The sequence below is a fragment of the Elephas maximus genome, chromosome 12 (assembly GCF_024166365.1).
Source record: "Elephas maximus indicus isolate mEleMax1 chromosome 12, mEleMax1 primary haplotype, whole genome shotgun sequence".
NCBI lineage: Eukaryota > Metazoa > Chordata > Mammalia > Proboscidea > Elephantidae > Elephas > Elephas maximus.
The window spans coordinates 78,878,662-79,090,805 of record NC_064830.1 but is presented as its reverse complement, the minus strand read 5'-3'; the positions used below and the strand labels follow the sequence as shown (position 1 = coordinate 79,090,805).

General features: G+C 44.8%; 2 protein-coding genes across 4 annotated transcripts; both read left to right on the top strand.

The window, feature by feature from the left end:
- The first annotated feature begins 54,484 nt into the window (after positions 1-54,484).
- SYT17 (synaptotagmin 17) lies at positions 54,485-177,645 on the top strand. 3 transcript variants are annotated; one of them, XM_049903383.1, is made up of 8 exons: positions 54,485-54,868; positions 59,393-59,410; positions 60,058-60,206; positions 99,247-99,395; positions 101,933-102,552; positions 143,805-143,925; positions 145,456-145,611; positions 176,265-177,645. In XM_049903383.1, the coding sequence occupies exons 1-8, from the start codon at positions 54,854-54,856 to the stop codon at positions 176,459-176,461; spliced, it is 1,425 nt and encodes a 474-aa protein (XP_049759340.1). In that variant the 5' UTR covers positions 54,485-54,853; the 3' UTR covers positions 176,462-177,645. The 3 variants fall into 3 exon arrangements, with proteins under 3 accessions (XP_049759340.1, XP_049759339.1, XP_049759338.1); XM_049903382.1 differs by having other exon boundaries at positions 59,388-60,206; XM_049903381.1 differs by lacking the exon at positions 54,485-54,868 and having other exon boundaries at positions 56,238-60,206.
- A 6,719-nt stretch (positions 177,646-184,364) lies between these two features.
- Positions 184,365-209,068, top strand: CLEC19A (C-type lectin domain containing 19A). Its single transcript, XM_049904714.1, is given in 5 exon segments — positions 184,365-184,452; positions 197,607-197,772; positions 203,920-204,013; positions 207,056-207,188; positions 208,845-209,068. Coding segments are annotated over 5 exon segments (561 nt in total). The 3' UTR covers positions 208,925-209,068.
- The last annotated feature ends 3,076 nt before the right edge of the window (positions 209,069-212,144 follow it).

The window sequence follows — 212,144 nt, the reverse complement described above, 5'->3', positions numbered from 1 at the left end:
GTATCTAGAGGGACAGTCCCCTCGTTCTTTTCGCCTCCTAGCCTGGAGAGAACATACATCATACACAGCCTGTCTTCACAAACCGCTGAATATTTTCATGAATATTCAGTGGTTTTGCTCACGCTTTGTCACAATCTCCCTCCCCCACTCGTCTTGAAAGGCAGTACCTCTGAGATGGCATTTACAAACATGGAAGCCCATCCAGGCATCTTCAAATGAGGCCAGCAGAAAACACACTAGGAGTCCTACTGCGTGCCAGACTCAGATTAAAGGCTTTCAAAGACCTTATCTCACATAAGAGTTTATCTCTGTGATTTCTTTAATCACTGGTCTCCTTGAATGAGGAGCTGTGCCTCTGATGGGTGACTGTAGATCCTTATCAAAATAAAGCCATTGGAACATATTTCAACCATGGACAGAAAATGGTCTTGGCATTTAGAGATGGGAGACTCTTGGGATCCCGGATGGTAAGAAACTGCAGGTTGAAGACAGCAGTGGGAAGCTGCTCCATCTTTTAAGCAAAGGATTTATAATGATTATTTTCCTCTGATGTTGTTGTTTGCTGTCAAGTTGATAAATACTTGGATTTCAAAAGCAGTCTAATTAGCATGAACGTCTGCTTTCCTAGTCTTCAAAGCGCATTTGAGCTTTCTTTCACTAAACCCAAACCCATAAGACTAGCCAAGAAGTCTGAGTCCTTCCAGGTCACTGTTTGCTGACTATCCATGAGTAACCCTATACCTCCCAGCCCCCCTGCAGTTAGGCAGGGCCACATGACTGGCTCTGACCAATGGACAGTGAGCAAAACAAAGGCATGCATGATCCTGTGGAGAAGATAAAGTCCACATATTGAGATGGCAGCATCAGGAGATGGAGCCAGCCCAGATCCCTGAGTCACTACACAGATGACAGCCACCCTTGGGGGTCACCTGACTAGAACTGGACTTGGCATGAGTGAGAAATAAACCTTAGGGATGTTAAATCTCTGAAGCGCTGGGATTCTTTGTTACTGCTGCATAGCCCAGCCTAACCTAACTAATACACCAGGATGCAAAGAGGGCTCCTATCATAACCCAATTCCACAACACTCCATTGGAAGCCCCTTACATTTCTGTATGGATACATAGACGGGGGAAGATGCTCCTCTCTTGGGCCCCAAACCAAAAAAACTCATTGCCGTTGAGTTAATTCCACCTCATGGCAGCCCCATGCGTTATAGAGCAGAACTGCCCTGTAGGGTTTTCTTCCCAGATGCAGATCACCAGGTCTTTTTTCTGTGGCACTGCCGAGTGGATTTGAACCACCACCCCTTTAGGTTAACAGATCACAAACCACTTATGCCATCCGGGACATTTCTTGGGCTCCAGGGGATTCTAAATTATGGGGGAAACCCTCCACGAGATGCTTTAATACAAAGGCCACAACAATGGACTCAAACATACCAGCGATCATGGAGATGGCACAGGACCAGGCAACGCTGTGTTATGTTACACATAAGGTCGCATGAGTCGAAGCTGACTCAATGGCAACTAACGACAATTATCTGTCTTCATTCCTTCATTCAGTAATAATTGCTGAACCTATGCCAATTATGATTGAATAACTATTGAAATTAGTGCCAACTATGTGCCCTGGTGGCATAGTGGTTAAGTGCTCGGCTGCTAACTAAGAGACCGATGATTCGAACCCACCAGCTGCTCCCAGGGGGAAAGATGTGGCAGTCTACTTCCGTAAACATTATAGCCTTCGAAATATGGAGCAGTACTACTCTGTCCTGTAGGGTCATTATGAGTCAGAATCGACTTGACAGCAATGGGTTGGTTTGGTTGTGCCAGGCACTGTGATCAGCACTGGGGAGAAAGTGGTTAGTAAAAATAGACACCACCCCCGTTGGCCTGTAGCTTTCAATCCAATAGGGAAGACAGATGCTTATCAAATAAACATGCCCATGAGTGTGGGATAACTGTTGTTGTTGTTACGTGCCATCCAGTTGGTTCCGGCTCACAGAATGAAACGCTATTTGATCCTGTGCCATCCTCACAGTCATTGCTATGTTTCAGCCCATTGTTGCAGCCACTATGTCGATCCATCTCTATGAGGGTCTTGCTCTTTTTTGCTGACCCTCTACTTTACCAAGCATGATGTCATTCTCCAGGAACTGGTCCCTCCTGATAACATGTCTAAAGTAAGTGAGACAAAATCTCGCTATCCTCATTTCTAAGGTGTATTCTGGCTGTAATTCTAAATTTTTAAAAAAATAATTCTGATTTTTTGGGGACAAAAATCCTCATAGCTGGACCAATAAGCAACATCATGGTAAATGGAGGAAATATTATAGTTGTCAAGGATTTCATTTTAGTTGGGTCCACAATCGTGCACATGGAAGTAGCAGTCAAGAAATCAAACAATGTTTTGCATTGGGCAAACCTGCTGCAAAAGTCCTCTTTAAAGTGTTAAAAAGCAAAGATGTCACCTTGAGGGCTAAGGTGCACCTGACCCAAGCTATGGTGTTTTCAGTCACTTCGTACGCATGCGAAAGCTGGATAATGAATAAGAAAAAAGAAGAATTGATGCCTTTGAATTATGGTGTTGGCAAAGAATATTGAATATACTACGGGCCGCCAAAAGAACAAACAAATCTGTGCTGGAGTGAGTACAGCCCGAATGTGGAATAACTACTGGAGGTGAACGTCTTTGCAGGACAGGAACAGGGTTATCTCTGACTCTGTAAAACAAAGGGACCGAACCAGCCTGTGGAATTAGGAAGGTTTCCCTGGTCTTGAGGCAGCCCTGGTGGTGCAGTGGTTAAGGGCTCGGCTGCTGACTGAAAACTTGGCAGTTTGTAACCACCAGTCTCTGCTTGGGAGATGTGGTAGTCTGTTTCCGTAAAGACTGCAGCCTTGAAAACTCTATGGGGCAGTTCTGCTCTATGCTGCAGGGTCTCTATGAGTCGGAATCGATTCTATGGCAATAGATTTGGTTTTTGGTTTGGGTCCCTGGTCTTGAAGTCCTTCATGCTAACTAACCCATGGGGTCTGGCTCAGGGCGTCACCTTGCAGAGCATTTACTGTGTTTGAAGCTCTGTGCAAAATGACACACACGATTCTCACTTGATCGTTCAAAGTCTTAGCAGGTGGTATTAATCTCATCCCCACTTTACAGATGAGGAAACTGAGGCTCAGCAAGATGTGGCCACTTAGACCCCAAGGCCACTTAGTAAACCCAAAAAACCCAGGGTCCTCGAGTCGATTCCAAATCATAGTGACCCTCTAGGACAGAGTAGAACTGCCGCATCGGGTTTCCAAGACTGTAATTTTTACTGAAGCAGATCGCCACATCTTTCTCTCTCAGAGCAGCTGGTAGGTTCGAACTGCAGATCTTCAGGTTAGCAGGCGAGTGCTTCAATCACTGCACCACCAGAGCTCTGGGCCACTTAGTAAGTTAGCACAAATAGATTTGAATCCCCAGCTGCTGGCTCCAGAGCTAACATTGCCTGCATTTCTGGCCTTTGCAACCAGGCCAAGGAGGTTAGTCATGCAGGAAGTAGCCCTGCAGCGGGGGGTCAAAATGAAACACTCAGGCAGATGTTCACAAATTGCCTGGAAAAGCCACCCCTTGCAGGAAGGGGGGTAGCTTTCTAGCTCAAAGCCCCTCCTTAAAAACTCCAGTGTTACTTTTTCATTTTCACAGTGTCCCCTCCCCCTTGCCCAGAGCTGACTTCATCTCCTGTGGGCAGACAGGAAGGCGTGGGCCAGCCCTACAGTAGTCCAGCCATCACCGCTTCCCTCCAAATGTAACCCAGATGAAAACGGCAGGACCCGCCAGCTCTTTCTCCTCGTGGCGTTTTAGGATGCTTTTCTTTTTCCACAGAATAGAAGCAGGAAGGCCTGGGGTAGCTGCTGCGATGAAACGTCGTCCCAATGGAAACTCCTTGCTCTGCTTTTACAGCCGGACAAGGACGGATTGCTCAATAAGCAAGGTACACACTGGCTTACTTGTGCTTACTGACTAATCTGCAGTGCACAATTTCACCTGTTTTTCACCACATCCCCTGTGAAACTGTGCACTGCAGATTAGTCAGTAAGCACAAGTAAACCCGTGTGTACCTGGCTGAATTTAAGCCTGTGCGTACCTTGCTTAATCCGCCCCTGAGCTGGATGAAACAGATTCCACACACTTATACTCATTCAGACACAAGCTTCACACGCAGACACCCATGTACACACGTGCTTGCATAGCCATATGCACTCATGAACTCACACACACTTGCAGAGCACTTCCTGTCTCCCAGAAATTATTCTAGATCAGAGCAAATCAGGGGCCCAAGGGCCAAATCCAGCCTGCTGCCTGTTTCTGTAAATAAAGTTTTATTGGAACACAGCCCTGTCCATTCATTTATGTACTGTCTATGGCAGCTTTCACGCTACAGTGGCAGAGTTGAGCAGTCACAGCAGTGACCCCATGGCCCACAAAATCTAAATATTTACTATCTGACCCTTTACAGAAAAAGTTTGCCAGCCCTTGCTCTAAGTGTTTAAAAACTCTACAAGGTAGTGTATCACTTATCTGTTGCTGCATAACCTACCACTATAAAACTGAATGGCTTCAACGCCATCACCGATGACTATCATTCCTGCCTCAGGGTGTCCACCTAGCTCAGCTGGGTAGTTCAACTCCCCGTGATGTCGGCTTTGATGGCAGCCGCCGAAGCTTCACTGGGATGATCCGTCCAGGAGTGCGCCCCCACGTGGCTGGCAGTTGGTACTGGCGCCGGCTGTGAGCTCACCTGGGGCTGTCTACATGGGTTCCAACAGGGAGGGTTCCACGTATGCAAATACAGAAGCCACGGATTTCTTAAGGCTCAGGTTCTACTGGTCAAAACAGAGCACAGGTCCAGCTCAGATTCAAGGGGAAGGAAGTTGGCTCCACCTATCAACGAGAGGACATGCAGCCACTTTTAATTCACCACCCCGTTCCCCGTTGCAGTCAGGTTGATTCTGACTCAACATCGACCGTTACAGGGCAGAGTAGAACTGCCCCATAGGGTTTCCAAGGCTGTAATCTTAACGGAAGCAGACTGCCGCATCTTTCTTCCACAGAGCAGCTAGTGGGTTCAGAACCACCCACCTTTCGGCTAGCAGCCGAGTGCTTTAACCGCTATGCCACCATGGCTCCTTTAGTTCATCACGGGAGGTATTATTATTATCTTCATTTTAAAGATCAGGAGACTGAGGCACCAAGAAAACCCACTGCCTTGGAGTCGAGTCCAACTCATAGCGACCCTATAAGACAGTGGAACTGCCCCATAGAGTTTCCAAGGAGTGCCTGGTGGATTCGAACGGCTGATCTCTTGGTTAGCAGCCATAGCACTTAACCACTATGCCACCAGGGTTTCAACTGAGGCACAGAAAGGTTAAATAACTTGCCAGCCAGCACCCCGCTAGTAACATATACACACTCGTACAAATACGCACATGCATACATGTTCATCGGGCCCTGGTGTCATAGTGGTTAAGAGCTGGGCTGCTAACCAAATGGTCTGCAGTTCAAATCCACCAGCTGCTCCTTGGAAACTCTATGGGGCAGTTCTACTCTGCCCTGTACAGTCACTATGAGTCAGAACCAACTCGACAGCATTTAACAACCACAAAATACTTACTACCACATTATACATATGTCCATAGCGCATAGTCCACAGTTCACATGCATGTACACACTTATGTAGTTACATGTTTACACCCTCGTATATATATACACAAAGGGGCTTCAGTGGTAGAATCCTTGCCTTCCATGTGAGAGACCCGGGTTCAGTGCATGGCCAACACACCTCATGTGCACCCACCACCCATCCGACGGCGGGGGCTTGTGTGTTGCTATGATGCTGAACAGGTTTCGGCGGAGCATCCCGACTAAGAGAGAATAGGAAGAAACACATGGTGATCTACTTCCAAAATTCAGCCCATGAAAATCCTATGGATCACCTTAAACCAAAAATGTCCCCTGAAGTCATCTTAAACCTGAACAATGGTTTAGCTGAGCTGGTAAAGAATGTCTGTCTTCAGCATTATGTTCAAGAAGTATCTACATGGGATCAAACTGATAAAAGCAACTCGAAAGATTAGACAGGAACCTTAGGGAGCAGTGAATTTATGTTAATGAGGGAGGAACAATTAGGAAAAGGAGGATGAGAATGGTTGCACAACTCAAAAAATGTGATCAATGTCACTGAACTGTACATGTAGGAACTGTTAAATTGGTATATGTTTTACTGTGTATATTCTCTACAATAAAATAAATAAAATTTAGAGGAAAAAAAACCTTATGGATAATAACAGTAACTGATCATGGGGATAGCACAGGACTGGTCAGGTCAGCATTTCCCTCCGTTGTGCATGAGGTCACCATGAGTCAGAGACTGACTTGACAGCAGCTAACAGCATATATACACAAATCCTCAAGCAAGTTCATATAACATGCATTTGTATTTGCACGTGAACATCCACATATGCACGCAGTTGCATAAATACACACATATAACACATGCACACCCCCAGAGACATCCCACTCACACACACTCTCAGGTATATAACCTCACTTATGTGTGTGCATGTACACACACACGGACAGTACTTCCTTCCTCTCTACCAACCACAGCAGTTTCCTCTAGTCAACCCCTCTCCTCCTCCTTTTTGCACAGGGTGTTCTCCTGATGCCTTCACACAATTGCTCTAAGTCCCACTGCACAGCTGAGGCCCATAAGGCTGGGACCTGGGATGCTCAGCCCACCTTGGAAGGGGCCCCCAGACTTGAGATGTAGGTGCCTTAGTGTTTGCATCCTTACTGATATTAGGTGTGGAAAGATTAGGGTTCCACATGTGGTGCAAATGGTTAAGTACTCAACTACTAACTGAAAGGTTGGCAGTTTCAACCCCCCTGGGGTGACTTGGAAGACAGGCCTGCAATCTGCTTCTGAAAAGTCACAGCCTTGAAAATCCTATACTGGTTGGCCTGTTGCATCATTTCCAGCTCATAGCAACCCTATAGGACAGAGTAGAACCACCCCATAGGGTTTCCAAGGAGCCGCTGGTAGATTTGAACTGCCAACCTTTTGGTTAGCAGCCAAGCTCTTAACCACTGTGCCACCAGGGCTCCTGAAAATCCTATGGAGCAGTTCCATTCTGTACACGTGAGGTCACCATGAGTAGGAATTGACTTGAAGACAACTGTTTTTGTTTTTGTTTTTTTGGCTGGAGCCAATCCCTGGGGCACAGAAAAGTTAAGCACGTCATCCATAGTAACACAGTAAAATAGTTGTTAAGCTGGTAGCTCAACCCACCCTCCCAGCATCCAGGGCCAGCAACCTGGGCCAGGCAGTAGGAGCTCAGTGCTGCTTGCTATGAGTTGGAAGCACCTACTCAGCATTAATTTTTCTTAGTGGTTGTAGAAAGCAAGTAGAGCAAACAGGCTCTCCAAACCTGACCAACCAGACACCAGAGATATCTGAAACACAAGAGGTGTAGAGGAGACATCTGGGGTGTAGAGGAGACACCTGGGGTATAGAGGAGACATACGAGATATAGATAAGACACCTGAGGTGTAGAGGAGACATACTAGATATAGAGGAGATACCTGGGGTGTAGAGGAGACACTGATGGTGTAGAGGAGACATCCGAGGTATAGAGGAGACACTCAAGGTGTAGAGGAAACACACCAGGTATAAAGACACTTGAGATACAGAGGAGACATGCGAGGTGTAGAGGAGACACTTGAGATGTAGAGCAGACACTCGGGGTGTACAGTAGACACACCAACCTTCCTTCTCCATCTGGTGATTGTCTACTGCAGTAGATTTCAGGCCCTGTTGCTCACGAGAATCACCTGGGAGCTCTAAAAACTACTGCTGCCCAGGCCCGAATGCCTCTGGGGTGGTTGTAAAAATATAAAAAAATAAAGCTCGCAGGGTGTTTGGCATAGAACATAATGAATGCTCATTAATAGCAACAAATGTACCATTTACTGAGTGCTCTTATGAGCTTGGCACTGTGCCAAGCACTTGACAGTCTGTGGCTTCTCTGGGCCCAGAATGGGCTAGTGTTATTATTTCCAATTTGTTGTTTATATTAGCTGCCATTGAGCTGCCCCATGCACTATGAAACAAAATGCTGCCCAGTCCCACACCATCCCCACGATCAGATGTGGGTCAGACCATTGTGATCCACAGGGTTTTAATTGGGTGATTTTCGGAAGTAGATTGCCAGATCTTTCTTACTAATTCCTCTTAGCCTGGAATCTTCGCTGAAACCTGTTAAGCATCAAGCCTCCACTGACAGGCAGGTGGCGACTGGTATGAGGTACATTGGCCAGGAAACGAACCCGTGTCTGTCGCACAGAAGGCAAGGATTCTACCACTGAACCACTGAAAATCAAGACTCCAGGTATGGAGAGAACCCACCTGTTATGGTTTGAATTGCGTCCCCCAAAATGTGTGTCAACTTGGCTAGGCCATGATTTCCAGTATTGTGTGGTTGTCCTCCATTTTGTAACCTGATGTAATCATCCTATGTGTTGCAAATCCTAACCTCTATGATGTCAATGAGGCAGGATTAGAGGCAGTTATGTTAATGAGGCAAAATGCAATCTATGGGATTAGACTGTATTAAGAGTCAATCTCTTTTGAGATATAAAAGAAGGAAGTGAGCAGAGAGGAGCGGGATCTCCTACCACCACAGAGGAGATACTGGGCCTAAATGTTTCCCTTGTGTGCAAGCAAAGAGGGCCCACTTGGAATGGGGTATGAGGAGAAAGTTGTGGGTGTTGCATGAAAGGGGGTGCTCTCCAGCGGTCATGGGAGTCAGAGCAGCCCACAGTTGATAAAGCCGATGGAGAGGCCCTGGTTCTGCTTGTTTTATTTCTGACAGAGTCAGGCCAAGCTGCATGTGGCCCAGTGAGGTCAGAAACAGACCCTGGGAATCTAGAAGGGCATGAGCTGAGCCCAGTTTGGGTTTTCAAGATGAAAAATAGCTTTCTTGTTTGTTTGTAATCATAGAAGTGATATATACTCATAGTTGTCAGAGAGTAAAGTCACTGAGTCTATTGAAAGCAAAAGTAAAGAGTTTTATCGGTGGGATAAATTTGAATTTAAATAAATAAATTTGAATCCGGCAGCATCTTGGAAGAATTTCCAGAATGCTCTGAAGTCTGAAAGGGGAGAGGGGTTTTTATACATGAGGCAGGGGTTTACATATAGTCATAAGTAATGTCAGTTAATCTATTTTCCTTCGCAGACTTTCTGGGGGCAAGCTGTATAAGCGTTCTTCTGATAAATTTTACACAAAAATTTTCTTCTGAGAACAGAACATTTTTGTCATGTTCTTCCTGGAAACTTTTTATCATAAACCTAAGCAAGCATAACCAAATAGTTGTTCACCCAAAAAAGGGGTGGGGTGCACGTGTTCTGAAAGCAGAAGCAGGAATCTAGGGCAAAAGGGAATTTGATTCAGACTTGTGTCAGCCACCTGAGTCGTACCAAGTGCCTTAGTTTTAAAGTGCTTTTGCACAAAAAAGTTCAAACAATGCAGAAATGTATGAAAAAGTATTAAAGATCTCTGGAAACATTTCCACCCGGTGAAAAGCACCCAGGCTTTGCTGATCATCTTGCCTAAACTGTGTCTGTATAGGCACCCAAATACACACACCCCTCCACACACCCCCCACAAACATACCATACACAAACACTGCCCCCTGTCTTACTTAATTTCTTAGTATTGCTATAACAGAGGAAATGGTGGTGGCGTAGTGGTTAAGTGCAACAGAGACTAATCAAAAGGTCAGCAGTTCGAATCCACCAGGCGCTCCTTGGAAACCCTATGGGGCAGCTCTATTCTGTCCTGTGGGGTCACTGTGAGCCAGAATTAACTTGACAGCAACGGGTTTCATTTTTTTTTTTTTTTTTGGCTGTAACAGAAATACCACAGGTGGGTGGGAGCTTTAAGGACGGAAATTTATTTTCTCACAGTTAGGAGGCTAGAAGTCTGAATTCAGGGCATGAGCTCAAGGGGAAGTCCATCTCTCTGCTCTGGTAGAAAATAATTGTCTCAGCTTCTGTAGCTCCGTCATTCCTCAGTTCCTTGGCAATCTCCATGTGGCATCTGTCTTTTCTTGGTTTGTGCTTCCTTATCTCTGTGTCTAATCTGCACTTTTTTATATTTCAGACATTGTTAGGTTTAAGACACACCCTACACTGATATGGCCTCATTAACATAAGAAAGAAAACCCTATTCCCAAATGAGATTACATCCACAGGTATAGGTGTTAGGGTTCCAAGACATATTTTGGGGTAACACAATTTTGTTCATAATACTGCCACCCACAAACACCCATATATACACACACACACAACCTCCCCACAAACATCCCTACACAAACACACACACACTCAAACACCCCCCACAAATACTCCTGCATAAACACCTTACACACAAACACCTCCACACAGTAACATACATTAATTCACATGAATGCAAGTACACGCAGGCTATGAGTGAGTGTGTTTCTATTTAATGGCCCATTTTCATGTTTTGCCTGCTCCCCTTTGCCCTCTCCTCCTACTCTATTTCAGAAGGAGGCCTGGTGGTCCCACTTCCATGCCCTTCTCCCTGAAAATTGGCCATTGTCCAGAGACCTGCTCAAGACAACAGTTGATTCTCTGGATCTCGTTTTTGTCCTTATTTTGGGGACAGTATACGAGGTCAGATTAACTAGTAAACATGGTATGCTCTGGCTTGCACTGAGCAAGGTAAGCATGGGTTTAATTGTATTTACTTGCTAATCTGTGGTGAGCAATTTCACGTGGGTGTCACCACATCTTTGGCATAAAGGTGATGGGTGAAATCTCACACTGCAGATGGGTGAGGAGGCACAATGGGGCCCATGTGTACCTTGCTTATTGGGTAATCTGGCCTAAGCGTAGCTAACACATGTATATGGTAAAAAAATAAAATAAAATAAAAATCATTTAGTACATAAGAGTATAGAATGAAAAATAAGTCTCTCTCCCACTCATACCCCACTCACCTCCCCACAGGCACTGGGGCAATTGTGTTGACCGCTGTGTGCACATCTTTCAAAGATTCTGTGCTTACACGCACAGATATTACAATTTGTAAGAATTATAAAATTTTGTAAGACTTATAAGAACTTACCATTCTTTTTTTCCTGTTAACTGCCCCATAGATTTTCCAACGTGTGCCTGGTTTCGAACTGTGGACCTTTTGGTTTGCAGCTGTAGCACTTAACCACTGCGCCACCAGGGTTTCCATAAATAAAGAAACATGGTACTATTTGCACTTCTTCACACTTTGTTTTCCTCCCTGACAGTGTGCCATGGAGCTCATTTAATATTGCTACCTATTTTTTTTTTAGAGTTGCTGCATTCTTTTCACACCTGAGTCATATTCCATTTTATGGATGTTTGGTCATTTATTTAACTATGGTTGTTTGTAGTCTTTTGTTACTACAAAGAATGTTACTATTAATGGCCTTGCCCATATCCATGTGCAACTATACGAGCGTATTTATTGGACAAATTCCTAGAAATATAATTGCTGAGGCAAAGGATATATGCATTTATAGTTTTTACCATTAATGAAAAATTACTCCAAAGAGATGATTCCGGCTTACACTTCCATGCACAGGTGTGAATGACACCCCAGACTTTTAGTCCGCCAGGCTTAATAAGAAGCTAAGTGGCTTCTAGATCTAGCCCTACCTGCTCTCTGGCCTGGGGTCAGCAGTCACTGAAGTGTTGGGCCTCAGCTTTCTGGTTTGTAAAAATGGGGGGTAGTTCAGTGTTGTTTGGATAAGGTAACAGCTAAGGTCACGCTTGGCTCTGACTCACTGGATCCAGAGTCTCCTACCCCCAGGTGAGAGGTTCAGGTGGTGTTATGGATTGAATTGTGTCCCCCTAAAATGTGGATCAGTTTGGCTAGGCCATGATTCCCAGTATTATGTGATTGTCCGCCATTTTGTCCTCTGATGTGATTTTCCTATGTGTTGTAAATCCTACTTCTATGATGTTAATGGGCAGGATTAGAAGCAGTTATGTTAATGAGGCAGGACTCAATCTACAAGATTAGGTTGTACCTTGAGATGATTTCTTTTAAGATATAAAAGAGAGAAGTGAGCAGAGAGGCCCAGGGACCTCATACCACCAAGAAAGTAGTGCCAGGAACAAAGCATGTCCTTTGGACCTGGGGTCTCTGTTCTGAGAAGATCCTAGACCAGGGGAAGACTGATGGCAAGGACCTTCCCCCAGAGCCAACAGAGAAAGAAAGCCTTCCCCTGGAGCTGACGCCCTGAATTTGGGCTTCTAGCCTCGCAGACTGTGAAAGAGTGAACTTCTGTTTGTTGAAGCTATCCACTGTGGTATTTCTGTATAGCAGCACTAGAGAACTAAGACAGGTGGGATCAGAATAGACTCTGCTTCCTGGAATTGTTGGGTGGGACGAGAAGTAGGGGTGGGCGCTTTACTTTGGATACCCCTAGAATTCCAACAGGAATCCCTGGGTGGCACAAATGGATAAGTACTCATCTGCTAGCCAAAAGGTTGACATTTTGAGCCCACCCAGGTGTGCGTTGAAAGACAGGCCTCATGCTCTGCTTCCAAAAGGTCACAGCACATGTGGGGTCACCATGAGTCTGAACCGACTTGAAGACAACTAACAACACGACAGAACTTCAGGTCAAAGCTTCCCTGTGAGCTTCCAGGATTGGGTGAGAAGGGCTGAGCTTTGAAGTCCTCTCCCCATACCGCCCTTGCCCATCCCTCCAGGGTAAAACGATTGGCTCCCATGACATCATCTCCCTGCTTTGAGACTGTGATGTTGGTGACAATGGCAGGAAGTAGACTTCCAATTTAGAATCCTGACATCAGCCTTGTTGGAATGGACTTGGCCTGAGCTGGGACCTGCCTATGATTGAGGCCTCTGGGAAGGATACCCAGAGCGGCAAACAGTAATGATACTGACTGAGTACTGACTATACACCATACAGCACTCAGAAGGACTTACAAAATCCTTGTGGCCATCTTAGACCTTAGGTCCATTACACCTGCATTTGTTTTCTAGAGTGACTGTAAAAAAGCACCACAAACTGGGTGGGTATAAAAACACAAATTTATTGTCTCAGTTCTGGAGGCTAGGAGTCCCAATTCAGGATGTTGGGGGGGGGGGGCCATGTTCTCTCCGAAAGTCTCTAGGGGGAGATTTTTCTTTCTTTTTTTAATTTGAATTTCAGGTAACACCAAATGATTTTTGCTGCTCTTTAATTTTATTGTGCTTAGGTGAAAGTTTATAGCGCAAATTAGTTTCTCATTCAAAAATTTATACACAAATTGTTTTGTGACACTGGTTGCAATCCCTGCAATGTGTCAGCACTCTCCCCCTTTCCACCCCATGTTCCCCGTGTCCATTTGTCCAGTTTTCTGTCCGTTCCTTCCTTCTCGCCTTTGCTTTTGGGCAGCTGTTGCCCATTTGGTCTCATATGCTTGATTGAACTAAGAAGCACGTTCCTCACGTGTGTTATTGTTTGTTTTCTAGGCCTGTCTAATATTTGCTAAAAGGTGGACTTTGGGAGTAGCTTCAGTTCTGAGTTAGCAGGGTGTCCAGGCGCCGTAGTCTTGGGGGTCCCTGTAGCTCTTTCAGACCAGTAAGTCTGGTCTTTTTTTTAGGAATCTGAATTTTGTCCTGTATTTTTCTCCCGCTCTGTCCAGGGCCCTCTATTGTGATCCCGGTCAGAGTGGTTGGGAGAGACTTTCTTGAGCTGTCCCAGCTCTTGGTAGCCTCTTGGCTCACAGCCACAGCATACCTTCATCTCTGCTTCTGTCATCGCATGGCCACCTTTCTCTGGCTTTCCCCTGCGTCTCTTCTCCTCTTTTATAAGGACACCATGCACCTGGATTAGGACTTATCCTACTTCAGTATGAAAAAAACCAACTAGGCTCCATCAAGTGAATTCTGACTCATGGCAATCCATGTGTGTCATTGTGGAACTGTGCTCCATAGGGTTTTCAATGGCAGCTGAATATTTGGAAGTAGGTCACCAGGCCTTCTTCTGAGCTGCCTCCGGGTAGACTTGAACCTCTAACCTGTTTGTTAGTAGCCTAGCAAGTTAACAGTTTGCATCACTCAAACCCACTGCCATCAAGTCGATTCCCATTCATAGCAATGCTATAGGACAGAGTGGAACTGCCCCACAGGGTTTCCAAGGCTGTAAATCCTTGTGAAAGCAGACTGCCACTTCTTTCTCCCGCAGGGAAGCTGGTAGATTAGAACCACTGACCTTTTTGGTTTGCAGCCAAGCGCTTTAACCACTGCACCACCAGGGGTCCTTTCTCATGCTGCTCAGGGACTCCTAATTCAAGGACGTTCTCATTAATCCCGATGATATAGCCACCCACATCATCCATTTATTTACTTGCCTGCCGCTGTAAGCTTGTGAACCACCTTCTCTGAGCCTGGGTTTGTTCATTGGCACAGACCTTCCTCCTTAGGCTTTTTGGGGAAGATGAGATGAGATAGCAGAAGTGAATTTCCTAGCCAAGTGATACCAGTCTCAGCAATGACAGCCACAGTTATCATTGTTATCACCATCATCATCAGGAAGGAATGTAACTTTTTTGATGGATAATCCAAATTCAAAGAGAAAGCAGGGGGACAGCTCCTAGCCAGCAGGAGTTTCTGCGTGTGATCATGCCTGTAGGGGGTGGGGGGGGCATTCTTCTTTTCAGCCCAGGGACAGAGTGGCCAATGTTTAGTCTCTTTAAAAGAGTTTTCAGCTTATTTCATCTACTAAGGTTGAAGCTGCCTTTGATCACTTCAATCAACCCACAGCTTCTCCCTTCCCGAAGGCAAAAGCCGCCCTTGGCTTAAGGCCCTGCAGGTCTGGCAGTCCTGGGCTATTAGTCAGTCCTGGCTGGGTTGGGCCTGGGGCCTGGGGCCTGGGGCCTGGGTCCTGGGGCTACCAGGCCCAGTGGGTGGGGGTAGATGCTAGGCCAGCTCACAGTACATGGGAAGATGGGATTTTTCCCTCTGCCCTCCACTTTCACGGGGCTGGTACCCACCCCCTTCCATTGCCATCGAGTTGATTCTGACTCACAGTGACCCTATGGGACAGAGTAGAACTGCCCCTATAGGGTTTCCAAGGCTGTAATCTTTACAGAAAAGAAGCTCTAGTGGCACAGTGGTTAAAGCACTCAGCTGTTAACCAAGAGGTTGGCATTTCAAACCCACCAGCCGCTCCGCAAGGTGGAAAAGGATGTATCAGTTTCCTTCATAAAGATTTATGGAATCGACTCCATGGCAGTGGGTTTGGTTTTTGGTTTAATCTTTACTGAGGCCAACTGCCACATCATTCTTCTCTGTTCTTCCCCTGTCTCTTCTATTTTATGAAGACACCACTCAGACTGGATTAGGACCCATCCTACTTCAGTATATCCTACTTCAGTACATAAAAAAAAAACTAGTTGCCATGTGTAACCCCTCACTCTGAAGGCTGCCTCCTGTGAATACCTGCAGCCTGGGGTCAAGGGCTCTGCTCCATTGTGGCAGGACACTCCATCCACATGAAGGACACACAAGGAACGCTGGGGAGTGAGAGCCCTGGGAACGAGAGCCCTGAGGAGCAGCCCTCAACCAAGGGCTGACTCAAGGGAACTGGTGGCTTAATACTCCAGCTCCCTCCCCTTTTGGGTGGGATAGTGCTGAGACGCCTGGTCTACAGGGCTCCCAGAGTTCCCCCAGGGCTTGCCCTCCGTTTTCCACAGTAGTAACATGGTTGGTAGGACACCCATTTTTTACTGTCTTCCCTTCTCTGCTTCTCACTTTTTCATCCCCTCCCAATGTTTCCTAGGATTACCTCCTGGAGAAATCACTTGGAATTTGCATTCAAATCTCAGGGTCTGCTTCCCAGGAGCCCAAACTAAATTGGTATGAGCAGTCTGTGTTTTGGATGCTCTCCCTGGAGACTAGACCACTGTGTGGGCTTCCATCCACTCCCCCATCTCCACCCTGAGGATCCAAAGCTCCCCTCTCCTTTCCAGAGTAGAGGATGCTCATGAACTGAGAGAAGGGATCACCCACCTGAGGAAGTGAGAGCTTGGGGAGGAGGAATCCAAGGGGTTGACAAGACTAAGAAACGGTGGAGGGAAGCATCTGGCGGGGTGGAGGCAGGGCTCCGCCATGCCATGAGAGTTGAGGGAGACCCATGCCTGGGATGGCTGAGCTGACTGAATGGACTAGGGAAGCCGCCTTATGCTCCTAACCGCCTATCAGCTTTGCATTGGTAAAGGGAGGAGCTGGTAGACCCATCTTCAGATGCAACATTTGCTCAACGGGCTGACAGTGAGACCTTTTTTTTTTTTTTTTCTTAACCAACTGTGCCACCCTTCCCAGCACATTAGCACCACGGGGACCAAAGGTAGTAATCATATAGTACAGCGCTTAAGAGTTCAAGCTCTGGGTTTAAGCTTACCTGGGCTCAGCTCCTTGTTTTTCAGTTCCCAAGCTGTCAAGCTGTGTGAGCTCCAAGTTACTTAACCCCACTAAGGTTCAATCCAGCAACACTGCAGAACACTCCTGTACACATATCCTTGGGCGGTGGGCAGGTTTCTCTAGAGTACAGTCTGTATGTGCTGAGTTGTAGGGTATGGGCACCGCCCACTTCATCAGGGAGTGTCAGGGGTACCCTGCAGTGGTTAACCATTTATTTTCCCAGTGTATGAGTGCGCTCGCTTGCGCATGTCCCATTAAATCTGCATACACTTTACAAACACAATCGGAATCACAATGTGCACATTCTTCAACTTGCTTTTTTTTTTTTCACTAAGCACATTTATTGGAGATCTTTCCTTATCAACCCATCTAGCTACGCTTCATTTATTAAAATCATTTTATTGAACTATAAGTATAGAAAAGCACACAGTTTTTTTCAGGTGAAAACCGCTTGAGTAATCACACCTTGAAGAAACCTGGTGGCGCAGTGGTTACGTGCTTGGCTGCAAAAAGGTCAGTAGTTCAAACTCATAGTACCTCCTCAGGAGAAAAGACCTGTTGATCTTCTCCCAGAAATATTACAGCCTAGGAAGAAAAAAAAAATTTTTTTAGGAAGCCCTAGGCGGCAGTCCTACCCTGTCCTATAGGGTGGCTTTGAGTCAGAACTGACTCTACAGCACAAAACAATGACAACAACAATCACTACTTAGATTGATAAATAGAACATTACCCTCTTCCTAGAAGCCCTAGCCCACCCCTCCAGCCCCCCGCCCCACCAAAGGGTAATCACTATCCTGACTTCTGACATCATAGATATTGGAAGGCCTGCTTCTGAACTTGAAATAAAAGGACTTATACAAAATGTGGAAACCCTGGTGGCGTAGTGGTTAAGTGCTACGGCTGCTAACCAAAAGGTCGGCAGTTCAAATCGGCCAGGCGCTCGTTGGAAGCTCTGTGGGGCAGTTCTACTCTGTCCTATAGGGTAGCTGTGAGTTGGAATCCAGTCGACGGCAGTGGGTTTGGTTTTTGGTTTATACAAAATATGTGCTGTTGCTTGTGTGTCTGGCTTCTTTTGCTCAACATGTTTGTGAGATTCCTCCATGTAGGTTCATGTAGTAATTGTTTGGTCTCACTGCTGTACCATATGCCATTGTGTGACTGTGACACTGTTTATTCACTTGCCTGCTGGACTTTTGGTCTTTTCCAGTTTGGGGCTCTAACAGTGCTGCCGTGAACATTCTTGAAGTGCCTTTTTCTCAAAGTACATAAATATACTCTACTATTGGGTGTTTGTCTGGGAGTTAAATAGCTGGGTCACTGGCTGATCAGTGGTTCTCAGTTGAGAGCCATTTTGCCCCCAGCAACATTTAGCCATGTCTGGAGACATTTCTGGTTGTCACACGGGCGTGAGGGGTGCTACCAGCATCTAGTAGGTGGAGGCCAGGGATGCTGCTAAACATCTTACAATGCACAGGACAGCACCCCCCTCCCCCCGCCGCCCCACAACAGAGAATTATCCAGCCCCAAATAATAATAGTGGTAATTGTGAGAAAGCCTGGGCAAGGTACAGCTTTAGCAGATACTGCCAAACTGTTTTCCAGAGTGGTGTGTTCTCATTCTTTAATGCCTGCATCTTTTTCCGTTACCTGGACTGTCATTTTATTGGTTTCCGTTGATTAACTTTATATTGCTTTTGCCATTACCAAACCAGTTGTGGTTGACCCTATGTGTGTCAAAGTAAAACTGTGCTCTATAGGCTTTTTAATGGCCTATTTTTCAGAAGTAGATAGCCAGGCCTTTCTTCCGAGGTGCTCCTGGGTAGACTCAAACTTCCAAACTTTCAGTTGGCAGCTGAGTGCGTTAACCCTTTGCACCACTCAGGGACTCCTTTTGCTTTTACACCAGCGTCAAAATTAAAAAGCCCTTGTAATTTTTAGAGAGGGCGTCGTATTTGGATATAAACGTATACATACCTTCTCTCTCACGCACAGTTATTCTTTCAGCAGACCCCAGACAGTGGGAACATGAACGAAATTAAACTTAAATGTAAATTTCCTTCAGCCCTGTATGTTTAACGTCTCACTGGCTTACAGAAATAGCTCCCGTCATCTTGACCTCTGCAGCAATTCACATCTTGTGTATGGGGACACTCGACCTGGAAAGATAAACAGGAAGTCCCTCCCAGCCTGGGAAAATGTGGCGGCGCTCTGTTCCTTAGAGAGTTGGGACTTGAGAAAGCCAATGGCCCGCCTGGGAGTCAGGGAGCCCGGAGGACCTAGAGCTGACCCTTCCCCTCCTGGAAACTGACTGACTGACCAGCTCTGGGGAGAATTTATGGCTTTTCCCCTTCAATGCTCCATAGGAACCAGTTCCACTTTGAAATTAATCTCTAGCATCTCGGTGCCTTTTATTTTTCTTTAAAATTCAAGTAATGGGTATTGTTCCAATTTCAAATGCACTTCTTTAAACTAAAGGTTGCTGGGTGGTGTAAGCAGTTTGCAATTGGCTGCTAACCTAAAGGGTGGTTGTTTGAACCCACCAGCTGATCCTCTGGAGAAAGATGTGGCAGTCTGCTTCAATAAAGATTACAGGCTTGGAAACCCTATGGGGCAGTTCTCTGTCCTACAGGGTCACTGTGAGTCAGAATTGACTCCACAGCAAAGGCTTTGGTCTTTGGATTTACTCACGGTAATTTTTTGTTATAGCAGCAGTAGGAAACTAAGACAGGCAGTGGCTTGCTGCTGGGGATTGCATTTTATTTACACATATTGGTGATATTGGTTTAATCCTGGGAGCCCTGGTGGTGGGTGCAGTGGTTAAGAGCTCTCCTCCTAACCAAAAGGTCAGCAGTTCGAATCCACCAGCAGCTCCTTGGAAACCCTATGGGGACAGTTCTACTCTGTCCTATAGGGTCCTATGAGTCAGAATCGACTCTACAGCTTTTTTTTTTCTTGTGGTGCAGTGGTTAAGTGCTTTGCTGCTAATTGAAAGGTCGGCAGTTCGAACCCACCGGCTGCTCCATGGGAGAAAGCTGTGGCAGTTTGCTTCCCTAAGACGCAGAGTAGTTTTTAAAATTTTTTTATTCCAATCTGACCTCATCTTAACTGGTAACATCTTCAAAGAGTCTATTTTCTTCTCTGAGCTTTAAAAAAATTTTTTTATTGTGCTTTAAGTGAAAGTTTACAGCTCAAGTTAATTTCTCGTACAAAAATTTATGCACACATTGTTATGTGACCCTAATTGCTCTCCCTATAATGTGACAGCACACTCTTCCTTTCCACCCTGGATTTCCTGTGTCCATTCAAGCAGCTCCTGTCCCTTTTTGCCTTCTCGTCTCACCTTCGGACAGGAGCTGCCCTTTTAGTCTCAGGTATCTACTTGAGCTAAGAAGCACACTCTTCACGAGTATTATTTTATGTCTTACAGTCCAGTCCATTCTTTGTCTGAAGAGTTGGCTTTGGGAATGATTTCAGTTCTGGGCTAACAGAGAGCTTGGTGACCATGTCTTCCGGGGTCCCACCAGTTCTCAGTCAGACCCTTAAGTTTGGTATTTTTACTAGAATTTGAGCTCTGCACCCCACTTTTCTCCTGCTCCGTCAGGGACTCTCTGTTGTGTTCCCTGTCAGGTGGTCATTGGTGGTAGCCAGGCACCATCTAGCTCTTCTGGTCTCGGGCTAATGGAGTCTCTGGTTTATGTGGCCCTTTCTGTCTCTTAGGCTAGTATTTTCTTTGTGTTTTTGGTGTTCTTCATTCTCCAAAGAGCCTATTTTCAAACAAGGTCATGTTCACAGCTACCAGGGGTTGGCATTTCACAGCTACCAGGGGTTAGCATTTCAACAAATCTTTTTGGGAGAAACAATTCAATCCATAACAAGCTACTATTTTCCCTCAGAGTAGATTTACCATTATTCTCCCGGTCTGTATTTCTGTCTCTGCTCCCTTGCTTGCCCTGGATGGCACGTTGGTGCAGTAAAACAAACAAACCCATTGCCATGAAGCCAATTCTGACTCATAGAGACCCTAAAGGACAGTGTAGAACTGCCCCATAGGGTTTCCAAGGAGCGCCTGGTTGATTTGAACTCCTGACCTTTTGGTTAGCAGCCATAGCTTGCCGTAGCTCTTATCCACTGCGTCACCAGGGCTCTGTCAATGCAATGGTGTTACACAAATAATGATAACTGCTGGATTGGCCACTTACTGTGTGCCAGTCCATGGGCTGAGTGTGTTACACACGTAATCATGTTGAGTTCTTATAACCATCTCAGGATACGGCTGTTATTATCCCCATTTTACAGCTAAGGAATTGAGGTTCACAGCGGATTAAGCAACAAACCCCACCTCACTCTTGGGAAGTAGTGGAGTTGACAGGAGGGCAGGGCAGCAGTGATTGTCCTCTGAGAAGGTAAATAACGTGTCCAAGGTCACACAGCTGGTAAGCGCCAGAGCTGGGATTCAAGAGGTCTTATGAGATTGTTGTTAGTTGCTGTCAAATTGGCTCGGATTCATGGTGACCTTATGCATAACAGAATGAGATGTTGCCCAGTCCTGTACCATCTTCATCATTGTCATTACGTTTGAGCCCATTGTTGCAGCTATGGTATCAATCCATCTCATTGAGGGCTTCCTTCATTTTCATTGGCCCACTACCTTATCAGGAGTCCCTGGGTGGTGCAAACGGTTAAGGGCTCGACTACCAGCTGAATGGTTGGCAGTTTAAACCCACTCAGAAGTACCTCAGAAGACAGGCCTGGCGAACTGCTTCTGAAAGTCCACAGCCTTGAAAACTGTATGGAGGACACACTTTTAACTCAGAATGGAAGCCACTCCCGAGGTTCACACTTCAGCCAAAGATTAGCCAGGCCTATAAAACAAACACTAATACACATGAGGACTGTGCTTCTTAGTTCAACCATGTACGCAAGACCAAAAGGGCAACACCTGCCCAAAAGTAATGATGGGAAGGCAGGAAGGGACAGGGAAAATGGACAAATGGAAATGGGAAGTTGGGGTGTGGAAGGGGAGAGTGTTGACACATCACTAGGATTGCAACCAATGTCATGAAACAATTTGTGTATAAATTGTTGAATGAGAAACTAATTTGCTCTGTAAAGTTTCACCTAAAGCACAATAAAAAAAAAAAAAACTCTGTGAAGCAGTTCTCCTCTGTACATATGGGGTCACCATGAGTCTGAATCACCAGCAAACTAACAACTACTTTACCAACCATTATGTCCTTTTCTAGCGATTGGTCCTTCCTGATGATGACATGTCTAAAGTAAGCAAGTCAAAGTCTTGCCATCCTTGCTTTTAAGGAACCAAAACCAAAAACCAAACTCATTGCCATCAAGTCCGTTCTGACTCATAGTGACTCTGTAGAACAGAGCAGAATTGCCCCACAGGGTTGCCAAAGAGCGGCTGGTGGATTCAGACTGCTAACCTTTTGGTTAGCAGCCGAGTTCTTAACCACTGCACCACCAGAGCTCCTTCTAAGAAGCATTCTGGTTTTATTTCTTCTAACACTGATTTCTTTGTTCTTTTGGCACCACATTATGTTCAATATTCTTTGCCAACACCACATGAGAAGCTAGATACAGAGGCGCATCTATGGAAAATTGCACCCCTGCAAGGGCTTAGCAAGGGTAATGAGGGCCAAGGGGCAACTTCTAAATTGCATGCCCTCCCCCAATTTCAAGATGAATAAATGTTGATAGCAGCCACCATTCAGCAGAGACGCCTTCCCCCTTCTTGTCCAGCTGCCTCAGTCAGGTGCTTTTCATACTTATGGCACCTCAGAATGTCATTCAGTGCCTGGCCTGGCACCCCCTGGGACTTGTGTCAGGAGGCAAGCCCCTCCCTAGTCTACCCTCCCTACATGTTACATACCTCTGGCCTTAAACGTATTTAGTTCCTACTAAGTGGGTCACTGGTAACCCTGGTGGCATAGTGGTTAAGAGCTAGGGCTGCTAACCCAAAAGGTCAGCAGTTAGAATCCACCAGGTGCTCTTTGGAAACCCTGTGGGGCAGTTCTCCTCTGTCCTACAGGGTTGCTATGAGTCAGAATTAACTCAAAGGCAACAAGTGTTTTGTTGTCGTTGAAGTGCCAGGCTGCCCCAGCACTTCACACACTTTAGCACATTTGTGTAATTCTGAGGGGCTGGACATCAGAATTAAATGAGTGGTTGTCAAATTTGACCTTGATTCTGCCTCTTAATCGCCATATGACTCTGGGCAAGTAACGTAACTCCTCTGAGCCTCAGTTTCCTCATCTGAAAGATGGGTAGATAGTAGCCCCAACTTCAGGAGATGTTGTGAGAATTCAGCGACTTGATACCCAGGGAGGGTTCAGCACAGGGCCTGCCCAGGAGGGTAGCCGTCAGCGTCAGCTCCTGGAATCAATAATCTTCCGTGAGGCAGGAATCCCGGCTCTGTGGCAGGGTGGGGAGTCTGTCTCCCTTCCCCTCCTTTTTAGAGCCTTTCTTCTCTCTAGGCCCACACCCTCCCAGCTCTCGGATTACCCTGGGGCCTGACAGGAAGCAACAAGGACAGGGGCTAGAGTTTAATAAACAAGCTCCCTTTGAAATGGCCAGAAGCCTCCACTGGCTAGTGAGTTGTCCGCAAGGGCTTTCACAGCAAGCTTCGCAGTAATACCTCAGGTTGTTGTTTATACTACGATTCCCTGTTTACAAAGCCCTCATGCTACACCACCTCATTCGCCCACCAACTGTTCACCTCACTTTTCCACAGCTCTGAGAAGGGGCAGGGTGTCTCACTCCCACATTATAGGTGAAGACAAGGAGTCTCAGAGAGGTTAAGTGACTTCCCCCAAGATCACCCAGCAGGGCAGACACTAGGACCCAGGTCTTCCAACTCCAAGTTCAGGGCTTTCCCTCTCCCAGCCCGCTGCAGGCCAGCAGTTAATAAAACCGTTTCCGGAAATGGTTAAGGGCCAGAGCCAGGAAAGACACATTTTGAATTGGCCAAGAGGGATTTGAAAAGCAACAACGGCATTCCTAGCTTTTCCCCTGATGTGGCTGCTTAGTCCTCCTCCCCAGCCCTCCCTGTTAAGGACTGAATTGTGTCCCCCCAAAATGCCTGTTGTAAATCCTAACCTCTCTGCCTGTAGTTATAATCCCATTTGGGAATGGGTTATCTTTGTTATGTTAATGAGGCAGGGTTAGCATAGGGTGTATCTTTGGCCAATCTCTTTTGAGATCTAAAAGAGATTAAATGCAAGCTAGCAAGCAGAGGTAGGGGAAGAGAGATGCCAAGCCACGTGAAGATTGCCCAGGAACAGAAGCTCAAAAAAGACAAGGGCCTCCCCCCAAGAGCTGGCAGAGAAAGAAAGCCTTCCTCTAGAGCTGACACCCTGAATTTGAACTTCTAGCCTCCTAAACTGTGAAAAAATTAATTTCTGTGTATTAAAGCCACCTACTCGTGGTATTTCTGTTATGGGAGCACTAAGACACCCCCAGTCTGCGTTTTCCAGACTGCCTTTACTCTCCCACCCAGAAGCAAAACAGCAGACTGGTTTGTATAGTCAGATTCATTCACTCACTCACTCACTGATTAATTCCCTCATTCATACTTCACGTCTGGCCTCCTGCAGGTCTTTGGTCAGCTGTCACCCAGTGAGGCTTCCCTGACTATCGAGAAACTGGTTTAATTCTCCTGGAATCCAGATTTCTGGGTCCGTGGAGTTGGAGTGACCCATCAGGCCATCTGCCCTTAGGTGTCGTCTTGAACCTTGAACCTTCTAAGATCTGTTTTCCTAAAATCACCTTCAAGTCAAACAATAGCCTGGTAAGCAGCTTGGCGGAGATCCTTTTGCCTTAGACAGTGGGATTTTTTTGAGAATTACAATCACCTTCAGGAGAATACCCTGTCTAGCTTTTTTTTTAGACCCGCCCATATATAACCTGCTATCACTGTCCCCTCTTTGGAGCGCTTTCCCCATACCTTCTTCAGGTTGACGCTGCCCGATTAGAACTGTATCTACTCACAGTAAATATATTCTGTTACATTAATTTCTGGTGTTTCTCCGTGCACCGAAGTTTTTAACAACTGGATTCAACCGGACTTTCCCTGAGAGCGAGAGAGGATGGCTGGCGTTTCCCAAGCAGGGTACTGCACAGACCCCCAGAACGTCTCAGACCCACGTGACCCACATTCTCCACCCTCCTTGCTGTTCCTGGCTTGAGAGACTTCGAGTTATTTTAGAATTATATACATTTGCCTTAAATTTTCCCGTGGATAAATAGAGGGTTTTTTTTTTTTAATTGTGCTTTAGATGAAGGTTTACAGAAAACCTAGTTTCTCATTAAGTAGTTAGTACATATAGTTTTATGACATTGGTTAACAACCCCAACTTGGGTTCCCTATTACCAGCTTTCCTGTCCCCTTCTGCCTTCTAGTCCTTGCCCCAGGGCTGGTGTGCCCCTTTAGTCTCGTTTTGTTTTATGGGCCTGTCTAATCTTTGGCTGAAGGGTATACCTCAGAAGTGACTTCTTTACTGAACTAGAAGGATGTCCAGGGGCCATACTCTTGGGGTTTCTCCAGTCTCTGTCAGGCCAGTAAGTCTGGTCTTTTTTTGTGTGTGTGAGTTAGAATTTTGTCCACATTTTTCTCCAGCTGTGTCTGGGACCCTCTATTGTGATGCCTGTCAGAGCAATTGGTGGTGGTAGCCGGGAACTATCTAGCTGTACTGGACTCAGTCCGGTGGAGGCCGTGGTAGATGTGATTTAAAAATTATGTATATTTTCCCACAATTTAAAAAACACCTCTATCTATCCATGAGTTTTGTGGGAAAATATAAATAACGTGGGGCCCTGATGGTGCAGTGGTTAAGTGTTTGGATGCTAACCAAAAGGTCAGCAGTTCAAATCCACCGGTACCTCCTTAGAAACTCTATGGGGCAGTTCTATGCTGTCCGCTAGGGTTGCTATGAGTCGGGATAGACTCGATGGCAACAGGTTTGGTTTTTTGGTCTTATACATAACATAAAATTGACAAATTTAACCTTTAAAAGTGTGTAATTTATTGGCATTAAGTACATTCTTAATGTTGTACAACCATCACTGCTATCTAGTTCTAGAACTTTTTCATCCTTCCAAATGGAAACCCCTTACCCATTAAGCCCACCCATTGCTGTAGAGTTGATTCCGACTCATAGCAACCCTAGAGGACAGAGTAGAACTGCTCCATAGGGTTTCCAATGTGGTAATCTTTGTGGAAGCTGACTGCCACATCTTTCTCCCATGGAACGGCCAGTGGGCTCAAACCACCCACCTTTAGGTTAGCAACTGAGCACACTTAACTAACTCCCAGCTTAGGATGGCACAAAAAAGTGTGTTGTCAGGGCTTGCGGGCTGAATAAATCGATGAGGGATTGTCTTACTTCTCTCTGGGCTTTGGGAAGCACTCAGTCTGAGTCACGTTTAATTCCACCGCTCCCAGGCTGAACTCTTTAAAAGGTCCTTATTAGATTCTTAGAAGAAATAATACCCCTCAGACAAACAAATGACAGGAGGTTGCCCGTGGTGCTGAACTCCAGGCTGCGAAAATGTAATAGACTCAACGGCACCTAATACCACCACCATCATTCCTCTGGGGACTAGGCAGATATGGAAGGAAAGGTCATGCCAATTCAGAGCAGGCATAAAAAATCCATAAATCATGTCCTTCAAGGGTCAGTGCCCCATTCGCTGTGAGTCCGAGAAGGAAGAGGAGACACTTTCCTGTTACTAGAAGGACATACTTTGTTCCTGATGAGATTAAGCTCCAGAAATTTCTGGATTGTTGACAAGGCATTTAGCAGCCTAAAAAGCCTAATGGTGGGGAATTTCAGAAACATTCCCACTCTGCACCTGGGCAAAATAACAACAAGGTTTCCAGGGAAAAGCACTCTTGTGTTCTTGCCTGTTTATTATTCTCCTGTGTGAACGTACATTGTTTGTCATAGTGTCACAGGGCCTCAGAAGAGACCTCAGGATCATTCCAGGACAACCAGCTCAATTTGCAGATGAAGAAATCAAGGACCAGTCAGGTTAAGCTTAGCATGGATTAGTACCTATGGCTGAGCAGGCTGCATTCTGCACAACTCTAGGGACTGCTATTAACACAGACTACAAGTGAATGGCGCTCCCTGGAGTTGTGCAACTTGATGGAAAATATGACTCTATTGTGAAGAAAGAACGAGCTCTCGTAGCTTTGAGTGAAAAATGTGTGTAAATTTCAAGTATCATTCAACTAAAATCATTCAGAGAAGATCAGGATAGCTTTGCAAAGGGTGATTTCAAATTCTTGAAGACTCCATGTTTTTGTTTTCTTTCTGAAAATCAGTATACCATCGCAGCTAAGCGCTCAGGCTCCGGAATCAGGCAGATCCCAGTGTGAAATGTGATTTGATCATTAGTTAGCTGTGACCTTCACATGTCATTTAGCTAATACTCAGGCTCTTCCTCTGTGATGTGAACATAATACTGAGTTAGACAGTGTCACCTACAAATTACTCATTCCCGTCTCCTTTGCCTACTCTGAGTTTGTTCCATGTAGGCATGGGCCCTGCCCTAGACTATGGATCATGGGTGGCCTCTAAGCCAGTCAATCACACAATGCCATTCCCGGCCTTCCCAGAATCCTTTGCAGCTAGGGGGTAGCCACATGATCATGTTCTGACCAATGGGCATTTTGTTTTCATTTCCAGGAGATTCAATTACTCTTGAGTCCATTTCATTCTTTTACAGAGACACCTTGAAGAGAGATCTTGGAGGCTAGGTCAAAGGAGGAAGAGCATCCACCTGGCAGGCTCTGAATCAGGAATCAGAAACCAGGTTCTCACTCCAGCTGTATCGATGGTCCTGCTGTATGGCCTTGGGCTGGTCACTTTACTTTTGGGATCTTGGTTTTTCTCATCGGTAAAGTAAGGGCATGGGTGGTGTCTTAGAGGTCATTCATTCATTCAGGCAGAGAGGGCTCTTAAGACTGCATGCTGGCTGCCCTCTTGGAATCACTCTTTTAGCTCCTCTCCAAGGGGAATGTTCTTGTTGGCTCAGTCAGAGTCCAGAACACTCATGATAGTTTGTGATTTCTTCTGAGACCTGAATACCAGTGGTGGTCTCCAAGGGGACAGCACTGGGGTCTTTAACCTGAACTGTTCCTCAGTTTCCATCAGGCCACCACATTCTTTAATACGGGTGTCATGGATTGAATTGTGTCCCCCAAAAATATGTGTACCGATTTGGCTAGGTCATGATTACCAAGATTGTGTGACTGTCCACCATTTTGTCATCTGATGTGATTTTCCTATGTGTTGTAAATCCTACCTGTATGATGTTAATGAGGTGGAGTAGGTGGCAGTTACATTAATGAGGGAAGACTCAACCTATAAGATTGGATTGTGTCTTCAGCCAACGGCTTCTGAGATATAAGAGAGAGAAGTGAGCAGAGAGGAGAGGGAGCTCGTTACCACCTATCATGGATTGAATTGTGTCCCCCAGAAATACCTATCAATTTGGCTAGGCCGTGATTCCCAGTATTGTGTAGTTATTCTCCATTTTGTGATTGATGTAATTTTCCTGTGTGTTGTAAATTCTAATCCCTGCCAGTGGTTAATGAGACAGGGTTGGGTTACGTTGAAGAAGATTAGGGTAGGATGTAACATGCTTTCTCAGATCGCAATCCCTGATCCAGTGTAAAGGGAGTTTCCCTGGAATGTGTCCGGCATCACCTTTTATCTTACAAGAGATAAAAGGAGAACAAAGTGAGCAGAAACTGGGGAACCTCATACCTCCAAGAAACAAGAGCCAGGAGAATAGTGTGTCCTTTGGACCTGGGGTCCCTGTGCTGAGAAGCTCCTAGTCCAGGAGAAGATTGATGACAAGGACCTTCTTCCAGAGCCAACAGAGAGGGAAAGCCCTCCCCTAGAGCTGATGCCCTGAATTTGGACTTCTAGCCTACTAATTGTGAGAAAATAAACTTCCACTTGTTGAAGCCATCTACTTGTGGCATTTCTATTATAGCAGCACCAGATGACTAAGATACCACCGAAGCAAGAAGAGCCAGGAGCAGAGCACGTCCTTTGGACCTGGAGTCCCTGCACTGAGAAGCTCCTAGACCAGGGGAAGATTGATGACAAGGACCTTCCCCCAGAGCCGGCAGAGAGAGAAAGCCTTCCCCTGGAGCTGGCACCCTGGATTTGGACTTCTAGCCTCCCAAACTGTGAGAGAATAAATTTCTCTTTGTTAAAGCCATCACTTGTGGTGTTCCCGTTATAGCAGCAATTGATAACTAAGACAATATCCGTTTCTAGCAATTGGACTTTTCTGATGATGTACGCAAAGTAAGCGAGCTGAAGTCTTGCCATGTTCGCTTCTAAGTAGCATTCTAGTTGTATTTCTTCTAAGACTGATTTGTTTCTTTTTCTGGCAGCCCAGGGTATATTCAATATTCTTCACCAACTCCGTGATTTGAGTGCCTCAATTCATCTTCTGTCTTCCTTTTCATTGTCCTGTTTTCACATGTATATGAGGTGACTGAAAAGACCATGGTTACAGTCAGGCGCACCTTAGTCCTCAAAGTAACACCTTTGCTTTTTAAAACTTTAAAGAGCCTCTTTCGGCATTTACCCAATGCAATATGTCATTTGATTTCGTGACTGCTGTTTCCATGGACATTAGTTGTTGATCCAAGTAAAACGAAATTGTTGACAACTCTGATTTCCTCTTCTCATGATGCTGTTTATCGATCCAGTTGTGAGGATTTTCGTTTTCGTCACAATCAGGCATAATCCATACAGGAGGCAAAATAGCAGAATGGTTTCCATTCCGAAGGAATACTTTCCTAAAAGCCAAACACCAAACTGGCATAGACAAGTCCTGGCCTTGGCTTCCAATAGCTTGTTGGGGTTAGCCCGGTAACAGGTGCATGTTATATTATGTACTAGGAACTCCAGGGCACTGTCATACCTTGCACTTTTAAAGTGGAACAGGCTATTGTTGAAGACACAGGCAGATGCTTCTTAACTGGCCAGGCACAGTGTATTCTTGTCTTTTCTTCAGGTAGGATTTGAAGCACAAGAAAAAGGAAGTGGGCTAGTTTACAGAAATGTCAGTGGGTAGGATAAGAACTCAATTCGATAAACTTTCACTGCAGTTTACTGTGCTGGGCTCTGAATTAGGTGTTCAGGAGACAGGTGGAAAAGGCCTAGGTCTTGACCTTGTGGGGCTGGAGGGCTAGGGAAGAAACAGACACATAGGCAAGTAACTATAACACAGGCTAGAACTAGGCCAGTGCTTCTCATGTGTGCATGAACCACCTGGGATCTTGTTAAAATGCAGACTCTGACTCAGTAGATTTGGGGTAAGGCCTGTGATGCTGCACTTCTCAGAATTTCCCAGGTGATGCTGTTATTGACCCACGGACCATGCTTCAATTGGCAAGGGGCCACACATTGAAAGCATGGGCTCTGGAGCCTTACAACCCTGGGTTCAATCCCTGGCTCCTCCACTTACTAGCTGAGTGAATGTGGGGAAGCCCCTTTACCTCTCTGAGCCTCAGTTTCCTTATCTGTACAAGGAATATCTATTATGTAACAACCCAGCAGCACCTGAACCCAAGGTCATGTCCAAGAGACCAAAGAAAGACTCCGGAACCAGCGATCAGGACATACAGTTTATTGCGAAGTTTACTTACTGGACTGTGGCCCAGGGCAGCGGCTGGGCCAGTTTAGCGTTCCACAATTGCCTTGCAAGGGACATAAGGTTATATACCTTTCCAGCTGGGACCAAAGCTCATCTTTTTTCTTCCCAAGTCCTTGTGCAGCCAACGTTCCCGGGGACTTCACGTCCAGGCCCAGATGTTTTTACTGTTGCTAAGGCGTTCCTCGGCCTTGGCCACCAGCCCAGTCATGCCACTCCCAGCCTTGTACCTCAGCCCGAGTCCATCCCCAGCATGCTTCAGGGAAGAGCAAAGCAAATTCCATTAGGAGGGGATGTGTATAGCTGAATAGCATTACCCTACAGAATCATAAATGCTATCTCACTGTGTGCGTCAGCATCAAACGGTATAATTCAGGCTAAGCAATCAGACCAATGCCTGGCCCACAGTAAGCACTCGACAATTGGTAGCTGTTACTGTATGGAAGTGGTGACGTTTGAGCTGAGCCAGGATGAATAGGAAGGAAAAGTATAAGGCAGGAGGCAGAGAGAAGGCTTTCCAGGCAAAGGGCACAGCATGCCCAGATGTCTAACCACTGGCAGCATGCTGGGTATCCTTGTTCTTGGGTCAGGACTTATGTGACATGGGGTTGGCAAAGGCCCCATTGGTCCTGCGCCTTCTGTCGCTGAGTAGTCCTGCTGTCACTGCCCCTGGGGAAGAGACATGTGTGGAAATCTTTATAGACCTGGTACTGTCCAATATGGTAACCACTAGCCATGTGTGACTAGTGAATACTCGCACTGCGGCTAGTACCCCAGGTTGAAATGGTAATCATTTGGATATATTGGGTTAAAGAAAATATACAATAAAATATGTAGTAAAATATATTATTAGATTTATTTTTCCTTTTTTTTTTTTAATGAAACTACTGGAGTCCCAGGAGCCCTGGTGGCACAGTGGCGAAAGTGCTCGGCTGCTACCAAAAAGTTGGCAGTTTGAACCCACCAGCCACTCTGCTGGAGAAAGATGTGGTAGTCCGCTTCCATGAAGATTTACAATCTTGGAAACCCTGTGGGGACAGTTCTACTCTGTCCTATAGGGTTGATATGAGTCAGAATTGACTCATAATGGAGCCCCTGGGTGGTGTAAATTGTTAAGCCCTTGACTACTAACTGAAAGGTCAGAGGTTTCAACCCACCTGGAGGCGCCTTGGAAGACAGGTCTGGCCATCTTCTTCCAAGTCACAGCCTTGAAATCCCTAGGAAGCACAGTTCTACTTGCAACACATGGGGTTGCCATGAGTTGGAATTGACTCGATGGCAACTGGTTGGTTTTTTTTAGGGTGAGTACTAGAAAATTTAAAATTAAATCTGTGGCTCATATTATATTTCTACAGGTCAGCACTAGTTTGGGACCTCTGTCTGCTCCTGACTGTACCCCTTGCTGGAGGCTGGGACAGGGTCGGTGGAAAGGTCCAATCTGGAGCCTATGCTAGGGTGTACTCCCAACGGCTCCCAGCTAAAAGGAAGGCCATGGAACAGAAATGAGGGCTGGATTTGAGCAAGAAAGGAGATCAATCACTGTGCCACCAGAAGCTCACACAGATGCTGTGTATCAGTTAGCCACTGCTGCATAACAAACTAACCCAAAACTTAGTCGCCTAATATCACAACCTTTATTATTGCTTCCGTGTCCATGGGTCAGCTGGGCAGATCTGCTCATCTAGAGCTGGCTCTACTGATTTTGGCTGGGCCTCTTCATGGACCTCTGATTTAAGTGGTCTGTGGTGGGGCCAGAAATCAGTAAGTTTTAAAAGCTCCCCAGGTGATTCTAATGTGCAGCCAGGGCCGAGAGCCACTGTTTCAGGCCCTAGAGCAGTAGTTCTCACACTTGAGCAGCATCGGAATCACCTGGAAGGCTTGTGAGAACAGACTGCTGGGCTCCACCCTCAGGGTTTCTGAGTCAGTAGTTCTGAGGTACACACAGGTTTCAGCAGAGCTTCCAGACTAGAAGAAAGGCCTGTGATCTACTTCCAAAAATTAGCTAATGGAAGCCCTGTGTATCGCCACAGAATATTGTCTGATATAATGCTGGAAGATGGTACCCCAAGATTAGGAGGCGCTCAAAATACACACAGCAGCTGCAAGAATGGACTCAAGCACCTCAATGATCATGTGGATTATGTGGGACCAGGCAGCATTTCATTTTGAGCCAGAACCGACTTGAAGGCAGATAACGCCACCAATAAAGTTCTGGGGTGGGGCCTGAGATTTTGCCTTTCTTGCAAGTTCCCATGTGCTGCTCCCACTGCTGGTCTGGGGATCACACTTTGAGAACCACTGCACAGAAGAAAACAGTTACGTGGTAATGGTGAAATGGGGTTCCTGGCAGACCTGATGGGAAAGTTGGAAGATTATCCAGTCTGGGAAGAGAGAAGGAAGAGAGGAGTGAAGTAAGAGATTTAAGGGTCCTTGCTCCCTACTTCCTGAAGGAAGTACCTAAGACAAGTGAATTGTAGAAAGCTCCAGGAAGATTTTAGGGAGGCTTGAGAGCATCTGAGGGGAAACCCAGTGACAAAATCATTTTGACTGTCCTGGAATCCAGATTTTGGGTTTGTGGAGTTGGGGTGACCCAGGCCACCTGCCCTTAGGTGTCCTTTTCAACCTTGAAGGAACTGGTTTCCTGGAGTCACCTTCAGGTCAGACAACAGCTTAGTAAGCAGCTTAGTAGAGATGTTTGGCCTTAGGCATTGGTTCTTTTGGAAAATTGTCTATGGGCAGTCAGCTTTGAGAAGCAGGAACTCCAGGGTCTGACTACAAGCCATCTTAGATGTGTGGGGTGTCCTTGGTGGCTGTTTCTGTAACCTGGCATGTGCTTCGAAGCTATCTCTTGAGAAATTAATGTGATAATGACCTATTTAACCTTTCACAGTTCCCTTTTTGAAGTGCCTTCCCGACATGTTCAGGTGATACTGCCCAATTCGTATCTACTCACAGTAAATATATTCTGTTACACTAATTTTTGGTGTTTCTCTAAGCAGTTTAGGTTTTTACACCAGCTTTTCATGACATGGCCTTGAGGGACTGCATGTCTTTAGAGACATCTACTTTGGCATGGTGCCACAGCCAAGGTGACATGGGGATGGTAGATTAACAAAGACTGAAGACAGATCAGAAATCCTGGTGGCGCAGTGGTTAAGAGCTTGAGTGCTAACCAAAGGTTGGCAGTTTGAATCAACCAAGGGCTCCTTGGAAATCCTACGGGGCAGTTATACACTGTTCTATATGGTTGCTATGAGTTGGAATCAACTTGATGGCAATGGGTTTGGTTGAAGACAGGTCTGGGGTAGAGGTGGATGTGAGGACAGCCTCACAGAGTCCTGGCCACTGCAGAGAGCTCACCTGGGTTTACAAGACCCCCTCCCAGGGGCACAAGGCCACTGTAATCCTTGAGACGCCTGGGTTTGGGAAGAAGCCACCACGGCGATGCAAGGATGGAGCCAGGATCAAGGCCCGCTGTTGTTGTTAATGGATTCTAGCATGAGATCCAGGAACCAATGCAGTCCAGGCCAGTGTAGACAGACGTGTTACTCCTTAGGGGAAAGCTGAGAGAACAGAAGCTGATGGACAAGGCAGGCTCAGGCCAGTGAGGGCACAAAACTTAAGGCGACCATTACTCTCAGGGCCATTGTTGTCAAAGAGAGAAACTGATAGCAGATACCTTGCTTTGATTTTGGGGTCTTCTTGCTCATGAAACCAAATATTCACCTTAAAGAAATCCCTGACCAAAACCACTCCCATAGCTGCTTTTCCTTCACTGAAGTTGCAAATCCTTTCTTGCCTATTGAAGGCCAGGCTTCCTAAATTTGAATCTTGAAAGATAAGCCTGGGTGCAGGGGTAAAGACTGTCTTGTGAACTGATATCCATTGATCTCAGAAAAAGGGGTTCAATAACAGAAGGAGTTCTGTAACAGAAATACCACAAGTGGTTGGCTTTAAGAAAGAGAAATTTATTCTCTCACAGTCTAGTAGGCTACAAGTCCAAATTCATGGTGCCAGCTGCAGGGGAAGGCCCTCTCTGTTGCCTCTGGAGGGAGGTCCTTGTCATCAATCTTCCCCTGGTATAGAAGCTTCTCAGGGCAGGGACCCTGGGTCCAAAGGATGTGCTATGCTGTCATTGCTTCTTTCTTAGTGGCATGAGGTCCCTATGTCACTCTGCTTGCTTCTCTTTTATATCTCAAAAGAGATTGGCTCAAGACACAATCCAATCTTGTAGATTGAGTCCTGCCTCATTAACACAACTTTCACTAATCCCATCTCATCAACATCATAGAGATAGGATTTACAACATAGGAAAATCACATCAGATGACAAAATCGTGAACAATCACACAATACTGGGAATCATGGCCTAGCCAAATTGTTACACATACTTTTGGGGGACACAATTCAATCCATGACAATCAATCTGGTTAAAATTAGCCAATAGTTGATCTTCTATATTTCTCCCTCCTTTTCTCTTTAGGGAGCCCTGGTGGTGCAATGGTTAAGAGCTCACCTGCTAACTGAAAGGTCACGGCAGTTTGAAGCCACCAGCCGCTCCATGGGAGAAAGATGTGGCAGTCTACTTCCTTAAAGATTACAGCCTTGGAAACCCTATGGGGCAGTTCTACTCTGTCCTACAGGGTTGCTATGAGATGGAATCAACTCGACGGCAATGGGTTTTTGGTTTACTTAGCTTCTTCGAGCTGTTTGCTTTTTCTTGAATCAAAATGGTCTCCCTATATGCATATAGAATAACTGTTCAGAATAAACCTTACGTAAATTCCGGAGAGTTTTGATTATAACATTGTGCAAGTGCAGGGTCAGCCCTCAACCTAGTCCCGGCCCTACAGCAAATACAAATGAAATGATACCTCCCTAAACTGAGGCCCCACAGACTCAACAGTCTTCCCAGAATGCCACTGGAATTCTTACAGAATTTCCTGAATCCATCTTAAAACCAAAACCAAACCCTTTGCCCTAGAATCGATTCCAACTTATAGTGACCCCATAGGACAAAGTAGAACTGCCCCACAGGGTTTCCAAGGCTATAACTTTTACTGCCACATCTTTCTTCTGCAGAGAGTTTGGTGGGTTCAAACCTCTGAGCTTTTGGTTAACCAACAAGCGCACTTAATCACTGCGCCACCAGGGCTCCTTGAATCTGTCTTGTGAAGGAATAAGCGTAGGGACAACCTGGAGCTGATGGAGAGAATTCTATTAGTTCTGTTCGCTGGACAAAACTGTCTTAAATCGGAGGACATTGGCTTATGTTTAACGGGCAAGTTTCTTGAAGTAGGAAAGGCGTTCCAGACCCTGATTATAATTGTGGGAAACAAAGAAAACTACTCTTTTTCGTACAACTGATTCATAGTATTTAAGTGTCAAGTTTGCTAGTGGGTATTTCACAGTCAACATAAGTTGCATCAAAAGGTTTTGACAAATGGAGATGATTTGTTTGAGACAAGAAAGGGTTTGAGCCTGATGATATGCAGGAGGGCGGTGGGGGGGTTGGGAGGAGGAGGATTAGGCGTGACTGATCAGGGAGTAGCCTGAATTTACCCTGCTACAACAGGTGAGGGAGACAAGTCTGGGTGGCAGATACCATCTTTTCTGAGTCAGGGAGGTCAGGGCTCTTATGGCCAGAGAGGCAAAATGTGGTCCCCAAGACAGTGACATCAACCCAGCCACAAGAAGGAGTCACTGTTAACCGAGGGTATGAGAGACAAAAGACACTTACCCCTTCCCAAAGCCCGTCACCACTCTGTAAATTCAGCTGTCTCCAATGTGGCCTCTCCCCCTGTCCAGCTTTCCACACCCTGTCTGCATTGCCTCTACAAGAGTGAGAAGTGGGGACATGGAATTGGGTCTGGAAAGGCCTTGAACTCTAGGCCAAGGGGTTGGTATTTATCCTGCAGGCAATGGAAGCCATGGAAGGTTTTTGAGCTGAGCCTTGGCTTGTTATGTTTTGTTCACACTCCATACCCCGGACAATGCCCAGCTCATAGAAAGTGGTTCTCCACGCGCTCTGTAGAATAAATGATCAAAGTAGTGTTGTAGGGAGGGCTGGAAAATTGCCACTATCTTGGCTCAGCCTGTTCTCCAGAAGCAATCTTTGACCTACCCTTTCTCTGCAGGATGGTTTGTACTTATTCATTTCTACCATCACCCATTTAGTCTATTCAGGAAGATTAGTTATCTGAGCTTCACTGATCTTTACCCTGAACCCACAAAGAGCTAGTCCAACGGGTGTTCAAGTAGAGTTTTGCATTGGCCCCACTAAAGGTACTTTGGAGCCCTGGTGGTGCGGTGTTAAGAGCTCAGCTGCTAAGCAAAAGTTAGGCAGTCTAACTCCACCAGCCGCTCATTGGAAACCCTCTGGGGCAGTTCTACTCGTCCTGTAGGGTCATTATGAGTTGGAATTGACATGATGGCAACAGGTTTGGTTTTCTGTATTTTTTTGAAAGGTACTTTGGCTGGCCTTTTTTTTTTTTTTTTAATTAATATTTATTGTGCTTTAAGTGAAAGTTTACAAATCAAGTCAGTCTCTCATACGAAGATTTATACACACCTTGCTATACACTTCTAATTGCTCTCCCCCTAATGAGACAGCACACTCCTTCCCTCCACTCTCTCTCCTGGAGTCCATTGAGGCAGCTTCTGATCCCCTCTTCACTCTCATCTCCCCTCCAGACAGGAGAGGCCAACACAGTCTTATGTGTCTACTTGATCCAAGAAGCCTGTTCTTCCCCAGTATCATTTTCCATCGCATATTCCAGTCCAATCCGTGTCTGAAGAGTTGGCCCTGGGAATGGTTCCTGTCTTGGGCTAACAGAAGGTCTGGGGACCATGACCTCTGGGGTCCTTCTAGTCCCAGTCTGACCATTAAGTCTGGTCTTTTTACGAGAATTTGGGATCTGCATCCCACTGCTCCCCTGCTTCCTCAGGGGTTCTCTGTTGTGTTCCCTGTCAGGGCAGTCACCTGTTGTAGCCAGTCACCATCTAGTTCTTCCAGTCTCAGGCTGGTGTAGTCTCTGGTTTATGTGGTCCTTTCTGTTTCTTAGGCTTATGATTACCTTGTGCCTTTGGTGTTCTTCAGTTTTCCTTGTCCAGGTGGGTTGAGACCAATTGACGCTTCTTAGATGGCCGCTTACTAGCGTTTAAGACCCCGGACATGGTTGGCCTTTTTTTGATGGTAACCTTCAAAGTTGACCAATTTGAACGGAAACTGAGCCCTGCTATAGGCATCAAAATGTATCTTAAGAGAATGCTGTCTTCATCTGCTGTGGGTCCAGCCTCCAGGGCACTATGGTGTTAGGAGTGGAAGGAGATGTTGTTGGCATAGCAGAAAAATCAGTAACTTTGGATACTGTCAGGCCTGGGTTCGAATCCCAGCTCTGTCACTTACTTACCTGCCTGACCTTGGGACAAATTTACTGTCTCTTGGCCTCAGTTTTCTCTTGAAGAATGGGGATAGTCATAGTGATCCTATGTCTGGCTTATAAAGTTGTTGTGAGGATGGAATGGAATAAATATAAATAGACTGTTTAGGACAGTGCTTGGCTACCTAGTAAGGATTTAATGAATGAAAATAGTTATTATTAAACACCATCAGGTGGCATTGGGCCTGGTGATTGGGGCTCCCTTCAGGAAACACCTTGTCTTCAACCCAAGTCCCACAAAAAATACTGGGGCTGTTTCTGGGCCAGGATGAGGGTAAATATGGTAAGACATACTTTAAGGATAAAATTCTGCAAGTGTGATTTCTTTCTGCTCACAAAGTTCTCTAGCCTCACAGATAATTGGATTTGACTTTGCAGAGGGAGGTGGGTTTTTCTTTGTTTTTAGTTTTCAAAGACTGGATAAAGGTCAGGGGGGTGAAAGAACAGGAGGTGCAGGAGGCACCTGGAGGAGAAGGAAAGGGGGTACTGTCGTCCTTCAGATGGGACAAGAAAGAAGAGATTTATGTCTTAAGGACAGGACTGGTTTTATGGGCATGTGACATGTGTAGCCATGCAGGCCCAGGCACAGAAGGGCCTCACGCTTTGTTTGATCCTCTGCTGTTGACATCTTGAAATTGTTAGTATTTTTGAACAAAGACCCCTGCATTTTCATCTTGCACTGGACCCTGCCAATTCCATGTAGCCAGTCTGCATAGCTATAAGGGTGAGGAGTGGAAGCCCACCTGTGGACCACACACAATCCCAAATCCTCAACTCTGGTAAGGCCCCTTGGGTAGAGAGAGAGGACTTGGCTATGCATGGAGTCAACTTTAAGAAGTCTTGCTGCTCCTGCTTAAGGTGGATCTGAAAATAACCAGGTAGGAATTTCCCTGTGAGCACCTGTTAAAGTTTTCACCGATAAAGAATTTATGCACTCTCAAGCCCACACTGGCTGTTTCACCTTCAGGACATCTTGTCGCATTATGATTTTTCTGCACATAGGAATAATAAATGGCTATGTGGTGTTTCTGCCTGGTGTTATTTCCTTTGTAGGAACTGCCCTTCTCTTGTTCCATGTGTTTCTAGGGGGGTTGCCAAACACGGTGCACTGTCCCCAGGCATAGGCGTGGGCACATGACCTAGACTGGGCCAATCGTAGGGCTGCAAACCTCCTCACACCTGAGACTGATCCAAGGTGGTAGTTTAGGGGCTGCCAATGTTGAGGCAACTTCCGTCCTCCTGTGACTGCACTGAAATGAAAATTGCAGATAATGAAGAGATAGACTGATCAGAGCTTTTCTCTTGTGCTCAATCCCCTGTAATCACAATGCAAGGTTTTACTTGCATTGTGGGTTCCTGTTCTCTTTGTGGGTATAGTACTGGCAGTTCCCAGGTTACGAACGTCCGTTTTATGTACAACCCATATTACAAGCTGAACTTTGTAAAGCCTATTATGTTAAAAATTCAAAGTACAAACAATGGTTCATAATAACAAATGGGCGGTACTTTGTGACTCACATCAGAATATTATTATTATTACTGTATTGTTATGTTAAAGATGTTACATGAATAAGTTCTTTTTTAAGCATTAGCACAAAGCTGATTCCTATGAGGCAAAGGTTAAAGGTGTCCCAAATGTCCAAATTTTCCAAACTGCTGTACCACTCCATCATCTCTAACATCAACTACTCCTCCCCCTCAGTATTCTCCCTCCCATCTTTGGGTTTGTTAATTCTCTGGAACATCACGTAGAATTCACAAACAATACTTACAGTGAAGTGGTTTATCAGGGAAGTAACAGTGTACAACTCAGGCTCAGAATCAACTTGGAAGTAACAGGAACAACTGAGGACGCAGTTCCTTGATGAGGACAGATTCTTCTCACCCTCTCTTGTGGGCTCTGCTGAGGGCCTTCTTGGGCAAGTGTTACATCTCTTAGCTCTGTGTGTCAGCCAGCCCCACCACAGCCAGTTGGCGCTGAGCTCCTGGTTCCTGCTGTCTTGGGCTGCCGTCTCGGTGCCTTCTGTTTTATGGCTCCTCTTACTCTCTCTGTGTCTCCCTTTAAGCCTAGAGGGATGGCAAAACTGACCAATCCCCTCGTTAGGGTTCCATACATCTTATTTTCATGGCCCTGCACCCACAGGGATGCCATACACCTTATTTACATTATTAGCAAGGTAGCCAATCCTCTTGGTGGGCCACAAGCACCTCATTTGCATGGTCCCACCATAGCTAGAAGGGCCGTATTAAGTAATTCACTGCACTGCAGGTGTTTTAGTGTATCTGGAAGTGCTTCTTTAATGTTTTTTATGCATAGAAAAATACACTATATACTAAGACAAACATTTGACTAATTCCTGTTAGATATGAACCATTATGTAACTGTTCCAACTTACATAAAAATTCATACGTAAAGACACTTAGGAATGGAACTTGTTCGTAATCCAGGGACTGCCTGTATTCAATTGTTCTAACAGGTGCTGAATCCCAGAGTTAGTGCAGTTCGCGCAGTGGTGGGGTCAGGCCACAGAGCCTCATCCACAGCTTATAGGCCAGATTCTGTAAACATGACCAGAAAATGGTTTCAAAAGGTTGGAATGTTATAACCTTTTATTGTCTGTCTTAGGCTGGGTTCTCTAGAGAAGCAAAACAAGAAAAGTGTATAAATATACATATATACAGAGAGAGAAAGATTTATATCAAGGAAATGGCTCACACAGTTGTAGAGGCTGTAACATCCCAAGTCTGTGGGGCAGGAAAGAGGCGTCTCCTGATTCACATAGCTGCAGGGGCTGGAGAACCCAACATCAGCAGGCAGGACTGCAGGTAAGCTGCTAGCTCAAGTCCCAAGAACTAGGGGTCAGACAAACAGGAGCCAGCTGCAGGATCCAGAGCAAGCAAAAGCCCCCGCAAGGAGAGCAGGAAGCGCTAAACAGCAGAGGGTGGAGAGTTGAAGGCTGAAGGGGTGGTGAGCTGCCACAGGCCCCACCCCCACCTGTACCAACTCACGTCAGATCCCATCATGGGGGTGATCAAGTATCAAATCTCAACAGGGCAGTGATCACAACATTATACAGCTGCCAAAGCACTGAGAGTCATGGCCCAGACAAGTTGACAAGTAGCCATCATATTGTCTTACTCAAGGAAGAAATTAGGCCAACAGTGACATTCAACCATAAACTTTATTTATATTTTTTGGGACACTGATGAGTGTTTTTTGTTGCTGTCTCATAGAAAGAGATACTTAGAAAGTGAGGAAGTATAATTCTTTAAAAGAATTGGACAGGAGAGACTTTAGACATAGAACCAAAAATACTTTGGCAATGGCTTTTCATTTCATTTTTTAATTATTTAATTTCTCTAAATTTTTATTATCCCACTTTTTAATTAAAATATTTTATTGTGTTTCTGGTGAAAGTTTACACAGCAAATTATGTTCTCATTTAACAATTTCTACACAATTTGTTCAGTGACACTGTTTACAATTTTCACAGTGTGTCAACTTTCTCATTTCTATTCTTGTTGTTCTGTTTCCAGTAATCTAGTTTCCCTGCCCCCTTGTTCATTTTATTTTTTTAAAGCAGCTTTGTTAATGTATAATGGACATACTATAAAATTCACTTATTTTTAAGCATACAGTTCAAGATTTAGTAATTCACAGAGTTGTGAAACCATTACCACAATATGGTTTTAGAATGTTATCATCACCCCCCAAAAATCTCTTGTGCTTCATTCGCAGCCCAACCCCCAGGCAACCACTAATCTACTTTCTGTCTCTATAGATTTGCCTTTTCTGGACATTTCATATGGATGGAGTCATATAATATGTGGTCTTTTTGTCTGGCTTCTTTCTCTGGGCATAATGTCTTTGGGGTTATCCATGTTGTAGAATCAATAGTTTGTTCCTTTTTATTGCTGAAAAGTATTCCGTTGTATGGCCATACCACATTTTGTTTGTCCATTCACCAGTTGATGGATGTTTGGATTGTTTTCACTTTTGGTTATTATGAACAATACTGCTGGGAACATTTGTGTACGAGTCTTCATGTGGAGCAATCACTTGGGACAATGCTGAATTCTTCCTCAGCACAGAGGGAAGCTCTTTGTTGGAAGACTATGTAGGTCTTGGTGCACCTTGGTTGTGAACCCTGTAGAGAGTGTTAAAACTTATCTGCCAACCCTGAGAAGGCAAAATTGTTAAAAGGTGCCCAGGGGTACAATGGTTAAATGCTCAGCTGCTAACTGAAATGCTGGCCATTCAAACCTACCCAGCAGCTCCACAGGAGAAGGACCTAGTGATCTACCTCACAGATTACAGCCTAGAAAACCCTGTGGAGCTGTTCTACTCTCATAGGGAGTCGCCATGGGTCAGAATCGACTCCACGGCACTTGACAACAACAGTAACAACAACAGAGGGCCTCAGACCTCATTTAGAGGATTTTCTGATGTTTCCCTTATCAAGGAGGGACAAGTCCCAGGCAGGGCCAATTTGGCCTTCCCTGGGTTGATGTATGTGGATGTCTGGAAAAAAATGTCTTCCATCACTGGGGTTGCTATGTTGAGAAAATGTAAAGTTGGTGCCCACAAGTGCCATTTCCCCAATATGTGGAAGGAGACTGTCAGCAGAATTAATTCACTTATTCTTTGATTCGTTCATTCAACAATATTATTGAGTGCCTTCTGCATGCTAGGCACTGTTACAGGCACTGAAGATTAATCTGTGAAAGAAACCATGTTCTCATAGAGCTTAGTTCTAGTAGGGGAGACCTTTTCTGTAAATGGCCAGACAGTAAATATTTTTGACTTTGTAGGCCACATGGTTTCCGTTGCAACTACTTGGCTTTGCCATTATAGTAGGAAAGCAGCCATAGACAGTATATAAATGAATGGGCATGGCTGTGTTCCAATAAAACTTTATTTACAAAAAAAGGCAGGAGGTCAGATATGACCATAGATTATTGACCCCGATCTTAAACATCCAGCATATTAGATATGGTATCTTGAAGTTCAGAGAAGAAGGCATTTATGTCAATGAACTGAAGTAGAAATGAGAGATGGAGAACTAAAGAACCAGTAGCTTTGTTTGAGTTCCTGAAACCAGTTCCTGAATCAATCATGTAATTCCTACTTGGGCAGCCACAACTCTGGTTCCATAAGAGAAAGGAAGGTGGGTTTTGATGGATGTCTTAGTTATCTAGTGCTGCTATAACAGAAATACCACAGGTGGGTGGCTTTAATGAACAGAAATTTATTTTCTCACCGTTTAGGAGGCTGGAAGTCCAAATTCAGGGCACCAGCTCTAGGGGAAGCCTCTTGGCTCTGGAGAAAGGTTCTTGTCTCTTTTCAGCTTCTGTTCCTTGGTTCCTTGGTGATCTCCACATGGCGTGTATCTTCCCTTCCATTTGTGCTTCCTTCTCTGCGCCTAATTTGCTCTTTTTATATCAGGAAAGTGATTGGCTTAAGACACACCCTATACTGACATGGTCATTAACATAACAAAGAAACTCTTTCCAAATGGGATTACATCCACAGCGTGGGGGTTAGGATCTACAACGCACATTTTTGGGGCACACAATTCAATCCTAACAGTGGGTAAATTGCATTTTGTGCTATACACGTGGTTCTAGAAGGAGGCAGTTGGTCAAGGCAGAGAGAGGGAGAGAAAGCAGCCTGTCCTGCATGTTTGTTGGATGCTCCCATCATCAGAGGCTCCAGCACCACTCCGTGGAAACCCTGGAGTGGAGTGACCATTGAAAGGAAGGGAAATAACATGACCAGGTGGGTACAACATGCCAAACACTGTGCCAGGAGCTTCCCACTCCTTCATTTCACTTGCACCTCCCAACCACCCGGGATGTCCATGCCCACTTACTGGGGAGGAAACTGAGGCTCATGAGATGGGTCAGTGACAGAGCCTGGATTTGAACCCAGGTGTCTGAGACTCCACATTTCCCACTGTGCCTCATCTCCCTTGAGTCAGGGTCTGCCTGCCCCCTGGTCCTTTTCAAGCTTCTTGCCAGGAATGGGCTGAGTTCTCAGGTGTGTTGGGGAGGTACAGGCATCTATCCTAGATCCTCACTACTCGAACAGTAGCTTGTGGACAGGAAGCATCTGCACCACTTACAGCTTTTTATGAAGGCAGAGTCTCAGGCCCCACCCCAGAACTACTGAATTGGAAACTTCATTTAAATAAGATCCCCAGGTGAGTCATGGGCACATTAGAGTTGCAGCCTGCTTCACACTTCAGCAAGCATCAGAGTCACCTCGGGGGCTTGTTCACCCACAGCTCACCTGTCCCCTCCCCAGAGTATCTGCTTCAGTAGGTCTGGCGTGAAGCCTGAGATTCTGCATTTATAACAAAGTCCCAGGTGATGCTGATGTTGTTGGTCCTTGAACCACGCTTTGAGAACCACTTGTCTGCATGTGCCAGGGTTCAAGTCTGAGTTAAACAAAATCCCTGCCTTGGAGGAGCTCAGAGCCCTGGTGGCACTGTGGTTAAGAGCTCGGCTGCTAACCAAAAGGTCGGCTGTTCGAATCCACCAGCTGCTCCTTGGAAACCCTATGGGGCAGTTCTACTCTGTCCTATAGGATTGCTATGAGTCGGAATCAATTTGACGGCAATGGATCTGGTTTGGGTTTTGAAGGAGCTCAGAGGCTCTGGGGAAGACGGCACATCAGCTCCTTCTTATGGAAGCAGATTTTCCTTGTCATAAATCCTGGGAAGGTAGCTGTCATAAGCTGCTCTTTAAAGCTGCATCAGTGCTATCCTGTGTATGCCTACCCTGGTGCTCTCTCCTATTTCTGCACTTAAATCCCATCTGTGCCCCTCCTCGCTGTGGCGGAGGGCAGGCACAGGTGGTCACCAGCTTCCTCCTAATAACCCTTCACATGTTTGCAGGCCGTTATTAAATCGCCCTCAGATTTTCCTTCTCGAGGGCTAAATAATTAGCTGCCCTTTTTGGAATCATGGGGTGGAGAGGGTTGGGCTCGCTGTAGCCACCAGCCTCAGCCAGGAGCATGTGTTGTGGAAATTCTTGAATCAATGTGTAGGCTGGAGGTGGGATGGGGTGGGGGTGTCAGGAGCCTTCAAATGACTAAATCATCAGACTTCTTCATCTAAGCTTCAGGAGTGATGCCTGGTGGGATGCAGGGACCAGCTGGAGGTAAAGCTTCACTGGTGAGTCAAACATTTTTTGGGGGGCTTATGGGTACCATCAAGTCCAGACCCCTGCCTCTGTGAACTCTCCAACCCTGAGCCACTCTAGCCAAGGGACCATCACCTGTGTTGCTCAGAAAAAGCACCACATGGCAATCAAACTCATGGGGCAGCCTGGTTCCAGGTGATCCTCCTCAGTAGAAAGGGTGCGAACATCACAAAAAGGATGTCCTAGCATGCAGACGTCAAGGTCAAACCTTAGACCACCTCCATCAGCATCCACTGGGAGGCTTGTTAGGAAATTCAGATCCCCAAATCCTACCCCTAATCCTCCTGAATCAGAATCTCTGGGTGAGGACTTCGGGAATATAGAGCTTAACAAGGACCCCTCCCCTCCATTGCTTCTGTGCATATTCAAGTTTGAGATTGACTGTCCTAGTGTCTGACATGGGTCTCTCTTCTCAACCTTGGCCAAGATCAAACAAGGAGAACTGTTCAGGGTTCATAAGGCACCTAGTACAGTTACTAGTAATAATAGCTACTTGCCTGTATGGTGTGTTATATTTTGAAAATAAAAAATAGTAATGGCTAGCATTTATTGAGGCTTCTCAGTGGCAGGCACTGTTAAGGGGTAAGTATATGTTACCTTAAGGAGGCTTGGTGGTACAATGGTTAAGTGCTTAGCTGCTGGCTGAAAAGTTGATGATTTGAACCCACCCAGCAGCTCTTCGGAAGAAAGACCTGGCGATCAGGATCCATAAAGATTACAGCCAAGAAAACCCCATGGGGCAGTTCTACTCTGTCACATGGGGTCACTATGAGTCGGAATCAACTCAACAACAACATGACATACATGGTACCCAACAACAACATATACAGTAAAACCTGCGAAAGCTGGAACCTGTCAGAGAAGGAAAGCCCAAATATCTTCCGGTAATAGCGATAGAAAAGTAGTAAGACTGCACCGTCAAAGGCGGAAACCTTGCGAGACCCTGGAAAACAAAGCAGTCCTGTCAAGCTCCTGCTTTCACAGGTTTCACTGTATTACCTTGTTGAATCTCCATCTCCAGGAAATAGGTTCACAGAGAAACGTGTTTGAGGTCACACAGCTAGTGAAGTAGCAGGCATCAAGACTTGTCAGTTTAACCTCCATGCCACCCTTTCTTTCTCCTGGCCACTCTTCCCTGCCAACTAGAAAATGAAATAAGAGGCACTGTGGCCACAGATTAAATGTATGCCTTGGAGAAAAGAAACAGAGACCCACTCGTTGTCAACTGCCTGCCGGTGTGTCACATGCATTTTTACAAAAGTTTATTGTGATATATATAACACGACATTTCAGCTTTAAAAAAAAAATTTGTATTGTGCTTTAAGTGAAAGTTGACAGATCAAATCATTGTCGCATATAAAACCTTATATATTCCTTGCTATATACTCCTAGTTGCTCTTCCCCTAATAGGTAGCACACTCTTTCTCTCCACCCTCTGTTTTCGTGTCCCTTCCTCTAGCTTCTGACCCCCTCTGCCTTCTCATCTCCTCCCCAGACAGGAGCTGCCCAGATAGTCTCATGTGTCTATTCAATCCAATAAGCCCTCTCCTCACCAGTGTCATTTTCTGTCTTGTAGTCCAGTCCAATCCCTGTCTGAAGAGTTGGCTTCAAGAAGGGTATTCCTGTCTTGGGCTAATAGAAGGTCTGGGGACTTAACTACTTTTAAGTGTACAATTCAATGGTGTTACATTCACCATGTTGTACAACCATTACCACTATCTATTTGTAAAATGTTTTTATCACCCCAAAGAGAAACTCGGTGCCCCCTCTGTGGTAATTTTCCATTCCTCTCTCACCCCAGCCCCTCCTAACCTCTTAACTACTTTCTGCCTCTCTATATTTGCCTACTCTAGATATTTTATCTAAGTAGAATTATGCAATATTTGTTCTTTCGTGTCTGACTTTCTTCACTCAGCATATTTTCAAGGCTCATCCATGATGTATCATGTATCAGAACTTCATCTCTCTTCTTCTAGTTCCCGTTGAGTCGATTCTGACTCATGGCAACCTCACGTGTGCGGAGTAGAACTGCACTCCATAGGGGTTTCATGGCTGTGACCTTTCAGAAGAAGATCGTCAGGCCTTTCTTCTGAGGCACCTCTGGGTGGGTTTGAACTGCCAACCTTTTGGTTAGCAGCCCAATGCTTAACTGTTGGTGCCACCTCATTTCTCTTTATGCCTGAGTAACACTCCATTATATGGATATAGCATATTTTGCTTATTCATTCACTGCTTGGTGAACACTTGCGTTGTTTCTACCTTTTGGCTATTGTGAATAGTGCTGCAATGAACACTGGTGTACACGTATCTGTTTGCATTGTTGTTTTCAGTTCATTTGGGTATCTGCCTAGGACTGCAATTGCTGAGACCGAAGAAGAATTGATGTCTTTGAGTTGTGGTATTGGCGAAGAATATTGAATATTTCATGGACTGCCAAAAAAATGAACAAATCTGTCTTGGAAGAAGTACAACCAGAATGCTCCTTAGAAGCAAGGATGGCGAGACTGCGTCTTACATACTTTGGACATGTTGTCAGGAGGGATCAGTCCCTAGAGGAGGACATCATGCTTGGCAAAGTACAGGGTCAGCGGAAAAGAGGAAGACCCTCGGCGAGGTGGATTGACACAGTGGCTGCAACAGTGAGCTCAAGCATAACAACAATTTTAAGAATGGCGCAGGACGGGCAGTGTTATGTTCTGTTGCGCATAGGGTCGCTATGAGTCGGAGCCGACTCGACGGCACCTAACAACAACAACATGGTAATTCTCATGCATTATTCTCTTTTGCTTTACCTTACTCAGTCCTAGGAAGGAAGTATTATACCCATTCTGCTGACATGGAAAATTGAGGCTCTCAGAGGTTAAATGGCTTGCTTGAGGTCACACAGTTTTTATGTAGAGGCTGGACTGGGAGCCAAATCTTTGCTATGAAACCAACTGCCCCCAATGAAGATATACATGATAGAGACCTGAATCCTGTGTGGGGTTATTTGGTTACGCCAGTTTCTGGGGTTCATACTTAACAGGTGGCTGCCCTTCCTATTTCCAGACCAGCTACCTAATTAGCCTAGGGCCTTTTGGTCCCCTGACATTCAGCAACACTGCCCAGGGTTACAGGTACAGCTAAAACAGGATCCAAATGGCATGTTTGGGAAGTTCTGTAATTACAACTGACAGAGAAGACAAGTGCCGCCAGCCCAGCCTGTATGGCAGAAATAGAAAGTCACCTACCTAACCAGAATCTGTGCTCCCCACAGGGATGCTGGTGACTGCTTTTAATTATAATGGGTATCCTGAGGACTGTGGTTAGCATTGCCAATTCTAACTGCCTGCTTACTGACCCTGGAGAGAAAACCATTGTTATGTGCAAGTGTCTGCCATCCAGGGTTGGATCTTCAAGGGGAGAAAGTGAGAGACCTGATTCCTTTTAGGAGCTATAGACAGGGATGAGCCCACAGGTGACAGAAGCAAGTGACTGAAACCTCATTTCTTGATCATCAGCTCCGAGGATCATTCTGCTTTAGCAGGGGCTGAACTCCAGAACCATCTAATCTGCCTACTGGACATCTCCGTCTGAATGTTCCACAGCTACCTCGTGGTGGACGTGTTTTAGTCTCCCAGTGTCTCTTTCTTAGAGAGACAGTGTCCTGTTTCCCTCAGCCCCTTGCTCTGTGTGGTTTTTGTGGGTCATGGCGCCCGCGGTGCGCACACTTCTCTGGTCACCTGCTCAGGCTGGATCAGGCAGAGTGCTGAATCCCCTGGACACAGTGCGTGGACAGATAGGCACGTGCCCTAAGCAGGACCAATCCGTTTTTCCACAGAATTTGATATAAAGCCTTGCTCCTTTTGGAGCATAAACTAAGAAATAAGCCTAAGGCTACCGTTGCTGTTGTGTGCCGCTGAGTTGATTCCGACTCAGAGGGACCCTACAGGACAGAGTAGAGGTGCCCCTTAGGGTTTCCTATGTTGTAATTTTTACAGGAGCAGATCGTCAGGTCTTTCTCCCGTGGAGTCGCTGGTAGTGGTAATTTTTATGCAACGGGAAGCAAATCTCCAGGAAAAGAAAAAATCTAATGTTGAAAGACAAGCTGAGAAGAGGTAAGACACGGAGAGAGTGAGCTCATATAACTTCAACTACACCCCTGAAATCAGCCATGCCTGAAGGATTTGCCCTTGGACTTCCCAGTTAATGGGCTCATAAATTCTCTTTTTTTGCTCAGGCTGGATTGAATTGGGTTTCCTTCAGGCGTCCTAGGTAATATATTAAAAAAACCGAAACAAAACCCTGCCCTGTTAATTCCACCTCATGGTGACAGGCGACCCCATGTGTTACAGAGTAGAACTGCTCTACAGGGCTTTCTCAGCTGTAATCTTTATGCAAGCAGATCGCAAGGACCTTCTTCCACGGGATGGCTGGGTGGGTTTGAACCACGAACCTTTAGGTTAGCAGCCCATCACAAACCACTTGTACTACCCAGGGACCTCAAATTTAACATATCCAAATATGAAAGCCCTCCTCCAACCCAGCAAACCTACCCTCATCCAGCCTTCCCTGCCTTCCACAATCTTACCACTACTCACTCAGTTACTACAGTTGATTTGCCACCATTACTTTAGTTCATTGTCGCATCACTTCTTACCTGGATTGCTGCAACAGCCTCCACACTGGCCTCCCTGCCTCCAGGGTTGTCTACTCCATGCCCAACGACAGATAGACAGACGCGCGCACACACACGTACAGACACACACAGCTGCCAAAATGGTCTTTCTGGAGTGCAGATCTGATTATGACTCTCCTTGCTCATCTACAAGGTAACTTATAAGGCCCCACCTACCCGTTGAACCTCACCTGGCACCACGCTCCCCGTGGTCCATTCGGAGAACCACTTTGCAGTCCCCACTCTCACCTCTAGGCTAATAAACATGCTACTTTCAGGGGTTCTGAATCGTTTCTCTGCCACGGACCCCTTGGCAGCCTGGTGAAGTCTATAAACTCTATCTCAGAATGACATTTTTAAAATCATAAAGTAAAACATATAGATTATAACGAAATTATGACACTGAAATATAGTTGTCAAATTATTAAAACAAATTAACTAGTTGCCATTGAGTTGGTTCGGACTCAGGGTGACCCCAAGTGTGTCAGAGTAGAACTGTGCTCCATATGGTGTTCAGGGGGTGATTTTTCAGAAGTAGATTACCAGGTTTTCTACTGAGGTGCCTCTGGGTGGACTTGAACTGCCAACCTTTTGGCTGGCAGCTGAGTGCATTAACTATTTATATACCACCCAGGCACGCCACGTGCTCCTTCATTAATGCATTAAACAGAAAGATCTAGTTGTGGTTTTAGTAACTACTGTAATTTCTACGCAAGAAAGAGTGTAAATGAAATTTTAAAAATACGGTGCAAAATTTGTAATGTGATATGAATATTTGTGATTTTTATTGGTGACAAAGTCCCAGGCAAGTGCTAATATTGTTGTGCTTTGTTGCGTACATTTATCATGAAATGAAATATTAAATATCAGATGGAGATTAGTAAAAATAGAAATGTAACATTTTTCCTTTCTAAATTCGTAAAAAATCAGTTGCAATCAAGTCAATTCCAACTCATAGTGACCCCACGTGTGTCAGAGTAGAACTGTGCTCCATAGGGTTTTCAATGGCTTATTTTTCAGAGGTGAATTGCCAGGCCTTTCTTCCGAGGCATCTCTGGGTAAACTCAAACCTCCAACCTTTCGGTTAGCAGCTGAGTGTGTTGCCTGTTTGCACCATCCAGGGACTCCTTTTAAGTTCTAAGTTCACGGACACACAAAATTCTAACCATGGACCTCCAGGCTTTCCTTGGCTATAATCTTTACAGAAGCAGATTGCCAGGCCTTTCTTCCAAGGTGCTTGTCTCCTGCTAGGTTTGAACCACCAACCTGTAGGTTAGTAGTTGAGTATAGTTATCAGACAACAGGGACTGTGTAATTCCACATACATGGCAGTCTCCCATGGACAGGGGGCTTCTCCCCTGAGATTTGCACAGGTGCCAACTGCCTTGTAGAAACAGGCACAGCTTTGGCTTGAGACCAGGTTACACTTCAGGGCAGGACTGCAGTTCTCTGTGAAGGGCACGGAGAGGATCACAGGGCAGTCCCCAAAAAACCGAACCCATCATCGTGGAGTTGATTCTGACTTGTAATTCCCCTATAGGACTGAGTAGGACTGCCCCATAGGGTTTCCAAGGCTGTAAATCTTTATGGAAGCAGACTGCCACATCTTTCTCCCACAGAGTGGCTGGTGGGTTTGAACTGCAGACCTTTCGGTTAGCAGTTGAGCACTTTAACCACGGTGCCACCAGGGCTCTAGCACACGGCAGCTGGGAACCCTGAAATTCAGTCTCTGAGTGACACCTGACACTCCTGTAGTGAGTGATTTATCTCATTCATCGCTGGCAGGATGGTGCAGTGCTGAAGAACTGGGCCTAGAGAGCTAAGCCTATCTGAATTTCTGTCCTGCCTGTCATTACCCACCTATTTACCTTGAGTCCCTGGGTGGTGTAAACGTTTAACGTCCTCAGCTGATAACTGCAAGTTTGGAGGTTTGAGTCCACCTGGAGATGCCTCGGAAGGAAGGTTTGGCGATCTACTTTAGAAAATTTACCATTGAAAACCCTACGGAGCCCACACATGGGGTTGCCATGAGTCGGAATCAACTCGATGGCAACTGGTACCTTGGGCAAATTACTTCACCTCTCAGAGCTCAGCTTCCTCACCTGTAAAATGGGGATGATAATAGTACCCACCTCCTAGGGTTGTGGTGAGGATTAAAGAAGAATGCACGCTAAGTGTTCAGCACTCAATCATAATAACAACTCAAGAGTTGGAGACGTCCACATTAGCTATCCTTGACCCTCCATTTACTCATTCAACGAACATTTATTGAACACCTATTGTGCACCAGGTGTTTTGCATACATTGAAGTCTTTCATAAGCCTGGAGCTAGGTTCTATTATCCCCATTTTAAATAACCTCCTCCCTTGGCGTGGTGGTGGGGTGTTAGTATCCTCAGCGCTTAGTATTCTCAGACTGTTTCAGGTCTTGAAGAATGAAGGTAACAAACTAACCCTAAGGGGCTCCTCCCCTTCCTTTTTGCCCTCAAGATCCAGCATTGAGAGGCAGTGCCACGCAGTGGCCAAGGGAAGGACTCCAAGAAACTGGACTATAAGAACAACATGGCATCAAGACTGGAAGAAGACTCATTAACAACCTTAACAACCTGGGATATGCAGATGACACAACCTTGCTTGCTGAAAGAGAAGAAGACTTGAAGCACTTACTTGGCGAAGATCAAATACCACAGCCTTCAATATGGATTCACCTCAACATAAAGAAAACAAAAATCCTCACAACTGGACCAATAAGAAACATCATGATAAATGGGGAAAAGACTGAAGTTGTCAAGGAGTTCATTTTATTTGGATCCACAATCAACACCCAGCAGTCAAGAAATCAAACGATGCATTGCATTGGGCAAATCTGCTGCAAAAGTCCTCTTTAAAATCTTAAAAAGCAAAGATGTCATTTTAAGGACTAAGGTGCACCTGACCCATGCCATGGTGTTTTCAATCGCCTCATATGCATGTGAAAGCTGGACAATGAGTAAGGAAGACCAAAGAAAAATTGAGAAGAACTGATGCCTTTGATTAACGGTGTTGGCGAAGAATATTGAATATACTATGGACTGCCAGAAGAACAAACAAATCTGTCTTGGAAGAAGTACAGCCAGGATGCTCCTTAGAAGCAAGGATGGCAATACTTTGTCTCACACATTTTGGACATGTTATCAGGAGATACCAGTCCCTGGAGAACGACATCATGCTTGGTAGAGGGTCAGCGAAAAAGAGGAAGACCTCAACGAGATGGACTGACACAGTGGCTGCAACAATGGACTCAAACATAGCAGGGATTGCGAGGATGGCACAGGACTAAGGTGTATTTCATTCTGTTGTACTTAGGGTCCCTGTGAGTCAGAACTGAGTTCAGGGCACCTAACAACAACAACAACAGGTTGGAGTTCCAGCTCCTCCAAACCATTCATATACCCCCTGGGCAAATTACTTCACCTCTTTATGCCTCTTTTTTTTTTTTTTTTCTCATCTAAGGAGTTGAGTAGTAATAATGCCTACCTCTTGGATATCAGAGAATTAAAAGATTGAATTGCATAAAAAGCTTAAAACAGTGCTTGATACACAGTCCTCAAAAATGTTTGCTATTATTATTTTTTCATGGGAATACATAGCAAACTCCTTTGCCTCCCTCAAGTGTCCCCAAGGTACATCCATCCCAGTTGTCACCTTTCCTCTGTGACCCTCCCTTCTCCCCAAGCACCCCTTTCCATTAATGCTGAGAAACACTGTTGGATAAATGCCTTCGCGTGGTTAGGAGTACAGGCTGGATTCAAACGCTAGCGCCGCCTGGCAGGCTTGGCGAGTGGCTTTACCTCACTGCACCTCAGTTGCCTCATCTGTAAATTGTGGATAACAGCCAGCACCTCCCGCATCAAGAGGAGCCAACAGCAACAACAAAAATATGTACTGAGTGCCTACTGAGGGTCAGGCCCTGTGCTCGTGTATAGCCGTGAACAAGGCAGATGAAGTGCTTAGCTTACGTCTGCCATATTTTAAGAGCTCAACCTGTCACATGCTATGTGCTACAAATATATATATAATCATACTAAAAAATGTACACATACTAGATTTTTACACAAAACATACACACTTATTACTTTCACATTCATCGTCTCATTTATTCCCACACAACAGCCCCTGGCAGGGCAGAAATTTTATCCCATTTTCACGATGTCAAGATACAGGCATTGAAAGGTTAAAAGGCTGAACTGGTGACCGCCAAAAGGTACCACTTGTCTTCCTTTTAAAGACAGAACCAGCGAAGGTCGGCATTCCACCTCGCATCCGGCAATGGAGAGCTAACCCAAGCTCTGTGCTCTTGGGGTAGGAGGACCGGTTTCGGGGTAAAGCGTTGGAAGAGGCCTCCCGGCAGGGCACCCCACTACGCGGGCTAGCTGGCGGGCGGACACGCCCCAGGGCGCAAGCTCACTCGCCCGGAGCTTCAAGCGGGCAGAGGCGCGCACGACCCCAGGCACGACGCTGGGTGGCGCTGCCGGGCCGCCCTGCGAGAGACCTGTTGCGCCCAGGGCGCAACTCGGGCAGATTTAGGGTAAACCGGCGCTCGGCTCTCTCCGCCCGCCTCCTGAAGCCGGAACGCAGCACCTGGCTCTGGGCGCCCTACGCCCCACCTTAACTTGGGCCTCCTATTCTTTTGGTCTCTGCATTTCTCACCACGACAGTTCTAAGCGCGTCGGATGGGTGGGCGGGAATAAAGTTTTTCCAGCCAGGTCTGGGGAAAGGGCTGGATGGAGGGACCCTCCTAGCTCCAGAGTCCATCACCAGCTGGGCTGTGCCCCCTTGGCTTCACCGCCGCCCGGGGGCTCTACTCTCGGGTGGCGCCAGTCCCCGGGCCGGCGGGATGGGCTGACCCGCGCACCGCGCACCGCCCACTCCCACCCCTTCCCTCCCCCGCCTCTGGCGCGCTCGGGCCCCAGCGTCTCCGGCCCCGCCTGCGCTGGGGTCGCTGCAGTCCCCGCGGCCTCCCCACGCGCCCCAGCCTTATTCCAGCCTGGGGAGCGCCTCGGGGGGAGCGCGGAACAGCGAGAGAGGACGAGGTCTCCAAACCTGGGAGGCAGCCCCGAGTCCGAGAGCTGGAACGCAGGGAAAAGCAAGGACGGGGCGGCCGGCGGAGGGGCGGGCGCCGCTCATCAGCCACGCCAGTCACGTCTGGGGCCGCCCGGCTGCCTATTTCTTCCTTTCCCCCTTTGCCTTCTTCCCCCTCCCCTGTTCGCGAGGGCAAAGTGGCCGTGGCGGCGCCGTGCCCGGCCCGGAGTGAGTGCGCGCGGGCGAAAATGGCGTACATCCAGGTAGGGCTGAGGTTGGGGGGCAAGGTCCGGGCTGTGGGTGGGGGGTGCCGCGCCCCCTCCGACTGTGAGCGCGCGGAAGGGAAGGCACACGACTAGGCTCCCACAAACTTGCCTTGAGAAAAAGGGTGCCCAGGCGCAGACAACCTGTGCAGCGGCTGGGGTGCGCCCCGGGAGGAAAGGCTGGGGACCCCCAGACCCCAGGATGGAGGTCCCCATGTAGACTGCACGGGCGCTCTCGCCCCCCTAGGAGGAAACGGGGGGATGGAGCAGACTTCTCTTCCCTTCCCCTCCCCCTTTTCCCTTGCACCCCACCCCAGGGGAGGGGCTCTGGGGAGGGCGGCCCGGGGCGCGCCAGGCGCCCGGCCCGCCAGCTGCCGTTGCCGTGGTGATGGCTCGGGCTAATTGGCCGGCGGAGCAAGCTTGAGGCAGCTGTTCCGGCCAGGAGGGACAAGGACGCTGTCTTTGCCGGGCGCTAGGTGCTGAGGGGTGGGGGACACACAGAGGCCAGAGGCGCGCCGGTGGGAGGGGGGACAGCCGGTTACTTTAGTCCAGTGCATTGGGGTCGGAGAGTTGGAGACCCCCTTCACCTTGGGGAAGCCCCCAAAAATTCTTGGGCTGAAAGAATTACCAAGCAGGTTTTTGGGGGTGTGTGTGTGCGCTGCTTGTCTAAGAGGCCTTTCCCTCTCTGCACGGGAGGAAGTGGCCACAGGTCAGAGCCAAGGTCACGCAGTCAGACTGTTGAGCTGCTTGCTTCTGGGGCTGCCTCCTCGGTGCGTGGCAGAGAAGCCTCCGGGAGCACACAGCAGGGCACATCTGAGCTCACTTTGCCCCTCAGCCACAGTTGGGGGCTGCTGGCCCCCTAGTTCTCTGGCTCACACATCCACTCGTCTTGTCCGCAGACTTTTTCGCCTGCCAGGGACTCCGCGTTTGGTCATCTGGTGGAGCCTTCTATGCCCCTCTCCTTGTCTGGATTCGCTAGATGGGCTTCTCACAGAAAGTCCTGGATCTCTTCCCTTTCATGGAATCTGTAGATCCTCTTTATAAGCTCAACAAAAGGTCATATTTCCTGTACACCTACTGTGTGCTGGATGTTGATGGGGGGGACTACTATTCAGCGGTCATTCAGCAAACACTTGGCAGAGCCCCAACTATGTGCCAGTGCTGGGAATACAAGGGTGAAAACAGCACAGCCCCCGCCCACCAGAATGCACAATCTAGTGAGACATGAAGACCATAACAGGCTTCTATGGCTCTTAATGGCATTCAGCGCAGAGAAACTAAGGGACTTGCCCAAGGTTACACAGCTTCTTAGGGGTGGAGATGGGGTCCAAAAGCAGGGGTGGGGAGGTGGGGCAATCAGTGGGGATTGGTGGTGGATATGTTAAAGAGCACTTGGCTGCGAACAACCCACCAGGCCTGCGGCTGGAGAAAAGACCTGGTGATCTGCTCCCCTAAAGATTAAAAAAGGCCTAGAAAATCCTATGAGGCACTTCTACTCTGTTGCATAGGATCCCTCTGAGTTGGAATCAACTCCACAGCACCCAGCAACAACGCTATGTTAAGCATCTAATATGAGGATGGCCCATCCATGTTGGTTTTCCTTTTAGAACAAGGAGACAGACTTTTTCTGTAAAGGGCCAGGTAGTAAATATATTTTACTTTGAGCACCATGAGGTCTCTGAGGCAACTACTAAACTCTGCTCTTGTAGCTCAAAAGCAGCCATAAAAATCAAGCCTGTTGCCGTTGAGTTGATTCCGACTGATCGTGACCCTACGGGACGGAGTAGAACTGCCCCATAGAGTTTCCAAGGAGCGCCTGGTGGATTCGAACTGCTGACCTTTTGGTTAGCAGCCGTAGCACTTAACCACTGCGCCACCAGGGTTTCCAAAGCAGCCATAGACAATACATAAATGAATGGGCGTGGTTGTTCCAATAAAGCTTTATGGACACTGAAATTTGAATTTCATGTAATTTGCTCCAGTCAAGAACTATTATTCTCAGGATTTTTTGTTGTTCACCCATTAAAACAAAAAACAAAAAAAGGTCAATCTTAGCTCATGGATGGTACAAAAACAGGCTGTGGCCAGATGTGGCCTGCAGGCCATAGTCTACCAGCCCTTGTTCTAGAATATCTGGTTTCTTCTACTTCCTTTTTCTGGCTGGAATCATTTCTCCTACATTGTGTGTATGAATCCAGTGGGCTCAATGTGAAGAAAAGACCCAGCAGCACTCCTGGGAGCATCGGAGCGTCTTCCTTTTCCTTTCTCCATCCTCTCCAGTTACACTCACCTTGTTCCTGGGCCTGGAGGAAGCTGGGTGGTTTCCTCAGGGGTCTGTTAGGTGGTGGTGCCTCTCTTCACAGTGGTTTTATAAATGGTTCTCTGATCACCACATACCTGGGAACTGAACTGAACCAAACCCATTACCGTCGAGTTGATTCCGACTCATGGTGACCCCATATGTTACAGAGTAGAACTGCTTCATACATACGGTTTTCTTGGCTGTCAGAAGCAGATGGCCAGGCCTTTCTTCCACAGCACTGCTGGGTGGGTTCGAACTGCCAACCTTTAGGTTAGCAGTTGAGTGCAAACTGCTAAGAGAATGGAAACGACTTGTGTAAAAGCATTGCTTTGTCCTTGTCCTTTATCCTAAACATTTTGAAGCACTTTGTCCTGAGAGCCCCATGAGGACATGGCTTTTTGCTACTTTATTCAGTACCTGGCAGTAGATTCCAAGTGTCTCAACAACCACCTTGTTCTCACACGCCACAGAAGGGGTGGCAGTATTTTCCAGCTGGGCCACACACAAGCATTTTCACAGTGTCCTATCTCAATAGCATCCCTCTGAGAAAGACAGTAGTCCTTCCACTAAGGGAAAGGGGTAAACTGAGGCTCAGAGAGGCCTGTTGACTTGCCGGTGTCACGCGATGGGTCAGTGGTGGGGCAGGACCACTGCTTCTCCAATTGCTCGTCCTTGAGTGACCCTGTAGCCCCGTCAGGTCTGGGGATGGTTGGATTTTTAATTTTGAAGGAGTTTGTGATTAGTATCTGACACTTTCCTTTCCAAGCTGCAGTGACTCCCTTACCACTTTAAGGTTTTTGAATTTTTCACAAGCCACCTACCACCTGTGCTATTATTTACTTAATATTTTTTTCCTAAGTGGATTCACTTTTTTTTTACTTTAAAAATCATGTGGAAATAAAATTTTTCTGTCACTACCATAATAGTAAACCAGGATCACTTCTATAAATAGAAGGCAACTGGAAAAATAAACACAATGAGAATTAAAAAAAAAAAAAAAAAAAATTGCCATTGCACTGACTCTGACTCATGGCAACCCCAAGCATGTCAGAGTAGAACTGTGCTTCATAGGGTTTTCAACGGCTGATTTTTCCAGAAGCAGATTGCCAGGTCTTTCTTCTGAGAGACCTCTGGGTAGACTGGAACCTCCAGCTTTTTGGTTAGCAGCTGAACACATTAGCCTTTTGCACCAACCAAGGATTCCGCAATGAGATTACCACCACGTTAATTGTAGTTGGATACGGCTGTTTTCAAGGCTGGGCGATGGTGTCTGCTCTCTGTTTAAAAAAAAGGCGGGGGGGACCATCATGTATTGGAAAGACATTAAAATACCATTGTATCAAATTGAGACTTTTTCTCCTTCTTGAAAGAGAATTGAAAGGAGAGTAACTTTCTTCCTTGTGATTCAAAGTTACTGAATATTTCATGGTTGGGTCCCACCTCACTTCATCTCTTAAAACACTTGAGCGAGACCGGAATGTCCTTTGCCTCCCAGCTTTCCTGGCCTACTTGGCCCTGGTGGAAAGCCATCAGTGGAAAGCCATTGTGGAGGTTCTTCCCTGAAAGAAGACGGAACCTGTGCCTGGGGAATTGTGACAAAAGGCTGGTGTGGGGGCTGGGGTGAAAGAAGGGAGGGACCCCCTTTGTCCCCAGGAGGACAGAACGATGGCTTCCTTTTCAGTTCCCTCTATTTGTGTGGGTGGCCATATGCGGCTCCCTACCATCACCATTGGAGCAGAATTGGGAGGTAGGGCCTCTGGGAGGGCGGGGGAGCTGAGCGACATCCACTCTGTGCCTGCCTGCACGTTAGCTAATCATGTCCTTTTGGGTTGGCTTCGTGGCTATTTCTGTAGAGGAAGGTTTGCTATTCTCCTGAAGTGTGGCTGCATTGGATAGCATGACTATCTATCCGCCCGCTCTGATTCATAACAGCATACGGTGCAAATCCCATCGAAATGCTAAAGTTTCCCATTTATTTGGTGTTGGTTGGCCAGGAGGCAACCAGCAGCCCTGAAAATAGCAGCACCTTGTTAGCAAGTCAGCTTCCTGCCCAGGATGGTAAGTGGAGAGGCGCAGGGCTGTGTGTGGTTTTTTGTTTTTTTCCCCCTTTCTTGTTCTTTTTCGAGTTGCTGGAATATTGCTAAACTGGTCTTGTCTTTCTCTTTTGTAACCTCCCCACCCCTCGTGCACCTTGCCTTCACCATGGATCTCAAAAAGGGCAGTTGGAACCATTAAACGAGGTGGGTGAATCTGATGATTCCTTCTGTCTGATTGCTAATCAACACATGCTTGTATTTCCATTTGGGCGTCTTGGCTGGGGCTGTGGGGATATTGAGGATCTAACAATAACCAGGTGCTCTGAACGGCAGCGCTTTCCATGCCTCCCTACTGAGAGGTGATCCCGGGGAACGCACGCTAGTGACAAGATAGGATTCCCTCCCCACCCCTAGGTATTTGGTGTCTGTTTGCTTTCAAGTCACTGGGATTTTTTTTTTTTTAATTTTTTTTCTTTGCTTTCAAGAAGACAGGGTAATATTCATTTTGTTTCGAGAACATATTGTCTACCCCTCATGATGTTGTATAAACCACCCACGTGTCAAGAAAGCCATGCACATAAACTACAAAAGAAAATACCTGCAAATGTTTTGCTAGCTATTAATGGCTCCACCGAGTTGGTGTTTGCCATCTCTGTGCCTGCAGTTGGTAAATAGAAATGGAAAACATTTTGTTCTAAGTGTTCAGCCCCAGAGACAGACAGACTTTCTGAATGTTGTTTCTCACCAGGAATTGGCCGCTTGTAATTTCGGGTGTTGTTTTCTTCTTCCTGCTATCCAACCTCTCCACCTTTCTCTCCCACATCCTCTGCCCACTCCCTCAATGGCTTCAGGGCTTTATTTCAAGAATCTCTGACCTGCTGCTGTGTAGATGGACTTGCCGCCACTGCTGTCAAAAGTGTTATGAGTCCAGCTGCTGCCAGTCAAGTGAGGATGAGGTTGAAATCCTGGGACCATTTCCTGCCCAGACTCCACCCTGGCTGTAAGTAACACTGCGCTGAACTTTCTTGAACTCAGTCTTGAGACCTTTCTTGTACTCAGTCTTGAGACCTTTCTTGTTGTCTTTTTTTTCTTCTGAGAGGGGATCAGGGCCACAGGAAGGGAGGATTTGGGAAAATGAAAGAGGGAAAGGTTGAGGTTCTGTTGAAATCGTTGCTGTTGACAAGGGACGTGTTCTGGGCCCCTCGTTTTGTGTGGCAAGCTGGGGAGACTAGCCGGTGGTGGTAGTTCAGCTACTTTCATGTAGGGCCTGCTGAGATAGGAACCCTGTAATGTTTAACATGTGGGGTCTTTCAGTCACGTTGAATATTGCTCCAAGCAGAAAAAGAGATCTGAAAGCTTCTATATCCTTCAAGGCATGACCAAATTCTAAAGGTTTCCATCCAAGTCAGTATGATAAGTTGTCCTAGCATCTGGCCCAGTGCCTGGCACATAGTATATGCTCAATAAATATTTATTGCATGGATGGGTGGATGGAACGAACAAACAAGTACCTTTTTGCTGGTCTGAAGAAGGAATTTCAGAAACAGGGAAGCAGAGAAGCACCTCCAGGCTCCATCCTTTCCTCCAACGCTGTTTATGTTCTCTGGCATCTTTCATTTTATTTCCAATTCGTTCTCCTCCCGCGCCTGCACACAACATCTCCATCTGCCAGTCGCTCGGATATTTTGGGAACGCAGTTTTGGAGCTTCTCAGCCACGTGTCTGGTCCACCGTTCCTTGGTTGGGGTGGGGAGATATGGTCAAAGAGTCTGGGTATACTCCAGAGGGCCAGAGTGCGGAAGGGCCTTGAAATTGTTGAGAGCAATGTCATGAGCCTGAGGAGGAGGCCCAGGGAAGGAGAAAGGCAGCACAAGGGCCTCAGTGGGGACTCAGTGTTGTCTTGATTAAATCCTTGTACTGAGATTCAGGAAGCCCCTGGTGCACTGTCCTTGCCTCCAGGTTAGGGGGCGTGCCTCAGTCCTCTCCTTTTCTAGAAGTTTCCATAGCAAAGTGGCCAAGTACTGACTCTCTGTGTCAGGCTACATGAGTTCAAGCCCTATTTCTACTACTGTTTGCTAGTTCTGTGATGTTGGGCAGATCACATTGATCTCTCTGTGCCTCAATTTCCCATCTCTAAAATGGGGATGCTAAAAATAATAGTATTTATCTCATAGGGTTGTCGTGGAATTAAATGAATTAGTCTATGGAAAAGTACTTAAGGGTGCTTGGCACCTTGTCAGTAATCATAAACGTGTGATTCTTTTTACCCTATTTCAGCCTCAGTTTTCTTATCTGTAAAATGGGAATAGTAAGAGAACTTACAGGGTTGTTAGTAAGACTAAATGAGACATGCACATAACATGCTTAGCACAGTGCCTGGCATGGGCTGAGAGCTCTGTTAGTATTCATGTCTGCCATTATTAGATATTGGTAGAAATTCCTTAAACTAATGTAAACTTGACGTTGAGGAACTCTTTCATTATTCATAGGTTGTTGCCTGAATTCAGTGGTTTGTGTAGAGCTGAGATGTTTGCTGACACCAACTGTTAATCAGGAGGTAGTGGTTAAGAGCTCAGCTGCTAACCCCAAAAGTTGGCAGTTCTAATCCACCAGCCACTCCTTGGAAACCCTATGGGGCAGTTCTCCTCTGTCCTGTAGGGTCGCTATGAGTCACAATCGACTTGACGGCAATGGGTTTCGGGGTTTATGTGGTGGAGGGTGGGTCAGCCCATCCGGTGTCTCTGAAGAATGCTGGCTCTGTGATAGCAGAGATTTTGTCTGTGTTGTTTACTGCTATATCCTTAGCACCTGGCACATAGTAAGCACTCAAAGAAACAAAAAAAGCTGTTGACTGACTGACCTAAAGGCAGAAATTGAACCTGGAAAGTACCAGTCATCTGGGTAAAAAGTTATCTCAGTTTATTTGGGTGGTATTTCTTGGTTCCCACTGTGTGCTGGGTGCTGTGGCATGCACACAGCTAACATGGTCCTGTTACCATACTCAGGATTTTAAACCTAGTGTAGGTAAGGCAGGTACCTAGATCTGGTCATGCCTTGCCGTTGTGCAGTATACACCCTGCACATCCGTATGTGACAGTCCTGCATGGGCTCTTGTTATGGAAAAATCCAGGGCTACTAGTTTCAGGCATAGCTTGATCCAGAGACTCAAATTATGTCATCTGGGCTCCACCTCTTTCTCTCATGCACTCCGCTTCTTCTGTATTGGCTTCATTCTCTTTTTGAGTTATGTGTGATAAAGTATAACAACAACAAAAAAAATTGACATTTTATCCAGTTTTAAGTGTACAATTCCGTGACAGTAATTATACTCACCATATTATACAAGCATCTGTCTCCCAAACAGAAACTCAGTACCCTTTAAACAATAACCCCCATTCCCTCCTGCCCCCAACCCCTGGTAACCACTAGTAAATTTTGGTCTCTATACATTTACCTGTTCTACGTGTTTCATATATGGGGGATCATACCATATTCATCCCCTTGTGTCTGACTTACTTGGCATATTTTCAAGGTTCATCCATGTCATAGCATGTATCAGAACTTCATTTCTCTTTACGGCTGAGTAATATTTCATTGTTGAACAAGTATTGGCTTCATTTTTTTTTTTTTTAGTAATATTTTATTGTGTTTTCGGTGAAGGTTTACTAGCAGGTTAGGTTCCCATTCAACAATTTCTTTACAGATTGTTCAGTGACACTGGTTACATTCTTCACAATGCGTGAACATTCTCATTTCTGTTTTGGTTGTTCCATTTCCATTAATCTAGTTTCCTTACCCCCGTACATTCTCCTCTTTGTCTTAAATTGTTGACTGTTTGGTTTCGTAGAGGTGATTTCTTAAAGGACTAGTATTGGCTTCATTCTTAAGCTTGCTCTCCTAACATGGCAGTAGTAGGCTTACTTTCTACTTGCTTCCCCTCATTTTTTTTTTTTTCCTGACAAAATTGATTTTTTTTTTTATTGTAGTTTGTTGTTGTTAGGTGCCGTTGAGTCAATTCCGACTCATTGTGACCCTGTGCACAACAGAATGAAACACTGTCCAGTCCTGAGCCATCCTTACAATCGTCGTTATGCTTGAGCTCATTGGTGCAGCCACTGTGTCAGTCTACCTCGTTGAGGGTCTTCCTCTTTTCTGCTGACCCTGTACTCTGCCAAGCATGATGTCCTTCTCCGGGGACTGATGCCTCCTGATAACATGTCCAAAGTATGTAAGACGCAGTCTCGCCATCCTTGCTTCTAAGGAGCATTCTGGTTGTACTTCCTCCAAGACAGATTTGTTCATTCTTTTGGCAGTCCATGGTATATTCAATATTCTTCGTCAACACCACAATACAAAGGCGTCAATTCTTCTTCGGTCTTCCTTATTCATTGTCCAGCTTTCACATGCATATGATGCAATTGAAAATACCATGGCTTGGATCAGGCGCACCTTAGTCTTCAAGGTGACATCTTTGCTCTTCAACACTTCTGTAGGTCCTTTGCAGCAGATTTACCCAATGCAATGTGTCTTTTAATTTCTTGACTGCTGCTTCCATGGCTGTTGATTGTGGATCCAAGTAAAATGAAATCCTTAACAACTTCAGTCTTTTCTCTGTTTATCATGATGTTGCTCATTGGTCCAGTTGTGAGGATTTTTGTTTTCTTTATGTTGGGCTGCAGTCCATACTGAAGGCTGTAGTCTTTGATCTTCAATAGTAAGTGCTTCAAGTCGTCTTCACTTTCAGTATGTAAAGGTTCCTCATGAGCACAATTAAGTGTTCTGGAATCCCCATTCTTCACATTGTTTATCCATAATTTGTTATGATCCACACAGTCTTATGCCTTTGCATAGTCAATAAAACACAGGTAAGCATCCTTCTGGTATTCTCTGCTTTCAGCCAGGATCCATCCGACATCAGCAATGATATCTGTGGTTCCATGGCCTCTTCTGAAACTGGCCTGAATTTCTGGCAGTTCCCTGTCAATATACTGCTGCAGCCATTTTTGAATGATCTTCAGCAAAATTTTGCTCGCGTATGATTTTAATGGTATTTTTCTATAATTTCCACGTTCGGTTGGATCACCTTTCTTGGGAATAGGCACAAATATGGATCTCTTCCAGTCGGTTGGCCAGGAAGGTGTCTTCCATATTTCTTGGCATTGACGAGTAAGCACCTCCAGCGCTGCATCTGTTTGTTGAAACATCTCAATTGAATATTCCATCAATTCCTGGAGCCTTGTTCTTCGCCAATGCCTTCAGAGCGGCTTGGACTTCTTCCTTCAGTACCATTGGTTCCTGATCATATGCCACCTCTTGAAATGGTTGAACATTGACTAATTCTTTTTGGTATAATGACTCTGTGTATTCCTTCCATCTTCTTTTTATGCTTCCTGTGTCATTTAATATTTCCCCCATAGAATCCTTCACTATTGCAACTCGAGGCTTGAATTTTTTCTTCAGTTCTTTCAGCTTGAGAAATGCTGAGCGTGTTTTTCCCTTTTGGTTTTCCATCTCCAGCTCTTGGCACATGTCATTATAATACTTTACTTTGTCTTCTCGAGAGGCCCTTTGAAATCTTCTGTTCAGTTCTTTTACTTCATCAATTCTTCCTTTTGCTTTAGCTGCTCAATGTTCGAGAGCAAGTTTCAGAGTCTCCTCTGACATCCATCTTGGTCTTTTCTTTCTTTCCTGTCTTTTCAGTGACCTCTTGCTTTCTTCACGTATGATGTCATTCCACAACTCGTCTGGTCTTCGGTCACTAGCGTTCAATGCGTCAAATCTATTCTTCAGATGGTCTCTAAATTCAGGTCGAATATATTCAAGGTCCTATTTTGGCTCTTGTGAACTTGCTCTGATTTTCCTCAGTTTCAGTTTGAACTTGCATATGAGCAATTGATGGTGTGTTCCACATTCGGCCCCTGGCCTTGTTCTGACTGATGATATTGAGCTTTTCCATCGTCTCTTTTCACAGATGTAGTCAATTTGATTTCTGTGTATTCCATCTGGCGAGGTCCATGTGTATAGTCGCCATTTATGTTAGTGAAAGAAGGTATTTGCAATGAAGAAGTCATCGGTCTTGCAAAATTCTATCGTTCGATCTCAGGCATTGCTTCTATCATCAAGGCCATATTTTCCAACTACTGATCCTTCTTCTTTGTTTCCAACTTTCGCATTCCAATCACCAGTAATTATCAATGCATCTTGATTGCACATTCGATCAATTTCAGACTGCAGCAGCTGATAAAAAGCTTCTATTTCTTTATCTTTGGCCCTGGTGGTTGGTACGTAAATTTGAATAATAGTCATATTAACTGGTCTTCCTTGTAGGCATATGCATATTATCCTATCACTGACAGCGTTGTACTTCAGGATAGATCTTGAAATGTTCTTTTTGACGATGAGTGCAACACCATTCCCTTTCGAGTTGTCATTCCCAGCATAGTAGACTATATGGTTGTCTAATTCAAAATGGCAATACCAGTCCATTTCAGCTCAGTAATGCCTAGGATGTCGATGTTCATGGGTTCCATTTCATTTTTGACTATTTCCAATTTTCCTAGATTCATACTTCGTACATTCCAGGTTCCAATAATTAATGGATGTTTGCAGCTGTTTCTTCTCATTTTGAGTCGTGCCACATCAGCAAATGAAGGTCCCGAAAGCTTTACCCCATCCACGTCATTAAGGTCAACTCCACTTTGAGGAGGCGGCTCTTCCCCAGTCATCTTTTGAGTGCCTTCCAACCTGGGGGGCTCATCTTTCAGCACTATGTTGGACAATGTTCCGCTGCTATTCATAAGGTTTTCAGTAGCTAATGCTTTTCAGAAGTAGACTGCTGGGTCCTTCTTCCTAGTCTGTCTTAGTCTGGAAGCTCAGCTGAAACCTGTCCTCAATGGGTGACCCTTTGGGTAGCTGAATACTGGAGGCATAGCTTCCAGCATCACAGCGACACGCAAGCCCCCATAGTACGACAAACTGACAGATGCGTTATTGTACTTTAGATGAAGGTTTACAGAACAAATTAGTTTCTCATCAAACAGTTAGTACACACATTGTTCTGTGACAATGGTTAACAACCCCATCACATGTCAGCACTTTCCTTTCTCAACTCTGTGTTCCCTATTACTAGCTTTCATGTTCCCTCCTGCTTTCCAGTCCCTGCCCCAGGGCTGGCGCGCCCCTTCAGTCTTGTTTTGTTCCATGGGCCTGTTCAATCTTTGGCTGAAGGGTGAACCTCAGGAGTGACCTCATTACTGTGCAAGGGCCGTACTCTCAGGGTTTCTCCAGTTTCTGTCAGGCCAGGAAGCCTGGTCTTTGTTTTTGAGTTAGAATTTCGTTCTACATTTTTCTCCAGCTCTGTCTTGGACCCTCTGTTGTGATTCCTGTCAGAGCAGCCAGTGGTGGTAGCTGGGCACCATCTAGTTATACTGGACACAGTTTGGTGGAAGCCATGATAAATGTGGTCCACTAGTCCTTTGGACTAATCTTTCCCCTGTATCTTTAGTTTTCTTCATTCTTCCTTGTACCCGAAGGAATAAGACCAGTGGAGTATCCTAGATGGCGATTCACAGGCTTTTAAGACCCCAGACGCTACACACCAAAGTAAAACTTAGGACGTATTCTTTATAAACTATGTTATGCTAATTGAGCTAGATGTACCCCAAGACCATGGTCCTCACAGCCTTCAGCCTAGCAATTCGGTCCCTCAGGGAGTATGGATGTGTCTGTGGAGCTACCATGACCTTGCTTTGTACAGGTTGTGCTGGCTTCCCCAGTATTGTGTACTCTCTTACCTTTCACCAAAGTTTCTACTCTGTTAAGTGTTTTTCCATCCCCACCTCCCCTCCCTTGTAACCATCAAAGATTGTTTCTTTTTGTATGTAAACCTTTTCATGAGTTTTTACAGTAGTGGTTTCATACAATATTTGTCCTTTTATGATTGACTTGTTTCACTCGTATAATGCCCTGCAGATTCATCCATGTTATGAGATGCTTCACAGATTCATCATTGTTCTTTGTCGTTACATAATACTCCATTGTGTTTATGTACCACAGTTTGTTAATCCATTCATCTGTTGATAGGCATTTAGGTTGTTTCCATCTTTTTGGTATTGTGAACAATGCTGCAGTGAACATGGGTGTGCATATGTCTATTTGTGTGATGCCTCTTATTTTTCTAGGATGTATTCCTAGGAGTGGGATTGCTGCATCATATGGTATTTCTATTTCTAGCTTTCTAAGGAAGCATTATATCGTTTTCCAAAATGGTTGTATCATTTTGCATTCCCACCAGCAATGCATAAGAGTTCCAATCTCCCCACAGCCTCTTTAATATTTGTTATTTCCTGTTTTATTGATTTGTGCCAGTAATGCTGGGATGAGATGGTATCTTATTGTGGTTTTGAGTTGCATTTCTCTGATGGCTAGAGATCGTGAGCGTTTCCTCTTGTGTCTTTTGGCCGCTTGAATGTCTTCTTTGGTGAAGTATCTGTTCGTTTTCTGTGCCCATTTTTTAATAGGATTATTTGTCTTTTTGTTGTAGAGGTGTTGGATTTTCATGTAGATTTTAGAGATTAGACCTTTGTCTGATTTGTAATAGCCAAAAAAATTTTCCCAGCCTGTAGGTTCTCTTTTTACTCTTTTGGTGAAGCCTTTTGATGAGCATAAGCGTTTAATTTTTAGAAGATCCCAGTTATCTAGCTTATCCTCTGGAGCTTGTGTGTGGTTGGTTGTGGCTTGTACCCTGTTAATGCTGTGTATCAGGGCCTCTAGCGTTGATCATATTTTTTCTTCTATGAACTTCATAGTTTTTCGCTTTATGTTTAAGTCTTTGATTCACTTTGAGTTAGTTTTTGTATATGGTGTGAGGTATGGGTCCTGTTTCATTTTATTGCAGATGGACATCCAGTTTTGCCAGCATCATTTGTTAAAAAGACTGTCTTTTCCGCATTTGATGGACTTTGGGCCTTTGTCGAAGATCAGGTGACCATAGGTGGATGGATTTACATCTGGTTTCTCAATTCTGTTCTGTTGGTCAATGTGTCTGTCATTGTACCAATACCAGGCTGTTGTGACTACCATAGCTGTATAGTAGGTTCTGAGGTCAGGTAGTGCAAGTCCTCCTACTTTATTCTTCTTCAGTAGTGCTTTACTTATCCAGGGCTTCTTCCCTTTTCATATAAAGTTAATGATAAGCTTTCCCGTCTCTTTAAAGAATGTTGTTGGTATTTGGATTGGTGTTGCATTGTATTTATGAATTGCTTTGGGTAGAATTGTCATTTTCACAATGTTGAGTCTACCTATCCATGAGCATGGTATGTTTTTCCATTTAGGTAGATCTCTTTTGATTTCTTGCAGTAGAGTTTTGTAGTTTTTTGTGTAGGTCTGTTACATCCCTGGTTAGATTTATTCCCAAGTATTTTATTTTTTAAGGGGTTATTATAAATGGTGTTGTTTTCCTGATTTCCTTTTCATTGTTCTCTTTATTGGTGTGTATAAATCCAACTGATTTTTGTGTGTTTATCTTGGATCGTGCAACTCTGCACAATCTATTATTTCCAGTAGTTTTCTCATGGAGTCTTTTGGGTTTTCTATGTATAGTATCATATCATCTGGAAACAGGGACAGTTTAACTTCATTACTGTCCTGAATGGAATTATGTCCCCCCAAAAATGTGTGTATCAGTTGGGCTGGGCTGTGATTCCTGGTATTGTGTGATTTTGCTATATGTTGTAAACCCTGCCTCTCTGATGTTAATGAGGGAGGATGGGGAGCAGTTGTGTTAGTGAGGCAGGACACAACCTACAAGATTGGATTGTGTCTTGAGGCAATGTCTTGAGATATAAAAGAAAGAAGCAACCAGAGAGACAGGGGGACCTCATACCACCAAGAAAGCAGTGCCAGGAGCAGAGCGTGTTCCTTGGACTCGGGGTCTGTGTACCTGAGAAGCATCTTGACCAGGGGAAGATTGAGGATGAGGACCTTCCTCGAGAGCCGACAGAGAGAGAAAGCCTTCCCCTGGAGCTGACACCCTGAATTTGGACTTTCGGCCTTTTTTAGAAAATAAACTTCTCTTTGTTAAAGCCATCCACTTGTGGTATTTCTGTTATAACAGCACTAGATAATTAAGACAGAATTTGGTACCACGAGTGGGGTGCTGCTCTAACAGATACTTAAAATGTGGAAGTGGTTTTGAAACCATGAATGGATAAAGAACCTGCAGCGGCAGAGATGCGGCAGCAGCAGACAACTGACAGCAGCAGAACTAGGAGACCAGTGCGAAATGGCAGTGGAGCTAAGCCATGGAGTGAGAGAGCTGAGTGCCTGTGCACAGGAGCCTTCCGGGTGGAGTGGCGTGCCTCTGTGCACTTATCAGTGGAGCTAGGCTTGCTGAGCTAGAGAGCTGAGTGCCTGTGTGCAGGTGGCTTCCTGGTGGAGTAGGGTACCTCTGGGCACTTATTGGTGGAGCTACAGAGCTTTGGAACACTTTCCCCAGCAGGGCAGATGTGAGCTTGAGGTCCAAAGAACCAAAAGGCCAAGAAACCAGGAAACAGAAGCTGAAGAGACAACACAAGAAGCTGAGCTTCCTCAGTCTCAAAAGGTATGGCCATGACCTCAGGGGTTTCAAAGGGTGGAGCCATGGCCTCTGCTGTTTCTAATGGTGGAGTTGCCACTCAGATGGACTAGGAGAATGGTACGCCTAAAGCCGAGGGAGGAGAGTTGCTGTCCCAGCGAGCCTAGAAGGACGAGTTGAAGCCCAAGGCCGAGAGGCTTCCACTCAGAATCTGGAGAGTGTGGCCAATACCTAGAGTCTGGAGGACAAGGCCATTGCGTAAATTGCCTCAGAGAACAGAGGATTATTTTCAGAGCTTTGAGAGCTAATGTAATGTGTTCTGCTGACTTGCTTGGTGCCTGTTATCCCTTCTTTTCCTCAAGTTTCTCCCATTTGTAATGGAAATGTCTAGCTTGTGCCAGTTCTGCCATTGTAGCCTTGGAAGCAGATAACTTGCATTCTAGATTTCACAGATGAAGAGGAATTTTTGGATTTTGGACGTGGAGTTAAGACTTTTGCTGTGATATGATGGGATGACTATGTTTTGCATGTTGGATGTGATTTTTGGGGGGCCAAAGGTTGGAATGTCATGGATTGAATTATGTTCCCCCCAAAATGTGTGTGTCTCTTGGGCTCGGCCATGATTCCTAGTATTGTGTGATTTTGCTATATGTTGTAAATCCTGCCTCTGTGATGTTGAGGGAGGATGGGCAGCAGTTGTGTTAGTGAGGCAGTACTCAACCTACAACATTGGATTGTGTCTTGGGCAATCTCTTGAGATGTAAAAGAAAGAAGGAAGCAGAGAGACGGGGGACCTCATACCACCAAGAAAGCAGTGCCAGGAGCAGAGCGTGTCCTTCAGACCCGGGGTCCCTGTGCCTGAGAAGCTCCTTGACCAGGGGAAGATTGAGGACAGGGACCTTCCTCCAGAGCTGACAGAGAGAGAAAGTCTTACTCTGGAGATGACACCCTGAATTTGGACTTTTAGCCTACCTTACTGTGAGAAAATAAACTTTTCTTCATTAAAGCCATCCACGTGTGGTATTTCTGTTATACCAGCAGTAGATAACTAAGACAATTACCAATTTGGATGCCCTTTATTTCTGTTTCTTGCCTTATTGCTCTAGCTAGAACTTACAACACAATGTTAAACTGGAGTGGTGATAAAGGGCATCCTTGTCTTGTTCCTGTTCTCAAGGGGAATGTTTTTAGCCTCTCTCCGTTAAGAATGATGTTGGCTGTTGGTTTTGGATATATGCCCTTTATTATATTGAGAAATTTTCCTTCTATACCTATTTTATTGAGAGTTTTTATTAGAAATGGGTGTTGGACTTTGTTGAATGCCTTTTCTGCATTGATTGAGATGATCATGTGATTCTTTTCTTTCCTTTTTTTTATGTGGTCATTACGTTGGTTTTCTTATGTTGAACCATCCTTGCACACCTGGTATAAATCCTACTTGGTCATGGTGTAATTTTTTTTTTTTATATGATGCTGAATTCTATTGGGTAGAATTTTGTTGAGAATTTTTGCATCTATTTTCATCAGAGATATTGGTCTGTAATTTTCTTTTTTTGGTGTCTTTGCCTGGTTTTGGTATCAGGGTTATACTGGCTTCATAGAATGAATCCAGAAGTATCACTTCCTTTTCTATGTTCTGAAATAGTTTGAGTAGTACTGGTATAAGCTCTTCTCTGAATGTTTGGTAGAATTCTCCAGTAAAGCCATCTGGGCCAGGGCTTTTTTTTGTTGAGAGTTTTTTTTTTGTTCTCTTTTCAATCTCTTCTCTTGCTATGGGTCTGTTCAGGTTTTCAATATCATTTTGTGTTAGTCTGGATAGGGAGTGTGTTTCTAGAAATTTGTCCATTTCCTCTAGGTATTCAAATTTGTTGGAGTGTAGTTTTTCATAATATTCTTATTTCAGTTGGGTCTGTTGTAATGTCCCCCATTTCATTTCTTATTTGGGTTATTTACATCCTCTCCCGTTTTTCTTTTGTCAGTTTGGCCTTGTTTTGTCGATTTTGTTGATCCTTTCAAAGAACCAACTTTTGGTTTTGGTGATTCTGTTGTTTTTCCATTTTCTATTTCATTTATTTTTGCTCTGATCCTTATTATTTCCATTCTTCTGGTGGCTGTGGGCTTCTTTTGCTGTTCTCTATTTGTTCAAGTTGTGTAGCTAATGTTTTGATTCTGTCCCTTTCTTCTTTTTTGATATGTGCATCCATTGCTATAAATCGACCTCTGAGCACTGCCTTTACTGTGTCCCAAAGGTTTTCGTATGATGTGTTTTCATTCTGGGAATTTTTTGATTCCATCTCTGTTTTCTTCTATTATCCAGTAGTTTTTAAGTGGGATGTTATTCAGTTTCCATGTAATTGATTTTTTTCCCTTACTCTTCCTGTTAATTTCTACTTTGATGGCATTGTGGTCAGAGGAGATACTTTGTCTTATCTCAGTGTTTTGGATTTTGTTGAGGGTTGCTCTGTGGCCTAAGATGTCATCTGTTCTGGAGAACATTCCATGTGTGTTGGAAAAGAATGTGTACTTTGCAGCTATTGGGTGAAGTGTTGTATTTATGTCTGTGAGGTCAAGTTGGCTGATTGTGCTCTTTAGCTCTTCTGTATCTTTGTTGAGTTTCTTTCTAGATGTTCTGTCCTTTACTGATACTGGTGTATTGAAGTCTCCTGCTATGTGGATCTGTCAGTTTATCTTTTCAGTGCTGTTAGAGTTTGTTTTATGTAGTTTGGAGCCCTGTCATTGAGCATGTAGATGTTTATTACAGTTAAGTCTTCGTGATGGACCATCCCTTTATTCACTACATAGTGCCCTTCCTTGTCTTTTATGGTGGATTTTGTTTTAAAGCCTCTTTTATCAGAGATTAGTATTGCTACTCCTGCTCTTTTCTGGTAGTTATTTGCTTGATATCTTTTTTTCCATCCTTTGATTTTTGATAAATTTACATCTTTGTGTCTAAGGTATGTTTCTTGTAACAGCATATTGATGGATCCTGTTTTTTTATCCATTCTGTCACTCTCTCTCTTTATGGGTGCATTTACATTCAGCATAAGTATTGATAGGTGTGAGTTTATTGCTGTCATTTTGTAGTGCCTTTTTTTTCGTGTGTGTGTGGTGCTAACGTTTTCTTTGTTCCTCTTACTCTCCTGTGCTGAGTTCTTTTTGTTTGTGGATTTCTTTTTCATTTCTTTTGTTTTTGTAGATTTTGTTTTTATTGAGACTTTATGTTTTTCTTCTTTATTTTGATGAGTAGGTTTGTTAACTTTCTTTGTGGTTACCTTGAAATTTACCCTTATCTTCCTAGGTTTAAACCAATCTATTATTACTTAAATTGTTTTTTTTTTTTTATTATTACTTGGTATCAGCTTACCTTCCTCTCCATTAGAAAGTTCCATGTCTACACTGTTTATTCCCTCTTTTATTGTTCTCACGTTGTTGTCATTTTCTGATTAACCTCTCTGGTTTCCTGTTGGAATTCTTTTGGTTTTGGATAGTCCTTGAGAGTTTATTTCCTAGGTTGGTATCTGGCTGGTACAATCTTGCATCCTAGATTCAGGCTGTGGTCTGATGTTGTTTGTTCTCAGCCTGAAGGACTCCCTTTAATAATTCTTCTAAGTTTGGTTTGGTTCTTACATATTCCTTTAATTTCTGTTTATCTGGAAATGTCCTAATTTCACCATTACATTGGGAATGAAAGTTTCACAGGATATAGTATTCTTGGTTGGCAATTTTTTTCTTTCAAAATTTTATATATGTCATCTCATTGCCTTTTTGCCTGAATGGTTTCTGCTGAATAGTCAGTGCTTAATCTTATTGTGTCTCCTCTGTATGTTACTTTTTGTTTTTCCTGAGCTGCTCTCAGGATTTTTCTTTGTCTTTGGTTTTAGTGAGTGTGATTATGATATGCCTTGGTGTTTTTCTTTTGGGGTCTATCCTATATGGGGTTCATTGAGCTTCTTGGATGGTCAGCTTTTCATCATTCATAATATTAGGGAAGTTTTCTGTCAGCAGTTCGTCAGTGATCCTCTCTTTGTTTTCCGTTTCTCTCCCTGTTTTGGAACTCCAGTCACTTGCACATTTTTGCTTTTGATTGTATCCCATGTAATTCTCAGGATTTCCTTATCTTTTTTCATTCTTTTTTCTGATTTTTCCTCAGAGTTGTATCCAAGTGTTTGTTTTCAATTTTGCTGATCCTGTCTTCCATCATTTCAAACCTGCTCCTCAGCCCTTCTATGACACTGTCCATTTCTGAAATCCTGTTTATCTTTTGGGTTTCTAATTGTTGTTTTTATATGGTTTCTAGTCGTGAATTTATTTTGGCGTTTTATTCCTGTATTATTTTCCTGAATTCTTCCATTTTTTTTTGTCTGTATTTTCCATGAATTTGTCTGCCTTTTCCTTAAATTTGTCTATTTTTTCCTTATTTTTGTCTGCTTTTTGCTTCAACCATTGGATAGCTCTGAATGTTAGAGATGTGAATTCCCTGTCAGGTAGTTTTAGCATCTTTTCTTCTATTGGAAAGTCATCTGGTGTTTTATTCTGGATGCCTACTGGAACCATCCTGTCCCCCCCTTTTTTTTAAATATGTTTTGATATTGTCTGCAGTCTTTGGGACATTGAGTAGTTATTTTCTTCATTTCTTGATTGTAGATTTGTTTGTGTTGTCCTGCTTTTTTATTTGGTTTTGTCTCAGCAGGTGGACTGTGAGTTCTTTGTTGTTTGCTTGTCTGTTTTCATGATAATTTTCACCTCCTCATCCAATGTGTGGGGCCAGTCACTCAGCTATGGTGCGTCAGGGCAGGTCCAGCTGAAGGAAAGAGGCTGGAATGGGCTGTACGTGCCATGTAGTAGGGCTGACAGGATGGGCCAGGAATCAGTGCCAGGCAGGTTCCAGTGGGCTGTGCCTGTGCTGCTCAGGGGTGTCATGTTCAGTGCACAGTGCAGGTAGGCAGGAAAGAGGGGGGAGGTTGTGATGTCTGGAGCCAATAGGAGTGTGGGAAAGACGAGAGAGAAACAGGAGCCAAAAACAAAGAAAAAAAAAAAAAAAGAGTGCTAAGGGAGCTTGCCATTGGAGTGGAGAGATGAGAAATCAAGAAGTGGAGAAAAGCAAAAAGGAAAAAGAACAATGAGAAAAAGAAAAAAAACTAGATAAAAATTTGGAAAAGGGGAAAAAAAAAGAAAGAAAAGCCCCCAGGGGTCCCACCAGTGTGGCCGTGAAGACTGGGGCACATTATAGCTTGGCTAGAGGGGGTATAGGTGTCACACAGCACCAGGCAATCAGGAGATAGGAAAAGAAGGTAAGTATAGACAGATGAGAACTGAGAAATGAGGAAAGACAGAAAGGGGAAAAGAGAGAGAGAAAAATAAAAGAAATACCTTCAGGGATCCCACCTATGTGACTACGCAGATTAAGGGAGTGGCTTAAGCTGTGTAGTGCAGTCTAGATAGAAGGGCCTCCCAAGTACAAAAGGAGAAAGAAAAAACAAAACAGAATATAGCAAAACAAAACAAAGCAAAAAAAATAAAAGCTCAGGGATCCCACCAGCGTGGTGTCACGGGCCAGGGGAGTTGTTCCCCCATCAGGTGGGCCTTCACAGCCTTTCAAGAGGAAGCAAAGATGGCACACGGAGCCAGGTGTTCGAGAGAAAAGAGGGGGAGGTGGTGGGATGCACGGAAGAAACTAAAAGAAATGGAAAGAGGCAATACCACCTTGGGGACCTGGCCATTGTGGGTGGGGTGAATCCAAGTGGCCTAGGTTAGAAGCAGTTGCCTCCCAGACAAGAGACTGCGGCTGGTGGGAAGCAGAGGAGTCCAGAGGGGGGGAGAGTTAGGAAAGCGTATATGGCTTGTTATTGGGTGCTCTGTCTCCTGCTGGGAACTTCGTGAAGCTGCTTTCCCATGCTCCCTGTCTGCTGATCTGTGATGTGGGTGGGGCAAATCCAAGCTGCGTGGACGCTGCACATTCCGGCCAGCAGAGCCACTGCAGCCAGCCAGGAAGCTCAGAGGTAGAGCAGCTCAGAGAAGATGAGGAGTGGGAAGGCGCATATCGCTGGTTACTGGATGCTCTGTCTCCTGCTGAGAGCTTTGTGAAGCTGCTTTCCTATGCTCCCTGACTGCCGATCCCTAACAGGAGTCCAAGATGGTGGATCTGTGCTGCGTTAGCTGCACTTATCTCTCCTCCGTCTCTGCCCTCTGTCCTTTCAGTATTTGGCTGAGTCCTTTATCTCTTCATTTGACACTTCTGGTTCCAGGAGTGATGTTTGTCTCTGTTTTACTTAGTTTTTTGAGTCTTTGCTGTGGAGGCACGGTGTGGTGCTTCTATCTATCGTGCCATGTTGACCAGAAGCCTTCACCTCCTTTTTAACAGCAGAAAAAAAAAAGCCAGGAAAGGCTCTTATTGGCCTGGCATGGGTTATGGCCAGTCGCTTGACCTAATCACCTTGGATTGGAAGACATGGTGATAGGATCATGGCTGGGATAGGATCATTACCTACCCTGGAGCCAGAGCCATTCCCACTTAAAACACATGACCTGACCTAATAGACCAGGGGCCAGGAAACTTTTTCTGTAAAGGGCCAGATAATAAATATTTTAGCCTCGTGAAGCATATGGTCTATGTTGCGACAACTCCCTTCTGTCATTGTATCATGAACGCAGCCATGTTGTTGTTGTGTGCTATTAAGTCAATTCCAACTCGTAGCAACACTATGTGACAGAATAGAACTTCCCCGTAGGGTTTTCTAGGCTGTAATAATCTTTATGGGAGCAGATCACCAGATCTTTTCTCCTTTGGAGCCGCTGGTGGGTTCAAATTGCTGAGCTTTCGGTTGGCAGCTGAGTGCTTAGCCATTGCGCCACCAGGGCTTCTTAAAGCAGCCATAGATATGTAAATGAATGAGTGTTGTCAGGTTCCAGTAACAATTTATTTACAAAATCAGGTGGTGGATCTGGCCCATGGGGGCCGTGGTTTGATGACTCCCTTGGTAGACAATCTAGTTCTGTGACCAGAGAGGAGGGAATGGAGCTGGGCAGGCAAACACCACAAACGGCCACATGTCTGGGAGGGGAGTAGGAATCATGGAAAACAAGTTGGCAAGCTCAGGTTGGGTAGGGTTTTGAATGCCAGATTAAGGAACTTGGGTTTTCTTCTGTACCAGTGGAGACCCTTGATGAACACTGAAAATCACAGTCAAGTAACTGCTTCCAGATACCCAGATGTTGAGTGTTAGAGATGCACAGCCTGGGTTCTTACACTGTGTTGGAGGACAGTTGTGCTTTGCCCTGGTCACTGACCCTTTCTGCAAGCTGAGGACTCTTTCTGGGAGCAAGAGGGTTTAGATCCCTTGGTCAGATACTTTTAGCTTTGCCAATGGGCTGGAACCTTCCCAGTAGGGCTGACATACTACACAGTTCCAGTGGACACCATTCACATGGGGGTCATTATGAGTGGTGCTGCCTAGTGTTGTGCAGTCTACAGGCTGAACAGCTATACATGACTGTCCTGCATCCCAGGATGAACCAGGTCTCCCCCTGAATCCTGGGCAGCTCTTAGCTCATTTTTGGCACTCAAAGTAATGCAAAATGGTAAAGGGGAGGCGGGTTAAATCATTGAAAGCGCGAGTTTACAGCTTGTGCTTTCCCCAGATTTATTTACCAACGGGCATTTGCATGTTATCAAACAGGCAGGGAGTGAAAATGTCAAGTGTATGGGCTTTGCATTGCTGTTCCTACTGTGACATCTGAGCTGACAGCCACAGGACCTGCTTCTCTGCAAGGTGGCACATGGCAGATTTCGTGTTTGGCTCTTTGTGTGTGCTCAGTGTATGATCTTGGGGGGACACTAATAATTGTCACATATGCTCATGTCATATGGGGGCCCCCAGCTTTCCTTGGGCTGGGACGGAGGGACAGGAAAGCTGCATCATCCGAATGGTCCTTTTAGGATGGTGCCGGAAATAGTCTCCCTGAAGAGTGAATTAAAGTCAAGTTGGTTGGTTGTCCAGCAAGTATATGTTAAGTACCTACTATGTGCACAGCTCTTACAGGCCTTGCAGGGGGTGCCCGGCTCAGTGGTGTGGAGCGTGCTGTGTGGAGTCTAGAAAAAGTGGGGTCATGCTGTCTACAAATTAGCTTTCCATTCCCCCATCCCATGCCCTGTGCTTCCATTTCCCTGTCTATCCAGCACGGGGCAGGTGGTAGTAGTAGTTCCAACTGCTGTTGAGTCGCTTTGGTAGTGGCTCCTTGGAAACTCTATGGGGCAGTTCTGCTCTGTCCTAGAGGGTCGCTATGAGTCAGAATCAACTTGACGGCAGTGGGTGGTAATAGCACCCAGCTCTGGAATTGTTAAGGAGACCTGATGGCGCAATAGTTAAGCTGCTAACCGAAAGGTTGGCAGTTTGAACTTACCCAGTGGCTCTGTGGGAGGAAGACCTGGTGATCTACTTCCGGAAAGTTTACAACCTGGGGGAGAATGTTGACGGCTTGTGGGGTTGTTAACCAATGTCATAAGACAATATCTATACTAACTGTTTAATGAGAAACTAGTTTGTTCTGTAAACCGTCATCTAAAGTACAATTAAAAAAAAAACGTGGACACAAATGTGCCAAGATGCTGTTGTTAGTTGCTGTTGTGACTAATTCTGGGTGGTAGGACTATGGATGGTTGCTACTTTTTTCTCTATACGTGAGTACGTTATTAAAATAAAATTAAAAAATCTCTTAAAAAAAAGATTACAGCCTAGGAAACCCTATGTGGGCAGTTCTCTGTAATGCAGGGGGTCACTATGAGTCGGAACATTACTGGGATTGTTTAAGGATGAAGCGAGAAGATTCATGTGGAGCGTTAAACACAGAGCCTGACACGTGGAAGGTGCTTAGAGCCTGGTGCCTTTGATCATAATAGATACAGATCCTACCATTAAGAAGTGTACATGCTGGTATGGGAGGGTGACAAGGTGGGCACTCAGATAATCATGACACAAGATAAAATAAGAGCAACAAGAAGGGTATGTTCATTCATTCATTGAGAAAAGATATGTGGAGCATTCTACTTGTGCCAGGCACCATCTAGGGCAAGGCCAGCCGTGGTAAATAAAACAGACACTGTCACTGCCTGTATGGAGTCCAGTGTCAGACACAGAAGATAAGCCAGCAAGCAACAAATAAAGGATGAGTTATGTGCAGTGCTAACAGTAGGGAAGGACAGGGGCAGAGGGAGGTGACAGGGACAGGGTTGGGGTCCTCTCTGAAGAGGTGCCATTGGAGCAGAGACCACCATGGTGAGAAGGAAGCAGACAAGCAATGGGGACAGGAAGGGCATTCTGGGCACAGGGAACAGCATGGCTCAGCTTGGCTGTTGGCGGAAGGGCAGGGAGGCTTGTATGGCTCTGAGGAGTGGAGTGGGGCTCAGGGCATACACGGGCACCTGTGTCTGCAAGGAATCAGCCATGGCTCTGGGTAGATGGTGTTTAAGTTGATCCTTGAAGGCAGGTGGGCTTCACAGGTAGAGGTGGTCACAGGGGGGAAACAAGGCCATATAGGTGGAGGTGCCTCAGCCTCCTACCTTGGAAGATGGGAGCTGTTTTCATTTTAGGAGGAGAGCAGTTAATACAGTATGATCCTATTCCTGTGTACCCCCCCCCCCCCACCACATTTCACCTGCTGCATTCATCTTTACAGACCAGGAGCACGAAGCAAGGAAATCCTGGGTATTTTTCCATGTAACATGCCTGGCCTTGTCCTCGCTGTGACCTTTATATGGTATTTTGAAGAACATCAAGTCACTCTCATTTCATGCACAGAATGTATCTGAAGACCTCATGTAATTCAAAACTTGCATTTTTCAAGACTAGTTTCCCCACAGGCCTAAATGTCATGCTAAGGGGATGCCATCTCAGAACGCACAAATCTAAAGCCATGATAGGTTGGGAGGTTGTTATTAGCAGCATCAATCTTTCATCCATATTACTGGCTTTGGGTTCTTTTCATTTCCCTTCTCCTTAGCATCCTTACCTAGTTTATGAGGATTGGGGGTCCTTAAAGCCACCCCTGTTTTAATGATAGCACCTATATTGTATCGCACACCTACCTACTATGTACTATGCACTGTCCTAAGCATTTTCTGTGTGTTAACTCATCTAATGCTTACAGCAACCATACAAGGTGGCCACTATTGTTATCTCCATTTTATAGATGGGAAGTGGAGGCGCAGAGAGGGGAAAGGACTTGCCCAAGGTCACCCAGCCCCAGGGTTCAGACCCAGAGGTTGTGCTCTTAATTGTTGTTGTTAGTTGCTATCGAGTCCGTTCTGGCTCATGATAAGCCCATGTGTAAGGAGTAGAAGTGCTCCATAGGTTTTTCAAGGCTGTGACCTTTTGGAAGTAGATCAACCAGAACTGTCTTCGGAAGCACCTCTGGGTGGGTTTGAACCACCAATCTTTTCACTAGTAGTCAAATGGGAACCAATGGATAGAGCAGAATAATCTACCAGTTGTTCAGTGATTAGGGTTAGATTAAAACAAGGAACTTGAGGTGTTGGACTGCTAACTGAGGAGGGTGCTACAGCCTACTGTGTGTGGTGCGTTTAAAGATGAGAGTGAAGTTAATTGTGGCCTTAGGTGTTGGGTTGTAAATGAAGACGGGAATGGCTGATGGTTAATGGTTCTGCGTTTAGATGCCTGGACCTGGGGTGAGGGTGACAAATCCAACATTCGGTTATATTACTGGCACTAGCTACTGACTGAGCTAACCTGACAAATGCATTATCTTTCTAGGTGTTAGTGGGGTTATTGAGACTAGAAAGGGAAAACTTCAGAAGAACGTCATAATGAAAGAAGATAATAAAGCAAAGGTCATAAAAATTATTACAATCACAAAGTAGATCCCTTTGGTTATTTGCATAAAAATCTTACCGGGTGATAAACCTTAACTTGTAAAATAAGGCTACTTTAAAAGTAATAAATATTAGACAAAGGGCAACAATTTCAAGGACTCGTATTCCCAAATTTACCAGGTAATAAGACCTACTTTTATGTAGTAAGACAAATATAACAAACCTAATGAGGAGAGAACAAAGTCCAAGGATTTCAACAGGGTGGACAGCATGAAGTCTTTTCCATGTTCTTGGATTAGCTGTCTATTTCTGCAGTCATCTGCTTCGGGTAGCCTAGGCATTAGAACTTCAGTTTCTGTTCCTGTAGGCTGGCAAATCCAAAAACATTTGTCCTTTTTTTAATGGAGACAGGAGAACCCAAGGCTTGATATCTTCTAGTTTGGCTGCCCAAGAGTTAATGAGGAGTACCAAGTAAGGCCCTTTACTACAAGGCTCTAAGGAATTTTTTTGTTGGGGCTGCTTCTAATGTATATAGTCCCCTGGAGCGATATTGGGGGAATTCTGAAGTGGTAAATCTTGGTTATTAAAACCCTCTTTAACCTGGGCATGGTATTTCTGGGAATATTCAATCAATGTCTGGCTATATTTTAGCAAGTCAGCTTGAGCTATGTTAGAGTCAGTGCAAGCAATGCGAGGAAGACGCATAGGCCTTCCAGTAACAATTTTTTAAGGAGTAAGGCTGTGGGAATCAAATGAAGTAGATCTTAAGTTTAAAAAGATCGAGGGAAGATCTTAGTCCAAGACAAATTTAAAGATTCACATAACTTGGATAATTGGATTTTTATAATTCTATTGGTTCTCTCCTCTAAACCAGAACATTGAGGCTGATAGGGACACTGTAACTGGTGATATATAGGAAATATGTGGCAGAGTTCCTTAGCAATCTGGCTGGTAAAATGAGTTCCTTGGTCACTACAAAAGGTGTTCAGGCAACCCCAAGCTGGTATATTTTCAAGTAATTTCTTTGCCACAGAAGCGGCGGTGGCTTGGTGACAAGGGAAAGCTTCTACCCAGTGTGAGAAATGACAGATCATAACAAGAATATATTTGTAGCCATTTGAAGGTGATAGTTGTATAAAACCTGTTTGGCATTCTAGCATAGGGCCAAGAGGGAATGGATATTATCCAGGTGGGAGTTTAAGAGGCTTGCCTGGATTATGGCAAGAGCAAATGACACAATGAGAAATTACATGTTCTGTTCTCTCAGAGAATTTTCTCCACCAATATTTCTTTAAAATTTCAATCATTTTATCTCATCCAAGGTAAGAGCCTTCATGTAAAGCTCACATCATAGAAACATGCCAATGTTTGGGCAAAACTAACTTTCCTTTAGGCCTCGACTATAATCTGATACTATGGTTTTGATAACATCCTTCTCACCCCCATTTTTCTCTTTCCTTGGGTGAAACTATTTGTTGGTACCTTTCAAGATATTCTGGGATTAGATCAGAAAGGTTATAATTGTTCATAAATAAATCAGGGCAGTCTCCATCATTGGTCCTTATGAGAGTAGAGACAAGTAGAGAGGGTATCTGCTAAAGTTTTTGATTATATAATTTAGGATGCGATTCCTTAAATTCTTTCTCATTTCTCAGTCATGATTGCATTGGGTACATTGGAAAAGTACTTGTTGCATGGATTCAAAGAAGTCGTCACTCCACCAGTGTTTCTCTAAGGTGTTCATTATTTCCATTTCTCTGGTAAATAAAGATTTTGAGTGTAAGGACTCACGTGCTCATGTAATTTTTGATATGGGAAAGTGCAAAGATTTTGGATAAGACCTCTATTCCATCTGGTCAGACCCATAACATATTAGTTGGATGTTGATAATATCTTGCGTTTTTCCAACTTATTTATTCTGTTCTGGGGACTGCTTGCTGGTGTTTTTTGAGGGATTCCATTGTTAATTCAGCAGTTGGTTCTCCTATTACTTTTGTGAGAATTTTCAATATGGCCCATTTTTCTACAAAAGTTTATTGTATATTCTACAGTACTGAGAGGAATTCCCCACCAGTATATCCTTGTAAGATTTTAAATAATCTTTTTCCTTCTAAAGAGAACTTTTTTTTTTTAATTGTTCTTTAGGTAAAAGTTTACAGCTCAAGTTAGTTTCTCATACAAAAATTTATACGCACATTGTTATGTGGCCCTAGCTGCTATCCCTATAATGTGACCACACATTCCTCCTTTCCACCTCAGATTTCTTGTGTCCGTTCAGTCAGCTCCTATCCCTCCTATCCCTTTCTGCCTTCTCATCTCGCCTCCAGACAGGAACTTCCCGTTTAGTCTTCCTTACCTACTTGAACTAAGAAGCACGCTCTTCATGAGCAACCCGCTGGTTTTAGTTCTGAGTTAACAGAGAGTCCGAGGGCAGTGTTGTCTAGGGTTTCTCCAGTCTCAGTCACACCATTAAGCCTGGTCTTTTTACTGGTATTTGAGTTCTACACCCCACTTTTCTCCTGCTCTGTTGTGTTCCCTGTCAGGGTGGTCATTGGTAGTAGCTGGGCACCATCTAGTTCTTCTGGTCTCTAGCTGATGGAGTCTCTGGTTTATGTGGCCCCTTTTGTCTCTTTGGCTAATATTTTCCTTGTGTCTTTGGTGTTCTTTATTCTCCTTTGCTCCAGGTGGGTTAGGACCAATTGATGCATCTTAGATGGGTGCTCGCTAGCTTTTCAGACCCCAGACACCATTCACCAAAGTGGGATGCAGAACATTCTCTTAATAAACTTTGTTATGCGAATTGACCTAGATGTCCCCTGAAACCATAGTCCCCAGACCCTTGCCCCTGCTACACTGTCCCTCGAAGAGTATGGTTGTATTCAGGAAACTTCTTAGCTTTTGGTTTAGTCCAGTGATGCTGACTTCCCCTGTACTGTGTGTTGTCCTTCCCTTCACCTAAGATAATCCTGCACCGGGTTTGGTTTTTGGTATCTAGTTAGTGAATTCCTGTTTCCTTCCCTCCCCACCCTTGTAACCATCAAAGAATGTTTTCTTCTGTGTTTAAACCTTTTCTTGAGTTCTTATAATAGTGGTCTCATACAATATTTGTCCCTTTGTGACTGACTAATGTCACTCAGCATAATGCCTTCCAGATTCATCCACTTTATGAGATGTTTTGCGGATTCATCATTCTTCTTTATCATTGCATGGTATTCCATTGTGTGAATATACCATAATTTGTTGGTCCATTCGTCTGCTGGTGGGCACCTAGGTTGTTTCCATGTTTTTGCTCTTGCAAACAGTGCTGCAGTGAACATGGGTATGCATATATCTATTCATGTGAGGGCTCTTATTTCTCTAGGATATATTCCAACAAGTGGAATTGCTGGATCATATGGTTTTATGGTAGTTCTATTTCTAGCTTTTTTTTTTTTTTATTAACTTTTATTGAGCTCCAAGTGAACGTTTACAAATCAAGTCAGACTGTCACATATAAGTTTATATACACCTTACTCCGTACTCCCACTTGCTCTCCCCCTAATGAGTCAGCCCTTCCAGTCTCTCCTTTCCTGACAATTTTGCCAGCTTCCAACTCTCTCTATCCTCCCATCCCCCCTCCAGACAGGAGATGCCAACACAGTCTCAAGTGTCCACCTGATATAATTAGCTCACTCTTCATTGGCATCTCTCTCCTACCCACTGTCCAGTCCCTTTCATGTCTGATGAGTTGTCTTCAGGAATGGTTCCTATCCTGTGCCAACAGAAGGTTTGGGGACCATGACCGCCGGGATTCCTCTAGTCTCAGTCAGACCATTAAGTATGATCTTTTTATGAGAATTTGGGGTCTGCATCCCACTGATCTCCTGCTCCCTCAGGGGTTCTCTGTTGTGCTCCCTGTCAGGGCAGTCATCGGTTGTGGCCAGGCACCAACTAGTTCTTCTGGTCTCAGGATGATGTAGGTCTCTGGTTCATGTGGCCCTCTCTGTCTCTTGGGCTCTTAGTTATTGTGTGACCTTGGTGTTCTTCATTCTCCTTTGATCCAGGTGGGTTGAGACCAATTGATGCATCTTAGTTGGCCGCTTGTTAGCATTTAAGACCCCAGATGCCACATTTCAAAGTGGGATGCAGAATGTTTTCATAATAGAATAATTTTGCCAATTGATTTAGAAGTACCCTTAAACCATGGTCCCCAAACCCCCGCCATTGCTCCGCTGACCCTGGAAGCATTCAGTTTATCCTGGAAACTTTTTTGGTTTTGGTCCAGTCCAATTGAGCTGACCTTCCATGTATTGAGTATTGTCCTTCCCTTCACCTAAAGCAGTTCTTATCTACTAATTAATCAGTAAAAAACCCTCTGCCACCCTCCCTCCCTCCCCCCCTCGTAACCACAAAAGTATGTGTTCTTCTCAGTTTATACTATTTCTCAAGATCTTATAATAGTGGTCTTATACAATATTTGTCCTTTTGCCTCTGACCAATTTCACTCAGCATAACGCCTTCCAGGTTCCTCCATGTTATGAAATGTTTCACAGATTCATCACTGTTCTTTATCGATGCATAGTATTCCATTGTATGAATATACCACAATTTATTTAACCATTCATCCGTTGATGGACACCTTGGTTGCTTCCAGCTTTTTGCTATTGTAAACAGAGCTGCAGTAAACATGGGTGTGCATATATCTGTTCGAGTGAAGGCTCTTATTTCTCTAGGGTATATTCTGAGGAGTGGGATTTCTGGGTTGTATGGTAGTTCTATTTCTAACTGTTTAAGATAACGCCAGATAGATTTCCAAAGTGGTTGTACCATTTTACATTCCCACCAGCAGTGTATAGTGTATAAGAGTTCCAATCTCTCCGCAGCCTCTCCAACATTTCTTATTTTGTGTTTTTTGGATTAATGCCAGCCTTGTTGGAGTGAGATGGAATCTCATCGTAGTTTTAATTTGCATTTCTCTAATGGCTAATGATCGAGAGCATTTTCTCATGTATCTGTTAGCTGCCTGAATATCTTCTTTAGTGAAGTGCGTGTTCATATCCTTTGCCCACTTCTTGATTGGGTTGTTTGCCTTTTTGTGGTTGAGTTTTGACAGAATCATATAGATTTTAGACATCAGGCGCTGGTCGGAGATGTCATAGCTGAAAATTCTTTCCCAGTCTGTAGGTGGTCTTTTCACTCTTTTGGTGAAGTCTTTAGATGAGCATAGGTGTTTGATTTTTAGGAGCTCCCAGTTATCTGGTTTCTCTTCGTCATTTTTGGTAATGTTTTGTGTTCTGTTTATGCCTTGTATTAGGGCTCCTAAGGTTGTCCCAATTTTTTCTTCCATGATCTTTATCATTTTAGTCTTTATGTTTAGGTCTTTGATCCACTTGGAGTTAGTTTTTGTGCATGGTGTGAGGTATGGGTCCTGTTTCATTTTTTTGCAAATGGATATCCAGTTATGCCAGCACCATTTGTTAAAAAGACTATCTTTTCCCCAATTAACTGACACTGGGCCTTTGTCAAATATCAGCTGCTCATATGTGGATGGATTTATATCTGGGTTCTCAATTCTGTTCCACTGGTCTATGTGTCTGTTGTTGTACCAGTACCAGGCTGTTTTGACTACTGTGGCTGTATAATAGCTTCTGAAATCAGGTAGAGTGAGGCCTCCCACTTCTTCTTTTTCAGTAATGCTTTGCTTATCCGAGGCTTCTTTCCCATCCATATGAAGTTGGTGATTTGTTTCTCTATCACCTTAAAAAATGACATTGGAATTTGGATCGGAAGTGCATTGTATGTATAGATGGCTTTTGGTAGAATAGACATTTTTACTATGTTAAGTCTTCCTATCCATGAGCAAGGTATGTTTTTTCACTTAAGTATGTCCTTTTTAATTTCTTGTAGTAGAAGTTTATAGTTTTCTTTGTATAGGTCTTTTACATCCTTGGTAAGATTTATTCCTAAGTATTTTATCTTCTTGGGGGCTACTGTGAATGGTATTGATTTGGTTATTTCCTCTTTGATGTTCTTTTTGTTGATGTAGAGGAATCCAAGTGATTTTTGTATGTTTATCTTATAACCTGAGACTCTGCCAAACTCTTCTATTAGTTTCAGTAGTTTTCTGGAGGATTCCTTGGGGTTTTCTGTGTATAAGATCATGTCATCTGCAAATAGAGATAATTTTACTTCCTCTTTGCCAATCCGGATGCCCTTTATTTCTTTGTCTAGGCTAATTGCTCTGGCTAGGACCTCTAGCACAATGTTGAATAAGAGCGGTGATAAAGGGCATCCTTGTCTGGTTCCCGTTCTCAAGGGAAATGCTTTCAGGCTCTCTCCATTTAGAGTGATGTTGGCTGTTGGCTTTGCAGATGCCCTTTATTATGTTGAGGAATTTTCCTTCAATTCCTATTTTGGTGAGAGTTTTTATCATAAATGGGTGTTGGACTTTGTCAAATGCCTTTTCTGCATCAATTGATAAGATCATGTGGTTTTTGTCTTTTGTTTTATTTATATGGTGGATTACATTAATGGTTTTTCTAATATTAAACCAGCCTTGCATACCTGGTATAAATCCCACTTGGTCGTGGTGAATTATTTTTTTGATGTGTTGTTGAATTCTATTGGCTAGAATTTTGTTGAGGAGTTTTGCATCTATGTTCATGAGGGATATAGGTCTGTAATTTTCTTTTTTTGTGGTGTCTTTACCTGGTTTTGGTATCAGGGAGATCGTGGCTTCATAGAATGAGTTGGGTAGTATTCTGTCATTTTCTATGCTTTGAAATACCTTTAGTAGCAGTGGTTTTATCTCTTCTCTGAAAGTTTGGTAGAACTCTGCAGTATAGCCATCTGGGCCAGGGCTTTTTTTTGTTGGCAGTCTTTTGATTACCGTTTCAATATCTTTTTTTGTTATGGGTCTATTTAGTTGTCCTACTTCTGATTGTGTTAGTTTATGTAGGTAGTGTTTTTCCAGGAATTCATCCATTTCTTCTAGGTTTTCAAATTTGTTAGAGTACAATTTTTCGTAACAATCTGATATGATTCTTTTAATTTCAGTTGGGTCTGTTGTGATGTGGTCTTTCTCGTTTCTTATTCAGGGTATTTGTTTCCTTTCCTGTATTTCTTTAGTCAGTCTAGCCAATGGTTTATCAATTTTGTTAATTTTTTCAAAGAACCAGCTTTTGGCTTTGTTAATTCTTTCAGTTGTTTTTCTGTTCTCTAATTCATTTAGTTCAGCTCTAATTTTTATTATTTGTTTTCTTCTGGTGCCTGATGGATTCTTTTGTTGCTCACTTTCTATTTGTTCAAGTTGTAGGGACAGTTCTCTGTTTTTGGCTCTTTCTTCTTTTTGTATGTGTGCATTTATCGATATAAATTGGCCTCTGAGCACTGCTTTTGCTGTGTCCCAGAGGTTTTGATAGGAAGTATTTTCATTCTCGTTGCAATCTATGAATTTCCTTATTCCCTCCTTAATGTCTTCTATAACCCAGTCTTTTTTCAGGAGGGTATTGTTCAGTTTCCATGTATTTGATTTCTTTTCCCTAGTTTTTCTGTTATTGATTTCTAGTTTTATTGCCTTGTGGTCTGAGAAGATGCTTTGTAATATTTTGATGTTTTGGATTCTGCAAAGGTTTATTTTATGACCTAATATGTGGTCTATTCTAGAGAATGTTCCATGTGCGCTAGAAAAAAAAGGATACTTTGCAGCAGTTGGGTGGAGAGTTCTGTATAAGTCAATGAGGTCAAGTTGGTTGATTGTTTTAATTAGGTCTTCTGTGTCTCTGTTGAGCTTCTTACTGGATGTCCTGTCCTTCTCCGAAAGTGGTGTGTTGAAGTCTCCTACTATAATTGTGGAGGTGTCTTTCTCACTTTTCAGTTCTGTTAAAATTTGATTTATGTATCTTGCAGCCCTGTCATTGGGTGCATAAATATTTAATATGGTTATATCTTCCTGATCAATTGTCCCTTTTATCATTATGTAGTGTCCTTCTTTATCCTTTGTGGTGGATTTAAGTTTAAAGTCTATTTTGTCAGAAATTAATATTGCTACTCCTCTTCTTTTTTGTTTATTGTTTGCTTGATATATTTTTTCCATCCTTTGAGTTTTAGTTTGTGTCTCTAAGTCTAAGGTGTGTCTCTTGTAGGCAGCATATAGACGGATTGTGTTTCTTTATCCAGTCTGAGACTCTCTGTCTCTTTATTGGTGCATTTAGTCCATTTACATTCAGCGTAATTATAGATAAGTAAGTGTTTAGTGTTGTCATTTTGATGCCTTTTTATGTGTGTTGTTGACAATTTCATTTTTCCACTTGCTTTTTTGTGCTTTGACGTTTTTCTTTGTAAATTGTGAGATCCTCATTTTCATAGTATTTGACTTTATGTTTGTTGAGTCGTTACGTTTTTCTTGGCTTTTATTTTGAGTTATAGAGTTGTTATACCTCTTTGTGGTTACCTTAATATTTACCCCTATTTTTCTAAGTAAAAACCTAACTTGTATTGTCCTATATCGCCTTGTATCCCTCTCCATATGGCAGTTCTATGCCACCTGTATTTAGTCCCTCTTTGATTATTGTGATCTTTTACATATTGAGTTCAGTGATTCCCTGTTTTGAGCTTTTTTTTTTTAATTAATCTTAATTTGTTTTTGTGATTTCCCTATTTGAGTTGATATCAGGATGTTCTGATCTGTGACCTTGTGTTGTGCTGGTATCTGATATTATTGGTTTTCTGACCAAACAATTTCCTTTAGTATTTCTTGTAGCTTTGGTTTGGTTTTCGCAAATTCTCTAAGCTTGTGTTTATCTGTAAATATCTTAATTTCACCTTCATATTTCAGAGAGAGTTTTGCTGGATATATGATCCTTGGCTGGCAGTTTTTCTCCTTCGGTGCTCTGTATATGTCGTCCCATTGCCTTCTTGCCTGCATGGTTTCTGCTGAGTAGTCTGAACTTATTCTTATTGATTCTCCCTTGAAGGAGACCTTTCTTTTATCCCTGGCTGCTTTTAAAATTTTCTTTTTATCTTTGGTTTTGGCAAGTTTGATGATAATATGTCTTGGTGTTTTTCTTTTTGGATCAATCTTAAATGGGGTTCGATGAGCATCTTGGATAGATATCCTTTCGTTTTTCATGATGTCAGGGAAGTTTTCTGTCAGGAGATCTTCAACTATTTTCTCTGTGTTTTCTGTCCTCCCTCCCTGTTCTGGGACTCCAATCACATGCAAGTTATCCTTCTTGATAGAGTCCCACATGATTCTTAGGGTTTCTTCATTTTTTTAAATTCTTTTATCTGATTTTTTTTCAGCTATGTTGGTGTTAATTCCCTGGTCTTCCAGATTTCCCACTCTGCATTCTAATTGCTCGAGTCTGCTCCTTTGACTTCCTATTGCATTGTCTAATTCTGTAATTTTATTGTTAATCTTTTGGATTTCTGCATGCCGTCTCTCTATGGATTCTTGCAACTTATTAATTTTTCCACTATGTTCTTAAATAATCTTTTTGAGTTCTTCAACTGTTTTATCAGTGTGTTCCTTGGCTTTTTCTGCAATTTACCTTATTTCATTTCTGAGGTCATCCCTGATGTCTTGAAGCATTCTGTAAATTAGTTTTTTATATTCTGTATCTGATAATTCCAGGATTGTATCTTCATTTGGGAAAGATTTTGATTCTTTTGTTTGGGGGGTTGTAGAAGCTGCCATGGTCTGCTTCTTTATGTGGTTTGATATCGACTGCTGTCTCCGAGCCATAAAAAAAAAAAAATAGTAGTGATTCATTCTATATTTGCTCACTGAGTCTTATCTTGTTTTGTTTTCTTTCAGTATACGTGGATGGGCTACTAGATTGTGCTGTCTTGTTTGTTGTAGCCCTTGACTTACTTATGACCTATTACCAGCTGGTTTGGGCTGTTGCCAGATATATATGCCTGAGTCTATTCACTATTCTTGAGTAGAATCTGATTTCGGGTTATCAAGTGCGTGCTGCACCCTAACATCTATCCACCTCAAGAAGTAGTGGTGATAGTTGTGTGCACCAGAATCTATTAGCAGCTGGGGTTCACACTCCAGGGGGGGCAGGATGCTGACAGGCTTCCCCCAAGTGTCAATGAGGTAGGTGTGTCTCTATTCCTATAGCACCCTGGTGGGAGGGCTCTGCAGCTGTACCTTAGGCCCCCAATGCAAGTACCTCTACTTATTGGTAGGTGTCACCCTCCTCAGACCCCTAAGGCAAGAGGCTAGGTGGTCTGGGGGGAGCTTCAGCCCTCAGTTCCCTGTTGTGGGTCAGTTAGGGCTCTGTTGAATAAGCAGAGATATCAGACCTGGGGAACTTATTTTTCCAGTAAATCTGCTAAAAAAAAAATGCAGTCAGATCCCTATCAGAACTGCCTTTGCATTCTAACAGCCACCTTGTTCTCTGTAAGGGTGAAAGCCTGAGATTTGGATCATATATGCTTGGCTGGAGCTGGTTCTGTGTTTTTAGTCCAATTAGGGAAGGATTTTTGGTCCCTGGGTTTTTTGTGGTTGCTTCTCTCAGGCTGGAAGAATAAAAAAAAAAATTTTTTTGGGGGGGGGTTAGGAGAAGACCAAAAAAAAAAGGGGGGGGAAGCAAAGCCGGGGAGCCAGAGCTGTTCTCCCTCTGGCTCAGGAAATTCCAATGTTAATGAAGCCGCCTGGGAAGGGGAAGGTTCAGAAAAACAGCAGAGAGTAAAAAAACGGAATATAGCCAAAGTTGCTTGTCTTGCTTGGGATGACTATTTTATCTGAGATTCCCGAGGGGCGTGTCGCCTATGTGTGCTGGCTGTGTGGAGATTGTCCCCGAGGGTCTGGCCTGCTGAAGCCGCGGTCAGATCCTCCGCTCCCAGTCCAAAGCCCAGCGTCAAGGTTCCCCTGCTGGGACGCCGCACTCCCGGCTCCAAAATCAGTCGCTGCCTCCCGGGGACTTCTCGTCCCGCCAGCCACGTCGCCGCGCCACTCCCGCGGACCGGCTGGGCCCCCTCCTGGGGTTAGTTCAGGGGAGTAGGGCTACTCCCCGTGTTTGCGCCATGACCAGATGCTGCGTTCAGCTCCCCTGTGCCCAGTCCAAAGCTCGGCGCCAAGGTTCCTCAGCTGGGACGCTGCACTCCCAGCTCCAAAACCAGTCACTGCCTCCCGGGGACTTCTCCTCCTACCAGCCGCGTGGCCGTGCCGCCCGTGCGGACCGGCTGGACCCCCTCCCGGGGTCAGTTCAGGGGCCTAGGGCTGCGCCCCATGTTTGCACCTTCACAGATGTCGTGTTCAGCTCCCCTGCGCCCAGTCCTAAGCCTGGCGCCAAGGTTACCTGACTGGGACGCTGGCTCCAGGCTCCGAAAACAGTCGCTGCTTCCCTGTAGTTGTTTGTTCTCCGTCTCTATCACTCAGGTCAACTCTTTAAATCTGTGTTTGTTGTTCAGGGTTCGTAGATTGTCATGTATGTGATCGATTCACTTGTTTTTCCGAGTCTTTGTTGCAAGAGGGATCTGAGGTAGCGTCTACCTAGTCAGCCATCTTTTCTATTTCTAGCTTTTTAAGGAAGTGCCAAATCGATTTCCAAAGTGGTTGTACCATATTACATTCCCACCAGCAGTGTACAGGTGTTCCAGTTTCTCTACAACCTCCTCAACATTTATTATTTTATGTTTTTTGGATTAATTCTAACCTTGTTGGGGTGAGATGGTATCTCATTGTAGTTTTGATTTGCATTTCTCTAACGGCTAATGATCATGAGCATTTCCTCATGTATCTGTTAGCTGCCTGAATGTCTTCTCTGATGAAGCGCCTGTTCATATCCTTTGCCCATTTTTGAATTGGGTTATTTGTCTTTTTGTGGTTGAAGTTTTGCAGTATCTTACAGATTTTAGAGATTAGACCCTGATCGGATATGTTGTAGCCAAAATTTTTTTCCCAGTCTGTAGGTTGTCTTTTTACTGTTTTGGGGAAGTCTTTTGATGAGCATAAGTGTTTGATTTTTAGGAGCTCCCGGTTATCTCGTTTCTCTTTCGGTATTTGTGCAATGTTAGTTATGTTCTGTATTCTGTTTATGCCATGTATTAGGGCTCCTAGCATTGTCCCTATTTTTTCTCCCATGATCTTTATCATTTTAGATTTTATATTTAGGTCTTTGATCCATTTTGAGTTAGTTTTTGTGCATGGTGTGAGGTGTGGGTCTCGTTTCATGTTTTTGCAGATGGATATTCAGTTATGCCAGCACCACTTGTTAAAGAGACTGTCTTTTCCCCATTTAATGGACTTTGGGCTTTTGTCAAGTATCAGCTGCTCATAGGTGGATGAATATACGTCTGGATTCTCAATTCTGTTCCACTGGTCTAAGTATCTGTTGTTGTACCAGTACCCAGCTGTTTTGACTACTGTGGTGGTATAAAAAATAGTAGGTTCTAAAATCAGGTAGAGAGAGGCCTCCCACTTTGTTCTTCTTCTTCAGTAATACTTATCTGGGGCGTCTTCCCTTTCCATGTGAAGTTTCTAAAGGGAACTTTTAATAACAAGACTCAATTAAAGGAAAATACAAATATTCTGATAGGACAGTTTTATTATTTAGCCCAGTCCATAACTTTGTGACTGGGTCTTTATGGCATCCAGACTTCTTCCATTCTGTAGTTTTCATCTTAAGGGGCCATTTGTTGGTGAAAGAAAAGCAACTCCAGGGCCTCATAAAATTTAGGGCTGTCTGTGAAAAGGTTAAAGGTGTTTGGTTCTAATAAGGCAAGATTTGGTAAAGCTTGGGAGCGGGCTGCTGCATCAGCAAGATTGTTACCTTGGACATCTTCAGTCTGAGGAGCTCTTTTTTGTTGATGGGCTTGGACTGTATTAACTGCAGTTTCAGAAGGGATCAGTAAAGCATCCAAAAGGTCAGCCACTAATGTTCCATTCTAAATAGTAGTCCTAAAGGAAAAAAAAAAAACATCGCCATCAAGTTGTTTCCGACTCAGAGCAACCCTACAGGACAGAGTAGAACTGCCTCATAAGGGTTCCAAGGAGCTCCTGGTGGATTTGAACTTCCAACCTTTTGGTTAGCAGCTGTAGCTCTTAACCAGTACACTACCAGGGTTTCCAAACAGTGGTCCTAGAGGAGGTCAAAAATCCTGTCTGTTTTCATAGCATGCCATAATAATGACCACTCCAAAAGCATATCTCAAGTCCATGTAAATAGTCATGGATTTTCCTGAAGTGAGCTCGTAGGCTCTAATTAAGGCTATTAATTCAGCTTGTTGAGATGAGGTGGCTTTAGGAAGTGGCTCTCTTTCTAGTACTTAAGTGGAGGTGGTACCTGCATACCCTGGTTGGTAGTGGCCATCAGGATGAGATCTCAAACAGGATCCATCTACAAATAGGACTAAATCAGGATTGTTGAAGGGAATTTCTTTTAAGTCCTTCCTGGGTACCATTAACTGTTCCATCAAGCTCAAACAATCATGAGCAGCATATTCATCATCTTTAATAATAGGAAGAAGTGTGGGTGAATTTAAATGGGTTACAGTATGAAGTCTTATATTGGCTGCTGTCAAAAGAATAATCTCATAAGAAGTAAGTCTGCTTGTAGACAAGTGTTGGGTAAAGGTAGAATCAAGTAAAGCGGATACATCATGTGGTACATAAGCATCTAAAAAATTTCCATGCACTGTATCAGCAGTGGATTGTAAAAGTTTTGCAGTGGTGACTACGGCTCAAAGGCAAGGAACGTAACCCCTGGTCACTGGGTCAAGCTGCAGACTGTAATATCCTACAGGCCAGTTTTCTCTGCCCAGTTTTTGAGCAAGTAACTCTAGTGCATTTCTGTTTAGTTTGTGGACAAATAAAGAAAAATTGAATTGGTAATTAGAAAATCCTAAAGCTGGAGGTCATGTTAAAGTTTCCTTTAAATTTTCTACAGCTTGGCAGTCTTCAGAGGGAAACTGGAAAGAGCCTGGTTCTGATGACTTTGAATACTTGTGTAATGTTTGAACTAACAAAGAGAAATCTGGAACCCAAATCTGGCAATAGCCATGTGACTGCAAGAATCCTAGGAGTTTTTTCTTTGTTTTTGGAATTGGATAAGCTGGAATACCATCCTTTCTCTTAGGATCAGTAAAAATTCCCTGGGCTGATATTAAATGACCTACATATTTAACCATTGGCTGGGCCAGTTGTAATTTATCCTTGGATACTTTATGACCTCCAGAGGCCAAATGTTTAAGTAAAAGGACATTATCTTTTAAGCAAGTCTCCTGAGAGGAGGAATATACTAACAAGCCATCTATATATTGTAGTGACGTGGAATTATTTTTAAATTGTAAAGATTGCAAATCAGCATGAAAAACCTGAGAAAAATAAGTGGGAGACTCTGTACAGCCCCAAGGCATCACAGTTCAAGTAAACAGTTAATTTTCCCATTTGAAAGCAAATGAATATTGACTGTCAGAGAGTGTACAGGGATGCTAAAAAAAATGCACTGCAAAGATCTGTAACTGTAAAGTAAGTGACTTCTGGTGGGATATTAGAAAGCAATAAATGAGGATTAGGGGCTACTGAGAATCTAGGAATAACTATTCAATTAATTGCCCTTAAATCTTGGACAAATCTCCAGCCTCTATTGTTTGGCTTCCTAAATGGGAAGCAAGGGATAGTGCAAGGGATAATAGAGGAAAGAAAGTTTTGAATTATTGGTGCTAACACTTCCTTAGCTTCTCATTTCAAAGGGTATTGGGGATCTTTGGCAGTTATTTCGATAAATCAATTTGAATTTTAAAAGGCTCAGCAGACAAGACTCATCCAACGTTAGTAGACGTGGTAGCTCATAAAGTTTTGGAGACTGAGGAAAGAATTTCCACAGGAGGCAGATCAGCTTCAGACAGAGTTTGAAGTGGCAGAGTGAGAGCTTGCATGTAACAAGCAGCATCCTCTATTTTTGCTCTTAATTGCGTAGGAGGTTTGGGTAAATCTAATATAATTTCTCCCTTTTCATTAAATCTATCCTGACATTTCCATTTAGGTAAAAAGCCTCTTCTCAACAAATTTATAGGGGTGTCTGGGCTAAGGAGAAAAGGGTGCAGATCCTCAAAGTCTGTATTTGGTCAGTAACTCCCACTACTTTAGAGGTTTCTGTACTCTGAGGTAGAGGCTTTTGTAAACAAGTGGGGTTAATAGCAGATAAAATGACTCCTGTGTCAATTAGAAATTTGCAAGTTTCTGTATTAACGATCACAGTAGCTCCTCCTTGAGGATTTAAATCCACCACAGGGAAGGCCTCTGTGTGTTCCTTGGAGCCCCTCATTCAGGTTTAGATTGAGGCTTCCCTCATGGGTTAATTGTTTTTTAGTTTGAAACAATCTTTCTTCTGTTTGTTTTTTAGTTTGAAACAATCCTTCTTCCAATGACTGGGCTTTTTGCAATAGTTACAAGTTTCAGGGATGTTAGCTGTAACCCAGAAGGTCCTGGCTTAAAAACCTTTCTCTGATCAGCGTGTTGCAGCTGCAACATCATTAATTTGTTTTGTTTGACCTGTTTATTTTGCTCCTAAATTTGGACTAGTTTATAGGATATGTCCATCAATTCAGGAAGGGGTGCAGTTTCTTAAGCCAGTCTTGATCAGATAATTCTGGGTGTAATCCATTTAAAAATATGGAATTGAAAGTTATCCTAGCCCTGTCTTCTATGGGGCTTAATCCTAAATGTTCAGCAAACATGCTAGCCAAATGGTCTCTGTAATTACATACAGATTCATTTTTTTCTTGTTTGCAACTCTGCACTTTTAATCAGTTTTTGGAGGCAAAGCTTTTGGTATAGCATCTAAAAGTAATCTGGCAACTGCTCTAGTTTGTTGTAGCAGTGTTGCTCCAGTTATTGTACCATCAGCTGTTAGAAATTGCTCAGAATTTTTCCAATTTGCCTTTTTCATCCATAACTGGGCTTCTCCTGGCCTGACTACCATATTTATCAGTTGATATAAATCTGGCAATCCAGGGTCATAAGTCTCATTAATATTTTAAATTCTCTAGTAAATTTTGTGGGTCTTCACAAGGAATAGGAAATTATTTTACAATTACGTGAAGCTCTGCTTTGGACCAGGGAGAAAAGGTCGCCGTGGGGGTACATTGGGTTCCTTTGGATATCTTACTCTATGAGGTAAATGTGAAGGGTTTTTTGTTTCCTTCTCATTATTCAGGATAGAAGACATGTTCAGATAATGTGTTAGTAGAAGAATAAGAGAGCAGTGAGGGCTAGAGAGAAATTGGATTCTTTGGTGGAACAGATGGAATAGTAGATGGTGCCAAAGTATTAGAAGTTGCCGTGGAACTTTGACGCAATAGTTCCTTATTTTGTTTAGTTACTTTAGAGACCGTAACTTGTAGAGAGGCAATCTTGCTCACTTTCTTTTGGTAGCTGCAGAGTACCAATTAAAATATGAATCCCTTTGAACTTGTTTAACTCTAGAACACTTTTGCTCTAATTTGCTGCACAAGAAGGTTAGTTTAGATAAGTCAAAAGATCCCCAAAGCAGCCACACATGTTCTAAACTATCTTTGGTGAGATTATACCAGGTGTTCAAAAAACAGCAAGTAGCAGGACCATGGCATTTATTAATGTATTGGGCAGGGATTCATGAGGGGAACTCCCTGTTTTTAGGTTTAAAATTACCCATTGAAGAAAGAAAAGCCAAATGTGCCCTGAAAATAAAAGCAGAGTACTACTCTTGATTGCTTTGGAGGCAAAAAGCCATGTGGAGCACTACTTTCAGTTTTCTCTGAGTCACAAAGATCTAGACAGGAATGCTGTGGGATTTGGACAGTGTTTTGCTTAGACCAGTGTCTACCTTTGTTATGTGAGTTTGCTTGCATGTGGCACGCAGCCCAGTGCTCTGGCCTGTCTCATGACCACCTTATCCTGTCATGGGGGTCTCTAATGGCTTTTGCTGGTCGACCCATGACTGGATTTTGTGGTTTATAATGATCCAGAGCTCTTTGAAAGTAAAATTACCTCCATAGCTGCTGAGGCTTTGAGGAGTAGAATAACCTCCATGTAGAAAAAAATTTGCACCAATCCTAGGAGAAATTAAAGAAGAAACAAATCTGGACAAGAATGGAAGAGAAAGTAATCCTCAATAAAGCTCAGAGAACTCTACACCTAGAATGTTTGGATCAAAGAGGGGGCTTACCTGAGGCAGCTTCCAAGGAGGTCCTGGGAAGTGGTGAGCCAAGAGGCTGCTGTTGGTACCAGGGTCTGAGTTCCTGAGCCTCCTGGGGGTAGCTCCACCTGCTCTCCTTCAGATCCTACTTCTGACACCAAGAAATGTCATAAAGCAAAATGACAGAGCCTGGTTGAAATTAAAAGTAAGGAGCTTTTATTGAGAGGCAAGGCAATTTGCAAATTGGGAATCACAAGGTCCAGAGGATTCTGAACTAAGTGATCCTAGGAGGGAGTTTTTATAAGAAAATAGAAGGAATTTCAGTAAGAATTCAGTGATTGGTTGACATTCAGGTAATGGTTACAATATTCGGTGACAGTACATCTGATTGGTTGATATTTAGGTAATGGTTACGTAATTGGGTAAGGGTACATCTGATTGGTAGGAGATTACATACGTTTCTAAAAAAATTTTTTTTTTTTTTTAGTTAGAAAGTAATCATTAAATTTGGTACATCTGGCCTCAGCAATCATGAGACCCTCCTTGCATGACTTCAGGGAGGACATGTGTAATTTTAAAGTTTATCTTGAGTAAGCATCTGTTCTGAGAATTGTTTTGGAACAAGTTTCCTGAGCAGGGTATATTCTTAAGCAAGCAAGCAGAATCACATTGTTTTCTCAAATTGTTTACCAAGTAATTTTCTCAGGGTACCATGAAGAGTTACGAAAATGACATGCCGTGTTCTCGATGCAGAAGTTATTTTTGATTCAAAATGGAGTTTGGCTCAGACCTTAGCATAGCCACCATCTCATGTCAGGAGTCCTAAGTTAATTTGGGGTGTTCTTACTCACCCCGATGATGCTTTTCATTTTCTCAGCATTTTCTGTCCTCACTGGGTGCACATTACATTAAGTCATTAAAAAAAAAAAAAGTCATAGCTGCTGCTAATTCATAGCTGTTTTGTCACATCGAACTTGTGTTCTTAAATTATTGAGAATTCACATCCATTTTTGTAACCGCAGCCCCACCACTCACAGAACCTTTGAGGGCCATCGTTATAGGATATTTTTAAGCAATGTTAAATTATAGATGCAGTGACTATTGAAATAGAACAGTTGTCACCAAACCCACTTGCACAAGTTTCAATGCATATAAAAAACCACATGGCCCACTCAGGACTGAAGATTGACAGGAGTCCGGTCTTTAATTACCCAGTGTGGTGCCACTATGTGGCGATAGCCTGAATAAGTTTACATATTTCTCCTGCCACCTCCAGCTTTGAAATTGTGAATTCTTGACAGATTGTTCTAGATTGAGGAATATTCATTCACATCATCTCACATTTTGTATGCAAAGTAAGATGTCATTGAGAGTTTTACACTATCTCAAATTTGCATTATTTCAAGTTGCATAAAATCGGTCTGATAGCTGTTCCAGCATGGGCCTTTGGGGGCACACATGCCAGTCCCTGGGGATTCCTTGGTGGTGTCTTCCTGGCTTGACAACTACTGAGACCTCTTCCCCTCCTACAGGATAGCCAGCCGGAGCAGCGATAAGGATGGTGACTCTGTCCACACAGCCAGTGATGTCCCACTGACCCCACGGACCAACTCTCCAGATGGGAGACGCTCGTCTTCAGACACCTCCAAATCCACATACAGCCTGACTCGAAGGATTTCCAGTAAGCATCTCTGCCGTGACGACCAGGGGTGGGGTCCTGACTTGAGCAGACCTGTGCTCCTCAATCCTCATCCAGGGTCAATGAATTAAAACCCCATCAACTGGGCCCTCAGGGGAAAGGAAAAGAGCTGGATTTCCCAGACACTTGGCAGTATCCCCAAGAGCAGTGTTGTTCTGGGTGGGGGGAGCAGTCCAAGAGACCAGATGACAGAGTCGTAATGATCATGTGCAGAGGAATGCAGCACCTGATTTCTACTGAGTTCACTCAAAAGATATCATTTTGATTGATTTTTTTTTTTAACTGATCAACCAGTTTGATTGAAGTGATTCTATTGATGTTACCAGCATATGTTTTTTCAGCCCCCAAAAGATGAGTGTTACTTTATTATATAGCCAGTGTTGCAAATTAATATGTCTTTAGGGGCAGGCAGGTTTTGTCAGTGCATAAACCCTGATTAAAGCTTCACACAGCCCTTTCTCTTTCATCCCTATTCACCCGGGTCTAGGTCAGCAGATACCAGACCCTTCTGTATTTCTTAGATGCAATAATCCTTTGGAATGACTCAGAAACTCCAGGGAAAGAAGTATCCTTAATCTAGCATAAAAAAGTCCTAAACTCCTAGGACAAGATCCAGGAGGGGCTTTGGCGCTGAAATGATACTATTTTGGATATATTGGGCTAAATAAATAATTAAAATTAATCTCACTTGCTTCTTTTCACGTTTTTAAAAAGGTAGCTAACAGAAAATTTGAAATTGCAGGCATAGTTTGCATTACTGGCTCAAATCAAGTTTCTTTTGGACAGCACTGGTTTAGACGATTTGTAAGGATTGCACCCTGCTCTAAACACAGATGTTTTATTTCCATTTAGCAAATCAGAGTCCTTCGCATGTACTATGCAAGAGTCTCGTGATTTTAGCTGTTGCACAGATATTTGGACAATTAACAAGAATACTGTGAGCTCATTGCTAGAATAAAGGGATGAACAAAGATTAGAATAATGGACTTGGGAGCCATTAATTCTGCTGGTTGATGGAGAAGAGCGGTTCTCCAGAAGCAGGGATGGTTTACCCAATATGTAATGTACACATGGGCTTACTTGTTCTTAATTACTAATCTGTAGTGCACAATTTCACCTGGTTTTCACCATATCAAAGATGTGTTCACTACAGATTAGTAAGTAAACATAATTTAGCCCATGCATACCTTGCTTACTGTAAGCCGGTAGGTACCATGCTCACTGGTTAATACATCCCTTCCTAGAAGAGATGAGGTTTGAGTATGGTCTTTGAAGTACTGTAAAAAATACAGTTGCCATTGAGTCAGTTCTGACTTATGGTAACTCCATGTGTGTCAGAGTAGAACTGTGCTCCACAGGGTTTTCAATGGCTGGTTTTTTGAAAGTAGATCGCCAGCCTTTCTTCCAAAGCGCTGCTGGGTGGACTTGAACCTCTGACTTTTTGGTTAGCAGTGAGCATGTTAACCATTTGTACCACCTAGGGATTCTAATACCCATTGCTGTTGCGTTGATTCTGACTCATGGTGACCCTATAGGACAGAGTAGAACAGTGTCATAGGGTTTCCAAGGAATAGCTGATGGATTCAAACTGTTGACCTTTTGGTGAGCAGCCAAGTTCTTAACCACTGTGACACTAGGACTCTAGGGACTCTAATAGTTACCATTTACTGAGCTTTTTCTAGGTGCATGTTTTGTTGCGAGCCCCTTCCGTGGCTCAGTGAACATTTACCACAGTCTGATGAGATCCTATTACTGATACCGTTTTACAGACAGGAAAACTGAGTCCCAAAAAGTCTAAATAATGTGCCCAGGATCACATGGCTATTAAATTCAGGTCATGCAGTCTGGCTCCAGAGTCCATACTCTTAAGGTGGAGGCAGAATAGGTCAATAGTTGGAGCCCAAACTCCAGGGCTAGACAAGCTGAGCTTGAATCCTGGCCCCATCATTTACTAGTTGTGTGACCTTTGGCAAGTTATTTGAAGTTTCTTTTTCTTCATCTGTATAGTGGGGATTATAGAAATTATCTAACACCTCAAGGGGTAAAGATTAAATGACTTAATGTATGTGATACACTTAGAACCAAGAAAAAACAAAAACCAAACCCGTTGCCATTGAGTCGACTCCAACCCATGGCAACCCTGAATGTGATGGGTGGAACTGCTCCTTAGAGTTTCCTTGGCTGTAATCTTAACGGAAGCAAATCTCCAGACCTTTCTTCAGTAGTACCACTGGGTGAATTTGAACTGCCAACCTTTAGAATGGTAATTGAGTGCAAACTGTTTGCGCCACTTAGGCACCTAGACTTAGAGCGGTGCCTGGCATTTAGCTGTGATGATGATGGCAGTGGTGAGGCTAATGCCGCCATACTGCTGTTTGTAGAATAAATAAGAGTATCTCAAGGTACAGAGAGAAGGTGGCGAAGAGCACTGTGAAGCAGAGTGAGTTTGTGAGAACCTGTGCAATGTTGCTGATCTTACGGTGTGGCAGTACTAATTGTTGCTTCTGGCGGCTGTTTAGGTCTCGAGTCAAGACGACCCAGCTCCCCACTGATCGATATTAAGCCCATTGAGTTTGGTGTTCTCAGTGCCAAGAAAGAGCCTATCCAGCCTTCAGTGCTGAGACGGACCCACACCCCCGATGACTACTTCCGGAAGTTTGAGCCCCGGCTGTACTCACTTGACTCCAGCAGTGACGACGTGGACTCTCTGACAGATGAGGAGATCCTGTCCAAGTACCAGCTGGGCATGCTACACTTCAGCACCCAGTACGACTTGCTGCACAACCACCTGATAGTGAGGGTGATCGAGGCCAAGGACCTGCCACCCCCCATTTCCTACGATGGCTCACGCCAGGACATGGCCCACTCGAACCCCTACGTCAAGATCTGTCTCCTGCCAGACCAGAAGAACTCTAAGCAGACAGGGGTCAAGCGCAAGACCCAGAAGCCGGTGTTTGAGGAGCGCTACACCTTCGAGATCCCCTTCCTCGAAGCTCAGAGGAGGACCCTGCTCTTAACCGTGGTGGATTTTGATAAGTTCTCACGCCACTGTGTCATTGGGAAAGTTTCCGTGCCTTTGTGTGAGGTTGACCTGGTGAAAGGCGGGCACTGGTGGAAGGCGCTGATTCCCAGTTCTCAGGTAAGCAGGCGGTTTTTGGCGGCTCCTCCTGGGAACTTTGAAAAAGATTAATTTTATTTTATTAAAATTTTTTTTCTATGTTTTTAAAACTTTTTATTTTGAAATAATTTTAGACTCACAGGAAGTTGCAAAAATAGTAGAGATTCTACGTACTCTTCATCCAGCTTCCCCCAGTGTAACATCATACACAACCGTAGTATATTATCAACACCAGGAAATTGATACAATGCTATTAACTAAATTACAGATCTTACTCAGATGTCACCAATGTTTACATGCACCACACTTTCCTTCCTTTCTTGCTTCCTCCCTCCCTTTCTTCCTTTTTTTGTTTTTTTGGTGTGTAGCACTATGAAATTTTATCACATGTATAGCTTTGTATAACCACCACCACACTGGGAGCTTTTGTGATTGATGCTGGGCTATTTAATAAGAAGAATGATTGTCTGTGGTATGAAGCTATCAGTCATTTTGACTTCCAGAAATTGTTTTGAGAAAAAAAATGAGGAATAGAGAACAGATTGATATATGGATGTTTTCCAGGCGAATTGTTAGATTGACTTTCTTCCTGCTTTCCAGCCTAGGGAAATACAGTTGGCTGCTTGGGCAAGGCAAGGTTGTATCTTCAGGGGCTGTTTGAGTCCCTCTTGTGGGCATTCCTGTGAGCTGGACAATAACAGTGCATTCACTGTGGGTAGACGGATATGGTGGGGAGGGAGTTGGAACAGTTGGGGGCTGGCCAGGGCTCACTCTCTCTCATTGTAAGTGATCTCTCTAGCATTGTGGCCAGACCTCTGTACATGGTGGCTTGGGGCTCCAAGATATCTAAAGCAGAAGCTTCCAGGCCTCTTGAGGCCTAAGCTGAGAACCAGCATACCATCATTTCTACTGTATTCTATTGGTCACCCCAGCCCAAATTCAAGGTGGAGATGGGTAGGAAACAGACTTTTGATGGGGAGAATAGAGAACGCATGCCCAGATGGCAGGATTTCATGGCAGCCATATTTGGAGGCAATATCTATACTGTCAAGAATGTAAGAGCAGGAGCCTTGTAGTTATTGCTGTGGCCCCGTTGCTTAGCATGGTGCCTGGCATGCTATGAGCATCCAGTATGTATCTGTTGAACAAGTGAACAAAATAGTGACATTGGAGTAGAAAGTAAAAATCAGAGGCAAGGAGGAGAAGAGAAGTGGTTATGCTTAGAAAAGGCACAATCCCTTTTGTTCCTCCAGAAACCTGAACTTGTTCTCACTGGTGTCTGGCTCAGACCAGGGTCAAAGCTTTCCTGGCATTTTGGGGCCAGCTGGCTTCTGGAGAGTGGGAGGAAAAAGTCCACAGAGGGCCACTGAGGGGAATGTCTGAGAAACACACAGACAGAAGTATGAGCCCAGGCACCACATTCATGGCCATTGGGATGGTGCCTCCAGTGTGAGATGCTCGGAATTCCTGGTGTTACTTGCTCTTCCTGATCTTAACCCTTCTTGGTATCCATTGTTGAAACAAAAATCGTATTAAGCCAATAGCAGAAATTGATTGAAGTTTATTGAATATACAATTTGCAAATTAGGGTAACATTTCAACTAGAGAGTCAAAAATGTTCCGAAGATGAGAAGAACTTCCAAAATTCTTAAACCACATCTCATCAGCGTTTTCATGGAAAAAGGGCTGAAGCAGAACCGATAAACAATTTGTGATCAGGAAGCATTTTATGTAGCATTATCTTAAAGAACAACTGAAACAATTACTGATTTACCCTAAAACACAGCTCCCAGTCTGACCTTTGGAGTCTTTGTTTCCTGAAATTGGCTGAATTTTTCAAAACTGCACAATGCCCAAGGCAAAACGGTCCCATACTAGTTTATCTAGATGATTGTTTGACTCAAAGGTGATTTTTTTAGAAACCAGTTTCTTCAAGGCTCAAGGTTCTAGAGATCACCTAAGGGCAAATTGCCTGGGTGGGGGCCCCCAACTCTGTGGATCCCAGAAATCTGGATTTTAACATGGTTTCTCACCACCATGTACATGGTCTCCTTATAAGGCGCTCATACGTGGAGACACATGGCTCTGCCATTTTGTCGTTGTCTATTGCTCTTTAACAGCCTCAAAACTTAGTGGCTCAAAATGACAGTGGCTATTTATTTGCTCAAGTCAGCTGGGTGGTCTTGTCGGTGCTGGTCTTGTTGGTGGTCGCTCATGTGACTATGTTCAGCTGGGGCCTGGGCTCAGCAGGGATGCTAGAGCGGCTGGGCTTTGCTCTCCAGCAATCTCAGAACCTCTCTTTTCTCCACATGGCCTCTATGTGGTCTCTCCAGCAGGGTAGCCAGATGTCTTACATAATAGTGTAGAGCTCCCAAGAACACAAAGGCGGAAGCTGCCAGGTCTTCTTAGTGCCTGGGCTTGGGAGTCTCAAAATGTTATTTCTGCCATATGATATTGATCAAGGAGTCCCCGGGTGGTGCAAACAGTTAACGCACTCAGCTGCTAACAAGAAGGTTGGAAGTTTGATTCCACCCAGAGGCTCCTTGGAAGAAAGGCGTGGCAATCTACTTCGGAAAACATCAGCCATTGAAAACCCCATGGAATACATGTCTACTGTGATATACATGGCATCACCATGAGTCAGGGTCAACTCAATGGCAGCTGGTTTGGTTTTGGTATACTGGTCAAAGCCCAAATTCAAGAGGATGGAAAAATAGACTCCACCTCTTGATGGGGGTGTGGTGAGGTGACATCGCAGTTGAGTATGTAGGAGGGGAGACGCTGTTGGAAGCACACTCTACCACATATGCAAATGACCTCTTCAGGGCTGCCCTGTACAGCTGTGCAGGTTGTACACTGCATAAATCCAGGGGCCCCATTCATAAAGATTGTAATGTGAATGGCCTTGTGCTTCAGCCCAGAGCTTTCATAATTCTGAGTGTGTTAGTGGCCTGGAAGGATGTCACTGGTGCACGTGGAGGGAGGGGCCTGGTCCCCCCTAGAGGGGAGCTAGGGTGGGGCAGCAGCACTGATGGAGCCCCCAGTGGCAGAGAGCTTTGTGTTACCAGGCAGATAGCCTGGCAGTTAGACAGGCCTGGATTCACATCCTGACTACCTTCTGGCTCTGTGACATTGGGCAAGGTCCTTTGAGCCTCCATTTCCTCATCTGTAAAATGGGGATAATAATATGGTTCTTAAATTGTTGTAAAATATATATATATATAACATAACCTTTGCCAATTCAACATCTTTGCATGTGTAATTTAGTGACACCAACTATACTAATCATGTTGTACAACCATCACCCGTAACTGTTGCCAAGTTTCGCGTTGCCATAAACAGAAATTCACTGCTTCTTCAGTGACGACTCCTCTTTCTCCCCTCCCTTCCACCTTTGGTAACCACTAATAAACTTTGGTCCATAATATGGTTCTTGATTATTGATTGTGCCGGGCACTATGTACCTATGATTTCCGTGAATGCCCCCCACACCCTGAATGAGATGAGCATTACTCTTATTCCCATTTTACAGATGGAAAAACTGAGGCTCAGGGAGGGAAGTAACTTGTCCAAGGTCACATAGCTAGGAGGGAGAGCTGGGATTCTGACCTGATGGTGTGACTTGAGCCATCTCTGCTGTACCGTCCAGCCTCTGCCTCACTGGGTTGTCACAAAGTTGGAAGGTGTTACCGCAATTTCGCGAGTTAGAGCCGCCTGCCGCAAATCGCCAATTCTTGAGATAGGGATGAGGTGGGTAGCAAGAGCTTTATTAGATATACCGGTATATGGAGACAGAGGGGAATGATCTCCTCCTAAAGTCGTCTGTCTCACCAGACTACCAATCAGCTCAGGTTTTTAAGGGACAAGGGGCCATAAGTTTTAGGGACTTGTGGAATGTGCGCTCTCTTTCTTCTGTTTGGTTTTGGTGGTCCTATCTCAAACATGTTGATCTTTTCCTGCCATTATCCCATCAGTTCAGGGGGTAGCTGGCACCATCCTTCATCTTATTTGACAGGCTTAGATCAGTATCACTTGTTTTCCACAGTCTTAGAGGAAACATTGGTTAACACGTAACCATTTGGGGAGCTAACATCAGGATCTTACTTGGAGGCAAGGATGGGCTAGGGGAGGGAAAGGAGAGAAAGAAGAAAGAAGAAGGAAAAAAAAATTGGCTCAGGTACTGTTCAAGATATGGTTGAGCAGCCTGTTTTAATCCCCCCTTTTTATTGTAGGTTTCTCAGTCTTGGGAAACAGGGTGCCGTGTCTTTCTCTAGCTACTTCCTGCTGGATGGGGACATTGGATGGGGAGAGAAACCTGACATCTACTAGGGGTCATATACAGGTTGCGGTTTGGAAAGATGAAATTCGGCAACGTCTCATTGGATTAAGTGACGCACATCCCCGGAGTCTGGGAAAGGAGTAGTTCAGTCTACCAGGGCAAAGACCTCTCCAGCCTTGAGGGTGTTGGTGGCGCCCCTGGTAATCGCTTTTATTAGACAGGGGGCGCAAATGCAGACCAAAGCAACTGTTACTCTCAAAGTTATTAAAGGGGTCAACCAGGACCCCAAGGTGGGGAAAAGGTTAGTGAACCAATCTCACATGCTGTCTTGCCTAGGTGTAGGGGCAGTCCATTTGGTTATTTTGTGGATAGCATCTAGTCCTACCTCTACTTTTCCGGTGGTGTTTATCCAGGCATAACAGGTTTTGTTAATTAGAGCACATGCACCTCCCGATTTGGCTAAAAGAAGTCTAAGGCTATTCTACTATCTAGGACCACTTCTGCTAAGGAGTTTAAAGAGGTTTGTTGTGCTCTAAGCACCTTTTCAGTTCTTAGGGCTAGCAGGTGGATAGTATCTGACAAGTTTCTAATGGCTGCTTCCATGTGGTACATTCCTAAGCCTGGAATAATTGTTCTCAAGAAGCACCACCCAAACCTGTTTTCTTCTAGAACAGGGTTACTTTCCATCCCTGTCATTTCTAGGGATGTAGGATCTACTGAAAACACACCCCTTTTCTTTCAGGGGTCTTCATGGTGTATTGGGCAGACAGTGGATGAACTTGGGTTGGGAAAGTCAGGAACCTCAGAGTACACCGTCCCACAAAGTGAACTCCTGTTAAGCATTGAATGGCCCAGGTGTAAGGTGATGGCCTAGGGACGGGGACTTCACTGGTGGGGTAAGGTCTCCCTCCACATAGGAAGGTGTATCCTGGTGGAGCACACAAGGATGGATTCTTATTGGGGCCATTGGGAATACTAGAATTGATGTGAATCAACTGGGGTATGGTCAAAGATTCGTTGCAGGATGAAAGAAGCTGGAAGTCTCGAAAAACCTGCCTTGTGACTTTAGTTCGGGGACTTTGTGATTTTGCTTCCCATCTGGTTCCCGAAGTATGATTATAAAGATTAGCGAGGAGAAAACAAGGTATGGAAAATGGGTACTGTACAAGTCGAGTTCAGATTGGGGCCTTAGGGGCACGGTGAGTTAAGATACAGTTAGGGACATTCTTGTGATCGTCAAAAATTGGGGCTGCCATGGGGCTTAAAGGTGCTCCTGACCGAGGAAGATGATGGCATATTCAGCAGTTGCTGAGATTTCCCCCCCCGGCCGCTGCTTGGGACATGGTGACTAGGCCATTGGATGACCAGTCCCACCCATCTGGGAGGTGGGCAGGCTCTTGATATCCTACAACAACTACCTGGATTCCTTCCCCCCTACTGATTTCAATATCTTTTGGTGACCCTTTTTTAAACTTCACAGAGTAATAAAACGCTGCATCAGACAAGGTTATATCTGAAATAATGATTGAAAAGTCTCGATTTCATGACCAAGTGGTGTCAGCCATGGGGGTCACTCGGGAGGAGCCAGTAGTTTTGAAGTCCCAGACAACCGTCTGTTCTTCCTCCCGGGTTACCAGTATCCATTTAATGGGGCCAACTGGAGTCAGGGACAATGTGACACACGGAAGAGTCAGGGCATCTCCTGCTTGTAAGGTCTGAGTCCCTCTGGTTTGCAGAATCAAAGGGGTCTGATTTATTGCCATGGTATAGTGTGCGCCTTGGAAGAAAAGGAAAACAAAGGTTAAAACTATCATTTTGTAATTTTTTTAAACTTGTACTTTAAATCTTGAACCGGTGTGCAGGAATAAGGTGACTCTTCAGTTTTTTCTTTTTCAAGCGGAGCTGTTTTTACTCTGGAATGATGCACCCATGCAGTCACTCCCACCAACTTTAAAGATGAGTGAATAGTCAGGAGGACTTCAAAAGGCCCCTCCCATTTGGGAGCCAGCTGGTTTTCAGGGTGCTGGTGTCTCTAAGTCTTTAGTAATACCCGATCTCCTGGCTGGAATCTGTGAAGAGGAGTATCAGGGAAAAGACAGATGGAGAGAGGCATATTGGTTAATAATGTTTACAACAGCTCCCAGAGAATGGATTCAGTCTCTCTTTTCCACCTCTGTCATTACCGAGGTGGGGAAGGTGGACGTTCTCAGGAATGGTCTCCCATATACTAATTCATAAGGGCTTAACTTAAGCCCACTTCGAGGGGCCACTCGGATTTTAAGCAGTGCAATAGGCAGGACTTGTAACCATGTTAAGTTAGTCTCCTGACATATTTTTGCCAGAGCCTTTTTTAGGGTGTGATTCATCTTCTCAGTCTTTCCTGTGGACTGTGGCCTCCAGGCAGAATGTAGCTTCCAGTTTATATCCAGGGCTTTGCTGATTTCTTGGGTTATTTGTGCCATGAAAGCTCCTCCATTGTCACTTTGAATTGAAATTGGCAATCTGAATCAAGAGATAATATCTTTGAGTAGTACCTTAGTTACTTCTCGAGCTTGTTTGGTTCAACAAGGGAAAGCCTCTACCCACCCTGAGTAGGTATCCACAAAGACCAACAGATACCTGAAGTTTCCAGGTACCTGGGGCATCGCTGTAAAATCTATTTGCCAATCTTCTCCCATGTTATTTCCTCGATGTTGGACTCCCAGCTCTGTTGGATGGGGCGCAGTCTTTGGGTTGTTCTCTGCACAAAGGTGGCATCTTCTTGTGACTTCTTGAATGGCCTTGAGGAGACTCGGTCCTGCGACCACCTGTTGGATCCACTCAAGACTGGCATCTCTCCCATAATGAGTTCCTTCATGTGAAGTTGATACTACACTATATACTTGGGCTTCTGGTAACAGTACTTTTCCTTCGGAGTTCGCTAACCAGCTGGAATGGGGAACCGGGTGAAAACCCCATTTTTCAGCCCTTTTGAAGTCTTGAGTGGTGTAGTAGGTGTAGAAAGGTCAGCAGGGTCCAGGTGAGGGAATCAGGGCCATTTCTTTCTCTATCTCATCTCCTCGCATTGCAGCCCTTTTGGCCTCTGCGTCTGCTTTCTGGTTCCCTATAGCTTCAGGGGATTTTCCCTTCTGGTGCCTGGGGCAATACACCACTGCCACCTGGAGAGGATTATTGACTGCTTCTAGGAGTTCAAGAATCTCTGGTACATGTTTTATCTCTTTGCTAGCAGACGTAAGGAGGCCCCTCTCCTTCCACAATGCCCCGTGAGAGTAAAGCACAAGATGGGCATATCTGCTGTCAGTGTACACTGTTGTACGCCTTCCTGCTCCCAGCAGTAGGGCCCGTCCAAGGGCTATTAACTCAGGTTTTTGTGCCGAGGTGCCAGCAGGAAGCGGAGCAGCCTCTAAAATTTCAGCTCGAGTCACCATCGCAAAGCCCGCCCTTCGACGTCCTTTATACACGAAGCTGCTACCATTGGTGTACATTTCTAGCTCGGAGTCAGTTAAAGGGGTGTCTGACAGATCAGGCCTGCTGGAATAAACCTCTTCTATAATCTCTAAACAGTCAGGTATTGGCCCTTCTTCCGAGATGGGTAGTAGGGTGGCTGGGTTGAGAGCAGAGATAGTCTTTAAGATTACATTTGGGTTGTCTAATAGGATTGCTTGATATTTCCCCATGCGTCCTGCTGTAAGCCAAAACCCCCCCTTTTGTTCTAAGAGGGGAAGGACAGTGGGAGGCGTGTGAACCATCACTTTTTGTCCTAGGGTAAATTTTTCAGCTTCTTGCAGTAAGTCACATGTTGCAGCCACAACCCGAAGGCAAGGGGGCCATCCTCGAGCCACGTTGTCTAGCTGTTTTGAAAAATAGGCTACTGGCCTCTTGGCTGGTCCCAAAGTCTGGGTCAACACTCCCAGAGCAACTCCCTGTCTCTCGTGTACAAACAGTTCGAATGGTTTCTGGAGATCGGGTAACTGTAATGCTGGGGCCATCATTAATTTATATTTAATTTTTTCAAAGGCTTGTTGACATTCAGCAGTCCAAAACAGGGGTTCTTTATCCTCTCCCTTCAGGGCTTCATACAAGGGCTTTGTCATGAGTCCAAACGCTGGTATCCAGATTTGACAAAAACTTGCCATCCCAAGAAAACCTCTAAGAGTTGTCGCTTAGAGGTAGGGGGCGCTACCCCCATAATAGCTTCTCCCCCATCCTGGAAAAGGCTCCGCTGCCCCAGTGATATTTGGAACCCCAGATATCTTACTTGTTGTTGTGATATTTGGGCCTTTCTTTTGGAAACTCAGTACCCACACCTAGCCAGATGGTTTAAGACCAGGATGGTATTTTGATCTGAGTCTTCTTGACTTCCACTTGTCACTAAAATATTGTCCACCTACTGTAAGACCATCCCCTTTTCTAGTTGCAAGGCCTTCATGTCTTTAGCCAATGTCTCTCTGAAAATTGTGGGGGAGTTCTTGAACCCTTGGACGAGCACCTGCCATGTGAGGTGCCTTTTTGTCCCTGTTTCTAAATCAGTCCATTCAAATGCAAACAAAAGTTGAGACTCAGGATGCAAGGGAATGCAAAAGAAAGCATATTTCAGATCTAATACTGAAAACCAAGCATATATGCTGGGTATGGTTACTAGGAGAGTATATGGGTTGGGCACAACCAGGTGAATATCTTCTACTATTTGATTAATCTTTCTTAAGTCTTGCACAAACCGATATTCTCCTGTCCTGGGCTGTAACGCTGGCAGAATGCGGGTGTTACATGGTGACCGGCATGGTCTTAAAAGTCCAATTTCTATATATCTTTGGACCAGTAGAGCAATCCCTTCCAGAGCTTCTCTACGGAGCGGGTATTGTTTCTGATTTATAACAGGCGCTCCAGGCTTTAGGGCAATTTTGACTGGCTCCGCGAACCTGGCCCTTCCCCGCCTCCCTGACGCCCAGACTTCCGGGTTTACTTCTTGTATGTGGACAGGGATGTCGCTAGAGGCCGCTGGTTCCTCTAGCAACAAGGCTGCTTGCAAAGCGCGTGCCTCTTCGGGCAGAATTTGCGCCAAAATTCCAGACGGTCCACAGGTGACTTGTGCTCCAAGTTTTGACAATATATCTCTCCCGAGGAGGGGAGCGGGGCATTTCGGCATATAAAGGAACTCGTGGTATAACAAGTCTTTTCCAATTTTACAATTCACCGGTTGGAGGAAAGGCCGAGTTGAAAGTTTTCCTGAAACTCCTACCACTGCGGCGGTACGTGGACTAAGGGGAGATTCCGCGGTGCTCAAAACAGAAAAGGTGGCACCCGTGTCCGGAATAAAGTCAACAGGACGTCCTCCCACCTTTAGAGTTACCCGGGGCTGGCGGTGGGAGATAGCCCACGAGGTTCGAGCCCCTGGGCCCCGGCATTCGGAATCACCTAACCGTGCCGGCCCTGCCTGACAAGCCTGGAGAGTGCCCGGTCTTGGTCTGTCGCGCCTTTCTCTTTCCTCTGGGCGCTCCCGCTTCCCGTGGCCCCGTCGTTTACAGAAGGCGCACTGGTCAGGTTCTAAAGGTCTCCCTCCTCACCCCGGGGGTGGTCCTTCTAATGGCTCTTATCTCCCTTCACCCTTCTTCATTGGGGGGGGGGGGTAGGCTGCTGCTAGTAAGGCTGCCTTTTGTTTTTCTTTTTGTTTTGCTATCTGGTCCCAGTTATTGAACACCTTAAAAGCTACTTCAAGCAGCTGCCCTATTGGCATCCCAAGTCCTCCTTCTAATTTTTGTAATTTGATATGAATATCAGGGGCACTCTGTGAAATAAAAGTCAGGCTTATAAGCCGGGCGTTGTTGGGATCTTCGGGGTCGATATCCGTGTACTGACGAAACGTGTCTGTCACTCTTTCTAAGAAAGTGGGTGGGTCTTCCTTTTCTCCCTGGATAATTTCTCTAACCTTTCGTAAGCTCTTGGGTTTGGGGGCCCCGTTTCTCAACCCAACGATTAGGCAGTCTCGATAGAACTGAAGTCTACTCGCCCCTTCTTCACGATTGTGATTCCAACCCGGATCTCTAGTAGGAATGGCTTCTGTCCCAGGGAGTCGGGCTCCATTACTAGGGTCTAAGTTACGGAGCCTATCAGCCCCTTTCCGAACCTGCTCTAACACCATACGGCGTTCTTCTGAAGTTAACGGAGTGGTGAAGAGCACCTGTGTATCTGCCCAGGTGGGGCGGTGAGTAGAGAAAATACAAACAGTTCACTCGTTTTGTTTGGGTCCCTCCGGTAGGGGGGGCTATGGCTCTTCCAGTTACATAGATCAGAGGCGGAAAATAGAGTATGTACCAGCATTGTCCCCCGTGGCTGCCCTTTATCATCCACTCCGGCAGGAACTTCTCTCAGTGGGTATTGCCCTGCCTGGACTCCTGAGGCACCCTCACAGAAAGCGATACCCTGACGGGTATGAGAAGGGGAGACCATACCTGAAGTAGCCGGACCTTCACTGTCTGTCTGATCCTCCTTCTCCATCCGCCTTTGGTGCGCTGGCCAAGCTAGAATCGGGCTCAGCCATTCTGTTCCGAGACCTTGTCGTTTCACGGTCCGACCCTTCGGCTTCTACCGCACCTCCCCTATACGAGGGAGGGGGAGCCGAAATGGTGGCCAGAGCCCATTCCTCTAGGAGGGGGTCCTCTGATGAGGATTCAGGGAGTACTTTCGCCCTTGATTTTCCCTGGAAGAAAACCTGATTAGGGCGGTGCAAGGTCTGGTAGAGAGACATGAAGGCTTGTACATACGGGACTTCGTTCCGCTTTTTAGTTCTTCCGCAGAACAAATCCAATTGAAGTATTATAACGTAAAGACCCCTCTCGGGGCCACTGTCCTTGATCCCCCAACTGGTATTGGGGCCAAATGCTGTTACACAGGCTACACAGGCGAATCATCCGCGTTTTGGTCACGGGCTCATAGCTATACCTTTTCCAATTGGCCAAAACGCAGCCCAGTGGGGATTCAGCTGGAATAGAGGGGCCTCCTCCCATGCTAATATCTCTTTTGTTTAAACTCTGCTTTTCCTGCCTCAGGCAGGATCAATTTTGCTTGACAAAGGGGAGAGTTTGAGCCTCTCGAGCACAATGCTTAATCTATCTCTTCTCTAATTAGGTTTAATTCTTTCAGGATTTCTTGGGTTCCTATCTTTTTTTCTTTGGGGACAGTGTTCTAAAATAGTCTGTACACAGACCGATGAAACTAATTGTCAATCTCAAGAACTTAGGTTAAAACTGTTCTTGAACCTGGTGAGGGGTTTTTTATGAATAGGGATTTACGAGATGACGACACCGAGAAAAAAAAAAAAAACTCATAAGACAAACAGACAGACCGACAAAAGTAACGGAGGTAACCTTGCAGCCTCAGCCTCCCAGACAGCCACGGGTTGTACATAAGACAAACCTGACAAACAGAGAAAAACACTCAGACCGCAAACGCCAGAAAGGAAAGGGGGAACGAGGATAATCTTCGTGAGGTCTAACACATTATTAGGAATGTCTCAATCTCCACTTCAATCCTCCAGATACCTCCTATCCTCAATGCCAGGCGGAGGGGCTTCAATCTCCCAATCTAAACCGATAAGAGATGTCTATACCCACTCCCCAAAACCAGGGTGCAGCAACCAGAGACAGACAACAATCCAAATACAAAAACCACGGCCGATACACACTCATACGCCCACCCAGCTCTAGAGTCACCAAGAGTCCCTCCTTGCGATCCTCCTCAGGGGACGGTCATCAAAGGCGCCACTCGCCTTAGAAACCAAGGGCTCGGGTCCAGTTCTGGAAGCCACGCTGGCCCGCCCTATCCGCCCCGGCCCTGAGCGCAACAGGGAGAGGGTCGCTGACTCACCTCAGGATCCTGTTTAGGTCTTCCCTTCGCCCACCTCTTTGGCGCGGTTGGGGACCGGTGACGCCGCAGGGAAGCTGGGGTCCGATGACAGCCTCCGGTGACAGCCTCCGGGGACAGAGTCCCCAGCGGCCGCTCAGTAGGAGAACTGTCAATCAGGCCCGGGCCCCGCCGCGGGGCCACCGAGTCTCAAACGGCTGGAATCCCTGTACGGGCCACCAAATTGTTACCGCAATTTCGTGAGATAGAGCCGCCTGCCGCAAATAACCAATTCTTGAGACAGGGGTGAGGTGGGTAAAAAACAAAAAATAAATAAAATTTTTTTTTTTTTTTTTAGCAAGAGCTTTATTAGATATACCGGTGTATGGAGACAGAGGGGAATGATCTCCTCCTAAGTCTGTCTCACCAGACTACCAATCAGCTCGGGTTTTTAAGGGACAAGGGGCCATAAGTTTTAGGGACTTGTGGAATGTGCGCTCTCTTTCTTCTGTTTGGTTTTGGTGGTTCTATCTCAAACATGTTGATCTTTTCCTGCCATTATCCCATCAGTTCAGGGGGTAGCTGGTGCCGTCCTTCGTCTTGTTTGACAGGCTTAGATCAATATCACTTGTTTTCCACAGTCTTAAAGGAAACATTGGTTAACACGTAACCATTTGGGGAGCTAACATCAGGATCTTGGAGGCAAGGATGGGCTAGGGGAGGGAAAGGAGAGAAAGAAGAAAGAAAAAAAATAGGCTCAGGTACTGTTCAAGATATGGCTGAGCAGCCTGTTTCAAAGGGACGAGGCACTTAGCACAGAGCCTGGCACAGAGCAAGCCCTCAAAGCATGTTACCAAAATGTAAAAGGTTTAAGAACAGAAACCATGGTTCTTTTTAAAAAATTTTTTTAAATAGCATTCATTTTGCTTTTCAAATGCAGTGAAGTATATAGAGTGAAACCAAAATCAGCTTGAAATCTCAGTGCCCACATAACCCCCGTTGACATTTAAAAGAAGAAAATTAAAGTAATGCGCATGAAAGGTGAGAAAATCCAAATAGTACAGAAAGATACACAATGACAAGTGAAAGTCTCCTCCCCCCCTTCCTGCCATGTCCCTGCTCCTCAAAAATAAAAAATAAAAACCAAACTCCTCAAAAATAAAAAATAAAAACCAAACTCATGGCGACCCCGCATGTTACAGAGTAGAACTGCCCCATAGGGTTGTCTTGGCTGTAATCTTAAGGGAAACAGATCACCAGGCCTTTCTTTCGTGGTGCTGCTGGGGAGGTTGGAACTGCGAGCCTTTAGGTCAGCAGTCAAGTGCAAGCTGTGCCAACCAGGGACCTCAAAGATAACCCTTTTTAATAGCTCCTTGTGATAAGGCGCTCTGGTAGTGTTAAGACCGGGAGCAAAGGCCCTTAGATCGGAGGGTGCCAGTTTGAGAAATAGTGAAGAGACTGGTGTGGTTAAAGGAGAAGCAAGTAAAAGAGAAATACACTGTACTTTCAGGGAGGTAATAGGGGGTTAAGTGTGGAACCTAGAGGCTTAGTAAGACAGAGAACAGAGGGGCCTCCAAATCTGCAAACAAAATAACAAGAAATGGGCCAGGGCACAGAAACAAAGCCATTCCCCAGAACAATGGGGCAGGGTATCTAAAAATAGCCTGCAAACTTCTTTAAAGCTGCCTTTGAGGAGCAGCTGGAGAAAACCTGGCCCAGGGACATGCACAGAACATCCACCTGTGACTGCTGTGTGACCTTCCATCAGGGGTAGTGAGGGACTACAGCCCCAGCCGGGGAATCGAACCTGGGGAGCGAGAGACCGCGCAGGTGTGACACCCCATAATAACTCCTGCTACGAATCCCAGAGGCTTCCAGGACAGGAGCCATCTTAGAAAGCTGCTGCGCACGCACCTTAGTTAATATATCCCTTCCTGTGTCTATGAATAAACATGAATCTTCTCCCACCCAAGAACTTTTAAAAACTCAGGCCTGTCTTCTGTACTGTGAGATGAGGGTAAGCATTGCTCTTGGCCCTCCTCGTCTCCGCTTGCAAGCCTCTTCAATAAAGCTTTGCTTGTGTGGAAAACTACGGCCTTACCTGCTCATTCTTGGCCAGTGAGAGGCAAGAACCTTATTCCAGTAACAGTGCAGTGGCTAAAACGCTCACCTGCTAACTGAAACGTTGGCAGTTCGAAACGACTGGTGGCTCTGTGGGAGAAAGATGTGGCAGTCTGCTTCCATAAAGATTGACAGCCTTGGAAACCCAGTGGGGTTGCTATGAGTCAGAATCGACAATCGATGGCACTGTGTTTGGTTTTTTTTTGGTTTTGTGATTCTTTTAAGAAGTACATTTACACAAAGGGGTCCAAACTCTGTGTACTGTTTGGCACCTGACTTGTTTCACACTTTCTGTAGCTTAGAGAACCTCCATTTGAGCCCAACAGATCTGCCTCTTCCTAGTTAATGACAACCATTGACCCGCCGCCGTCAGGTTGATTCCGACTCATAGTGACCCTATAGGATAGAGTAGAACTGCCTCATAGAGTTTCCAAGGAGCGCCTGGTGGATTTGAACTGCTGACCTTCTGGTTAGCAGCCATGGCACTTAACCACTACGCCACCAGTGTTTCCAGTTAATGACAGTGTCTCCATTTGAGGGTCTCTTTGGCAGGAAATTAGAGGCAAGCCCAGTATAATGGTATGGGCTGGTGAAGATGCAGGGATGGTAGGTGGAGAGACAGGTGACAAGAGCCTGGCTGCCATTAGGTGGATAAGAGTTCATTCTCATGGTGAGCCATTGTGGTGAACTGTGGGAAAAATAGCCTTGGGCCCAACCTCCCATCCCTTCCTAGCTGTGTGGTGGGTACGTCCGTTCCCTCGTAGGTGAGGTGGAGGTGATAATACAACTGACTCAGTTTGCCTGGGAGGGTTCGATGAGATGATTTTGTTAAAGGGCCTGGTCCGGTACTGGGCGTGTGGTAAACCCTCCACAAGTGACAGCTCTCGTTAGGAGAGAACAATTAAGCAGACCCCTGGTCATTATTTGCTAGTGTACCACGTGGCCATTATGGTGGTGCTCGTTGCCATTGAGTCAGCCCCTACACATGCTGACCCCTCGCACAATGGAATGAAATGCTGCCTGGTACTGTGCCATCCCCATGCTCGGTTGCAAATTGGACCATTGTGATCCATAGGGTTTTCATGGGCTGATTTTTGGAAGTATATCTCCAGGCCTTTCTTCCTAGTCTGCCTTAGTCTGGAAGCTCTTCTGAAACCTATTTAACATCACAGCAACATGCAAGCCTGACAGGTTGGTCGTGACTGTGCCTGAGGTGCCTTGGTCAGGAGCTGAACCTGGGTCTTCTAGTGGAGGGTAAGAATTCTACCACTGAATCACCAATGCCCCATCTGTTGGAATTATACCTGAGTGAATATAGAACTGGAAAGACAAGAGGTGGAGGGGGTTTCTGATCATTCGTGGTGGTGTGCCTCCTGAAGCTGAGTTCATCTCAAGACTGCTGTCTCCCCTACCCTCTGAAGAAGTGGTCAGCAGAACCTTTTTTTTTTTTTTTTTTAATAATGCAGTGTTTTCAGTGAAGTTTATGCAGGAAATTAGTTTCCCGTTTTACAATTTCTACACAAATTGTTCAGTGACATTAGTTACATTTTTCACAATGCGTCAACATTCGTTTAATTGTGTTCTGGTTGTTCTGTTTCCAGTGCTCTAGTTTCCCTGCCCCCTTATCTTCTCATCTTTGCTTTAGAGTAATTGTTGACTTGTTAAACTTGTTGCCGTTGAGTCAATTCTGACTCCTAGCAACTCTATAGGACAGAGTAGAACTGCCCCTGTAGGGTTTCCAAGGAGCAGCTGGTGGATTTGGACAGACAGGCTCTTAGCCACTGTGCAACCAGGGCTCCTGGTCTCATACAGATGGTTTTTTAATGGAGCACTGTACTCATGGATAATATCTTTTATTTTGTGTGCCAAATTGTTATTTTGCTAAAAGGTGACCTCAGGGGATAGTTTTAGTTCAAGGTTTAAAGAGTATTTCAGGGCGATAGTCTCAGGGAGCCCTCTAGTCTTTAACTAGTCCAGGAAGTCTGGACTTACTAAGATTTTGAGTCCTGTTCTGTGTTTGTCTCACATTCTATCAGGAACCATCTATTGTGGCCCTGATCAGAATGGTCAATAGTAGCCAGGCACCATCTAGTTCTAAGCAGGGCCATCTTACGTCACTGTGGGAGCACCTTCTCCCTTGGGAGGACTGGCTCTGCACCCTTGGTGTGGACTGCAGGCAGAGCCTTAGTTTCACAGGGGGCTTTTCAGTGCCTCTGTGAATTGAAAGTATGCATATGATTTTTTTTTTTTATCATATGGAAATATTTGAGGCAGGTCAGCTAGTCTTCTGCCTGCTCCTGCGGTTTGCACTCTGCTCTGTCACACTTGCACTCTTAATTTTGTTGTTGTTGCTGTTACCAGATAGTCCAAAACCAAAAACAAGGTTCATTGCCATCAAGTTGATTCCGACTTATAGTGACCCTATTTTTATAGGACAGAGTAGAACTGCCCCATAGGGTTTCCAAGGAGTGGCTTTTGGATTTCAACTGCCCGACTTTTGGTTAGCGGCCATAGCTGTTAACCACTGCACCACCAGGACTCCATCGGATAGACAAAAAAAAAAAAAAACCCATTGCCATCGAATCAATTCCAACTCATAGTGACCAGATAGACCGTGGCTGTTAATTCCAATTAGTATGGGTGGCTTTGGCTCTCAAATCCCAGCTGTGAATTCTTTATGTCTCTCACACGGTCCTGATTAAGATGAGTGTTCTCTTAGAACAGAGTCCCTGGGTGGTTCAAACAGTTAATGTGCTTGCTGCTAACTGGAAGGTCGGTGGTTCGAGTCCACTCAGAGGGACCTCAAAAGGAAGGCCTGGTGGTCTGCGTCTGAAAACTCAGCCATTGAAAACCCTGTTGAGCGCAGTTCTACTCTGACACACATGGGGTCGCCATAAGTTGGATCGACTTAACAGCAGCTGGTTTGGTTTCATAGAAAAGCTTAAAGTAGAGCTTTTGGAAGAGTCACCTGGACCCTTAAGATGTTTGGTTTCTTTCTCTTCACTCTTTATTACTCGGTCTTTCTCCTTCTCTGGTTCACTCGTTTTTTTTTTCTTCGTATTTTTCTTGTGGTCCTATTATGTGCCAGGGATCTGTATTCAAGTGAATAAAGTAAATATCACATAGTTCCTGTCAGTAAGGAGCTCCCAGTCTGGTGGGAAGACAGATTCGTAAGCAGCAGAACATAGTACAGTGCACTGCTTGTGGGAATAAAAGTACAACGGAGACTTATTTTATGGGGCGGGGAGGACAGCACGTGTTTGTCCGTGCGTGTGTAAGCATGCATGTGTGATACGTGCGTGCGTGTGTGTACGTGTGGGTGCGCGTGTGTGTGTTGCGGGGGATAGGTTCTAAAGTTAGGGCAGAAGACAAAGCTTAAGAATGGCCAAGCTTGCCCTTGAAAATCCCTTAGGAAGGCCTCCTGGTGGAGGTTGATGGACCTGAACCCAGAAGTCTGTGTCATAGCTCTTCCACTGGGGCTCTCCGGAGACTCTACATTTCCACCTTTCTGCCACCCTGCCCCTAGTACAGCGGGATCCACTGGATCATATGGCCCAGGTGGCAGGGCTGCATGTACCGCAGCCTGGATGGCACAGAGTCCTGTCTTGCTTTGGGCCCCACTACAGACTAGCACCTTCCGTGTCTCCTGATAAATGGGTCAGAGGAGAAGTCCCAAGTGTGGAATGTGCTGCCTCCGAAGGCTTACCCGGCATTGTGCTTCTTTCTTAGCAGGAGAATGGGACAGGTGAAAGAACTTACTCTTTGTTTTGGAGGGGTGTCACAGCATGCCCCAAACCACCTGACCCCTAAAAAGGGCACTGATGTGGCAGATCCCCGAATCTTTGTAGGGTTTATCTTCTGCCCTCTGGAGAGCATGCGTCTGGACGCACCCAGAGTACTTACCACTGCTTGCTTATTAGATTTGCTTGTTGTGTTATCATCAATGTTGATGAACCAATTTGATGTTCCATGGAATGTCCAAATGGTTCAGGTCCCTTCAGACTCTATTTGAAAGACAGCAGGAGAATTAAGCTGGTCTTGAGGCAAGACCCTCAGTTCATCCCATGTGAACGTGAACTCCAAATCTTCCTCTTGGGTGTGGCAATGGTTGCATTTCTCCATCATTCACCACATACCAAGTACAGGGTCTGTGCTGACCTGCTCTAGCAAAGATACCACAACTGGCATCTCTCTATTGGGGCTGCGACTTGGTTGGTTTTGAGGCTGACCACAGCCAGTTTTAACAGGAGCTGGGCTGGTGAATTGAATGGGGATGTGGTGGGGACTATCCCCCTGCATCCTTAATGATGGTGGCACTGATTACCCTAGGATACAATATTGTTCTTGATTTGCTATCTTGATCATGCAGGTGGAGAAGTGTAAGGGGCTTCCACTTGGCCCTACCCATTACAATAGCCATTGAGGGGGTCCTGTCAACTGCAAAGTCTGTTTATTCCAATTGTACATTCAGGAAGTCGGGAGATGACCCCATATATCTCCATCAACATAGTGGACTCGCTACAAGATAGACCAGGGCCTAGACTCCATTTACTACCAGACCCCCGATGACCCGTTCTTTAATGGGGCGGGGGGCCCATCGTGGCGCTTTGGGTCCTGGGTATATTAGTTTCCTGTTGTGGCTGTAACAAGTTACCACAAACTTAGTGGCTTAAAACAACCCAGATTTATTAACTTAAAGTTCTAGAGGTCAAAAGTCCAAAATGGGCCTCATTGGGCTAAAATCATGGTGTCAGCAGGGCTGGGTATGGTGGGGAGGGTGCCCTGGATCATAAAATCATACGGCAGAATTGTTCTTCCTTGAGATAAAGGAGCCAGCAAGTCTTTGTACTTCCATATCAGTCAATCATTGGCTGTGAAACAGACTGGCAGATTTGGTTTTCAGGTGGGCAGCCACTGGTCTCCTTAAAGCTCCTGTTACTACAGAACAGTGGTTCTTAACCAGAGGGGATTTTGTCCCCCAGGGAACAAATGCTTGGAGACATTTTGGTTTGTCAAAATTGGGGGGCTGGGTTACTACTGACATCTAGTGGGTAGAGGCCAGGGATGCTATTAAACATCCTACAGTGCACAGGATAGTCCCCCTCCCCCCAAGAAAGAATTTAAAACCCATTGCTATGGAGTTGATTCCAACCCATTGCAATCCTAAGGACAGGGTAGAAAGGCCCCATAGGGTTTCCAAGGCTGTAAATCTTTACGAAAGCAGACTACCATATCTTTCTCCTGCAGGGCGGCTGGTAGGTTTGAACCACTGACCTTGTAGTTAGCAGTTGAGCCCTTAACCACTGTGCTGCCAGGGCTTCTAAGCCCGTAAAAAAAAAAAAAAGCCTGTAGTAAGTAATAAACACATGTCTTTGTGTGTTTGCCTAATCCAGGTATTTCATGTAAGTGGGATCATATAATATTCGTTCTTTTGTGTCTGGGGAGAGGGAACATTATCTTATTATCAGAAACATTTCTCAGCATAGTGTTTTCCAGGTTCACCCGTGTCATGTCGTGCATCAGAATTTCATTTCTCTTTATGGCTGAATATATCCCATTGTATGGATATCGTCAACTCATTTATGAGCCATAAAAATATTCGGGATGAAAGCAGCTCATTTGTTCTTTTTTCTTTTTTGAACATTTTATTGAGGTTTGGGTAAAAGTTTACAAAGCAAATTAGTTTCCCACTCAACAATTCATACACATTTTGTTTCCTGACATTAGCTGTGATCCTCTCAATGTGACAGCGCTCTACCCACTTCCTCCCTGGTTCCCTGTTTCCATTCGCCTGTCTTTCCTGCCCCTTCTTACCTTCTGAACTTTGCTTCTGGGCAAATGCTGCCCTTTTGGTCTCGTATTGTTGATTGTTGTGGGAGCACATGCCTCATGTGTGTAACCGTTCACTTTATAGGCCTATCTATTGTTTGGCTGACAAAGGTGGTTTCTGGGAGTGGGCTCAGTTGCAGGTTTGAAGAGTGTCTAAGGGCCCTAGTCTCGGGGATTCCACTAGCCTCTATCAGACCAGTAAGTCTGTTCTTTTTTATGAATTTGAACTTTAGTTTATATTTTTCTCCCACTCTGTCCAGGACCTTCTATTGTCATCTTGATCAAAGCGGTTGGTTTTGGTAGCTGGGCACCATCTAGTTCTTCTGGTAGCAGGCTAGTGGAGGCTGTGATTTGTGTGGTCCATTAGAACTTGGACTAATTGCTTCCTTGAGTCTTTGATTGTCTTCACTCTTCTTTGCTTTGGACAGGAAGACATCAATAGTTGTTGTTATAGATTGAATTGTGTCCCCCCAAAATATGTGTCAGCCTGGTTAGGTCATGATTCCCAGTATTGTGTGGTTGTCCTCCATTTCGTGATTTTCCTGTGTTATAAATCATAATCTCTGCCTGTGGCTAAAGAGGATTAGGGTGGGATATAACACCCTTGCTCAGGTCATATCCCTGATCCCATGTAAAGAGAGTTTCCCTGGGTTGCGGCCTGTACCACCTTTGATCTTATAAGAGAGAAAAGGAAAGGGAAGCAGGCAGAGAGCTGGGGACCTCATACCACCAGGAAAGCAGGACTGAGAGCAGAGCTCATCCTTTGGACCTGGGGTTCCTGCACTAAGAATCTAGTCCAGGGAGAGATTGATGACCAGGACCTTCCTCCAGAGCCAAAAGAGAAATCTTTTCCCTGGAGCTGATGCCTAAATTTGGATTTCTAGCCTATTAGACTGTGAGAAAATAAATTTCTCTTTGTTGAAGCTATCCGCTTGTGGTATTTCTGTTACAGCAGCACTAGATGACTAAGATAGTTATATCTTAGATGCCCACTTGCAAGCTTTTAAGACCCAGTTGCTACTCACCAAAGTAGGATGTAGAACATTATCTTTGTAGACTAAAATATGCTGACTGACCCAGATGTCCCCCGAGACTATGGCCCTAAACCCTCAAGTCCAGTGACACTTAAGGTATTTGGTTATGGCTAAGGAGTTTTTGTAACTTTGCTCCGTGTGCTCTACTATATATATACATGAATATCTTTGCAACACATACTAATATACACGTAGAAATATCCTCTGCCAAACCTATCTATGCTCGAGGGTGCACTCCCATATGCCATCACACACCTGTTCAGCCTACATATCTAGCTTTGTATCCACTCGTACATTATTGTTTGTTATTACTGTTGTCGCAGGATTGTTTATTGTTATGGATTGAATTGTGTCCCCCCAAAAATGTGTGTCAACTTGGCTAGGCCATGACTCCCCATATTGTGTGGTTGTCCTCCATTTTGTGATGTAATTACCTATGTGTTATAAATCCTAACCTCAATGACGTTAATGAGGCAGGATTAGAGGCAGTTATGTTAATGAGTCAGGACACAATCTACTGGTTTAGGTTGTATCTTGAGTCAGTCTCTTTTGAGATATAAAAGAGAGAAGCAACCAGAGGAGGGGGACCTCCTACCACCAGGAAAGGAGAGCCAGGAGCAGAGCGCATCCTTTGCACCTGGAGTCCCTGTGCTGAGAAACTCCTAGACCCAGGGGAAGATTGATGACCAGGACCATCCTCCAGAACCAACAGAGAGGAAGCCTTCCCCTGGAGTTGGTGCCCTGAATTTGGACTTCTAGCCTCCTAAGCTGTGAGAAAATAAATTTCTGTTTGTTAAAGCCATCCACTTGTAGTATTTCTGTTAAGAGGAGCACTAGACAACTAAGACATACATATGTTAGTATTTACCGTTGTAGCCTTTTATTCTTGCTTACCTCCCAGTGTCTTCCTTTGCCTTGGTCATGTTGTACTGACTTCCCCCTTATTGTGTATTGCCTTTCCCTTCACTCAAGTTAGTATATATTTAGTTAGTGATTTTCCCTCCCTCCCCTTCCCAGCCCTGGTAACCATCAAAGACTGTTTCTTTCTGTGTGTAAACCTTTTCTTGACCTTTTATAATAGTGGTCTCATACAATATTTATCCTTTTGTGATGACTTATTTCACTAAGCATAATGTCCTCTAGGTTCATCTATATTGTGAGGTGTTTCACAGATTCATAGTTATTCTTTAACATTGCATGGTATTCCATTGTGTATAGGTACTGTAGTTTGTTTATTCATTCATCCATTGATGGGCACTTAGGTTGTTTTTATCATTTTGCTATTATGAATAATGCTGCGATGAACATGGGTGTGCATATGTCTATTCATGTCACGGCTCTTATTTTTCTAGGGTATATACCTAGTAGTGGGATTGCTGGATCGTATGCTATCTCTATTTCTAACTTTTAAGGAAGACCCTACCGTTTTCCGCAGAGGTTGTACCATTTTACATTCCCACTAGCAGTGTATGAGAGCTCCAGTCTCCCCACACCCCCACAAGCATTTGTTGTTTCCTGTTTTTTTGAACATTGCCGTTATTGCCAAGTGAGATGCTATCTCGTTGTTTATATTTGTTGGCTGCCTGAATGTCTTCTTTTGTGAAGTGTCTGTTCATGCCCTTTGCCCATTTTTAAAATTGGATTGTTTGTCTTTTCGTTGTTGAGGTGTTAAAGTTTTCTATCAGTTTTGGAGATTAGTCCCTTGTCAGGGATATCATTGCCAAAAATTTTTCCCCAGTTTATAGGTTCTCTTTTTACTCTTTTGGAGAAGTCTTTTGATGTGTATAAGTGTTTAATTTTTAGGAGGTTTCAGTTGTCTAGTTTATCTTTGGCTATTTATACTTTTTTAGTTATGTTTGATAGTCTATTTGTGCCATTAATTAGGGTCCCTAGGTTTGCCCCTGTTTTTTCTCCCATAATCTTTATAGTTTCAGGTTTAATACATTTGCTTTTAAGATCTTGCCCAAGGAAGGGCAGAGGTGGTGAAGATTTCAGATGCTTTCACAGAGCATTGGGATGGACCAGAGCTCTACTTCCAACCCCTGTTCCAGGTCAGTTCTGACTGGAGCCACGTAACTGTGTGGGCCTGGCTTGCTCATGTCAGGTGGGAGACGTAGTACTTTCCCTACCTTGCGGTGCGTCTACAGAGATAAAAGCTATTCTTAGGAGAAAGAAACTTCTGGGTATGAAAGTGCTTTGAGTTGAGAAAAGCTACACTGATGTAATGTAATGTAATGATGTAAAGTAGATATAGAAATTACTTATTTATTCCATAAATATTTGATTGGTGCTTATCGTGGACTGGAATTCCCGGGTGGTACAAATGGTTAAGCACTTGGCCGCTAACTGAAACGTTGGCGATTCAAGTTTATCTAGAGGCTCTTTGAAAGAAAAGCCTGGTAATCTACTTCTGGAAAATCAGCCATTGAAAATCTTGTGGAACACAGTTCTACTTGACACACATGGGCTCTCCACGAATCAGAATCGACTCAATGGCAACTGGCTGGTTTTATCTATATCTCTGTCTCTCTGTATCTTTCTCTATCTAATCTGTTTACTATGTCATGTTCTAGGGGCTGGGTCTAATAATATAGCTAAAAGTTGGTGAGTGTTTACTGTGGGCCAAGCAGTGTTCTAAATGAGCTATAGGTGCTAACTCATTTGTCCTCGTGAGGGTTCATTTTATAAAGGGGGCAAACTAGGCAGAGGGAAGTTTGAACAGATGCTTCACAAAAGAAGACAGTAAGTACAGAGAAAGAATGCTCAGTATCATTAGCTATCAGGGAAGTGAAAATTAAAACCACAAAGAAATACCACTACCCACTCACCAACCAGAATGGGTAAAATTACAAAGACTGACAACACCAAATGTTGGTGAGGAAGTAGAGCAACTGGAATTCTTATACGCTGCTGATGGGAGTTTAAAATGGCACAGCCACTTAGGAAAATGTTTTAGTACTTTCTGTGTAAACATACATTTAATCCTTGACCCAGAAATTCCACTCCTGAGTCCTTACCTAAGAAAAATGAAAATACAGGTTCACACAAAAACTTATACATGAATATTCACAGCTGCTTGATACATAATAGCTTCAAACTGGAAACAACCCAGGTATACATTAGTGGGAGAAAGGGCAACAAACTACAGTATATTCATATAATGGCATATTATTCAGCGATAAAAAGGTACTATTTTTTTCAACTTTTAAAAAAATTTTGTTTTGTTGTTATTGTTGAGAATATACACAGAAAAATATACACCAGTTCAGCAGTTTCTACATGTACAATTCAGCTGCATTGATTACATTCTTCGAGTTGTGCAACCATCCTCACTCTGCTTTTCTGAGTTGTTCTTCCCCCATTAACATAAGCTCATAGCCCCCAAAAGTTCCTATCTAATCTTTTGAGCTGCTGTTGTCAATTTGATCCCATATAGTTTTTTTTTTAATTGTACTTTAGATGAAGGTTGACAAAGCAAACTAGTTTCTCATTAAACAGCTAATACACATATTGCTTTATGACATTGGTTGCCAACCCCATGACATGTCAACATGTCAACACTCTACCCTTCTCACCTTGAATTCCCCCTTACCAGCTTTCCTGCCCCCTCCTGCCTTCTAGTCCTTGCCCCTGGGCTGGTGTGCCCATCTGGTCTTGTTTTGTTTCATGGGCCTATCTAGTCTTTGGCTGAAGGGCGAACCTCAGGAGTTACTTCATTAGTGAGCTATAAGGGTATTCAGGGACCATACTTTCGTGGTTTCTTCAGTCTCCGTCAGAACAGTAAGTCTGGTCTTTTGTGTGTGTGTGTGTGTGAGTTAGAATTTTGTCCTGCATTTTTCTCCAGCTCTGTCCAGGATCCTCTGTTGTGATCCCTGTCAGAGCAGTCAGTGGTGGTAGCCGGGCACCATCTAGTTGTGCTGGACTCAGTCTGGTGGAGGCAGTGGTACTTGTGGTCCATTAGTCCTTTGGACTACTCTTTCCCTTGTATCTTTGGTTTATTCACCCTTGCTCCAGATGGGATGAAACCAGTGGAATACCTTAGATGGCCACTCACAAGCTTTTAAGACTCCAGATGCTACTCACCAAAGTAGGATATAGAATATTTTCTTTATAAACTATGCTATGCCTTTTGAGTTAGATGTTCCCTGAGACCATGGTCCTTAGCCCTCAGCCCAGTAATTTGGTCCCTCAGGGAGTTTGAATGTGTCTATGGAGCTTCCATGACCTTGCCTTGTACAAGTTGTGCTGGCTTCCCCAGTATTTTGTATTATCTTAACCTTCACCAGAGTTACCACTAATCTATTTAGTGTTTTCTCACAGTTTGGGAGGCTAGAGGTGTGAATTCAGAGTATAGGCTCTAGGGGAAGACTTTCTCTCTCTGTCAGTTGTGGAGGATCGTTCTTGTCTCTTCAGCGTCTGCTTCCTGGTTCCTTAGAGATCTCCGTGACTTGGCATCTCTTCCCCCATCTCTCCCCTGCTCGCTTGTTTAAAATCTTTTATATCTCAAAAGAGATTAACTCAAGATACACCCTACATGAATCCTGCCTCATTAACATAACAAAGACAACCTATTCCCAAATGGAATTATAACCACAGGCATAGAGGTTGGAATTTACAACACATATTTTTAGAGGGACATAATTCGGTCCATAACAACTGGCACTGGGAAAGTATTACGAAGAAAACGATGATGATAACTAACTCTCACATAGCACTTACTCTGTGCCAGGCGCTATGCTAAGTGCCTTCGTTGTATTAACTATTATCATCATCCCATTTTATAGATTAGGAAGCTGAGGCATGCATTAAGCAACATGTTCAAGGTCACAGAACTAGTACATGGCAGAGTAGCATTTGAACCCAGGCTGCCTAAATCTGGAGGCTGTGTTTTTAGCCACTCTGCTCCACCATGCTGCATCTTGATAAACCAAGATCAGGCAGGCCAAGTACCTGGCACATAGTGTACACTGGATAAATGGCAACTGGGAACCCAGCTAACCAAAAGTTCAGCAGTTCGAATCTACCAGGCACTCCTTAGAAACTGGGGCAGTTCTACTCTGTCCTATGGGGTCACTATGAATTGGAATCAACTTGACGGCAACGGGTTTGGATTTTTTTTGGGGGGGGGACCCGAGGCACCAGGAGCTTGGGGGGAAAAGGATGAATGTTGAGAGGGAAGGGGAGGTGAACAATTGAGATTAAGGCCACAAGGAATTGGCCTTAGAATTCAATTTGTTTCAATATATAAAGTCCCTGGGTGGTACAAATGGTTTGCACTGCACCTAAAAGGAGCCCTGTTGGTGCAGTGGTTAAACATTCAGCTGCTAAACAGAAGGTCAGTGGTTCAAAGGCACCAGCGGCTCCATGGGATAAAAGACCCGGCAATCCGCTCTTGTGAAGATTACAGCCTCAGAAACCTTACACGGAAGTTCTACTCTGTGATATAGGGCCTCTATGAGTCGGAATCAACTCGACGGCACACAACAACTAACCTAAAAGTGTGATAGTTTGAAGCCACCCAGAGGCACTGTGGAAGAAAGACCTGGTGATCTGCTTCCATAAAGATTACAGCCAACACAACCCTATGGAGCAGTTCTTTCTATAACACATGGAGTCACTGTGAGTCAGAATTGACTTGAAGGCAGCAAGTTTGGTTTTCTTGGGGGGCTGGACTTAACCATGCCCTAGGCAGACAGAAAAATACATGAAAAGTTAAAAGAGCCACATAAAAGAGTTTGTTACAAGAGGTGGGGAAAAATGAATAATTGCAACACAGATGGAAGAGAGAAGCAGAGAAGAGGCAGTTAGATTCATCTGAAGACAAAGGACATGCAGCTAGAGAGATCTTTTAAAAATGCATGTCTAATTAGGTGACTCTCTGCCTAAAGTCCTCTGTGGCTTCCAATTCCTCAGGATTTAGTCCATACCCCTTGCCTTGCGAGGCATGGTCTGACCCTGCCTTTTCCAGTAGCCTCAGCTCTGCCCCCCCACCCTAACCTTTGCTGCCTGCCCTTATCCACATTGGCCTTTTCCATTGTCCAGTGTGCCATGCTCCTTCTTGACCCTCTGACAACCTGCCTGTCCTTCAGATGTCAGCTGCAGGACCACATCGTCAGAGGAGCCTTCCCTCAGCCTCCCAGGAGGGTCAGTTCCCACAGCACACACCGCAGTGCTGATCCAATAATTATGTGTTTGCTATCAGGAACTCCATTACAGGGGCCTTGCCCATGCAACAGGTTATTATTGTGCACCTTTAATTTTTGTTTGCTGCCGATAGAGCTGGGCCTGGACTCATGGGTACCCCACACACAATGGAATGAACCACTGCCTGGTCCTGCACCATCCCCATGATTGGCTGTGGATTGGACCGCTAAGATCCATAGGGTTTTCACTGGCTGACTTTCAGAACTAGATTCCCAGGCCTTTCTTCCTAGCCTGAATCTGGAAGCTTCACTGAAACCTGTCTAGCATTATAGTAGCACGTAAGCTTCCACTGACAGATGGGTTTTGGCTGTACATGAGGCGCATTGGCTAGTAATTGAACCCAGGCCTCCCTCGTGGAAGGCAAGAATTCTGCCACTGAACCACCCCTGCTTCAGGTGCTAACCCTGAACCCAGCCAAACCAAAAAATACAGAACCTGTTGCCGTTGAGTTGTTTTCGGCTCATAGTGACCCTATAGGACAGAGTAGAACTGCCCTGTACGGTTTCCAAGGAGCACCTGGTGGATTTGAACTGCTGACCTTTTGGTTAGCAGCCATAGCTCTTAACCACTATGCCACCAGGGTTTCCCTGTGCCCAACATGTGGTAAATACTCTACAAATACCTATTGACTAGAAATTGGGCTGGATCTGAGGTTGGGGAGGAGCAGTGAGATGGAGAGAAACGGGGCTTTCTGTGCAGAACTGGAATGAGCAGAAGTAACAGGGGTCTGGGGGCTGAACCCTGCTGACTCTCCCATGGCTGGCAGAGCTTCCACCAGTGGCTCGCCTGTGAGTGCCCTGGCCCATCCTGGCTGTTGCTACTTCTGGTTGAGGCGGACTTGTTCGAACCATCATTCTCTCTACAGTTGTTCCTTCATTGTGGGCACTGGGTAGCTGGAGACACAGCTTCATACCTGTCATCTCATGTAAGGGCCAGTAGTGTTGAATGTTATAGAACAATCGCTGCTAAACAGGGGCCTGTGCAATAAGACACTCACTGGAAAAGCATTTTAGCAGGGAGTCAGTAGCTCCCTTGTTTGAGGTACTTGAGTGGATCTGAAGGAGGTGTATCTACTCTGAGTGGCCATTGAGTGTCATAGTCATAAACTCTTCAACATCAAAAGGTAGTCTTTCTCTTGCATCTTCCCTGGAAGATTTAGCTTCATACACAGGCTATAAACAAGCAATTCACTGGACTGACATTCATTGATAGTCTCTTATTTTCTAGTGCCAGTGGGGAGATAGAGGAAACTAATGTGAGGTCCAAGCCCTGGTGACACAGTGGTTAAGAGCTTGTCTGCTAACAAAAAGGTCAGGAGTTCAAATCCACCAGTCACTCCTTGGAAACCCTCTAGGGCAGTTCTACTCTGTCCTATAGGGTCACTATGAGCCATAATCAACTCGAAGGCAACGGGTTTGGTTTTGATTTGGAATGTAAGATCAGGTGCCCTAGGTGTTGCAAATGGTTAAGCACTTGACTACTAGCTGAAAGGTTGACAGTTCAAACTTACCCAGAGGCCCTTGGAAGACAGGCCTGGTGAGGAGATCTGCTTCTGAAAGGCCACAGCCTTGAAAACCCTATGGAGCAGTTCTACTCTGCATACATGAGGTTGCCATGAGTTGGAATTTGCTCAACGGTTAACAACCATAGCAACATAAGGCCACTAGCCTCAACTGAGCTCACAGCCTTGTGAGGCAGAAAGACGGGAGAAAGATGATCATGACCTCAAAATAAAAATAGATCTTTAACTCACACCACGTATCAAAAATCAAGTCCAGATGGTCCAAGGACTTAACTTTGAAAGCCCAAACTTTAAGCTTTAGAAGAAAATAAAGGAGAATGTCTTTATGACTCTGGTGACTTTATGACTTTTTCTTAAAAAAAAGAAAAAAAAGTTATAAAACAAAGAGCAAATCATAGAGGAAGAAGATTGATAGAATCTTTCCGCATTAAAAGTATGAACTTCTGCTCATCAGAATACATAGGAAAAGAAATTAAAAGGCAAGGCACGGCCTGGGAGAGTATGTTTGCTATGCACAGAACTGATGAATAATTAGCATCCTTAGTGTTTAAAGGCCTTTTTATAAATTAATAAGAAAGGCAAATAGCTAATAGAAAAATGGGCAAAAAGAAATGAGCAGGGTTTTCATAGAAGAGAAAGCATGGTAATGATTGATAAACATGAAAAGATGCTCAACCTCCTTAGCAGTCAGGGAAATACAAATTAAATCCACAATAAAATATCCGCTGGATAGGAAGAATGAAAAAACCTGACAGAAACAGACATATATAATCCAATGGGAAATATGTATTATCAGCTACACCGTAGGCATTTAGAAGAGGGTCTTTGAGCCCACAGTAAGAGCCTGGGAAGTCAGAAAGTCAGCATTTCCACCAGAGAGGAAATGCAGTTAAATTGATAAATGAATACCCAGCCAAAGTATTGCAAACAAAAACAAAAAACCCATATATCTTGGCAACCATGCTGATCCCACTCGCACTGGTTAAAATGTTAATACCCAGTGCTGGTAGAGTTGTGGGGAAACTGTGCCCACCCTCTTCTGGTGGCGGTGAAGTTAGGTCAGACCTTTTGTCAAACAGTCTGGCAATTCATATCACATGACAGAAAAAGGTTTGATACTCTTTGATTCAGTGATCCCACTCCTAGATTTTTTTCTGAAGAAAAATACCTAGGTGCCCAATTTTAGATCATTAAAAATAACCTACTATCTATGTGAGATCACATGGACAGCAGCAACTCGAAGGGTTAAATGAGAAGCTTAAGGGGCAGTGAGTCTAAGCCAATAGTGGTAGAACAGTTCGGAGGATAGTGAGAATATTTGCATAACTTGAAGAATGTGATCAGTGTCAATGAGTTGTACATGTAGAAATTGTTAAAATGGTGTATGAAATTGTTGAAAATGTATATATTTTCACAAAAATAAAAAGCACTATTAAGACATTTCAGACAATTAAAAAAAATAGGAAAACGGCTAAAATAAATTACAGTATTTCGGCCTAATGGAAGATGATTTTTGGTCATTAAGAATAATACTTATGATGTCCAGGCAGTAAAATGGGAAACGTGTACATGTGCGTATGTTTAAGTTTTTTAAAAGGTAACCCCAGCATTGGTCTGCATTAGGAGTGCAGCTATGTAAATACTGTGTGTGTGTGTGTTGATGAGGACTAGAGAAGAACCTGAAAGGGGGAAAAAAAAACCATTTGATGAAAGGTATAAAGTGTGCTGGGATTGTGGTTGAATTTTGCATGAAAAAACCATTCCTACTTTGATGTTGTCTGTGACAGAAGGTAAGAGACAAAAGGCTTCTCCAGACCCACAGGAACAAAGGCAGGCAGCATGTGGAGCAGCTGTGTTTGGGCAGTGTGGGAAGTTGTCTGCACACTTCAGAAAGCTCTCCTAGGTGAGGCTGGGCAGAAGTGCCATTCAGAAGCACTTCAAAAGGAGACGTTGGGAGCGGTGCTGGGTTGTTTTCCGTAGAAAGCGCCCCTCCCCCCACCAACTGGTTTTCTTAGATTTCCTTTTTATTGATTAGGACTTCACTGTGTTCAAAGGCTACAGGAGAGACAATGCATGTCTGGGGAGTGGGCCGAGCAGTGTTTGCATGTGCTGGGCTTGCAGGGTGGCTTTGGGATGCATTTGCGTGATTAATAGCCGCTCCATTTAATTCTCCCCAACCCACACCACCGGGCTCGACCAAATTAGGCTCACCGGGCTTTTAAAATAGGAAATGAGGTGTCTCTGTTTATTGTTGTGACATTGCCTTGAAAAGGAAAAGGTACAAGTGGCACCAGTCACCCGGGTCCATCGCCCACTTGAGTTTCAGTTTTCTTGAGGCTGGCTAGGGCATGTGACAGATGTCATGCTGGTGACCCCTCTGGGACCGTGATGTGGCAGCTGCTCAGCCTCCATGTTGGAGGTTGCATACCTTGTTCTTGTGGCCAGATTGTCTGGAGTTGTCCCAGGTGCTGTGGATATAGTGGCGTCAGATCAGGATAAAGTGCCATGAAGGAAATTAAACAGGTGATGTGACTGAGAGCAAAGGAGATGGGGGAGGGGTGGTGTTTTCCACTGGGTGGTCATGGAATGGAAACCCTGGTGGTGTAGTGGTTAAGTGCTGAGGCTGCTAACCAAAAGGTGGGCTGTTTGAATCCATCAGGCGCTCCTTGGAAACTCTATGGAGCAACTCTACTCTGCCCTATAGGGTCGCTATGAGTAGGAATCGACTGAACGGTAAAGGATTTTGGTTTATGGTCGTGGAATGCCTGTGTGAGGAGGTGACATTTTTGAGTTGAGATTCCCAGGCAAAGAGAATGGCAGATGCAAGCCCTGCAGCAGGATTGGCCTGTGTTTTCAAGGAGTAGAAAGAAGGCCGATGTGGGTGGAGGGGGTGCATGAGGTCTGAGACGTAGTACACGTTGCCACTGAGTCAACTTTGACTCATGGTGACCCCATGTGTGTCAGGGTAGAACTGTGCTCCATAGGGTTTTCAGTGGCTCATTTTTCAGAAGTGGGTCACCAGGCCTGTCTTCCAAGGCATCTCTGGGTGAACTCAAACAGCTGACTTTTTGATTAGCAGCCAATGTGTTAACTATTTGTACCACCCAGGGATTCCCTAAGAGGTAGACAGGGGCCAAATCATGTAGCTACGTGTAGACAAAAAAAAAAAAAAAAAAACCGTTGCTGTTGAGTCGATTCCGACTCATAGCAATCCTTTAGGACAGAGTAGAGCTGCCCCACAGGGTTTCCAAGGAGTGCCTGGTGGATTCGAACTGCCACCCTTTTGGTTAGCAGCCATAGCTCTTAACCAGTATCCTTACACCACCAGGGTTTCCACTTGTAGACCAGTGGTACTCAGTAGGGTGATTTTGCCCATCCCATTCTCCCAGGATACATTTGGCAATGTCTGGAAGCCGTTTTGGTTGTTACAAATGGGGAGGGAGGTACTACTGGCATCCAGAGTAGAGGCCAGGAATGCTGCTAAACACCCAACAATGCACAGGCAGCCCCCACCACAGAGAGAATGATCTGGTTCAGAATGTCAGTAGTTCTGAGGTTGAAAAGCCCTGTTGTAGACCAGACTAAGGACGTTGGGTTTTATTCTAAGAACGATGGGGGGTTTTAAGCAGGGAAATGAGAGAATGGCCTGGTGCCGTTTTCTTTTATAAGCTAAGAATATTGGACTCACTTATCTGAGCTCTGACATTTCAGCCTTATCTGACTGAGCTTGGATAGGAAAAGGGAGACATCATAGATTTCCAGATCCTCCCAGAATAAGCAGTCTGTTCTCTGGCAAAAAAAAAAAAAAATTTTTTTTTTTTTTTTTTTCTCCGCCGAAGGGAATCTCAGCTTGACCTTTCCAGGCACTGGCTGCAGCTGATGCGTTGAGCTCTTTGAGTCTGGGAAGGAGATGCAAAACAAGCCCAGCTGAGTGGGGGGATGGACTTTTCTCATGTCCATTGGAGAAGCTTTAACAGCCTTTGGCTCCTATTAACGTTTGTTCAGCCTAGAATCAAATACAAGAGAAGGCTCTAAGTCAGCCCAAGGTTTATAGATTTAGTTTGGGATTTCCCAACCTCAACACTATTGACATTTGGACTGGATCATTCTTTGTTGTGGGGGGTCTTCCGTGCACTGTAGGATGTTTAGCAACAATCAGGCCTCTGCTCACTAGATACCAGCAATAGCCCCTTCCTCCCCACCAAGTTGTGACAATAAAAATGTTTCTAAAAAAAAAAAAAAAGGGCTTGTTGCCACTGAGTCGATTTAGACTCGTAGTGACCCTATTGACAATGCCAAATGTTCCTGGAGATGTGGGGAAGGGGGGAGGAGAAGGGAGGGTGTGTGAGAAGTAAGCCCTAGTTAAGAGCCACTGGTTTAGTTGATCCAGGTTTAATGTGCCAGTAGTTCACGGGTGTTTGTAAAGATCACCATGATGTCCATGATGCTCATGGGGCCAGTTAGAGAACCACTGGGCTAAATAGTCCCACTTTCTGTTGTCACATTCTAAGTTCGTCTCTTTCATTAAAACTTAGGGCCCTAGAATTTCAGGTTATTTTGATGTCTTTCCCTCCCTCTACCAATAGACTGAATTGCTTGATGCCAGGATTGTGTCTTAATCACGTAGCAAGATGGTGTAAGAGTTAACACATGGCCTGAGTTTGAATCCTGCCCTTGTGATTTATATCATCTTGTGCAAGTCACTCGGCTTCTCTAAGCCTGAATTCCTTCATCTACAAACTGAAAACCACTGGACTTGTTGAGGGAAGAAATGGTATTTTCTTAGCACGCCTGAAACAGTGCCAAGCATATGGTGACTTCTCAATAAACATTTGCTGTGATTATTACTGGGTGCTGCAAATGGTTAAGGTACTTGGCTGCTAACCAAAAGGTTGGAGGTTCGAATTTACCTAGAGGGGCCTCAGAAGAAAAGCCTGAAGATCTAATTCTAAAAATCAGCCATCGAAAACCCTATGGAGCACATTTCTCCTCAGACACACATGGGGTCGCCATGAGTGGGAGTTGACTCAGCAGCTACTTGTTTGTAATTATCACTATAGTGCTTAAGACACAGTAACTGTTGAGTAAATGTTCATTAAATGAATCAATGAACCCTTCTGTATTGCTCAGTTAGCCTTCTTTATTTTCTATCCATGTCCCCCCCAACTCCAGGCAATAGTCTTGACACATTGATCACTGCCAAGATGAGGCTGAGAGAAGGAGGGTGACTGGGTCAATGGGAACGTGTCGCTGGAAAAATACAGTGTGAAAGTCATGTGTGTGTGTGTGTGTGTGTGTGTGTGTCTGTGTTGAAGGTGGCATGGCTGCAGAGAGGAGCAGAGCTTGTATCCTAAAGAGGGAAGTCGGAATAAAAGAGCTTTGCTTTTCTGAGAGGTAAACACTCACCCTTTTTAGGAGATAACACCAGGAAGGTGCCATGTTGAAGGTGAATCACCAGCCCTCAGGAAGGGAATGAGCAGCTGTTTCTACTCTTGAGGGCTTAGGAAAGAACTTGAGGGCCCCTTAGCCATTGAGGGCCCTGGAGATAGAGGTGGGGCCCTTACCTCATCCTTCCGTTTCCTGTAAGGCTGGCTGGGGGTGGGCAGACTCCTACAGCTTTCTGTGGCTCCCGTGGACCTCTGCAGAATCCATCTCTAACCACACTCCAGCGCTCTGGCCTTCTGTCTGCTCCTTGAACATACCAGAGCTATCCCTCCCTTCCCAATGGGCTTTGTACTTGGGCTCCCTGTGCCTTGCCCACTGTGTATTCCCCCCTTGCTCCTTCACTTCCTTCAGTGCCCCCAAAGTGTCGCCTCACACACAGAGGCCTCTTCCTACCACCCTAGCAGAAATGGTAGCCCCTATGCTTATGCCACACGTCACCGTTCTCTTAGCTTACTTGACCTTCTTTGCTTTCTCTTTACATATTTATCTTCTGTTTTTTAATGAAATCTTTCCAACATAAGATGATAAAACAAACACCCATGTGTTCACCTGCCAGATTTGACAAGTGCTAACGACAACACACTACCACCGCAACAATTTATTCCCTATTTACTTACTTTGGCCTGCCCCCGGCCCTGCCTGCTTTTTTAATCAGCCTAATTGAGGTATAACTTACATACAATGAGTACACACATTTTAAATACATTTGTTGATTTTTGGCAAAAGTACACACCCATACAGGCACCACGACAAGATATAGAATACTTCCATTACCCAGAAAGTCCCCCCTTCTTCCTTCTTGTTAGCTGCCGTTGAGTCGGCCCCTGACTCATGGCAACCCTGTAGACAATGGGATCAGACTGTTGTGATCCTTAGGGTTTTCATGGTCTGGTTTTCAGAAGTAAATCACCCCTGACTCGTGGCAATCCTATAGACAATGGGATCGGACTGTTGTGGTCCTTAGGGTTTTCATGGGCTGATTTTCAGAAGTAGATCACCAGGCCTTTTCTCCTAGTCTGTCTTAGTCTGGAAGCTCTGCTGAAACCTGCTCAGCATTACAGTAACATACAAGCCTCTACTGACAGACAAATGGTGGCTGCACATGAGATGTGTTGGCTGGGAATCGAATACTGGTCTCCTGCATGGAGGGTAAGAATTCTGCCCTGAACCACACCGTCCCTTTGTCTTCCTTACCCTGCCTTATTTTTCTTCGTAGTACTTAAAAAAAAAAGTACTTAAGATGATCTGAAATCACCCCACCGATGCATTTTTATCCTGTTCATTGTCTCTCTCCCCACTGGAGTGTATGCTCCATGAAGGCAGGGACCTTGTCTCATTCATAAACTATCCTCAGTCCTGAAACATTGGCCCACAATGGTTATCAAATTCATGATATTGTGTTCAGCATCCTTGTGTGCTCATCTTGACATGTGTGTGAGTATCTGTGGGTTAAGTTCCTACAAGTAGAATTAACTATCAAGGGATAGTTACTTTTTTTTGTAACCACTAAAGACATGGAGTCCCAGGGTGGTGTAAACAGGTGATGGGTTCGGCCGTGAAACAAAAGGTTGGAAGTTTGAGTCCACCCAGAGGTGCCTTGGAAGTAAGTCCTGATGATCTACTTCTGAAAAACCAGTTACTGGAGACCCTGTGGAACACAGTTCTACTCCGACACACCGGGGTCACCATGAGTTGGAGTCAGATTGGCTGCAACCAGTATTGGTAATAGTACTAAAAAAGTACTAAAGGGACATCTGTTCCCCTTTCTCTTCAGTCCTATAACGTTCTATTTCAGTGTTTCTCAGCCTCAGCACTATTGCCATTTTGAGCTGCGTAATTCTATGCTGTGGAGACTGTCTTGTGCACTGTAGAACGTTGAACCGCATCCCTGGCCTCCACCAGTAGATGCTGGTAGGACCCTCCGCCCTGGGTTGTGACACCAAAAATGTCTCCAGGCATTGCCAAAAGTCATCTGGGGGGGGGGCAGAATCACCCAGTTTAGAACCACTGATCTATGCATGTGAACTGATTTCTTGCCAAACTGAATTGTTCCTCAATTGGCCCGTCTCTAAATACAATACTGTTCGTAATACTAGGTTTATAGAATCCATTTTGTAACCTGCTCAGGCAGTTCAGCTTGCTGAATTACAAATCTGATCCTTTCCTGTAAAACCGCCTTATAAGATGAGAAGCCAGTTAGTTTTAAAAGGAGGGGAAGCAGGAGGAAATGGATGTGTGCCTAATTGCCTCCATGAACAACTGCCTCCTTTGCCGTGAGACCAGAAGAACTGGATGGTGCCCAGCTGCCATTACTGAACATCTTGATCAAAGATTCTATAGGAGAATCCTGATTAAAAGGGGAAAATATAGAACAGAATTTCAAATTCTAATGGACTCTAGATCTGGAGCCACGGAGGCTGGATGAACCCCTGAAACTATTGCCGTGAAGTCATCTTTAAACCTTAAACCAAAAATATCCCCTGAAACCTTCTTAAAACCAAACAGTAGTTTAGCTTAACTAGTAAAGAATGCCTGCCTTAAGCATTACGCTCTTGTAAGATATATTTATATGGGATCAAATTGATGACAGCAACCTGAAACATTACATAGGAACCTTAGGGGGCAGTGAGTTTATGTTAATGGGGGAGGAACAACTCAGAAAAGGAAGGTGAGAATGGTTTTGCACTCGAAGAATGTAAACAATATCACTCAACTGTACATGTAGAAACTACTGAACTGGTGTACGTTTTGCTGTGTATATTCTCAACAACAACAGAATAAATGAAATTAAAAAAAAAAAAGGCGGGGGGGAGGCAGCCCTCTGATTTGCAAACCTGGAAGAGCAAAGTGCAGGAGGATGTAGTGGGGTCAGTAGGATTCTTGGGCATTTCTTTGTTTTTTGTTTTTTTAGTTTCTATTGTGCTTTAAGTGAAAGTTTACAAATCAAGTCAGTCTCTCATATAAAAATTTATATATACCTTGCTATATGCTCTAGTTGCTCTCCCCCTAATGAGACAGCACACTCTCTCTGTCCCCCGTCTATTTCCATGTCCGTTCAGCCAGCTTCTGACCCCCTCTGCCCTCTCATCTCCTCTCCAGACAGGAGCTGCCCACATGGTCTCATGTGTCTACTTAATCCAAGAAGCTCACTCCTCACCAGTATCATTTTCTATACTACAGTCCAATCCCTATCTGAAGAGTTGGCTTTGGGAATGGTGTCTGTCTTGGGCTAACAGAAGATCTGGGGACCATGACCTCCGGGGTCCGTCTAGTCTCAGTCGGACCATTAAGTCTGGCCTTTTTATGAGAATACGAGGTCTGCATCCCACTCCTCTCCTGCTCCCTCAGGGGTTCTCTGTTGTGTTCCCTGTCAGGGCAGTCATCGGTTGTAGCCGGGCACCATCTAGTTCTTCTGGTCTCAGGCTGATGTAGTCTCTGATTTATGTGGCCCTTTCTCTCTCTTGGGCTCATAATTACCTTGTGTCTTTGGTGTTCTTCATTCTCTTTTGCCCCAGGTGGGTTGAGACCAATTGATGCATCTTAGATGGCTGGTTGCTAGTGTTTAAGACCCCAGAAGCCAGTCTCCAAAGTGGGATGCAGAATGTTTTCTTAATAGATTTTATTATGCCATTTGACCTAGATGGCCCCTGAAACCGTGGTCCCTAAACCTCTGCTCTTGGGCATTTCTTGCTGAGGCTAAATGAGTTTACAGAGGTATGCTCTATAGATGCTGCATCTTCCAGGACCCTCAAGGACAAGCAGGAGATCCCTGGTAGCCGTGGAAAGTGTTCTGAACCTCTTTTATTACTCAGGACACTGAATTGACCATTCCTGTATTAAAAACGTGCAAACTTGTATGTCTAGGGCCTTGGTGGCACAATGGTTAAGCTCTCAGCTGCTGACTGAAAGGTTAGTGGTTCGAACCCACCCCGCCACTCGCCAGGAGAAAGACCTAGCGATCTGCCGCCATAAAGATTGTTGTTGTTGCTAGGTGCTGTTGTGTCGATTTCAACTCAGAGCAAACTCATGTGACTTAGTAGAACTCTCCTAGGGCTTTCTATGCTGTAATCTTTATGGAAGCAGATTGACATGTCTTTCTCCTGTGGAGCTGCTGTGTGGGTTCAAACTGCTAGCCTTTCAGTTAACAGCTAAGTGTTTAACTGTTGCGCCACCAGGTTTCTTCATAAAGATTATAGCCTAGGAAACCCTATGGGGCAGTTCTGCTCTGTCACATGGGGTCACTATGAGTTGGAGTCGACTAGATGGCCACCAACAACGATAACAACGTCCACTGCAGGGCAGGCAGGAGTGGAAAGTGATGAAGGAGGCCAGGTGGGGGTGTGGTGAAATGAAGGGTGATGGTTGAACAACTTCCATCTAAAAGGAAGCAGTGCTCCCAGGATGGGTGCTTCCTTCTCAGCCTTGTCCGACCCCACCATGTAGTAATAAATCCTGAAGAAGCAGCAACAAACAAATAAATAATAAATAAAATAAGAATAAAAGGAAGCTGTACTGCACTTTGGCCAGAGGGAGCATGGGTCCAGCATTGGCAGATCCTCCCGTTTTTTAACAAAGGCAAGAAATTCAGAAGTTTAAAAATGTGAAACATCTTGATTCTTACATGTTGGCAATGAATCATTTTTTTAAACATCGTGTGAGCCAAACAAACCACACCTGTGGCTGCCTGTTTGCAACCTCTGAGCTCATAGGTGAGGTTGTTTCTGTTTGTTTGTTGCAGGAATCTTTTAGTTTGACCATTCATCCATTCAGCCTATGTTGTTGAGTATCTACCATGTGCCAATCATTGTTCTAGAGCTGTCATTTGGTATTAATTTACTGAAATGACTGAAACCAAAAGAGATAGAGATTGTGGGTGGATGGATGGATGGGTGGATGGGTGGAGGGGTGGAGGGGTGGAGGGGTGGGTGGATGGATGGATGGATGGATGGATGGATGGATGGATGGATGGATGGATGGATGGATGGATGGATGGATGGATGGATGGATGGATGGATGGATGGATGGATGGATGATTGATCTTATTTTTTAGTGTTATATACTGAAATATTGCAGATAAGATAATATGATGTCTAGAAGTTACTTCAAAATGATATGGGGACCTACAGCTACAGTGAGGCTAAAGGTGAATTAAGCTCAGCCATGAGAAGAGAACCCCACCATTGACTGTCTACATGCATGTGAGGCAGAGAGTGCAAAGAGAAAAGAAGAACATCTCATAAAAAGGGAAACTGAAACACAGAGAGGTTGAGTGCTTTGCCCAACATCACACAGCCAATGTCTTAGTTATCTAGCGCTGCTATACCAGAAATATGACAAGTGGGTGACTTAAACAAACAAATTTATTTTTTCACAGTTCAGAAAGTTAGAAGTCCAAATTTAGGGTGCCAGCTCTAGGGGAAGGCATTCTCTCTCTGGAGAAAGGTCCTTATCTCTGGCTTCGGTTCCTGGGTGATCATGTAGCTTGGCATCCCTCTTCCCCCACCTCTGCTCACTGGCTTGCTTGTTTAATCTCTTTTATATCTTAAAAGAAATTGACTCAAGACAGAACCTACACTAATCTTGTCTTAGTAACGTAACACAGACAACCCATTCCCAAATGGGATTATAAACACAGGCATAGAGGTTAGGATTTACAGCACGTATTTTGGGGGAATGCAGTTCAATCTATAACAGCCAAAAAGTTCTTGAGCCAGGAATCAAATCCATTTTGGTCTGAGTCCAGAACCTATGGGATTCTGAAGTCTCCCAACATTTTTTCTTTCATATGCTTATTTGGAATATCAGAAGTAACTGAGAAAGAGAGATGAGCGCCATATCTCTTTTCTTTTGAACATCTTGCTTCTTGTCAAAGTCATCCTCTCTATTACACTGGAAAAAAGAAGACTGGCCATGAGTTGGTCATTGTTGAAGCTGAGTGACCATGGTATATGAAGGTTCCTTATACTCTTCTGGCTTCTTTCATGTGTTTTTAGAAATTTCCCATAACAAATGTTTGTTTTAACCTTATCAGCAAGAGACACATACTGAAAGATATACAAGTATAATGGCATCATGTCTGGGATTTGGTTTAAAATATTCAGCTAGAATATTTCTGAGTAGGGTGTATAGAAGAAACATCATTTGGCAAAATGTTGATAATTGTTACAGCTGATTGATGGATACATGGGAATTCATTATGTTAGTCTGTCTAATTTTGTATATGGTTGAAATTTTCTACACTTTTTTTTTTTTTTTAAAAGAAAGGGGCAGAGAAGTGGAGGGGGGGCACCTATTCTCTAGGTACTTTTAAAAACATGGAGTCGCACATTTGGCTGTATAATGTGAATTTTCTGCAAGTGTGGTAGTGCTGACATCGAGAAAATGGGAACTCTTTAACAAAGGATGTCCCAGTGCCAAGCATTGCCATGGTGAAGCTGGAAGCGTGGGCACAGTTGTAGACTACAGGTTAAGAACAGATTTTTCACCAAAATAGTTATTCTGCAGGGTGCTCAGCCTCCCAGGTATTCCCCCTAGACTAAGGCAGAATAACATAGTGGTCAGAGTATCTGGAATCAAGCTCCCTGGATTCAAATGCCTGCTTACCACCTTCCTGCTGTGTGGCCTTGAACTGACTGTTTAACCCCTCTGAGCCTCAGTTTCCTCATCTATTAAACAGAGGTAATAATACCTCCAAGATTAAATTAGTTAATACATGTAAAGCACCTAGGACGGTACTTGACATACATTCATTTATTACTCTTGATGCTTTTGTTGCGGTTGTTAAACATTCTAAGTGCAGAAAGAATGTTCTGAGATAGATGGAAGAAAATAATTGGGGGCAGAAGCTAAAAGAAGTCAAAGAAAGAGGTACCCCGTTTCATCTGATCCACCCACAGATGCCTGTTTGTGAGCTGCTGGAATCAATTTTCTGCGTGGTGGATATAAAAGGGATTTTTTTTTTTTAAAGTGGCAACTTCCTGAGCATGTCCTTTCTCTGCAGAATGAAGTTGAGCTGGGGGAGCTGCTTCTGTCACTGAATTATCTCCCAAGCGCTGGCAGACTGAATGTTGATGTCATTCGAGCCAAGCAACTTCTTCAGACAGATGTGAGCCAAGGTTCAGGTACAGTATGCTGTTTCCTCCCTCCACCATTTCTTTAACAGAGCATCTGTGTTTGTTTGACACAAGGGACCCAAGTTTCTTTTTCAGCATCCTAGATACTATTGATAAGATCCTGTGAGGCTAGCGAGCATCCAGAACTAGGCTGCTAGTTCAGGAGGGAAAATAAGTGAGCAGATGTCTCTTGAGATGAACAAGTAACCCCATTTGAATTGGGAACTTGACTGAGATCAGGTATGATAACTACTGAAAATCTCTCGTGTCTGTACCCATGCAGCTCCAGGCAATTTAGTTGTTCTTCCAAATGCTATGCCTGCAATAACAGGCACAATGCTCCAGGTGGCGATAGTGGGCGGTGATAATGCATTCTAATTAGCAAGAGAGGTGGGCACACCCAGAGCGTTTTTTTCTGAGCTTGCTTCAAGTGTACCATAAATCTTGGTTAAACAGTTGCTACGAAAAGACTGTTGTATTTAAAGGCTCTCCTTTATAGCAAACCCGATTCACCCATGAATTTTTAAGAAACAGAATAGATTCCATTCCATTTGTATGTAGCTTCTTCTGTAATAGCACAAGATGTTATCACTAAAGCCACCATGGTTCCTGCGATGCTTCGGGTCAGTGGTGGAAATACTATCTTCCCTAAATGCAATGGCTTAAATAAATAGCTTTTGCTATAAGGTGACAGCTGAATTTAGAAGACACCTTGCATTTTCAAATGCCACATTGTAGAAATACAGGTTCCAAAGGGGTGAATGGTGTTAAGGCTAGAGAGTTTCAGACTCATGTAACAGAAGAGGCAGTCTGATAAAACGATTAAGGGTTCTAGAGTCAGACTGCTTGGAACTAAATCACAGTTCTACTGCTTGCAAATAGTGTGGCCTCAATTTCTCCACCTGAAAAATGGAGATAATAACAGTATTTGTCTCACTGGGTTGTTTAAATAAATATTAAATTAAATAATGGACCTGAATCCCTTTGTAAACTATAAAGTGATCTAAGAATGATAGCTATATGTCAAATGGGAACCTAATTTGCTGTGTAAACTTACACCTAGAACACAATTAAAAAAAAATTTTTTTATGACAGTTATTATATGGCCATCTCTATTTTCTTGTGAGTGGGCTAGGAGATCACTGACATGATAGTGGGTTCTGGAGCACAGAGGCCATGGACAGAAAGCTCTGCCCCCACCAGCCAGATCTTAGGCAAATTACTTTTCATTTTGTGTCCTCAGTTTCCTCATCTGTAAAATGAACACAATGCCTGACACATGGGATAGGCTCAAAAAATATTGAATGGCTGGAGGCAAGGAGGAAGGATGAGCAAATATGCAGATGGATTGAAAAAAAGGATGGATGGTAGATGAAGGAAAGGAGGGGTGAATGCATGAATGGATGGACAGACTAACGGATGGATGGATGGTTGGATGGGTGGATGGATGGATGGGTGACTAAAAGAAAGGATGGATGGAAAGGTGAATGGATGGATGGATTAGATTTCTAGGTCTCTAACATTCTGTGTCCTTCTCAGACCCCTTTGTGAAAATCCAACTGGTACATGGACTCAAGCTTGTGAAAACCAAGAAGACATCCTTTTTGAGAGGCACAATTGATCCTTTCTACAATGAATCCTTCAGCTTCAAAGTTCCCCAAGAAGAACTGGAAAACGCCAGCCTAGTGTTTACAGGTAGGTAGCTTCTCAGACCCTGATGAACCCCAGGTGAAGTGTGTTCAATTTATTGTCCTAGAGACAGAAAGCATTCATAAACGGTCATGTTTAAGACCTCAGGTCTAATGTTCAGTTAGCTGGGTTTGAATCCACTTACCATCTGTCAACTTGGGCAAGATTGAACAAGATCATCAATGTAGCACCATCTAGCATAATTATTACAAATGTGGGTTCTAGAGCCAGACTGCCTGGCCCTGCCACATAGTAACCAAAGCCTCAAGCAAGTTACTTATGAATCTGTCTTAGCCTCAGTTTCCTCATCTATAAAATAGAACGTGGCACGTAATAAGTGCTCATTTCTATGTTAGCTTTGATGATTCAAGTTGCTTATTGTTGAATGGGGAAACATGACAAAACAGGGTTGTCTAACCCAGACAAGAGGATTTTGAAAGACTTCCCAAAGGACACAGTGTTTGAGTAGAGGCCTTGTGTGCCATTGTCAGATAGAATTTAGTCTGTTGATTCCAGTGGTGTGTTAATTAAAGGAGCCCTGGTGGCACAGTGATTAAGTGCTTGGCTGCTAACTGAAAGGTTGGCATTTGAGCCCACCAGCTGCTCCACAGGAGAAAGACCTGGCAATCTGCTCTCGTAAAGATTACAGCCAAGAAAACCCTATGGGGCAGTTCTATTCAGTCACATGGGGCCTCTATGAGCCAAAAACCCCTTGATGGCACCTAACAACAACATTAGTTATCTATTGCTGCGTAACAGTACTCCAAAATTTAGTGGCTTACAACAGTAAACATTTATTATCTTGTAGTTCCTGTTTTTTTTATTTTTTAGTTCCTTTTGGGGGTAGGAAATCTGGACATAGCTTAGCTGGGTGGTTCTGGCTCAGGGACTCAGACAAGGCTGCTGCAATAAAGGTATTGGCCAGGGCTGCAGTCTCCTCTGGAAACCCTGGTGACATAGTGGTTAAGAGCCACGGCTGCTAACCAAAAGGTCGGCAGTTTGAATCTCATCTGTAGGCTCTACTGAGGAGGATCTTTTCTAGGCTCACTCATGTGGTTGTTAGCAGGATTCAGTTCCTCAAAGGCTGAGGGACTGAGAGCCTCAACTCATTCCTGGCTATTGGCCAGCGGCCACCTCGGTTCTTTGCCACATGGGCTTCTTTATATGGCAGCTCACATCATGGCAGATGGCATCAATCAGAGCAAGCGAGGGAAGGCAGGATGGAGCCAAAGTCTTTTTGTCACCTAATCTTAGAAATGACATCCAATGAGTTGTGCCATATTCCATTCATTAGAACCAAGTCATTAGGTTCAGCCCACACTCAAGAAGAGGAGATGACACCAGAGCATGAATACTGGGAGGTGTGGGGGTCATTGGGTGCCATCTTAGAAGCTGCCCACCATACAGGGGTTCGAGTTAACAGAAGTAGTGATTATTATCTCATAAATCCTATTCATGGCAGGTATATTACAGCAACCATTGTGAGGATAGTGCAGGACCGGGCAGTGTTTCATTCTGCTATACATAGTGTCGCTGTGAGTTGGAACCTACTAGACAGCACCTAACAACAACAATAACAACATCCATGGCAGATGCGTCATCCATAGCATTGCTAATATTTGCAGGTTGATATGATCCCTCGATTTACAGATCTGGAGACAAAGGCTTAACAACTTAAGTAACTCATTGAAAGTCTTCCAGCCGGGAGCTGGCAGATTCAGGATTCAGACTCTGGTCTGCCCAGCCCCAAAGATCAAGGGGTCCACATTTCTTCAAGCCCCAGGTAGTGCTAACATTACTCTTTGAGGAGTCCTGTGCCAGCGTAGTTGGGAACGCTCCTCTGTTTAGCTCCAGTCTACAATCTTTGGCTCCAGGTCTCCCACGAGATCAGGCCTGGCTGAGAAACCCAGGGAAGGCTTCCTCTATGAGAGCTTGGTTGCATCTCATCAACAAGAGATGCATCGATCCTCCAAGGTCTCCTCCAAGGTCCTGGTTAGGTTGGTTCCTGGCTCTCTCACAGCCTGTTGCCCACCCTGTCTGCATTCAGTCGGGATGCTAGCCCTAAACAGATATCAGGATCCTGTCTGATGTGGCCTGTGATGGCTGCTGTCCAGATCGACTCACAAACAGACAAGGGCCCCACTCTCCCCAGGGTTTCAGGCCAAGACAGAAGACAGTGGTACCACTGAATCCTTAAATGATAGGCAGGCAGAGGGAACAATATTGAAACAAGACACAGATTAAAGCATAAAATGTTGTGGTACATTTAGATGAGGAGGGGACCCCAAAGAGCATGGAGAACTATATGGAAAACCCTGACCCTTTTATATGTTAGTTAAAATTTTATTATGGTCATGTGCCACATAACGTCTGTTCGGGCAACGTCGACGGCATATACATCTGTAGTTTCATAAGATTATACAGAAGTCCCAGAGTTACGAAGGCCAGCTTACGTACAACCCATGGTTACGAACCAACCCCAGCAAAGCCTATTATATTAAAAAATCGAGGTACATACAATGGTTCATAATAACAAACGGGTGCTTTGTGACACACATCAAGTCATTATTATTACTATCACTCTACTATTATGTTAAAGTTGGTTTAGTGTATGTAGAAGTCCTTATTTAATGTTTTTTATGCATAGAAAGGTACACTATATGCTGTATACTAAGACAAACATTTGACTAACTGCCGTTAGATATGAACCCTACCTAATTGTTCGGACTTACATACAAACTCAACTTAAAGACAGACTTAGAATGGAACTTGCTCGTAATCTGGGGGCTGCCTATATACAATATGGTGTTTGTGCAGTGTCCAAATCACATACATTCTATTTCACAGAAGGTATTGTGGATGTTAAGCGACACAGGACTGTGCTTAATTAGCTCATGTTTGTTGTAATGAGCAACAGAGCAGAAAGATGTGTAAGGACAGAGAGTCAGAAGAGCAGAAGGGTTGAGTGCTTGGGCTGTGGGGCCAGTGCCTGGCTCAAGTCCTGGCATTGCCACTCGCTAGCTGTGTGGCCGTGGGCAAGGTCTGAGTGCTTAGGTGTTCTCATCTGTAAAATGGGAATAATACCAGGACACCTCACAGAATTGTGAAGTGGGTTAAATGAGAGATCAGTACATATACAGTGCTGAGCATTACACCTAGCACATAGTAAGTACTCGATAATTGTTACCTGTTATTAAAAGGGAAACCCTGGTGGCGTAATGGTTAAGTGCTATGGCTGCTAACCAAAAGGTCGGTAGTTTGAATCCACTAGGCACTCCTTGGAAGGTCTATGGGGCAGTTCTACTCTGTCCCATAGGATCGCTATGAGTTGGAATCAACTGGCCGGCAACGGGTTTGTTTTTTGTAATTGTTAAAAGAAAATTTTACTCTTTTCATTCTCTTCCTTCTCCATGAGAAACCACCTTTACCGTCCTGGTGTGTATCCATCTACATTTTTCTCTTTGTACAAACCAACAGTAGCCACGTATTGTTGTTGCTGTTAGTTGCCATCAGTTCCATTCCTACTAATGGAAACCCTATGCGTGACACAATAGAGCTGCTCCATAGGATTTTCTTGGCTATCACCTTAACAGAAGCAGATTGCCAGGCCATTCTTCCATGGTACTGCTGGGTGGGTTTGAACCATCAACCTTTAGGTTAGCAGTCAAGTGCAAATGGTTTGTGCTACCCACAGACCTTATTAACCACATCTGAAGGATTCAATTCCTTTCAAAAATTATTTGTACCTGGATGAAAACCTGCTGAGCCAAGTCAGTCAGTTGCAAAAGGACAAATACTGTATCATCTTATTTATACAAAATAAGCAAATATATAGAAACCAAAGATTGTTAATGCTTATTAAAATGGAAAGGAGTTTTTGCTTGGGGGCATGGAATTTATGTTGATGGTGGTGGAATAGTGATAGAAACCTTGATTACAATATAAAGAATGTAATCAACAGTGAACAGTGTTGAATTGGTGAAGGTTTTGTTGTGTATATTTTTACTGTAATAAAAACAAGATTTTTCATTAATTCAGTAAAATGTCTTGAGCACCTCCTCAGTGCCAGGTACTGTTTCCCGGTCCTGGGAATATAGCAGTGACCAAAACAGATCAAAATCCTTCTGGAGCTTACCAGTACCTTTCTGTTGACGTGACTATGCAAGTTGCTTTTATAAAAAAATGGACCATGAATGTGTTCAATCTTTCCAGTTCAATACAGATACAAATGGATCTCTTTATCTTAAATTATTGTGGTATACTATTTTAATTGTCACATGGTATGCTATGATTAAAGGAGCCTTGGTGGTGCAGTGGTTAAGCGCTTGGCCACCAACCGAAAGGTCAGCGGTTCAAACCCACCAGCTGCTCTTTGGGAGAAAGACTGGGATGGTCTGCTTCCATAAAGGTTATGGCCTTAGAAACTCTTTGGGGAAGTTCTACTCTGCTGTATAGGCAAAACTAGCAAAACCAAAAACCCATTGCTGCTGACTCATGGCAACCCCATGTGTTGCAGAGTAGAACTGAGCTCCATAGGGTATTTTTGGCTGTAATCTTATGGAAGCAGATCGCCAGGCCTTTCTTCGCTGCTGTTGCTGGGCGGGTTCTAGCTGCTAACCTTCAGGTTAGTAGTCGAGCACAAACAGGTTGCACCACACAGGCCAAAACCAAACCTATTGCCATCAAGTTTATTCTGACTCACAGTGACCCTATAGGACAGAGTAGAACTGCCCCGTAGGGTTTCCAGGGAGCAGCTGGTGGATTTGAACTGCCGACCTTTTGGTTATCGCTGAGCTTTTAACCACTGTGCCATCAGAGCTCCACACCCCACCCAGGGATGCTAGCTAGCAAAGCTCTCCTCCTCCTGAATTCAAATCCATGAGGCCCTAACTTGTTTTGCTTATCAAATGTAAGAAAGAACTGTCACCTCAGGCTAAGGATCTGAAACTCAGCCCGTTAGCATGTTTCCAAACACTTCATCATCAAAGTGAGGTTGGTCTGCAATTTGAACGTTTGCAGAGAATCCAGGGAAAAGCCTGTAATTAACTGGCAGGCTGGGTTCTCTGAACAGTCCTTTCCTGTGTGGGATGAGGCTGCTTCTCCTGCAATTTTCAATCAGGTGATTTCTGTAGCTGAAGTTAAAAAAAAAAAGAAAGGAGGTGGGAAATTGCTTTTTGACTCTTGCAATAGATAGCAACACGCAATCCAGAGGCCTTCCAGAAAAGTCGGGAAGGATTCCTGAAGTAAGGGAAGGCGGAGTAGACCATGGAGGTTATTGGGCTATTATTGGACATACAAGAGAGAGTCGGGGGGAGAGAGAAAGAGGAAAGAGAGAGAAGGGAGACAGGGAAGGGAGAGGGGAGAAAGAGAAAGAGGGAGAGGGAGATAGAATATCCCAGTGGTTAGGGGCCAGAGCCTGAAGCCAGACAACCTGGGTTCATATTCACCACTTAACGGCTATGTGATTTTGGTACTTTCCCTTGGCCTCTCGTTGTCTCAGCTTTCTCATCTGTAAAATGGGAATCATGGTACTTCATTTACTTTAGTGGGTTGTTGTAAAGTCCAAATAGGTTAATACATGTAAAGGGCTAGAAGAGTGCCTGGCTCAGAGAATGTGCTCCATCAGTATTAGCTGTTGCTATTATTATTGTTGGAGCTGTTGTTAGGTGCCGTCGAGTCATTTCCAACTCATAGTGACTCTATGTATAACAGAACCAAACATTGCCCCGTCCTGCACCATGCCTACAACTGTTGTTATGCTTGAGCCCATAAGAATGGGCAGCCACTGTGTCAATTCATCTCGTTGAGGGTCTTCCTCTTTTTCGTTGACCCTGTACTTTACAAAGCATGATGTCCTTCTCCAGGGACTGATCCCTCCTGACATGTCCAAAGTATGTGAGACATAGCCTTGCCATCCTTGCTTCTAAGGAGCATGCTGGTGTACTTCTTCCAAGACAGATTTGTTCATTCTTTAGGCATTCCTTGGTATATTCAATATTCCTCTCCAACACCACAATTCAAGGTGTCAGCTCTTCTTTTGCCTTCTTTATTTATTGTCCAGCTTTCGCATGCATATGATGCAATTGAAAATATCATGGCTTGGGTCAGGCTCACCTTCGTCTTCAGGGTGACATCTTTGCTTTTCACCACTTTAAAGAGGTCTTTTCCAGCAGATTTGCCCAGTGCAATGCGTCTTTTGATTTCTCAAGTGCTGCTTCCAAGGGTGTTGATTATGGATCTAAGTAAAATAAAATCCTTGACAACTTCAATTTTTCTCCATTTATCATATTATTGCTTATTGGTCCAGTTGTGAGGATTTTTGTTTTCTTTATGTTGAGGTGAAATCCTGCTGAAGGCTGTGGTCTTTGATCTTCATCAGTAAGTGCTTCAAGTCTTCTTCGCCTTCAGCAAGCAAGTTTGTATCATCTACATAACGCAGGTTGTTAATGAGTCTTCCTCCCATCCTGATACCCCATTCTTCTTCATATAGTCCAGCTTCTCGGATTATTTGTTCAGCATACAGATCGAATAGGTATGGTGAAAGGATACAACCATGATGCAGATCTTTCTTGACATTAAACCACGCAATATCCCCTTGTTCTGTCTGAACAACTGCTTCTTGATCTATGTACAGTTTCCTCATGAGCACACTTAAGTGTTCTGGAATTCCCATTCTTCACAATTTTATCCATAATTTGTTATGATCCACACAGTTGAATGCCTTTGCATAGTCAATAAAACACAGGTAAACATCCTTCTGGTATTCTCTGCTCTCAGCCAGGATCCATCTGACATCAGCAGTGATATCCCTGGTTCCACGTCCTCTTCTGAATCCTGCCTGAATTTCTGGCAGTTCCCTGTCGATACACTGCTGCAGCCATTTTTGAATGATCTTCAGCTAAGTTTTACTTGCATGTTATATTAATGATATTGTTTGATAATTTTCGCATTCGGTTGGATCACCTTTCTTGGGAATAGGCAAAAATATGGATCTCTTCTAGTTGGTTGGCCAGGTAGCTGTCTTTCAAATTTCTTGGCATAGATCAGCGAGCACTTCCAGTGCTGCATCAATTAGTTGAAACATCTCAGTTGATATTCCATCAATTTCTGGAGCCTTGTTTTTTGCCAGTGCTTTTTTTTCAGTGCAGCTTGGATTTCTTCCTTCAGTACCATCAGTTGCTGATCATATGCTACCTCCTGAAATGCTTGAACATCAACCAATTCTTTTAATGACTCTGTGTATTCCTTCCATCTTCTTTTGATGCTTCCTGCGTCGTTTAATATTTTCCCCATGGAATCCTTCATTACTGCAACTCGAGGCTTGAATTTTTTCTTCAGTTCTTTCAGCTGGAGAAATGCCAAGTGTGTTCTTCCCTTTTTGTTTTCTATCTCCAACTCTTTGCACGTCATTATAATACTTTGTCTTCTTGAGCCGCCCTTTGAGATCTTCTGTTCAGTTCTTTTACTTCATCATATTGTCCTTTTACTTTAGCTACTTGACGTTCAAGAGCAAGTTTCAGAGTCTCTTCTGACATCCATTTTGGTCTTTTCTTTCTTTCCTGTCTTTTTAACGACCTCTTGCTTTCTTCATGTATGATGTTCTTGAGGTCATTCCACAACCCGTCTGGTCTTTGGTCATTAGTGTTCAATGCATCAAATCTATTCTTGAGATGGTCTCTGAATTCAGGTAGGATATACTCAGGGTCATGCTTTGGTTCTCATGGGCTTGTTCTAATTTTCTTCAGTTTCAGCTTGAACTTGCATATGAGCAGTTGATAGTCTGTTCCACGGTCAGTCCCTGGCCTTGTTCTGACTGATGATAATGAGCTTTTTCATTATCTCTTTCCACAGATGTAGTCGATTTTATTCCTGTGTATTCCATCTGGCGAGGTCCATGTGTATAGTCGCCATTTATGTTGGTGAAAAAAGGAATTTGCAATGAAGAAGTCATTGCTCTTGCAAAATTCTATCATGCAATCTCCCGCATCGTTTCTGTCACCAAGGCCTTATCTTCCAACTACCGATCCTTCTTCTTTGTTTCCAACTTTCGCATTCCAATCACCAGTAATTATCAGTGCACCCCTGATTGCATGTTTGATCGATTTCAGACTGCAGAAGTTGGTAAAAATCTTCTATTTCTTCATCTTTGGCCTTAGTGGTTGGTGCATAAATTTGAATAGTCGTATTAACTGGTCTTCCTTGTAAGCATATGGATATTATCCTATCACTGACAGTGTTGTCCTTCAGGATAGATTTTGCAATGTTCTTTTTGACAATGACTGTAACACCATTCCTCTTCAAGTTGTCATTCCCGGCATAGTAGACCATATGATTGTCTGATTCAAAGTGTCCAGTACCAGTCCGTTTCGGCTCACTAATGCCTAGGATATGGATGTTTTTGTGTTCCATTTCATTTTTGATGATTGCTAATTTTCCTAGATTCATCCTTCGTACATTCCAGGTTCCAATTATTAATGGATGTTTGTAGTTGTTCTCATCTTGAGTCATGCCACATCTGCAAATGAAAGTCTCGAAAACTTAACTCCATCCATGTCATTAAGGTCAACTCTGGTTTCAGGAGGCAGCTCTTCCCCAGTCGTCTTTTGAGTGCCTTCCAACCTGGGGGCTCATCTTCCGGCACTATATCAGACAATGTTCCGCTGCTATTCATAAGGTTGGAGAGACACCAAATTTATGCAGCCAGATGTCACCTTGTGGCTTTTCTTCAAGAAGACAGGTTGCATATACATAAATTAATAATGTGTTCTACCCTCTGTCAGTTTATAGTCTGAGATTCTGTGGAAAGCCCAAAATCGGAAGGAAAAAGTTGTCTTTTATACTTACCTGGGAAGGTGAGCTGTTGTCTCATCTCCCTGTCCCTCCACCCCCAATGTCGTGGACTTCTTGGAGGTGAAGTGTTTGGGGGAAATCCCCAGGTTAGAAGGAAACAAATGTCATGAGCTTCTAGCCCTCTCAACTCTACCCAATGCCGTCAAGCTAATTCCAATTCATAGCAACCCTACAGGACAGAGTAGAACTGCCCCATAGGGTTTCCAAGGCTGTAATCTTTACAGAAGCAGACTGCCACATCTTTCTTCCAAGGAGCGGCTGGTGGGTTCAAACCGCCAAACTTCGGGTTAGCAGCCGAGCACTTAACCACTGTGCCACCAGAGCTCCTTCTCGCCCTCTACGTCCTTCAGTTTCACCTCAGTCCCTAGAACTCTTATTGTCTTGGCAAACTTAGTAAGGGGACACTTGGCTTAGGAAAGGTACCCAATGCCTGGTGGGGTGTGTGCTTGTGGGCAGCCTGCTGTGGACGGGAGTGTACAGGAGCTGACTGGGTGTCAGTACCCACTGATTAAATTTTTGAGCACCCATATGCCTGACACTGAGCTGATTGAATTATTTGAGCACCTATACACCTGGCACTGTGCTGATTGATTTTTTTGAGCACCTACTATGTGCCCGGCACCATGTTGATTGAATTTTTTGAGCAGCTACTATGTACCTGGCACGGTTTTGATTGAAATTTTTAAGCACCTACCATGTACTGAGTACTCTGCTAGATGCTGAGTATTCAATAGAGACCCAGACATCCACGGCACACGTCCTCATGGAACTTGATTCTAGCAGGAGACAGACATTAATCAAGTAGCACATGAAGAGCTACTTGATTGTGAATTGGCCTGGGGCAGTTCTACTGGACAGATGCAGGGTGCGTTACAGAGCCCCTGGCCTAACCTGGGGAGTAGAGGAGGTGGCGTGGGAGTTGGCATCTGAAAGCCGAGAAGGCATTAATCAGCAAAGAGGGTGGTGGGGGTGAGGAGAGGTCAGGTGGAGCTTCAGCCTCAGAAGGAAAATTGAGGTCTGAAAGAGAAACTGAAGTGACGTCAGCACTTCACCATGGGAGCCAACGGGCTGCCGGGTGTCAGCACGGAAGACACCTAAGCTGTTAGAGTTCATTGAGGGTAGCAGCTGCAGGAGCTGACCTGACCTGGGCATAGGCTTAGAAGGGGGCCATCAGTAACAACCGTGGTGGGCAGCTGCTGGGCACCAGGGAAATGAAGCCAGGCGGTAACTGACACCTTAGCTTTTGGTCAATTCTTGGTGTTTCTAGCTAGGATTAGAAAACAGCATCTTCTCAAACTTTAACATGCATAGGGATCTCCCAGGGATTTTTTAAAAGATACTTTATTGTGTTTTCAGTGAAAGTTTACACAGCGAATTAGGTTCCCATTTGACAATTTCAGTACAAGTGACATTACAACCTCTCCTCACTTGTCAACATGATTAGGTTCCAAAGACCAGGTTGTTATGCAAAATAGGCATTATGTAAAAATGTAGGACGACCACATCAGATCATAAAATGGAGGATGATTACATCATTATAAAAAATAAAAAAATCATTATATAACTGCTAAATTACGTCATTACATAACTGCCAAATCCCTGAAAATCACATGGCCCAGCCAAGTTGGCACATAATCTTAACCATTACAGCCAGCGTTATTCTTGCCTCACAGCTTGGCACTCGTTACTGCTAGACACACGTTGTTAATGTGCAAAATATTCGGATAGTACGTTTTTTTACTATGGTGGTAGCTGTGAAATGTTGGATAATGAGACAGATAAGGTATAGTTGCATTTGCACAATGTGTCAGCATTCCCTTTAATTACGTTCTGGTTGTTCCATTTCCAGTGCTCTAGTTTCCCTGGCCCCTAATCTTCTGATCTTTGGTTTAGAGTAATTATTGACCTTTTGGTCTCATGTAGATAGTTTTTTAATGGAGCACTGAACTCACAGGTAATATCCTTTTATTTTGTGTGCCATTCTGGGTTTTTTTTGCTTAAAGGTGATCTCACGGGGTAGTTTCTGTCAAGGTTTAAAGATTATCTGAGGGCAATAGTCTCAGGGAGTCCTCTAGTCTCAACTGGTCCAGTAAGTCTGGACTTTTTTGAGAGTTCAAGTCCCGTTCTGCATTTTTCTTCCATCCTACCAGGGTCCACCAATTGTGGCTCTGGTCAAAATAGTCAGTAGTGGTAGCCAGGCACCATCTACTTGTTCTGGCCTCAGGGGAGATTTAAGGCCATGACTTGTGTAGGCTGTTAGCCCTGTAGACTAGTTTCTTCTCTGAGACTTTTCCCAGGAATTTGTTGAAATGCAGATTTGGAAGTAGTGGGTCTTGGGTGGGACCTGGGATGCTTAGGCTGTGGTTCTATAGACCATGCTGAGGAGCAAATCCATAGAAGGCCCAGGAATTCATCAGGGTAGGTGACCATCTTTGCACATGTGTTAAAAAAAAAAAAAAACTCTCAAGCAGTAGTTCTAACTCCTGCGTGTCATTAGACTCCTTAACCTGGTTAGTATTACCAGGGGGACGGCTAGAATCCTTGGGTGATGCAAATGATTAAGTGCTCAGCTACTAATCAAAAGGCTGGAGGTTCAGATCCACCCAGAGGTGCCTCAGAAAAAAGGCCTGGTGATCTGTTTCTAAAAGGTCACAGCCATTGAAAACCCTCTGGTTTTCTACTCTGCACACTGGGGTCACCATGAGTCAGAATTGACTCAATGGGAACTGGCGGTGGTGGTGGTGGGCTTCTTAAAAATCCTGATGCCCAGGCCCCAGCCCAGGACAACTGAATCAGCATCTTTAGGGGTAGGGCCTGGGCATCTGTATTTTAAAAACTCCCCTTGCGTAGCCTGGGCTGACGAGCGTTTGTTTGTACTGTTTGCCTCCCTCCCACGCCTCAGTCGGCTTAGAGTCCTCCCGGTCCCCTCAGTGATGAGAGTGAGTTCCAGGGCACCTGGTCTGTTTTCCATAACTGCTTGGCTTTCTGCAGCTGTAGCATCAAATTGGTTAATTGAATCTGCTGGTGAGATGAGAGGGAAAGAGAACGAGATGCAAGGCCTGGAGGGCAGTGTACCACCCTCTTGCCTAGGAAGACTCCATGGTTGAATGGGGCCCAGAAGACATGCTTAAAAAGTCTTGGGGTTTGGGAAACGAGACAGCGGGTTTCCGTCAGTGGAGAGAAGAGGAGCCAGTCTGAGAGGGGCAGAGCCATTCAGAGAGCCAGAAGCTCCCCTGAGGTTGTGAGAGGCTGTGGACTGGTTCTGGGGCACAGAATGTTTCCCAGCGCCACTCCCTGGCCCTGCACACCCTTGCCACGCCTCCTCTCCACAGCCTCCCAGCAACCTCCGTCTCTCCCCTTCCAGCCTGACTTACTGGGCACCAGGCCCAGCGAAAATAGAGTGGTTGGCAGAACTCTGCCTTCTAGAGAGAAGCTTGCTCAGCAGCTCAGAGTATGGATTGGCATCAGAGTTCAAATTTTACCTTTACCACTTGGCAGGTGTGTGACCTCAGGCAGGTGATATCCCCTTCTCAACCTCTGTCTCCTCCTCTGTTTTGGACATCCAATCTAAATACTCTAAATAAAAAGGTGTAGACAGTACCTGGCAAATAGTTGGTGCACAGTAAACACCAGATGCGATGATGATGATGACTGATGGACCATACCATGTTGTTACTGGTCTTGTTAGCTGCTGTCGAGTCAACTCTGACTCATGCCGACCCCATGTGTGCAGAGTAGAACTGCTCCGTAGGGTTTTCAAGACTGTGACCTTTTGGAAGCAGAGCGTCAGGCCTATCTTTTGAGGCACCTCTGGGTGGGTTCAAACTGCCAACACCTCAGCTAGTAGTCAAGTGCTTAACTGCTTGCTCCACCCAGGGACCCTACCATAGAGGAGTAGATAGGTACGTAGATAGTGGCTGTTGGGTCAGTGCCGGCTCATGGCAACCTTATGTATAACAGAATGAAACACTGCCTGATCCTGCGTCATCCTCACGATCGGCAGCATGTTTGAGTCCGTCGTTGTGGCCGCTGTGCCAATTCATCTTACTAAGGGTCTCCCTCGTCCTCATTGGCTGTCTCTCTCGTCCTCATTGGCCCTCTCCCAAATATGGTGTCCTCCTCTAGCGATTGATCCCTGCTGGTGACATGTCCAAAACAAGCAAGTTGGGCAATGTTTTGTTGTGATCAGTAAGGTTTTTGTTGGCCAATTTTCAGAACTAGATCATCAGGCCTATCTTCCTAGTCGTCTCAGTATGGAAGCTCTTCTGAAACCTGTCTGCCATGGGTAACCCTGCTGGTAATTGAAATCCTGGTAGCGTAGCTTCCAGCATCACAGCAACACACAAGCCACCATAGTATGACAAACTGGCAGGTGGGTGGTGGGCCATAAAGGAGCAGAGCCTAGAATTACACAGACCTGGGTTTGACTCTTGGCGTTATTATTGACCAGCTGGTTGACCTCAAGCATGTGACTCTACTCCCCTGAGCCCCAGCTTCTTCTTGAGTAAAATGTTGTATATTATTCCTGTTTTGAGAATTAAAGGCAAATCACCATGTAGACCTGTCCAGCCCAGAAGTGGCCACTTGGAAAATCACAGCTGCTGTTTTTATAATAGCAGTGTGCGAGAGAGTTGAAATCCTGGCACTTTTAAGGTTAATAGCTCAGCCCAGCTGCCTGTGATTGTCTTCCCAGCATCTCTCTCACCTAATCACCATCACCCCAAAGCTGCCAGCTGGTACCGTGTCTGGGAGCCAAGGATTAATACTAAGCCTGTGACAACCCAGCCGCAGAAGCAGGCCGGTTTGTAGTCCTGCAGTTCCCTGGGGTTGGAGCTGTGTTTGAGAAAGCCCAGAGCAAGAGCTGGCAGTGGGCACTTGGCTCTAGAGGTAAAAAAGAGGTATATGGAACAATATCAAAGAATCTAGCATTAATGTGAAGTGAGGGGCAGAGCAGAAAGACTGAAGTATCAGCCTCTAATCAGAGGACTATGAAAGTGGCTTCTGGGAAGCAGAGTGTGAGGAGACCACAGAGCTAAGGCAGCTCAAGAGAAGGATCCCATAAAATTGTATATGAACTCCTGGCACACCCCCAAGCTGCACGTGAGTGGATCTGACTCTAAACATTATACCAGAGGCTTTGAGAATTGAACTACACGTTAGACCACCACCCAGGTCTCAGGCCAGCGTCTGGAACACAACACACAAGGGACAGATCTGAATGGCCCCACAAAGGCTGTGAAATCAGAATTGACATTGGAGGAATGGCCCACAGAAGACAGGTCAGCGCTTGTAATCTGAACCTAACCTTGTCAATTGTCTGCTAAAGCTAAAAAATCCACAAACTCAATAGGATTTAAACACGACCAAGAGCCATACAATATAATTTCAAAATCTTTAAGATCCAATCCAGAAGTATTTGATTTACAAAGAATATGGAAAATCTGACAAATTCTCAGAGAAAATATAATCAACAGAGGCCAACCATGAGATGACCCAGATGTTGGAATAATCTGACTAAGACTTTTGAGCAACTGTTATAACTGTACTCCGCTTGAGTCAGAATCAACTTGATGGCAACAGGGTTTTAGTTTTCTTGAAAAGAATGGTAAGGTAGAGGATATCAACAGATCAGTAAAGAAATAAAAGATATAAAAACAGAACCAAATGAAAGTTTTAAAACTTAAAAATACAAAAACGGAAATATTTAGTAGATGGACTCAATAGCAGAATGGAGATGATAGAGGAAAGAGTTACTGAACTTGAAGACAGATCAAGAGAAATTATCCAATCAATAAGAGAGAGTAAAATGATTGGAGTAGAGGGGAAGGAACCGAGGGTAAAAAGAGGAATATGGAACAATACCAAAGACTATACCATTAATGTTATATGACTCCCAGAAGGAGAAAAAGGAGGAAGTGGGGAGCACTAGGAAGAGGGTGAGATATTCACCCCCTGAAGAACCCTCAGTTTCTTACCAGCTAGCTGGGCTCCCAGCTCAGCTAAATCACTACTGTTCTTCCCTGCCCAGAAAAACATTAGCAAGTCAGGAGGAGGCAGTATAGCATTGTGGTTAAAATCAGCCAGACCTGGCTCTGAAGCTTTGCTCTGTGTGACCATGGACAAGTTGCTTAATTTCTGAGTCTCAGCTTCTTTGTCTAAACAATGGGGATACTGAAACCCAAAAACCCAATGCTGTCGAGTCGATTTGAATACATAGTGACCCTGTACGACAGCGTAGAACTGCTCCATAGGGTTCCCAAGGCTGTAATCTTTATGAATGGAGCCCTGGTATCACAGTGGTTAAGTGTTTGGCTGCTAACCAAAAGGTCAGCAGTTCAAATCCACCAGCTACTCCTTGGAAACCCTATGGGGCAGTTCTACTCTGTCCTATAGGGTCTCCATGAGTCAGAATCGACTTGACGGCAATGGGTTTGGTTTTTTTTGGGTTTAATCTTTACAAAAGCAGATTGCCACATCTTTCTCCTGCAGAGTGGGCTCATGGGTTTGAACCGCCGACCTTTCAGTTAGCAGCTGAATGCTTAACCACTGCACCACCTCCTGTGTGTCCATTATATCATTTAATCTTTTAACAGCCATGTAAGACATGTCTTCTTTTATGGCCAATTTTCAGTTGAGAAAACTGACCCTCAGGCAAAGGAGGTTAAGTAGTAACTTGTACAAAGTCACCCAGCTGGTAAATGGTTCAGTCAAGCTTCTGACTAAAGCTGTTTGGTTCCGAAGCCCTCATACTTAACATTACACTTTGATGTGCCTATGAATCATGTGGGGATCTTGTCAAAACGCAGATTCTGATTCATTAAGCCTGGGATGGGGGCTGAGCTTCTGCATTTCTAATAAGCTCCAGGTGGCTCTGAAGCTGGTCTGAATACCAAGAAGACCCTTCCTCTGTTCTCCCATGTTTTTCCACTGTGGCCAGGGCAGGGTGGACAGTGTGATTCAGAGAAGTATCGGGGGGAGATCAAGAGTCTGTAGGATAAGTAGTTTGTGTTTCCTTTTAAGCGCAGTGAGGAACCTTTGGAGGATTATAACAAGGGAAGTGATAGCAAAACCAACCCAAACCTGTTGCCGTCGAGCTGATTCCAACTCATAGTGACCCTATTGGACAGAGTAGAACTGCCCTGTATGGCTTCCAAGGAGCAGCTAATGGATTTGAACTACTGACCATTTGGTTAGCAACCGAGCTCTTAACCATTCCGCCACCAGGGCTCCAGGGAAATGATATGATCTAGATAATGTTTTTAAAAGATGATTCCAGCTGTTGAGTGGAGAATGGGTTGCAGGAGAGCAAGAGTGGGAGTCAGGAGACCATCTGGAAGCTACTGTGCTTGTCCAGGTAAGACGTGATGGTGGATTGGACCTGGGAGGTGGCAGAAGAGTTTCAGAGAACTAAGTCAGTGGATCAAGCCTGATCCAAACCGTGGTGTTTTCAGTTGCCTCATATGCATGAGAAAGCTGGATGATGAATAAAGAAGACCAAAGGAGAATTGACACCTTTGAATTGTAGTGTTGGTGAAGCATATTAAATATATCAGGGATTGCCAAAAGAACAAGTCTATCTTGGAAGAAGTACAACCAGAATGCTCTATATAAGCAAGGATGGCGAGACTACATCTCACATACTTTGGATACATTATTAGGAGGGATCAGTCCCTGGAGAAGGACATCATGCTTGGTAAAGTAGAGGGTCAGCAGAAAAGAGGAAGATCCTCAACAAGACGGATTGACATAGTGGCTGCAACAATGGCTCAAGCATAACGATTGTGAGAATGGTGCAGGACTGGGCAGTGTTTCTTTCTATTGTACATAGGGTCGCTATGAGTTGCAACCAACTCAATGGCACCTAACAACAACAACTCCTCAGTGGAACATAATATTGACGACTGAGTCAGTAGAACTTGCTGATGGGTTAGATTTAGGGGACAGTTCCCTACCTTGGTCAAATGACTTGCCTCCTCTGAGCCAGGGTTTCCTTGTCTGTAAAGCTCAAGTCCCACCTCACACAACTGTTGTGGGGACAAGAGGAAATGATGTGTGTAATGTGCTTGGCATGTAGCAAGGGCTCAACAGTAAACATGGCCTTGAGCCCAGGTAGGGGGCAGAGGCCAGAACTCCAGCCAAGCAGTCAGGAAATGGAAGCAGAGACCTGTCACCCTGGGGACCTTTTGACAGTGCGCAGGGCCTGAGGTGGCACCCCCACCACAGCCCCTCTTCCAGAGAGCTCCTTCAGGCTGCCAAAGTCCACCCAGATGTTAAGCTTGGCTGGGCCTTTCACATTCATTTTGGGTTCCAATGGCAGCCTTTGGAGACCAGGCCAGCCGCCAGGGTCCCTGGGGATTTTATTCCATCTGAATGACTGTTTAATGATTGTGGTGCCTCTGCATGGAGATTCGTTCTAGGCAAATCCCCATGGGGGAGGCATTAGGGAGCTGAGGATTTATCCAACCACACCTGTCCCTACAGGGCCCAGACTAAATGGGGTGGGAAGGGGGAGCCAGCAGAGGTCCGGTTTCAGCCTTGCCTTGGCTCTGCAGCCAAGATCACCATCTAGGTGGGTTCCAGATGAAGACTTGTGCATGGAATAAAATCACAAACCAAGAGTGTCCTTCCGAGATAGGCCTTCTGTCCATCACCTCGTTCTGACTTTACCAGCCCAGAGCTGCCAGTTAGCGGGAGAAGGCTTAACCTTTACACCGCCAGGGCCTACGGGCACAAGCTTAGTGTTGCCGTCTGCCTCCATCTCTAGGAAACCTTTTGCTGTAGTGAAAATAGCTTTGGCTTAGGAGCTGGAAAACCACATTTCCAAAGCTTCGTAGCTGTACCATCTTGAGCAGAACCTTCTACTCTCTGAGCCCAGCTTCCCATCTAGCAAATGCCTATAAAGTCACCCTCGAAGCGTGGTTCATTCAGTATTTAACAATAATAACAGCAAACCCTTATGCAGTGCTTCTACGTACCGGGCACGGTTCCCAGTGTTTCACATGCGTTAACCCGCTTAATCCTGATAACAGCACTGTGACGTAGGAATCATAGTTATTACCATTTTATGGATAAGGAAACTAGAGCAACGACAGAGTAAGTAACTTGCCCAAGGTCCTAAAGTCAGGATTCAAACCCAGGTATTCTGGATCTAGAATCTGGGCTCCTAAATCCCTGGATTATATACTGCCTCAAATATTTATTGAGGTGGTGCTCTAGTTCTTGGAGAAAGTAGCAGAAAGAAATAACCTATCCTTTCATGGTGCTGGCATCCTAGTTGGGGTGAGACAAACAATAAATAAATAAACACTCAAATAATAGAGTAAGACAGCAGAGAGGACCTGGAGTGTTACTTTAAACTGGATAGTATATGCCGAGAAAGGACCAGCTGTGCAAAGATGGGGGAGAGGAACATTCTGGGCAGGGGAAAACAGCAAGTGCAAAGGCCCTGAGGCAGAAATGAGCTTATTTTATTCAAGGAAGAAAAAGAAGGCCAGAGTGACCAGAGCATAGTTAATGAGGGGTGTGAATTTACTATGCAGTGAAGTCAGGGCAGTAAGTAGGGGCCGTGGTCAGGACCTTAATCCAAACCCATTGCTATCAAGTCAATTCTAACTCATAACCACCCTATAGGACAGAGTAGAAATGCCTCATAGGGTTTCCAAGGCTGTAATATTTACGGAAGCAGACTGCCACAGCTTTCTCCTGTGGAGTGGCTGGTAAGTTCCAACTGCCGACGTTTTTCAGTTAGCACCCAGAGGCTTTAACCACTGTGCCACCAGGGCACCTTGGTGAGGAGCTTAGATGATAAGTATTTATTGAGCACCTACTATGTGCCCAGGGCTGTTTAGGCACTGAGGAAACAGAAGTGAACAAAATAGGTGAGACAAGACAGCAGGCATGTGAGGACTTAGCACACAGTAGGTGTTTTATGGGTATAATTTTCTTTGTTTTCTTGTTTGCAAGACTACATGAAAACTGCTTCCCTGGGTTTTTGCACACCCTCCCCCTCATTAAAGCAGGACAGAATATAGTCGACTTATAATGGAAATCAGTTTTTCAGAGACAGCCTTAAACCCAAAACCACACCTGCTGGCGTTAAGTTGATTCTGACTTGTGGCGACCTCAGGTGTTGCAGAGTAGAACTGTTCCTTAGAGTTTTGTTGGCAAAAGGAGCCCTGGTGGGTGCAGTGGTTAAGTGCCTGGCTGCTAAGTGAAAGGTTGGCAATTCAAACCCACCACCTACTCCGTGGGAGAAAGACATGGCAGTCTGCTTCGATAAAGACTACAGCCTTGGAAACCCTATGAGACAGCTCTACTCTGTCCTGTAGGGTTGTCATGAGTTGGAATCAACTTGATGGTAGTGGGTTTTTAAAATCTTTACAGAAGCAGAAGCCTTTCCCCTGCAGCATTGCTGGGTGGGATTAAACTGCCAACCTCTAGGTTAATTGTTCAGCACAAACTGCTTGCACCACCCAGGGACCTAGAGATGGCCTTAGGCAAGAGCATTTACGGGGCAAGACAAAACCAACAGGTGGATGAAGAGTCAGGAGGATGGGCCAAAGAGCATGGATGGATTCCCCTCTGTCTTCATGAGCAGCTGCCCCATGCTGACCACAGGAGGGTCTTCAAGGCTTATCTGGTGCCGCTTCCTTTAGGGTCCTGAGTTATACACCAGGCCCAGAATAATGTGCACTGACATGGCTGTCAAGGTTCTCACTAGGTGTCTGTTCTCAGATCTTATTCTGCTTCCTTTTACTGGGCTGGAGAAGCAGAGGAGAGACAGCCTGTAGGCTCTCTGTGGGTGAGTTCCTCTCCCATACTTGTTCAGGGTCACTCTTGGCATCTTGGTAGTCTCAAGCTTCAACCAAACATTAGACAGGCCCATAAAACAAAACAAGATTAAAGGGGCACAATAGTCTGGGGGAAGGACAAGGAGGCAGGAGGAGACAGGAAAGCTGGTAATAGGGAACCCAGGATTGAGAAGGGAGAGTGTTGACATGTCATGGGGTTGTTAACCAATGTCATTCAACAATGTGTGTACTGTTTGATGAGAAACTAGTTTGTTCTGTAAACCACCTAAAGTTCAGTAATAAATAAACAAAAACAAAGTGAAAAACAAAATAGGCCTGGCGATCTGTTTCCGTGGGTATCAACCCTGGATGCACATTAGAGATACCTGGGGAGGCTTTTAACAAATACAGATGACTGGATGCCACCTCCGGAGACTGATTCAAATGGTTGGGGATACCCTTCTCCCCACATCATAGCTTTAAAAGCTGCCCAGGCTGAGGACCAAATTGCAGCCTGCCTCAGAATCAACTGGAGTTGGTTAGAACAGATTGCTGGGCCCGACCCCAGAGTTTCTGATCAGAAGCTCTTGGCGGGGCCTGAGAATGTGCATTTCTAATAGGTTTCTAGGTGATCTGGTGGTAATCTGGGGACCACACTTTGAGCACCACTGCCCCAGACAGGGAATCCCTGGGTGGTACCAACGGCTAACATGCGCAGCTGCTAACTGAAAGATTGGAGGTTCAGATCCACCCAGAGCTCCCTTGGAAGCAAGGCCTTTCTTCCTAGTCTGTCTTATTCTGGAAGCTCCATTTCCAGGCTAAGACAGTCCTGTCCACCATGGGTGACCCTGCTGGTATTTGAAATACCCGTGGCAAAGCTTCCAGCATCATAGCAACACGCAAGCCACCACAGTGTGACAAACTGACAGATGGGTGGTGGGACCCACTCGACTCCATCTTAAAAAACAAAAGACCCTATTTCCAAATTAGGTCACATTCATAGTTACCAGTTTTGACAAACCAAAATGTTTCCCCCAAACCAAAAAAACACATCAGTTGCTGTCGAGTTGATTCTGATTCATGGTGAGCCCCTGTGTGTCCGAGGAGAACTGCTCCACAGGGTTTTCAATGGCTGATTTTGCAGAAGCAGATACCTGGCCTTTCTTCCAAGGTACCTCTGAGTGAGTTTAAACTGCCAACCTCTTGGTTAATAGCCAAGCCCTTAATCATCTGTGCCACCCAGGGACTCCTAAATATTTCTAGACATTGCCAAATGTCCTCTGAGAGGGGCACAATTGGCCCCAGTTGAGAACCACTGCATTAAGGGGATTCACCAATTCATTCTAAGCCAGTCTTGCCCATAAGCCTGGGCAAGAGGGGCCACTACCCTGGGTCTTGTGCTTTAAATGGGAAGGAGTCCTTGGGGTAAGGATCCAAGGATCCAAAGAGACATGCCCACTGGGAGCCCACATCTCCCTTTCTGTACCACACTGTGGGTACTGGCATCCCAGAATTTCTCATCCAAATGGCCCAGGAAGCCTGGTTCCAGGGCCTGCTCAGGGCTATCTCCAGGTCCGTTCTCAGGAAGGTCGCCCATGACACCAGTGTGTGACCCCTAGGCTCAAGGAGATAATAAAATGGAGATAACAGTAGTACTTACCTCATAGGGTTGTTGTGTGGATTAAATAATTGAGTGCATTTAAAGTCCACAGGGACAAACTGTTAACACACTCTGCTGCTAGCTGAAAGGTTGGGGTTTCCAGTTCACCCAAGGCACCTCAGAAGAAAGACCTGGCAATCTGCTTCCATGAAAACCCTATGGAGCACAGTTCTACTCTGACAGACATGGGGTCACCATGAGTTGAAGACAACTCCATTGCAACTGGTTTAAAGTCCATGGGACAGGGACAGGCACATAAGAAGCAACTATGTAAAGTTTTGGACACTATTATTATATTTTCATATCACATAGTCCTTAAACATAAGGCCATGCCTTCATCAGCTGCTCAACTGTAGAAGTGACAATCCGCTCAAATGTTGCAAGCCAGCCCAACTGTGCTGGTTGCTAGAGAGATGCTGGGAAGGTCTCCAACATGGTGCCTTCGTGAGGGATTTTCAGAGGGTCGTTCTGACTGTTGGCACCTTTTGCCTTACATGTTGGTTTGAGGATCTAACTCCTCCTCAAACACACACACTTCAAATGTACTTCCACTACTGTCTTGTCCACGTTACCTGTGGGGGTCTGGAGACGGGGGATGGATGGGACTTCACTCTTCTTTTGAGACTGGAGAAGGAGAAAGGATGCTGAGCTTTGAGTTTCCGTTTCTGCTTTGCCACATGCTGGCTGTGTGACCTTGGGCACGCAACCACTCGGCCCTTCGAGCCTGTTTGCAAAATGTGTATATTAATGTGTTGCTAGCCGAGCTACTGGGTTGTGGTGTGGATTAAATAAAAAAATGAATGTACATAAAAGACCATGGTTGATGCCTGGCACACAGAACTCAGAATTTCGTTATTGCTTATTTTTAATGAGTATAATACTGTTATCAAAATTGCCATTATTACTGTTGGAAAGAAAAAAGTCGAGGAAAAACTTCTGTCTGAGCAGCTGCTGTGAATCACAAAATGAACCAAGAAGGCTTCAAAAGCACCACCCTTAAGTCATGGACAAACCTTAGAACTAATGAAATGTCAGAACTGGAAGGGGCCTTAAAATCCATTTTATATGTGTGGAAATGAAGGCATCAGGATGGGATATGATCTACCTTGTTTTAAGGAAAGCCTGAGGCAGCTCCAGGCTCAGGAAGAGGAAGGAAAAAAAAGGGAGTACTGTAGTCTGAGGATGGAAACCCTGGTGTCATAGTGGTTAAGAGCTATGGCTGCTAACCAAAAGGTCAGCAGTTTGAATCCACCAGGTGCTCCTTGGAAACTCTTTGAGGGCAGTTCTACTCTGTCCTCTAGGGTTGCTATGAGTTGGAATCGACTCGACAGCAACAGGTTTGGTTTTTAGTTTTTTTAATAGTCTGAGGAAGTTTTGGAAAAGTTGTAAATAGATGCTGCCTTTGTGAGGAGAGGGGGTGTCAGAGCTGGCCTGTTGAGGGGAGAGGGAAAGACGGTTTTGGGTCTTATCCAAAATTTAAGATAACTCATGACCATTCTAGTGAAGTGTGGGGGATCATTCCAAGGTGAAGGATTAGGGGAGACTGTGAAAGAGCCCAGAGTCCATGGATGGTGCAGACAGTTGACATTTGGCTGCTAACTGGAAGGTTAGCGATTTAAGTCCATCCAGAAGTACCTCAGAAGAAAGGCCTAGCAATCTGCTTTTGAAAAATCAGCCACCGAAAACCTTAGGGAGCCCAGTTCTACTCTGACATACATAGGGTTGCCGTGAGTCACAGAACTGACCTGATGGCAACTGGTTCTACTGGTTTTGTGAAACAGCCCGGGCTGGGCCTTGCTGTCTTAGGGGACGTCTTCAGAAATGGGAGTTGTGGGGGGCAGCTCAACCCAGCACACAAGAGGTGGATTGCAGGGGTCAGTCATGGGTGTTGGGGTTCCGGCCATTGTCTGGGGGTGTCTCTGTACTATGCTGTCAGGCTCGAAGCCACATATGTGGGACAGGGAGGGCCTCAGGCGCAGAAGTCCATCAGTGCCTGTGAACCTCACATGCAAAGCACGGAGCTGTTGAGCCTGCTCCATCTGCAAAGATCAGTTTTTTTTTTTTTTTTAATTTGCAGTGTTTATCACACCCACTTGCTAAGTCATTCAGCTCTTCTTCCAGAACTGTCTGCCTTGGCAAACTAAATTAGCAACCAGGAGTTTAGCTCCTGTGGTGAAGAACAAATTTGTTTTACAGCAAATATCAACGTGTGAAGGCCTCAACTTTCCCCGGACTCTCAGGGAAGCTAGAATGTGCTGGGAGCATTGATCTCACCTCACCGCTCCTGGCCTCAGTCTCCCCAGCTGTGAAATGGGCCGGTGATAGCAACTACCCTGGAGCACTGCCTTAGAGTTCTCATTTGGCCACGTCTGGAGATATTTTTGGTTTTCTCAACTGAGGGCAGGGATGCTACTGGCATCTAGTGGGTACAGGCCAAGGACGCTACTAAACATCCTACAATGCACAGGACAAGCCCCGCAACACAGAATGGTCTGACCCAAAATGTCAGTAGTGCTGAGGTTGAGAAACTTTGCACTCAAGGGTTAATGTGAAGATTCATTGAGTTAATACATGTGAAAAACTTAGCCCCGGGTATTACGCATGTTGTTGTTCTGAGCTGCCAATGAATCAGCCTTCCAACTCATGGTGACCCCATGCGCAACAGAATGAAATGCCGGCCTGTCCTGCGCCATCCCCATAATAAGTGTAGATCCAACCATTGTGATCCAGAGGGTTTTCATGGGCTGATTTTCAGAATAGATTGCCAGGCCTTTCTTCCTAGTCCACCTTAGTCTGGAAGCTCCACTGAAACCTGTTTGGCATGATAGCAACGTGCAAGCCTCCACTGGCAGACGAGTGGTGGCTGTACTTGTGGCCCATTGGCTAGGAATTGAACCTGGGTCTCCCACATGGAAGGTTAGTGTTCTGCTACTGGACCACCACTGCCTTCAGATCAGACACATAGTAGGTCCTTAATAACCAGCAGCAGTGTTACTATCCATACTCCTTCAAAGCCTGATCTTGGAGCCCTCCTGGTGGGTGCCTCTCATGCTCTGTTCTGCCGGTTGTGTTGACCTAACCTGAAATGCCCCAGTGACTGGCTCTACAGAAGTAGACAGATATGAGATATGCTGATAATTCTTTAGCATCAAGTTGGTTCTAGGTGTCCAGGAGTTGTAATACGCAGGGTACTTCCATGCAGTGTTAGGATGGGAACTGGATTTGGGGTGTGCTCTCATGTTCACAGAAAGAGTGGACTGTGGCCTCAGAAGGCTTGGGATTCATCTAGGTGAGGGAGCAAACACAGTGTGACCACGTAACAGAGCACGTTTCTGGGGAAGGTGGTTACTCTACTTTCCAGTCGTTCGGGGAGGGGGCATTAAAAGGGCTTTGTGTGAGTGAATTTTCCAATTACTGCAAGTTTTCCTCTGAAACGAAACTTAAAAAATATAACTGTGTTTAAAACTTTTTACCCTTTCTTTGACCCTTGAAACAGAACATTGAACTCTCTTATTGATTCAGAGTCATAATTATAAAAATACATGATCACACAGCAAATATCTCTTAGCTCTGTGTAGGAGTAGAGGATGGCTTGGCCCTTCACCAAATGGCTCTGTTCTACTGTACTTTTTGGAGTTATTGTATCTGTCTGGTGGTCACAATCCACTAAATTAAATTACTCTGGATGAGGTAACCAGATGACCACGTTTATTTGAATGATGTCTAAATCCATGAAGAGTAAATCAGTTCTAAGAAAGCCTGAGAAGTCATCCTGGTGAATTTTGCGCACAGGCTTCGTGACATCTCTTCTGACTGTTTAGATGCTTTTTTGCCACACTCTGGATTGTACAAATTGTTGGAAGGTTGCTTCCAGATGACTAAGGTACAATTAGAGTATATATATATACCATCCGTCTCTCAGTTTGTCATACTGTGGTGGCTTGCTTGTTGCTAGGATCCTGGAAACTATGCCACCAGTATTTCAAATTCTAGCTGGGTCACCCATGGTGGACAGGTTTCCTCAGACTCCAGACTAAGACAGATTAGGAAGAAAGGCCTGGCAAGCTGCTTCTTCAAATTAGGCAATGAAAACCTTACTGATCACAACAGAATATGGTCTGCTATATTGCTGGAAGATGTGCCCCCTAAGTTGGAAGGCACTACACAATAGCCTCAATGATGGACTCAACTCAATGATCTCGAAGATGGCGTAGGACCCGGCAACTTTTTGTTGCCATACATAAGGTTGCCATGAATTGGAGCCAACTCGATGGCAGCTAACAACAGTGTATAAACATTGTCCAGTAACATATTAGTGACTGTATTAAAACTCAGCCCTCATAACAATCAGCAGGAATTTTGGGGGGTACCTTATAACAAAATTTCTAGTTGTGAGTGTTTCCAAAGAGGAGGAATTTAGGGATCTAATTGTGTGGATTTGGCTTCCTTTACAAATTTTTTGCTGCAGTACTTCTAGTTTTATCACCAACTAGCTGTGTGTTTTTGGGAGCTGTGTGTCTTGGTTTCCTTATCTATAAAAGGGAGGCGACAGGGGTATCTGGGCCCAGTGTCTCCAAGCCCCTTTCTGGATGCTGCGTGGACCCAGTCGGAATTCTTTGTTCCCTCCAGCAACACATTCCTGAGAACTTACAGTGACGGCAAGTCTTGATATTCTCCCAGGCAACTTTCATAACAGAAGCTGTTGGTTGTATTCAGCTGGAGCTTATTAGAATTTGCATTTTAAATATTTCACTTTTAGCAGGCTGTTTCTCATGCCAATGACTTTACCAACTTCTTTGCAAGTGCTACAGCCTGCCAGTGAACTCAGATGGCCATAGCAGCAACTGCTTCCCAGCAGAGAGGCTGGATCATGTAGGAGCTCCCACCTTTTGAGGCCAAATGACTCAGCAGCCAAGTTACTTTGCATATTTGGATAAGGAGTGTAGCATATTAAGACTTCCTTTCAGTGTTCTTCTCCTTCTGGTGAGCTAGATGTGGATTTTCTAATATCAACTGATTTTTTCCTTTTAAAATAATATGTACTTGCAAGAAATTCAAACTCTATGTACTTACATAATACAGAACGTGAATAATTCCCTCCATTTCCCCGCCCTAGAGAGAGCCACTCTCAACAGTTTGGTGAACCAACCATTGTTTTCTATGCTCATATTAACTTCTTTTCTTTTTTATTTAACAAAGAGGAATTGTGTTTGCATATACTCTTGCAGCTTGCTTTTATCACCTAGCAATATGTCTCGGAGATTTTTCCATTATATGTTTTGTTTTTGGAGTCCCTGGGTGGTACAAATGGTTAACACACTCAGCTGCTAACTGAAAAGTTGGAGGTTCGAGTCCACCCAGAGGTCCCCTGGAAGAAAGGCCTGGCGATCTACGTCCGAAAAATCAGCCATTGAAAACCCTATGGAACACAGTTCCACTCTGACACGTGGGGTCACCATGAGTCAGAGCTAACTCAGCAGCGACTGGTTACCTTGTGTTTACAGCAACATAGATTTCCACGGTATAATTATATCAGAAAGGATTTGACACGTCCCCTCCAGCCTTCTTTTGAGTTCCTTCCAAAGCTGATCCTGAGGCAATGGCTTGGGTGCAAGGAGGTTACTAGGGAAGTGACCCCAGGAAGCTCGATAAGGGAGAGGAGAAGTGAAACAGGAAAGGGAGGTGGACCCGTCAAGGGCATGCTAATGAGCAGGTAACCATCCTGGGAAATGGGGGTCACGCCAGCTGGGCTCCCCGAGAGACTGTGTGAAACATGACTTAGAACTGTCCCACTGGGGGGCAAGAAAGCTGGGGGGAGGGGGCATCGTTCACCACCCCCATCACTTACTGGTTGAGGATTGTTCCTGGGTATATCACCACCCCTAGATGTAGAACCTGACCTGAGCAAGGGTGAGCACACACCCACAGCCAGGGAACGCTGGGGCAGGGAGCTGCAGGTGTTCAAGGGAGGACCTGGTCTGGGTGTTCAAGAACCATCCACAAAGGCTTCATGCAGGTAGCCTCCGGAGTAGATAGGGCACCAACAGCCTCATCTACGCCTGCTCATGGACATTTTTGTTATCTCTGGTTTTCCATTCTTATGATGTTACAGAACAGGGCTTGCCAAACCTTTCCGTAAAGGCCAAATAGTAAATATTTGAGTCTTTGCAGGTCACACGGTCTTTGTCATGACTACTCACTTCTGCCCTTAAAGCACGAAAGCAGCCATAGACAGTCTATAAACAAATGGATGTGGCTATGTTCCAATAAAACTTTACTTAAAAACATCTGGTGGGCCAGATTTGGCCTACCGGTCATAGTTCCCAACCCCTGCTGTAGAGAATACTTTTGTTTGTAAATCTTTGCTCGTTTGTACAGATATTTCCATGGGGAAAATTTCTACAAGTATAATTGCTGGATCACAAGGTATAAGCATTTTTGTTTGAGTAGCTACTGTGAACACTCCCTAAAAGCTGACCTGGCTTGCTTCCCCATCAATAGTACATGAGAGTGTTTGAGATTTCCTTTCTAAAATTCCTTTCTCAAGGAAGTAAAACTTATACTCATTTACTAGAGATGTTTCTGCATTTTCATTTTTGAGCTTTGGGAAGGCAGAGGAAGACAGAACATTCGGCTTAAAAAGAATACAACCAAATGGGACCTGAGAAGGTCTCATAATAGTATCTTCTTTTAGATTCTAGATCTACAGGGAAGGAGACTCTGGCACCTTGTTCTTCTTTGGTTAGATCACATGATCCAAAAAAGTTTCGAATGTTACCTATCAAAAAAAATTTTTTTTTCAAATGCATCAGAGAGTACCTTAGCAATTTCCTTTATTAAACAAAGATTTCATTCCTGATTTTTTTCCTTCTGTAAGAGATTTTCTTTTTAATAAGGTTTTATGTGCTTAGCTGCAAATCGAAAGGTTGGAGGTTTGCGTCTACCCAGAGATACCTCGGAAGAAAGGCCTGGCAATTTACTTCCCAAAAATCAGCCACTGAAAACCCTATGGAGTGCAGTTCTGCTCTGACACATATGGGTCACTGTGAGTCAGAGTCTACTTGATGGCAACTGTGTTTTGTTGTTGTTGTCGTCGTTGTTCTTGTTTACCTATGCATACTAAGCACTTTACCAAATGTACAAAAAATATATATTGTCCAATTTTTGTCCACAAAGAGCTGGCAGGTACAGAATACTCTTGATGTAGATGGCATAGAGTTCCACTTATCATAATCCACCCTACGTCTTTTTGGTTTTTAGACGATATATGGGGTTTTCATTGTTTTTCCAATTTTCCTTTTTTTTCCTCCCATTTTTATCATTTAGAATTCTTGACGCGGACCCCACGGGGGAGAACAGAGACTCATTAGCATTCAAGCTCTGTTTTTGGTTGCATATATTAGCTGGTTTATTTGATAATCAGGATCCCTCCTGAGATTGAGCCCACCTTTGCTTGGCTCACGCGGGGTGAATCTGTGATATTTCCCTTCCTGTAACCCTTCTTTTAGAACATAGACGCAGCCTGCATTCCCATTAGTGAGACAGCACACCTGCACTGCCCACGCTCAGATAAAGAATTAGGCACAACTTGCCTGGGAAGATACATCAAGTTAACCATCTCATTAGGCTTGAAAGACACAAATTAAGCTTGTGTTGAAATTAACAGAGAAGCCTTCCAAAGAGAAATGCATCACAACAAGGGGTGGGAGAAATTGCTTAGCCATTTGCCTTGGGAAACTTGCATTCACCCTGTAAAACAGAAGACGCATGAGGTCTCTTTTATGAAAGGTCAACAGACAGAAACTTAGGATAAAAATAGCAGAATAACATTTATTGAGCACTTACCAGTGTGAGGCTCCATGTCCTGAGGGCTTTGTGTATGTTACCTCATTGGAACCTCTCAATGACCTGTGGAGTGAAGTACTGTTAAGATTCTCATCTAACCAACTGAGGAAGCAGGCTCAGAGAGGTTACCTTGTGGGCCACAGGTTCCCACAGCTCATCAAATGACAGAGGCAGGATTCACACCCAGTTAGTCTGGCCCCAGATCCTACAGCTTAACCCTTTGGTTCTCACCTGGGACAAATTTGCTCCCCCCCACCAGGGGGTAGTTAGCAGAGTCTGATGACATTTTTGTTTGTCACAACTGGGGTAAGGCGGCATGCTCCTGGCATTTAGTCAGTAGAGGCCAGAGGGGCTGCTGAACATCCTGCAATGCACAGGACAGCCCCCACAACAAAAAACTGTCCAGCCTAAAATGTCAGCAGTGCCCTGGTTGAGCGACCCTGGAGTAACCACTCAACTGGACTACAGTGATGGTTCACTATGGTCTTCCGCTAGAACTGTACATTTATAGCGTTCTATTTTTTTTTTTTATAGGAGCCCTGCTGCTGTAGTGGTTAAGAGCTCGGCTGCTAACCAGAAGGTTGGCAGTTCGAATCCACCAGCTGCTCCTTGGAAACCCTATGGGGCAGTTCTACTCTGTCCTATAGGGTCACTATGAGTCAGAATTGACTTGACAGCAATGGGGTTTTTTTGGTTTTTATAGGAGTCTTTGTGGCTCAGTGGTTAAGAGCTACGGCTGCTAACCGAAAGATCGACAGTTTGACTCTACCAGCCTCTCCTTGGAAACCCTAGGGGACAGTTCTGCTCTGTCCTATAAGGCCATATGAGTCGGAATCCACTCGATGGCATGAGTGGTTCAGACCCAGGTTTTACTCCCAGCCAGTGCATGCTGTGCAGTGCACAGTCACCACCCCTCGGTGGAGGCTTGTTGGTTGCTAGGATGCCGAACAGGTTTCAGTGGAGCTTGCCGAGTGAGACTAGGTGATATACTTCTAAAAATATCAGCCAATGAAAAACCTCTGGAACACAGCAGTTCAATCTGCAACCAGTCACGGGGATGGCTCAGGACTGGGCAGCATTTTATTCCTTGGTGCATGGGGTCGCCATGAATTGGGGGCCGACTTAATGGCAGATCACAACAATGCAGGCATTGTAGGGAGGCAGTGAGATGCAAGTTTAAAGTTGTATGTTGCAGGTGATACAGATATCTGCAGAAGGAGCAGCCAGCACAAAGGCTGTGAGGCGAGAACGTGCCCTGTGTGTGTGAGCAGCAGAGAGACTAACAGGGAGAGAGAGAGGAGAGGAGGAGAACAGGCAGAGAGAGAGGAGAGGAGGAGAACAGGGAATTCTCAGCATTAAAAGACTTAGACGAAATGCCCTCTATGTGAGGACCTCAAATGTTAAGTTGAGGAACATATAGACTAATGGCTTCTGTCTTGCCCCTGCCCCCCTGTTCTGTTCCCTGCCTTCCTCTTCCCTCCTCCCCACCTGCCCTTGCCCCTCTGGCTCCCCAGTGTTCGGCCACAACATGAAGAGCAGCAATGACTTCATCGGAAGGATTGTCATCGGCCAATACTCTTCAGGTCCCTCGGAATCCAACCACTGGCGGCGGATGCTCAACACCCACCGCACGGCCGTGGAGCAGTGGCACAGCCTGAGGTCCCGGGCCGAGTGTGACCGAGTGTCTCCCGCCTCACTGGAGGTTACCTGAGGGCCGCAAGGAAGGCAGCTTTCGTTTGTTTAAAAAAAAAAAAAAAAGGGTAGAAAATTAAGACAAAATGTGTCACATACCTATCTTGTCGACACTTGCATACATACTCACAACAGACACACACAAAAAAATACACACATACCCCAGATCCTCTCAGATCTGAGAGGAAGCTGACTACTGATCACAGTATGGCCACCCTCAGTGAGCAAGGCCTGAGAACTTTCCGGAAACCCCATCTATATATCATGACCTGAGTGGGTTCTGCTTCAGGACTTATGGGCAGTGCCTGCTCTTATTGACACCATTTAACATCTGCCCCAAAATGTACTTTCAACCCTCAGGCCAGGGAAAGAGCCTCCCAAAGGGTGCCAACATCCATCAAGACTAATTTACCAAGAGTTTGGCCAATGCGTGGGAGCCCTGACCACGACTCCCAAAACGCACACCCACTGGGTAATTTCTGAACTGGCTGCTATTCCCTGGGGTTCTTCAAACCTGACACTTTTCCCCAAAGGTGTAAGTATCTTTGTCTTCTCTTTAGTGACCATGATAGACTATTCGAAGAAATCAAATGGCAACAAAAAATATCCCACGGTAAGAAAACTCTCCTGGCTTAACTGAATTTGTCCTTGTGTTAGCTTATTCCTGGGGACTCCCCGTGGGTGTGTATATGTATGTTCTTGTGCATGTGCCCTCACAGGTGAACACGTGTGTATGCCTGTGTGTCCTCTCAGTGAGCAAGGCGGTGGGCTGGGACCCCGACGCCGCACTCCCTTCCCTCTGCCTCTCCTTCCAGTGAAATTTCACCCAGCGTCCTCCTGTCTGTCAAAGACCCCACCCTCGCTAACAGTAGTGTGTGTGTATGTCAAGTAAATAAAATACGATAGAGCAGCACCAACATTGCTTTGACCAAATCATGGTGATTGTGACCCACCGAAGACCTGCAGAGGACTGATGCCATGGATTCAAATGGCCACCCCACCCCCATCCCAAAGGCTTTCTTTCCTTCTCATGCTCTGGGGATCTCCCTGTGTTTGTATGTGAGCCAAAGTCGTTTCTCTCGTGCTAAGGAGTTAGTATAGTTAGGATAGAGCCCTTTCTGTTGGATGCTTCTGTATCTTTCTCCACAGCATATTGTCTGGTATGATGGGGAGCTACTTATTGAAATTAAAGATTGTTTATTTGTGCCATGCATTCTGAGTTATCTTTTTCTTTGTGAAATGGAGTACAGGGGACGGGCGAGTATTCCAGTTAGTACTGCTGCATTACAAACCATCCCAGTGACTCAAAGCCATGATACGTATTATGCCCGTAGATCTTGTGAGTCAAGAGTTCAGACCAGGCAGGGATGGCTTATCTGCTCCATGATACCCATTTTTTCCACAAATAACACATCGACACATATAACGTGCATGATGTTATATAATATAATAATGTGAGAGGGGGTTGTGTGGTTGGCAAAAAAAGGTGTAACACATGTTATTTGTGTAAAAATATGGTAGACCCTCAGCTGGAAGACTCAAGGGCTGGGGGATGGAATCATCCAAAGGTTTGTTCAGTCTCACATCTAGCAGTGAGATTGAACATCTGGGGGCTCTATCTCTCTCCATGTGGACCTCTTCATGTGGTCTTTCCATGTGGACTAGTTTTGTCTTCCTCACAGAATAGTGGCAGAGTCCAAGGGTAAGCAAGAAACAGCTAGGTGGAAGCTGTAACCCTTTTATGACCTCACCTCAGAAGGAGCCCTTGTCGCACAGTTGTTAAGCACTCGGCTGCTAACCAAAATGTTGGCAGTTCAAACCCACCCGACAGCTTTGCGGGAGAAAGACGTGGTGATCTGCTTCTGTAAAGATTACAGCCTCGGAAACCCTATGGGGGCAGTTCTACTCCATCACATGTGGTCACAATGAGTCAGAATCAACAGCACCCAACAACTCAGGTCACATAGTATCACTTCCACCATACTCTCTTAGGGCAGTCACAAGCCCCTGCCCAGATTCAGGAGAGGGAACACAGGGACTAAAAGAGCAGGTTGTTGTTAGGTGCCGTCAAGACAGTTCCGATTCATAGTGACCCTGTGTACAACAGAACAAACCACTGCCTGGTCCTGTACCATCCTCACAATTGTTGCTATATTTGAGCCCTTTGTTGCAGCCACTGTGTCAGTCCGTCTCCTTGAGGGTCTTCCTCTGTTTCACTCACCCTCTACTTTACCAAGCATGATGTCCTTCTCCAGGGACTGGTCCCCCCTGATAACATGTCCACAGCATGTAAGATGAAGTCCTACCACCCTTACTTCCAAGGAGGATTCAGGCTGTACTTCTTCCAGGACAGATTTGTTCATTATTCTGGCAGTCCATGGTATATTCAGTATTCTTCACCAGCACCGTAATTCAAAGGCATCAGTTCTTCAGTCTTCCTTATTCATTGTTCAGCTTTCACACACATATGAGGCGACTGAAAATACCATGGCTTGGGTCAGGCACACCTTAGTCCTCAAAGTGACATCTTTGCCTTTCAACACTTTAAAGAGGTCTTTTGCAGTAGATTTGCCCAATACAATACGTCGTTTGATTTCTCGACTGCTGCTTCCATGGGCGTTGATTATGGATCCAAGTAAAATGAAATCCTTGACAAATTCAGTATTTTCTCCGTTTATCGTGATGTTGTTTATTGGCCCATTTGTGAGGATTTTGTTTTCCTTATGTTGAGGTGTAATCCATACTGAAGACTGTGGTCTTTGGTGGGATGGGTGATAAAATGGGTGCAGCCCTCTTTGTTATTCACGGAGGGCTTTGCACCACACCTGACAGGTTATACTAATAAAGTGACTCATGTTGGGTGGGGAGCAGCCATGCCAGAAAGACCCACCAAACTTGCAGCTGGTGTCTGGGGTCTTGGGCACACTTGACAGCCTGGAGGACTATGCCCTTTAACTTGTGAGCCCTGACCTAGCTCTGGGTGGTTAGAGTCAGAGGAAGGGGTGCTGCCTTTGCAGGTGGTACCGTAGAAGACATTTAGAGTTGGTGCTGGAAGATACACATCGTAGCATGGAACTGGAATGTGAGCCCAGGTGTCTCTGACCCTGGACCCCTGTGGCCAACTGTGTTGCTGGGCTATCTCATCTGAAAACCAGGTAACAATTCTTATCCCATAGGGCCAAGGTGAGGATTCACTGGGATGATGCTCATAAAGTCTTAACGTGGCACTTGACTCAGTACCTGGTGGCTATTATCAGGCAGTGTCTGTTGGTTGACAAGAGGGAACAGTAACAGGACAGATGCTGGAGACGTCCACATCTCCAGGGATAGAGTTTGTCAGGAGAAGCGACAGATGTGTTGGAAGGTGACGGAATGACTTGGTTTCTATAGAAACCTGGGTCCAAGGTGCCCTGTCATGGGCTTCCCAGTCTTTTTAATTAGCACCCTTCTCCTCCTGAGCTAGAAGATGAGAAGGGAGGTACAGGGGCCACCTAAACACTGTCCTTGGGGCTGGATACCCGAGTTCAAAGAAAGAGGCCAATTGGGAACATTTAAAAATTGTGAAGTTTTAAAGTCACTCCTATTTTCCCAGGGCTGGTCCTGAGTCCTCTGTCTCTTGGGTCAAAGGCATCGTTCTTTTCCTCTGGGCAGCAACTCTGAGCTCGGGCCAGACCTCAGAAGCCCTGAGAATTCTAGTCCACTACCTGGGACATGACAGAACCTACCGACCCCTGCCCAGCCCTCCTCACATGTGATGGGTCCCAGGGCACTGGGAGCAGCTATCTTGGGCACTGATATTTTATTCCCCAAAGCTTGGGAATCACTGCAGGGAAAGAAGCATTCCTGTCCTTTCTGGGTGGCCTATCTTCCAGAGCCAGCGGGACACCTGCCCTTTTTTTATGGTTAAAAGGACCATTTAATGATAATGGTGAGGAATGTGCTTCTTGGCTCAGGTAGAAACATGAGACTGTGTGGGCAGCTCTTGTCCAGAGGCAAGATAAGAAGGCAGAGGGGGACAGAAGCTGGCTGAACGGACATGGGAATACAGGATGGAGAGAGGAGTGTGCTGTCACATTATAGGGAGAGCTACTAGGATCACATAACAATGTGTGTAGTTTTGTAAGAGAAACTGACTTGAATTGTAAACTTTCACTTAAAGCAAAATAAAAAAAGAGAAAAAAGTACCATTTAAAACAACTCAGTAATGAGCACAGCTATGTAAAAACTAAAAACTTAAATCTAGAAAAAAGACTGGAAAGGAATGCCCTAAAGCTTGGCAGGGTCATCCTTTGGGTGATTATTGTATTTCACAACTTATACTTTCCTGTACAGTATTTTTGAAAGTTCCACCATGATCTAATGATGACTAACATATATTGGGCACTTACAATGTGTCAGGTATTGTTTTAAACGCTTGTATGAAAAGCAAAATTTCCAAAAACCAAACCCATTGCCGTGGAGTCAATTCCGACTCTTTGTGACCCTATAAGACAGAGTAAAACCGCCCCATGGGATTTCCAAGGCTGTAATCTTTACAGAAGCAGACTGCCACATCTTTCTCCTGTGGAGTGGCTTGTGGGTTTGAACTGCTGACCTTTTGGTTACCAGCCAAACACTTAACCACTGTGCCATACATGCCGCTTCTCTTATAACAGTGGTGAGGAGGCAAGGAACTTTGTTTTATTGGTAAATAAACAATGTTTTTTAAAAATCTAAGAAGTTAAAGGATACAAGAGGATGTGGATGGATGGACGGATGGACAGACGGACGGATGGACAGACGGACGGACAGACGGATGGATTCAATCAGTCAATCTTCACTGAGTTCTCAGGCTGCCCTGAGCACAGTGTGTATGAGTGTGTGGATATGTGTGTGAGGTTACACCATCATGAAATAAATACAACTTTAAGAAGCCAGAAAATAAGCACTCTGTCACAAAGAGATTGCCACAATCTCCCAAATGACAGCAAAGATCATATTTGTTAAATGAAGAAATTGTCTACTTTCTAACCAGTAAACTTCAGTTCTAGAGCAGGAGTTGACAAACAACCCATGGGCCAAATCCGGCCCCACTACCTGTTTTTGAAAATAAAATTTTATTGGAACACAGTCATGGCCATTCATTTATATGTTGTCCCTCGCTGTTTTCTTGCTACAGTGATAGAGGTCAGTAGTTAGGACAGAGGCTGTCTGGTCTGCAAAGCCTCCAATATTTACTATCTGGTTCTTCACGGGAAAAGTTTGCCTACCCCTGGTCTGGAACAATGCGTGTTAAATTTTGGTGTGCACACGACCCACCTGAGGATCTCGTTAACAGGCAGATTCCAGTTCAGCAGGTCTGGGCAGGGCCTATGATTCTGCATTTCTAAGGAGCTCCCAGCTGATGCCACACTGGGGATTGATCCTATAGGAGATACTTTCTGTGTGTCCATCCAGAAAGGGGGCATGACCTGATTTACAAAAACCTTCAGGCATCAGATTACGTAATTTAGGAGGTTTACTTGCTGAGTCAAAGTATTCTCCACCTCTAGAAAGGATTTTCAGTGGCTAATTTTGAATTACCTTCCTTCTCCCTGCCTAGTATGTTCCCAAGAAGGCCGTGTTTGATTTGCTGGCTGCCCCCAGGAATATGGCGGCAGGGGCCTCACAGTGCAGATGGCAAGAGGGAGAAAATATCCCACCTTGCTTCTATATTGATATTTCATATCAGCCTTTTTAAAAGGTCAATTTGGACATGTGTGTTTTATTAACAGACATTCTGTAACATTAGTACTGCCAGTAATCTGTGTACACCATTTGTAAGTATATAAACCTACATGGAAGGTTCTTACAGACAGGTATGCGCAAGCACAGACCTTTTGAGGTGGCTGGCATGTGCAAGGCACGCTGGATGGGCCTTCTTCACTGTGCTCCAATCCTGACTCAGGCCTTGGCAGGCTTTCAGCCCTGGTGCCAGCCATGCAGAACACACCGCATGGGCACCAGTTAAGCTACTCCAAACAGACATGCCAGCGGGCGTTCCAGAGGAAACGAGTGACTTGGAAGCCAAGTGGACACGTTCAAGCCCTTCCCGTGAGTGCCGGCCACACAGGGTCCAGGGGAGATAGCTGAGTGTTTCTGGGGAGGAAGGTGGGGGAGGATGGGGTCCTGCCAGGAAAGGGCTTACACTGGATCAATAATAATAATATTAATAATAGTAAAACTCATTATCATTTATTGAACACCTGCTACTTGCCAGCATCTATGCAAAGTATTATACACAAATTATTTAATTTTTGTGAGAGGGACACTATCGTTTTACTGGTTGCCATCGAGTCCACTCCGATTCATGGCGAGCTCATGTGTGTCAGAGAACTGTGCTCCACAGGACTTTCAATGGCTGATTTTACAAAAGTAGATCACCAGGCCTTTCTTGCGAGGTGCCTCTGGGTAGACTTGAACCTCCATCCTTTCAGTTAGCGGTTAAGCATGTTAATTGTTTGCACCACCTAGGGACTGCAGCTATTACTCATATCCCCCATTTTATAGAGGAGAAAACCAAGGCTTGAAGAGGCAAAGTGACTTGCCTGAGGAGACGCAAACTGGGGAAGAGAAAGACTGAATTTCAGAGACATTAATGCTGCACAGGTGATGAGATCCTCGTGGAAACACCAGTGGACGTTGAAACATTTAAGTCTGAGCGAACCACGCGATAGAGCTGTACGCCTATAGTAACGTTTGGTACTCTCTGTTGAGTGCTAACGCTGTGTCAAGAACCTTCCACCGACTCTGACCCTAGAGGGGACCCTGGGCGGTGAAGGGAAAGGGGAGGAGGCAGGCCCACTGAGCCTTCCTTAGGGAGCCCGAGTTTGTGCTTCCTTCAACAGTGGGGTTTCCAAGTGCCTTCAGGGACTGTGGCAAAGCAAAGCGCACAGGCCCTGCCTGAAGGGGGCGCCCTTTCTCAGCTCCCTGTGATTGTTGTCCATGGAAATGAGGGCTAAGTCTTGCCAGATCTTGTCAGATCTTCAGTCTTGTTGACTGAAGGCAGAAATCTGGATCTATATCTAAAATCTGACCTTGTACCTCGACAACAAATTAAAAAAAAATTTTTTAAACACTGCATGGACTAAACAAATCATCTGCCTGAGTGAGTTGGCTTTGGAGGCCACCAGTTTACAACCCCCACACTCAACACTGACCTATATTTTTTACTTTCTGTGAGTATTAAAGGCCCCTGGGTGGCGCTATCAGTCAGAGTTGACTCCACAGCAAGGGGTTTGGGTTTTCGTTTTTTGTTTTTTTTCGTTTGGGCCACGCAAATAGTTTGCAATCAACTACTGATAAAAAGGTTGGCAGTTCAAACCCACCCAGCAGCACCATGGAATGAAGGCCTGGCGATCTAGTTCTGTAAAGATTACAGCCAAGAAAACCCTATGAAGCTGAGATCTACTCTGTAACACACAGGGTCATCATGGATCAGAATGAACGGCAACAGGTTTGGTTTGGGTTTTATAAGTATTTAATCTGAGAGGGCTGAGATACATTATCTCCTGTGGTATCCTAACAAGCTGGGATATGAACTCCGTTATCCCATTTTACAGAAGAGGAGACTGAGTCTCAGGGAAGCAAACAGCATGCCTCAAGCCACACAGGGGCTCGGAAGTGGGAGTGGGAGGTAAGTTTTCTCCCAGGTCTCCTCTCCAAGTGGCTGTTTGCTTTCACGGCTGTCACTCTGAGCTGTTCCCATCTCAGTGCAAAGAGGAGGGAGGAGAGAATGGAAAGAAGGGGAGGAGGAGAAGGAGGAGGGGACTAGGGTCCTCCCAGTCTGTCCTGAGCTCTGGGCAGGCTCCGTCTGCACCCAGGAGAGCAATCTTGGACCCAACTTCTCGCTGAAGGGCCTCTCTCTCCTCACAAGCTCAGAGGTAGTTTTCTTGGGGCTCAGGATGCAGAGGTGGGGGCTGTGGGCCGTGGCCTCTCTGACCCTTCTCTCTGCCCAGGCCTTTCCACAAATGGACGTCAGTATCAGCCCAGGTGAGTCTTGGGACGGGTCAGGTGAAGAGGGGACATCCCACAGAGACTTGAGGTCCTGTCTGTGAGGCCTGGCTGCCTGAGCACAGGCCTGGCTCAGCCAAGGATGTCAGGGGACCTGGGTGAGCCTCATCACAGCTCCTCACCCCCAACCCCCAGCACAGGCACTGCCCTAGGGACCAGACCAGGTCAGTGTGCAAGAGATATAGTAGTTAAGAGTCTGGCTGCTAAACAAAAGTTCGGCAGTTCGAATCCACAGCTGCTGCTTGGAAACTCTATGGGGCAGTTCTATTCTGTCCTATAGGGTCATTATGAGTTGGAATTGACTCAATGGCAGCGGGTTTGGTCCCTGCATGGTATAAACGCATAACACACTGGGTTGCTAACCAAAGATCGGAGGTTTGAATCTACCCAGAGGCACCTCAGAAGAAAGGCCTGGTGATCTACTTCTGAAAATCAGCCACTGAAAATGCTATGGAGCACAGTCCGCAGCTTACAGACTGCGTGAGCTGGGGCAGGTTTCTTAACCTCTCTGGGCCTGGGCCTTTTCTGAAAAAATGAGGATCATAATGGGTACCTCTGAGAGCTGCCATACAAGGGAGAGATATAAGGCTGGATGCATTTTATCTGGTGCCCCTATTACCCTACCACTCCAATTTACCCCAACGCTGGGACAGCCCAATAACGTGGCCTTATGAGAATCTCCATCAAGGTGTTTCATTATTAGTTTTACTTTAATGGGAATAAAAATAGTATCTCTGCCAGAGGGTTGTTGTGAGGATTAAGTGAATCCAAATATGAAAAGAGCCAAGAACAGTGCCTGGCACTCTGTAAGGGCTACCTAAGTCTTAGTTATCATTATTATTGATTTTATTATTTTATGGTTATATATTTTTTAAACAATGCTGGGAAGTGCTCTATGCACTGGCATCGTGAGGAAGCCTGGAAATGGTTTTGTCACAGCTTTGGGTCTGAGCACCCTGGTCCCTTGGCTTGTGACAGCTGTCCCAGGGAGCTTTCAGACCCCACTGCTGCACCACTCGAGGCTGAGGATGTGCGGAGGGCGTGGTTAGCCCTCTGGTGGCCTCCCTGGAGGCCTGGCCCTGTGACCCCCAGCCCTGTGGATTTTGTGGGATACCCCCAGAGATTGGGGCCCATCAGCCTTGGGCATGTGACCACCCAATGTCTCATTTGGAGGACACAGGGGTTCACATAAGCTTGCTTTCCTCCTCTTTGCAATGGGGAGGCTGGATCCTGACTCTGGGGGACCCTCTGTTGGGGTCACTTCTATGGGGAGGGTCCTGGATCCTGCAATCTCCTTGTGGCTGTAGCTCTTGCTGGCCACCCCTCCCAGAAGGGTTCTTGCCAAACGTTGTTTAAAAGGTTAATATATATATATATATATATTTCAGATAAATAAGGGGTAATTTTTTTAGTATAAATATGTCTCATGCAAAATTTGGAGCATATGCTAAAAATGTATTTATTGTTTATCTGAAATTCAAATTTAACTGGGCGTCCTGTTTTGTTTTGTTTTTTTCCTAAATCTGGCAACCCTGGTGGTGGGTGGTGAGGGTTCCCAGCAGCAAAAGGGAAGGGGCTATGAGGCTGAACTGGAACACCTGTATCTTGTACCAGACCCTGTTCTCAGCTGTTTTCATATTTGGATTCATTTAATCCTCACAGTAACCTGATGGCAGAGATACTATTTTGATCACCACAAGGGGATCCTGTTCTGTTATAAACTCTGAGAGTCTTTGGCTACCTGCTTTTGGGCCTCAGTTTCCTCATCTGTACAGTGGGTGAGCAGGAGAAAAGCTGGGCAGAATACACTTGACGGCTGCCTTGTTTGTTCCGAGATCTTGCCTGTCTGCCCAGCAGCAAGTGGAAAGGGGCTTTGAGGCTGAACTTGAGAGTAGGGCGACTGGGAGTTTTTTCTCTCTCACTAGCCTGTGCCCATGGGATCTCTTTAAACTTCTGGAAAGTGGGGATAATAATGGTGCTGACCAAGGGTTTTGGGGTCTTCAATGAGACTGTGCAGGTGAAGTGCTCAGCACAGTGGTGAGTGCTTGAAAAAGGAGAGTTATTACTATTACCATTTCTGCTGCTGCAGTGGTTGTCCTGATAGAATTGGCTAAGAGACACAGTCTCCCATCATGACAAAAAGTCTGGAAAGAAAGTTCCAGACGTTCATCCTCATGCCTCACCCCACTCTCCAGATAAGGGGACTGGGATTGCTTCAAACCCTGCAACCTTGGAGATCTCAGAATTCGGAGTGGGAAAGAAGGGTCCTACAAATTCATTTAGTTCAAAGCTTCCATGGTACAGCTCTGGAAACTGAGGCCTACAGAGGCCAAAGGAGCCCGGGCAAGGTAATCATTAATCCGAGGTAGAAAGTCCAGCCCATGCCTGAGCAGACAGGTCCCGTGGAGGAAAATGATTTCAGTCCAGAAGAGAAAGTGTGAAAGAGTAAGTGTGTGTGCTTAAGTGGGTGTGTGTATGAATGTCTGTGAGTGTGAGCATTTGTGTTGATGTGTGACTAAAACCAAACCCATTGCCATCGAATCCATTCTGACTCATAGTGACCCTATAGGACAGAGTAGAACTGCCCCGTAGGATTTCCAAGACTGTGATCTTTACAGAAGCAGATTGCTGCTTCTTTCTCCCTGGTGGACTCGAACTACCAACTTTTCAGTTAGCAGCAGAGCATTTAATGCACCACCAGGGCTCCTTTATGTGTGACTAGGGAAGGCTTACAAGATGGATTGACACAGTGGCTGCAACAATGGGCTCAAACATAGCAACGATTGTGAGGATGGTTCAGGACCAGGCAGTGTTTGGTTCTGTCGTACATAGGGTCACACTGTGAGTCGGAACCAACTCGGCAGCACCTAACAACAAAAGGGAGGGCTTACTGAGGGTCTCAGCAGGTCCTTGGACCCCATGAGAGTAGGTGCACACTCCCAAAGCCCTCCTTATTGAGAGAGGACCTGGTTTTTTCTTCCTGTTCTGGATACCCCCAGCCCTTATGGACAGAACAGGGCACCCAGCATTCATCCCACTTAGGGCCTTTCATTGGTATCCCTGGATGGCACAAACGGTTAAGCACTTGACTACTAGCCAAAAGGTTGGAGGTTCGAACCCACCCAGAGGTGCCTCAGAAAACAAGCCTGGTGACCTGCTTCCGAAGGGTTATAGCCTTGAAAACCCTATGAAGCAGTTCTACTCTGACCACATGGGGTCGTCATGAGTGGGGATCAACTTGACAGCAATTAACAACAATGAAAGGTTTTGGGAAAGGGCCCTCCCTGGTCTTTCATTGCCACCAGACATGTAAATATATGCAAATAGTGAAACATAGCCACACCCCTAGTTTTACTTTGGGAAAAAAAAAAAACTTTAGTCACCTCTGAGAGACTTGGAGGGATTTGGCTTGCTTAGGACCCTTTCCCCAACCTTTTTTCTGAACCTGACTTTGATTGCATTGTTTAAATGGATTAACGAGTATACAGTGCTCAGAATAATACTTGGCACCCAGCAAGAGCTACGTAAATGTTTGCTCTTTTGATTATTCAACCATCGAAAGCTTCCTTTCCCTGGTTGAGCTCAAGAGTGCTCCACAGCAAAGAGAATTCTAGCAAAATGCTTTGAAGCTCTAGGCCTGCTTCTGCAGGGCATGAAGGGGGCAGATGGGGAATTAGTCAAGCTCTGTAGCCTCTTCCTCTTCCCTCCAGGAAGCTGGCATTGCGCTCTCTGCTCCAGTGACTGGCCAGATTCCAGGTTCCAGGATATTTCTACAATAATAATATCCAGTGCTTGCTAGAAGGCATACTATGAGCCAGGCACTGACTTCCCTGTAGAGTAGGCACTATTACCATACCCATTTTACAGATGACCAAACTGAGGCACAATGACTTGGGTTTCCAGCTGGGGCCATGTGACTCCAGAGTCCAAGCTCTTTAGCCGGAGCATGAAGGCCTGGGCAACTGGATGTCCCCACCTCCTAGAGTAGGGCCGGAAGTTCAGACCACAGAGTCAGATCCTAGAGTATCCCTTGGACGCTCTGGCCCCTACTCCAACCCCTCGTCTATGGTCTCTGTACGTACTTGTGGAATATTTCTTGTTACCGTTGTTGTTAGCGACTGTTGAGTCAGCCCCCAACTCATGGCGACCCCGTGCACAATGGAACGAAATGCTGCCTAGTCCCTCGTGATCCCCATGATCAGTTGCAGATTAGACCATTATGATTCCTAGGCTATTCACTGGCTGATTTTTGGAAGCAGATCAATTGCTGGGCCTTTCTTCCTAGTCCCTCTTAGTCTGGAAGCTCCACTGAAATTTGTTCAGTATCACAGCAACGTGCCAGCCTCCACTGACAAGTGGCTGCTGGCTGCACATGAGGCGCACTGGCTGGGCATTACACTCAGGTCTTCTGCATGGAAGGCAAAAATTCTACTGCAGAACCACCACTGCCCCAGATATCTCTTCATACATGATTATTCATTGTTATGTGTGTGTATTTCTCTCTCCAGGTCGTGAGCAACTTAAGGGCACGGAGCTCACGCAAGCTAGGCAATCAGGAAACACTGGAATATTTGCTCAATTAATTAATCATTAAATATGCTGTTTAACATATTTATTTTACAAATGAGAAAAGCAAAACCAGAAAAGATGTTTTCTAGGAGCACTATGGAGCCCTAGTGGTGTAGTGGTTAAGAGCTATGGCTGCTAACCAAAAGGTCGGCAGTTCAAATCCACCAGCCACTCCTTGGAAACCCTACAGGGCAGTTCTACCCTGTCCTATAGAGTGGCTATGAGTCAGAACCTACTCAAAGGCACCTAACAACAACAGGAGCACTATAGTGTTTAGGTGTTCCCAAGTCCATCAGACCTGGGTCTCACTCCCGGCTCTACAACTAACTCGCTGCAGGGAAAAGTGACTTAACCTCTCTGAGCCTCAGTTTCATCATCTGTAAGACGGGGATGATTCCGATACCCATTCTAGATTGGTCTCAAGGATTCACTGACTATGCACCTAAGGAATGGTAGCTGTTATTGGCAAGATAAGAAACTTGCATACAATCATGCAGGGGGCTGCTCTCCGTCCAGTGCTTTACCCTAGGTACCATGTATCCCCAAAAAGGGCTTTGAAAATGAGGCTCAGGAAGAGGAGGCTGGGCTGCTAGTTTTGCTCACCAGAGCCCAGGCTCACTGGGAAGGAGCCAGTTTGGCAGTGGGATGTGTGAACCAGCGAGGCAGCAAGAATCAAGGGCGACAAGGGGATGGAGCCCTCACAGTGCTACCATCCTGTGGACCAGGAAACCTCTCCTTCCTGAGACTGAGAGGTGCATCCGGGGACCTGGTACAGGGCACGTGTGGCCCCAGAGCTCCCCCTCCCCGCTTCCTGATTGGCTCCCAAGGCTGATCTGAGCAGGGTAGTGCATTCGTGGGTGGCTGGATTGGGGCCAGGGGAGCAAGCAGCCAGATAGTAGGAAGGTGACAATTTATTCTTTTAAAAAGAGGGAAAAAAAAAAAAAATCCAACCCCAAACTCCACTCCTGTGTTCTCTTTTCATAACAAGCTCAGAACTCCCAAGGACGGACTCCCATCCTAGCTTGGAGACCTTAGGGATCTTTGATGCTGCTAATTGAGGCAAAAGGCTGTGTAGTTTGGCCTCCTGGTTTCCAGAGCAACAAGCCTGTTTGTGTACCTGCTTCTCCATCTCGTCTGTGCTCCCTCAGCCCCTCCCACTCTAGGACTCCCAGCCAGGCTGAACCATTTTCAATTCTCAAATGCTCTGTCCGTTTGCCCCACACCTTTGCTCATGCCATGCCCTCAGCTTGGAACACTCTTTCTCTCACGTGCTCTTTTTTAAAAAATAATATTTTACTATGTTTTAGGTGAAAGTTTACTCAGCAAATTAGGTTCCCATTTTACAATGTTTATACCAATTGTTCCATGACATTGGTTACTGTTTTCACAATGTGTCAGCATTCTCATTATTTCTATTCTGTTTCCATTAATCTAGCTTCCCTGCCCTTCCTTACCTTCTCATCTTGGCTTTAGGGTAAATGTTGACTGTTTGGTCTCATATAGTTGTTTAAGGGAGCATAGTACTCATGGGTGCTATTGTTTATTTTATAAGCCAATCTAATATTTGGGTGAAAGGTGACTTCTGGGAATGGCTTCAGTTCCAACTTCAAAAGGTGTCTTACGGTGATAGCCTCAGAGGCTCCGGTAGTCCCGATTGGCCCAGTAAGTCTAGCCTTTTTGGGAATTTGAGTCTTGTTCTGTATTTTTCTCTCATTCTATCTGGGGCCTTCTACTGTGTCCCTGGGCAGAACAGTTGGTAGTGGTAGCCAGGTACTATCTAGTTTTTCTGGTCTCAGGATAGCCATGGTTCATGTGGGCTTTTAATCCTGTGGACTAGTTTCTTCTTTGAATCTTTGGTTTCTTTTGTTCTCTTATGTTCCAGATAAGTAGAGACCAAGAGTTGTATCTTAGTTGGTCTCTGACTCTTATTCATCCTTCAGGTCTCAACTGGGACATCACCTTCTCCAGGAAGCCTCCCAGAATCTCTGAGTCTAGGTTATATGCCACTTTGAGGTGTTCCCATGGCAATACCCTGTGTTTCCCCATCCAGGAAGGGGACTCATGAAGCTCTGTTGTCACCTATGAGCTAGCTCCTTGAAGACAGAGACTGGGCAGCAACCAATTCAATTAGGGAGAAGAAAGGGGTAAACACATAGCCAGTGTTTCAAGTAATTTGAGGGCTGCCCCCTGAGTTTCTGTCTACACATTGCCTATCAATGATATCTTCATTTCTGTGCTTATTTTTCTTACTGTCTATCTCCACAGACACTAAGGTCTGTGAGGTCAGGAGTCACATCTGTGTGGTTTACCACAATATCTGCAACAGGTAGCTAACTGCTACCCAGGAGGTACCCAATAGTACTTGTTGTATCAATAAAGGAATGAATGAATGAATGACCAGCTCATTAAGATTGGGGTAAAAGGAAATAGGCTTAAATGAAGCAGGACTTTCTACCTTAGGTCTAGAGCTAGGAAGGCTGGCTTCTGATCCTAGCTCTTCCACTTAGCAGCTGTGTGACCTGGGGCAAGTTTCTCAACCTCTCTGTGCTTTGGTTTCATCATCTCAGGAGTGGGGAGTGATAGTTGTACCTACCTCTTAGGATGTGTGAAGATCAAATCAAATGAATCAATCTGTGTGAAGCACTAGCACCATGCCCGACACACACTGAATGCTCAGCAAAGGTTGGCTCAGGCTGTTATGTTATTATCACAGCCTGACTATCAGGCTAGAAAACCATAGCAACCCCTTCACAAGAGAGACACAGCTTAGAAATGGCTGGTTTGGGGTTCAGGTTGTTAAAAAGGTCCTGGGATCCTTCTAGTTCCAGTGTCTAAAATCCCAGAGGTAGAGGGAAGGGATAGAGGGATGCCTGAGGCCACCTTGGGGTTCATTATTATCCCAATGCAAGCAAGCAGCCCCTTTCTGCCTTCTGAGTCCTCCCAATTAAAGGCCTTGGCCTGCCTAGGTGGAAAGGGGAGTAATGAGGCAGTGACCTGTCACAGCCCCATTTTCTGGTAGCTTTCACTCCAGGCATCCATAACCGCCATTTGCCCATTGGAGAAAATCAAAGGAACCAGAAGGGGGTGGGAAAGGAAGGGTGTAAGTGGCTCTGCAGTGGGCGGCGGGGGCGGGGGGGGGGCTTGTTTTCCAGGATGTAGACTTCCTTTTGAAATATCCACAGGCTTTGGGACCCAGGAACAGCCTTGGAGCCTCTGCAGGTAGCAAGGATTCTTCCATTCTCCTCACCCCACCTAGCCCCCTGTGTTTAATTAATTATTAATTTCCCCGTTCCAAGCCCTACTCAGTGAGGGAGTGAATGAATGAATAAGTGAATGAATGAGTGGGTGAGTGACTACAGGCTCCATTTTCAGGTCTGGCACACTGTAGGATGTTGTGCAGACAAATCACCTTGGAATCTTGTTAAAATGCAGATTCTGGTTCAGTGGGTCTGGGGTGGGGCCCGAGAATCTGCATTTTCTAGCCAACTTTCAGGCAATGCTGAAGCTGCTGGTTGACAGCAGTCATTGCCCTAAATAATCCAGAAAACCAGGCTGGGTCAAGCCACCATCAGTGCTTAGAGAACTCCGGGAACATCATCCCACTCCTCAATTCAATCTATTAATTCTCTCCTCCTCTGTTCCCCTTCTGTTCCAACACCAGCTGCACAGGCAGCGCTTCTTTCTCTGACCCTAACCACCTGGAGCGAGGTCAGACCCAAGACTGCCAAGTCCGCCCAAGACCTCAGACTCCAGCTGCAAGTGTGGGAGTCCCCATGTTACCAGGTAGAAACTCCAGGTTCTTGCTCGGCATGACTCCTATTGGCTAATAAATGAGGAACCTAGGTGGGAGAACAGGAAAGACACCTTTATTTCTTTGTGCAAGGAAAAGGAGTCCATCGGGGCGGCTCCCACCAAGTCTCCTCCCCAAGGGCAAGGAGAAAATTTACTTTTAAGGGGTTTACAAGTAGGGAGTTCATACAAGTTACGTCAGCAACATTCTTAATCATACTACCCAGGTGCAATGGGGTTTACATATAACCTCCAAGCAAAAGCAGGACTTAAATGCAAAGCTGGGGGGCAGGAAGCCAAGCAAAGGAAACAGGATTTTTAATGCAACACTGTCAGGGAGGAAGCCAAGCAAAGAAAATAGGATTATTTATTTATTTACTGTGCCTTAAGTGAAAGTTTACAGATCAAGTCAGTCTCCCATACAAAAAGTTTACACACACCTTGCTATGTACTCCTAGCTGTTCTCCTCCTATGAGACAGCACATTCCTCTTCTCCACCCTGTATTCCCTGTGTCCATTCAACTAGCTCCTGTCCCCCTCTTCCTTCTCATCTCGCCTCCAGACAGGAGTTGCCCACATAGCCTCATGTGTCTACTTGGCCCAAGAAGTTCACTCCTCATCAGTATCATTAGCTTATAGTCCAGTCCAATCCCTGTCTGGAGAGTTGGCTTTGGGAATGGTTCCAATCTCAGGCTCACAAAGGGTCCGAGGACCTCATATGACCTCCAGAGTCCCTCCAGTCTCAGTCAGACCATTAAATCTGGTCTTTTTATGAGAATTTGAGATCTGCATCCCACTGTTCTCCTGCTCCATCAGGGATTCTCTGTTGTATTGCCTGTCAGTGCAGTAATTGGTGGTAGCTGGGCACCATCTAGTTCTTCCTGTCTCAGGATGATGTAGACTCTAGTTTAAGTGGCCCTTTCTGTCTCTCGGGCTCATCTTGACCATATGTCTTTGGTGTTCTTCATTCTCCTTTGCTCCAGGTGGGTTGAGACCAATTGATGCATCTTAGATGGCTGCTTGCTAGTGTTTAAGACCCAAGACACCTCTCACCAAAGTGGGATACAGAACATAGAAAACAGGATTTTTAATGTAATTCTGTGGGAGCTCTGTCTCACCACATTACCTTCACTTCTGACCTGCTGGCTACAAATTCAAGGGTTCCCTTTACCCCCTCAGGATACCACCTGTAAGCTCAGGGGTCCCCAGAACTCCCTCACATCTGACCAGCTGGCTTCCACTACTCCCTTGAGTTCTATAATTCACTAGAACTATTGACAGAACTCACAGAAAGTGCTATGCCTATGACTACAGATTTATTATAGCAAAAATTATACAAATGAAAAGATGCAGAGGGTGAGGCCCAGGAGCGTTCCCAACATGAAGCGTCTTCTGGGTAGATGCACAACCCTCCCACAAGGAGCCTTGGTGGTGCAATGGATAAGTGCTCAACTGCTAACCAAAATGTCCGCTGTTGGAACCCACTGGGAGAAGAAAAGATGTGGCAATATGCTCCTGTAAAGATTGTTGTTATTGTTAGGTGCCATAGAGTCTGTTCGGACTCATAGCAGCCCTGTGTATAACAGAACAAAACGTTGCCTGGTCCTGCACCATCCTCACAATTGTTGCTGTGTTTGAGTCCATTGTTACAGCCACTCTGTCAATCCATCTCGTTGAGGGTCTTCTTTTTTGCTGACCCTCAACTTGACCTAGCATGATGTCCTTCTCCAGAGATTGGACCCTCCTGATAACATGTTCAAAGTACACAAGATGAAGTCTCACCATCCTCGCTTCTAAGGAGCCTAGGAAGCCCTATGCGGTAGTTCTACTCTGTCCTATAAGATCACTGTGAGTCAGAATCAACTCAATAGCACATAACAACAACAACCGTCCCACGTGCCTCAATGTCTTTTACCAACCAGGAAGCTCACAGTCCTTTCAGGTGTGGAGCCTTTACCGGGGCATCATCATTTAGGCATATTTCATTTTAATCATGCCTCGCCTTCCCCAAGGTCTTTCTGATCTGTTCAGCCCCTACTGGAGTCACCTCATTAGCATAAACCCTCAGGTGTGGCCTAGTCACTGGGGAAATTCTACAGTTTTAGAGGTTATCTCTCAGGAACCAAGGACAAAGACCAAATTCCCTTGGTAAAGTTAACCCCACACCGGGAGAGGGGCAGGGACAGGCCAGGATACTGTGTCTGCCTAACTCAGTATGCGGAGCTCTTTCTCTTTGCCATGTAGAGGAGGGTTGGGGTAGAAAATTCTAAATCAGCTGGCCCCAGTTCAAAGAGCAGATGCATTGTCAGTATTGGCCAAGGCTGGGATTGGCCAGGGTTGATCATTGCAGCTGCTCTAGGTGGGGGAAGGGCTGATTCTAATCAAATGGAAAAACCAAATGGCTGTGACCAGTGATGGAAAGCTTGGCCTGAAACCTGTCTGCTTAGCACAGCTCTCTTTTTTTCCTGCTTTTTCACTTATTTATTTATTTATTGGTGAAAATATAACAAAACATTTGCCTATTCAACAATTTCTACATGTATAATTCAGTGACATTGATAACATCCTTCATGTTGTCCAACTACTCTCCTTTCCAAATTATTCCACCACCATTAACATAAACTCAAAGTCTCCTAAGCAAAAACTCCCAGAACCTATGCTGGGGTTAAAGCAACCGTCCCTTTCTTTCCCCAGAAAAGTTCACGCGCACACACACATTTTTGGTTTTGCATTTAATTTGAGGGACCCCTGGAGCCCATCAATCCTGGTTATGAAACTCTGAGCTAATCACAGTAATCATACTATTATGGAACAATCAATATATGCCAAGCACTCAACTAATTTATTTGGTTCAATTAATTGGCCCAGCAACTCTATGAAGTAGTTGCCATAAATATCATTAACCATTCTCAGCCCTGTTGATTTCCCCTGATGAAGTCTTTGGAGTCAGGAGGCCTGAGTTCAAATCCCTACTCTGCCACTTGCCAGCAAGTCATTTAACCTATCTAAGCCTCATTTTCCCTATACATGTAGTTCCCATCTTACCATGGGGTTCTGTTCCAATGATTCCATAATAAGTCTGTTCTCACGTAAGTCGGATGCCTTTTTTTTTTTAGTTTTCATTATTATTGCCTTTTTTTTTTTTTTTTTTGTCTGTATCTTTATAACTCTGATCTTTATTTATATTTGAGGGTTGGAAACGTTACCTATAAAACCAAACCCATTGCTGTCGGGTTGAGTCTGACTCATAACGGCCCAATAGGACAGAATAGAACTGCCCCAAAGGGCTTCCAAAGAGCGCCTGGTGGATTCCAGCTGCTGACCTTTTGGTTAGCAGCCATAGTTCTTAACCACTATGTCACCAGGGTTTCCAGTTACATAGAAACTTACAGATATATTTTAATACATACATAAAAAATACACAAATTGTTAAAAAACAAACAGTGGTAAGTGCAGTTCGTGGTAACTCGAATGCGTCATCGATCGGGGACTACCTATACCTGCTTGGCACATCCTAAGTTCAATGTATTTTGTACATTGCTTTGTTATTCCATGAGCTCAGCCAGCCACTATAGCGGCTTGAAAAGCAAAGATTCAAACCACTGGGTGGTGGCAAAAGAGCCCTGGTGGCGCAGTTGTTACAGTGCTTGGCCGCTAACGGAAAGGTTGGCGGTTCGAACCCCCAGCTGCTCCTCAGGAGAAAGATGTGGCCGTCTGTTTCCATAAAGATTTACAGCCTTGGAAACCCTATGGGGCAGTTCTACTCTGTCTTATAGGGTGGCTGTGAGTTGGAATCCACTCGACGACAATGGCTTTGGTTTTTGGTTTTTTCAAGTGATGGCAAAATGGACCCCAGAGATCAGTAGTTTGACAGGGAAAAGGAAAGGCTGGGCCCGAGACACCCAGCGGGTGAGGAGCAGAGCTGGGCTAGGACCCAGGCTTACTGACCCTAGTTTGACAAATTTCACCACAGCCCACTGCCTGCCCTTGTGGAAGAGCCACCCAACCTAGTAGGAGAAATATTCTCAGCACACCTGCCTTTCCCAGTCAGCCATCTTGAGCTATGATTTCAAAAACCTCTCCTAAGAGGACTTCAAGGTCCCTAGGCAGTGACAACACTCAGCTCTGGCGGGGGCACAGTGAGAGGCACACCCTCAGGCAGTACTGTGGGAGTATAAATTACTTTCAGGAGGTAACTTAGCAAATTATATAGCAGCCTTAAAAATCTCTCTTCAGAAAATCATTGGAAATGCCGAAAAAGCTTTATACACAGAGCTGTTCATCTCAGCATTGTTTGTAATTTTTTTTTTTAAGGGAACAATCTAATTATCCCAAAATAGCGAAATGATTATATAAATTCTAGTATGTCCACTCGGTGGAGTATTCCAGAACTATTTAAATGATGTTTGCAAAAGATGTATATCACGTGGGGAACTGCTTACAGGCTAACATGAATTTTTAGAAATCGGAATGCTGACAAGCGTGTCTAGTACACCATGATCACAACTGCATTTTTTAAAAAGTCACTGAGTACAAGATTGAGAGAAAATATACCAGAGTGTTAACATTTCCCAAATGTCCTCTAATGAGCATGTATTACTCTTCATAGTTTTGTAAATTTTAGAGATGCATGCATTTTGTGGACTTCGAGTGTAGAATTGGATTAATCACAATGGGACATGTTTTACTTTAATTCTTGGAAACACATAATAAGCTGTGGAAACAAGATCAGCTATGCCAGTCTCCCTCCCAGTCTGTTTTCTCTCTGCCCCCAGCCGTGTTGGAGCTGCCCCAGGCATCCCTGTGCCCCCTTTTCTGGGTGGAATTCAGAGACCACTGCTACAGATTCTTCCCTCTCAATAAGACCTGGGGTGAGGCAGACCTGTACTGCTCTGAGTTCTCCATCGGCAGGAAGTCCGCCAAGCTGGCCTCCATCCACAGGTGAGTGGGCTCCTTGGTCCTCTGTAGCCCAACACCAAGCAATACCTTGGGGAAGGGAAGTAGAGAAAAGTGTCTCTCTTTGATAATTGAAGCTAATTTGTATCCAGCCCAATTTCTCTTTGAAACTGACTTTGGCAGTAGAAGGCAAAGTGTTTAGCAAGGATAGCAAATAGCATGCTAGAGAATCCGTCTTTTTAAATGTCAGTAGACTCTGTATCACATGTATATATATGCATGAATATAAGGAATGTAATAAAGAAATACAAGGAATAGTAAGTGATACTTATTCGCTAGATGTTTCAGGTACATCATCACATTCAAACCCACCCCCTGCCGTCGAGTCGATTCGGACTCTTAGCAACACTCTAGGACACAGTAGAGCTGCCCCATAGAGTTTCCAAGAAGCACCTGGTAGATTCGAACTTCCAACCTTTTGGTGAACAGCTGTAGCTCTTAACCACAACACCATCAGGATTTCCTTATTACAATCAGGCTCCCTCAAACCATATTAGGTTGTTGTTGTTGTTAAGAGCTTGGCTGCTAAACAACAGGTCACCAGTTTGAATCTACCAGCCACTCCTTGGCAACCCTAAGGGGCAGTTCTGCTCTGTTCTGGAGGGTTGCTATGAGTCAGAATCCACTCAGTGGCAATGGGTTTTGTTTTGTTTTCTTCTTTTTTTTTTTTGGTTGTTAGTTACCATCAAGTCATCTCCAACTCATAGTGACCTTATGCATAACATAACAGAATGTTGCCTGGTCCTATGCCATCTCCATGATCTTTTGATATGTTTGAGCCACTTGTTAAGACTATTGTGTCAGTCCATCTCATTGAGGGTTTTCCTCATTTTCCTGACCCTCTACTTTACCAAACATGCTGTCCTCTCTCGGAAAGACGTTGGTCTTTCCTAATGGCATGTCCAAAGTAAGCAAGATGAAGTTTCACCATCCTTGCTTCTAAGGAGCAATCCAGTTGTATTTCCTCTAAGACTAATTTGTTCGTTTTTCTTGCTGTCCACAATAGATTCAATATTCTTCTCCAATACCGCAGTTCAAATGCATCAATTCTTCTGTCTTCTTTTTTCATTATCTAGCTTTTGCATGCATATGAGGTGATTGAAAAGAGCATGGCTAGAGTCAGATGCACCTTAACCAAACTCACTGCCATCGAGTTGATTCCGACTCATAGCGACCCTATAGGACACAGTAGAACTGCCCTACAGAGTTTCCAAGGAGTGCCTGGTGGATTTGAACTGCCGATCTCTTGGTTAGTAGCTGCAGCACTTAACCACTATGCCACCAGGGTTTTCTGATGCACCTTAGTCATCAAGAATACAGGGAACACAAGGAATAGTAAGTGACATTTATTTGCTAAGTGTTCCAGGTACATCATCGCATTCAAACCATATTAGGTGTGTAGCCCCATTTTACAGATGAGGAGCCTGAGGGTCTGAGAAGTAACTAACTTGCTGAAAGTTACACAGCCATTAAGTGGTGAAGGTGGGTTTTGAACCTGAGCAGTCTGATGCCATAGCTCATCTTCCAAGGCCTCCTTTACATTCCTCTGTGTCTCCTATGCCCCAGCCGGACTGACCGCCTCGAAGCTCTCCAGTTCATCCCCTTTACTCCTGTATATTTTTGCACATTCTGTTCTTTCTTGGTCATCTAGTGCTACTATAGCAGAAATACCACAAGTGGATGGCTTTAACAAAGAGAAATTTATTTCTTCACGGTAAAATAGGCTTAAAGTCCAAATTCAGAGTGTCAGCTCCAGGGGAAGCCTTTCTGTCTCTGTTGGCCTTCTCATCAATCTTCCCCAGACTAGGAGCTGCTCTGTGCAGGAACCCCAAGTCCAAAGGACGTGCTCTGCTCCCAGCACTGCTTTCTTGGTGGTATGAGGTCCCCAACTCTCTGCTTGCTTCCCTTTTCTTTTATATCTTGAGAGAGAAAAGTTAGTTCAGGCCATACCCCAGGGAAGCTCTCTTTACCTTGCATCAGGGAGGTGACCTGAGTAAGGGTGGTATTACAATCCCACCCTAATCCTCGCAACATAAAATTACAATCACAAAATGGAGAACAACCACACAATACTGGGAATCATGGCCTAATCAGGTTGATACACACATTTTGAGGGGGACATAATTCAATCCATGACATGTTCCCTCTGCTGAAAATGCCTGTTCCTATCTTCTCCTCCAGGTAGATACCTCCTCAACCTTCAAGACTCAGCTCTGATAGTATCTGCTCACTGATACCACCCTGACTCCCTGGCACCCTAATTACGCCCATTACCCACTCTCCTAGAACACTTCTTTCATCACAATTTAATTACTTGTATTCACACCTGACTTCCCTACTGATTTGTGAGTTCCTTGAAGTGAGGTCTGATGGGTCCCTTGGCACGCAAACTACAAATTCACAGTCTTGCTTCTCTTCTTCAAGAATCTCAGCGACTTCAAGTTAGAAAGAGATTTGGTTCTGTATGTTTTAAAGCCACTGAGTTTTAAGAATAGAAAAGAAATCCTCTATCTTGGTTTCTAAAGAAGACTGAATCCACCAAAATATCGTTTAACAGATACGTTGAATGCTGAAAAATACGTTGAGCCAGTCAGGATCCAGCCAGGAAAGGAGGAACCACAACAAATATTTAAGACAGAATATCATACAATAAGGTGAGCTGAGAATTTAAAGAGAAAATGGGCAACCTAAAGATTAGCAATAGCAGGAAACCACTGCCGCCCTAAGCTTCTGTGTGCCCTGGAGCCACTGAGGAGCGGCAGCCCCTGTGAGAGACTCCCAAGGCAGAGAGGAGAAGAAATACCCTGGCTTCTCTCTTCCTCCCTCCAATCGCTCATTCATGCCTCCCATTGGTTGGAAGTCAGCTGACATGGAAGCCCGGGCAATGCAGTCTTTGGCAGTCAAATGTACCCTCTGTGATACAGAGCTGAGCACAACACAGGATTAGCATGTATAAAGATGAAATAAGTGGAAATGATATAAATGAATAAATCAGTGCTCAAAAGATTCCCAAGCTGGAGAGGAAAAGAGAACTTAGTATAATCAGGGGTTTGAACTGGTTCAGTCTGGTTTGACCCCCTGCTGAGAAATTGTCTTTCCACCCTAGATATACTGAATCAGAATCTACATTTTAACAAGATCCCCAGGTGATTCTTATGTGTATATATGTAATATGCAAATTATCAGCAGGGGGTAGAACCTGAATGAACTGGTTCAAAGCCCTGAGAGTAATAAAGAGGGAGTATCAAAGGGATTCCAAATGAAAATTTCCCTTCAGCCAGACCACAGGGAGGATAGCTTGGCCCGCGTGATGGTGATTGTAAGCTAAACCTTGGTTAACTGAGCACTAGAAATGATTCCAAGGAAATTCAAGGATTTTCCAGCAATCCCTGGTCCACTGCCTGTTGTTTCTGCCACAACTTTACTTCCTTCCTCTCAACTCCTGGCATCCATCAAGTGCTCATACTAACATTCTCACACACTTTATTTTCTATTTTAAGCCCCCTTTTTCCTCTTGTTAGTGGTAGCCATACAGGTAGTTCCCCCACTTTAGCACACAATACTTTCCTGAAAACTAACAGAAAAGTTGAATTTGAACTATACGTTCACTTGTTACAAATGGGGTTCAGGTCCCATACAGCAAAACAATATTACACATCTTGTCTTTGAGAAGCAATCTAATTCTCTATCTCTGGCATTTTCTTCACGCTTTTTCATTTTGTTCTTTCCCTCCATAATTAAATACACAGTCAGCTTATGTCCACAGGGCATCTGATTAAGGCTTCAGATTCTCACATTTCAGCTACCTGAAAATGTCCACCTTTGCTTCAGTTGGCAGTTGAATCGAATTAAGTTCATTTGATCTCTGCTTCTTATTACTTGTAGCATCATCTTGGGTTTCTCCATTTTCCAGTTATTTTGATCAAATATGGGGGAAATGCAATAAAATATTCAAATAGTTGCCCAAGTAGGTGTTGTTGAACAAAGATGGCAATGGTGCCAAAACGTCTGATCAGGCACTCTACCAGATGCCTGTTTAAGATGCATGTTCAGACTGCATCTACCACAGTCTCCACCAGACTGAGTCCAGTACAACTAGATGGTGCCCGGCTACCACCACTGACTGCTCTGACAGGGATCACAACAGAGGGTGCCAGACAGAGCTGGAGAAAAATGTAGAACAAAATTCTAACACAAAAAGAAAGACCAGACTTGGTGGCCTGACAGAGACTGGAGAAACCCTGAGAGTATGGCCTCCAGACACCCTTTCAGCTCAGTAATGAGGTCACTCCTGAGGTTCACCCTTCAGCCAAAGATTGAACAGGCCCATGAAACAAAACAAGACTAAAGGGGCGCAGCAGCTGTGGGACAGCAACTGGAAGGCAGGAGGCAACAGGAAAGCTGGTAATAGGGAACCCAGGATTGAGAAGAAAGAGTGTTGACATGTCGGGGGGATTGTTAACAAATGTCATACAACAATATGTGTACTAACTGTTTAGTGAGAAGCTAGTTTCTCCTGTAAACCTTCATCTAAAGTACAATTAAAAAAGAAGAAGAAAAAAAATACATGTTCAGTAGTTGATATAGGAGAGCAGAGCTGTGCATGAGAGAGGCACTTACCCAGCAAGGTAGGACCACCTTCTTCCTTTTACCATGGAGGATAACATTCCAAGATGCTCTCTACAAACTTATATCCAGTTGGCCAAATTGGATTATATGGCCAGCATTGGCTGCAAAGGAGACTGGGAATGTAAAGCCTGGCTTTTCTAGATTCCATTGTAGGCAACAAAGTAATTAGGAATGGTTGTTAGGCATGCAAGCGACAGTGCCTTCTCCATTGTCTGCTTGGATGAAATGAGTTCATGCATCTAAAACACTCAATACAGTACCTGGCATAAAATCTGTGCCCAAGAGGCAGTTTAATGACATGGAGAAAATCTCCATGTGTCTGTCTGTATCTATACCTCTCAATCTATGTCTGTACCTCTCTATCCACCCACACGTCCGTCCGTCCGTCCGTCCGTCCGTCCGTCCGTCCGTCCGTCCGTCCGTCCGTCCAACTTTATTCTTTGCTTTGTTGGTCCTCCATGATTTCTTTTCAGTGGGTGAATTATTTAATAATCTCTTTGAAAGAGAGGGTTAGGATCCCTCAAGGAGATATCACTACGGGAGGCTGGGCTGTTAACTACAGGGATTTGGATTGGCCAAGTGGGGCATGTTTTACTGAGTGAGCAATGCAAGTTCAAGCCTAGAGCTGAATTTCCCAGGAAAACAAAAGATTCTGGAGATGGTGTGGGAGAAAAGATTAGAAGAAAGGAGGACATGTAAGCATTGGTAGTGTAAGGAGGGCTTTTGAAGGAGAAGAAAAATGTCTAGTGGAAATTTTCATTAAGTTATTGGATGTGTGCAATGCAATGTAAAACTCTTCCTTTGTCTCTTGATGATACCTTCAGTAAAAGACACCTTGTTTACTAGTGTTTCGGAGATGGATTTACGTTTTTAAGGGTGAATAGCCGTGCTGAGTCCTACTTTGAGCTGGAATGGATCAAATTCAGAGTTGTCCATAGGAGAACAGCCACATATGAGAGACTTTCTAATTAACAAAAGAAGAAAGCAGGATTGGATCATATCCTCTATCTACTTTGCTTCAGGAAGGTTAACAAGGATTGCTTTTAATTTTCAACTCTATCCCATCTTTTTTTATCCCATGAAAGTAGCCCTGGTCGCTTCTCACCAAAAGACCAGAAGTTTGAATCCACCAGTTGTTCCTTGGAAACCCTATGGGGCGGTTCTACTCTGTTCTATAGGGTTGCTATAAGCTAGAATCAACTTGACAGCAATGGTTTGTTTGTTTGTTTTTGTCCTATGAAAGAGCCCTAGTGGCACAATGGTTAGGCACTCAGCTGCTAACCAAAAGGTTGATGTATCTTACCTGCCCAGCAGCTCCATGAGCAAAAGACCTGGCGATATGCTTCTGTAAAGATTACAGTCAAGAAAATCTCATGGAGCAGTTCTACTCAGTTACATGGGTCACTATGAGTCAGAATCGACTCGATGGTACCAAACAACAACAGCAACATGCTGTGAAAAGAGGCAATGAGTAACATGCAGCCATGTTTCTTACATCCACAGCTGGGAGGAAAATGTCTTCGTGTATGACCTCGTGAACAGCTGTGTTCCTGGGATCCCAGCTGACATCTGAACAGGGCTTCATGATCATCGACAGGTGAGGAAGCACTGGCCATCAGGCCCCCCGGGAGCTCTGCCCAAGGTCTCATTTTGACTTAACCAACCTTACCCATAGAACCTATGTGCCCGTCTCTGCTATGTACCCAGCAGATAGAGGAAGCAGACACTAGGATGGCACAGGTAGAAAAATTTTAATGTGATGCAAGAGGGTATGGTAGGAATATATGGTGTAGAGATGTCTAGGGGCCTGGGAAGGTCTCCAAAGGTGTAGTGTACAAAATACACACCAGGACAGGATTGATTGTTCAAGAGATTTTTGAGGGGAAACGTTTGTGAAGGGGACAGAAGTAGGCAGGGAGAGCCCTCAGACCAAGATGCGGGCCTGAGATTTGTGAAAGGAGAAGGGGAAGAAAAGGTTGGGTGGGAGGAGCCTCAGATCACAGCAAAATTCTGAGTAAGTCTTGGCTAGACCACTGGGTAGTCCCCAAGCACAGCTTGCCCATTGCAGGAATCCTCCACTGGGAAGAACGGACCAGCAGTAGTACCCCTGACCTCCTCTGTCACTACTGGAGGAAGCGTGGTCTCACCATGAACACAGTGGTGGGCCCAAAAGGGCTGTCAATCAGCTGTGCTCCCCACAGCTGGTCCTCCTGAAGGAGATCTGAGCAGTGCACAGTCTCCCCAGGTCAGAGACATTTCAGCTAGTGTCTAATGGATAAACTGAAGCGGCCAGAGGAATAACACTCTAGGTGGAGGGAACAGCATGGGCAAAGGCTGAGAGAGAGCCTGACACATTCAAGGGAGTTAAAGAAGACCATTGTGGCTGGGATATGGAGTGGGGTGGGGGTGGGTGGAATAATGGTGGATAATAGGCTACAGAGGGTGGCTTGGGCTAGATCTCATACCTGGCAACCTCATAGCAAACTCCACCTGGAGGTTTTCTCCTCAACCTTTCCCTGGGTAAGCTGTATACCAAGTCTCTATTTTACATGCATGCTTCTAGCTGCCTCGGAGCACTTAGAGAACAGAGTTCTCTTTCCAATGCCTGTCCTGTCACTTACTGGTTGGGGGATAATTTGGGGCAATTTTTTTCTCTCTCGGTTTCCTCATATGTAAAATGGGGATGATTATAATAGTTCCTTGCTGTAAAAATTAGATGACCTAATTATGTAAAGGGCTTAGCGTCCTTCTTGGCACACCATAAGAGCTCACTAAAAAAAAAAAAAAAAAAAGTTGCCATTGAGTCAAATTCCAACTCATAGTGACCCTATAGGACAGAGTAGAACTGCCCAATACGGTTTCCAAGGCTATAACCTTTACAAAAGCAGACTGCCACATCTTTCTCCCGGAACCTATATAGGACAGAGTAGAACTGCCCTGTAGGGTTTCCAAGGAGCAGCTGGTGGATTTGAACTGCCAACTTTTTGGTTAGCAGCTGAGCTCTTAACTACTGCGCCACCAGGGCTCCAGAACTCACCTAGGATGATAGAATTTGCTGCTATATTAGCAGAAGTAACAGCAGTAGCCAGGCTCAGTACAGATATTTTTAAAAATTAATAGAATTCATCTGGCAAAAAAATCCCACATGGAAATTGTAATTAAGAAAAAAATAAAATTTTCATTCATAACAGCAACTTTAAAAAATTGGATTATGAATACATTTAATGAAAGTTTTAAAAGACCAAGCCCAAACTCGTTGCCATTGTCGATTCTGACTCATAGCAACCTTATAAGACAGAGTAGAACTGCTCCATAGGGTTTCCAAGGAGCAGCTGGTAGATTTGAACTCCTGGCCTTTTGGTTAGCAGACTTACCCTTAACCACTGCATCACCAGGGCTCCAAAACTTTAGGGAACTGATATTACCAGACCTAGTAACAATAATAATAACTGACACTACAGTGCTAGACCTTTTGCATTCTTTAACTCAGCCAACCCTCACAACAAGTCTCTGAGGGAGAGGTCAGCTCCATTGTATGAGTGTGGAAACAGAAGCTCAGAGAGGTTAAGTATCTCGTCCAGGTTGCAGAGCTTGGAAGTAGGTGGAGCTGGGATCTCAAGCTCTAGTCTCTCTCTCAGTAGTCCCATGCTATGCCCATCCCATGCATGACTTCTGTCACCATCAGTGCTTTGAGGGACAGTTTTCCAAAAATTTGAGTAAGTGGAGAAATGGAACTTGTTCACGGGCATCGTAAAGATGTAGTTCTTCCCACAGTTAATTTGCACATTTTATTGTTACACCAATCAAATTCCCAATAGGACTTCTCTTAGAATTGGACAAAGTAATTTCACAGCAAGCAAGAGAAATCCAGACTATTTGAACAAAAGAAAAATCATGAAGTGTAGCTTCCGTCCACCAGTGAAGTGTAGTAGTTAGGGTATTCGGTACTGGAGCCGAGAGACCTCGGTTCAAATTCCAGCACTAATGCTTTATTAGCTGTATGGCTTTGGGTAGATCAATTTGTGTCTCAGTTTTCTCATCTGTAAAATAGGGATGATAATGCCTGATTTGCAGGATGGTGAGGATAAATGAATAAAGCACCTGGCATGCTACATAATAAGCCCTCAATAAATGGCAACTAGTAATAATGGAGGGAGACCTGGTGGCTCAGTGGTTAAGAGCTCGGCTGCTAACGAAAAGCTTGGCAGTTCAAATCCACCAGCCACCCCTTGGAAACCCTATGGGGCAGCTCTACCCTGTCCTACAGGGTTGCCATGAGTCAGAATTGATTCAGAAGCAGTGGGTTTTTTTTTTTTTTTTTTTTGGTAATAGTGATGGCATGGTTAAGCACTTGGATGCTAACAGAAACGTTGGCGGTTCGAACCCGCCCAGCTGCTCTGTGGGTGAAAGACCTGGCGATCTGCTCCTGTGAAGATCACAGCCTAGAAAACCCTATGGGACAGTTCTACTCTGTCACATGGGGTTGCTATGAGTTGAATTCAATGGCGCCTAGCAACAACAGCAATAGTGATGGTAACAAAAGTAGTATGAGAGGTTGTTATCTCCGAGCTGGGGCTGGCTCAAATGCCTGATCTTCCTCTCCTTGGCTTGCTTCCTTACCTCTGGGTGGAACCCCCAGGAAGGGCAGTTTGAATGGACCGATGGTTCATCCTATGACTACAACTACTGGGATGGGAGCCAGCCGGATGACGGTGTCCATGCAGACCCACAGGAAGAGGATTGCGTACAGATCTGGTACCGGCCCACCAGCGGTAGGTGCCCCAGAGGCCGGGGCCTTTGCAGTGGTGCTGGGGAGGCACTATGGATTCCCCAGCCACTGGTGAGCTGTTCAGCACCTTGGAGAGTGGCCAGAGGTTATTGGGGTGGCACTAAAACCCCCCCCCAAAAAAAACCCAAACTCATTGCCATCCAGTTGATTCTAACTTATAGTGACCCTATAGGACAAAGTAGAACTGCCTTAGGGTTTCCAAAGAGCAACTAGTGGATTTGAACTGCTGACCTTTTGGTTAGAAGCTGAGCTTTTCACCACCGCGCTGGTACTAGGGGCTGGCTATTCTCCACCGTGGGTGCCTTGAGTAATATTTAATGCTAGGTTGTTGATGTAAGGAGTCCTGGTGGTGCAATGATTAAGCACTTGGATGCTAACCGAAATGTTGGCAGTTCAGACCCACCTAGTGGGTCCACGGGAGAAAAGACCTGGTGACCTACCTCCCATAAAGATTACAGCCTAGGAAACCCTATAGGTCAGTTCTACTCTGTCATGTAGACTTCCTTAGATTCAGAATCAACTTGATGGCACACAACAACGGGTCGTTGTTGTGTGGAATATTATTTTATGAAAAGCCATTAAAGGTAGGAATGTGGGGGGAAAAAAACTTGTAGAGAGACTAGCCAGTGGGCGGTGCTTCTAGGTCAGCTCCCTCACGTACCAAAATGCAAACCCCAACCCAGGTTCAGGCTCCCAAATATTAGAACATGGCCACTCCTGAGGAGGCATCGAGGCGTATGTAGTAAAAAGACCACAGACCTAAGTTCGAATCTTGGCCCTGTTGCTTCCTAGCTGTGTCCTTGTGGAGGAATTACTTATCTGCTCTGAAATTCTGTTTCCTCTTCTGCAAAGTAGACTTAATCGTTCCTACCTACAAGGCTGTTACGAGGACTAAAGCAAGTACAGTTGGTATAGTATAATGACAAGAACAAGGACTCTAGAGTTGACTGCCCTTGTCTGAATCCCAGCTCCACCCCTTAATAATTGTGCAGCCCTGAGAAATGTCTTAACCTCTTGGTGCCTCAGATTTTTCATCTGCAAAATGGGCTGATGATACTTAACTCACAGAGTCGATGTGAGGGATAAAGATCATGTACAAAAAGTGGCTACCATGGTTAGCATTTGGTATTAGCAGTCACCATCATCATCATCATTAACAACACTGTCAGTCCTCACACCAACCGTAAGAAGTAAAAACTATTAGTTTATCTGTAAAATATTCATTTTGCAGATGAGGAAACTGAGGCTCAGAAAGGTTAAGAGACTTGTTCAAGGTCACACAATAAGCCAGTAGCAGATTTGGGAACTACAGAACTGGCTCTACAGAATTCCAGACCCAAGCATTGAACTGTTATTCCCTCTTTGCTTATTTGTCTTTTTCTAACTGGAGAGGGTGCTATGAAGCAGTGACTTATCATTCTGGGAGCCTGCCTGGAGCCTGCTATCCATGGTGGCAAGCCAAGACTAACTTTATGAGACAATAAGGCTGGACAGCAACTCTGTCAAGCAACAGCAAGATATAATTGCCAGTATGGACAAGGCCTACTGGAGAAGGCTTTTACCCCAGTGGGGTGGCGGGGTTACTTTTATTGTGGTGGGTAGACCTTCACCCAGATTTTTTGCTTTCTTTCCACCGCAGCTCTGAGGTCGTGGAATGATAACGCCTGTAGCCGGGAGTTCCCCTTTGTCTGCAAGATCCCATCACTGACCATTCACTGATCCAATCTTACTCCTGTCGAGTGAGCTGCAACTCCAACATTGTCTTATAGCTGGACCTAGGGTAGACGTGACACTCAATAAATGTTAAAAACACAGAGAAGTTACATCTCCCAGACAAAGATTTTAAACAAGTAAATCTCAAAGCTGCAGGATGATCACTTGGCCATAAGTGACAGGAAAACCCACTCAAACTGGCTCAGTAAATATAAAGTGGGGAGGGGATTGGTTGACTGGTTCAAGTAACAAAATCCAGGGTTTGCTCTCGGTTCAGAACTGAATCTCATTGGCCTAGCTTGGGTTCATACGGCCATTCCTGAAACGATCCCTTTAGCCTGTGCTAAATGACGAGTCATTGCTCAGACACACATCTCTGGGGCAGTCGGGGGTGGGAGTCAGTGTCATCTGAGCAACAGGGGCCAAAAGAGGAGATGGTTTCCCAAAGGAAAAGAAAACTGTCACCAGAAGAAAGAATGGATACCAGCCAGGAAAAATAAAACCCACTGCGGTCAAGTCGATTTTGACTCACAGTGACCCTATAGGACAGAGTAGAACTGCTCTGTTGGGGTCCCAAGGCTGTAATCTTTATGGGACCAGACTGCCACCTCTTTCTCCCATGGAGCTGCTGGTGGATTCGAACCATCAGCCTTTCGTTTAGCAGCCGAACACTTTACCCACTGCATCACCAGGGCTCACGCAGGAAAAAGAATGGATTTTTATTAATGCAAGGAGCATTGGACTCCCTCCAGGGAGTAAGGAGGTCTGAGTTGTATTCCTCATTCTCTGAGCCTTGTTTCTGCTTTGATGTGGATGAGGAGATGGCAAAAACAAAAGAAATCTGGCCCCTTGGGTTCCAGTAAGAAGCCAGAGGGAAGATGAAAGATGCAAAATACACTTTGACTGACACTTGGTAAATCCCTCTGCTTTCAGATTTTACCGGAAGAAAATTGGTCCTGGTACCCAAATTGAAAGCAATATGTTCTAATTACCCCTCATTCTAATGTGAGCAGTGAACAAAGGGGACGTGTTACCTTCCCCCAGAGCATACGTAAGGGCCCGAGGAATTGGCCTTAGCAACATCAACCACTGCCCCCAACTCCACTGCCTGGTCCGTATAAGGAGACATGAGTGGGGGACATCAAAGACAGGGGTTCTTGGCCTTGCGGAGAGTTTAGCGTTCACCGTGAAAGGGGTTTTCACCTTCCTTTCCCATGGGAAGGGGAGAAGAAGGGAAGGCCTCCTCCCACCACCAAAGTAGTGAGAGAGCACCAAGAAATTGCTTGTAGAGACTGGTGGTGTCTGCAAGAAAAGGAGAGGCCTCTCAGTCCCCAACAGGAAGGAAGCTGGCTGTACTGTTAAAACTGCCGCCGCCCCCCTACCCCAGTGTTCCACCAGGAACAAGACAGACTTACTGAGCACACTTCTGCGTGTTCCTGGGAGTTTGGGGGCATCCGGGAACAGATTCTCATGCCTACTGGAATCCTGAGGTAGGAAGTTTCCTGAAGTCACCCAAAGCTGAGAGGAGAAAAGAGACAGTGATCAGTAGGCCTGGGGAGAAAAAGATGTGGGCATGGGGCCTGAACGTTCAGAAAAGGAAGGTAGTGGTTCCCCTGGCTCCTACATGAGGAAGCCCAGAGGTTACAGTAGCTGCTCTGTGCCTCAATTGCCCCATGTGTAAAATGAGGACAGCAATAGTACCCACCTCATAGTGTTGAGGTGAGAATTCAATGAGATAATATAAGTAGAGACTTTGAACAGTACCTGCACATAAACCAGAAAAACTAAACCCATTGCCATCAATTAATTTTCGACTCACGATGAGCCCATGTGTTAGAGTAGAACTGAGCTTCATAGAGTCTTCTAGGCTGTAATCTTTATGGAAGTACATTGCCAGGGCTTTATTCCCTGGCACAGCTGGGTGGGTTTGAACTGCCAGCCTCTCAGTTAGTTGAGCACAAGCTGTTTGAGTCATCTAGGGACTTTAGCTTATCATTGTATCGGTTGGTTATTGCACAAAAATGCTGTGTAACAAACTATCCAAAACCCGTTGGCTTAAAACAACCATCACTTTATAGCTCATGCATTCGTGGGTCAGCAGGGGTTTGGCTGATCTAGGCTGGGCAACTCTGCTTCAGACTACAGCAGCTAAAACAGCTCTCCTTCTCACTGCAGATCTCTGGGCCAGCTAGCATGGCTCTGCTTCCTTTTCCTCAGGTGAGTGGACCAGTTGGAGCTTGTCCTTCTCATAGCAAAGGCATAGGAGGGCAAGCAGAAACAAGCAAGGCCTGGGCTCAGAACTGGCACCTGGTCAGCTCTGCCCACATGCCATTGGCCAAAACTAGTCCCATGGCCAGGCCCAAATTCAAGAAGTGGATTATGTTCTCCTGTGTATATTTTCAACATAAACAACAAAATAAAATAAATTATTTTTTTAAAAAAGATGATCCCAATAATAGCAATAGTTAACCTTCACTTTCATTCCAGTACACCTTCCCAAGAGGAGAAGAAAGAGGAGAGTGAGGGCAGAGGCCCCAGGTTATAACATAGAACTCTTACAGTGCCAGAAGGCTGGGTTACCAATGTGATCATCTTCCATCATCTATGGCATGGGGTGAGGGGGGATAAACAACGTTGAGAACCATTGCCCTAAAATAAACTGCCATTTAAATTAACTATGGCACATTTGTTCACTGAAATGCTCTGCAGCCTTTATGTACAGATACAAAACATATCTAAGTCAAATTATTAACAGATAAAGGCAAGTTGCAGGAAAATACGTAGAATATTATATCATTTATATCTGAAAATACCCCGTAGAACTATATGCTGCATTTGTACAGACACTAAAAAACATAAACAACAACAACAAAAGTTTGCTGTCGAGTTGATTTCAACTCATGACTGTGCTCCATAGGGCTTTCAAGGCTGTGACCTTTCAGAAGCAGATTGCCAGGACTTTCTTCCAAGGCACCTCTAGGTAGGTTTGAACCACCAACCTTTTGGTTAGTAGGGAAGTGCTTACCATTTGCACCACCCAGGGCCTCCTTCTATAGACACATATATATGTAAATATAGAGCAAAGTTCTGGAGGATAAACACCAAACTGCTAACAGTGGGGACCTCTGAGACGGAGCGATGGCCAAAGGGAAATTTAATTTTATCTGTAATGTTTGATGTTTTTACAATGATCACATACTCATGTATTACTCATGTAGTCAAAAAC

What these genes read in the sequence shown, in the direction of transcription:
- SYT17 (XM_049903382.1), top strand. Translation starts at nt 59,938, where the DNA reads ATGTTGTTTCTCACCAGGAATTGGCCGCTTGTAATTTCGGGTGTTGTT. An exon ending in GCCCAGACTCCACCCTGGCT is followed by an intron (nt 60,207 to 99,246) that starts GTAAGTAACACT and finishes CCCCTCCTACAG; the next exon opens with GATAGCCAGCCGGAGCAGCG. An exon ending in CGCTGATTCCCAGTTCTCAG is followed by an intron (nt 102,553 to 143,804) that starts GTAAGCAGGCGG and finishes CTTTCTCTGCAG; the next exon opens with AATGAAGTTGAGCTGGGGGA.